This window comes from Erpetoichthys calabaricus, chromosome 18 (genome assembly GCF_900747795.2).
Source record: "Erpetoichthys calabaricus chromosome 18, fErpCal1.3, whole genome shotgun sequence".
Lineage (NCBI taxonomy): Eukaryota > Metazoa > Chordata > Cladistia > Polypteriformes > Polypteridae > Erpetoichthys > Erpetoichthys calabaricus.
The window spans coordinates 21,358,887-21,613,886 of NC_041411.2; the positions used below are offsets into that span (position 1 = coordinate 21,358,887).

A 255,000-nucleotide genomic window follows, 5' to 3' on the forward strand; every position below is an offset into this window, starting at 1 on the left:
TTCCAAATGAGACCTTCATGCACTTCTTACTTCCTTGTTTGCATATTTTTTACATGATTCTATATTTGTTTCACTTTCTTTCATTACAACACTCGGTAACGAACTTTTTCCCATTCATGTTCAAAGTTTTTCTTCCTTTGCTGCTTTTCCTCGTTGATCAAATGCACAATTAACATATCTCCACGTTTACAAACTGTTTGTAATGAATAAATCAGCCACGATTAATAGGTTTCAGCTAGTTTTAATCCAACTTTGAATATTTCTTCCTCAACCAAAGTATTATCCTTATATACGGCTCACGGATGACAATATTGATTACACAAATATGAAGCCCGTGCGTGTATTTACAAACAATGTAGAATACAGCGATGCAGCATCCGGAAGCGAGTGCAGTACACACCATAAAGAAATGATCTCAAAGCATATGTGATAAACACACATAAGAAACTCCAATTTGGACAGCCCTTGTAAAGAATATAGAATTTTAAGGCTTTTTTACTACGGTTCTATCGCTCACAGCTGGCCAAGGTGAATTCATTTAACCTACTTACATGGATGTTGGTGAATTATGAAACCCACGCACGCTGCCAAAGCGCACTCTTAGTAGGAGGAGGATCAGGTGACCATTAAGAAACCGGCTTAAAGGACGTTGACATAACGCCTAATATATGAATAAATACATTTTCTAAAGATTTAATAAGATATATTTATTCATAATCTAAACATTTATTTGCGCTTTTTGAGTTACGGTCTTGCCGGAAGCCGGAGTTGACTTCCGCAGCAAAGTGCATATGAAGTTAGTTCTTTGCTATTGACAGCTATTAAAACATCGTTTTACAGATCTATTTATATTCACGTGTTCTTTTAACTTTTATCTGTGGATCAAGCAAAATACTTTACATGTTTCTACCTAGTGTAATGTTATTAAATCACGTAAAATCCTTGGCCTCAAGGTTGTGTATTAATATTATGCTGCTATAATTTAGTTGGAGTGACAATACATTGTTGCAGGGAGGGTGGTATTCTAGTGTCCATCTGCATTTTCCCTAAATCAATTGGGCGCCAGTTTTGTGGGCTCATTAGGATTTCTACTAATTGAAGGGATACTAAATGGTGATTGTTTGTCTTCCTCTGGTAAATCGTCTCTTGTTTTATTTAGACAGCACTTAATGTAATCCAACTAAGTAAAACAGGATATTTTTGTAGCGAAAGGCATCAGTTCCGCTCAAAAGGTCAGGTTGTGATGCCGTTCAAATAGCAGTAATTATTACGATTTCCGAAATTCAACTAGTCATTAAGAGCATCTCGCATTTGACTCTGCCAAAGATACTTTAATCCTAAGCTTTGCCTGGAAATGGAAAAATAATTACCGCTGTAAACTAAAACCTGGACATACAATAAGTACAGGACAGTTGTGTAATGTGAGCGTTGAAAAATAAGCGGATCAGCTGAACGCTGGAGACTGCGAGCCAAATTTGTTTATGTCAGGGATTTCTAAGCATCACTGTAACTAACAGTGTAGAACTTAAACCCTTATATCAAGAATTGCTACGTGATGGCATCTATATCTGCAGCATCAGAAAAATAAAATCATTTCACACAGTCTCAGACTAGTAAAACACATTTTCCATCATGGTGTATATATTTAAATATCGATAATTGATGAAGATCAACTAAAAATGCTCCTAATAAGATCCTTAATATGAGACAACGAAATGTGTAAGGAAATCAGTATTGCTAGCTGTGCTGTCACGTAATGATAGGGAAGCAGTAAATGAAGGGCAATACTTGAATATCCTTCCACCTTTTATGAAAGATTACTTCTACTTGTTTAATCCGATGATTTGTAGTGGTCACGTCTGCACACCCCATTGCCACCGTGCCCAGCAACAGCAAATGAGGATTGAAAACGAAATGGGCAAATATTTTAATACAACGTCATTACAATAATTCCCTAATCTTATCGTTACTACTTATTTATAAGTCACGTGCTATTATCACTTTTAAGTTTCAGTATGTAGCTCGCTTATAGTCGAACCGCAAGGCCCGCTGGCGGAAGGCTTGACCCTGCAGCAGCCATTCGTCGTGTTACGTATAGAAGCACTATTTTGTTGCATTGCTGATGAAAATATGTCTGTTCCTGTTATCATTTTTGGTTGGGGTTTAGCTGCGTCAATTACACTTCTTGGAAACACCGTATGGAAATTGTTCATTTATGGATTATTCTCCCAAAGACCAAAGTGCATATTCTGCAGAACAGCTGCATGATGTGTTGAATTACAAAATCGAAATTGGCGTAGAGCCGCTTTATTCACATGTTATGTTTAATCGCTAATGAGATGAGATCATATCTTAAACTCGTATCGTTATCCTTATAATAAAAACAGGGACTTCTTAGGCTAATGATGAAATGCAAAACAAAAGACAAAAACGTTTGTTTGCTATTTTGAGGTGTTTGCAGGTAACACATTTCACGAAGATGTATGTTTAAAACCGAACATCATTTGAAATCATCTGCTCGACAACTTGATTAACCATTTTGATTTATTTTCGATACGTTCTGATTCCGTCGTATTTCAGTATTTGGGTTTTGAGTGCTATGGATAGAATGTCTGTTTTATAAATAAACGCAAATTAAAAACCTTATGAATACTGTATGTTAATTAAGGTGTTAATATTGCAAAATGTGAGGATACGTTTCCCCATTTAAACCGTTTTCCCAAGATTTTAATCAGTACGCATTTACTGTCTTAAGATTCGTGTAAATAATTACAGTACCAGAAGCAAAATAGACTGAGCGATATTAAATCAGGAGTTGATGAATAAGATTGGTTATATTGCTTATAATCCTGAGGAGTTCAGAAGCCAATGAAAATGATGTATCACAGTCTTGAATAGGTTAACTTCTTCCTATGTACATTTTCTTTTTTTTGCCAGGGGCTGCTCAGCTATAGTAATCAATAAAAAATAATTGAGGAAAAAAATCAACCGCCTGTGCTCATTTTGTGTATGTGGGAATATACAGCGTTAATATAGTGTTTGTATTCGGTTGTCTATCCGAAAGTTCTTATGCTATTTTAAACAGTATAATCTAAATTTAGCTGAAATTCTGCACAATTTATATTTTCATAGTTACCTTTATTAATTATATGTGAAGAATCGAGTTTGTGAGTGTAGCGCAACGTGTTTGTATTTTGGTCATGCATTAGATTGTGAAGTTAATGTACATCCTGTATTGACAACACCTGTGACCCTCCCTGGTTTTGTTACTTATTGATGTACCGACTTTTATCATTTTAACTGGTTAAAATTTCCATTATTCATTGAATGTTCATCATTTTGAAGGCCAAGATCTGTTCAGTTTTGTCAGTAGTGCATGGGTGTGGCTAAGTTTATATTCCTGACTCTGTTTTAATGCTGGCAAGATGGAGATTGGTTGTCTCTGTGAAGGAGGAATGGTGTACAGAACTGGAGTGTATTGCGGTTAAAGTAACATTTGTAATCCAGATGTTGAATTATTGTCTGTATAGAAATTTGTTTTCTTTATCTGCCAAGGGAGATAATCATTCGAATTAATGTTAATATTTCTATCTTTGTAAATGGGGATTCAGCAGCACAAATGATGCACTCTGTTCCGAACACTCTAATGATGAATTTATGCAGTTCTAATATGTGGTGACTTAAACCATGCGACTTTGGAAGGAACAATGACAAATTTCCATCAGTGTGTCATGTTCTACTTATGCACACAAGTTGGACCTGCTCTATTTAAACATTAAAGATACATATTTATTGCTCTGTTATCATTAGCCAAGTTTTTGTTTGTGTTTTGGGGAGGAGGATGTTGTTAGTGGTTATTATATTCTTTTTTTCTTGAATATCTGTAAAGTCTTAATTTACCATTGGAAATAAATATTCATCTGTTTGTCTGCCTGCAGTATCTATTTAACATTAAGCAACACTCCCTACACCCAAAATGACAATTTACAGGATTAAAAAAAAAAAAAAGTTGCAAATTTTTTAATTATAAAAAATTGAAATATCACACTGATGTAAGTATTCAGACCTTTTACTCGGGACTTGCAGGTTGAAGCACCTTTGGCAGCAATTACAGGCAGGAGTCTTCTTGGGTTTGGCATAACAAGCTTTGTATACCTGGATTTGGAGGTTTTCTGCATGCTGTTCTTCTGTGCAGATCCTCAAGCTCTGTTAGATTGGCTGGAGACCATCAGTTGATAACTATTTTCAGGTGTCTCAGTGTTTTGTTGTTTTCAAGTCTGGACTCTGGCTAGACCACTTAAGAACATTCAAACAGTTGATCTTAACCAACTCCTTTATTTTGTTTGCCTTTTGCTTAGATTCATTGTCCAGTTGAAAAGTGAATCTTCAGTCCATTCTGAGGTCCAGGGCACTCTGGATTAGGCGTTCATTAAGGGACTTTCTATAACTTTGCTCAATTCAGCTCTCACTTAACCCTAACTAGTCTCTCAGTCCCTGTCCTTAAAAAACAACCCACAACATAATGCTACCACCACCATGTTTCACTGTTTGAATGGTATTTCACAAATGATGAACAGTGCCTGGTTTCCTCCAGGTGTTACACTTAGAATCAAGGCCATTCAGTTCAATCTTGGTTTCATCAGACCAGAGAATGTTGTTTCTCATAGTCTGAGAGTGCTTTAAGGGCCTTTTTGCAATGTCCATAGGTTTTCATGTGTCATCTGACTAATCTGCCATAAAGCCCAGATTGGTGGAGTGCTGCCTTCATGGTTGCCTTTCAGGAAGTTTCTCCCATCTGTACAGAGTTTTTTGAGCTCAGAGTGACCAACAAGTATTTTTTCAGATGATAAAAAAATAACTGTTGATGTATCAATAACAAAGTACAATTAAATCTGTTGCGGAGTTTATTGGAGTCCTTGCCAACCTTTAAAATGTGCATGTATCCTGCAATGCACTCTATTCAAAAGCAGTTATGTCAGTCACCAATGACATACCTCAGATTAAATTAGAGAGACTACGTTTTTGATTTAGTATAGATACAGCACAGCTCCACATATCTTCTATATAACACAGGTTTACTTTTAAATTGGAGGTGTAAGTGATCCATTGATTGCTGCCTTGCACCAGATTCAGGCAATGCAGGCTCCGATGCCCAGCGACCTGTTAATGACATAAACAGGGTCAGAATACAGTTTGGACTGATCGACGGTCTACAATGTGTACCATGTCGACCACACTTAACAATCAAAATCCTATATCGGTTCTTCAAAGTGATGTCATAAAGGAACCATTTTTGTTTACCAAAAAAGCATCCATATGAAGGTTCCAGAAAGATTTTTTAAATTTAAATCTGTAAAAGGACTCTTTCTACATACAATAACACAGACTAAGTTCAGGTTTTCTTTGTCGTATTATGCTAGGTGACCGACTGCATTAAAGATATATTTGTGCCCACAGGTTAGGAACACTTTCAAAGCCCAAATAATAAATTACAAATGTAAAGAACTGTTCCCAGAATTAAATTTTTTGTCAAACGAAGGTTCTACAAGGAATCGCACAGGTGAAGTGCAATTACGGAACCAGATTGAGCTGTTAGCGCTGTTGTCTCAGAACTGTAAACGGGGTTTGAACTTCTGCACAGGGGTCTCAAATACTTGCGTGTTAGTTTAACGGCTGGCTGTAAATTTGAATGAGTATGGATGTGTACGTTAAGTGTGCAATGTGATGGATGGCTCACTGCGCTAAGCGCTGCCAGAGGCAATGGCAGTGAATATTCTACATTAATTTCACGGCATTTTTTTCTGGTATTAAGCAAAAAATATTTGTATTCTTGGAAAAGCAAATACTAATGTTGTTGGTACATTTATTAACTTGTTTAAATATTTTGTTTTAATAACAGTAAAAATGTACAGATGTCATTTGCTCTTCTTTGCTAATTTAATTATATTTAGCATTTTAACTATCCTGTTAAACTGTTAAGAAACAATGAGCAATTTATTCCAAGAAACAAGAATGTAAATAAAAAGTAAATACTACTCGATTGTCTTAGGAAGAAATTCCCTTTTGGTTTCCCTGCTGTTCTTTTGGTAACGCCTGTCCTGGAACCGCTCAGGTTACTTTAGACTCATTACTCCCGAATTTAGACAAATATTTATGTAGCCTAGGGTTTAAGGAGTGGAATAGGTAGCATGTCTCCCAACACGGTTTAAGTCACGCGATAGGAAATGCTAATTATTGTTTTACGGTCCTCATACGCTTTTTGATTTATTGTGTGCTAAGTGATTTCGAATGTAATATGTGATAAGTTTTTTTTTTTTAAATGTATAGCTTAAAAAATATTTTATGTGTATAACAAAACCGCATTACCAAATGAATTCTGAGACACTTTTGATCATGTTCAAAACAGTTTGACAGTCTAATCGTTTATAGAAAAATTAGTAAACCAGTTAGAGCACCGTCTAAGCCCCAATGCGTATTACAGCGTCAAATGTGTATCTCTACATCGTCAGAAATAATTATGCTGTTGAAATTTTTTTTGTTTATCTTAAATCGTAAATGACAGACGATTACTTTTTCAGGACCACACACTACAAGGTGCTAGCTGATAAAGCGCTGAGTTTTAAAAGTAATTTGGAAACTGATTGTTTGTAGGAAGATGTTTTACTCAGCCTTACACAGACAACTCAGATGTCGACTGCAGTGGCTGTAGACAGTTGATAATAGGTATTCAAATTTTTGTGAGGCAAGGTATGGGATTTTACTACTTTTGTCAAAAACAGATTGACCACCCTGCAATTAACTATAATGGAAAGATAAACCGTCTTTGTATCTTAAATACAAATATTTGGTTTTAAGCCCCATCATCTATTTCTAAATTGATAATTGTTCAGAAAAAATACTATGAAAATTACTATTAGTCAGTGTAGTATTTTGATATATCACATAACATTTACAATTTTGCAAAATATTTTATTATCGTGGAAGCAGAACTTCAAAACCTTAATGCATTAAAGTTGAATAGAGGTAATTTATGTAATATTAACTCATTCAGATTTTTAAACAATGTTTACGCAATACGTGTTATCGCGTATGTAAAATAATTTTAAAAACATACTGTTAAATGCATAACCAATGTATTGTTTAATGTTTTGAGCTGTATTATAACTGTAGTTGGTCTACCAGTTCAGTAATTTACTGAACTCGCCTAATTTTTAAAGTTAGCAATCGCTGAGGAACAGAACTCTAGTGCTACGATTTTGTGTAGAAGGCAAAAACGACATGCGCAAACCTGAAAAAAATGACATTATTTTCACTTTAGAATAATCAAAGTTGCGTGTATAATTATTCTTTACATTTGTTAAATTTTCTTTTTTATGTAACGAGTACTTACAAAGGATACGTGTTACTATTTTATTATAATTTTGTTTAAAAATAAATAATACAATTCCGTGATATTGTGCACATATTTTATATACTGTAATCTTTAATTTTAGATTCTGATAAATTTTTATGCAATATTTTTAAAATGAACAATTTTATTCTTGGTGTATGATAACGCAAAACCACAGCGTGCTATTAAACTTTAAACTGTAACGAGAAAGATATGACCAAATGAGTAATGAACAAGTATACTGTATTCTACAAGCCAGTAACTTTGAATTCATCAAAAAATATATCAAAATGAACGGACTGAAGCCGTAGTTTACATTTTGTACACTACTATAAGTTTGTTACGCAGTATTTGCTCGTTCTTATTAATCTGCCTAGTATCAATATATTCATATGGCTTTTAAATAGTAGTTAAATAATTACATTTTTCTAATGCACTCGTCTGTCATCGACGTTTGAAATCAAGGGAAAATCATCAGTGGAAAATATACTATCATAAACAAAAATCATAAATGATTTAAGCGAATTTGGGGGCTTAGCATAAAATAACAGTGCTATTCAAAACGGCTTTCATCAAAAACTTTTACTTTCTTTCCCGTAGCTTATGACTAATCGTCATTTGTCCAAAGGGAACTTTTAATGCTGAAATTATCCATTTGCGTGCAGCCATTTTATATAGACATTTCAGAATGATTTCATAATAGAAATTATTTAAAATATATCCTTTCTAAATATACAGTTTCACTACTGCGTGCTGCAGTAACTATCTGCATACACTTACACAAACTTCCAAGACCAAAATAAGAATAAGAAAAAGACCTAGCATAGGTTTGCAACGCTGATTGATGCATCTTTCTGTCCTGCCTCAGGCTCATCACCATGACTGTAAAAGGGAATGTGTTGTCACTGGGGAATACGTATATATTTAGCAGAGAAAATTCACCAGGACTGCCTGGAAAGGATAACTAGAGATCGTTTTTATTGGATATCTCAGAGACTTGCAATAAAGATAACAGACCAGACAGAAGTATCAGTTTCTGACAGTCAGGAAATTGACAAATTGTTTTATTTATTTAATTGACTGTGAAACATATTTTTCACAACATTAACTCACAATTTTACTACATCAACCAATGAATATGTAATATTTCCTCCCTTTCTGCAAATGTATACGAATACATTAATGTGTAGCTTTTCCAGACCACTTACATGTTTTTATTCTTTAAAAGGTCTCCCAGAAAAGAAATAATTAACATTTTAGACCTGACCAGAATATCTATCAGAAATTAAATACAGACAAGTTAGATTGAGGCGGGTGAGAAAAATTTGGTTTAAACAAATTTAATTTTAAAAATTAAAGATCAATTAGGGTAGCTTAAAACGTAAGTCATAATAATAATTGCCAAAAAACACAACCCCGGTTTAAATGCACATCAAAAGCATCTCCTATCTTATGGTTATCACTTTTTATACCGGCATCACTTAACAGGTGAGTCGTGTACTGTATTGTATTTAAAAAAAAAAAAAAAACAGCTCTGGGTTTTCTCCACATTTTCAGTATATCGAGGTTACATTACTTTTATGACCAATTATCAAGATGTCTTTGCACTGGTTGGATCAACTAAAGTAATAACGAGACGTGTTTTCAAACTCCACATATAAGGTACATCTTATACCTTTCATGTATTAGTGCTGAACTGAATCTGTAATTCTGTAGTCCTAAACTAGCGCATCAATGCAGGTAAAAATCAGGCAGTCGCAACAACGGGACCGAATAAGAATGAACAATTGCGTGGATTTGCTATCATTCACAAAGCAAGACCATGATTGTCGTAATGTGTTTGCCAATACAAAAGAAGAAATACAGGGATCATCTAAAAAACAAACAAACAAACAAAAAGAAAAACCATCGCAAATTGCGAAATAATAACGATTTCGACTTTAATACCAGCTACTGGCAAACAAATTAAAGTTACCACAATTTTTTTTCTTACTGTTAACGGATTATAATTAATAAAAATTCATTCTGAAGATATAGTTGAGAAAAATGTATTTTGAACCTAAAATGCATCTTATTAACTATTTTAGATACCGTATTTACAACTCAATTTGTTTTTATGAACATTAAAAAGCACAGCAACGTGTCCTTCAAATGTTGGCGTACTTCTGAAATAAAGTACTCCGAAAACAAACCAGTGTTTCAAACTAACAACGGGGGTGACATTTAAAGTGATGTAACTGTGCTTTTTTTTTATATATATATATATATATATATATATATATATATATAAAAAAAAGGCTTTCCCGTAATTTGAGAGAGCTCATTATTTTCAGCTGATTACAAATACATGTAAATAAACTCGGGACTGCATATTTTAGGTATAGGAGAAATGGAATATACTTTCAATTTCAATTTTAACTCCTAGAACCTATAAAAACCCGAAAGTAATCCATTTTACACTCTTAAAATCAATGGTTCTTTAATGGCGCTTTACTGGGCAGTGTGGTTACTCGTAGAAGCATTACTTGACAGTGAAGCATTTAATTCTGGGAAGGGATCTTTATACATGAAATTGTTTATTTGGGCTTTAAAAAGGTTCCTAATATGTGGACACAACAGAAAACTTTAATAGTAGGCTACCTAGAAAAATACTGACAGATCAAGAAAACCTGCGTTATTGCAATAAGTCTTTTTAAAATCAGGAACCCATTGGTATTTTACAAATTTGTTAAAATCATGTATTCATGGCCATTTATGAAACCTGTTACGGGTCCAAGTAAAGGTCCTTTATTGGTTGGTTCTGTTGGAAACTAAAAATTATTCCCCTATGTCATCGCTCTGAAGAAACACTTTGGCACCTTTAGAGTGATTTGTAATTATTAGGGGAGCGGCTAGTTAAATCAGTGTTACTAGTTACTTTAAATAAACCAGTGCTACTCTGTTGCGGTTCAATCTTTACAAAAAGAAAAACTGACGTAATATGTTATCTGGCCTACTAGAGAAATCTGTCTTTAAAGTCAGTATCTTTTCTAACCAAGTTTGTTTAATTAAGGGCAGTAAACCCAATATTCAATTATAAAATAATTACTTTCTGGTTTAAACATAAGTTTAAATGAAACTTTACAATTCAAATAGTAACTTGCATGCATGTAACGTATAATATACTGTGTTGAAATAAGATATTAAGCGAGGAGTGGGTGTTGGGGAATAAACAGTTTCCTGAAAGCCCACCAAGTACCTATTTTAGTCTAAGATGCTGAAAGATGGACTGAATTGTCACAGGCGATCATCCGACTATTCAGAATGATACCCCTTTCTAAATGTTCCACTCAGCTTTTGTTTTTAAATAAACCCTCAGTTCAACTTCGGAACAGAGGTGTGGGCGATAACGGGTGAGGAAAGATTTACTTTTGAAAATCCGGTCACTATTTTTCTTGACTGTTGACTCATTAGTTAACGGCCTTATTGTAGCGGTCTCGTTCATCCTCTTTAATTTCCAAAGGGAACTGAAATAAAGTATTTTAGTGCATTTTTTTAACTGACAGGATGCGCTAAAAGCTGAATTCTTGTGACAGAATAAATACTTTGCCCTTTGTTTTTGAAGAGTGTTAAAAAGACTTTTTTTTCTGATACAACACAGTGTTGTGAAAGAGTAAAATAAACAGCACAAATAAAGGAAATATACAGCCTATAATCTGTTAAAAATATAACTTGAGTTCCAAAACTTGACATTACAGGAGTATATTATTTCGACTTTTCCCTAACGCTGACATGTTTTAAACAAGTTGTGAATAAATCTTCAAGTATACACCAGTAACAATTTTAGGAAAGTGTCACTGGAACTAAAAATGTTTTCTGAATTAATACCTGAGGAATCTTATTCACCGTGTTACATCAACTTAGTCTACGTTCATTTTTAAGACATACATGAATACAATAGCAAAGCAAAGGGTTTGGTTCGTAGAAAACGCCTGAAATATTTACGTTAATGTATCAGATAATTGAATTCATTGTGTTACATTTTTGACTAAAAAAAACGCAACAATGCAAGGTGTACCTATAGATTCAGCTTCTGAAAAGCCTTTAAAAACATAAAGAGAATCCAGTATACAATATTTTTTAAAACGTTTATGCAGTCCTATTACGGGAGTTCACATTGATAAAAAACGTAAATGTGTGGTGAAGCTAATATTTTATTATTAATTCATTTACGTATCATTCTGTCATTTACTCAGAATCGATAGAATTACAAACACTGTATTAAAAGCAAGTTATATTGGCCTTTAGAAAAAAGGACACAACTGTTAACTTACTAAGGTTTAAAAAGAAAACAATGCTACAACGACACGAGTAATCATTTTCAAATGTTTATGTATTTCAAATCATAACAGACAAGATTAGGTTGACAGGTTTATATGTTAAATTATGCTCAATAATTCAGGTTTTAGTAATACAAATGATTGCAAATTGAAAAAAAAACGGGATTAATTAGCATAACAATCAACGTTAAATATAACAAAGCCCCGAATGTAGTAGCATTGTCATGTGTACAGAGCACAATGAAATTTTTTCCTGAATGTCTAAACCATCCAGTTGTTTTAAACTTCAAGGCCGCAGGCTCAGTCCCGCCTGTGACCCAGTGCAGTAAGGTCATACTTAGTTTAGCGTCACCTTTTTATAAATGTAAATAATTGCACTGTACACTCGGGTATGACAATCGCTTTGGACAAAATCAAAGATACATATTTTCATTTTCTGCAGAAATGATCTATACTCGAATAGAGAGAATTAATAAAAGACGTCTTATAATGTCTTTGGCCTAAGTGCAGTAGTCTTTATTGGTACTTGTATGTTTTGTTTTGTCGATTTCTCCTCCTTTTTGAATTTGTTTCATCATGTACATGAACTACAAATCAAAACATGGCCAACTTAATATTATATGATAAAATTAATTCAAATTATACTAACTTATGTTAATGTCTTATTTTACAGCGTTTTATTATGAGAACTATATGATCCATGCGTCATTGGATCCCTAAAGATTTTTTACGTCTTTTTTTATTGCCTGAATTCGGTCCAGTTTGGTTTTCTCAATTTGGTTGTTCTCTGAATGAACTTGTGAACGAACGGTTTTGGTCACCTTAATAGAAATCGCATTGCATTCTGATTCTACAGCAAGTAAATCACACTTTATTTTCGTCTCAGGAGTTACTTTGTGAGTGATATCTACTATCTGTTAGTAATTCAAACCTTAAAGTGGAAACGAATTTGTGTTAATGCTTATTATTTAACTGGGTCTTCCTCTCAGCGACAGTGCTAAATTAACATTGACTATTTACACACGAAGGTGGTTAGTGAAGGTTTGTACTTCGAGCATCATCTTTTTCAATATTCAGATTCCTATACTTAAGAGTATAACTTTTAGCCAAAAAAGGACGCTTCTTTGCTGAATGCTCAAATAAAATTAGCGTTTGAGAATATGTACCCTGGGGAATGCTAAATAATAGCTAGTACCAGCAGCACCACTCCCTAGACTTTTTTTTTTTTTACCTATGCATATAGGTAAATTGGAGAAGAACACTACCACAGACAGGCGGGTATGTTTAGGCATCTAGCTTCAATGTTTGTACTTTCCAAGCTGGGGAAATCAATTGCGGATGACATGCCGGACTAACTTTATCAAGGACAAATCTGTGACCACGCAGGAAACACACGGTTTCATAAATCATAGTATGACGTGGAAACTGAGTTGACCAAAATTAGTCTGATCCATTAAAAAAATCCCTAGAACCACAAAAGGATGTTAGACTCAAAAAAAATTCTTACATTGGAAATCGCGTGCGTCCTCCACACCTGTTGCACAGGAAGTGGTCCTGTTAGCATAAAGACAAAGGGGTGTGACTTAATGATCTCTTTGTCTTTCTCTTTATGGTTCCCATATATATCCTTATATAGTTTAATGATCAGCAGCATTACAATACACGTACATATTTTAGAACACCTCAAAATTAGACGCATAGCTGTATGCAGCTCTACCGGTTCTCACCTTTCAGGCCAGTCTGTTGGCTAATCACATGGTTGTTGTTTTTTTGTAGACCGATGGAATCTACAGGTATACAGGGGTTGATTAAGGTTTTTTTTTTTTTCTTCAACCCCGTTCATCTGAGAGATAATGTTTTCCTGGCAAGTTTTGTTGAGTTTGTACAGCGGTAGTCGGTTATCGACAGTCTGCAGTTCATAAGTCACATATCCGTATGCCATGGTATTAATGAAAGCAAAGGAATAAAATGTAACCGCTGTTATTCATAAAGTTAATACATCTCGAATGGACCCAAACATTTTTAATATGCGACATAGTTTTTTTTTTTTTTTTTTTTTTTTTACAAGAAACAAACTATTTGTATGTGTGTGTGTGTGGCGAGGGGGCTTTATGTTGATCTTTATCAAACAACTTCACATTAAAATAAAGATTTAAATGATTGCGAAACCGTTAATTCAGAGACCTAAAATATCGCTTTTTATAATATATGGAGCCAATTCTAATAAGAGATCGTGTTTGCTATTACCGATGTCACGGCCAGCTACTCCCACATCCGAAATCCCAGAGACTTTATGGTAGTGATTGCAAGTCTCCATTACAGCATGTTGTAATGTCAAGTGTTAATTCAGACTTCGAGCTACTCACAAATGCGTGTGCAGATGTAAATTGTATTTATCAGGGGAATGTAATCGTGTAACTGTCGGCAAACGTCTTGGCCGTCTTGTTTGTGGAGGTTATTATTATACCATAATGCTCATTTATGCCGCACGGGTTAGTGCTGCTGCCTCACAGTATGAGTCGAATATAGGTTCTATTTCTTGATCACAAACTGTATAATGTTTCTGTGTCCTCAGTGTGTATTAACAGGTTTCTTGAGTTCCCTACCTAATAAGTCGGGCATATTTAAATATTCGAATAATAAAAATGTAAATGTCATTTAAGGTAATTATTTATATTAACTAATGTAAAAAGTATAACTCTCCCCTAGATAAATCTTTTTATTTAATTTAAGGGATATGACATCCTTGTATACATTATTCAATTTTCTGTTTATAAAACAAGACTGGTAAAACCCTCAGAAAATGTATTCAATAGTGATTTCCTGAAAAAAAAAAAAACACTTTTTCATAAGAATTTTTTTTCCCCCAAAACAAGTTTATTCACATTATACATTATGGTTTGTTTTCGAAATCACTGAATCTCACCTTTTTTTCTTCGTTAAGAGCAAAAACCCGTTTAATTTATTTTAACTGTCTATTATCTGTCTATCTATGTACAATTGGAGGTTCAAACAGTATCTTTTAAGAAAAATCCGTGTGTATAGTATGATAGATAGAAGAAACATGTTGAAAGGTAGTTATCAGGAAAGCAAGAGAACAATAAATATAAAATGCAGACAAACAATACCCGCAACCACAGAGCGTGTGGCCTTTGTAACCTCGACTGACACATATGAGTTCAGAAGTAAAATGAAAAGTCGTGTCCCAACACACCCCTCACCATCGAATGAACGTTAACTGTTGTATTCCCATCGGGTGTCCTATTGCACACAGAGACGCACTTTTATTTTATATATAATATGGAAACTGACCCATATCACATAGAGTATTAAGGCAGACCTTGCATGCGCGTTGTAAAATGCTCCATAACGATTTCTTCACCTGGAGGTTGGGATTCGAAATAAACAAAGAAATACATACTTACATACACTAAGCTACAAAATGAAACACATACGTGATGCAAATTAATTTTCTGTGAAACATAAATTGTTCCCGAATAGAGTTACACATTTGTAAGTTTATCACAGATATTGTCAAATATTTAACTGCATGGATATGAAGGTGGAAAGGAAATTGACACGTAACGCGCAATTCTCTTTTAGAATTATAACAGGTAAAGCAAAGATAAATGTAATCAATGATATGCACAGGCAAGTAATGTAAATAACTGTTCAGTTAGTCACAAAATAAGGATAAACAGGGATTAAATTTTGTGCATGAGTATTTGTTAGACAAAAGTTTCTACTTGCAGTGCCGTTTGGTTCGGTGTTGAAAACTTGAACTTAAGAAAAATCAAATATGCGCATGCTTCCTTTCAGAAAAATCTAAAGACTTTTTTTTTTTACGGACTTATGATAATTAAGCTTATAGTAGCCTTGTAACATAATAGCATTTTTAGGAAGTTTCCATTTTCTTGTTTCCGTGGCTCCTAAACTTTAGAAGCGTATAATAAAGGATATAATGTAAAAGCTAAATAGCAATGTAAAGTATACAAAACTGAATAATTAAACACAGGAAGGTCAAACAATAAGTTAAACTGTAAATTTAATAATACTTAAACTGTGATTATATGAAGATTTGGTTGGCCGAAATGTAAATACAGAAAGGCTAACGCCCTATTTGTCTTTTTCTTTTACTATTTAAGTTAAAAAATATATAAGTAAAGTGCAAAAGCGTAACACCTTTTGTGATCAGTACAAAACGAGTTTAAATGCATCTTATCTTAAAGAGGATAAAATGTAAACGAATGTATTTACATTCAGTGCATCATTACTTTAAATGTATTAGATTCAAATGTCTTATTACAATCCTTAAATGTATAAACGTTAGACTTCTTGTATATGTTTATTTTTTAATACATTGAAATTGTGTAATTATTGTGGGGAGAATAACTGAAATGCATGCAACTATTGCGAAAACGTTTGCAAAAGGGTCTCTATAAATGCTAATCGTTAGACCACTTTGTAAAATGCTGACAACTTTATTTGTTAGTAATAAAGACCAACAACAGTTATGTTCCTGATGTTTATTTATAAATTTCCATGATAGTCGCATACACACTTAAGCCAATTATTACTGCAAGATTCTGCTTACATCTTTACATTGAAAGTGTTCCAGTCCCTTCTCAGGCCCCCTTTTTCTCTCCCATGCACCACACACACACACACACACACACACACACACACACACACACACACACCCTGTCGTTCAATAGAGAAAAACGCACACACACGCGCCTCCTTTCTATCACACGTGTGCCCCTTTACACTTCACTTCCGGGTTTGTTTTCAAAGTTACCTGTGTGAGGTGTTTTTTTCTTTCAGTACAAGGCCTAGTAAATGATTTGCACACTGAGGAATAATAACGTAATAACGTTGTATGGCGACTTCCTAGTATATCAAGATAGATTCCTAGCGCGTTTTTTCCTCCTCAAAGAAAATGTACTTTTTTCAAAGTGCAATTGGAATATGATGAACTTTGTGGGTTTTCGGTCGTCTTATAATGTTCTCCAGTTACATGCATTCCAGTATTTATGTCCGTTTCCAGTCTCCTAGATTTATGTTATTAACACGCACTTTCGGTATAAGTTTTAAGTAAAATGGGTTACCCATTCAAGCCAATACTAATAAAAGTACATTTAAGGAATGTCTTCTTGAGATGCAAACTTTGATTTATGATATTAAAAACAGACTACTTTATAATAAATTTGTAAAAATGTGTTTAACAGTAGTACTTGGTTTGGTTCTGGGTAGACCACCTTTACTATAAACAATTAAAATTGACAGTATATGTATAGTTTTTTTTTTTTTAGCTTACCTCTACTGCGAATACCGATGGCTATGCTTTTATGACCAAATATTAAAAATGCTTTACACTGTATTCTTGTAAACGTTTGTGTTGACATTGAGAATGTAATAAATAAAAAAAAACAAAACTTTTTTGGCGGAAAAAAATCTTTCGTCATCTAGTCCAGGTGCCCTTCAAGTTTACTCTTCTGCTATCTGGGCTAGTTCTCGGAAATTAAACTATCATCATCAGAGATGCGGAAATAAGATTGTATTTAACGTTTCCTTGGTTTATACGCAGCAAACAGATAATTAGTTACGTTCAACAAATAGATGATCCAATTAACAAAGGCTCTCTGATAGCACTGAAGAAAAGTGTCTTCGTGTTAAGTGTAGCATCCAATAGAGTAAAACGCACAGGAAGGTGCGTTTTTTTTTTTGTGTTTTTTTTTTTGAAACCGAGGGGTAAGAAAATAGTTAGTGAAATACTGGATTCGTGTTAGTTTAAGGAAACGGTTTGAAGAGCTTATGTCAAGTCTTAAATAAGAGAAAAAAAGTGTAAAATTCAGTGTCAACAGATTTATTTTTGCATCTCGATTAAAATGTTTAAATATTTTCAAAAATATGGTAATTTGTATTTTCATTGTTAATGGTACACGAATACGTTCTGTAATTTGACTTTAATATATTATGTAATATGGACATTACAATCGTTATCTCTTTAAGAAAGCATATTATAGGTCAGGTAACGACTTTTTTTAATTGCTATGACTGGTTTTAATGACTGATTAATATGAATAGTTTCAAATTTCTCACAAAATATGACCTCGTTAAAATAATAATAAAAAAATAATAATAAAAAGTAAATGATAGCTTTATTGCCTTAAGTGATGAAAGATTATTTTTGTACAGATATTTTATTATTGAAATCTGTATAGGTTTGGTATATAAGGGACAGATCATAAAGGAGAAGACTGCTAGAGGCCTCTTAATGCTTGAGATGGGTAGATAGCCATCCAGTTGTTTAGGTAACCATAAATATCTATAAGAAGAGCGAGGCAAACCGCATCAAACTAAACAAAAAATGGTCAGAACAATCTAGTTCTTTTTCCCAACAAGTACATTTTGTAAAAAAATAAGCAGTAGGTAGTTACACCAGCGGGCAAGGACTGTGTGGTTAGCAGCCGGCCGTTTGTGTTATTCTAGCCAAAGTGCAAATTAGATTATAACCAGATGACATTCCAGACGATCTACCAACGTAACGTTTGTTACTATTAATTAATTATGAATCTTGATAAGTGGGCCATGTTTAAAGAGAGAAAATTTAGATAAGGGTCAAACGTAGTATATTAGTAACACTTATTCTAGTGGAGAACTCCAACTGTTACCAGGGAGCGTTAAAAAGGCCTCAAGGGCCAAGAAAAACTGCATCTTAGTGCTGTCAATAATGAATATCATAATACAGACCATCTGTTTTATTAAAAATTTTAATGTGAATAAAGACAGTTTACTTATGGAGGTCTTTACAATATATACTGTAAATAATGCTACATCGCTTACATTTTCTGGAACCAGTACAATAATTTTAATTTAAAAATTAATACTCTTTTCTTTTGATTTGTGTTTGACTACTTCTTCCATAGCTATTTTCATTTTTACATGGGGTTGCTTTTTTAATACTAAACTTCTTTTGGAGAAGTCTGGTACAAAAAAGGCAGCACCATATACAAACAGGATTAGCAATGGAAGAAGAAGAAGAAGTATTCAAGCACAAATCAAAAAGAAAAGAGACCTGATATATAAAAGTAACGTATGGAACGTTGAACACCTTCCGAGAATTCATATGGTGACTATTTAGCACAACCATTCAATTGTCCACATCCTTTTTTCGAGATGTTAATAAATTTTAAATACATTGGTTGATAAATACATTGCTTTATACCCATTAACCATCTGCAAATAGGGAAGAATATGCATTGTGTAGATTAATGTATCTGATTTGTTTCGGGCAAACTCGGCATTCTGAATAATTTTCATTTAATGACAAGTTCCAAAACCGATTCAAAACATTGCTGCCTTTTTCAAAAAATATGGAAGCAGACTAGCCAAGTACAACCATTTTCTTGTTATCTATGGCAACAGTTCATAGTAAGAACATTCCATTTTACGAGGAGCATGCAGGAGGGAAGAGCAACTACTTTATCCTACATTAAAACCTTTTCTCTAAAAATACATTTTGTGAAATATAACATAAGTGCTTGATTATTAAGACGTTTTGTTGGCAATTTTATTAATCTTCCTTTTCCACTATTATGTATATTCTGATAATGGATCATTAGACGTCCATTGAGTACGAATACAATAAATATATGAAGAACGGTTAACATTAGCGGATTACTAATGTAACATATATAATTTTACAGAAGAAGGCAGCTGTGATCCATTTTTTGTTTCATTTTACCGTTTATATCGTTGCATTTTGGGAACCTCAGAAAATACATTAAACCTCAGAAAATACGTTACATCAAATTATTGTCTTCTGAATGTGGGCCAAGATGACTATATCTCAAAAATATTCTTTAAAAAGAAAACCCTTTAAAACTTGGTGATACATAGCAAATGAAGTCAGTTCCTTGCTTTAATAAAACATAACCTAAATATTTAATAAAATATTTATTAACCTTTTCTATGGAAAAACCCGTTTCAATATTTTTTCCTTTTGCCATTTACGTTGTATAAATACATTGGCTAATACTTACCAGTATACAAATAATCCCTAAATTAATTTGTTAATGACTGGATATTAATAAAATTGCTCTTTATAAGCCGGACATCCGCGATGGAGTTTTTAATGTGGATCTTTGACAAGTCCTATTCAAATAAAACATCCCGGGAAAGCGTGCACGCTCTTTTTTTTCCCTAACATTGCGCAGGAGGCGTGGACCTCTCCACTTTTGACATTTTCTCCGCAGTAGCTTCATTCCTTAAGGCAGACTTGCAAACTTCTATGACATCACCCAGCCACTGGATGGGGGAGTTCGCATTTAAAGGAACAACTTTCCTGTGGAAAAACATTATTAAAATACAGGAAGAAGCTGTAAAAAGTCAATATTTTCTTTGGGAATGCCGCTCTGTTCTCACAGCTGCACCATAATGTGCTAATAGATCAAGCCTTTTTGTATCTTGTCACTGGGAATTGTGTGTAGTTTCGAAATCATTGGAGTATCGTCAGAATCTAAAAAGACTACCCTTTCTTTCCGAGCAGAAAGAGTTCTAAACATTTTATTGTGTGATTGCTTCTGTGCTTCTTACATACCTGCTTGTTGCTGTTTATCGGATTCCAAAGCCTTCATGGCACCTTAGTATATGGGAAGGCTTTCAGAGGGCTGGTTTTCTTCTCTATGGGCGACAACAGTCCTCTGTCTCCTAAGGCAAACGCTTTCAGTGTCGCCTCTCTGATTTCAGCGGCAGAACAAGCAGGAAACGTAACATTGGACGAGCAAAGCACCGGCCTGAACAAGCATTGCCAACACGAGCGCGCTCTCGGGGCTCCTAAAATGCATTACAGTAGTGTCACCAGGGAAATGGAAGGTATGCTTCATGGTTTTCTTTATAATCTACACTTTGATATTTTTTTTGTACTAAGTTTTACCTATTTTAATGTACTCACAAGATGATGAGTTTGATTCTTATTGTAGTCTTTTTAACATTAAAGTGGATTCATACGGGTAATGACACTATATAAAATAATGAATAATTGGCGTTTTTCTTAAATGCACGCGAAATACTTACCTGCTTGTATAAATGGGTTCAAGATGTCTGTGCCTTTTGGTAATGCCCGTGCTTATTTTATGGTAGTCAGTCTGAACTATTGAGCCTTACTGTATAGAAAATGGTTATTCAAGATGGTTAAGATTGGGGGTTTGTTGTTGTCAATTAATCTGCTTGTTTTTACAAAGCTTGTTTAATTGGCATAAATTTTGCAACGGTTCACAGAATATTGTTATGCACGTGCACGTGCTACCGTTACATGCACTGAGATTAGTATTTCTAAAGCTAGTGTCTGTCAAATACTGTGGACCTGTAAACCTAAGGGGAAGATTTTGCACAAGCCATAATTTCCTGAAGTACAGTTTTAAATGTTGTTCTGGCCCATAATAAAAGGAAAATACTTAAATATTTGTAATTATGTGGAATTATCCTAAACAAAACTGCTACATAATTAAAATGCATGATTTATACACTGAAAGGTTGAAATTGGAATCAGGAAAAAGTGACGCAAAGCTAGTTACTAGCATGTGCCACAGTACACGGGTATTAAAAAAATCTGAAAGCTATGACATGACAGTTCTACTAAAGAACTATAATCGATGTCCTACTTGACACTTTACGCGAAATCCCACTAAGCACTCGCGCCTGCGCATGTCAGCGTGTGTGCGTGTACGCGCTCGCCCTTGTGCGCGTGCACATGTGTGTACATAAGTGTTTTTTTTTTTGTTTTTTTTTGTTTAGCTGTTTACCTCAAATGCCAGGCTGCATTCTCACTGTTGTTGACGCTTCCCCTTTTCCAAAGTAAACGGATCTCGGAAACCGATTATAAAGGAGCACTTCTCTGTCAATCACATTAGTCCCAGGGCGAGGAAAGCCATATTACCTGCAGCTCCTTATCTAAATAGAAATAAGAACCGGTTTTATCGTGAAGGGGAGGCACTCTGTGAAAGATAAGAGTGTGTGGTTGGTTGCGCAGTGCAGAGCACTATAACGCAGCACAGCCTGCGCACCGCTGGGGGGACGCTCCACAAATGCAAACACACTAGAGCGAAGCAAGAAAGGCTACTTTTTCACTACGAGAGCTCGCACTTGGGACAAGCAGAGCAGCTTTTAAAGAAAATATATCATTTACGATTTACATACATTTTTGTTTTTTTCTTGCTTTATGTACGTTGTGTGACGTCTTATAAGACGTACTATACGGAAAGAGATACAGAAAACGGGAGATTAATGTAAAAGTTTGTTCATAACGCAGTGAATAAACGAGTTGCCGTGCTACGTTGGTACTGAACTTTTTTCTTTTCTTTTTTAACTATTCAACTGATTAATTAAGCCACGCACGTAGAGAAATATACGATCTGTGCATATCTATGTTTATAAATACTTTTTTGGAATGATTTCGGCAATTTCCAGTCCGTGGCTGACCCAGCTGTCCCATTTTTGCGATGTTGCAGCCTTCACGACTAACAGCCTGAGCAGCCTGAACGCACCCGGGAGTTACCACCTCTCGCCATCTCCAGGAGATCCCTACAGCCAGCATGAGACACACTACGAGCCCTGCTCGGCAGCACAGCACGGCTACAGCTACCCGGGAAGCACAAGTGGAGCTCCAGGACCCCAGTCGGACAGTGGGTCCTCTAGCTGCTCGTCAGTTTCGTCTGCGAACTCGACACCGAACAGTAAGCCACCCGTAAAGAAGAACCCCAAAGTGGCCAATATTAACGTGCAGCTGGAGATGAAGGCTCTTTGGGACGAATTCAATCAACTGGGGACTGAAATGATTGTTACCAAAGCGGGAAGGTGAGTTTTGATGAAGTGTTTGTCATCTGTGGCGCTCTTTGTCTTCTAGTAAAACGTTTATTGACCCTTAAAAATGTCAACTTGTAAAGGGAAGACAGTTTAATATATAGATTTTATTTTCGCAGTATTATGCGAAATTTATATTGCAAATTATAAAATGAACACTGTATGTAATCAATACTTTAACACGGTAAAAGGTAAGGAGCAATTTTAAACGAAATGCTGCAAACTAACTGTTAATGGAGCTCGAGTGCACGTCAGTCTAGGAACCTCCGCAGCCAACATTTCTCCGTGGGGAACGCCATCCTTTTACATCAGAAAGAAATCCCACCAGAGCCCGTCAGAGTTAATTAATATAAGAACACTGTTCAATTAAACTGTGAAATGAGTGCAATATACTTTTCTTTTTTTTTTTTAATGAAAAGCAAAATGAGTTGGAGTTGCAGGCCGTAACGCGATCACTCTCGAATTATTGGAACGTAACACGTACAAGTTAACCGGTTTGAAAAATGTTTTGGATAAAAAATATTTAGGAACATGTATAAGCTAAAATATTAACAGTATGTGCAATATGCTTACTGGTTGATATATACTGCGAAAATCGCACTCAAAAATGCGTACGCGTCTTTTTATATAGTACTATTTATATATTATTCCTCTCACATGTGTACGTGATTGTACAAGTATAATATAAAATTGTTTATAGACCAGTACATTTTTTTGTTGTATTTTTAACATTGCTCTTGAATAACATTACGTAAGGTCCATATAGCTATAAAAACCCGAGAGCTGTCAGCTTTTAAAAATATTCACCGTAAATGTAAACGGTGCCTTTTGAGTTTATAGGGAAACACAATAAATGTTTCATTTACGAATGTCTCCGTTCATAGCATAACTTTAGGCTTCTCGCATTTTTCATAAAAACCTATTGTTCACTTTAAGTCTAATGCCTTACATACCATATTTGTATAATTCTGACTGAGCTGATGCATGTAATATTGAATACGTGCATAAAACCCCGCATTAGCACTTCATTTGCTTAATCCCCCCCCCCCCCCCCCAATATTTTAACCCTGTCGTACAATAAGTTGAAAAGCTCAGCGAGTAACAGTATGTTTTCACCCAATTTAAAGCTTTGTAGGGCTGTAGTTAATAACTGAAATAAAGTGTTTTTGGACATACTTAGAACTCTTTGTCTCCATGGGAAATTTGGCAAAGTCTGTAAAAATTAAGAAGTTTTCATCAATTATCGTGCTTGCTTGATCCAGGTGAATGATGAATACAATACCAACATGACTGTTATTTTGGAAACAACTTATATGAATTATTATACATTGATGTAATTACATCACAACGTAAGGAAGACTATTTCCAGTCGGAGTGCAGATTTATTATGCAGCCGCTTAACTATTGTCCTGTTGTGAGGCCCTCTTCGTGCAAATACAAGCGGTATTTAAAAGGCTTCCTGAAGTTAGCAAGTGCATAGGGTTATTTGAAGATGTACTAGGCCGGTGGTGGTTGTTACATTTTCCTTTTGTATCGACTGTAGTGAAAAGTACTAAATTTTATTCTATCAGTGGATTATTGTTTTTAGAAATCTCGTTATCTTTCAGAAACATAGATGTGTACAAGAAGCAACTTTAGGTTACTTTTGTTACTTCCATTGACATCTAGTGGTGCACGAATTTTATGATTATTTTTTATTAGTAAAAAACAAGAAAGCACACAAATGGAATCTTACTAAAACAACAGCGTGTCAATTACAATCTGATGCAGAGTTACATTAATTTATACAAGGGTAAATGTAATCAAATGGTTTGATATTACTATGGTTGCTTCATTATTGCTCTCGTTTTTAATAGGAGGCTTCTTTTTACTGTTTGTAAACTGCATCTCTACGCCATCCTTCAAATCAGTTGGCATCAGAGACCAGCAATGCCACGGCACCGTTGATGTACCTATATAAAATAGATTTTCCCCTAGCTGAAATGTACAATAAAAAGAAAGGAAAAAAAAACTTTTTCATTATACTTAAGATGACTGCTTTGCTTAACATTCAATTAATCAAACAGAAAATGTGTGTAAATGATCATATAATCAATGAAGCAAAAAAGTATTGACTAGTGTGAAGTGGACATTAATCTCTCTTGTGTTTTTCAGATTTTCTAGTCACAAAACACCACTCATTTTACTCTTGTGATTAATAATAATAGCAGGAGTAATATTGGTTTTAGTGTTTACTGATGGAAAAGGAAAAATTTAATTAGATTGTTAGTTATAGTATTTGATTTGAGTTTATAAATTTATTGTAAATAAAGTTTAATATGGCAGTAGGCCTTTTTGTCATCTTTTCCAAGACTTCAATGCAAAAAATGAGTTAATCGTGGTAAGTAGCCTGAACAAGAAATTATTTTTCTGCCGCTTTCATCATCCCATTGTTGTTGTATCAGCAGTGCAAACACAGCCACAGTAACAATAATATAGTTTTTAAAATAATGTAACAAAAACTCACGGATCAGCAATAAATATACCGAATCAGTAAAAACTAAACATTTTTAACACAATGTATTTAAGGAAATTCATTCTTTTTCATATTTGATTATATAAAATGGTGTATTTTGGCTTCAAGATCTACCTTTTGAAAGACATCCGTGTATTGCTTTCTTTTTGCCAGCTCTCAGTTTAATAACGAAGTTTACATAATTGGATGACAAATGGGAAAACTGCGAAGATTTAACAACCATTAATAAATGTATTCAATTACTGCACATGTTCAGCCGTTAATTCCATCTATAAGCTTTGGAATATTATTCGGCAGTATAGTATGTAAGTCAAGGACCGACTTTGGAAGGTTAAATGTTTGCAGGTACAACTATAAATCGTACAGGTTTTAAATTGGGTATTCAATTGATTTTATTTATTATTATTATTATTAGTATTATTATTCTTTTAATAAGATTGATGAGGTACGACATACCGACAGTGAGCACAAAATGGACATAACTGGTTCGTATGAGTGATATACTAACGGCTATTTTCATTTTAAAACAACCTAACGTTCATAATCATTTAATCACTTTGTTGTGCTGAAATCTGCTCAATATGTTGTGTGTGTTCCGTCCATATTTTGTGCACATTTTAGCTTACTTGTCTCAAAAATCTAATTAAACATATTTGAATAATATTGGGCAAGTAGTTTTGATGCAGCATTTATTAAGTATAAATAAGGCAATTAATTGATTTTAGTTTAACGATCTATGTATAACTAAGTTTAATAAGTGACTGTTTGATACAGTAAGCATTGCTTCTTCCCAAGTTTCTTTCATAAACCACTAAGATTCTAGCATATTACAGAACGTCGAATTTTATAGTTTTATATAGTAGGTAAATCAAGCAATTCAAAGTCGGCTCAAACGAAACATGAAAAGAGTAAGTTGTAGCATCATTTTGTTACCTTTGGACGTTTCGCTAAGAGGCGAATTGTATCTGTTACCCTATGTATACAATATAGACCAGTTAAGTTTGCGGTAACGAATTTTCTAAAATTATACAGATACGTGTTTCTTTCAAACCAGCGGTAATATGAAGCTGCCTTTGACCGCAAGTGTGTGTTACTGAGTCCTTGGCCCGTTTATCTCTGAATGAAGACTGTTTTCCTATTGCTAGTGTGACAAACAGGCCACCATTTATCATTTTCAAAGATCCGCCAATAAGCCCCTCACGCTAGGAGCACTTTAACTCAACTTAAGCAAAACGCAACACGAGTTGAAGGCAGATGGTCAGCTAAAGTTGCGCAAAAATATTCTGAAGTGTCCATTTTCCAGAATTCTGTCTAGGCTAGAGAGCACAACTGAACTCGCATGATTTTCTGTTTTAAAAAGGGCACAAGACGTGTTTGACAGCTGCACATTTTTTGAATACATAATGCAAATAAATATTGTAACGGCTTTTATGTGAATTTGCATATCAGAATGGAGTTCACGTGCAAAATTAACCCTTTTAAAGAACCATTTCATGTGTTAAAATTTAATTCAGTGCACATTCAAAATTAGCGCATAAACCCCGTAACTAAACGGAGATCTTGCTCACTCATTTGACTGAAACCAAAACATGACACACTCGCTATATCTTCCAGTGCCTTCAAGCTGGAAAATACCTGAAGTCTATAAAGTACGCTTGAGGTGCCGCTTCACTTTGGCAACGGAATGACTGATTGACATTTCAGCAATAGGCACATACGTGTGTGAAGGTAAATGATCAGTTCTAAGGACGCACAGTGGCATATCTGCTACACGGTCAAGTCTAAATTTCAAACAAGGTTAACATCAAGTTCATCTACTTCTGTCTCTCCATTATTTATGCATAAAGTAAAACAAATCACATCTAACTGGGGCATGTAGATAGGTGGATCGAAATCCCCGTTTTCTGGTTATGTGTTTCAGCAAAATACAATCAAAAACTATTTTTTTTTAGTTCCTAGCATTTGTGATTATTCGTATTATTCCTCTGAGTGTAGCAATTTATTTATACCAACTGACACCAGTCATGAGATAATAGGAACGTTTTCCTATCTTTGTCAGAGACTGTTAAAGCTATGTTATCAATCATTTTGAAATTATACTTTCGTAAATTATTTAAAAATAATATAAAGACCTTAGTACTGATTTTTTTAAAGTTATACAAGTTTAATGGTGAAAATGTTTACGAATAGTTTTTGAAAGTTTCTCTGAGTATAGTATGTAAGCCCTGTGTTTAAACTCAACACCCAGCCATCTGGATTTTATACAGTATAGTGCACACGAAGAGCGGTGTATGCGTGCCTGCTGCAGTGTATTTGTTACATTGATCAACTGGTACTGGACCTGTTTTCCGTGATTTTTTTCTTCTTTCTCTCTCTCTCTTTACTTTTTCTTTCTCAGCTTGACAGGAATATTAATTAGATCCCAATTTCATTGCTCAAAGATGCTGTTGTTTGAGAATGATTTATACCAGCAGCACTCTAGCAGTTCACTTTTCAAAGTGACATGCAGCCTAACTGTGTTTGTTTGATTAATCTCCAGGAGAATGTTCCCTACATTTCAAGTAAAAATCTTCGGAATGGACCCTATGGCCGATTACATGCTTTTAATGGATTTCTTACCTGTAGATGACAAACGATATCGGTAAGTTATGAACAGAAACTGTCCATGACAGCAGAACGGCCTATAAACACTTACTGTAAACATGAAAGACGCTTAAATTATTAATTGGAATATATTACCAATCTTCTTAAATATATTTCTTATAAAAATGAAATTGTTTTGTTATCTTTTCCTGTATTTTAATTTTAAAAGCGTTTTACTTGCATCCTCAGTATATGATGATGAAAGACAGGACTTGGTGATTATTATAATTGTTGCTATCATATTATAGAAACCTGATGAAGAAACAAATAATTCGCTCATTTTGGAAATGGTTGTTGTTAGAGCAGTTTTGAAAATGTGTCGGCTTAAATATTTTGTTTTAGTCGTTCTCGTTAGCTACTATATATGTGCACACCAATGCATTAGGGACTGAGCTTCAAGTCACAAGGAACGTCGTATTAAATTGAAAACATGTCAATAACCGAAGTAGATTTAATCAAAAGTACAATCAAAACTTGCATGTACTTTCATGTTAGGTTACAGTGTTTGCTTGTTGAATGAAAGTATTTCTTTAGAAAGATTAAATTGCATTACTCTGTTTATATCATTGTTACACCCAAATCAAAGTAATCTATTTTTAATTTATTTCGGCAAGCCTTCCGTACGAATCAATTGTTGAAGTTGATCTCGCAGTTGGTGACTTTGGGCGTTGTGTTGTCATTTTTAAAGACGAGTTTGAGACTGAGGGTTAGCATAAATAGATACCACACAGTAATTCTTTCCTTCCCTCTTGTCAGGAGCCATTTTCATGTGTACTCTTAGTATCCTTTAACCAAATAGGGTGATTTTTTTTCTGTGTTCAAACTTTCTCTTCGGTACTTGACTTTACCAAGCTTATGTGTATTTTATAAAGAAAGATAGATAGATAGATAGATAGATAGATAGATAGATACCTTATTAGGATAGTGTTGTTTTGTTGGGCCTTTAAAATCAAGTGTCACAAATAACCTAAAGAACTGCGTTTAAGACTAATGAGACTGTTTTAGCTTTTAAAGCTCTGTGATTGTTTATGTGTCTTCACTTCCAGTTTCGGGCTGGTTCCTGCCTTGCATTTGATATAACCGGGGTGGCTCCAGTCTCTGCCACCAAAGCCAATTAATAAGCGGGCGATGAATGCGCTCTTAGTGTGACTCGCGATGCAGCTATTCACAACTGGCGACTATACATTGACTGAGATTGCCCGTTAGAATCTGCCTCTCCAGTATTGAAAAAATTCGCGTTCATAGCATTGACGAGTGGCTAAAACGTGGCACACGACGTGGCGGCATTATATGTAAACTGTACTTTCTTAAAGCGACGATTACTCCATTGCGCAGACAACGTACAAGTCCGACATAATGGCATAGGATTGTTTGTTCATCCATTAACCCATTATGTTTTTGATCACAGTAACTTTAATAATACTAGAAAAGAGTATTGGCGGTATTTTGATGGTGGATAGAATTGCGGCGGCGTGTTTTGCGATGTTCCTTATTAATATGCCAGTTTACCGTATAATGTTCGCAGGTCTCCCAGTGTTCATTGGGTATTTTATTCCGGTTTTAACTCATCAGTGACTTTAAATTGAAACGCCATGATTGAATATATCGTGTGGGGGATTGAAGAGATTGAGGGTTAAAAAAAAAATATGGAAGTGATGAAGATATTTACACTAACATTAGATTTTACAATTTAAATTCTTGTTTCAAGATTTTGAATTGCTGATAATTGCATTACTTAAAGAGCAAATATGTAGCAGAATACATGTATATTATCGACTTTAAGAAATAAGACATGTTATTGGGTACAAATATTTGTGTGCAGTAGATAAGAGAGCCGTACATAAATGTTGGATAAAAATGAAAATTACAGAGACCCGCAGATTATTACACTGAAAGACATTGAAAATGATATAAAATATTAAGCAAAAGTCATCTAAGAATGCCTGCGTGATTAAAATAAATAAGGGAATGTATTTTATACTTTAAAGCTTGCAATTGTAAGATTTGTGAAAATAATTTAACATATTGGTGATATGAAATTGCAGTGTGAATTAAACAATTTTGTGTCTAGTGTAGCTGCTGTAACTGATTTTTATTTTATGTCCTTCCCCCCTCTGAAGCTATGCTTTCCATAGTTCGTCGTGGTTGGTGGCTGGGAAAGCTGACCCTGCCACCCCGGGACGTGTGCATTACCACCCAGATTCTCCAGCAAAAGGAGCCCAGTGGATGAAACAAATTGTATCATTTGACAAGCTGAAACTGACTAACAATTTACTGGATGACAATGGGCATGTAAGTCAAAAGATATGCTATCATTCCACTTATTTCAACTAAAGAAAATACTTCCGAATGCCTTGATGTGCTGTCTATTCGTTGTTACAATGCGAGTGAAAAATACTGTAGAAAAAAAGTTTAATTTGCATAATTTTTCAAAATTAATTTGTAGTGATTTAAATTCCCGATCCCAGACTGTTAAATGGGTGAAAACTAAACTTATGAATGAACTTTGATTACGTTCATGACATTCCCAAAAATCCCTACCTTTAGCATGTCAAATAAATCGGGGCACAAAATGAAGCATATAACTATTTATGCACTAGACAATAGTGGATTGTATAATTTGAAATAAAATGCATGTATCCTTGTGCAACTCTAGAAATCTTGTATGTAAAAGCAAACCGAGAGTAGTCTAATTGTACCAAATTTACGTGAGTGAAGTGAAAAAGAAATTGTCAATAATAGCAATAAAAATGAACTGTAATCATCTGTATTTAACAGGAGTCAAAATAATTGAGCTCAACTGAAGAAAGGGAAGGAACTATTTTGAGATGAAAATAAACTTTGTAAAGCGCATTGTGATGGTATGATTCATGAAAGGTATTATACAAATCACAATTGAATAATTAACTGAAATATATGTATTTGGCATAAAAGAATAAATTAATATATAAAAGAAATTTAGTTAAGTCAGTGAAATTGCTGCTTTTCAAATGGACTGCAATAATTCCAGATATTAAACAAAAATTATAGTAGAGGTCTAGAATTCCTGAAATAAACCACCTTAAGGTTAATATGAAATGATTATACTAAATTTAATAACATAAAAGTGGAAGACATAAATATGATGAAAGAAAAAAAAATATTTTACAATTCTTGTGTAAATCTGAAGTTTAACTTCTTCCTGTTTAAGTTGGTCTGAACTGTAACTTAATTTGGAATAAGCGACCTGAACTGAAAATCAATTTGGTTAAATCCCGAATTTAATATAAATGCATTATATAAACACACGAATTTAAGTAATAAAATGTAAACAATTGAAATTCAGTGGATTTTAATCTAAATTAAGTACGTTTTAATTAAAAGTATTGATTTTTTAAGGCTGAGTTACTAAACTGCTGTTACATGGAGCGGCAGATTTGTGCTGCTGCTTTATAGCTCTAGCTAGACTCTTGAGTTCAAATCAGCAACGTTACTGTCAAAATGGAGTTTGAATTTTCTCTATGTCCAGTTACCTAAGTTTCCACCCTAATCCTAAGTATGTACATGTTGGGCTAATTGCTGAATTTAAATTGGCTCAGCATGGATGTGCTTGTGTGTGAGCATATCTGGTGATGAGCCATTAATCCATTCTGCGTGGACGGTCTTGCATCTCTGATGCTGCCTAGACAAACTCTCCAAGCCTGCTAACTTAGGAAGTGGATCAGTAATGTGATGGATTCTAAGTGTTTTCTTTGGTTATATGACTTTCCCCGGATGGTTGATAAGAAATCAAAAATAAATGGTACAACCACACCACAAATAACTCAAATTATTCAACAAATATTAAATACATTTTAAAGTATGAAATTAAAAATAAATGTCACAAAGGTATAACTTTTTAAAGTTATTTTTCTAGTATCCAAACTGGTTTCATTTTTAAAAAAAAAAATCTATATATGATTTAACATCTCATCTTCCGACACCGTTTTTTCATTTAATCACTTATCTTCAGTGGGCGTTCTAAGACACTTTCTTTCTACAGTTCCTCATAGATTTTTCCTCCTCTTTTGCCAGATGAACTTAAATTAATTTGCTTTACATGACCATGTACTTTTTACCACAATAAGAATTTTCAAGCGGATTTGGGAATGTACATATCATAAATAGATACTGTAGGTCTTCACTCCTCTTAGCTTCTATACACACACGAGAGTTTCATGAAATGTGTGCACTTTGTTATGTAACATGTTTACTTGGGGCGACACGCTGGCTTAGTATAGTTAGTGATGATTCATTACGAATCTGGCGTTCGAGTCCAACGTCAGGTGTTGGCCTGGGTGGATTCCCATTGTTCCGCAAGTAAGAGGTGCTCTTCGGTAAATAGACCCCCGTATGAGGGCACCTCGTAAAAGTTTTTTTTTTTTTTTCTTTTAATGTCTTATTGGGGTGAAAAGTAGGGACCTACCCCTACCGCCTGTAACTCCTGGATGGATAGGTTTGAGAATACAGTAATATGGTGTTGTGTTCTATTTTAAGATTTTTTTTTCAATAGGACAAGTGCCGCGCTATATACAAAATACTTGATTTTTTTTTTTTTGAGAAATAATTCGGTACTTTTGTTACAGTGTTAAAGGCAATGCAGTTTGTTCATGGGAGCATCGAGTGCAAGGCGAAAGCTAATCCAGGACTGACCAGATTTGTTTGTGAAAATAGGAGAACTAAGTCGCCTTTATACTTCACGTACCGAAGTACTCCATACCGGTTTTTTTGTGCTTCACTTGCAGATCATTCTAAACTCAATGCATAGATACCAGCCGCGATTCCACGTGGTCTACGTCGACCCCCGGAAGGACAGTGAAAAGTACGCCGAAGAGAATTACAAGACTTTTGTGTTTGAGGAGACCCGCTTCACTGCAGTCACTGCCTATCAGAACCACAGAGTGAGTATCTGGAGTTTATTACTGCCACGTTCGCTGCACCTCATTTATCAAAGCCCTTCGCCTTGATCGATGAACCCCTAGGAAGACGGGAAAGCTATTAGCTCCACACCATTGCAGTCTGAGTGGAGAGGGCGGGCGGATGTCCTTAACCTTATCGGTTTAAGTTTAGCGTACTGTCCATGCCCAATGAAATTTAAGCGATCATTCGAAAGGCCTTTAACTATACAAGCAGCGAATTAATAAAATAGACGCCGCTTAGAAGAATTTAAAGTCATGGGGAGATATTTCATACTGACCCCCTCGTTTCTCTTTTAAAGGATGTGTTGCGAGAGTTAATAAACAGTTTGTAGTGCAGCAGCTGACACGGTCAAACTTGTAATTCTTGCCATACTGGGTAAGAAAAGAGGCACGTTCACTTTTAGGAAACGCCGTGCACAGGTGCGCCCGAGAGCATTGTGATAAAAGCGCACAGTTATCAAGATATAAATTTGTCTAATGAGCAAGTCATATACTTGTAGTAATCACGGCCTGCCTCTCTTAAGGCAATAATGTGCGGCCGCGCTTGTTTCTTTTATAATGTAACGCACCATTACCTTTTATTGTGCTACAAATGACAATTAAGGCTGGCTTGGTAACTGTGCTGCCGCATTATGGAGCAGTACAGCATGTTGAAGTCCTGTAGCCACTTTTTTTTTCTTTTTCTGGATAAGAGTTTCTCGGGGATTTCCTTGCACATCTCAAACACGGGTTTAATAATTTTCGTCGTAAATGTTTCCCATTTGATTTTTTTGGAATGATAGTAGTTTAGGGGGTTGTATGATTCAATTTGGCTAAATTTAACGCATCATATCCGTCGTATGTTTTAGTTGAACCATCTGCGTTCAATTTAAGCAACTTAAAATATATGCAATGTGCAGTCTAATTACATGAACCGAGAACACTGCGCATCGTTTTCTTATTTATTGGTTTATTAAGGTACAGGCTGCTTCTACTTTACCCAGCAATGTCACAGGGACTGAGATACATTTTAGATAGAAACCAATGACCAGGACCCCTTTGCGTTATTTTTTTGGAAATGGCATTTCATCATGTGTCGAAAATATTACAAAACCTGCTGAGAGAAACAGAAAGTTACAAAAAGCCAATTGCAGACCACATTACATAAAGACACTTAAAAATAACTATGTCGCTTTGGATAAAGACGTGAGCCAAATAAGTAAATAATAATAATCTATCACTGTTGTGGACACTGTACAATATCAAGTTCCAATCCGATTGAGGTATAATTTATATTTAGTCTTATACGCTTCTGTTGCTTCGAAAGTAAATACACCCAGTGAGGAGGCATTCTATTGAGGAATAAAGGCAACCATTTTGTAAAGGGCGTTTAAGCATGGGGTGCGACTTTGTGCTAACCGTGAAAACCTTCGGTCCATCAAAAAATTAAAATTGTTTACGGAAGTCAAGGGGAGCTCTCAAAGCAAAGTTGAATAAGCGATGAATGGCATTGCTTCGCCTAAATTAATCACACTGTTTAAAGCGTATTAACATTCACAAATCTGTTTAATCAAATTCAGGGTCGCATGTGGACTGTGCCGATAATTGAAGCTATGGGGGAAAAATCCTTGAATAGTGTGTGCAAGTCTATCTGAGGACGCACTCGCTCACACACACCAACACCAAGACCCAGGCTAGACCATTTTAAGAGTCACCAGATCAACTGCGCCTCTTCGGAATGCTGAAGGAAAACGGACACCGGGAAAAAAGGCAAATGATCAAGCAAGGTCCCCATGCACGGACAGCCACCGGACGCGAGACACAAAGCCAGGATTTGCTATGCGATTTAAATTTTAACGCAAACGACCTCGATATGAATATTAATTACTAATTGTCGATTAAAAACGCGTAGCGCTGTTCTGCATATGCGCTTTCAGTAACACGACACAAAGGGCATTGGTTACTGAAGAAAAAACTAATCCTTCACCTTTTTTAACTAATAGCCTCTAGAATGTTTATTTTTGGTAAAACTTGCGAGTTACACTGCCTTTACATTTACTTATTTGTCTGACGCCGTTATCCAAGGTGACTTACAATATTTATGATACAGTTGGTTACATTTCTTTTGGTTTTTCAGTTGTGGAGTACAGGCAGGTCAGGTGATTTGCTCAGGGTCACAGTGTCAGTAGTGGGATTTGAACCTCAGGGTTTGAGGTCCAAAGGCTTACCTACTACACCACACTGCCTTACAATGTTTAACGCAACCAGTTCCTCTTGCCTACCTTAACTTTAAACTCATTTGCATTACTGAGTTCTTAAGAAAAGACAATGTTTGAGACTGACCAGACAAATCGAGTTTAAATGTGCAGTTTTAGCATTGTGGTGAATATACATACACCCCATATAACAAAATAACTCACACTAAGTACATATGATTTATTTTAAAATTATGGATTCAGTGTGTTTAAGTAGAATTTCTTATTTACTATACTGTTGCTAACCCTCCAGTTCTTTCATTAAGGTTGTGTTGCATTGTAATGCTGCAGTTTGCATTTTTGGGAGACACAAACAGGTTGTTACGTTGAACGGTTTGTTTGTGTGCCTGTCCAGTTTCTTGTGTTTTATTCTATTTTTTTAAAATTGTAATATAAAAATGAGAAGCAGGTTTTGCCGCAGTGGACAATATATATTTCCATATTTATCGACATATTTTTTAATCTGTCAAGTTTTGCTGTGCTTACACCAGCAGCATTCGAACACTCCATGCATGTATTTATTAGAACGTATTTATGATACGTTATGGTTTGCATTATTGGCATATGCTGTTGTTTAATGTACATACGGCAACAATTCAACTATGGGAAGGTTTAAGCCAGTTACAGCAAGTTTAAATATGCAAAACAATCTATATTAAACCATTACAGTTTTAAACTTAAATAGACCTAACATGTTCAGATTATTATAAAAGTATGTTTATAATTATGTGAGAAACAGATTAATAAAAAAATCAGATGGAATAGACTCGTATTAATAATTTTAAGTAAGTACAAATGAAATTCAAAATTTAGTTCATATATTAGAGTCGATGTTTATTGAGGGTGTTTTCTTCCTGCAACTTATTCCAAAAATCGGAGGCTAAATAGTAAGATTTTTTTACCGGTTTATTTGTAAATGACGACGTTTTGAACATGATAGCTCACATTAGATGGTAAAGGAGTTCTCCTGGGGTTCCTGTTGGCTTTTTTTCCTGCCGGTTTGTGTGTTTTTCCTCCTTACTACTGGGTGCAGGTTCTATAAAGGACTGATACCCCCATATGGAACTGACCATTGCCTCTGGTTCTGTGTGGCCCAGTACTCTAAATGCAAAATCAAGCAATGGATTTAATGTATCTCCCAGCAACTGAGCTATATATCATAACTGAGCTTTTAGTTCACACAATCTAAATGTTAGTACTCACAGACTTAAAGTCTTAAAGTAAAAAAAAACAAAACAACATAGTGCTGTATATGTACTGGTTTTCAACCATAAGGCACAATAATCAAGTAACTGTGTTACATTTTGTGGTTTGAGTCTGTCTGTGTTAGAACTCACATAACTATATTTAACTCAAAAAGTGATTAAAGGAACATGCACATATGTTCAATTGAAATATCTATTTACTAGTATGGACATCTCATAAAGACTACTGCGGGACAAGTCTGCAAAAAGCTAACTGAAAGGAAGTAAGGAATTTATTTTAGGGAGGATGTTTAACAAGGTGAATCAGATGAAAACAATACAAAATATGGTAAATGTAAATAAGTAAGTGAGATGCTGGTTTACATCATAGGAATGCAGTAATGTGTATCGCCTAATTTTTAAAATATGTACTATTAGTAATGGTGCACAGCACAATAACGTGCAGTGAATACACTTGACTTGAGCATTCCTAGTTTTCATCTCTTTCTCTGTACGTTTAGCATTCATTTGCTCAGAGGTTGATGTGCTTGCTGCTTCCTGAGCAGCTCTTCTTTTCTCCACCCTAGTGGCCTGCTTCTTCTCTTCTTTCGTTGGCATCTTTTCACATTAAAACTGATTTAAGTCAGTGTTTGTGTTGCAATTATTTAGTGTGTTTTCTTTAATTTTTCACTTAAGCTGGCACTCAAGTGTTCCATCTGCCTGAAGAATGATTTACGATATGAAGAGGTTGGGGAAATGATGGCGAAGGTGGTAGGGATAAGAACGGTGCCCCGTATGCATGCGCCACAACGGCCACCCCTGCTGGCCACGCCAGAGTTGATTCTACAATAAAATAAATTAAATATAAAGAGGAATAACCTTGGAGGTCAATCATCACCTGAAGCGGATAGTACACATCACGTAGTATATGTGTACCAAATTTCAGGACAATAGTTCAAACGGTTTGCGGGGCTACAAAAATCCTGGACAGACAAATGAACAGCCACGGTAGCATATTATGTGAACAGTGTTAAATTTCATCAGAATGTTTGAACCATGAGCAAAAAATGTTTTAAATAACATCATAAATTGTATTTACTTGGAGAGTAATCTTAATAGAAGTGAGATGCATGAGAACTCTAAACCTCTTTCTAACATTAAACCACACAACACATAAAACTTTAATTTCATGCTACTCAATAGTCCTTAGAGATAAATAAATAAGAGAGAAATTGATTGTTATGACTTGTATGCCCCACGACATTATAGCATTTTTTTTCTTCTCATTCATTCTTTATTGACTCCATTCAATCTACTTCAGAGGCCAAAAACTATTTTGACAACACTAAGCTCAGGACAGAAGAACCTCTGAATGTGACATCAGTCCATTGCATGTCACACACACATACTCTTATCACTGTCTCTCTCTCTCTCTCTCTCTTAAAAAGGTAAATTCAGAACAAAACTTGTAGCTTTGTATTCCAGTCACCCATTCCCTTTAGCTGTCTTTTTAATTACCAAGTCATTGGCACCTATATCAGCAGCATGCATTAATTGTCTAATCGTTAAAGGAACATGCTCACACAGTTTAGAGTCATCTGCATGCCTCTGAAATATACTCAGCAACCTGCCTGCCTCGATTAAATCAACAATGACACCAGGAGAAGGCCAGCACTTTTTATGCCAGTATTGCCCAAGTTGGAAAATGAACCCATGTTTATGGGGGTGTAAGTCTCCAGAGCTTAATACTATATTACAAAGACCTTTCATATTCTGTTTTTCTCTATTCTATTCTGCTATGTGGGATCCAGCATGCTGTATGGTATACAAGACCACCATAAACACCATTGCACAGCATACATGCACAAACTTACTAGCTCACAATGAACCAATTTAGTTTTACTAATGACAATAACATGACTATCTTAGAAATATGGGAGTAAACTCTGGTGCTTGGAGAAAACCCTGGTTCATTGTGTACACATCATAGCATTTTAATAACAGGGTGGGATTCAGAGTGTAGTTTGCTTTCACTAAAGGTGCTATGGAAAAGACTTGCAGTTAAAATATTTCCATTGGTCAGCAGGTATAACTAGCCACTGTTTAGCGTGATCATGGGATCCCTTGATTATAACAAGAGATTGACCTTGGTCTCACACTGGTTTGCTTTGTCCTAATCCTGGAAGTTTGGCTGATTATGTTTGCATTTTTCCCTTTGGTCCTTTAGATCACCCAGCTGAAAATTGCAAGCAATCCCTTTGCAAAAGGCTTCAGAGACTGTGACCCAGAAGATTGGTAAGTGGCCCAATCTAAAACTATTAGCTGAAAACAGATTCCTTTTTTTTTTTTTTAACACGATTGTGGTTTTGAAATAAGTGACATTTTGTTTTTATTTCCCTTTCTAGGCCCCGAAATCACAGACCAGGATCTCTGCCAATCATGAGTGCTTTTGCCAGAACACGAAATCCCATCTCATCTCCGCCACAGCAGAATGGCACAGAAAAAAGGTACTTCAGGTGTCCTGTTAAATCCATGATATGAACTGGTCTGGTGGCACATCTTGTGAGGTTTTTGTGCTTCATAGGCATCCACTGCTGCTTTTCTACTTTATTTTAATTCTGTTACATTTGTAAGTGTGTAGAGTATATAAAAGTTGTTTTATAGGAAGTATGCTAAATATAAATAAATTACAGAAAGTTTTAAATGTTTGATAAAGCAGGGAAAGATTGGGATACTTGGATATATTCTTTGAAATATGCAATTGATTATAATAATTTGGTAGTTTTGACTAGTTTTGAAATACAGTTGTGTCTTTTCATAGCATATCACAGGATGCAACGGCAAAGAAAGACATTTTAAAATATGGCCCTTCTTTGACACATCCACTGTGCTGCTTTTTTTTTTTTTACTTCCATTTAAAATTCAGAACAACATGTTATCACAGGGAAGAAAAAGAAAGCATAGCCACTCTGTAAACAGGTCATTAAACACCTCTGGAGGAAGAAGTGTGCCAGGCTTTGTCCCTGATCCTTATTTTAATATATAGTACACTTAGCTTCACCTGTATTTATTTTATTTTGTATTTTATTAAAACACAGCACAAAATAACAAGATGATGTTGCTTGTTAGGTATGTCTATTTGAGGTTCTCCTCGTCAATGTGCTGTATAAAGATGAGATTTAGTTGGCCCCCAGTTGAAATCCACAAAGTTTATACATTTATCTAATTTATTTTTTACATCTTTGCTCTAGAAGGAGACAACAGACGGGATTTTGATAGGGACCCCAGTGGAACTCCAATTCATGCTGACCCGGCTCACCAGCTCATGTCCCGGGTGCTCAGTCCAGGTCTTCCTGTGCCAGGTGGACTACATGCGGTACCCCTCACAACAGGCAGGCCAAGCCCACCCCATGAACTGAGGTTGGAAGCACACCCCCAGCCGCCGGATACATTACATCACCATCCGTACAAGTATCCCTCTACCTATGAACACTACCTGGGGGCCAAAACACGGCCATCCCCCTACCCACTCCCAAGTATCCGGGGGCATGGCTATCACCCTCACATGAACCCAGCTACGGCAAACATGTACTCTGCCAGTGCACCTGCAAACTATGACTATGGGCCGAGATAAAGAGCTACACCATGCTCTCTGTAAGGCCAGGCAGTGCGGCTTGGACAGAAACAAGATTGCTTATGGGGTAATGCCTAGTCAGAAGGTTTTTCCAGGAAAGTAGTTGACCTGTGGTGAAAGGATAATTTGGGGCTGTGAGCTGAGCCTTTTAAAAGACAAAACTGGCCATGTGTGGATCTTATCCAAAGAGGGGATGATTTAAAAAAAGAAAAAAAAAGGGATAAAACACCTCTCCATGAGTGCTGGAGTACCTTTGAAGACTGACACAGGAAACTGTCCAGTGAGTGAGACTGTCAAAGGCAAGAGGAAGCAGCGTCTCGAGATCAATACCAGCCTCTGATAACGGGGGGTGATTGATAACCTCAGGCTGGAATTTCTTCCATTGTGTTGGATGCACTTTTTTTTTTCTTTCGTTTTTTTGACTGCTTGAAAGAAGCCATATGTTGCTTTTTTCAGACATGCTAAGCTTCAGGACCCTCCCTGGTTTCTGTTGGTGGTTACCAAAACATCCTCAGACCAGGAGGAAGAGGCTGCACTGAGTCAGACCTAACAACTGCCACAAGGAGTACCTGGACTCAATCTTTACTGAATATTTAATGTAAATTATACAACCGTTTCCACTGTAACAAGATGCAACATTTTACTAGAGCTTGTACAGCTTTGATTGCTGTGACTGACGGAAACTCATTCAGCACAAAGATGGGTCTGTGATGTCATTTGGAATCTGTATTGTCTCACACAAGCCTGCCCGATGGCCTATGGAGATTTGCTAGGCCTCTCTTCTCCACATCCCCAGTACTCAAGTGAACCCCTTTTGTTGAGTCAATGTGGCACAGAGTGGTATCTTCTCTCTCTCTTTATTTCGTGCGCTCTCTCCTCACGTTACAGAAATAGACATCCCTGCATACAAGGCATAGATTAACTAGTGCCAATGCTTTGAGTGCACTGCTATTTTCACAGGCCTCGTATTTATTATTTAGAGATTCTCAGTGACATAACAATTCAAAAAGAAATGGCAGGCACCCAGAAACCTGTAGATACTTGTAGATAAACATGTAGATATATGTGTAGATAGTGCTGCTTACTCTTTAATAAGAGGAAATTGATGGAAAATATGAATTTTATAAAAGTTTTGAAAAGAATGTCTCATTTGTTGTTTTCCATATATCTTTGGTAAATTGTTACCAGGAGATTGATTTTCATAAGGAGAAAAATATAACGGGAAAAGTACTGTTGTGGAAATGGCTGTCATAAATAACGTATAACAATGTTTAATTGTAAACATGCATCCATTTTGTGAACAAACTTGTGCCACTAAAGAGTTGTATGGTGATGGACCCTAATTCTAGGAGCATGTGGCCAGCCCATTATGTACTAAGAACACTCCTAGGTGCTTGTCTTGGTTGTGGAGCCATGTCCATACTGGTTTTCCTACTTTTATCCCAAAAGTTTGGTGGTTTGCGGTGGGTGGGGGGACCACAGCATCTACAACTAAAAGGACCTATTTATATTGCAGTTACTTCTGTTTTACTTCAATTTTCCTTGGTGACAGTGGCTTCTCAGAAAGATTGACGTTATTTGATCACATATCGCTAATGTATATGGTAGAGATCACCATCTAGTGACCTTGCCTCCCTGTTGTACAGGTAAGTGCAGTGGTCATTGTCATTTACAGTCAAGCAGGATGGCATTGGTTTGATTGCACTACTACATTTGACATTCCCTCATACAGTGAGTACAAGTCAGTCACATGACTTACTGACTCTAATGGTATATTTTTGTCTGGTGGGCCATGCACTAAATAAGGGTGTATAGGTTGAACTGCACTCTTGTCTTTAACAGTCTGGATTTTGGCTTTTAAGTTCATTTGCCTCATTAGTGGCGTATGAAGATGGCTTTATTATACTGATTTGCACAAATGCCACAGACTGAACCACTGGTGGCACACTGCTTAAATATCTCAGGGAACAGTGTGGGGCTGCCTCCTACCTGGTGCGTTCTGGGATCTGGCCCTTGCATTCCCTGACCCTGAACTGGATTACACCAATTTGAGAATGTGTTGTTATTCTGGTGCTAAACAGAGAATTGCAAACTTATTTTTAGGATTGGTGTATATGATGCACTCTGAAAGGTGAAGTGACTTGCTCAGGGTCACACAATGAGGCAGAGGTGATAACTCAACATAAGGGCAGTTTAGCTTCTAGGCCAAGCAGTATGTAATTTGTAATCATGTTGTACCTGTATGAGGTCACTGAGGTGGTCGAAAAACTCATTGGTGGCAGGGCCCCAGGGGTGGATGAGATACGCCCGGAATTCCTCAAGGCTCTGGGTGTTGTAGGACTGTCTTGGTTGACACGCCTCTGCAACATCGCATGGACATCAGGGACAGTGCCTCTGGATTGGCAGACCGGGGTGGTGGTCCCCCTCTTTAAGAAAGGGGACCGGAGGGTGTGTTCCAACTACAGAGGGATCACACTCCTCAGCCTCCCTGGAAAAGTCTATTCGGGGGTCCTGGAGAGGAGGGTCCGTCGCATAGTCGAGCCTCAGATTCAGGAGGAACAGTGTGGTTTTCGTCCTGGTCGTGGAACAGTGGACCAGCTCTATACCCTTAGCAGGGTCCTAGAGGTTGTGTTTGAGTTTGCCCAACCAGTCTACATGTATTTTGTGGACTTGGAAAAGGCATTCGACCGTGTCCCTCGGGGAATCCTGTGGGGGGTACTCCGAGAGTATGGGGTACCGGACCCCCTGATAAGGGCTGTTTGTCCCTGTACGATCGGTGCCAGAGCTTGGTCCGCATTGCCGGCAGTAAGTCGAACCGTTTCCAGTGAGAGTTGGACTCCGCCAGGGCTGCCCTTTGTCACCGATTCTGTTCATAACTTTTATGGACAAAATTTCTAGACGCAGCCAGGGCGTTGAGGGGGTCCGGTTTGGTGGACTCAGGATTGGGTCACTGCTATTTGCAGATGATGTTGTCCTGCTTGCTTCATCAGGCCGTGATCTTCAGCTCTCTCTGGATCGGTTCGCAGCCAAGTGTGAAGCGGCTGGGATGGGAATCGGCACCTCCAAATCCGAGACCATGGTCCTCAGCCGGAAAAGGGTGGAGTGCCCTCTCAGGGTTGGTAGCGAGATCCTGCCCCAAGTGGAGGAGTTCAAGTATCTCAGGGTCTTGTTCACGAGTGAGGGAAGAATGGAGAGTGAGATCGACAGGCGGAAAGGTGCGGCATCCGCAGTGATGTGGACTCTGCATCAGTCTGTCGTGGTGAAAAAGGAGCTGAGCCGCAAGGCGAAGCTCTCAATTTACCAGTCGATCTATGTTCCTACCCTCACCTATGGTCATGAACTATGGGTAGTGACTGAAAGAACGAGATCGCGAATACAAGCGGCTGAAATGAGTTTTCTCCGCAGGGTTTCTGGGCTCTCCCTTAAAGATAGGGTGAGAAGCTCAGTCATCCGGGAGGGGCTCAGAGTAGAGCCGCTGCTCCTCCGCATCAAGAGGAGTCAGATGAGGTGGCTCGGGCATCTGATCAGGATGCCTCCTGGACGCCTCCCTGGTGAGGTGTTCCGGGCACGTCCAACCGGGAGGAGGCCCCGGGGAAGACCCAGGACATGCTGGAGGGACTATGTCTCTTGGCTGGCCTGGGAACACCTTGGGATTCCCCCGGAAGAGCTAGAAGAAGTGGCTGGAGAGAGGGAAGTCTGGGCATCTCTGCTCAAGCTGCTGCCCCCTCGACCTGACCTCGGATAAGCGGAAGAGGATGGATGGATGGTTGTACCTGTATGCTTTTTCATTTAACAAAAGGGGATGTATAAAGGAGAACAGTTATTTAGAATATGTTCATAAGAATTTTACATTTTTAAAAGCTATAAACCTTAACTCCTCATTAACTCAACAGTTGGTACTTTCTGATATGAAATTGCTCAATCCTTAGCCATATTAATGGTTTTGAATAAGCCATTGCTACTTTCTCCAAGGTTAGCTTGCACTTTGTTCCTAGTGCTACTGGTAGATAATCTGCCTACCCAACCCTGTACAGGAATGGGTAGATGTCAACACTTGGGGTCTGCTCCTCAGTCACAAGAGGCTGGCCATGAGCCTGGGGGCTCTAAGTCAAAAACGTTTCATGGGAAGCTGCTCTGTGAGGATGTAAAACAGTGTCATGAACCCGAGTGGTCCCAGGGTGGTGTCTGCACAAAAAAAGTATTGAAGGCAACACAGTAAATGCTAATCAAGAATTGTAATATCCCCTGTAGCAAAATCGAATGCATTTATGTTGGTGCCACTCAGATGTGTGCAGGGCCTCCGTTCACACACACACACACACACACATTGTTCCTGCCTGCAGGCTTGGGTAGTAATTCCTGATTCCACTAGATAGGTGCTGCCTGTCTGTGAACGGTGTTGGAAAGTAATTCAGTAAGAAGCAGATTATTATGGGACATAAGAGAAAAATGTGGTTGTGTATGAGTACATAAATAAAAACAATTCATGATCTGCATTAACAGTACAATGTAGACTTCATCTTTCACTCACAGGGTTTCCAGCCCACTTAAATGCAAAGCACAAGAACTCCCAAGATCGTATTTATATCTGTGGGCTTTATATGTTTAAATATGTTATGAATTATTTTTTGTGCAGGTTATCTCATTTAATGTAGAAAACTCTTCATGTAGCATCAGGCACAGGACAATGGACCACATTTGGATGAGTGACACTCTGTCCACCAGAAGCCACTCTGACATTGTGCCCATTTTGAGAGGTGGGAGGAAAGCAGAGCTGCATCTGCCATCAAACCCATCCATGCTTGTGCTGCTGAAGAAAGCCCCCCCCCCGCCCACAAACCCTGGGGGCACACATGTGTGAGTCTAAGGTTATGTTGGCTAAGTCCCAGCCATGGGCTCCACTGGCGTTCAGCAGTTTGTTCCAGACCCTGCACTGTTGGTAGGTAAGTGTACCTGTTGCTTCATTTGGTGATTTTTTTTTTTCCCTCTTAATCTGTGTTTGGAGAAAAAAAACAGTAGTGTGAGGTTTATATTTACAATTTAGAAAGAGTTGTAGTATTAGCTGTAGATGTATGTTATCTCTGGAGTGTCTGTTACTTCACCTTGACTTGTCCTAACCTCTTACTTACATCCTTTGGTGACATGGAAGGCTGACCCCTGGTACTGGTGGAGGTTGTTAGGACATAAGGGCTTCACTTAGCAGAACCTGTGCAAAAGAAGCCAGAACGTCATAATGTGGAGGAGGATCCAAACAACGAGACAAAAGCACCCAGAAAAACTTCACACTATGGCCCAAAATATGACCATCTCATAAAACCTAGTACTACAGAAATATAGAATAGGAGCTAAAAAAAAATAAACCGAAATAAAACTAACAGGTAACAATGAAGAGTGAACCCTTGCCTTAAGGGGACCTGCCGTTGGTGAGCGGTAGGGCCGGCGACCCCGAACCCCAGCGGCCCGAGATCGATTCCCGTCGAAGGCGGCGTCGGGGAGCACCCACCCCAAATGAGACTGTCATTTATACGTAGCTTTTCGTGAGGCAGCATTATAAATATCAATTCGAACCCTTGCCTAAAGGGGACCCGTGGGTGGCAATGGAGAATTGAATGCCTGTTGGAATTACAAATGGCAAGTCATTACGCCCCGCTTTAGAATGGCTGCAGAACCCCCGACTGCGAACCCTGGCGGCCTGAAATCTATCCCAGCCACCTCAGCGAGGCTGTTCCAGGGGGGCGGATTTCAAAAGTCTTTAAGTACTGCAGTTTTTCGTGAGGCAGTGTTACAAATAGCGAGTTGTAGCCTCACTCTCAGGCGCTCCCCTATAGGCGAATGATAACGCTGACAATCCTGACTCCAAGCGTCCCGAGATCGGTTCCCGCCATCGCAGCGAAGGCGTATCTTGTTTATATTGAGCTTTTTTGCTAGGCAGCATCACAAATATCAAGTCATACCAGTCCCTTAAGAGGATCCGCTGTGGGAGAGCGGCAAGGCAAACGACTCCGAACCCCAGCGGCCGGAGATCGATCCCCGGGCAGGGCGATTCCCCCACCACCGCAGAGAGAACATAGCAAGAGATGTTATTTATACGTAACTTTTCGCGAGGCAGCATTACAAATATCAAGTCGAACCCCTGCCTTAAGGGGACCCGCAATGGGTGAGCGGTAGGGCCGGCGACCCCGAACCTCAGCGGCCCGAGATCGATTCCCCGGTGAGGCGATTCCACAGCTCTCATCCCAAGGCGGCACCCAAGGGGAGCTCCCACCCCCGGCGGCCCGAGATCGATTCCCAACCTTTACACACAAAACTGCAGATGGGATAGCAACTGCAGTAGGAATGATCTTATTAAATAACTTTACACTTTTACACAAAAGGGCGATTCCACAGCTCCCACCCCAGGGCGATGGCGGCGTACGCCCGAGGGGGGCGGCACCCATTGGGTGCTCCCCGACACGGCCCTCGGTGGGAATAAATCCCGGGCCGATGGGGGTGGGAGCTCCCCTCGGGTGCACCCCGACGCCGCCTTGGGGTGGTGGTTGTGGAATCGCCTCACCGGGGAATCGATCTCGGGCCGCTGGGGTTCGGAGTCGCCGGCCCTGCCGCTCACCCATGGCGGGTCCCCTTAAGGGCAGGGGTTCGAATTGATATTTATAATGCTGCCTCACGAAAAGCTACGTATAAATGAAGGTGGTATTTGGGGTGGGAGCTGTGGAATCGCCCCACCGGGGAGTCGATGCTGTGACTCGGACTCAGGACCTTGCAATTGGGAAGTCGCTGTCTTAACCACTGCACCAGGGGGCCCATCGTGATTTTTCCTAGCCGAGGCTATTCTTGACTTCTACCTGCGCCGGTCGGCCATTTCTCTAAAATGTTGGGAGGTATTCTTTCCCTGTGGCCTCTCTCCCCCCGGCGGGATTCGAGCTTGGGTCCTTTGGATTGCAGGGCCGTTTTCTCTACCCCCGTACCACAGGGGGGTTCTCTTTGTAACTCCCCGAGGTTATACTTGACTTCTACCCGCGCCGGTCGGCTATTTCTCTAAAACAATGTATCTATTTATCCCCTGTGGCCCCCTCGGCCGGATTCGACCTCGGGTCCTTTGGATTGCAGGGCCGTTTTGCCTATCTCTGTACCACGGGGGTCCCCTTATAACTTCCCTCGTTTATGTCCTTTGTTTCACATTCCTGATTATTACCACATTAAACATAATGCCCGCTTTATTTTCCTGCATGGTTTTGTCCAGAAGAGGGACTCGTCTTTCTCTACCGACCACCTCTCTCAGGCCCTGGGGTTGGCCTCAAACCCGAGACCTCAGTGTTAGAGAGCCGCCTTCTCTGTCCCGGCGCCACCGGCGCTCTCCTTTAGTTTCTTTCTGCGGATGCGCGTGTTAACACTGAGACCGTCGGTTCAGCGGCATAACTGTAACTTCTACTGCAACCAGAGTCAGGCCCATTCATTTTCTCTTCTCATATCTAGGGAGCGGCACCAATAGTCTCAGCTTATTGGCAGCGAGACTCGAACCTGGGACAGCTACCTTACAAGGCAGCATCCCACAGCCCGGGACTCTGCTATGGTGCCACCGAGCAGAGGTAAGTTCAATGAGCTACGCTCAATTTTCAGCCTCAGTTACGATTATTGACATTGAAAATAAACCCAACAGGTCCGTTAAATTTTTCTTTTCAGGTGGGATTCGATCTCAGAACAGTACAGCGAGACAGTGCAGGACCGTTGTCTCTACCCCTGCGCCACCGGAGGTCTCTGATGGGTAGACTTCGCCGAAGAGAGTGTTAAAGGCTTCGACGACCGTCCAGTTGTGTAATTATTAGTCTGACTCCATTTTAGATAACCCACCGGGGCCTCCCAGCCAAGATTATTACTGTAGTCTATGGAAGGCCGATTCAGTTTTGATTGTCGATTATGCGGGGATCCCGCAGGCTGCGAGACTCGAACACGGAGTCTCTGTCTCTATAGGTAACGGACTCTTCCATAGCGCCACAAAGAACAGACAGGCGGCCGCCACCGCGCTTGCCTATCAGCTGATATGCAGAAGTGAACAGCGCTAATCATGGCAGACAAGGCGTCGAACTTCGCAAATGAGGAGGAAGGGGCCGACAGATCCGGTAATGCGCCCACCAAGGTCAGCGGACACCCAGCGCAATGTTAAGTACAGGCCGATTAGGCGATGGGTCAGGGCCAGGCATTCCAAGCTGTCCACCGATTACACCTCTCCATCGGCCTCCGGGCTGCACGTTCCTATCCAGACAACAAGGCGGAAGGCAGACGGCTGCCCCTGTTAGAGCTCAGCCATGTCACGGGGCATGGAGAGACCATCCACGCAGAGAGTACGGGGGACATCACTGGGGGATTGGGCTCAGGCACCGCTGACAGCCAGATGGCACGTTGGCTGGAAGGGCGGATGAGCCAGGAGGTGAAAGCTGGCGACGCGAAAAAATAAAGAAGGAGCCCTTCTTGGGGGTTCCTGTTCATCTTCCAAGCCATCGACCCCGGATCTGCCAATATTGAAACAATCTAACATGTCGCCATTTTCCATCAGCAGTTCCGTGATGGTGAGCACCTGCAAAGGCGAAAATAAAAAGCGCCGTCCCTGGTGGTCCTTCGTTGTATTGATACCCCCCACACCCCGTTTTTACTGATATGACTCACGGCTTTCTGGACAAAGTGATAAAGTGAAATTGAAGGTTATGGAGGCGCACATCTCCCAATCTCATGCTTCAAACACATCATAGCTTGTCAAAGAAAGGGAGAAGATCAAAATCTGAACCATGTGGTGTAGGAAGCCGCTCGGCTCCCCCTCGCCATTCAATTGTTTTCGTCACAGATCCTCGAAGAGTGAAAGCCTCAGATTGATAGACACGGTGACCTGCCATCCTCATTAACTTTCTAAACATGGCAAAGGTTACACAATTCTTCAGACAGTTTTAGTGGCGACCTAATTGACCCAATAATTTATGACACTGCATGGCAACGCCATGGGGGGAGGGGGGGGGGGCCTTGGGGGAAGAGCCGAAGACTCTTTAGGTACAGTACTGACAGAGAAAGAGGGGCTCCCCGGGGGACACGCCTGTCACCTGCCTGGCATTAGGTGAAGGGAGTTTTTTTGTCGCGAGTGTCAAACCGAATCACGGGGCGAGCAGAGCGGCACTTGGGTGGAGCAAACTGGGCTTGAGTATAAGGGCACAACTCCGCCATTGGCATCGTCAACTGCCACCAACAGTGTTGTGTAAGTTCAAAGTTCAGTTCACACAGATTTAAATAACTAAATTCACGTTGATAGTTCACCATTCCAATTTTGAACTAATTCATGTTCAGTTCATTTTGTATTTTTAAAGGAGTGAGAATAAATGACCTGCGAGTTTACGTTTTTCAATAGAACCAGCAGCCCATCACTACCATGTACCGTGGATGTTGGTACAAAGTTATGTATTGTACAAGTGGAAGTAAAAGAATACAGTAAAGAGTTATGTAAAGTCATTTTCTTAGTTTTCATATGGGGACTATGTATGTGCATCAGTTCATATAGGTCACTAACTACTCACATATGAAGAATACATAACGACCTTTAAACAACTAATGACATTAATTATACCTTAGAAATTGAGACACATGAAGTGTGAACATTAAATAAAATAGTTTGTTTTGTTCCATATATGAAAACGATATGTAGACAGAAGGCACAGAAGAGGAACAACGGGGAGTTGTTTTATTTGTCTGTTGCGTCAACACTGCTCCTCTCGGAAATTATTTTATTCTAGAAACTTCTCATAAAACCATAAACAATAATTTAAATGTAAGAGGTGGCCATACGCTTTATTTCCAACCGTGTGACACAAATGGGGACTGTGAACCCGCGTTTAGGTGAACTAACGTATTACACTGCCGGTCAAAATTCGCCTCACATATTGCACGTCCAACGAGGGAAAATATAAAGTGGCGTCGCGTTTTCCTAAAAGCGAAAGCGGAGCTTCACCGCGAGCTCGTTCGTGTCAGCGGGGGTGCAGCGTAAGCACAAGCAGACAGACACAGACGGTGCCTATTTGATTTGACGTTATTTTTCAGAATACAAATAAATGCCAAAAAATCGCACTGAATAAATATTCGTAAAAATCAACTATTGTACTTATCTGAATACCATACTGTATTCAGCTCGACCCCCACATTACAGGGTAAGGCTAACGAGATCCAGAATGTCACCTAAAACTGAACTCACTCACTTTCAAGGTCTTCACCTGCAAACACGTTACGTTAAGTTCACCGTTCTTGATCAATGAACGCGGTCTTGGCAAGGCGTAGGAGAACATCGAGGCAGATGTCAACATATTCAAAATGGAAGTGCTTAATGCATTGTTGTGAGCATCAGCCTTGGAAGGCCAACCAGGAATCAATTCCATGGACATTTCCCTTATGGAAATGATGATATCATGTGGAAGCAGAGGTTTTGTACATATTACATGATAACAAACTGACGGGTGGTCAAAGCAAATAAAGCCCTCAGGTGTTGAATGCTTCCCTGAGAAGGGCAAAACTTCTTATTGACCCCGAATAAAACTATTCTCACATCTACCGGACTTGCCACCCCTGTCCTACTCCTTGTGCACAAAGCCCCGCTTGTTTTATTTCCACCATACTGTGGCCACTGAACCGCAGAATGCCCAATGGAAAGGCAGACTCCCGACACAGACACAGGGGGTCCAAAAGAATCCCACACAGAAACGCGCACATGCACAGGTGGAAGACAGAAAGACAACAAGCAACCGCATTGCCGGGTTTAGTGACATTTTCCCCCAATTAAAGATGCGCCTCGAGTAGAAATAATTATAATGTGATTGCTCAGCCGCAAAACGACACTTGAACGGTTTTTTCCAGGTTTAGTGTAACTGTAAAACGCGTTTTCTTTCTTCCTTCACTCCAGTTGCACAAACATTGAGATCAAAGAAAGGTAACAGAATTTCAGTTGTCACGTCTTCCTAAATGAAATGGCAGCTGCAGCCCGAAACAACAGGAATGGAAAACGTCAATCACACTAAGATCGAGCGCCCATTGGTTTGTGATCAAACTCCTAAAATGACATCACGTTTTATTTCCCAGCCGATTCTAATAGAATTTTACAAAGCCATAACTGAATGTGTAATCACATTCTCCATTGTTGTCTGGTTTGGTTCAGCGACGGCACACTCCATAAATAAATGACAGCGTGCTGTGGGGTCTGCTAAGCCAACGACTGGCTGTGCCCTTCCATCTGTGACAGACCCCCCGTGTATCTTGTGCCACTGACCGTGTCATAAGGATCCGCTCACCCCCCTCGTCACTTGTCCCAAAAACTCCCCGCTGGTGAACACTTCAGGTCAATTCAAACTCAAAGCTGACCGACACCTCCAGCGTTTCTCTCCCAGAGCCACAGCCCCCTCAGCCCGGTAGTCTATAGCCAGCCTGTGGTGTATATTCACGTATTCTGTCATATACTGCACGATGGGGTCCCCACACACACACACACACACACGAGCTTTCACTTGCACATTTCTTTTATAATTGCACTTTTTTTGCAACTTTGCATTCTTATTTTAAGCCATGCTATTTATGTTATTTTTATGTGACCATCGACCAAGTCAAATTCCTGCACATTAAATAATGGCGAATAAATAAAGGTGATTGTGATTTAAAGCCGCGCAATGCTGGTCCACAAGACCCCCTCTAGTCGTTTCCCTTCAAACGTCAGGCTTTAAAACGAAGACCCGGGCACCCCTAAAACAGGGCAGGCAGAGCGTCGAGCGGGAGCCCCTCGCAGCACGTAAAGACGGCAAAAACGAGCGCAAATTCACGTGGCGGATTGGCTCCATTAGTTTCACGTTGAACTCCTTCATATTGCACACCGCTACACCGTCTACAGCTGGCCCCTCCGCCTTGCACCCCATGTCACCGCGACAGGCTCCATCTCCCTTAACCTTCAAGCAGAAATGAGGGCACGAATAGCAAACTGGATGTGAACATCAACATTGGAGGGCATTTAGGCGTAGGTTTCAAGCTGTCTGTAGCAAAACATGGAAGGGAAGGGACACGCGACACTAGCAAGTCGTCTGTCATTGGGGGCGTCAAGAAAGGCTGCTGTGGGTTTAGCGCACTGCTAATGTCGTTCATCGGCTCGCGGGGGCTCCAGTTTGTTTTAATTTATTTTCACCTCCCCTGCGCTACCATTTCTGTGCCATTGGTGTATTGCCATAGTGCTGTGGAAGGCGCTATATCAAATACTGACTGACATTCGCCGCGGCCTCCCCAGTGGCTCTGCCCTGCTGCCCCCAACCCAACACACCACCACCGGCGGCCTTCAGCGCTGCCCTCTCGGCCTCCCTGCAGGCTTCAGTTGGTCGGCGTTTGTCTCCATAACAGCCGCTCAGTTTCTCCTCTTGGGAGTCGTAACCATTTTTTTTTTTGGTCCAATAAACAAAAATGAGGAAATAAGCCAACCGTCTATCTATTTCATCTGCACGCCAAATAAAGACAATAAACATCTTTTATGATCAATCAAAGGCGCTTCTCCACTTTCCTCATCAAAACATTTCCCCTCAGCCCGCAACGCGGCGGCACCGGCGGCTCTCGCAGTTCCTGTGCGGGGAGGCAGGAAAAGCCCGAGAGCCCCTTTGCGTGATCCTGAGACCCCGAATGCCAGGAAAGCGGAGACATTGAGCCACCGAGCCCCCTTCCGACATGTCGAGCAGCTGTGTTTACTCTGCCGCCTCCTCCCCTTGATGTGCGGCCAGCAGCGACGGGGCTGCGCTCGAGGCCACCAGGTGAAGACACAGGGACACTCGTGGTGGCCGGCCTCAGACAACAGGGGGCCGAAAGGTGACGAGCGGCCAGCTGCGGACCCGCCATTCAAAGCGTGCTCACTTCACGGATGCAAAGTCCACAAATGTAACCGGCGTGAACGAACGCGCGCCCCCTGGGGTACGCAAGTGGGGCGGGAAGGGTCGCCGTTTAGGTAGCGCGGTTTTGCGTTTCAAAGAAGCCCAGTAAATAAACGGCTGGATAAATACATGTCAACAACAACAACCGATCCCCGTATGAGCTCTTTGGCATTTCCCCGGTCTATTTAAGGAGTTTATTCCCCGTGTATTTAAGGAGCCCGTCGCTGATCTAAATACACAAAGGGTCTGTTTGGGTCCTAATATGGCTCCCCTGTGCTACGGCTCCGAAAGCAGCCCTTTTATTTTTAAATAAGAGTGTACGAGTGCAGATGTGCTCTGCTTTACACGACAGCAGCGCTTCTGAAACCTGGCGGAACGCAGCCGTTTGTGCAATCGGGAAACCTGGGATGAGGCTGAGAGTCTGACTTGAAGCCTCTAAGTCAGCTACAAAAGCAGTCACCTGTCGTCCATTCTCTGTACCCGCTGCGACCAACGCAAGATCGCACGGATCAGCCAGATCTCATTAGGACAGCTGTGGGTGTCCACATCCAGAAGGGTCCTCACTTGACCTACCCGCATGACCTTGGGCGGAAAAGACGAGCAGACCAGAAGTACGGGGAGAGCTTCATCCAGACAATGTGCTACAGGGGCGCGAGGCAGAAGCGCTAATCACTGCGCCACCATACCGTGACACATACAACGCTTTCCTAGTCGCAATCTTTTAATTAGTATTACTAAGCAGGATTTAAAACCAAAGCTAAAATTAACAACACCAGGAAACGCGTATGATTTAACACAGCGTCTCAACAATACCAGTAATAATCGCCTCAATAGAAATCGTAGAGTCAATTGACCGCAACCGGGTGACAGCGCTTGTCACCTAAAGACGGCATAATGTGTCAGTTGGCGACCCCCCCCCCCCCCTTAATTTTAACATCTAAACGAAAAAAAAACGCCGCTTAAAAGCGCAACACGTGTGTCGTAAGCATGCACTCCCACAGACGTGTCTTCTTTCAAATGAATGCTTGTGTGAAGCTGTAACGGAACAAGTGAGCGGTACGTAAATGAGACGGGAGTCTCCTTCCTTTGAATGTCGCCGGCCGGCCGGCTCCTGCTGCGCACGCTTGCCGTTGCCGATTTTCGTCAGTAGCTGCGCTCTTGGCCGCCGCTGCTCTTCAGATGGTAACGCAGCCCCTCGCAGTTACTGATGCCAACAACTCGTGCCCGTCTACCTGTGCTGTTTAAACACCCGTCTCGATTTATGGCCGTTGTATTCCTGCTCGCAGTGGAGGGCTACAAGTTTCAACGCATAAAGACGCGCCTGTTTTATTTGTTTTGATAGATCGCTCCATGATGGAGCAGTTTAAACCTGTAAAACCACTTCTTTACAGAAAACTGGAGAGAAGAAGTCTGTTTAGTCACCACCTTTCGTGTTCTGTATTTACTGAGTGTGCCACAAAGATGACAAACGGAGGGCATCCTGAATGGGGCGAATCCGTCAGGACCCTCGGGTTCCACATGGCCAGTGCCGTTTGTGACCTCTTGTCACCCTTCCATACATTTGGACCTGGTGCCCCCAAGTTTTCTGTCTATTTATATTTAAATGGTATCTGTACGTTTTACTAAAGGAAGCGGCAGCGTGGCTGCAGCAGCTTCAAGGTAGTAGAAGGAGACCCCCCAACGTATCCTCGGCATCAGTGCGTCCCTGCTCAAGTGCTGGGGGCCCACTGTAGGTGTTTTGTTCCAGTCAGTCTCACAACCTCTCACTCTTGCGTTCAGGAGAATTCCCTCTGAATTATTTGAATCACTTCAGCGTTTACTGTCTGGCGCCTCGTGACTCACCACTACAAGACCAAAGACTCAGCTTTATTTGGCTCCATAGTTGTGGCCCTGTAGACTTGAAAAACCTTCATTTTAGGACCATATTCTGTGCAGGAAATAGCACCCTTATGATGAAGTGTAAACCAAAAATGCCTCCATCAAAAATGAACAAAAGGACTTGAAGTTGTGCATGCCACATCAACCGACCCCGGGGCTTCACCCCCAATGGGCAACGAGGGCTCAAAGTTACTCCTTTTCACAAACTTGTAGACTGAAGATCGGCCACGCAGACCCGTGCAGTGCCATGTGGATCGCCACTGTGTTTGACATTCGATGCTTTAGGGATTAGGACGGCTTTCTGAATTCTGCACTTCTTCACTCTTCTCTTACACCGCAGCAGTGACATTTGCACTATTATTATTATTATTTAACTTTTACCATCACTTTAGAAGCTTACCTTCCTGCTGCCGTTAACTTAGGGATTGTTTTGTTTTCCTTTATTTGATTCTAACGTGACAATAAACGACTAACGGAGCAGATGATACTGGATAGGAAGGCGACCACTGTTTCAGTGCGAGACCACCAGCCTGCGCGTTAGGAAACACCTAATTAAATAACTGGAAAAGCCACGTGAAGACCACTAGGACGGAACTGAAAATTGTAAAGTAGACTTCGTACACACATGGATAAAATATGTAATAAATAGAGAGGACACTCTTTAATTATAATACCACGGAAAAAGGGCGAAAACAAAACTGTTTGCTCAACGAAGGTCAGAGTCCAATGGCAGTGGTCCCCGCCAATGGGGTTGAGCCCCCCACCCCGAAAATGGAACATAATGAGTGGGATCAACGGCATGGGGGCTCATCTCCGAAGTCGGACTTTGTGGGTGTTTAACATCGGAACTTTAACGGTACAGACTACAGGGACACGAGTTTGGGGAGCTTAACAATTTGAGAAATGAGCTCCGTCTGAATTTAACCAGAAAACAAACCGACAGAGCAGCTCAGACAAGTCCCGTCGGTAATCTCGTAGGGATACACTGCCATCTATAATGTCTGCGACACAGACGCATTCTTTCCTTGATTTCTCCCCTCCGCTCCACAGTTTAATATTAAAAATCAAACCGTTCAGACATCCTGATTAAAGTGCACATTGCAGACATTCATTTAAGGGGATTTGCAGACATTTCGGTCATACCATGTAGAAATGCCAATACTTTTTAAAAAGATAACTTTCAATCTCTTCATGTATTTTATCATTATTCCGTTCTTGAATTTGACAGTTATTGCGAGACCTCTCTCTTTATTTGGCTTTCCTTGTATTTAACAGACCCCATTCTTGGCATTGGTGCAGTGCGAAGGCTAATTAGCTCCGGCCCCACCTTTTTTTAACACAACTCTCCCCATATCCTGACAGCCCGAGCGCTGCCCCCCGAGATCGAAGTTGAGCACACATACCTCGCGCTTGCGGGACGAGCTGCACCCATCCATTAGAGTATCTAGTGCCTTTACGCTGCTAGGGTATATTCATAGTGACCAGCCTTTAAGCATCTCCGAAAAACTCGATATATTTTATGATTTGTCGGAATTTGTATTGCTAGATATGAGCGTTTTGCGTACATTCACGCCTTTTGTGAAAGGTGCTATTTAAGCACGTGCATAGGCATCCCTAATGACAGCATTTTAAACACCGTGACCCTGTCCGTGCCGATGACGTGTGCCATCAGGCCGTAGCGCCGCGCCGGGGTTTCTCATTAGCTGTGCCACAAATAAGGCGCCTCTAGGAGAGGGAACCAAACCAAAAGGCACCGAATTGCCCAGCGTTTTAAACTCAAGTCTTGTGGCCGACTGCTTTGCCCCAAATGACGGCAGCACAAACGCGATGGGTGTCATTTGCTCGGTATGTACCGAATGTTACCTCGAGTATAGTTGCGCCGAGTGCGGCGGCCGCTCCAATAAGAAGGTGCGTGAGCATTAGATGGCCGTGAATGGATTTTTAATATACTGAATCCATCACATTATGTCATTTATGGTGGTCCTCCCTTTCAACTGGCTTCCCAAATTATCTCAGATGATTTATGAGGTATCTGATCCCCGAGCAGCTGCAGCTGAGGCCGCGAATCCGATTTATCAGAGAATTGGCGGAAGAGACCCTTCGAGGGGCTACTTTTTTGTTCAAAGCCCTTCGGCAGACGTAGGAAGCTATTACGGATTTCCAAGGCCGTGCCGTGTTGTGCAGACAGAGGGAGAGAGAAGCTCGTGAAATTAGCGTTTTCACTCCCAGAAAGCGCGCATTCCTCCAATTTCATAAAAGTATAAAACAAGCCTTTGATTCAATTCCCTTTCCTGCTGAATGTTGTCAGATACTTGAAACCAGATGGACCCAAGAGACAAAGGCTTTATTGTGGACAATGTCTCTATTCCGTTTGAAGTCAAGTTTGCAATGTAAGCCCTTTTTGGTCATTTTTTCAAGTTACAATAGACGATATTGAGAATAACTGCACAATATAAGCAGCGAAATGAATATACAAAGCGGCTGCCTGAAAATCGGCCCGGGCCAGTTTACTGTTCACCACACATGGAGCGGCATGTACTATACAGGATGGAAGAGACGGGCACCACTATGACGTGGCCATTAAGAAATTAACTCTCCATCTTTTCAAGGCCGTGTCCCGTCCAAGTGCGCCAGTGCAGGTGGACTGCAAGTGCAAATTTTACAAGCAGGGGACATTCAGGGGGTCCTCACCGTCACGTTTACAGACGATGGTGAAATTTTTCCATGCTTGTGTTGATCAACACACCACGCCGCCGTGATTAGAGAGCATGACTGCCTTGCCTGAAGAGAGAGGGAGAGGGATGTTGGGAGCATGCGCACTGCCGCACCCACCCTTGTTTGCATTAGTACTTAATGCCAATTTGGCCTGGATCACTTGCTGCAGTTCATGTCTCCTATTTTTTAAAGGTCAGATGCGGCTGAAAACCTTTAAAGCAACAAGGAGGGCATCTTTGACGTCTTACCAGGGATGCAAAGGTTTCTGGACGTCAGCACCAACAGGGGCGTGGTTAATCACAAGGGGACCCCATTTTGCTTTTATTCTCTTAAACAATCCATGATTCTGTGGTAGATATCCTAGAATGTGTTTGATACTGGCACACTTGAGCTCTGAAACAAATAAAGTCACAACGGCAGCAGCTGCCCAGCCAGTAGATGCCATCCTATTCCTCTAAAGTTGCTCTACAGTGCCCCAGTTTTTACTCCTCTACTCTTCTCCTGGATATGGATGTGGATAGGCAGACCTCCTCCATGTTACTATAGCAGAAACAGGCTGACTAGAGCTTTGCCAGTTTCATCCAAATATCCTATCATCTCCATGTTCAACAGACTGAATTAAGCGGTTTCAGAAAATGGATGTATTTGACTAATGGAGCAGGTAAAAATGATCCTTTATGTATGACTTTACATTTCTAAAATGCCTTCTTCCTGGTGAGGGTCACAGTGGCAGCAGGTTAAGCAGATCAACCCAGACATCGCTATCTCAGATAGATTCTAACTCTTCTTGGGCAACCCCTGGCATGCCAGAGTAGCTGACAGATATAATCCTCTTTATGTATGATGTGCACTGTAAATCAGGCCCATATGATGGAGGTGCAATCAGACTCTCCTAACTCAGTAATAAGCCATCACATCTACTGGGTCCACCACTGGCCAGCAAACTGCAATTTTACTACTGGATGTTAAAAATCAAGGAAATGATGTTACTAATCGAAGATCAAAGTGCTACCTCTACCTTTAAATTCTCTGTGACCATTGAGATGGTACAGTAGCCAAACCTTGTTGACAGCATCACTTTGTTTTGTTGTAGCTGTTCAGTATTAATATTTATATATTTCAAATTAAGCTCATTTGGACTCATTTATTTTAAAAACTTGGGGCAGCAAAACAAGGCCACTGCCACATCAGTGGCGAAGGGAAGGGTGGGCCTACCTGACTGGCCATAGGCCCAGCCAATCAGTTCACCGAGTATGACATTTTCTGTTAAATTTTGTAATTGACTGGGTATTTATTTTATCTTTCCTTTGGTTTCGAAGTGGTATATAAAATTGCATTGGTTTACTGAATTTTCAAAAAAAAAATAAATGGGGTGGTGTTACGGTGTATTGGTAGTATCATTAAACAGTTAACTGAACCTTAAGTTACTTGAGTTTTTTTGGCAAACACCAAGAGATAGTTTCTTATTTTATTATTTCCGACACGGAAAAACAAATGGAAATATCAACTTTTTTCAAAACCTCGTTTAGATGAAGAGGAATGTCAAGGGAGACAAATGAGACACACAATATGCAACAGTGTGCAGCTGAGAAAATGACTAAAGCAAACACTTCACTCGTGTAATGTTCACACTTGATGAACAACATGCAGTGCTGGTAAAAGTTTTTTCATCCGGAAATCTGATCAAGATGGGTTTGACAAGATACAAGAGGACTATTTCATTTATGTTAGGTAGAATGCCCAGAGGGGACTGGGCGGTCTCGTGGCCTGGAACCCCTGCAGATTTTATTTTTTTTCTCCAGCCGTCTGGAGTTTTTTTTGTTTTTTCTGTCCGCCCTGGCCATTGGACCTTACTCTTTTTTTTTATGTTAGCTAATATATTGTCTTATTTTAATTTCTTATGTTGTTATATATTTTTTTTATTTACTGTTCTTCACTATGTAAAGCACTTTGAGCTACTTTTTTGTATGAAAATGTGCTATACACATAAATGTTATTATTAATTATTATTTGAGATCATCAATGTCATTAGTTCATCTCTGTCTTATCATTTGAAAGCGATTTTACTGAAATCTAGATCATTACAAAATCATTGACCAATTCAATCTAAAGCCCCAATGCCCATGAACATGGCGTTGTGCCCGCCATGGCGCAACAACGTTTAATTGCCTTGATAATTTTTGATCAACTTTTGCATGGTCCTATTAATTCTGTTATGTGTATGTACCACAGTATGAATAGATGTATTTTTTGGGTAAGTGCCTCTGTATATCCAAATAAAGATTAGTACGCCCATTTTTACGCAAGCCCACCCTAAAACCTATTTCCGGCTACGCCCCTCTTCCACATACACATTTTGGAGAAAATGACGGATCAACACCTAATGAATGTCCTAACATCAGGGGTCTATCAAGTAGCCTAACAGCTTCAGTCCTTATTGAAAACCCGATATACAAGTCCTGAACAGAGTACATCAAGCAGAAAAGCCCCCGGTTCTTTGAAGAGTGAAAAAGATGGACATCTACTTTGCATTCTATTCTATACAACCCTCTCTAAGGTGCTATGTTTTTTAAATATAGTGACTGGGGAGGTAATACAAGTCATTCAAGTTCATCCTGCTATTCATAAAACCACTATGAATTGGTTTAGCAGTTGTATTATCACCCAAAAATAGGCAAACACCATGAGTGAACAGTAATTAAGTCACAAGCGTTGGAGAAGGTCACACATTCTTGCAGTGCAATCACCAGACCTACTCACTTCCACAAGATGGCCGTCTATACCATTATGGATTCTCCACCACATTTAACACCTGGCAACTCATATTGGGGGTGTTGGAAGGTATTTTTTTGGTTCTCTCTATATGTACAAAATAGAATGAATAACCTCAGACCAAATGACTATCTTTCACTGGACAAGAAGTTTTGTGCTTGTTACATCAGGTCATGTCTCTCTATCCATTAGCATTGTTCCCAAATGGCAGCCCTGCCATAGATTCCATAAAGCATTGTTTTCTTAAGACAGAATCACTGAAGAGCAGGCTCAGCTCTGTGGGCATTAGAGGCTGCACATCTGTAGCATTTATTACATGTGAAGTGTCCATTGATTCCTGACAGTGAGCTTTTAATTCTCACCGCTGTTTCTCTTTAGTGATGCAGCTTGTCCACGTTTGGCATGTCATTTTTTAAGATAGCTACCCTTGACACATTAGATCATTTTGCAGTTTTTGTGCCTAATGGCACTGACTATCAGGCATCTTTTTAACTTCCTATCACAATGTGAACAGTCAGCATATCTATGACTGACTCTGGGCAGTGAATGCCACGAGCTTCAGAGCAGACACAGCACACCTAGCAGGACCTGCCTTTATAACTGTACTTTAGCTCCTCACCAGTTACACTCTTTTCCATGTGGTGTTTCCATTATTTTGTCCATCCTTCCTCTGTACTGACATAGACAGCATGAGCCCCAACTTGCCCTCCCTACCACATTCACTGCATCCTCCTGAGAGTCCGAACCCTGTTTAATGCTTCTTTGGGTGCGCTGATAAAACAGTTACTTCTTTAACTCACACGCCAGGGATTTCCGTACTTGTCAACAGTTCTTTGAAAAAAAAGCTCTATTAAACTTCTCATTTTTAGAGTGACAACAATACCGTACCATTAGTACTGTACATTTACAAACTTAAGATATCATCTTGTCCAAACTCATCAAGCTGCTGATATAAAATTGCTCATGGCTGTAATTTGTTGTCATTGTGTTTTTATATCTTTCTAGGATCTCCAAAGCCCTTGAATCATTTCTGCTAAAGCCAAGTTTAGTTCCAGGCCTTGCAGCTGAAGGTTCATCCCAAGCTTTACAGTGCCGATCAGAGTTAAGAGTCTAATCGTTTAATTTATGGGTGTGCATGTTTTTTCTTTTCTTGTTCCTGTGTGGCACTGTACTGTAACCTGCTCTTTAACTGCACCTAACCACATTATAATAATAAAACCACAAAACTGAATGGATGGAATAATTATTTTTTGAAGAATGCCATCTCCATTCACATCACTTGTCTCAGCAATGTTAAAACTTAAGACAGGTCCTGGCAGTGTGATAATAACAATAACATCACTAAATCACTTTATCATGTTTACTCTAATCTAAAGGTCATCTGTCCAACATAGCATTTAAAAGTAAGCAGGCTACAGTCACAAGACAGTGCAGTCAAAATCAAAGACACCTGACAGACACATGTGGACACGCTGGGTCAATTCCCTGGCACAACATAAGATAGAGACTGGCCCCTTGAGGCTGAGTTGGCAGCACCAACCACTTTGCCATGCTACCAAAAACTTTCAATTTAAAGACACAAATAAAATGATCACTGACTAGGCATTGCCCAGACAGTGTTTAAGTATCCACAGATATTAGAACAACAACAGTGGTAAAAGACTGTTCACCCAACATGGGGTAGTACCTGCCAGGATAAGCCTATAACAGAAAGAGTACATTTTGAAAATGGATGGATGATTGCAATGAAACATCTGAAGCCAAGTTAAACCACAAGGTTTTTTGTTCAAAATGTCATTCAGGTCAAAGTGTGAATTATGAAAGTTCTATCCTTTAGATTATTGTTTTACAGCCTGACCGATATAACAAAATGTTTTAATGCCAGAAGCGAACTTCATTTTAGGCTTTCTTGTATTTGCTGCAAGGCACGCAATTTCACACAAGATGAAATAACCAACCATCTTGAAATGGTCATTGTTGATAGCAGTTCATAGACTTAATATTTATACACTATGAATGCACTTGAGCTAACAAAATGGATATTAAAATAATATTTACCTTGGAATTCTATAAAGCTAAAAGCTCCTGTAGTTCAGTTTCCATTTGTTTAATTTAATGTGATGATTCCTTAACAGGCGATCAATATGCAACTTACAAAGAAATATAGAAAAACTGTTTAAGTAGGCATATGGATAGAGACCTGCACTGAGGAGGGGACTGGGCACAAAACCTCATCTACTACATAACATGGAGGCTGAGCAACTGGGCCAGTGGCGCTGAGGGCAAAACAAATCAGGTGTTTTATGAGAAGTAACTGGATGACATGCCATGCTAGAACAATTATGTTTACTGAGTGGGTGAGTGAGTGAGTGAAATGGGCTGAACAGGCATTGGTATGTAGCCTACTACACAAAGGCAGACTGGATATCTAAGTGCCATGGCAGCAACCTGGTTAAGCATATAACCAGTCAGAGTATCAAATGGGTGCTTTGCGATCAAAGGAAATCCTTGTAAGCACCGGAGTCGCGCAGAGCACCTAATCCACACAAGACTCGTATGACCACCGAGGTTGTGACCACAAAGAACACAATTATATTCCGATGCACTATTCCATTTCCTTATTGCTCTGATAAGGTGGAGAGTGGGGGGGTCCCACTACACTTTTGTAACATGTGCTTTATATTACACTGGGCCTGGGCGATTGCCTCCCATGTTTGCAGTTTTTCCCGCCACATTCTTTTACAGTCAAAGTGAAGTCTGAGTTGTGCCTCAGCAGGGTGGGGTATTATTCAGTTCTGGCCAACACTCTTCACTCCTTCATGACACTTCCTTCTTTTCACTGTGGCTACAACACTGGTCTTTAAATTACAAGGCTGCAGGTTCATCTTCCACTTCTGACACAAGGATTTATTTTTAAGGCACTATATAAATAAAGTGAGCAACCATTATATTTAGTGACATCACTAAATCACTCTATCATGTTTACTCTAATCTAAAATAACAAAACATCTGTGTCTATACCTTTTACGTGAAATAGCAACTAAGTCAATATATTTTACTAACCGAGAATGGTAAACCGGATGGCATGGACGCAGGTACACGGCGATGGGACCATGAGACGTACTGTGCAGGCGCGTACAGCGCGCATCTCATAAACCGCACGCGAAGTTGTATCCACCGCGCACGAAGGAGTCACGGCCCAAAAACGAAAGAGCTCAACTGACGTGAATGAGAAATGAAGCAACAACGTGCTCATGGCTAACGACTACTGACAGCCACACAAAAAAGAGGACTCTGCGCTGCAGCCCGGATTCAAACGGAAGAGGCTACGGAGGCCCCACGGGACCATAAAGTACAGGAGGCGCAGGCGTCAGCACCATATTGTGAGTTGCACTACTGCGGAGTGAAGTTAGGAATAATGTGCTGCTTGGGTTGACTAACGTACTTCAGGATACCCAACGCTGGGGGTAGGCGAGCGAAGCGAGCAGGGGGCAGAGCCCCCTTGTACTTACATAAAGATAATGAGCCTTCCGGAACTGACAGGAAGCATCAACGCTTTCACTATCAAATGATTCTACTTACGAAGCAAAACCTCTTTCATCTTACAACTGCTGTTAAAACAGGAACATGAACCAAACACATCTGAAATCCATTACGATCAAAACAGCACCTTTAGTGGGTAGCCATCATCATCAAATCAGGCTTTAGCTTCTATTACAATGTTCAGTACTCACCATGGGGGCTTGAGGAAGCAAAATACAAAAATGAATATGCATCCCCAATAGACATAACACTCTACTGCTCCTTTACCACATTAAACTCAACAATGGACAAGGCTGGAGAACTACACTTTACCATGCTATCAGGATGCTTCACTAAGCACTTGCTTGGGCCAATAACTTCATCTTCATTGCTTCTTTAAAAAACTGGCAACCGACAAGAGTTCAAGTCTGTCTTGAGAGCTCTAGTCCTACCGGGGATTTTGTACATACTGTACATCAGGGACACAGACAGGCACAGTTCAGAGCCTACAGCTAACTTGATCTAGAAAAGCAGTTCAGGACATAAGAATATGCAAACAGCTGCCAGAAAGACTATCACAAAGGCAGCAACCCCTTAGTTTGAGATTTAAGGCACAGCGTGAACTGGCATATGCTGTAACAACCTGAGTAGCACCCACTTGCAGAGCCACAGCACCATACGTCACTGCAGTTGTAGACCAATTTAGACAGATGGTGTAGAATACGTATTGCCATTTTCTTCACATACATGTTTAAAAATACTAGACTGGCTTAAATGTTCACCCTAAATTGGTTGAGAACAATATTGTACACATGCACTGTACATTTAAAAAAAAAAAAAAAAACTTTTATTAACGTTTTACTAAACTCTAAGGTGGTGTAAACATTACAGTTATATTGTATATTTCATTTCATGAATGTAAATGAAAAACTATTTTCAATTAACACAAATCTTAATGATTTTAATTTTGTCGACATGTTAAATGGTTCCCACAGACCCAAACACAACGTAAATGTTAATAGTGTATTTCACAGAAATGATCCGTATTGTTTAGTTTGATGTATGACACAATGTGATAGCAGAAATCCGCCGAACTTCCACAATGATGCGTATTATTTGGTTTGATTTACTGTTTTTCCTTCTAATTTTTATCGCTTAATTTTTGAACAGGTCCTTGACCCAAAGTTATTTTCTGGGCTTTGCCGAGACCTGCCGAAACCTTCCAAAAGTAATTTTACGAAGTCAGTCCTGAAATGGTGGTGACATCACTTCTGGGTCTGTAACTGCAGGTCTACAACTGCGGTGACGTATGGTGCTGTGGCTCTTTAAGTGGATATTATTGAACAACCTGGCACCTCGTTTGTAGTAGAGTGCAGAATGAAGACATACAGTAGCTACTATTTGACAAGCTTCAATTCCTACCTTCTCTAAGGTTCAGGTTATTCTTAGGTAGAACTTTACAATTCACATGATGTACACAGAGACCTAGAATTCCATGCTGTTGCTTTGAAAGTATGTGCTATGCCATCAAATCACAAACAAGAATTCAGAGAAAAGCCAAGCAAAATGACACCTTTTATTGGCTAACTAAAAAGATTACAATATGCAAGCTTTTGAGGCAACTCAGGCCTCTTCTTCAAGCAAGATGTAATTAGGGGCCTGAGTTGCCTCGAAAGCTTGCATATTGTAATCTTTTTAGTTAGCCAATAAAAGGTGTCATTTTGCTTGGCTTTTCTCTACATTCATAATGGCTAACACGGTACAACACCCTAGTACTACAAACAAGAATTCAAAGAAAGATATGAAATGAGTAAGCAAGGTATCTGTCAGTAAGAGAAGCAAAAACAAATAAGTCAGCAAATCATAGCATAATGAACAGAGTCTGACTTGTGCTAGGCCTCAGACCTGTGGCGCTTAGCCACCATCCTCAACAGGGTCTAGCAGTAAGCAAACTGATGGTGCAGATGCTGCATAAGTAACATTCTGTGTGAGGGGCCCACGCAGGTTGGTCTTTTTGGTAACACTCCCACCATTGTGAGTGCACTTCACCCGAAACAAAAGGGCCAATACCAGGTCTTACAAGCTTACAACAATCCCTTTTCATCTGTTTTTAATAATAAGCCTGTTCAATTGTCTGCCTTCCATTACTGCTGTATGTCAGTAGACCAGTTTCCCTTAATAGCATCTGACCTCTCCTTCTTCGATGAGTATCTGATTTCAGGACAAATTGGATTTTCCTAGTTTGTGTGCAGGATGGGCATATTTGGACAATCAGATTCTATAGGTTTAAACTTTAGGCACACCATAAAGCCTGTAATATATGGTTCTAGTGACCGGTGGTTTAAAACAACACAAACCTTAATTGACTTCTTCTCAAACTTAGTCACTTGTGCTGTTCTAGCAATTTATCTAAGTGGCATGATCTTATTGGCCTATAAACAATCAGGTATGCCGCTGCCAGCAAGCGCTCTCCAAATAGCACTTAAAATAAACAGGCATTCTAAGATTTGTGTGGAAGTGGCGGGCACCGATCAGACAGGAATGAGTGAGGCCGTATCCTGCTGTGGCCTTTAAGGCACCGCACAGGTCTTTAAGAGAGACTAAACAACTGCTCTCTGGAGGGCTCATCCCCCACCACACGACAGAGCTGAAGTTCGTGGATAAAGAGAGAGGAAACCCCCAAACTCACAAGACTCTGTAAGGTCCAGCACAGGCAAAGTGGTGTTAATCAAAGTACATAAACCTGGAACTAACTGAAGAATCGTGTGTGTGCACCTCGCCTTTTGTTGATGCAAATGATGCTGAAAGTATCACAAAAAGTACACATTAACACACTACCATATATATATGCATAGTAAACATGCAAATGGCACATACAGTATATACACACACACATAAACACAATTTTTTCTAAGGTTCAGTTAAGAAAAGAGAAGCATGCCAAATTACTCACATATGTTTTAGAGAGTACCTCTTGACCTCTGACCGTTCAGTTCATTTGTTACATCGATTTTTTGAGATTATTGCAGAGCATATGTAGAAAATGGAATCAAATAAAATGGGGGGTTTTGGACTGGGAGGACCTCAGCAGATAATGTTGCCAGTAGTTTTATTTTAACTCCCTACTATCACTCCCTCCAAAAAAAAGTGGGCCTCACTTTTATCTGTTCATATTTCCAGAGGACCACCTGCTGTTAATTTACAAGGCCGACATTAGAGTATTTTTCAAAAGAACACCACTTTAAGTTACAAGATTTTTTCTTGCATTTATTTCACTTGTCACAGTTTATATTCAACAAAAAACTGCTAGCACATTGAGTCTGCTGAATGTCCAGAAATCACAATATACAAAGAAATAAACACGTCATATCTCAAAAGGGACCAAAATCACTGCCAAGCATTATAGAGTGAGCCAAAATAGCCTTTCACAGCAGTTGGTAGATAAAACCTTAATTCTCACGTTTAAATTACTACTTTCTGCCAATTGCTAGCCAAGTCAGTATAATTCAGTTTATCACAAACCAACATAACTAAACAGATTTAATAAAAATTATATTCCTTTCTGAAACACCTGCTAATACAGATACACTTAAGGCACAATGTCCACAGTGGTGACCTCTAGAGAAAGTCCAGCAAAAGTCAACTGAAAATGAATACAAAAGTCAGAAACTTACCTTTGACATCACATCACATTCTCATTCTCAGACCTGCTTAATCCAACTGAGTGTCTATCCTGGCACCATTGGATCGGAGGTGGAAAACACTTCTGGATGGCACGCACTACAGTTTACCTTTGGCATTAATGCAAAATAACAAAGTCAACAGTGTTGATTTTAAGTAGTTTTCTCTTATTGAACATTATGTCACTGTTTTGATTAAAAAAAGGAATCAACTTATTTTTTTATTTAACTAATCCCTGGTGTAGGGACAAGCAATTGAAAAAACATAAAAAAAAAGTGTTAGGGAAAATCGAAGGCCCAGCATGAAAGAAAAAATAGAGTAAAAAGAAACCTATCAAGGCCCACAGCTGTTGCAAAAAATAAAGGCACAATCAAATATGACAAACCCTTAAACTGTGAAGATTCAAATTCTGCTCATTTGGAGTTTTTGAATCTCCGACCTTTAGTGCCTGAAATCATTTCAATGTTTGAGGAAGTAATCTTGTTTGGAGTTTTTGACCAAGTAACCAACAGATAAGGTGCTATAAAGACTGCATGTTGGCAAAAGAAGTAAGAAAAAGCTGCACTCACTCTGAATTTAATGAAAAGCTTTTCAAGGAGAGCCACATTTCCTTTTTTTCTTTCAGAAGCTAAATGCACATCCATTTAAATCTGTTCCACAGTAAAAGCAGGGTCTGAAAGAGCATTGTGTGTTGTCAGTCCAATCCCGGTCTCTCCGACCTACTGGGAGACTCTTAATAATTTGTCCCATTTCACAGTCCTCTAACCAGACATAATATAAAAGAATAATTATATTAAACACCTAAATTTAAACAGAATTACTGGCATCTGAGCTTAGAGTAGGAGTTTAAATTTTGTGAGATGTCCACAAGAAGGAGCATCCCAACAATACAATGTTTCACAAAGTTACTGTATACTTCACTTTACTATGAATGCTAGCAAGTGTCCCATTTCCAAATAAGGCTGAACTGATGTAAATGAGATCACCATTGCTACAGGAAAAATGAAAAAACGAAAGAAAAGACAAATAAACAAACAAAACGTTTGTAGTTATGGATGCCACAGCTTCCAATACACCCAGTAAGCAAACCTCTTGCTTGTCTTGCCTTTACACTTGTGTTTAGTGGCAACTGATTAATGAGGTGTGGTTCATGAAAGAGATCAGCAAGAAGAAGAAAATCCAAGTGACGCCTATTAAGGCACACAGGTCAAATTCAAGTCTGCTCAAGCGTGTCTCCAATCAGAAAGGCAACTGAAAAAAATAATTAATCCCTTTATGATACTTGTTTGAGAGAGAGAAAAAAAAGGTACTGTACATCTTGTAAAGCAAGCACAACTTTTCCAGCTTATGGCTATTGGTATTCACTTATTTAGTTTTCATCATACACTTTTAAAAACAAAATGCTGTTGGTTTAATTTATTTTCCCACTAACTTTCAGTATGCCACAGGTATGCACCAATTACCTGTCATGTGAGTGGTCAATCTTCTTCCATAACTTGCAAATCACAGCACATCTATACATGCAGGTGTATCACTGTGTTGTTTGACAGAACATTTATTTTTGTGCAGTTGTCACATCAGTGAACCATGGAAAGTAATGCTCTGTCCAGAGCCTCTGAAAATATGCTGACACATTTCAGCAGAGTAGGAACACTCAAACCTAGAGGCACACCTATTACCGCCTTCACAAATTCTTTATGACATTTGCACTCAAAATTAAGCATGTCACATGGAGTCTTTACGGTGTACAAGAACTCCAGCTTTAATAAGAAATAATCAAAGGGCAGAACTGTAGTTGTGACTATTCAAGGTGACCTAAGCCAAAAAAGGCTAAGGGCCTGATCTCCAGACAGTTGCTGGTATTGCTCTTCTCTTCTCTCAAGCGTCAATGGGCCCACTGACATTCTTTCACTCAGTCTTGTGTTTTTGTTTTGACTTTGCTGCTATCACTTAATTTATAATATCTATCTTTTTTATGATCCCTGACTGTCTCTTCTATAAAGACAGCTAGACATGGGGCAGGAAAAAGTCACACATCTGTGTGAGCAGCGACCTTATTGCTTACAGAGGCACAGTTTCTTTCCTTTCTATTTTCCTTCCTTCTCTACTAATTTTGCCAAGCAAAACAGATGAGCAATGGATTGGTATGGCTTTGTTTCTTGCCAGTAAAGTCATCTGGGCAAATCGACTCTCAGTAAATATCTGCATTTAGCTGTAAGCATCCTGATGTGAGGAACAACTGAATTGGTCTCTTAATAAACAAACATGAAGGCCATAGGGTGTTAGGCCACCACATCCCTTTCAAATCAAATACTGTAAAAGGTACTGAAATTGTCTGGTTTCCTTTACCAAATCAGATCACATAATGCATGCTCCCAGAGTGTCCTCAAATTTCACAGCATCTTGTTATGCACAGTCATCTATTTCTGGTTGTAAATTGACCAGACACTAATACGCTGGTCTTTGGATCCAGCTGCCATCAGTCTATCAGGGGACATCCCATGATCAGAAAAAGTTACACAATGCATGCTCTCTGTGTGGAATCGCAGTACAGCAAGAGGATTCATCTTCTTCCAGCCAAAAATGCGAATCCGATGGTCCCATCCAGCTGCTGCCAGGATCTTCTTGTCTTCTCGGATACAAAGATGTGATATTCCAGGGTTTACTAGGTCAAAAGAATTCTTCAGCTGCAGAAAGAAACATTGTGAGCAAAGTGTCAATGACTTTGAAATGGAGGAGAGCTCAATTTGCCTGCAGGACGTAGCCCTGCTCAAGTACACATTGTAATGGCTTGATGAAACAGGCATCAGCATTAAGGCATAGTGTGCTTACTAAAATCTTGTTATAATTAACAAAATAAAATACACTGAGTCCTCTCAGGGCACAAATGCAGTTAATAATATTTGTTTTCCTTTCAATTTACCTTGTTATAACAATCTTGAAATTATTTTCCTTGATTATTATGATGGGTGCAAAGCTAGAATAAGCACTATTTTCACATGTAGTTCTACAGTTAAAGACACACTATATCCCCAATGCAACTCAAACAAATCTCCAAGAAAATCAACCCAATTAATGCCTTTTTAATCCATGGAAAGTTCAATGGGAAACAACTGATGTACTGTACTTTAAAGCTATCCATGTTTATTGCTTCAAGAACATTTTCTAAATAAAATAATTTGCCATCCCACTAGAGTACATGGAATAATTAACAAAACAATTTTGTTTCATTTCATGATTAAGCAGCATTTACCTGACAGAACTAATTCTGTATTGAAGCCACTTAATTGACATTTTAATTCATATATGATACAACTACTTCTCTAACAAACATAACATACGTTACATATATAGCTACTTTCCCATGTTCATAGCACTGTAACTGACACAATTTACACTTTACAATTAATAAAAATGGTCTCCTGTAAAGCACAGTAAGCTTTAAAAGTTCCCTATACTGTACATTGACATGAAATATACATATAATTAGAATGATCAATAATTACTGTGAATTTCCCATTGGGATTAATAAAGTATCTATCTATCTATCTATCTATCTATCTACTACAGAAAAATAACACTTCAATGATGGAGTCCTGTGTATAGTGAAGTCACCTTTAACTAATAGTTGTACTGTCACGTGTACAAAGAACACTCATATTCTTACTTGCATTTCCAACTGTTATGCAACATGTTGTTTACACAATGAAGTCAAGTGTGACTGATACAATTATTTGTACAATGATCTGATAACAAACTAACCTGCTACAAGTTCACAAACATTACATTTCATATTTTTGTACAGTACAGTATATATACACCTCCTTATGTATAAAAATTATGCTTAATTAATGCAATCCATTGTTCTATCAAGTATACAATTATTCTAATAATTATAAGTCATGTTTAATACATCTGTAGAATTGAAACTATGTTTTATAGATACTTGTATAGCCAAATTTGTAGAAAAATCACATTTAATTCATACAATTCAAGTACCCAGTTTCCTGGATTCGTATCCCAAGGCTGGGATTTGTCTGTGTGGACTTTCATGTTCTTTAACTGCCTTTATGGACTTTCCTCCAGTTACCCCAGTTTTGTTTAATCCAATCCTCAAATATATGCTTGCAAGATTCACTGGCAATACCAAATTGGCCATATTTGAGTGCAAGCATGGATGTGTGTAAGTGGGGCTGCCATGGACAGGTACCCTGTGAAGAGTTGTTTTCTTGCTAGGCATCCAGTGCTGCTAGGATAGTCTCTGATCCCCTATAACCCTGAGTCACATCAAGAGGGGCTGACAAGGTTGTGTTACTTTTTTGAAAAATTAAGACATATTAAAGCAATGCAGTTTTTTCTTAATTAAACAATATTTAACACATATCTTTTTTTACATTAGTGGCATGCAACTGTCATGACATACACTATTCAGTGGTAAAGCAATGCATTCTCTTCCCCAGCAAAGTCAAATTTCAATTGGAATATTTTGCACTGTCATAGAAATGTTATTGAACTGATAAAGTTCCCAATAGTAAAAGGTCACATTTTATTGAAAAAAACATGCTGTATAGTACTTTTCAACTGATTCATCCAGCTATAAAATATCAGAATTTAATTGTGCCTGTTCCATTACCAAGGTTATGTAAGTTCTACTTTGTTTTTTCTTGGTCAGAGTCCAGGATTGCATCTAAAAACACAGCATATTTATTGGGAATGACCTGGACCTTGTCAGAACAAAAGTCCCAATCCTAACCCGAGGATATTTTTTAATATATCCTAAAAGTTGACAACAAAAGTACCTACCCAACAATTCTGAGCACAATGTAGGACATAGTTTTGTACTCTTAAATTTTAAAGTTTGTAATCTTGAACTGATCAGGCCTGATCAAAGTGCTGTACAGCCGCATGTGATGTCTGAATGAAAGCAGACACCCCAACTTTCCATGAGACCCAATGCTCTGAAATGTTCAAAAACAAAGCTTATAAAACGATAAGGAACTACAGAAGAACGTTTGTGTTACATAAAATGCCCAATGGGGGCTGGATGGTCTTTTGGCCTTGTAACCATTTTATTTATCCAACTTATCTGGATTATTTTTCCTGTACTCCCTGCCATCAGACCTTATTAGACATAAGGACTTTAATTTACTATTAATTACATATTGATGTTATGTAAGTGTATGTGACTTATTGTTTTGTAATTTATTTAGTCATCATTATTGTTATTAATCTGATTTTATTTTTCTTTTCTTGTATCTTGTAAAGCATGTTGGGCTAGATCCTTAATATGAAAATTAGCTGTAGAAATAAATTTGGTTATTGATGTTGTTTCAAACTCTTTATCTTAATATTTTGCTTTTCAAAACTATGCCTATAATAACCATACAAGGTTTTACTTTTCACACAACTATTTCAAACTCCAATACAAATGAAACTGTAGTCCACATATTGTACATAAATCATAAGCCTACTACTACTAATTCAAGTCAGAATGGTTTAAGCATATGTGTTTCTTACAAAGCATCAGGCACAGTACTCACTTTCTCCCACCAAATCATCTAAGAATGTTGTTTATTAAACTTCTGTCCACTCATTAGGGGAAATAAATTGTTTTAATGTAGTCATTCCGAAACCTGCTTTTTTACTGCTCAAAATTCCTGTAGCTGATGGTTTGTCTGATGATTTTCCCATTCATCCCTCCATTATAACAAACACTTAATGAAACTGAAGGCCATAGGGGCTGGACCCAATCTCTGCTGCATTGAACACAAGGTAAAAGGCAACTGTGAACAGGATACAATATTAACATAAGCTGTGTGTCTGTTTTTAAGCTAGCTACTGTCAATACATTTCTGATATGTCTTTATTCCCAGTACTGCGAGAAAAGACTGACTGCAAATGAAGTAAAATTCTAAGCTCTAAAATTTTTGTGACCTCAATGTTTAACAGATACAATGCTTTTAAAAATTACATTTACCCTAAAAGGAAGTGATAATAATATTAGCTTTATTGAAAATCTCAGTTTAATTGATACACTTTATTCTCCAGTCACACAGGGTCAATTCAATTCATTAAATGTAAATATGCCTGAGAGTTTAAAGGGAGAGACCCTCTTTTCGGCTCATGATATTTAAAAAAAAGTTCTATTATTGAATCTAGTATTTACTTCACCCCACGTGAGGTTTAAATTCATTTTTAAAGCACCTTGTTACCAAAGTGAATCTTCAGTAGTGCACTCTGCGTTTGGTTTAGTGCTTTCAAAACTATCAAATCTGTTCTACAAAATGTCGGGCAGATATTGTCAACATATTGTTTTCTGACCATTATATTTAAATATATGCTATTGGAATTTTAGTTTTATGATAAAAAGAAGCTTGTTGCAGTCTAATGTTTGTTCTTTTTAAAGCCTGCATTATGTGTTCTGACAGGCGCATGCTATTCAACATTGAGCAGCTTGGTTCAGCTGTGACACAGAAACAAGAGAAATAGTAATTGTTTCTCAAATTTAGCTCAGATTGTTTTTGTGGCCAGTGATCTCAGCTTCACATGATCAAGGCTCATAATTTAGTACATATGTCTGTTTGAGCTGTCTCTCTGGAACAGAGAAAACATCTGACCTGAAGTGTACTATGAGAAACGTTCAGTCATTGCTGCCTTTTTCAACTGACAGGCGATCAGAGAGAGATCTGCTTTAAAAAAATGATAAACAGTTGAAATCAGGCATACAGGCCTGTAGGCAATGTTTGAGATATGATGACAGCTTTTGCAGGTGTAAGACACAATTGCAATTCATGATTAAAATGCAAAGTATTTTAAGAAGCTAGTATTTTGACATTCATTGCTCTACATTTTTGTTGTGTGGTATCAAAAGGTTAAATCTGCCCCTGCCAAAGACTAGGTTGCATGTTTTTTTGCCAACAGCATGCACAGAAGTGTTGTGGTCAGCACCCAGTCTGCATTTCCATCCTCAGTTTACAGCTGGAAAATGTTTAATTGTGGAAGTCTTCTAGACCAGTCGTGATAAAAGCCTACTTCGATCAGTGAAACCTTGAAAATAATTAGTAATGTTCCTTGCAAATGTTATAGTTTTATATTGTATTCTTTCCAGTGCCTGTTGTGTGGGCTTTCAGTGCATCACAACTTGCTTCACTTGCCAGGGTAACATTTCCCATCATTGGAGGGCTTTCCACCCAGGTTCATCACCTGTTGGCAATCGCAGTGGAAGATATATAAATAGCCGCCAACTTTGCCGTAAACAAGAACCATTGCTAAACTTGTCTCATGTCTCTCTACTGCTTTCCCCTGTAAAAAATCTTGTCAGTTTTCTGACACAACAGCAAACCACAATGGGAGCCATGTTGTTTAATGTGAATAATAAAGTAAAAGAGGCCAGTATGAATTCTATTTTTTTAAAAAAAAAAGTTTATATATACATTTTTTATGAGACAGATTCACTTTGTACTACATTTTTTTTACTGTTATTCAATCACAAACCTAGGGCACAATCCATAGATCAATTTAATTTAGGAGACATAAAAAGACTTTACAGTCTAGGTACAGCATTAGAAAAACATGCTCATTGGGATATATCTCTGATCAACTGTATTTCCAAACAAAATCTAGACATTCATTGAGCAAGGGGTGCACTCACTGGCCACTTGTGAGAAATGGGCACAATCAATGCATCACACATGAGGTTACATCACAGAACGTAAAGTGTCAAGCGCAAAAAATATAAACTGAATTGGAAGTTCTAAACAAAGTGTTAGAAGAAACAATGAAACAATAAAGCATACATAAGATTTATTGCAATATTATGATTAATTTGTATCCTGAAGACAACATGCTCTTCTGTATTGCATATTACATGCAATAATTCACAAACAGAACTTCTGTGAAGGAATAATGCTCTTTAGGTTAGGACAGAAATTGAATGGCTGAACAGAAAAGTTCCAATAGCATTTACAAAGGTCTTAATCATTAATCTGTCACAAAAAATAACGTATGGAGTTGGGGTCAAAATGTAAATGTGAACTAAGTAAGCTGTACAAAAAGAAAATTACTACAAAATATTTAGGATATGTATTGTTAAAATAGTGCCAATATTATTACTAGGAAATTAACATATAAACCAGATACTATTAATGAAATAATACAGTGCTGACAATTGCAAATAATAATTTGCTAGTTTTACAAGAAACAATCACTGTAAATAGCATGCAAACACTAAAACACTGTATTAACCTTTACTTGTAATCCTGAAAGTAGATGTAATATGGGACCATCCAAAGACAGGGCCAGAGTACATTGCTATTACACTGTGATGACCATGTGCTGACAAATGCATAAGTGGATAAACTCATGCTTGGCATGCTAAAATTAATATCAAGGTGTACATTATCTGTTTCAAAGATTAGTAAAATCTTCCTTTTAAATGTGATCGCAGATTGCATTCCCATTTTTTGGTATGTAGGAATAGAAGTATATTAAAAAAATATTGCAAATAAGTATTATTAATCATTTGTGACTCAAACTCTGATAAGAAGAACAGTTTAAATATAGGATAGGCAGCAATGCAGAGTTCTTCAACCAAAACCACTTAATTGGTGGTTAATGATTTAATGATGATTAAATAATAAAAAGTGAATATAACATTTGTTTCAAATTAATTAATACATAAAACAATCTGCTAATGACAATAAAGCCAGAAATTCATTGCCTGCTTGCTACATCAGAAATCATACAGATAAACTAAATCTTTGTTTAAACTGTACTTTTTTCAGAACGCTTAAACATGTCATTCAAAATAAGGTGTTAACAAATCTCTTAACTTGTAGTTTCCTGCCAACATTTAATGTGATCTCATGAAACATTTTTTGTTCCTGTGTTAACAGCCATGTTTATGCATTGGGAAGTTATAGATGTGTGCACGGAATGCTTCAGGGATTGGAATTTTCAGTGCAGGCCATGATAATTATTTTTCCCGAGGCTTCATTTTAGACCGCACAGGTGACTGAATACATTGACTAGTGTTTGAGCATGAAAGATGCACAAACACTGATAGGCTAGGTTAACCACAAGGACAATGACTATATTCAACGTGTGGAAGCAGATTTGTTTTCAGAAACGTGGAGGGCTGAGGCATCAGACAAAAAGGCAGTGCTGAAAATGATGAAAAACAGTTTCTCACGTGTACAACTCCCCTCAGTCTCTGTTCTTATTAGGTAAATTAACATTAATAAATAAAATTCTCAGAGCTACCAAGGGTTAGCCAATTATTAATGAAAGTTCACTACAAATAACTAGGGACAATCACTGACAATAGGTGAACCTTTGATCTCAGCATGGAACAAACCTAAGAATGGGCAGATATAGTTATTCTTTTTAATGACACAAAATTATTTTAAAGTGGAGAAAACCATAATGACACTTTTTTAAAGCCTTTTATTAAATTTACTGTCACACCTGCTCTTACAGTTTGGTTTGGAAACCTTAGCCTTAAGAACACAAGCTGTTTAAACATCATTATCAAAATTAACACTAAAATTAATGGTTTGCAGCAGCACTTTCTGCTTTTTCTCATAAAAAAGTTAAAAAGAAGAAGGATTCAATTTTGTCAGAAAGCAGCCATTCTCTTATTCTGAAGTTTCATTTGTTGCCATCAGGCTGCAGATTTAGGTTTCCATGGGTAAAAAAGCAAAACATTGAAGACCTTTTGTTATTCCAGGTGCTATAACCACTTTGAATTCTAGTAGTTGTAGGGAAACTGCTGAATTATAAATTATTATTATATAATGTTAAAGACGATTATTCTTGTTTGTGTGCGTTCGGACTATTTACCTTCATACGTTGTGGCTTGGTCCTTTTTCTTGTTTCTGTGTAACAGGACTCTATGTTCCTTGTCCTTTCCTGCAGCAAGCAAATTTCCCTCTTGGATAATAAAGTCTACCTAACCTAATCAATCTACAGGTCATTCCACCGTTTTTAAAATGTACAAAGTAAATGTATTTTCACTGTAGGTAAAACTGAAAACAGACAACGCTCTACATGTATGTATGCAATGTTTTCAGAATAAAACATGTAAATGAAATATAATACAATGCTTGCTAGTGCTGTGCTCTTTAAAACTGACGGGCGACTTACCATCCTTTGTTTCCCCCTTTCCAAAGTCATCAAAAATGATGATTCTCACACCACCAGTCAATCAAACAAATAGTTTAGACTTAAGTGAGGAGAGCAGGTCCTACAACAACATTATTGATGTTTAATGGCCTGATGACCATTTCACAGTGACATGAATTACAGCTGTTAACTGTACTGCATATACTCTGCTAGAAGTTGTCAAATCATCCTATGATGTACAGGATGTACTTCTTTAGTGAGTTGTGACTAAGTGACGTCCTCATGACACTGAACTGGAATAAAAGTTATCTATTTATCTCATTCTTCATCCAAAGCGATTTATACAAAAAAAAAAATCTAATGTCTGAATGTAAACTTGCTCAGGTTTACACAGTAAATGAGTGGTGTGCACTGAACTGACAACCTTGTACTTTACAGTTTAAAGTTTACTTACTAGGCCACACTTTCTACACTTCATTCTTTATCTTACAACTTAGCTCTGAACTGAAATGCATAATTATTTTTTATGGCAGGGACTACTTAAACCAAAGAGTAACAGGCTAAAGGTGTGAGAAGCTGCTATACAAATAAAAATGTCTGCTATGCTTTAAAGAAAAAAATATGACACAACGAACAACAAAACTTACATCTGTCATCCACAGCTGTGTAACTATGCATACTGGGGGAGAAAAGGTAAATGATTTCATCAAGGATTACATCTGGAGCAGTAGAGAATCCCAAAAGGATTTTTATTTTAGTAAATCATCTGAATTTTCATAAGCAGGACATCAGTAATAGAGACTGCAAATTACTAAAGTCAGGAAGAATTTTGCATGGTTGCCATAAATGAAACATGTTGAAGAACAGTCCCCAGACAGAAACAGTAGTGCTGCTGATGAGTTATATACTATAATCCATCCAATTAAAGTATTGAAACGAACATGCTAAAGGACAGTGGATTTGGTATTAGTTATTAAACAAGCACATGCCACCCATGTAAAGCTCAACAGCAAAAGAGTGGAAAACCACTTTGACTACATATTAATGTTTCCAAAAATCATGAAAAAAGAGGTCAGAAACATGTATAATGGTGTTATATACAAACATTATTTTATTATTTTATATTTTAAAGAAATGTTTAAAGTTCTGTAAATGCAATTGTCCTCTATCATATCTCCTCAATGGTGGTGCATGAGTCTCATGAAGAGGGGTTAACTGCTGTCATTTGCTTTGTAAACAATTTTAAACATTTTTCATGCAATACCCTGCACTGACCCACTAATAAAATAAATAAATGTGTTCTCTCCACACGCTGAAGCAACAGTAAGATAGGCATATTAAACTATCCTGATATTCATGATGTAATTTAAGCCAGATGGTTTCTACACTGCATTCCAGGTACTTGAGGTAATAAGGGAGTCCAAAGATCAGTTTATTAAGTATATAGGTTTTTTGTCTAAAATAAGTGATGAAGGTACAATTAATAACTTGTTTATATAGGTCCTTCAGAGTATGCAATTTGTAATCATACCAGATGCAAGGGGTGATCAAAAAGTATTGAGCCTTAACTGGGATATTCTATATTGCTGGTTTTGTAAGTAGTCAAAGATCTGATTTGTGAACTAAAAATACATAAATCACAAGTTTCTAATATTTGTAGTTTATAGTGTAGTTTTTTTTTTTTTTGCTTTATAATCAATTCAACATGGATGATTATAACCAGAAAAGCAAACATTGTGCTCTTACTGAATTTCTAACGCTAGAGAAAATTATAGTTTTTTACATTCATTCCCAACCAAGTCAACATGGACCAGTCTGCTTCATATGCCCGAGTCAAAAGGTGGGCTGGAGAGTTTTGCCATGGCAGGACGTGCCACGAAGATAGACACTGTGGATTGAGTCTCAATGAAGAATCAAAGAGAGACAGTCCATAAAACAGACATTATAGAGACTACTTATGAGTCAGTTGAATCAGTTCTTTATGCACAATTAAACAAGAGCATATCTGTGCACACTGGAGTTAATACATTTAAAATGATGCACCCCTGCATCTATTATTTCAAGCAGAATTAAGTTAATGAATTAAGACTGGTACAAACATTTCATACCTGGGGATGAAACTTAGAATCCATTATACAAAACCTTATAAACATCTGAACCATGGAGAATGGCAGTTCTCCAACAACAAGGAAGTTCAAGGTTCAAGGCAGTGCCAGCTATATGATGTGCACACTTTTTTTGTAATATCAAGGGGGACGTTTATACTGATGTGGACATAATGTCTTAATGTCTGTGGTAATCAATAAGGGAAAAGTGGACTGTTCACTATTCCAATTGTGTCCCCTGTATCATAACTCACTGGTTACAAAAGCTGCTGAATAACAATGTGTACCTGAAGAGATGCTACACCAATCTATTTTACAGACATGACCTTGTATGACTATTACTTCTTCCTGAACCTAAAGGGCCTCCTCCAATGGGATGTGTGCTATGCCAATTGTGAAGATGTCAATTCACCTGGAGCAAGACAAGCAGTTTTATTTTAGTAGCACAGAAATGTTCTGGGAACATTATAAAAAGAGTATTACTGCTACAGAGGATAACATAAAAAAAATAAAAATTGTGTGGCATTAACAGAATTTCACATAAAATTTCAGGCTTAAAACTTTTTGGTCACCTCTGTGATTCATGAGTGAAGTAGTTTTAGGTTCCCTCAGAAGGGCAAAAATGAAAATGTAACTTTTGTGAGGGCACAGGGTACATAGCAGGTGGCTGAAATGTGAAAAGCAGTGAAGAGCAGCCTTTACTCATCCTCATGTGTCTCACACTGGCACTTCCTCTTTCAATTGCGTCAGCAAAGTCAAACTCACTAATTAAACCAAAGCCAAACTGACTGAACAGACTGCTCTGACAGACTGGACACAAAATCAGACCTTAGCGTTTTATTATATAACTAGACATTAAGCCCGTTACAGTAACGGGCGCTAGAATAGTAGTGAATAAACATTAGTAGGAACAGTCTATATTAAATGGCAAAGGACCGTCTATTTTCTGTTACAGTAATACTGGCTTGTATGTGGCTGTAATATGCGTCACTGTATTGTGTGCCTTTAAGTTTCTCTCATAGTAATACGTCTCTCCAGCAAGTACTTAAATCTGTGCTGGCGTGCAGCTGATTATTGTATGTATGGCATCTCCCTAGCAATGGATTTTATGTGCGCGAAAATAAATCTACTTTTAAAAGTCATCTTATTGTAATATCATGAAAATTCGTATATTTAGGAAAATACTTTACACTTTACCGGGCCAAGTTTATTAATTGCAAATCTGACATCCTCAGAGTGAACACTTGCACAACAACAAACACTAATCCCACCTCTTTGGGTAAGCTGGTCTCCGCGTCTCAGTACCTGATTGGATTTTATGTGCGTTATGTTTTAGGTCTTACCTCATTTACCGAAATCCGATTGGATCGTCTGCACGATATTTTATAGGTCCCGCCCTCTCTGTCTTGTGTGATGCGTCAGGCGGCCTTTGAAGCATCGCACCGTGCCCCGCGCATGCGCACTTCACCAGAAGACACACACACACGGACACATGGACGCACACAGGGATTTTATTAAAGAGGATAGATATGTTATTGGTGGACCTCAGTGGCTGCATGCTTTTGCTCTAGTCAGTTTCTAAATCTGAAGTCAAACACAGAAGTTTTTTTTAGCACTCCCTTTCTTCTGTATTAGACACTTCTAAAATCCATATCATCAGAATGCTTGTTGAGTCATAAAGAAATTAATTTCCAGTCCTTCGGTTTTGTTCTATTTTTCTTTTTCAAATATGATATTGAAATAGACTCTTTATGATGAACACAAATAGGTATAAATAGAACCTGGTTAACTTTTGATTCACTTGTTATTTGGATCTAGCTGATTAGTTTACTTTGTTTTGCTGATTAACAAAGGCTCTGAAAGTAGGCAATTAACAGTACAAACAGCAATTATGGGTGTCTTTATTTGAACAACTTAGTGAGTAAAAATTAAAAAAGGCCCCATTAGTAGCAACAAATAACTTTTAATTAAGAAAAATGATTGGAGCACTGCAGCCACCGTAGCCCTCCAGGAACTAGGTTTGTCACTCTCAGTTTAAAATGACATACCGAAAAAACACAATTACTGATGCTTACTTTTTTATATTTTAATTTTCCAGATTTAAGAGAATACAGTAACTGCTTTTTAACAATATTTTATAAATTCTGGTCCCTAGAGGACGTGCTGGAGCCCCAAATTGTCCATTAGAGTGGCCCACCACAAGTGATGCTGCCACCCAATGTACAGGGGAACAACCTGAGCATGGAAGGCAGCCTTCCAAAGTACCTCAGTTCTACTTGGCCTCCCAGCTGGGAAAGAAACTGCTAACCGTCTGGTTTGAGATGCCTCTCCATTCTGGTCATCCATCCACTATTCTGGGTGCCCAGCCAAGGAAAAAAAATCCATCTATTGCTACTGAGCTGCCAGACCCAGTGTACCAACTGTCATGGTACACCTTCATGGCAGCCTCCTGGCTGGGACAAAACTTTTCTTCCTGATCACTTGTTAGAGCAACCTCTGGCCAGGTAACAGAACAGGGCCCATCCATTACAAAATACATCCGCTTTTTAATTCTCTATTAACAAGTAAGTAGGCTACAATAAAAGCTATAAGACATTTTTTCAACATATAGTGAAATTTAATAAAAATTAATTTAACAAACTTGATTAAAAGTTTCCAAATAAAACACAAATATTGCTTGATAAAGTACAAAAAATCTTGTAACTGTATGATACAGATAAATACCAGCAATGATCCTGCTGCTATATACTGAAACAAGAAAATAAATATTCACTGTGGCTCCTCTGCTCACTGAGCCCTCATAGTACAGTTAGTCCTCCCTAAACACACTTGCTATTTCTCCACATCATCAGTGTGTATTCCACTATGCCTTTGTACATTTTCATATTTAAGAATTTGCCTCACTTGCTGTTGTGTTTACTAGTTATTCGGTATGGTAACCAATGTTACCTTAAATCAGAGGTATTATTTAACAAAAGAGATAAACATGAACAATATCATCAAGCTAACTGATAACTAACCTACGCCACTGGTCATGTGGACCATTCTATCTTTTGCTCATCAAAATAAAGTAGTTTAGTGACTGTCTCTCTCAAGTAAAACACAGCTTTTACTCACGTAACGGCCGAAGTGAGTGTAAACTGCACCACTAAAATTACAATGACAGCTGATGCCAAAAGGCATACAAACAATTCTGCAATTTTTGCAGCTTTGAGTACCAGAAAACTAGAAATACATAATATAGAGGACATAAAATTTATGCAAGGATGGAAAATAAAATCCAAATTAGGAACCTAACTGCAGTGAGACATCAGCATAGATACAGTCTAAGGGAGACTGCTTGTAAATGTTTCTGCCAGACCCCATACTGGTTCAGGAAATGGAAGGGCAACATTACCTACACTTAGCCTGAATTTTAGATATTGCATCTGCACAACAACTGAATTTTGATTATATGGTGTGAATAATAATTATATTTATATAGCACTTTTCTCACTACTCATCAAGTGTAAATAAATGACAGTTCAAGATTAAAATCAGGACAGATAATGTTTTATCAAGTGTCACATACAGAAAAAAACACCTTAGAATACCATTTTTTGTTTGGCCATTAACACGAGAACAATTTTTCACGCTAAGACCTGCTATCAACACGTGTTTACTTCTCTAACATGTCTATAACATGCTGATATACAACATTTGGAAAAGATCTCTGTTTTTCATTTTTCTGAATAAATATATGCCAGATAACCTAACTGGAACCTCTCTGGGATGTGGGAGGAAACCTTTGAACCCTGGGGAGGAACTCATACAGACAGAATGGGAGACTGTACAAACTACATAGATACTGACTGAGCAGGAATTCCAATTTGGCTTCTTGGTGCTGGATGTCAATAGTGCTACTCTCCTGCTTTTACTTTCAGAGAGAAATCTTTCAATTAAAAAAAAAAAAAGGAAAAGTAAGAATTTTAATATGTAGCAAGTGACCGTCTTACAAAAAGTTTTGGCCATCTATTCATCCATATTCATTCCAACAGTTTAGGGTTTGTAGGGATGAAGCCTCTTTCTGAAAGCAAAGACCAAAACCAGATGGAGTGCCATTTCGCCACAAGGCTCACACTAATGCACACACTGGGCAAGTTAACAGTCACCATACCAGCAAATGTTTGGAATATGGCAAGACAACACACACACACTCCACATAGATAGAACAATGAAGTTAAAAGATCTAGGCAAGAATCACTAAAAGAATTTGAAAATACCAAAATCCCACATGGGTTTCAGTCTGACCAGTGATACATAAGCCTCTGAAACATTTTTGAGTAAAATGAAACCAGCTAAGTACTGGACACTCTCCAATAAAAAGTGGTTCAAAATTTTATGGAGAATTCTTTTAAAACTTTACTGAATAGGGTGTCACAGAGCAAGAGACAAACTTCAGTGCTAGTATACTGTTACCATTTTTAATGGAAATGTGGCCTTACTGTGCAGATCTTATCAACTACAGCATAAGGAATACATACATTTATAGAAATCTGAATTTTAATATTCAAATATCAAGTATACCAAAAGTTAATTATTTAGTCAGTCCTTGGCACGCTGCTATAAACATAATTTACTCAAATCACTTAATTCAATTCAGGTTGTTGGGGGCTTAAGTCTTCATAAAGTGTAAGGTTGAAATTTTGGTCCATCTGAGGTGTTTCACTCACCTCCAGCATATACTCTTACAGTATGTTCAACTGGTAGCTTTCAAAGCAATGAGAAAGAAGTCTGGTCTAAAAACTACAGTTGGTTTTGCACAAAAAGGAGAGAGTAATAATTAGACTTTTGCCTCCGTCTGGAAACATCTGCAGTCTCCACATATTTTATTCTATGTCCATGAAGCTCTGTCTGAACAATAACACCTCTACCGTTGCGTTTTTTGTGATAAGCTTGGCTATTGTAAATGCACACATGGCATTTCTAGCTGATAAGGTCTGTAATGAAGAGAGTGAAGCAGAGGACAGGTTGTGTTAGAAAGCAGAAAAACTTTCTCTCTCCCTCTCCCCCCTAGGTAATTCATAACACTAGTCACACTTTGCCTGGTATCTGCCATAGTCTGTTTTTCTTTCTTTTGGAATAGTGAATGAAAGACAATTTGGAGTGTTTTTCAGTACTTGAATAATTATCATGATGCATAACTTCAGTTTCACCTTTGACCTTTCCAATTCACTTTAGACGATTCAGCTTAAAGACTTTACTTCGATCACCTTGATTCATCATTCCGGTCAGACAGATCCCACATGGTACCCGTTAAAGTTGTCTCAGTGTGCAAAGCCAGCCTTCAAACCATTTTTCATCTTATAAGACAATGTTCATTGGAGGGGAAGGATAAATATTATGGATGTCTACTTATATTTTCTGCGGAATAGCAGACCCCATGATGTAAATATGTTTTTACTTATATATTCAGGAACTGGCAAGAAACTTTTATATCAAAACTGCTTTTAGCAACACAGTCAGTTTCAGTTTCGGCCACCCTTGAAAACTATAAAAGGTAGCTGGCTGGAAAATAGTCCAGATTGACAACTGGGGTAACACCTTCACTAAAAAAACAGTGACAATACAAGTTTATGGCACCCAAATTAAAATCACACATTTTTACCTTACAACTTCTATGTATTTTCAAAGGCAAAGTGTTTCTAACACTTCACATGAAATTTCAAACAGGAGACTATGCCAGGGTTTAGATACAGCAACACTCTTTAATATTGGACTGAACATCAGGATCTTGATGGAGGTGACTGAGCTTGTTGCAGTCCACAGCTCAAAAAATGAAATGCATTGATTTCTCAGGAGCAAAAGAATACCAAATAGATTTGTCAGTTATTTTGAGAAGAAATGCCTCTAACAGTACAGAGCTGCAGAACTTTTCTCTGGAGATACAGTATGTCTAGTTGGGCTCGCTCTCATTCTATTCAGTCATACCTTGGCTCCATCAGTTAATTTGCTGTGTTTTTTACTTTCTCATTTACGAAGTATAGGGAAAGTATTGTAATCATCCAAAGATTTGATGTAGAGATTTTGATGAATCCTAACGTTTTAGACCTCCCTGAGTCCAAAAATACCATTTTTGGAATTATGTCTGTGTTTCTGTCTGTGTGTGTTTTTATGTAAACACGATAACTCGAGTACGCTTTCACTTAGGTAAACCAAATTTTGCATACAAGTATTAGGTACAAAACATAGATTTCTATCAACTTTTGGGCTATTTCCGTTAACCGGATGTGGTACTTTATCTTTTATTCATGCAGCTGCAGAGTCTGATTTATTCAACTTTACTTTTATAATAACTGTTCAAAATATTATTCATTTGATTTGATTTGTTGTTGATAGTTCTTTAATGTACATAATATAAAAATATAATCATTGTCTTGCAGTTTACTCCTCAAATATCCAGCCCCATATTTGAGTACATGAGAAAGTCTTGATTTTTTCTATCTTAGATTTACTCGTTTTTTTTGTTGTTTTTTTTTTTTAAACTTCAAAAAGCACTTAACACTGATCGTTGATTGGCATAGCAAACTTAACTGCAATGTGCAGGTGGAGAACAGTGTTGGCTTTTTCAAAAATGCAAGGCTATGTATTGATTAAAAAAATGAGTAGCGTAACCAGTTTATCTCAGATTGTCACATATGACTCATTCCAATTTTGTGGAAGTTATCAACAACATTGCGCAATATTTGCCCCTCTTTTTAAGTGGGCTCATTTCACTCCCTGCTCTTCTAATCTCGCTCAATTACTGAAGGAGGAACATGGTGTGCCCCATCTTACAATTGTGCTGTAGTACGACTAGATGAATTCCTATCATGTTAGAAATTTCAGTCAGCTGTCTTTTAAGTGTGAGTAGTCTCATAAGCTGATTTTCTGATGCTATTATCAAATTTCACTGGGCATTGATCACAGTATATTGTACATTAGGTTATTGTTAGGCTTATTTTTACATTTCTGATTTCAAAAATCTAAATATCAAATAGCAAACACACATACAACTAAATGGCCAATGCCAAAAGCATCTTAGGAAACCTTTACTGGAAGAACAGAAAATAAACAAAAACAATGGTAAATTATATTAGAACTAGGGGGCTTCGCTCGCCAACCCCCGTGTTTGGTTTTCCGGATACACACTTTTAAGATTTTTTTTTCTTTGAATTGTTGCTATTTCATTAGTTTCACTTTTATTTCAGAACTTCTGTAAAAACAGTATTTGTAATCTTGCGAGTCCCAATATGCTGAATCTTTTTAATGAGGTCAGGACAGGTTTCTCTGTTTGGAATTTCAGCACAGAGAAAATGATCGACATCATCAGCAGTTAATATTTTTTTTTTACAAAGTAAAAAAGTAAGTAGAGTTCTGCATTGGACTCCTGTCTGTAAAGTCGTGCTATTTTCCTCTCACAGTTCCAAAAGTACATGGGGTTACCAAGGTGATACCCCAGCTTTTGTCTAGGTTTTTGTACAAGGGCTAGACAGAACGTTTTTGACTCCTGGGGTAAATGTAGCTTTTTAAATAAGCAGACAGATAAATATATATACATGAGCAAAGTAACCAATAAATGCATGTGCGGTAAACTCCGTTTTTGAAATTCTCAAGATTCTTTATTTGTCACATGCATAGTTATACAGGACAACACGCAGTGAAATGCATCCTGATCCACTTATCAAAAACTGTGCAAAGTTAGAAGAATATCAGTTAGATTAACAAAAAGTCATAGATTGAAAGATAACATTATAGTAGAACATAATAAATAAGTAAAATTATGTGAATAAAGTAGAATTAAGTGTTAAGGTGCAATAGTGTAGTAATTATTGTGCAAAACCAAAGTTAGACTGGTGCATAGTTAAATGAGGCAGTTTCTTTGTTTGCGCTACTGCAATTTTTACTTTCTTTATATTTTCTAATTTTCCTACTTTCATATCCTTTAACTTTCTCCACATGTATAGCGCCGTTTTTTTTTTTTTTTTTGCCTTTCTAATTTCACTGGTTTCATATTCTTTAACCTGCTCTGCATGTGTTTAGCGCCAACGTTTGTAAACATCTCTATGAAGTTCTACTTTGTCTTTTACTCATTGTCTTTTAATTCTTTTTGGATTGGACGTGCTTTTTTTTCAATTCCACTTGTTTCGGGCTAATAATTACTTTCCTTATTTTCTGAATTTGCACCTCGAATATTCTTTATTGGTCTTTTTTCTGTCCAACGCATTTGAGTCTCTTTTCTCTGCGCTGCTTTCTTCTTCGCTTAGATGTCGACATTTAATTTATAACATACTGTCCTTATACGCTTTATATGCACTGAGAGCCCTGGATCTGTGTTTGCTCAAATCCTTCACAAGACTGAATGTTTTGCTGCCTATTGTCCTATTTGATAGATTGTAAGTAGAGCGTGTCTTTGGTCTCGCGGGTCTTTAAAATGTCTTCTGAGAAGATCATGTATCATAGACTTGCTTTTTGCTTTCCAGGACAGGATTTCTTTTTATAATAGATAGATAGATAGAACAATCTAGACAAGCAAAGGCCAGTAAGTCCAACAAAGTTCACCATTCATATCCACATAATTCTAAAAAAACATCAACTCTAATTATGAAAGTCCCTAAAGTCCTACTGTCTACTACACTACTTGGTAACTTACTCCAAGTGTTTTGGTTCTCTGTGAAAAGAAAATCTCCCTAATGTTTGTGCAAAATTTACCCTTAACAAGTTTCCAACTGTACGCCTGTGTTCTTGTTGAACTCATTTTAAAATAACAGTCTCAATCCACTGTACTAATTCCCTTCATAATTTTTAACATTTAAATCATGTGTCCTCTTCAATTGCTTAAACTGAAAAGGCACAGCTCTTTTAATCTTTAGTCATAATTCTTCCCCTGTAGCCCTTGAATCAGTCAAGTCACTCTTCTCTATATAGACTATATAAATCTAATTCTCTCTGTAAAATAGATGGGCTGTATTGTCCAGGTGTCAATCATATGAATGCCAATCGGACCAATTGCGTTTGTACAGTTTGAGCACATATGCAACTGATGACACTAATGTGCAGTGCGAGAAGTAGCTTGACCATGATTTTTAAAAAGCACACAGTATATACCCAGCATAAGACTGCCATTTCTCCCTTTAAGTTTGCAGCACCGCAATCAAAGTGCATGGGGTCAGTTGTCAGCACTGCGACCAGGGTCAGAGCAGAACAGACAACCAAGAAGAGAGCTAGTACTCATCTCAGAGTGTTACTAACCATTGAGTTATGCTTCTTCCTAGAGCTTTGCTAACTTTCTCCTTCAATTTTATAACATGGTCATGTTTCTTTTTTTCTGTCCTGTCACAAGTCATCCATCCACACTATTGCTTATTAATGCTATCTGTGTGGCCCGTCAATCACATCTACTGCATCCTTCATTTGCATGAAGCACATTTTCAGAGTAGGCAAGAGCATGCAAGTTAACACAATATTAATAAATATCGAAAAATAAAAAAATGTGTCAACTAATTTTCTTTTTCCTAAAGTATCACCAAATTTCAATCAAATCCATCAAGGCATTTTTGAGATTTTTGAGTATTTATCCATCCATCCATCCATTTTCCAACCCGCTGAATCCGAACACAGGGTCACGGGGGTCTGCTGGAGCCAATCCCAGCCAACACAGGGCACAAGGCAGGAACCAATCCCGGGCAGGGTGCCAACCCACCGCAGGACCCATACAAACACACCAAGCACACACTAGGGCCAATTTAGAATCGCCAATCCACCTAACCTGCATGTCTTTTGGACTGTGTGAGGAAACTTTTTGGGTATTTAGTTTTCTATATTTCTTCTACCCCTACATTTTGACATATCGAAATGTTGTTTTTTTTTTAGCAGACAGGTACAGAGATAGATGTACAAGCCTGCCGAATTTCAGATTTTTAACTACACAAGAAACAGTGTTTTTGTTGATGACTGATTGAGTAAATCAGTAGGTCTGTCAGCCAGTCACCTTTCCATTATATAAACACACACACACACACACACACACACACACACACACACACACACATATAGGGTAACATTGAAGAAAGAAAAACACATCATTCACCATTCCTGACCTTTAGGCAATGTTGTCCATCAAGCTTCCAGATCTTAATTGCCTTATCTGGTGCACCAGAGACACCTTGCAACTTCTCTGAGTCAAAGTCAAGACTCAAGACTGGCTCATTATGACAGGAAAGAGAACACAGCTGACGCCTTTCGGATAAACTCCAAAGAGTGAGAGAGCCATTCTCATATCCCGCTAATAACAGGGGATCAAGACCAAAATCAGGCTGTGGAAAGAAAAAGATGTCAACAGTGGAAGCAAGGGCAGTAATTCCAAAATAATCAGCTGTTTACTTCATATAGTAAAGCATCAACTTTGAATAACTTTCAGCATCACTAAGAAATAATTAGTCTATTACAGATGTCTGATAATTCTGCATTTGATTTCTTAGCCATGCAAGTAGATTGGCACATTTAGAGGGCCAAAGCAACAGCTAAAAAATACAGACAGAGAGAGAGAGAGAGAGAGAGAGAGAGACAGGTTTAAGAAAATATAAAAAACTAGCAGTACAAACACCTCTTAAATCATAAACTTAAAACGAGGGGCTCAGGATTCAATCTGTATTACAGCAAAAGAGAGGCCATATGATGTATTACATTACTAGAAAAACTGTCTCTGTATGAAATTTATAGTTGGAGATGTACAGCAGTATGTGTAGATGCCCCTTAGGGAAACCATTCATCTGGCGCTAACCGCAACAGCATGGCTTTATGAACGTGAGGTCAAATTAGTTACGACTAGCCTCAATACCAAGCAACTAGTTTGTCAACTAAACTGGACATCATTTTGCCCTAGGCAACTGCAGCTCATTAGCCCACTTGCATTTTATACACATCAAATATAGTATTGAAATAAATAAAAGGAAAAAAAAAAAAAAAAACAAACAAACACGCATAGTATGGCCCCTTACTTCTGGACGCCTGCTTGTCGGGCACCCTGACTAAATGTTTTATTTACAGAGCACAAATATAATTTAGTGAAACGTTTTGATTGATGATATTAAGGGTCAAAGGGCAGAGTACCCTGGGCGGATGCCTAATTTATAATATCCGTCACAGTCAATCTTAAAGAAGGTGCTTTAGTGGACAATACGTTACACTTCAGGAAAAGACTCATTATTTATTCCAATGGCGAGTAATGTCCAGGCAGAAGCAAAAGGGGTGGAGGGTGTCTCGTTTGAATTACTAAGAGAAAATTTTACTCTAGGACAAGACACTACAGGAAAGTCTCCTAAGATTTTATTTTTAGTCCTCCCAAAGCTCACTTCAATGTAATCACAAGGCAGTTTAACTGTGTGTGGGTGGTTTGGGACACTCGCAGGATGACAATTCCGCAAACCTAAAAGGTGAAAACAAGGTGGCATGTCATTTGGGAGTACATCTCAGTGAGGGGAAAAAAAAGAAATAACAGAAGACAGTTGAGTAATTTGTCAGCTACTTATATATTTCAGCAACAGCCACATCTGGAAGTTAACTTACATTTTAAGCATTTTTTCCACTTAAGTGAAGAGGGCCTTAACAGTAAACTTATATCTATGTATATAAATAATATAAAGACAGAAAAATGGCAGTGTATTAATACATAACATGGTGTGTTGTTGGAATGGAAAATCATCTGTTAGGTAACACCAAAAGACAAGAACTGCACACAAACGCATCCAACCTGCATAAATGAAATGTAACAAATGATCAATGAAGGTCTTCTGAAGTCATTAAACTTTAGCCATTATGAAGTCTCTTTCAGACTGCAGTGAGTTTTTCCAAACTTGTGAAACATCCATTATTCCTAATACACAAGAACATGTGTACAGGATATCTGTCAATTCTAAACTGTCCACACAAATGTGAAAAGTTGCCTTACCATCCTTCAATATAAGGTCAAATTGCCAACGTGCTTTCTGTAGTAGCTAAATCTGATAAGATAACTGTTAAAACCTGCATATTTATTCTTACAATTGTGTTACAGCAATGACTAAGATGGAATAAAATGTTAAAGTTATAAAAGTGTTAAAAGGAAATGTCTATAAAAAGACTATTATGAAATAGAAAGCAAAAAAGATTTCAGGAAAAAGTACCTTTTGACGTAAGCATTATAATAATGACTAAATAACTAGCAAATCTACAAGCAAAAGGTTTAACCTCCTTCAAGGAGTTTATATACAATTATGGTGGGGAAAAAAGCAAAAAAAAATCTATTAAAAAGACAAAACAGCATTATTGCATTTCATTGATGGTCATAATTAGAGCTCTACCTTATTCTTACAGGATTCATATATTTAATATTATATAGAAAAGGAATAGTCACCTATTCAAACAAAATGGCAAGTTCAAAATTAAAATTAAAAATCTACAGCTCCAAGTGTGTTAACTGATTATGCATAAAAATCAACTGAAAAAATATAATGCATCTATAAATTCAATTAAAGAAAATGAGGTAGCATATCTTCCAAAAAGAGGTGGCGAGACAAAACCTGTAGTTTGGCTGCACACAACCTTCTCAATATTTGAATATATTCCTTGACTTATGGGGTGAAAGGAGTATTCACCTCATTGGCAGCTTGTCAAACTACCAGCACTCTAGCCTCTCTGACCAAATATTAATCTGCGGTGTCAAGTTAAGGAGCAATAATTCAATGGAAAGTAGTTTTAGTTCTTTTAATACTAGGAGATAGTCAGATATTAATTAAACTGCACAGTGCACACACAGTTCTCAAGTATCATTTCAACTAAAGCTGCAGCCACAAGCATCTAATGATGACTTTGCTCTTTCATTTCCAGCTTTGATGACTGCTGTCATTCTCTTGTCTCTCTCTCCCCCGAATACAACACTTTCTTAACTCTGTGCCAGTTAGACAAGCCTTACCTACTCTTTAAAAAAAACAAAACAATATAAATAAATCAATAACATTAATAATAATTTTAAGGTTATAATGATTCTGTGACTGTTTACACAACACCAGTCAGTTCTTAAATCAGTTTATATAACACACCACGATTCATCTTCAATTGAACAACTGAGAAACTTGAAAAAGAAGGAAAAAAATTATCATAAAGATGACTTATGTGAAGCTGTGGGCAATAGGATTCATCCATTAGTCTGCTGGATTTCTTCTTGACAGCTATAAATCTAAGGGTATTTACCTGCCACAGGCGTATACACATTGGCATCCCCAACTTAAGGCTTGGCTTTAAGGAACACACTTTCATTTTGGTAGCGAGATCCAAGATTTGAACCTGGAAAAAGGACAGAATGAAGACTATCAATACAGACCTAACAAGATCTAGACTTTTTGTGTCCAGATTTTATTGTACTGTATTTTTGAAAGTAAAGTTCTAATATACTGTAACTAAAATTAGTTAATTATACATATCAATCAAGCAAACCTATGAAAAAAATGCAGTAGATCTAAATAAAAAAGAATCCTCAAAAGCACAAACATTAAAACTAATCACAATGACTACTAATCTGCAAAACAAGAGAATCTGCTGAACATGATGATAATTGTTACTTTGGTCTTTAGTTATTTATGGTCATAATCCCCTGACATCTATGCAGAACGAAGAAATCACTGTGCTGGGAACAGTAAGGTCACAAGAATACCAAAGACTGTTTACCTATAAAGCTTAAAAAGATTTTAATCAACTAAAGTTCTTATGACTTTTTACAGCACAAGATTATGATTATTGCATTACAGCCAGTGTCAATCTTTTAACATGTATTTTCTTCCACATTTTAGTCACAGCAGGAACACAATGAGACAATGCAAGGCTCCTTTGTACATCAATAGTGGTGCGCATACCTAAAGTTGAGTACTATAATATTGTAAAAGCATTGTCAATGATCGTCATAAATATTCCCTCACAGTTACTCTGCCTCCAATGCCCCTACTATCACCAAACCATTTTTAAACTATTGCCATTTCCTCTTGCACCATTTGTCTTGTTTAAAAAGAAAGAGATAAAGAGGAGGAAATACTCCACTTAGTGTGACCTGCAAAAAAAAGAAAAAAAACAACAACACACACACACACACACAAATAAGTGCATGAAGCTTGCATTTAAAAGCTCAATGGTTGAGGCTAAAGTGGCCATGATAAATGGATGACCTTATAAAAAAACATTCCACAACTGCCCCCTGTGCTATGTGGCCGGCCGTTCATCCCGGCCAATACCCCCAGGCCGCCAAGTGGAGCTCTCCCTGCAGCATGGAGCTGCCCCGAATGCCAGCAGGGAATTCTGGACAATGCAGTTTTTATCCCCAACCCTGCTGGATGCCATGGGGACCGCTGCAGGGAGGAACAAGGATTATTTGCCCTACGCCCCTAAGGGTGGCAATGCATCTGGGAGTGGAGGATTGTATTGATTGTTTATTATTGATTATTGATTTATCATATGAGTATTGTGGAGTGTAGGTGCTTTGTGCACTTTGTTATTGTCCAAATAAATAATTATTGGACTTCTACCTGGTGTCTGAAGAGTGGTCAGAGGGTTCAAGGGGTCAAGAGGACCGTAAACTGTCACACCCCATTTGGCATTTTTTTTGTTTTAATGCTAAACTAAACTGTTGAAGCCATTTTATTTAAATCACATTTATATTTGCTGTGAAAAGAAATTCTTGTGGAGATGCAAATATAACTAATGTATTGTCATACTTGTGACTCAAACATTCATGGCACTTAAATTATGTCAACAAAAAAAGTCTATCATTAAAGTAAGGACTGCTGAGTATTTGCCATAATACCAGACGGCCTTCACTTACTGTAAATGGTCATTTGTCAAATTAGTAAAGCTAAAATGTTATTGAGAAAAGTACATATAAATAGATATCGCAAACCTTTTATCAATAGTATATTTTGAACGCAGAAAACATTACTCTAAAATTTCCATCCTATAGCTCTAAAATAATGTTTTCATCTGAGGTGGGTAACTTGTTGAGGACAATGGAGTACTTCTCACTTACTACAGATAAGTAATTTAGTGTTAACATGATGTCTCAGAGAGCCAAACGATGGAAAATCTGGCATAACTGTTGGATTTTGATCTAGGAGATAACTGAATAAAATGATACTTACTTGGATTATGACTGACAACACATTAAATATTACAACTACTGTCAGACTACAGGATTGGTTAGAGTTCACATTTCATTCAGAGGATTCACTTATCATGGTAAATGGCATATTTTTAAACTTAGCTAAAACATTTCATGTTTTTGGTGTTTATAAATTAAGAGTTATTTGCTTTAGCATTTCTATAATTCATAAATGTATGTACTACCAGGATTAGGTTACTTGTTAGGGGCTAAAATAAAAGGCAGTTGTGGTAATACTGGAGCAAGCCCAAAACATCACACATGTTCTGGTGGATGACAAACACCACATCCAAGTATATTAGGGCAGTACTTCTCATCCATTGCTGCCAGTGGAATGCAAGTTCCTATTTAGAATTGGTATGAGATTGTGGTGGGTTGCCTAAGAGATCAGCATTGTTGTGTGATGTATTTAAACTCAAAGCTTTGATGAAGGTAATTCCCTAAGGAAAACCCAATGCTCTGATTGTTATCATCATCTTCGATTTACCAAGAAAGAAACATTCATGTGAAAAAGTGGGTCATGACACGGAACAGGTTGAGAAACATTGTGCTAGAGGCATTTAACTTCACCTTGAAGATGATCTTCAACACAAATGATACTTTAACTGAAAAAAATGTGTTATGGAGGCTTTACTTCTCCTGGTTTTTCTCACTTAAAATATTGTCTTCAGAAAATAGAATAGACACCTGATACAAAGTTTGAAAAGTGCAATCCTGGAACAACGTGGAGGAAAACGCAATGATGCAAGCCAAAACATTTCCTGATCAGCAGCATCCTAGATATTTTCTTAATAATGACAGACATCAAAACAGAGAGATGAAAAAAAAATACACATTAAAAAAAAAAAAAAGAGGATAACAAAAAATGCCAAATAAAATTTTCATAGTAAGAATTTAAGAGGGATGGTCCACCCCCAAAAAAGCTGGGTGGTTTTCTTGGGAGAAGGGAAATGGAGAAGGAAAACATCGGCCATCTCAGTGCTGTTGCAAAGTGCTGACCAGAGATCTGCTACAGACATGAGGCTTTATCAGCAGGAAGGAGGAACAATGTAGTGGCACTGCAACAAATATCGCTACCCACTTATGGTTCTTTCCAAAGACCTACTAAAGTTAAGATATTCTTTATATTTTTAAATGATACAATACATAAAATAAATAGAACCTATTGGACAAAATGGTAAAATTTAAAGTGCCACACACTATGTTTTTAAAAAAGTGCATTATTAGCTGTTTCTGTTTAAGGTTACTCACTTTTATTCACTTTACTACTGGTCTTTCTAAACACATATTGTGTTTCCATAATTAACACTAAATGAATATAAATAGTTTATTAAATAGTTCATAGTGCAGACCCTGACTGCATTTAGATTCACCCAAATCCACTACACAACAAAACCTTTAACCACAATATTTTTATTATATTCTCATGGCAATTCCTACTGTTGGTCAGTCCTACTTATTTATCCTGCTATGATCTTAACTATTTAGGCGTTTTAACATTTTTATACAGCATAATAATTTTAAGTTCTGGAAAAAGAAAAAAAAAAACATTATTATTTTAGGCACTTAATGCAATTCACCTTAGAGTAGTTAATCAAACATGTAGGTAGCTCGACAAATGAATGACAAATGTGCACAGGACAAGCATCATAATCATAATTTAATTTGTTTCTTCAATAATAAAATACAGTATATCATCTGATGGATTGCTACTCTATTCAAAGCTGGAAGGGTTTGTCACACACCAAAGCTTTTAGACATAATGCACAGTGTGCCCACTACCTACAAGTGTGGAGTATATTATGTAAAGAATAATAAACAGCAAGACTAAAGCATGCCAGAACACAAATGGAATAGCAAGTCCAAAAACTAATAAATGATTTTGATATATTAAATATATATTTTTTTATATTTGAGAGTTGATCTCTAGTAAAAATGCATTAAGTAAAAATTTGTTGTGCTTATATAATTAGTATATTTTTAACAAATATGAGACGATACTGTACTTAGTTTGGAGGAAGAAAATAGATGAATAATATCACAAAAATCACAAGCATTTACTGATAAAAGAAAAGTGCTAATGTGTCACTTGAATAACAATCCACAAAGTTTGGAATGTTTTACAAACTTGGTACCTGAATTTATAATGTTCTCATAACACAACTTTTTTTTTTTTTTAATAGAATTTGTATGCTACAAATAGCTCAAAAATCATCAACATCAATTTCCTTAATTTATCTACATTAATAATGTGAAAGATTTTAACTAACTTTCCAATTTTGTACCAAATCAACATGTTTATTTACACTATACATCATAAAAGAACTGATTTAGCAGTACTGTATCTAAACTAAATAGCAGTTGCTTTCCTTTTCAAAGACAAAATTAAGTACTGTAAACTAGTACAACAGCAATACCCTTCAATTGTCAAACACCACAAAAAATTTTAACCTTTGGATTAAGTACACTTATGTGTAACCTCAAACCTCAACAACCAGCAAAAATTCTTATCTGCATGTCTCCCACAGATTAATGACAGTAATATAACACAAAAAACAGACAATGAATAGAATAAAGACAACACCTTTAACAATACACATTAGGCACACCATACAATGGTCAGTATACCTGCAGTTGTAAGCGGTTCCAAATCTACTGATGCAAGTGCTAATAGACCTGAATGAAGTACAGAGAAAAATGACTGCATAGGATGGCTGAGACTTTTAATAATACAGTTTGCCTTTTTGAAGCAGTGTGCATTATATATGTCCTGAACAGAAGACAGCAATGTACAGACACATTCTGTGCTGATTTCACCATCTTCTGCAGTTCATTGTAGTCCTAAGCTAAACAGATAATAATAATAAGCAAATTAAGATACACTCCACTGTGCACCAAAAGAAGTTTATGTGCATAAATGAAAACATTTGGGCTTTCTGCAAACATATGAGGAAGTAAAGGGGCTGTGCACAATATAGGTCTTTTGCGATAATGGTCGTTTTGAATCAGTTTTTAGAGGAAAGAATTTTTATTCTAATGAATGTGGGCACTGATAAAGAAGGTTACTGATGGTGAAATTCAAGGAAGATGCAATTTAACAATAGAAATATTTTTATTGTAAGTCTAAATTTAAAACAAAATTCAATACGACAATTCCCATCCAAAACACACTGTGTATGTTGTACTGTGGGATCAGATAAATATACTTTTCATTTCATGTTCTAGAGAGAAAAAGACCATGAAGCAGGAAAACTGCCAAGACAGCAAAATGGGACTACTGGTCACTGAATTTAGAGGAAGTTGTGGAGTGACTCTGTGATGTTTTTTTTAAAGCCTTCATAATGTAAAAGTTAATTCTGTGTCAAAACTAGTATTTCTTTCTGCTTTCTCTCAATGTGTTGGAGTACAGTAATCCCTCGCTATATCGCGCTTCGACTTTCGCGGCTTCACTCTATCGCGGATTTTATATGTAAGCATATCTAAATATATAACGCAGATTTTTCGCTGCTTCGCGGGTTTCTGCGGACAATGGGTCTTTTTACTTTTGGTACATGCTTCCTCAGTTGATTTGCCCAGTTGATTTCATACAAGGGACGCTATTGGCGGATGACTGAGAAGCTACCTAATCAGAGCACACAGTTAAGTTCCTGTGTGCCGATTGGCTCAGCGACTGAGTGCTGCATTAACCAGGAAGTCTCATCTCACTCATTCAGCATTAACGTGCTCCTGCTACTACTTCAGGGGTCGTGTCCAAGCGCCAACAGAAGATGCAAATGATTGCAGAAAAGGTAAAAGTTTTGGATATGTTGAAGGAAGGGAACAGCTACACCGCTGCAGGACACCATTATGGCATCAATGAGTTCATGATTCTTTTTATTTAAAAAGGAGGAAAAGCATATAAGATCTACAGCCGCAGTGTCCTTTAACCAGGGCGCAAAACAAGTTGCAAGTGGACGTGATAAGGCAGTACAGTAATCCCTTGCTATATCGCGCTTCGCCTTTCGCGGCTTCACTCCATCGCGGATTTTATATGTAACCATATTTAAATATATATCGCGGATTTTTCACTGCTTCACGGGTTTCTGCGGACAATGGGTCTTTTAATTTCTGGTACATGCTTCTTCAGTTGGTTTGCCCAGTTGATTTCACACAAGGGACGCTATTGTCAGATGGCTGAGAAGCTACCCAGCTTACATTTCTCTTTCTCTCTTGCGCTGACTCTCTCTGATCCTGACGTAGGGGGTGTGAGCAGGGGGGCTGTTCGCACACCTAGACGATACGGACGCTCGTCTAAAAATGCTGAAAGATTATCTTCACGTTGCTACCTTCTGTGTGCAGCTTTTAAGTATGCAGCACGGTGCTTCGCATACTTAAAAGCTCAAAGGGCACGTATTGATTTTTTTATCTCTCTCTCTCTATCTGCTCCTGACGGAGGGGGTGTGAGCTGCCGCCTTCAACAGCTTTGTGCCGCGGTGCTTTGCATACTTAACAGCCAAACAGCCCTATTGAATTGTTTGCTCCTTTGAAGAGGAAGATATGTTTGCATTCTTTTAATTGTGAGACTGAACTGTCATCTCTGTCTTGTCATGGAGCAAAGTTTAAACTTTTGAAAAAGAGACAAATGTTTGTTTGCAGTGTTTGAATAACGTTCCTGTCTCTCTACAACCTCCTGTGTTTCCGCGCAAATCTGTTACCCAAGCATGACAATATAAAAATAACCATATAAGCATATGGTTTCTACTTCACGGATTTTCTTATTTCGCGGGTGGCTCTGGAACACAACCCCCGCGATGGAGGAGGGATTACTGTAGTCTGGATGGAATCTGCTTTAGGGATTTGGATTGAAGACTGCCGGAAGAACAATGGCGGTGCTACAGAGTCGCCTGAAGAGGCTCCTTTAGAAGAGCTGTAACGCTATCCTTTGATGTGCAGTAAAATTAAACTCATCGGACAAGTCGTCGTGTCATTGTTGGTGAGTAACCATAATTAATTATCTATGTACAGTACTTATTACATGTACATAGTTTAGTGTCACTGTACACACATTTTACTGTATACAATTTTTCTTGCATTGTACGTATTTATTGCTGGTGGCCTGTCTGTCGTAATGGCTGTAACATATGTGATATCGGAGACGCTCGATATCTTTAAAATAATATTTAGGTTTTACTGTATACAGTATAAACTGTGCTTACATACATAATTTCAACGAATCTTACCTAATATCTAAGAGAATACAAAGGGTTTATGCTGTATAATTGTGCAGGAAATGTTTATAATAGTGTAGGAGAGTTTATAAGGGCTTAAAATATATAAAAAGAACCATATAAACATATGGTTTCTACTTCGCGGATTTTCACCTTTCGCGGGGGGTTCTGGAACGCAACCCCCGCGATGGAGGAGGGATTACTGTATTCCAGAATCCACTTCCACCAACAAATGCCTACGGATTACTCACAGAATATGTTAAATAATCTGTTTTAAGTGCAAGTATTAAAGCAAGTTGGCATAAGAGATGAATGCTCATTAGATACTCAAACCAAACATTGCCTTCAGAGCTGAAGTTTGAATTATGAAGAAATTCTCATGCTTAACACTCAAAGGTAAATACATACATACATACATATATGATGTTATCAACACTGAAAATCTTCATCAAATTATAGGATAGCATACCATGCATCACAATGCTTTTTTTGCAGAAGTATCACTGTTTAGTTACACTAATTGTGAAAAGGTACACTTTTTAATTAGCAAAATTTTTTACACATACTAGAAATCCCATTGCATAAACTGATTCCAAGCCAGCCAAAATACAGGGTATTAATTTGTACTTTGCCTTAGGTAAAAACTGTTCTTGTGTGGCATGAGTTGCCCATAAATAAAACACCTACTCAATTAATTAGTGCTTTAGTATTTAGGAAATTTTTTGGCTACAGTCTACATTTAGTAAACATTAAATGTGCTCTACACGAGAGGAGGAAATTAACAGTGTCACACGTACCTCAGGCAATAATGATTCCTGGTAGGGCGCAGTCAATATTTACATATTTTAAATCATAATCTCACATTAACAGCAAGGCCAAAAACTGTGCCTTGCTGAAGGCCTCTGGCATCCTGTTCACTGTAGTTATCTTTTATTACTAAACTAAATACGGCCCTTACCTCATCTGAACAGGAGCCAGGCACAGCTAACAGCTTCTGACTGCTACCCCTGTCCAGCAGGGAGCACTGACAGAATCCAACATTGCCTGCCTCGATGATATCAGTAACTGCACATCTTCCCTCGGCCAGGTCCCACAAGCAAAGTCTCAGATCACGGCCCTGACTTTCTTGGAGTGAAAAGAAAAAATTAAAAACATCAAAAACATCTACATTGCTTTAACACTACAGACTAACAAGTGGTAAGATTTTTTTAAGCTTATTATAATAATGGATCTTCTGCATGTGACGCAAATCCCCAAAATATGATGCAATTAATATCTTCATACTTGCTAATAACAACCCCAGAATATTTCTTCCAATATTTAGCACAAAATTATAAATAAACCTAATCAATGAATCGTTGTCCCATAGGGTTTGCACCCACAAAACTGATTTTCCCTGATGGCCATTTAGTTCAGCAACTGGTCTTCTAGTTGTGAGGCTCCAGGTGTGAATTATTCCATTACCAGACCTGAAACAGGAAAAGCAATGCAAATAATTCCATGCCATCATATAACAGGTGGCCCAAATCACTATAAACCATGTGCTAGTTAACTTTTTGCCATTATCAATTATAATTAAAGTTAATTTGTTGATAAACCTGAAACTCTTATGTTTAACTGGCAGATACGAAGTTGGCAAAATAATCTTTTTGTCACACACACATACTACACAAAGTAGAACTCTGAAAATAAAGGAGATGCAAAGACTTCTTCAGTTACTTTATTATGTAAGTGATATAATTGCTCTTAAATCTGAGATTATATAATCATAAAGGAAAATAACTCCTCTCCTGTACTGCAGGCACATTTATACAAAAGATATGACAAATGGTAATATTTGAAAGGGAAGTCATCCATAAAAAAACAATTGGCATAAAGTCCTGGCTTGAAAGAAGTCACTTCTTGTGGGTGCTGGTTATCATTACAGCTAAATGTCTCACTTTCAGTTTGCTTATACTGGCCCATCCACATTTCTTAACTCACCCAGAGAAGAGGAAAGGTTCAGCTCCACAAGAAGTTTTGCAGTGAAATTTCAGGGTGTTCACAGGTGATGCAGTCCCACGTAGAACAAACAGGGGTTCAGGTGGAGGTAAAGTCATCATTCTCTAAGAAAAACAGAAGCAAAAAAAAAAACAAAAAAAAAAAAAAACGAAAATCAGGTAAGGCAACCCAGCTTAAAGCAAACAAAAGAGAAGGTAAAAATTGCTCCAGGTGTAAAGGCTGTGGTCATGCCACTCTGCAAGACTGTTGAACATACCACCTGTCTTGCAGCAAGACAACTAAAATGAACAATAAGGTACTGAAGCAAAGGACACTACAGACATCCCACTGCTGTAGGTTAAAATACAACCAGTTGCAATGACCCTTAAACCACAGTAGGAATACACATCTGGAATTAGAGTGCCCAGAATGAAAAAGTACATTAATTCATTGGGGATTTAATTCCTGCCTAAAAAAACAACAAAAACTAGTCAACATGTACATTAGTGGGGGTTCTGTGGTGCTTAAAACAGTTGTGACTTGAGATTTCAGTTAATTTAAGGCTTAACCTTTATTAGAATCTTTGTCAGATTGCTCATTAGCAGATGTGTCTACAATGTGTTCTAAGTTGAGTAATAGCAGTTTACACTTACACATCATGAACAAGCACAAGAATGGCAAAGAAAATGCAGGGATGTAAAATTTTACTTAAAAATATGCAGAAACTCAAGCGAAGCAAGATCTACTATTTTTTTCTTTCTGTAATTTAATGTAAACGCTTCATGAGATACTAGCATCATTACGGCTCAACATGTGTATACACAGCTGTCCATGTTCCACTTGACTTTTGTACTCTGCTATTGTTGACCTTGTATTTTAGGAGTCTATTGTTTTTTTTTTCTTTTTTAAAACCATGGATTCATGGCTTAATAACAAATTTTGCAGGTTGTGCATATAAAACAGAATATGTAAAGGGTACATATGTAATAAGAGACAAGTTTTTTTTATTATGTTATGCCAAAGAAATAGCAAAACTTTCAATATAAAATGGTATAACTGCTGATGAAAGGCAATATGGCATTATAGTTTGAGCAGTGCACTTTTGAATAATTAAGACTCATGGTTTAACCACTGTCCCCAAATGACTGTGCTGCCCTCTGTTCTCACTATTTATTTACAAATACATACTGTCCATGTAGACACATATAGTATATGCACAGTTGCAATGTATCTTGATTTTGTACATTGACTAGGTTAAGGTGTCTGCCGATGTAAATGTAAACAGGATTAGTTTAGCAGACAATCAAGTCCAAAATCAGTTTCAGGAAGAGGGCATCTACTTCTAAAATATGCAGCATGGACAGGTAGAGTGCATCCAGAAAGTAATTCACAGCGCATCACTTTTTCCACATTCTGTTATGTTACAGCCTTGTTCCAAAATGATTAAATTCATTTTTTCCTCAGAATTCTACACACAACACCCCCTCAAACTGGGATTTCTCAGTTTTTTTATTTTTAATAAATTTGCAAAAACCTCAAGTAAACTTTTTTCACGTTGTCATTATGGGGTGTTGTGTGTAGAATTCTGAGGAAAAAATGAATTTAATCCATTTTGGAACAAGGCTGTAACATAACAGAATGTGGAAAAAGTGATGCGCTGTGAATACTTTCCGGATGCACTGTATACCACAGAAAAATTTTTAATATGGGACAGAGCGAAGTAACTGGTTTGGGCAATATAGACCTTGGAGTAATCTCTTGACAGTACTAACAAAAACGTAACCATGTATTAATTCCTGTCGTTTTCTGAAAAACTTGGCCTGACAGGTTTCTGTTTAGCTCATTTCAACAGCTAAAGTGTTACTATAATTGGTGTCAGTTCATGGTTTTTCAAATACTTAATCTGGGTGGCATTGTTGAGGTGTAGGTGAAGTTAATAATATCCAAGGTGTCTCATATACCCAAAGTGTAATATTAATTATTTCTATCTACAGCTGATATGCCTCAGTTATATTTGAGAAGACTTTCTTCTCACTTCTCTTCCTCTGACTGTAAGGGACTTTCGAAACTAGACGATGCTTTTTTAGAAGAATTACAGTAAGTGGATAGGACTGGCAAACTTTGTTGGGCTGAATGGCCTGTTCTCATCTAGATTGTTCTAATGTCATTCTTCCAACAATGAAGACTATATAAAGTCATGGCTGAAATTATCGGCACCCTTGGAATTTTCCCACAAAATGCACCATTTCTCCCAGAAAATTATTGCAATTACAAATGTTTTTGTATATACATGTTTATTTCCTTTATGTGCATTGGAACAACACAAAAAAAGGAGAATAAAAGCCAAATCTGACATCATGTCACACAGAACTCCAAAAATGGGCCGGACAAAATTATTGGCACCTTTCAAAATTGTGGGTAGATCGTTTTATTTCAAGCATATGATGCTCATTTGAACTCACCTGTGGCAAGAAACAGGTGCTGGCAATACAGCAATCACACCTGAAGCCAGTTAAAATGGAGAAAAGTTGACTCAACCTTTCTGTTGTGTGTCTGAGTGTGCCACACTAAGCATGGAGAACAGAAAGAAGAGCAGAGAATTGTCTGAGGACTTGAGAACAAAAATTGTGGAAAAATATCAACAATCTCAAGGCTACAAGTCCATCTCCAGAGATCTTCATGTTCCTTTGTCCACTGTGCACAACATAATCAAGAAGTTCACAACACATGGCACTGTAGCTAATCTCCCTGGACGTGGACGGAACAGAAAAATTGATAAAAGACTGCAACGAAGGATAGTCCGAATGGTGGATAAACAGCCCCAATCAACTTCAAAACATATTCAAGCTGTTTTGCAGACTCAGGGTGCAACAGTGTCAGCTCGAACTATCAGTTGACATCTGAACGAAATGAAACACTATGGCAGGAGAGCCAGGAGGACCCCACTGCTGACACAGAAACATACAAAAGCCAGACTGGAGTTTGCCAAAATGTACTTGAGGAAGCCAAAATCCTTCTGGGCGAACGTCTTGTGGACAGATGAGACCAAGGTAGAGCTTTTTGGTAAAGCTCATCATTCTACTGTATACAGAAAATGGAATGAGGCCTACAAAGAAAAGAACACAGTACCTGCAGTCAAACATGGTGGAGGTTCTAAGATGTTTTGGGGATGTTTTGCTGCCTCTGGCACTGGATGCCTTGACTGTGTGCAAGGCATCATGAAATCTGAAGACTACCAAAAGATATTGGGGCGCAATGTAAGGCCCAGTGTCAGAGGTCATGGGTGTTCCAGCAGGACAATGACCCCAAACATACCTCTAAAAGCACCCAGAAATGGCTGAAGACAAAGCACTGGAGAGTTCTGAAGTGGCCAGCAATGAGTCCAGATCTAAAGTCGATTGAACACTTATGGAGAGATCACAAAATTGCTGATGGGAGAAGGCGCCCTTCAAATCTGAGAGATCTTGAGCAGTTTGCATAAGAAGAGTGGTCAGAAATTCCAGTTGACAGGTGTAACAAGCTTGTTGATGGTTATAGGAAGCGCTTGATTTCAGTTATTTTTTCCAAAGGGAGTGCAACCAAATATTAAGTAGAGGGTGCCAATAATTTTGTCCAGCCCGGTTTTTGAGTTCTGTGTGTTATGATGTCAGATTTGGCTTTTTTTCTGTTTTTCTGTGTTGTTCCAATGCACATAAAGGAAATAAACAAGTGTATACCAAAACATTTGTAACTGCAACAATTTTCTGGGAGAAATGGTGCATTTTCAAGGAAAATTCCAGGGCTGCCAATTCGGCCATGACTGTAAAACATAGCAAGTTTAACAAACAAAAGGAGATAATTCAGTCCCTGAAGTTTGGTTTGTTAACTAATAATTAAGTGCCCCCTAAGCTCATATCCATATATCTTATAAAAGGTGTCAAGGCTTCTGCTTCTACTGCATGACTTCATCATTTTCTCCACATTCCCAAAGGTCTTCTAGTTTAAAATTAAATGATTTCTGTCTTCAGTCTTAAAAAAATCATTCCTCCTCAACATCCATCACTGCCCTAAAGTACAAGATTCAGTTATTTAATTAAAAAACTGTGACGATGTTGATGACTAAGAATTCTGAAGACATAGATTAGACTCCCAAGCAGCCTCCTGTGCTCAAGACTACCATATAGTTTCCCAGAGTCTATCAGATTAGGATTTACCCTTTAATCCCGAAACATACTTAGTTTCTCCTCTCTACACATCTTATAGTATGGCTATGTCTTTTTGGAGAGTGGTAACCACAGCAGAACACAGTTTGTAAGAGCCATTTGTGAGGTTATTTAGGTCATGTTAAGTTGATAGAAGTATTTTCTTAATTATGTTAAACATTTGCCTATAAATTAGTGCATAGTATATGAGAGGTGACAAAGTGCGGTTCAACAAAACCTCCATGATGAATACAAAATTTGGACAGCGTTTTCCCTCGCCCGGACGCGGGTCACCGGGGCCCCGCTCTGGAGCCAGGCCTGGAGGTGGGGCTCGATGGCGAGCGCCTGGTGGCCGGGCTTGCACCCATGGGGCTTAGCCGGGCACAGCCCGAAGAGGCAATGTGGGTCCCCCTTCCCATGGGCTCACCACCTATGGGAGGGGCCAAGGAGGTCGGGTGCAGTGTGAGTTGGGTGGTGGCCGAAGGCGGGGACCTTGGCGGTCTGATCCTCGGCTACAGAAGCTGGCTCTTGGGACGTGGAATGTCACCTCTCTGAAGGGGAAGGAACCTGAGCTTAGAGGTTCCGGCTAGATATAGTCGGGCTCACCTCGACGCACAGCTTGGACTCTGGAACCAATCTCCTTGAGAGGGGCTGGACTCTCTATCACTCTGGAGTTGCCCCCGATTAGAGGCGCCGAGCTGGTGTGGGCATACTTATTGCCCCCCGACTTGGAGCCTGTACATTGGGGTTTACCCCGGTGGACGAGAGGGTAGCCTCCCTCCACCTTCGGGTGGGGGGACGGGTCCTAACTGTTGTTTGTGCGTATGCACCGAACAGCAGTTCGGAGTACCCACCCTTTTTGGAGTCCCTGGAGGGGGTGCTGGAGGGCATACCTTCTGGGGACTCCCTCGTACTGCTGGGAGACTTCAATGCTCACGTGGGCAATGACAGTGAGACCTGGAAGGGCGTGATTGGGAGGAATGGCCCCCCTGATCTGAACCCGAACGGTGTTTTGTTATTGGACTTCTGTGCTCACCACGGATTGTCCATAACGAACACCATGTTCAAGCATAGGGGTGTTCATATGTGCACTTGGCACCAGGACACCCTAGGCCTCAGTTCGAAGATCGACTTTGTGGTCGTGTCGTCGGACCTGCGGCCACATGTCTTGGACACTCGGGTGAAGAGAGGGGCGGAGCTGTCAACTGATCACCACCTGGTGGTGAGTTGGCTCCGATGGTGGGGGAGGATGCCGGTCAGGCCTGGTAGGCCCAAATGTGTTGTGAGGGTCTGCTGGGAACGTCTGGCAGAGCCCCCTGTCAGAAGTAGCTTCAACTCCCACCTCCAGACAGAACTTCGACCACATCCCGAGGGAGGTGGGGGACATTGAGTCCGAATGGGCCATGTTCCGTGCCTCTATTGTTGAGGCGGCTGACCGGAGCTGTGGCCGTAAGGTAGTCGGTGCCTGTCGTGGCGGCAATCCCCAAACCTGTTGGTGGACACCAGCGGTGAAGGATGCCGTCAAGCTGAAGGAGGAGTCCTACCGGTCCCTTTTGTCCTGTGGGACTCTGGAGGCAGCTGATAGGTACCGGCAGGCCAAGCGGAATGGGGCTTCGGTGGTTGCTGAGGCAAAAACTCGGGCATGGGAGGAGTTTGGGGAGGCCATGGAGAACGACTTTCGGACGGCTTCGAGGAGATTCTGGTCCACCGTCCAACGAGGGGGAAGCAGTGCAGTGTCAACACTGTGTATGGTGGGGATGGTGCGCTGCTGACCTCGACTCGGGACGTTGTGTGTCGGTGTGGGGAGTACTTCGAAGATCTCCTCAATCCCACCAACATGCCTTCCAATGAGGAAGCAGAGCCTGGGGACTCGGAGGTGGGCTCCCCATCTCTGGGACTGAGATCACCGAGGTGGTCAAAAAACTCCTTGGTGGCAGGGCCCCGGGGGTGGATGAGATACGCCCGGAGTTCCTCAAGGCTCTGGATGTTGTAGGGCTGTCTTGGTTGACACGTCTCTGCAACATCGCATGGACATCAGGGACAGTGCCTCTGGATTGGCAGACTGGAGTGGTGGTCCCCCTCTTTAAGAAGGGGGACCGGAGGATGTGTTCCAACTACAGAGGGATCACACTCCTCAGCCTCCCTGGAAAAGTCTATTCGGGGGTTCTGGAGAGGAGGGTCCGTCGGATAGTCGAGTCTCGGATTCAGGAGGAACAGTGTGGTTTTCGTCCTGGTCGCGGAACAGTGGACCAGCTCTATACCCTTAGCAGGGTCCTGGAGGGTGCATGGGAGTTCGCCCAACCAGTCTACATGTGTTTTGTGGACTTGGAAAAGGCGTTCGACCCGTGTCCCTCGGGGAATCCTGTGGGGGGGGTGCTCCGAGAGTATGGGGTACCGGACCCCCTGATAAGAGCTGTTCGGTCCCTGTACGATTGGTGTCAGAGCTTGGTCCGCATTGCCGGCAGTAAGTCGAACCCGTTTCCAGTGAGAGTTGGACTCCGCCAGGGCTGCCCTTTGTCACCGATTCTGTTCATAACTTTTATGGACAGAATTTCTAGGCGCAGCCAGGGCGTTGAGGGGGTCCGGCTTGGTGGACTCAGGATTGGGTCACTGCTTTTTGCAGATGATGTTGTCCTGTTTGCTTCATCAGGCCATGATCTTCAGCTCTCTCTGGATCGGTTCGCAGCTGAGTGTGAAGTGGCTGGGATGGGAATCAGCACCTCCAAATCCGAAACCATGGTCCTCAGCCAGAGAAGGGTGGAGTGCCCTCTCAGGGTTGGTAGCGAGATCCTGCCTCAAGTGGAGGAGTTCAAGTATCTCGGGGTCTTGTTCACGAGTGAGGGAAGAATGGAGCGTGAGATCGACAGGCGGATCGGTGCGGCATCCGCAGTAATGCGGGCATTGCATCGGTCTGTCGTGGTGAAAAAGGAGCTGAGCCGCAAGGCGAAGCTCTCAATTTACCAGTCGATCTATGTTCCTACCCTCACCTATGGTCATGAACTATGGGTAGTGACCGAAAGAACGAGATCGCGAATACAAGCGGCTGAAATGAGTTTCCTCCGCAGGGTGTCTGGGCTCTCCCTTAAAGACAGGGTGAGAAGCTCAGTCATCCGGGAGGGGCTCAGAGTAGAGACGCTGCTCCTCCGCATCGAGAGGAGTCAGATGAGGTGGCTCGGGCATCTGATCAGGATGCCTCCCTGGTGAGGTGTTCCGGGCACGTCCAACCGGGAGGAGGCCCCGGGGAAGACCCAGGACACGCTGGAGGGACTGTCTCCCGGCTGGCCTGGGAACGCCTTGGGATTCCCCCGGAAGAGCTAGAAGAAGTGGCCGGGGAGAGGGAAGTCTGGGCATCTCTGCTCAAGCTGCTGCCCCCGCAACCCGACCTCGGATAAGCGGAAGAGGATGGATGGATGGATGGATATATGAGAGGTTCTTATAACCCCCACAAGCTGAATTGAAAGGTAATATTCTAACTATTTATTGTCCCTCTGATTACAGATTATTCTCAGTTAGTGACCTGCCTTGCCATGTGTAAGGCATAGAGGGCACACAGTTTCAAACTGTACCTTAACGTGCTCAGTGGGATGTTCAGAGCCGTACATTTAGAACATACTGAATGTGAAGTAAAGCATAGAAAAATAACTTAGCCTTAATTGTAGAATCAACTAAAGTTTAACAAGAAGAAGCATTTTTCTTTTTTTTTTGCCTTTTATTCTATATTTTGTAAAAATGCTTTTCTATCTTTGTGTGGACTGTTTGCTTTGAAATTTCACTAAAACTTTTTAGGACTTCGAGATTACTTTTGGTACGTGTTTGGCTCATGCTTGATCCTGCCTTACTCACCAGCAGCTACACAGTTCACCAAATGAGATTGCACTAGCGCATTACAGAGCCTAAGCAAACTGGCCATTCATTAATATTCTGCAGTTTAAACAATAAAATGTAACATTTTCTCTGTTTTTTAATTGTGAATGGACAGTGCCTGCACAATTAAAATATTGCATCAAAGTAAACCCTTAAAATCATTTCAGGAGTTGCTTCCTCTAGGTTAGCGTTATCTATCCTCTATTTATAAAGTTCTTATTGCCTGCATACAGTACTTTGCACTTTTCTATGATAAACTTAATTTTTTCACTTGTTCGTTAAGCTTTGAAGATTGTCTATGTCTTTTTAAATTGCTTTTGCTCTGCTCCCAGTTGTAACTAACTAGAATAACTAGTATCTTTTTCATAAAAATTAGTAAAAAGTAGATGAAGAAACAGACTCCACTGATACCCTCACCTCATAAACAGCATTATTCCTCTTACCTGTGCTCTTTGCCTTTAACATATTAAAGAAATTCAAATTTAGCTTTCAAAATTACCTCTAATGTGAAAAGTTTCAATATTCATTTTCAGAATGGTATGGTTTTGTTTATTCCAGCTACTTGTTCAGCAAAGATTAACAGATATGTTTAGCAGGATCTATCATTCATAAACCCAAGTAGTCTAATTTATTTTATATGATAGTTTTCATGAATTTTGCACATGATAGAAGTCTCACTGGTCTATAATCACTGTGATCCATTTTGTCACCTTTCCTGTACATTTGAGCCACATATACCATTTTCAGTTATCACGTAATTTTTCCATGTGAAGACTGGTGTTTTTTTTCCACGCAATGTTCAGTAGCTGATGAAGAGATGGTTCCTGTGACACTGCACCATATCTGGACTAATTACCAAGGTATATGGATAGTATGAGTGGTTATGCCTAAATGTATATGGGAGGACAGAACTCACAAATTAAAAATGTAAATTAATCTCTGACACAACTCAGGACCATCCAACTGAGGTATCTGAACTCCTGTTTATCAGGTCTGGTTGCTTGCCTATCTCTTAACTCCAAGGCACCACTAAGTAATTTTTAACAAACAACTTGAACATTAGAACAAGTAGTCGACCTGCAGCTAAGCACGTTCAAGCATAGCTGGTACTAGAAAATGCATGCGTTGTTGTAGAAGAGGTGTTAGTGAGGCCACCAGGGCTCACTTACCCTGTGGTCTGTGTGTGGAACCCAATGTCCCAGCCCAGTGACGGGGACACAGTCCTGAAAAATGATGTCACCCTTCAGATGAGACACAAAAAAAATCTCTGCCCTCTGTGGTTGTAGAAGATCCATGGGCATCTTTCAAAAAAGAATAATGTGCGTCCTGGCTAAATTGACCATCATGACCTGGTCATTCTGGCCCTGACCTAATAGGTAATGTGTGGTGAGTATACTGGCACAAAAATACCTGCTCTCACATCATCCAGGTGGATGCTGCAAATTGGTTGTGGCTGAAGTGTTTCCATTCTGTATATGTAAATTGCTTTCAGTAAGGTAGAAAAGCCCTATATAAATGTAATTGTTATTAGAAGTATCCCTCACTTTATGGAAATTTGCCAATTAAACTTCACATAAATTGTCCTTTTGACTTAAATATGTCATTGGCAGCTTTATAACACTTAATGTTTACTTCAAGTTAAGCTCTGGTATAAGCTTTTGTGGTCAGGGGTGCTTTTATTTTGGTGACAGCGACACCAGGCTAGAAATACCTTTGCACCCTTAACCTTTATTTTGCTCTTAAATAGTTCAGTCTCTGTAACATGGTGGTCCAGTTCAGTCCTCAGAATTAAGAACAGTGTGCTGACACCGAAAAGGCTGCCCAACCCGAGAATGTGTGCTGCCCCCTCACTGCCCGGAGAAATTCCAGCTGTCTGACAATGCTTTGTGGCCTGTTTTTTATATCCTGTGTAACAGACATTTAACTTGGGACACTGAATTCCATTACCATTAAGAACCCACATGACCAGTGTAGTAAAAGCAGCTTCCCTGATGCATCGACAATACAGAGGATATTTTTTATCCCTTACATACCACTGCTATGCAAGCTTTCACACTTAGATGAATCCAAACTTGATCTAAAGCTTCAATCATCTCTTATACTGAAGCAAAACAGAATTTATTACACATAAAATCAACATGGTTTAAAAAGGACAAAAAGTTAAGAAGCTTTAGGCTAACTTAAGGGCAAGTTTTTTTTTCTTTAAACGGAGCAGGCTTTATTTCATTGTCAAACACTAGTAATGAGATGAGCACAATTTCAACTGCTGAAATCTCAAACATTAACAGACATGTTTATCATTTAAATTAGTTGAAGACCATTAATAAGTAGTCATTAAGTTATCATTAAAAAGCAGCTTTCATTACAGAATTCTTCTTTACCGTAAACATACACAAACCCTAAGGATAATAGTTGGAAAGAAAAAATAAAACAAATACAAAACTGTGTCATTAATTTTATTTTTCAGGTTTGAAATTATTACCAAAAACACCATAAATCACTTCTTCAGACAATTTAATGAATATAAACAAACTTGCAAGATTTTGGCCTTTTCATCTGTATGGGTTTTAGGAGAATAGAGACTGTGCTGTAGGCTGTGATTGTTTTTATGCAAAATGCACTGCATGAGTGTTCAAATGTAATAGACAAAGGAAAATTAAAGTGACCAAGTGGCAGAGCACTGCAAAATGTTTTATCTTCTGAAAGAATCTGATCAGCTTACCATTTCAGGAATGTCTAGAAAGCGTCAGTTCAAAACTCTGGAATGCATTCCTCCTGAGGGGTCCTAAGAAAATTAATAAACTCAAACACACCGTTTGTTGTCTGGGATAATGACAGTCCGTTTAACTATTTTCTTTATCTGCTGCCTATATCAATGGCAACCTCAATGAAACCAGATCTACTGGCATTCTGAAAAGAGGTCACTTCAGCAGGCTACCAGGTAAATTGTCCATGTTAATCTGTCATCTAAAGATAAGCCAATGTCCAGCCTCCCTAATTAACCAAGGGCAATAATATCTAGTCTCTGCTGAACACTCCATGTTATAAAAGGTCATTCTGATCCAATGGACAGTGGCATCCCAATTACCACATGAAATAAGGAACATAACTAGCCTTTTTTGTAGGCACAGTATTACACAAGCAAAGGGCTGCACGATAATAATTATTTTGAAAAATAAATATAACTGTATATGCGCATATCTACAGCCAAGTTCTTTATCTCTGAAGATGGCGGTCATCTTCTAAGCATTACAGGTGCATCTCAATAAATTAGAATATCATCGAAAGGTTAAATTTATTTCGGTAATTCAATTTAAAACTCATATTATATAGATTCATTACACACAGTGTGATATATTTCAAGCATTTATTTCTTTTCATTTTGCTGATTATGGCCTATAGATAATGAAAACTCAAAATTCAGTATCTTAGAAAATTAGAATATTACATAAGACCAATAAAAAAAAAAAAAAAAATTTTAATACAGAAATGTTGGCCTACTGAACAATACTGTATATCCATCTACGCACTCAATACTTGATCAGGGATCCTTTTGCATGAATTACTACATCAATGCAGCGTGGCACGGAGGCGATCAGCCTGCCGCATTGCTAAGGTGTTATGGAAGCGCAGGACTTTGATAGCTGCCTTCGACTAATCTGCATTGTTGGGTCTCGTGTCTCTCATCTTCTTCTTAACAATACCCTATAATCTATGGGGTTTAGGTCAGGCAAGTCTGCTGGCCAATCAAGTACAGTGATACCATGGTCATTAAACCAGGTATTGGTACTTTTGGCAGTGTGGGCAGGTGCCAAATCCTGCTGGAAAATGAAATCAGCATCTCCATAAAGCTTCTCAGCAAAGGGAGGCATGAAGTACTCTAAAAGTTCCTGGTAGACGGCTGCGCTGACTTTGGACTTGATAAAACACAGTGGACCAACACCAGCAGATGACATGGCTCTCCAAATCATCACTGACTGTGGAAACTTCATACTGGACCTCAAATAACTTGGATTCTGTGCCTCTCCACTCTTCCTCCAGACTCTGGGACTTTGATTTCCAAATGAAATGTAAAATTTACTTTCATATGAAAGTGAATCTGATATATCATCTGCTGGTGTTGGTGGGGCCATAATCAGCAAATTAAACGCTTGAAATATATCACATAATATTAGAATTGAAGGTCTCCCAGAGAATCGTAAAAGTCCAAATTCAGTGAAATTCATAGCTGAACTACTGTCTAAAATAATTGGAGAGGACTTTAAATCAGCCACTGAGACAGCTGCAGCTTACTGCGTACGGGGATCAAATACCTCTAAACCTAGAAGTCTCATCGTGCGTTTTGAGAAACTACAATTTAAATTACATGTAATGTTACTTCTCAGACAGAAACAAGAAATTATATTTGACAATAAGCACATTCGCATTTTTCCGGATTTCTCACCCGTAACAGCTGCTAAATGTGCCGCTTTTTACAACATTAAACAGCGGTTATGGAAAGGCGAGATCAGATACAGCCTCTTGTACCCTGCCAAACTGAAGGTGGATATTCAAGACAAACATCACGTCTTTACCTCTACGGAGGATGCAGAAAAAGAGCTAAGGAAACTATGGAAAATTGGAAATTAAGGTCAAAGCTGTTTTATCTTCAACTAGCAAAATACCCGTGCTTCGCAGCGGAGAAGTAGTGTGTTAAAGAGGTTATGAAAAAGTAAAGGAAACATTTTAAAAATAATGTAACATGATTGTCAATGTAATTGTGTTGTCATTGTTATGAGTGTTGCTGGCATATATATATATACATATACACACACATATACACACATATACAGATATTATATATACACATATTTTATATATATATATATATATATATATATATATATATACACATACATACATACATACATATACACACATAGATGCACTTACAATAACATAGAAATCAATATAAACAACATGAACATCATTATCATATGAGAATATGAAGTAATATATAAGAAGCACAATTCATATAAATATAAATTATTAAACAGTAAAATCTTCTTCTATAATTTGCTACCGTGGCTTTTCATTGGTCTGTCCAGGATTTTAAATCACCTGTAGCTTGCAAACCGTTTCACCTATTGACTTGAAATCTGGTACACATATAATACGTCACGTCTGCTATCCGCTTTATGGGTGATGATTGTATTACTGTTTTTATGTTTATTTTATTTTAGAATCAACTCCTATCTGCGCACACCAGGGCGGCCGTGGGCGGATGCGTATGGTGTATTCACTCCATGTTATCGTGCATTGCGCTGTCAGTGTTATTTTGATAAAAGAATTTGAACAATATATAAGAAGCGTATAAATTATTAAACAGTAAAACATTAACATTTAAGAAGTAAAGTTACATGAAGTACTACTGCAGTGCCTTCGGGTATACCTCATTTTTTGTTTGCCCATTACATGCTTAAATGTATAAATGTTTTGGTGCACCTACCCGAGAACACGCGACATATAACCGAGCGTGGGAGAAGCATGGATTTTAAACACGCGTTGAGTTCATCTGCTGGTCTCCCTCGTGGAATAACTGGTAATGTTTGACTAAAATGTATAGCGAGTAAAACGACATTACCTCCTATTTTTTTTTTTTACGATCTGAGATCTTGCTTTTTTCGGTTCAAGGCTTCATAAGCTCTTTTATGTTGTATGGTGTACTTATCCCAAACCATCATCTTTGAATGTTGCAAGACTTTCGCCTTGTATGTAGATCGGGGTAATTACATTCATTGCATTCCTAGTCTGAATCACAATCTGATTGTATGGGTGGTTACCTGGCACTGTAGGGTTGCCACCCGTCCTTTAAAATACGGAATCGTGCCGGGTTTGAGAATGAAATTGCGCGTCCCGTTTTGAATCAATACTGGACGGGATTTATCCCGTATGTTTTGTATCATTTTTTTTTTAAAGCAGCGTCTCATGCAAATTATCCCACACGCATTTTATGAAGATGCCTCCTTTCCTACTTTGGATTGGGTAATACTTGATGTCATCGTTAGTTTGATTGGTGTTTTCAACTGTCCAGTGAGGAGGGCGTGTCTTTTAAGTACAGTCTGCAAAGTGTTGGCACTGAGATGTTGTGTCAGCGCCATAGTTGAAGCCCCTAACGTTGCGGTCAGCAAGTCGGCTAACATCCGCCATGTGCCGTCTTTCAGTTGCGAGAAGCAGATCATAGAATGGTTGAAACTGTTGCCCCTAACGTTGCGCCACGGCGTGTGGTTCGTTTATACCTCGTGTCTTGTCATTAAACTTTTATCTCGCGAATATGTTATTGCAATCCGCAGCGGGAGCGTTTCTATAAACTTAATTGAAAGTTACGTTTTACACCGTGCTTTGTTTCCCTTATGAACATGCTTGTATGCTTAACTCGCTCCGTTCTCAATTGTTTAATTAATTTTTTGCTCTTCGCTGTTTGCGGCTGTTCCTCCATTTCCCCCTACTTCGTTCTTTTATCTCGCGAATATGTTATTGCAATCCTTAACGGGAGCGTTTCAATAAACTGATTGAAAATAGTTTTGCATTTACCTTTTTAGTAAAAGGCGAGCTTTTAAGCCTGAGAAATCACCCCGTAAATGCACACGTTTAATTGGACATGTGTTAATATGTATGGTTACACAGTATTAAAAGACAGTGAACAACGTCAGTTACCTTTCTTCCCGCGTTTGATAAAAGGTGAGCTTTTAAGCCTGAGAAATCACCCCGTAAATGCACACGTTTAATTGCACATGTGTTAATATGTATACTTACACAGTATTAAAAGACAGTCAAAAATTAACGTCATTTACCTTCGTTCCCGCGTGTGACTCGTGCTGTAAATGTCTTCCTTGTTTTTAGTTCACGTGATTACGTAGGAGGCGTGATGACGCGATACGTGACTCCGCCTCCTCCATTACAGTGTATGGACAAAAAATATGTTCCAGTTATGACCATTACGCTTTGAATTTCGAAATGAAACCTGCCTAACTTTTGTAAGTAAGCTGTAAGGAATGAGCCTGCCAAATTTCAGCCTTCCACCTACACGGGAAGTTGGAGAATTAGTGATGAGTCAGTCAGTCAGTCAGTGAGTGAGTCAGTCAGTGAGGGCTTTGCCTTTTATTATTATAGATTAAGACTACAAAATGACAACAAAAGTTCAGAAGCGATATCTCCAAGAGTGGACAGTTAACTTTGTGAACTAGAATGTTAAAGGCCTGAATTACGAAATTAAACAGAAAGAAAGCATTCTCTCACCTAACAGGTTTAAACACTAAAATAGTATTTTCACAGGAGACCCACATATTAAGCAAGGATCAGTCTCAGCTGCAGAAAAACTGGACTGGCCAAATGTTCCATTCCAGCTTTACAAAGAAAACTAGAGGTGTGGGAATTCTTATACATGGAACAGTCTCTCTCATTTGTAGTATCAGATGTAGTATATGATCCTGAAGGGAGACATGTGATTGTCATGGGTAATTTATTTAACTGCAGATATATTTTGATAAATATTTATGAACCCAATGTCAATGACAGGGAATTCATGCAGAATGTATTTACATCCATTCCCAATGTGAACACTCATAAAATTATACTGGCTGGGGACTTTAATTGTGTTTTAAATCCAGACCAAGATAGGTCTCCTGCCACACGGATGATGACATCTAACACTGCAAAGTCAATTACACAGTTTGCAACTGACCATAACTTATCAGACCCCTGGGGATTCCTAAACCCACCAAACTCAAGAACATATTCCTTCTATTCACCAGTGCATCATTGCTCCTCAAGAATTGATTATTTCCTTGTAGATAACAATTTCTTGCCAACAGTTAAATTTTATAAGTACGGCATTATTGTTATTTCTGACCATACCCCTTTGATTTTGGAGCTAAAATCATTATGCCCCACATACTCATCTTGCAGATGGCGTCTTAATCCACTTTTATTAGCAGACGAGAATGGTACAGAATTTATATCCAAACAAATCAATATTTTATTAGAGACAAATACATCCTCAGGCCGGGTTTATAATTCACGTGACACATGCTCCTGGGGCCGCTCCTGCTACGCAAGCGTTTTACTGTTTATACTTGCGCACGTATTTTACGTAAATCTGGAGTAATCCACCAGGTGGCAGTGCGAGATATTATCACGTGAGAACAGGTTCGGCTTCGTTGTGTTGTGAATTATCTAGAACACCCATTAAATTCCGATGACACTTTACGGCAATATCTCTGAAAAGGATGTTTAATGATTAAATCCATCAATCAAGGGATGTGTCCATTCCAACTAGCATTGGGCCAAGGCAGAAACAATCTCTGGACAAGGTATCTGCTCATCGCAAGGTGAATACTAGCACTCACATACAATGGCGTCATTTTAGTGTCACCACATCTGAATATCTTTGGTAGGAAACCAGAGCACACTGTGGAAACCCAGCAGGAAAACATGTAAACTCCAGGCAGGAAATACCAGTGACGTTACTCCCTACAAGACAGCAGCACTAACGCTCCGCCACTGTGTCACCCCCATGTGTGTAATTATTAACAGTGTTCATTATTTAAACGAAATTAACGATTTATCTGTAAAAAGTAACATACATACTTTAATGCATTTCATCATGATAGTGATATCAAGTATAAATCGAAGGATTCTAAATGTGCAGAGAGTTTGAATATCATACATTTAATGTGTTCTGTGTGGTGATCTATTGCTGTTTGCCGCTCTTGTCAGGTGCCCCAGAAAAAAAAAAAAGACGGCACAAAAGATGGCATGTGAGACTTTTAAAATGTATTGTGTCACTACGATCGGGAATATGCAATGCTTGAATATAAAAGCACCACAAATGCATCTGTATGTTGGCATTTTGCTTCACCACATCGAACCATTCATCAAATATCGAAGCGCGCACATCGAACCTACTAGGATCTGCACAGCGGCTTTCTGTCACATGTAGATAGTAAACAGAGACTCTGATGTCACATTCTGCTTTTATCACACTGCGCCCCTCCCCCCCACCAACTTTTTGCTGGTACTACAACTCACGCAAGCATCAAGTTAATTTCTGAGGACCTGCTCGGAGGACGTGTGAAATGAACGCTGGGAACGCGTGGCAGACATAATGCATGCACGTTCTGAACGTGAAGTATAAATGAGCCCTCAGAGGTTCCTGCAGGAATACTCTGGGAAACCCTGAAGGACTTTTTAGGAGGACAAATTATCTCATATCTTTCCCACGGAATCAAACTGGAAACCAAGAAGTTATCAGAGCTAATTAGCGAAATTACTAGAATAGAGCAAGAACATGGCAGGTGTCTGAGTGAGGCACTTCACAGGAAGAGGAAGCTCTGCATTCAGAACTCAACCTCTTAACAATTAAAGAAAATGAACAACTCATTTTTAAATCAAGACATCATTATTATGAACATGGAGAGAAAGCTAATAAGTTCTTACCTCAACAAATCCACAAGCAAGAAGTTTGCAATGCAATCCCAGTAGTAACCAACACAAACGGAGACCAAATCATTGACCATAAAAATATAATAAACACATTTACAGACTACTATAAGTCCTTATATTCTACTGAGTTTAAAGAAGACCAGACACAATCTAATGCATTTTTGGATGTATTACAGATAACCCAACTACATACTCTCAGTGCAGAGAAACTGAACAAACCTCTTACACTATCAGAATTACTAGATGCTATAAACTCACTTCAGAGTGGGAAAGCAGCCAGCCCTGTTGGCTACCCTGCCGAAATTTATAAGAAATTCTCAGCTAGCTCCCCTTCTATTAGCAACATTTATAGAAGCTAGAGACAATAAATTTCTACCTCAAACTTTTCGTCAAGCATTAATTACCATCTTTCCTAAACAAAATAAGGACTTATTACAATGTGCTTCATACAGACCAATTTCACTTCTGAATAATGATGTTAAGATACTCTCCAAAGTCCTAGCTAGAAGGATGGAGAAAGTGCTCCCTTCTTTAATATCACAAGACCAAACTGGATTTATTAAAGGCAGACACTTATCTTCCAATCTTTGACACCTGTTTAATATAATATATTCACCCACAAAGTCAAACACACCAGAGATAATATTATCGTTAGATGCAGAAAAAACATTTGACATGGTTGAATGGAACTACCTTTTCACTACATTGGAGAAATTTGGGTTTGGCCTGAACATTTGTGCATGGATCAAACTACTGTATACCAGTCCAGAAGCTTCAGTCTGTATTAACAACATTAATTCAGACTACTTTAAGCTAGAAAGTGGTACCAGACATGGATGCCCCTTGTCACCACTGCTTTTTGAAATCGCCATTGAGCCAATTGCAATTCACTGTCGAAATGCTTATGAGATAAAGGGGATTATCAGAGAAGGACTGGAGTAGAAAGTTTCTCTATGTGCAGAAGATATGGTACTGTATATATCAAAATACTGTGCCTGCAGGCCTAACACCTCTAATAGAATTTCAAAAGATTTCTGGTCTCAGAATCAATTTGACTAAAATCGTGCTCTTCCCAGTGAATTCTCAAGCATACAATATTATATTGGACACCTTCCCTTTTATCATCGCAGATCAGTTTAAATACCTAGGGGTAAACGTCACAAGCAAACATAAAGCTCTTTATCAACAAAATTTTGCTGTCTGTATGGAGAAAATTAAGCAACACTTGCATAAATGGTCAACCTTTCATCTCACTTTAGCTGGAAGAATTAACATTGTTAAGATGAATATCCTTCCTAAGCTTCTCTTTTTATTTCAAAACATTCCAATATACATCAATAAATCATTTTTTATGAAATCAGACTCAACCATAACCTCATTTACTTGAAATTCAAAACATCCACGTATCCAAAGGGCGACCCTACAAAGACCTAAGGCGGAAGGTGGTATGGCTCTACCTAACTTTCAATTTTATTACTGGGCAGCAAATATACAAGCTATAAAAACCTGGACATGGACACAAATAGACGAACAGACACAGGCTTGGTCCGCAATAGAAATAAAATCCTGCAGTACATCTTTAAATTCCTTGTTTTGCATCCCAATAAATACAAGCTATCGCCAATACACTAACAACCCAATTATGCTTCACTCAATCAGAATATGGAACCAATGTAGAAAGTATTTTAAGATAGAGAAGCTTTTATCTGTGGCACCCATGCATGAGAACCACCTTTTTCCACCCTCTCAAAACGTACTCAGTTTTCAATGTCTGGATTAAATCACTTAAGATCTGTACATAGACAACGTCTTTAAATCCTACGAACAATTACACTCCAAATTTAACTTTCCAGCAACACATTTCTTTCACTACCTTCAAATTAGAAACTTTACTAAACAGAACCTGCCCAATTTCCCTCACCTCCCACCTACCTCTATACCGGAAAAAATATTGATCCATCTTGAGGACTAAAACAGCATTTCTGTAATATATACAGTAATCCCTCACTTATCGCAGGAGATAGGTTCCAAGGCCGACCGCGATAACTGAATTTCCGCGAAGTAGGGACACTATATTTACTTAATTATTTAACGTGTATTTGGACGTTTTTAAACCCTCCCTGTATTGTTTACAACCCACCATTTACTCTATTAAAAACAGGGACAACTGCTAAGCAATATGAAATCGGTAGATAAGTTTACACTTACTGTATAGCGAAGTACACGTAGCAGCTTGTAGGCGGTCATGACGTCGTCGACCTTGTTGCAAAGATTCCTAAAGCAGATTCCATCCAGACTACTGCCTTATCACGTCCACTTGCAACTCGTTTTGCACCCTGGTTAAAGGACACTGCGGCGTAGATCTTATATGATTTTCCTCCTTTTTAAATAAAAAGAATCGATGTCCTGCAGCGGTGTAGCTGTTCCCTTCCTTCAACATATCCCAAACTTTTACCTTTTCTGCAATCATGTGCATCTTCTGTTGGTGCTTGGACACGGCCCCTGAAGCATTAGCATGTTAATGATGAATGAGTGAGATGAGACTTCCTGGTTAATGCAACACTCCGTCGCTGAGCCAATCAGCAGCACACAGGAAATTAACTGCGTGCTCTGATTGGGTAGCTTCTCAGCCATCCGCCAATAGCATCTCTTGTATGAAATCAACTGGGCAAACCAACTGAGGAAGCAAGTAAAAAGACCCATTGTCCGCAGAAACCCGCGAAGCAGCGAAAAATCCACGTTATGAATTTAGATATGCTTACATATAAAATCCGCGAAGTCGTGAATCCGCGAAAAGTGAACCGCGAAGTAGCGAGGGATTACTGTAAAACCATATTACAGTCTCTCCCTTTCAAAGATCCAAGAGTACAGTGGGAAAAGGATCTCTCACTCAACATCTCAGAAAAGATGCGGAAGGTAGCAATGCACAGAATTCACTTGAGCTCCATATGCACAAACCATAGAATTATTCAACTCAAAATTATATATTGAACGCATCTCTCTTGTTTACAATTGTCCAAAATGTTTCCAGGGGATGATCCATCCTGCAAACGCTGCAGTCAAGTTCCGGCCTCGCTGGGCCACATGTTTTGGGCCTGCATCAAACTAACATCATTTTGGACCAAAACCTTTAAATACCTATCAGACAGCCTTGGTGTCACAATCCCTCCTAATCCACTAACAGCTGTGTTTGGTGCACTTCCAGATGGGCTCAAAGTGGAGAAGGACAAATAAACTGTAATTGCGTTTATAACACTATTGGCATGTAGACTCATCTTGCTCAACTGGAAGAATCCTAACTCACCGATGCTAAGTCAGTGGGTAACTGATGTTATATATTATTTGAAAATGGAAAATATCAAATTTGCACTTAGAGGATCTGTACAGAACTTTTTCAAAACCTGGCAGGATCTAATCAATAATATTTTAGAATAAGCATTTAAATTGGGGAGGCAGGTTCTCTCCCCTCTTTTACTACATTTATCTTTATTCATTTATTAATTTACCTATGTACTTATTTTTACTAGCTTAAAGTTTTACTCTGCTGGCCTAGCTTTCTTTCTTAAAGTGGTGGGGGTTGATTTGTTTTGAACCTATTTTTGTAAAACTTGATTTATTTGTATGGAATGTTATTTAAAATTAATAAAATCAAAAAAAAAAAAACAAGAAATATCTCACTCTGGGTGTAATGATTCTATATAATGAGTTTCACTTTCTGAATTGAATTACTGAAATAACTTTTCGATGCTATTCTAATTTATTGTGATGCACCTGTATATGAAGCTAGTCATGTAAAGAAAGCATTTATCTAGACACTATGACAGGATATTGGACTGGAAAGGAGATGCCAAGAACAGAAGAAGAAAGACACAGAGGTACACCATGAGAAGAATCTAATATAATAAATACTAAATCATTGAAGCCCACCATATAAGTCTTGTAGGTTATTAAAAATGCAACTAATACAGGCATGACATTCACTGAAACAAGAAAAGATAGGCACAGGTATAGGCAGATGAAATGCAGAGATCTTCCAAACCATTCAGAAGACAGCTCCTACTACAAGCTCTGTAATTGTACTCCCAAGGGTGCCTGGCCCTTTGTAGTGGGATTACCAGACAGAGATCATGGGAGAAAGTTTAGGCTGTCAATAACTTACTATAGCCCTGGAAGCAGAACCAGCATGTTAGTATAAAGAAGCCTTGTCACCTATGACCCTTGAGGCTGAAGTAGGGGATGATCTCAGGTAAACGCTCAACTGGCAGGGATCTGGTATAGCCAGTGATTTGATAAGACAGAGGTGCTTGTGCCATGTGTACAAAATACAATGAAAAGTAATTTTCCAATCAAAATCATTAAGATGAAATTTCAGATATCATTACTTAGATACTATGAAAAGTTGCTAAAAAGAACTGTAACTACTGCTTAAACAACTTTGTTTAGTCTTTCTTGCCTTTTTAACTGACCACTATGCTGCTCCCTCATTCTTCAACATTAGAGTAAGTACTCACTGACAAGGATGGGTGGCTACTAAACACTTCAGCTTTTTTTTGTCTGTCAAAGATGTTAAGTATTTGTTCTTGATATAAATTATAAATACACCAAATAACACCACAAGCAGTTGAAAAAACGCAAAAAAGTGCTGACCCTATACAAAAACAATAATCATGAAAATGAAGTTAAAAGCACTTCAGGACTAGCAATTTACACATCTAATGATGCAGAACAGTGAACCCACTGCAACCCTAAAAGTCTACTTAAATGGCTATGTGGCATCTTCTTCAATCAAGATATTATTTGTTAATGTGGCTTTATCCCTAGCATTATATACCAAATGGCTGTAACAGGAGTTACTTGCAGACTTTAGTAGTAACAGTGTATTACTATACCACTTCAGAAAACAATTTAGCAATATAGCAAAGGGAAATTTCTCTCCATGAGAAGATAATGAGAAAAAAATGCATTTTGGGTGAAACATTCTTCCTCCTACCACCAGTGATCTGTTTAGAAGTTAATATTTTAAGCAAGTTATTTATTAATGTATTTCTTTCTCAACAAAGTTTGGTGCCAAACAAATAAACACTGCAGTACAATAGCATCATATTAAACTGCACACTTTAAACTCTTAAAGCACAAATTAAACAACTATTTGTTCATCCATGATTACACTCACAAAATCCAAAACTAACTAAATTCCAAGGCACAAGAAGCCAACAATGGAGCAGGTGCATGCTACTTCAGGGCACTATTTTATGCACTCACACACTCAAACTCAATGACAAGACACTAATTTAGTTGCCAACAGAGTTTCTAATAAATAAATGAAAGTGGTCCACACTTTCTGAATTCCACTTACAGTAAGTATCACTGTGTGACTTACCCTGAATTCCTGCAGATTTTACACAAGTCCTAATCCTAAGCCTCATTAAATGTCTATCCCACCCCAGCTGAATTCACTTTTCTGCATCAACTAGAATGTGAGAAGTCAAAAAAATGCCTAATGCAAGAAAAAGGCTAGACAGAAATAGGTTGGAGTAAAGGAAGAAAATTATCTGGCAGAATTTCCCACTAAGTGAGTGTTGGGCCTAACTGTTCTCTGTTATATAAACTAGTACGTTGGGATTCTCAGCCACTTATTGCTTAAATGTAGCTTATTTATTAATCTAACTGGCATATCTAAATTGGCCCCTTGTCACTCCCTGCAATGATTTAGTTTTGGTTCCTTCTTCATACCCTGCCAGACCTGTAACCATGAAATGAACTAAGCAAGTTTGATGACAGATAGTTGGATGGATATATATGGATTGTTAATAGTAATTGAACACTAAAGTAACTGCAAATGGTACAGCACATCTGTGTAAATTCACCAGAACATTACAACTTTTTCAAAACATAAAAAGACTGACTTTCACATTCTCACTGGAGAAGTTAGTCAGTTTCATTCTTCTAACAGAAATCAGAGCTGCCGAACTGAGAGAGAGAGACAGACATGAGTTGCCTCCCCTCTTTGTTGATCCTTTAATACTGGCTGCTGCTATCTTGTTCTCTCTATTTAAAAGAAAAAAAAAAAGACTTGCATTCCTGTCTTACAGAAAGGTTTCACCTGAAAGAGGGGATTAGTCTGAAATTATTTTAGCAAAAGGTGGTGCAAAGCAGCAAGCAGCAGACATGACACTCTGAAAAGTATAAGGTTGCTTTCAAAATGCTACTTATGAAAGTCACCACCTCTTGCTGAGCTAAGTTAGTCAACTAAAGACTCAATGTGGCTAAAAAGAAAAAAAAATGGTGATTGTGGTCATTCAAAACGCACAACTCACTACATAAAAGCAAATACACAAACAAGCAAGTATAACCACTATCCAAATTGGCCAGATAAACAATTTGCATGAGGGAAAAAAATGTGAAAAGTACAGCCTAACAAAAACAATATAGAATATGGGCAGTTTGAGAAAGTGCCTCCGCCACTGGGAGTGGCCTATTCCCATTTTCATTATATGTACAGGAGTTGAATGGGATGCCCCAAAGTTATTTTAAACAGCTCCTATCTAGAGCAGCATTATTGTCTGGTGATTAAAATGTTTTAATGTTTATGCAAAATGTTACCAAATCTACCACCCCATCTACCTGTGTAATCCTAGGAGAGTTAGGATTTGAAATGGCAGGAGGACTAAAACAACAGCACTGTGAAATTGTAATGTGTGTGTTATTTTTACCCAAAGAGTCAAATAAATAAATATGTGCAATTACAAATTTGTTTTTCAAAAAATCTTTTTATTCAAAATTACTAACGTATGACATGGGTGGCAATGCAAAGCCCCTGGTCTGAATTTACTAAGCTGACGTTTCAAGTGCACAATGAGGGGCGGCTGATTTATATACATTCATCATTATCTAACCTGCTTATTTCTACAATGTTGTGGGCATGAAGTAGTAGTATTGGTGACACAGAGGTCACAGGTCATCCATCCATCACACAGTATGTAATCAATAACTAAACCAAACTCACACCTCTTGGGTCAATTAAGAGCCCCCAATTAACCTAACCAGCATGTTGTTGACACTGGGTTTCCTTCCACATCTTGTACAGTTTCTAACCTGGGGCTGAGTCAACCACTCTGTTGATGTCAGGCAGCTACACAGTGTTATCAATTTATTTAGCTGGTGCTTTAATTCAAAGACGTTTATTAAAAAAGAGAAACAGCACAATGATTTCCTAATTCTGCTGTTTGAACTTGCAAGTTCAGTAACTAGTGGTAGGTTGCACGGAAATTCAGTTGTAGCAAATGAACTGGGCAACATATGGTTAACAGTTTAGGTCCTTTGTCACCAGACAATATGTCTTGATAGAATTAATAATCATGTTTTATTTGAAACTGTTAGCACTGTGGTCTCAAATCACCTAGTTATCAAGAAGATGAGACAAGGATTTCTAGCAAGTCAGAAACTATGCTGGGGATTGAAAATATAAAGACTTTAAAAAAAAGTATGTTACTCAAAGATTTCAATAGGTGCATGAAAAACTAAAAACAAAAAAAATGTATAAAGAATTAACATTCACTTAATATTTGTTTGACTTTTTTACAGGTGCAAAAAAGAGAGCCTTTGTAAAGTTCTGCTGGACTCATATTCGCACAGGTGTCAATGGAGTTCAGCCAAAGAGCCTGAGTGCTGCTTGCTAAATATTAGTTTGAACTTGGCCAACAACATCAAATGTGACTATTCTAGAGAGAAACCTGGCTTTATGGATATTTGAAGTGCCCTTTTATTGGCAAAAAGTTGTCTGCACGCTACTGCTGTTTCAGGACAATAATAAACGTTTCCCTAACACCAAATGTTGAAAAATGTGGGCCTTATGTCTGACAAATATGATGCAGGGCAGTCAATTAAGTAGAAACACACTTGAAAGTCATTGCTCACAAAATTTCACCATGAAGGTAATGTAAATTGCATATTGCTGTAAGCCTGTCCTAAATAAATAAATAAATAAATAAATCACAATAGAATTAATTCATATGCCGAGTAAAGCCCAGAGTTTAATAAAGCATAGCAAACAAAGAGTTCTTTTACAGCAGCTAGACTCCAGGTCCAAGTCTTATAGCCAGTGGCAGGAATGATCTGACAAGGTCCCAAACTAATATTCAATGCAATACATGCACACCAGGAGACAAATAGCTTAGTAATTGAAACTCTGAGGTCTAAGTCATCTATAGAAGGACGGATTAATTTAACGCACACAAGTCAAAGCACTTTATTTTTTCTTTCAGTCTCATCCCAAATCCTATCCACCCTCCATATCCCATTCCCACTTTGAAGACCTAACGAAGATTGAGACATCTACTATCCAAGTTACAGATAAGACAGCAGCAGTAATCTGACTCTAAGTCTTTGGATAAAGGCAGTTTGTCTCTTTTTAGCCTATCTGTCAACACCTCCTTGGTAATTACGCCTAATTATGAGAGAGGGATAGCTTCCCCTTCATGTTATTAAATCAGAGAGGATTCTAGAGCCAGGTACCTTTCAACACACAGCGGACTGGTGACCTTTAGTTCAATCGACGCTACTATCAGGGCTGGTTGTGTGGTTTTTTCATTTTTTTTCTGCACAGCCAGACCAGTATTTTTAATGCAGGCTCTATACATTCCACTGCTTCATAATTTTCCTTCTCCTTTTGCTGAGCTATCTGAAACATTACAAAAAATGATGCTTGAATTAGGCCTGGAAAAGTAAACGTGCTGATTATTGCGATTAACATGGCTTGTTTAACATGTTAAAAAATATTGTCGCATCCCTGGCTGGCATTATGCAACAATGATACGAAAGAGTCAAATGTGAAACTGAAGAATTACATACACATCCAGTACCACATTTATATCCAATAAATAAATTATATTTTGTTTCTCAAACTTTTTAAAAGTTCCAAATGACACATTTCACAATGACTTGCCACATGTCAATACGTGGTACTAGTATTCATTTCCTTGATTTACACACACCAACAGGTGCAGGGGAGTGGGAGGAAGTGGGATTTATGGTAATCTTGGAGCAATACTAAAGAAAAGTAGCAAAGGTAAAAATTGTGCTCTCTTTAATTTTTCATGTCACATTTCTGTAAGAAGATCGAATCAATGTAATACTGTATTACACGCATGTAAAATATGTTTTCTTTGAGTGGCACTTAAACCAAAATAAGTCGCTAGTACCTTGATATTTAACATGCCAGTCTAGGAGATACCTTACAGTGCTTGCTGACAAACTTCTACAAAACAGAAGTGTAATGAATTTCCCTACTCATCTTTCCCAGTTTGCAGTATCTTTGCTAATTTATGCAAAGAACACAACATAACCACCCAAGCAATGCACAATGTCAGTTTTTAAGTGTGATATAGCTACTACTGAGAACTTTTGTAGTGCGCCAGGAGCAAAGGTGTGGGTACAGCATTGTTTTTGTTTGTAACCCAAAAAAATCCCAAAGCATATCACAATGCTACCAACCACAAAAGAACTAAATCTATACACTTGCTAAACTGTCCAAAGGTGGAAGACTATAAAAGACATCGGGAAAAAAAAGCAGCTTGGAGGCTGGCATTCACAGACACAGCACTAAGTGAAGACTTTGGACGCATTTTCCCAGCTACTTCATCCCGTTCATACAGGCAGTCCTATACGGGACACCTGGGTAGCTCTCATTGTTCACCAGTTGAAAAACACTTGTTTAGAGTATAATTATAAAGTCGTTGATAGTGATGAAAAATTGAGGATAGCATTTACGAAGTTTTAACTCACATTTTACTGTATGTCCATTTAAAAGATGCTTATATAAAAAAAAAATCAGTCTTCAGCAGTGCAAGTCAACAGTCGTTTCAATCGTTTAATTTTTACGTTGACCTGTTTGTGTTTTATATGCTGTGCCATTTTGAGAATTAATATATTGGCCTCGTTTTCTTATTGCCTTCTTTTCAACTTGGCTTTTTGGAAGGCATTAAAATTCAGGCTGCACTTGCTCAAATAGTATTTTGTTAAAAGGTCAGGTTTCAGGTCATTGTTTAAGGTTTAAACTATGCCATTAAATTTCTACATTAATTTTGTGATTGAGTGTATATTTACTTCATGATTTATATATTTATTTTATGACTGCATGTTTTAATGTTAGATGTGATTAATTGCAATTAATTCCTTACAATGCCGAGATTAATTAGTTAATGTTTTTTAGTCAACTCCCAGCCCTAGTTTGAACGCATAATAATGAAACCTGGCTGAATAGCTCCTTGAAAAGCTCACTGCTGCTGATTAAACAGTAATGGGGAAGTTAAAGGAGAGATGTACACGGGCCTCTCCTCCACACCTTGGTTCAACGTTTGTTATGCAACATGTATACATATAATGTACTTTTTTTTTTTTTTTTAATTCCACTGATCTTCATGCAACTTTTACCAAATAGATATGCTTGTATGTACAATAATACTTTCATTGCAGCTGAGGTGTCCATACAACATTTGGTTAACTTTTTTGAAAACTTAAAAATAACCATTAATGCATTCATTTTCACACCTGCTAAATCCAATTACAGTTGGTTTGGGCCATAACCAATTCCATCTGCTTCAGATGGAAGTTATTCTCATGCTTTCATCCACAGACACTCACAACAGGCCTATATGCAGTCACAAATTGCTTTTCCATGAAAATCTTGAAAAATGTTGTTGAGAAATCAAACAAATTTGAGACAATCCATTGTAGACATAGGGAGAACCTGCAAACTCTTTACAGCAAGTTAGTGAGATGTGAACGCATTTTCCTGGAGCTGTGACACAGCAGTGCTAATAGTGCTATAGTAAGTGTATACTCATTGAAATTAACAGTACAGCATAAAAAGAGCAAGAACAAGCCATCAAATTTAACAGCTACTCAGACAATGACAAACATTAGCTTGTATTTAAGTATCTTCTTGTAACAAAAAATACATGTAACAGTGACCTGCTTGAACTGAGTTTAAGGACTTGCTGTACACCAGATCATCTTTCTGCTTATATGTGAATAATGATCAAGAGCATACTGAAGAAAGCTCTGAAATACTACTTCTGTCCATTACTGACTTCTCTAGAATTTTGTAATGCAGGAAAGGTCAAGTCAAGTTAGGTCCTGAAATCTCCATTACATTTTGTCATATGTATGCTACATAAAGAAAATTAATTTTGGCTTGGTTGCTGCATGTCTGCAGTAGTAGATTTACCACTTTATGCTTTTCCAAGTTGCCATTAAGCATTCCTCAGGACTGCCACAGATGGGTAAGGACAATTTATTCAATCTCTGTTTCCTGTATTCTTTTGTTTTTTGGTATGGTTTAAAAGACTCTGAATGACTACCAAAAAAGGAAACAAATCTGCTGAAAAGAAAACCAAGTCTATTATTGACTCCACTTAAATAAACAACATAGGAAGCTCTTAAAGCTGCCCACCCATTATTGTCTAACGGAAAATTGCACAAAAAGTTAGAAAAGAAAAACAAAAAAGCAAAGACAGAGAGTAAACTCAGATGCCAGAGCCCCACACCCAATGTCAGTCAAACTGAGCACAGTAAGGAAGGTCCCACATTGTTCTCCTCTGTAAAGCACAGAGGCCAGAACAGATAAGGAGTTAATAGGAGGGCTCAAAAACCACTCTTGAGCTGCACCAAATTCAACAGCTCTCCTGTCAGGCAATTACAACAAATTGTAAAGAGTTTACAAACTGAAGCTCTCTTGCTTTCAACACTTACGGGTCAGCCGTGAAGGCATGTTTTATACTCAAATCCTTCTGTTTGACAGTTCAGGGTTATCTACCCTTTTAGACCTATGGCACTTTCTATCTTCTTTTATGGGGTGTCTATTCCAGCCAAATATATTCACATGAAAGGTTTAGGAAAAATGGCTATATCAGCAGAAATAAAGCGACAAATCAAAAAAAAAAAAAAATTTAAAAAAAGACTCAATTATGTGTTTATTGTACAGTATTTCTCCCAAACATTTGGTTCTTTTTGTCCCACTAAAATTAAAAATGGCTTATTATGGTCATAGCTTTTTTGTCTTCTAGAGAAATACAGATTTCACTGCTGTGTCAAAATGTCAATTGATCTGCTGATGTAGCTCTGATATGAAGGTCCACCTCTCCCCCTCATCCACTGATCAAGAGTCCTGTCTTCATTTCATACACACAGTATACTGGGAATGCATCTTCTTCTTTATCTTCTTTGCCAAATTTTCTGGAAGTATTAATAATATTTTAGCAAATACATTTTGAACAAATGAACGGATCATGGACATGTGGTTTATATGACAGGAGTACGTGAGAATTTTGTTTTTCTTTTTTTACACATGATTTGCTGTCAGACAGAATGGGTCAACATTATGTTCCATTACATCATAAACTGTTTTCTCTCATGAAAACATGAGATTAAAAAATTTTCTCAGTCACCACCATCAAAGTATATGAGCTAACATTAAAAAATATATCATTTTTGGGTGGAGTATTCCTTTACGAATTTCCTCTGATGCATTTTTTGTCTTTATTATGAAATTATAAATCTTAGGACATCCTGTCTCTAAATCCCTCGTACTTTTCACTTCTTTCTAATTGCAGTACTCCGAGAGGTGTAAATGATGCCAGACTAGCTGTTCTGCCACCTAACTTGCTACTGACACCTTAATATTAATTAAGAAAAAGGGCTGAACAAGTGTGGTGGACAGACTGACATACATGAAGGCTCTCTAAGGTTGTGATTGAAGTTAGGAGTGATTACAGGGCATACTCCACCTCTCTAAGACTATGAAGCACTGCATTGCACAATTTTTTTGGAAACTGAGCTTGCTGAAAATTTGTGAAATTGTAAGAATGCAGCAACAAATGTCTTTATATACTTTGTTTCATATTTGAATACACCATGAACAGTGTTTTATATGCTTTTTTAATTAAGAAAGAAAAAAACAAAGAATTCCATTATTACAGCTTACCAATATGCTTTCCTTTAAAATAATATTAATTGGTGGTCATGGACCTTTTTCCCATCTTTTAGAGTATTTATTGCTGGGGGGGGGGGGTTTCTAGACAACAAAATATTACAAGGAAGAGGTTTCTCCAGTTTAAGAAGTAACACGTGTTCTTCTCAGACTGAAGAGAGTTCTCATTTTCATTCTATTAAGTATCTGTTTAAAATAAGCTTCTGAATGGCACTTTGAAACCTAAAACTGCAAGATTCCTTGGTCTGTAGTACCATCTCCTATTCTGTAAATTTGATTTTCCCGGTGATCTCATTACTTATTCAAATGCGTATTTCTCACATTGTATATAAACACAACTCTCTGATCAGAACTGCCACTCTTGGCACCCCATTGCCTGTCATTTTTGCACATGCCCATTTTTCCAGCTTTGAGGAAGCCATTGACACTGATCTTTTCTCTCAACTACATCTACCTCATTCTATTACAAGTCACCTGGGCAGCACACATCTACCAATTTTTTCTGTTTCTCCTTTATCATATCTACTTTTCTTCTTAATATAACTATACCCTCATCTTTCAGTTAAAACTTAAAAGGATTTTTGCACATCTCTAATCTGATTCTCAATATCTCCACTGTCCGTGTCGACAGCCGTTATACTATCCTAATGCCACATTTGCCTCTGCTTGTCTTGCCTTGTGCTGTTGCTTTAATCTTTTACTCATGCTCCTGGTCAACTCTCTCTCTCTCCAACCACTTCCTCACCTTAGTAGACCCCTGTCTACCATTTTGTCCATTCATAACCTTGTTGTACTAGAATTCCCTCTGTGTTATACATTTCTCTTGTGTGCTTCACTCCATCGTGTAAAACATAGTATATTGTCTAGCTTCACAATTTCATTCTGACTCATAATCAAATATGTAGCTCCTCTAGTCAAGACAAGAAAAAATTTCAAGGAAAGGCTATGTTCTGGATGCATCGAAAAACTGGTAGAACTGAAGAAAATCATGATCATCTGGTTTCTTAACACTATAAACAAGCATTTTGTCTAGCCAAGTTAAACATTTCTCTTAGTCATTCAATAAGATGTAATCTAATCCAAGGGTCGTGTTCAAGATCCTTTACAGCAGACAAAGGTAATTTCTTCAATGTGGACTTGTCATGATTGAGCCTTCTTGCTTCAAAATGAGAGTACACTATACTCTTTGCTCCAATTTTTTCACTGCATCATCCCTTCCAAATCTAATACATCTTCATGCACTTCTTGCTTCCCATTTTGCTACTTTCTTATACAATTCTATATTTGTTTCTCACTTTCTTTGAAAATCCAGATCAATAACATCCTCTCACAAAAGTCTGTCCATTCATGTTTAAAGTCTTGCTCTACTGTTGCTCTCATGTTAACCAAACACACTGCACCCCAGCTTGTAAATTGTGTCTGTTTTGAAGAAACAAAGTCCTGGTAATTCTGTTTCGACTATCTTTTCATCCAATTTGATTATTCCCATTTTGATTATTTGATTTTGATTATTCCCATTTCAGTGCAGCATTGCATTGTACTTTAGAAAGCATTCTGAATGATTTTCCTTAAATTAATCTATATTTACCTATATATAAATATATATCTATCTATATAATGCAAAGTTCACTGACTGACTCTCTAATGCACTCACTAACAAAAACACTATTTCCAGTTTAGCCAAAGTCCTAAGATGTGGCAGAATGGTACAACTTAGGCAGTTGGTATCGACTAAGAAAGGACACTTTGCTATATTAATATTTAAGGCTGAAATCCAAAAAAACATAGTAAAATGAAATACCCAAAAGTGACTTTGTAGAAAAAACAAAGTTAGCTGACAGTTTTTGTGATAATTAATGAAGCTCTAGCCAGTGTCGTGTAACTGATCCAGTAAGAAAGTTATTTAATATTTATTACCTGCCCCCATCCCCTTCATTTTAAGCAAATGCAGAAGTGGGAACTACAAGTCCCATCAGCCAGTGGGCTGCTTCAGACGATTTCATCAGCTCTTACAAAGTTTAAATAACAGCATTGACAAATGCGTCATATCACTAAAGGTAGCAACTGCTGCCTTTTTTCCCCACTTTGGAATAACAATCTAATTGTCTCACTGGGTTACATCATTTATCTTAGAGCAGTGTTTTCCATTCTTCGTGGCCTTGAAACTCAGTTGTATCTTTTTAAGTTCCTTGACAACACACAGACATCATTTGAAGAAGGGAGGTCAGGAACAGAGCACAAACAGTAGAGCTTGCCCCCTCTGTGGTGAAACAAGCAGTTAAAAATGTGGGAAAAATAATGTGCAGCACTGTCAATTGCTTCAGTTGAACAGGAGCGTATTATATGACAATAAAGCTGATATAATATATATATATATATATATATATATAGTGTAAGTTTATCACATAGCCTAAAAAGCCAACACTGTTGCCCACCTGTATATCTTCATGAAGTTTGCAATACTAACCAACAATCAGTGTTAAGTGCTTTTTGAAATAAAAAAAACAAAAAAAACACAAAACAAAACCAAACAATGCACAGGGAAAAAGAAAACACACCCCAAATTAACCAATGGAGCCAAGCCAAGATTGAACAGAATGAAATGTTATTATTTCTACAGCTGATGGAGATGCCGTTTTTTAGAATGTGGTGAGAACAGAACAGGACGGTGTTTTTGAGTGGATAAAAATAATTTGCAGCTTTTTTTTGGCAGACATTTATTCAAACCCACTGTATACTGAGGCAGTACTACTTTTAGACCTTAATGCTAATATAAAGTCAAATGAACTAATACTAGCTTCTGGTTTAAAAAAAAAGAAATAAAAAAATTGTACTTAGTTACGTTGTACTTCTGATACATCCGATTAACCAACAGCACTGTAACTGAGACCCACTGGCAAAGTTGGGTAACACAGCTAGTATTTTAATATTTTTTGAAGTCAAAGGTCACATCTCAAGAAATATGGTAAAAACCAATAATATCATTTGTGTGAGACTCTACTATTTTTTTTAGTGTTCCCCTACTTCCTTATCTACCAGAGATCCTTTCACTGAGTTGTAACTGGCATTGAGCTTAGAGAAAGACAAATTTCAATCTTACATTGACAGTGATGATAACTATAGACTCAATTATTTTATTTTAACTTCATGTGGCAGCTATGCACATTTCAGAACCACTTCAGGTGAAAGACAATGTTAAGTTAAATGGCAACTGATATGTATTTCACATCCTGATAGTTCATTATATTATATCCAACAGCACCTCCAGTTGAATCCATAGCATCCTTTATAATGGCTGTTAGTTACATGGAAACTCTATCAATGCCAGTTGCTGTAAACAGAAAAAGAACACATGCTTAGTAAAGATAATGTGTGTACTCCTACATAAAAATGATTGCCCAATTTATGTTGTTGTACCTCCAGAATGTGAAAAGTACATTAGGTCTTCTGAAATCAAAACTTTTATTGTTTCAAATTGGGGATAATCAAGTACTATTTTAAACTATTGTTTTACATTTCTTCTGGTACCCATTTTCCCACAACAGTAAACTACTGGGAGAGACACTCGTCTTTTTTCCCCAATTTATATAGCTTGAACTTACCCTCCAATGGTAATGCAGGATGACACTCCCTGTTAAATGTTTTAAAACTTAGTGCTGCTGTTGATACTGCTGACAATGACGCTGTACCACAGCAGCTCAAGAACTATAATGAACTTATCTAAACGTATCAGACCTAAATGGCACCTTATCTCTGGGAGTGCATACACCCTATTGTGCTTGATGGAGAATCAAGCTCTCCACATCTCCTCATCTATTGTGTATCCCAAGCTGTCCTGTATCACTATGACTATTGAGCGAACAAAACCTTAAAACAAATGCCACACATCACGTGCTTTAACATTATCCAGTGCTTCAGCAAAAATATCCACACAGAACACTATCATGAAAATGCAAGGGCTGTAACATCAGGCAAATTCTGATGTCCTGAAGTAGGTATAATTGCAGAGGAAATCCATGCTGGCTGAGACAACCGCATTTCACATTGCACTTGGTCTTTGACAGCTTAATTAAAAACAGTGGGGCAGTCAATATAATACCAAGACGTTTCTTCTGCAGGAGCTTATTATCATAACACAAAACACACGCAGTCACTTTTCCCCCTCCAAAGCAGACCTTGAATTAAATGATAAAGTGCATGTACAGAAATGGGCTTGCTTTTGCTTCACAGTCCACAAATATTTTTACTGGAAAACTATTACCACAAATAAAGACAACACTGACGGTACAATAAAACACAACTGACTGTTTTTTTAATTGGAAATGACTGCAAAAACCCAAAGGCAAATCTCAAATTAATAATACTCTATAGAACACTCAAATGCTGAATCATGTGGACTCAGAATAAAGCAGCTTACCATTATTTGCTGAAAAAGCCAGCCACATATATGTCACTTATATTGGTTACGCAAGAGAAATCCAAAATGTACAGCCCTGGATAATCAGCAGTAGCAAACTAGAAGCCACCTCACCATACAGACTGCAAAATAGTCACTTGCCTTAGTCTGTCCTGCGCTGTAACCTCCTGTCAGATAGTTAGATGTTCTCCAGGGTGTGTTTGTGAAGGAAATACTTAAAAACAACTGTAAGGGTAAATCTTAACACTATTGTGTAACCATGTGATGGCACAACTACAGACACTGGGTGTCATCAAGTCTCCTTAACTATTTGCATGCATTTGGGAAGACCAATTCAAACTCTAGGAAAAGGTTAAAGGATAGGAGGCTACCAGTTCAAATCTCCTCCTGACAGATTTTGGCTAACTGTGTTTTTCTGATCCACGCTACCACAACAAGGTAAAAGGTTGAAAAAGAAGAAAGTTATCAATTGTGGGCCACTCAAAAAATTTTCTGTCAAATTCAGTAGTGATTGCACTGAAGTATACTGTGCTTCTAACACCAGAATTTCTGCAAAATATTTTGTAGCATCTTTTGTCAATAAAGGCAGCAAACTGCTCAATCGTTCTAATATTTTACTGTTTATAGTTGCAAACTTCACAAACTCTGTACCTTGATGTTTCAAGAAAAGCACACAGAAATAATCTCCAACATTAATCAATCTTGTTGACCTACCAGTCTGCAAGCAGCCTGTTAAAAATGCATGAACAATGTATAACACAAAATTCACTTAAGCAGCTGTTCCACCTGCACTAGCTGACAGACACTCAGTCATCTTTTGTAAAAAAAAATTTATGCAATGCTTTTAAAGCACTGCACAATATCTCACAAAAACATGCAAGATATGTGCATTGACTGAAAGATGATATCTATACATACCGCACTTTGTTGTATCCAAGAAACATCCTCAAACTCTACAGCACTGTGTCCAGGCTCGCTGGCGCTATACAGAAAAGGTAACACATCATAGTTAGATTTAAGCCATGTCTTACTAGTAATATTATACATATTAATATGAAAAGGATCTCCTGATTGAAGAGACAAATACTACTATATTACTATTATGCTTATCAAAACATGGCCCATTGGGTATATGCTAAATGTTATTTATATGCGCTAGCTTTGTCAATCAAACAGTGGCTAAGAAATTTAAGAAGTACAAATCAAAAATATTCAACAATCTGTTTCCAGAGTTTCACTGTCAACAGTTGTAATGCATTTTATATCTACCACTTGACAAACATGTGGATATTATATATATAATGCCAATGTCTGTTTGACTGTCATGCAATTACTTGTGAACTAATGTGGCTAGAACCTTGACCTCATCTTACTGTCTTGTTGGTTATGTTCTGGAAATTCGTAACAGTTTAGGTATCAGTACTTTGGTGGGCAGAAAGGTTTATTGTAAACAATGCACAGTCCCCTCAAGTCCGTCTATTGATAATCTCTCAGGACATGGTACATACACATTCAGAACTTATAAAAAAAATTCTAACATTTATAAATAATGGGCGTAGAGTTTGCTGTTTATATGTAGGCTTTTGTAGCATCTTATTTTAGGACTATGGGACTGCATGTTTCACTAGTATACAATAATGAGGCAATTTGTGTATATAGGAGAAATAATTCATATGCCTTAATTTTACAGTTTTGAAGACTGAAGCTTACAGCAGAAAGTTAATGGCTTGCTCCACACCTCTAACTCACTGAAAAACAGCAAATCACCGAGAAAAAAAAAATAAAGGTGTAAATAAATGTATCCTGATCTTGAATGCTGCGAAGGGTAATGTCATCTTTTAAATTGACAATAATAATAATGCGCATGATAGCAGTCTACTACTGATTGTTAACCTTTAAAAAAATTATAATTAAGTAATGACCATACACTGGAATAAACACCCAGAATTAATTCCAGAACTGATTATCCCTTTAAACTAAAGAAGACATACACGTGTTATGCATTGTTAGCAGACCCGCTTCACCCTCTAGGTGCAAGCAATATGTTGACGTCTTAGCATTTTATTGTAACATTCATGACCAACACCATCCAAAAAGGGGCACAAACACGCTTAAGAAATACAAAATCTTTTGCACAACACATTCAGTATTTTCCATGAGCAACACACTACAGTATGCTGCACAGTTCTTGAAAATTAAAAATGATTGTGAGGAGTCCTCAGTGTATCGTGCCCCCCCCCCCTTATACAGTAACATTAATTATTCTTCTTATTACTTGGCTGATATCATTATCCAAGATGACTTACAACATCTGAGATACAATTAGTTAGTTTTGTTCCAATTTGAGCACAGGTAGGTGAAGTGACTTGCTCATGGCCATACATTGTCTGCCAACACTACAAGGACTGACACCAATGTGGCATCGTTTCTGTACAAGACTAAACTGCATATAAACTAACATTTAAAAACACTGACAATGCAACATAACCTTTATTTTATATCACATATTTCTATTTCTATAATTAAAACTACACCAAGGCCTTTTAAAAGCGTATGGGGTAAAACTTTCCTTTTAGGCTGATGTACAAGCTCATGAAGTGACAAGCACAGAGTCAGTTAAATGTATTAGTAATTGCCATTCAACCTCCGTACAGTGTGTCGGTACTAACGTTATAATTATTATATAGCGCCTTTCCCATGCTCAAAGCGCTTACTATCCACAGCCCTCTTACTAACTCGTGATCGTGCCTGCTAGTGCAGTATTCATTTTTCTGGAGTTCACTTTAAAACGCATGAACTCTAATGACAAAACGAGCAAATGACAACCCTAACAGCTTTAACTCGGTTCTCACGTCTGATATTTTTATTAGATTCACCAAAATAACTGAAAAATGCCATTTGACGGGAGTAATATTGATTATCAGCGGAGATGAATAAAATGTAAAGGTACAAGGCAGCGTTTGTAACATTGGTACATTTTACATATTTAACTTGATTTGCGTAGCCTGGATGAAACAATGACGCCAAACTTTTCTAAGCTTTTCCACAATTTAATATCATAAACCTGAGCAAAACAAATAGTTACGAGCAATATCTGTTAGTATTAAAGAATGTTTAAAAATATGCACAAAATTACATTTTTACTGAAGTTGTCACGATAGCATACTAGCCGAGTCCCGGCTTTCAAGCTTCCAGTGTATCCACCCGTACACTTATCGAAGCCCTCGACGTTACCGCCGTACAGTCAATTGCGCGCCAGCATCACGCGCTCGGGCGACGAGACTGATGAAGGACCCTGCGCGGCAAAGGTGGCCGACACAGTGCCTGATACTTGTGTAAATTCTCCATCAGAGGTCCCCAGGTTCAGCCCTCGGGTACCACTGTGGCTGCAGTCTTACTTCTAAATGAACTTGTATTCCTTTCAGACTAATGTACTAGTATAGTTATATGTAAACACAATTCAGAATCATGCATTTCTTGCCATATCTTTAAATGTTAACTTTCTTTTCCTATATTCTTTTTAATCCACCTTTTTGTGGAGTTTATTCCTTTACTTGAATCTAAACACAGATGACTGATTATAAGCAGTGTAGACACAGGTACAAATGACACAGAATGTTAAAGCAGAGCCGCTACTTCAATGTTACATTCATTTGTGTATTCATCAGTAATGAAAGGCTTAATTATGTGCTTCCCGAGTTCAGTTTTGCAGACCACTGTTAACTGCATGTCTCTTTCTGCTTGTAACCAGATTTCTGCTTTTATTAAACAAGCTGCTCATTTCCAGTTTCTGACTTTTTTGTGAAAATCCAGACATTATAAAATGGAGTGTGTGTGTGTGTGTGGAAAATAATTATTGCTTTTTCTTCTTGCTTTTTAAGACTTTGCTCTTTTTTATGTTCTAGTCATTTGAGCCTTTTCTTATTAATTAGTTCACAGGTAGACTTGACACCAAAGTAGCGGCTTACCTTCAGTATTCAGTGTCATATGCACCCACTTCTTCAAATATAGGTTCCCAGGAAAACTGCAGCCTATCCTAACAGCCTCAGGCACACAGCAGGAGCCAATCATTGAAGGAATGTCAGTGCACTGCAGGACCAATTTGATCAACCAACCTGCATATTTTGAGATATAGAAAGGAGATCAAAGTAATTACAGAAAAAAGCACACAGCTTTAGGGTGAACATGCAAACTCCACAGAGGAAGGGATTGAAGACTGAATGCAGTCTTGTGAAGGAGTGAAGGGCTGTGCCATCTTAATTGGAGTCAATCTTCTTCAAAAGGGCCTTTCACATGGAACACGAGCTGAGGGTTTTAAACGAGCAAACAAACATTTGTGCTGGTAATCACAATTCACCTTTTAAATCTTCTCAATGCCAAACAGACAAGCAATGCATTATTAAAACGTCTTAATGCATGAGGAAAAACACGATATAAAAGCAAAGGGATATGAATAAAAGTCTTTGTTAAACTGCATAGAGTGAAAGTGGCTTCAATGAGGAAAGACGTCAAAAAAGAAGGGGATATGGAAATTGAAATTAGCAAAACCCTGGACAATCTGCCTTTTGTTATATTTCACACACTTCCATCGACAAGATAGCCACCTTTAAAATAACAAGCAGATAGAATCGAGGCCTCTGATCCGAAGGTGCCCCTCCATATTTTAAAATGGCTGTTGTACTATGGAGTGGTCAGCGGCACTGAGAGACATAGACATTGGATTAATCAAATTCAAAATTTGAAAGCTAAACCCACAAACTGTTTTCCAAATGCTGCATTTTGCAGTGAACTATGTCACAAACTTGTGCAGGTACTGATATGGTCGGTGTACGTGCAGGTTAGATGAGATAACAAGATTTTTGGGGTCCACAGCGCTGACAAAGGACACAATTAAGACATGCAGTGGGGCCACACAGACTCCAAACAAAATGGCACGCCAGCTCATAGAAGCATTCAATGTTCATCTTATATAGAGCCACAAATACCATAAAAAGAAGGTACAATTACGCTACAGTATTACAGGGTAGGAGATGAGCAAGTTAATACTGCACTATAGGAAGAGTTTAAAAGGGACGCAAGTCCAAGGCAAGAGAACACTAACTTGAGTAAAAATAAAATGGCTGTTGATGTAAAACTACAACAAGTAATCACACTGGAGGGTACTAAGGACAAAAGCAGCAGCATGCGCAAATAACAAAATCAACCGTCCAAATCTAGCTGATTACACATGGAGGTCAGGGTTGAGTTGGCTAACTCACTTGAGCACTTCTCAAGCACTACATTCTCACCACAAATCACTTCCATGTCTGGGAGTCTTTGCCCCAATTTGTCTCTGTGAGTACGGGCAGGAGTGGCCATTGCCACCCCATTCTAGAACTCACATCAGGGCCTGTGGTTGTCTTTGAGGGTCCCCTAGGCTCACCACTTTTCCAAATGCTACCTGTCTTACACCAACTCTTGCAGGATGCCATTAATTTTAAGGTCAAGGGGCTAAACCTTAGTCCACACTAACAGAGATAAGTGTGACAGCACCATTTTAGTTTTAAGTGTTTTCCGTACACAGTAGCATTTTCTAAAAGTTTCTCACATGTCAAAAGGTACAAACCTTGGCAGGAGTAGTTTGTTACGGAGTAAATGCAAGTTGAAATGCCGACAGCTCAAAGAAAACATACAACACCTAAAGAAAACACCAAACCGGACTTCTTCTAAAAGAAGAGGACAGCTTTTAAAGGTTACAAACAATTATAAAGTAGGCAATGCAATGGAAAATATAGCCTGAGAGTGCTGCCAAAATAAATCTAGTAACCTAGTCAAGTGTTTCAAGGTGCAATATCCTTAAGCTAATGCAGAAAAAATTTGAAATGACAATCCCATAGTGAAGATGAGATCACAAAGGCAATTAACATGGCAAAACTGAAGTCAGCTCCCAATCCATACTGCAAGGCAAAACCCGGCACTTTTATACTTACACAAGTTTTTGGAAAAGTTTGTCTTCAATAGCGGAATATGCCATTTAATTGTGGATGGAAGGCCAAAAGAAATTTTAAAAATAAATAAATAACTAAAAAAGGATGAATTTTTCAAATGTATCCATGGTAGTGAGCACTATTAAATAAATAAAAGTGCCAAAGTGATTCTTCAGATATGATGCCATAGGTTCCCAATGAGCCATCTACATGAGGGTTCCAGAAAGAACCTTTATTTCAGGCTCCATAAATAAGCAGATGAATACGGATTTGTGAAGTACCACTGGGTAAAAGACCTATTGCTGCATACAATGGCATGAGTTTTCTTGATCTGCTGTATGCTGCGATAGCCTACACATTATAAACCTTTCCAAAGCCAAAGAACCAACTTTATATGCAGAGATGCCTTTCCAAAACAAAACTGTCCAATAGTTCTATGAGGAACCACAAAATCCAGTAAAGTGCCATTACAAAAAAGTTACTTTTCAGAGTGGGGAACAAGTGTAAAAACTGACTTCCCACAATACACCTCATTCTGTCCAAAGGATTGATTCCATATGCGGTTTTGCTCTGCTGATTTACAACTCCATGGATCTGGGTTTAAATCCATCCCTGGATATGCCAGTCTAATGTGGTTTCCTCTCATGTGCCCAAAACAGCCTAGTTAGGTTAATCCCCTTCTTTACACTGGTTTAACGTGACCAAGCCCTGCAGTTGACATACAAACCGCTGTATACAAACTTAGTTCCTGCCACAAATGGTTGTATGGATGCTTTGGGCCTCATTTTCCAAATAGAAACCCCAGGAAGGGCTCCTCCTCCACCTTTCACCTCTCAGGTTTTTCTCATTGCCCATTCCAGCCTTTTCTATTTGTGCGTAGCCCCAAGCTGCCAAAGGCAACTATGGCACATAATCTATAAAGTACTCAGATTGGAGTGATCACTCCAGGTTTCCAGATGAGATTTCTTTCGGCTAGTCACTGGGGTGGAACTGTCTGATGACTCCTCACCACAACAGACAACCATCCAGTTCTGCTGATTGGGATACATTTTTAACATTACAGTAGGTTAAAAAAATAGGCAACAAGAACAGGTTCCCCTGATCTCCAGTCATCATCCGTACAGCATTGTTGGTCAGCTGACTTAGTAAAGATCACCCTCAAGAATGCCATCATCAGGCCGTGTATAGTAACAGAATGCATGTAACATTTCTTGCACTTGTCTTCTTGTTAGAGGAGTCACTCAGGGGTTTTAATCCACAAAGGCTGCAGTGTCTGTTTTTGAAGTCTCCTTGTTTGTATGTCCAGTCACGTTACAAGAGGTTTCAGCCTCTGCATGGTTTAAGTTTCAAGATTAAGTGAAACCAGAGTGTTTTAAACCTCTTTGGAGCTATTGGATTAGCTGGATACAAGCTCTGAAGCCAACTGTTCTCTGGAGAACAGAATAGGATGTTTGGTTTGCTGCTTAAAGCCAGCACTGTCCATTCATGCCACAGACTGCCACGTTAGCTAATATCAGTTGAATCTACTTTGTGGAAAACTCCTCTACAAGTTTTCATGCCCCTGGTGTGGTAACAGCCCAAATACCACTTAAAGATGCACGACTACAACTGTACTTGGAGCCTCATCCTGCATGTGGCCGTTAAGTCCTGACTATCACCCATTCAACTAATAACCAAACCCAAGCATAGGATTTAATGCATCAGTGTGTAGGCCCATCTGTCTGTTCAAAAATGAAGTAAGCTACTGCTTTGCCCAGGCATCATCGTGTTGGTATCAGTGCTCACGTCATTCTGTGCATAAGCATCATTTGGAAAGTATGGAGCCATCTTTGTGTCTACTCACAGCTTTGTCCAGGTATCTCCTTGCTCTTTAGCACACTGAATTAATCTGCACCATTTCTGTAAGGGGCACGTTACTTTCGTAAGCAACAGAGCTCTGCCATCTCCTATAGATTACAGATTGTTTAGGGAGACAGTTCAACCTCCCTACAGTGGAACTCATTCTTAAACTTTGCTCACAGGAATGTGGCCATTGTAAACAATGTGTAGACTTGGAGGAAATCTTTTGTTATTAAGGTGGACCTGAACATGTCGAATTTCCTGATTGGGACAAATAAAGTATTTACTATCCATCTATCTCTTTATCTATCTAACCCAGATCTCTGGAGCCATGAGGCAGCAGCACAAATTAGTGTGCCATCATGCCATCAACTTACTGTTTGAAAAATATGCAAAATGTCACTTTTTGTTATTGGCAGAATGAATGAAAGTGAGCAGGATGGTAAGGGAAACTGTCAAGTCAAGCAACATTGAGAGGAAATGGCTTTTGTTCCCAGACTGAAGATCATTTCCCTTCACCACTAGGGCCTCTTCCTCCATTTTTATTTCATTATTGGTGTTAACTAACATAGTACTTCATGAGAAAGCAGAGGAGTTTGTCAATCAAGAATAAAGGATGGGGAGGCTTGTCCCATTCACCCCTTAATATCAGCAAATACTCTCAGTTAAAGTGAATCATGAAAACACTAGTTTTCAACGGTTTGCTTAGAAGCACACAAAGCCAGTAAATAATTATTAAAATACCCTGCATGGTACCTACATATTATTATTGGGTTCTTCTCTTCTTTCCAACAAGACAGTCTGTGCTATTGGTGGTCTCTGATGGAGTCTGAATGGCCACTGTTTACAGGTCATGATGATCAAGTCTGAACTTGCAGCTCCCATAATTTTCTTCTTTATTTTTGTCACCCATGTTTCTGCCATTCCCTCAAAAATAATGTAGACTCCCATCACATTATGACCAGCTATGAAGTCTTATGGGATAATGAAACAGTCTGCTGGAGTTACTGCCACTGTAGGAAAACATCCACAGTGAACTGGACTTTTTGCACCTTAGGGTGACTCCATTTTTGAGATATTAGGGGCTGATGGGGCTGTTGCCCTGAAGTGTTGGTCACTTACTTTTCCTTCAGGAGCACATGACTGAAGCCTTGCTGGCAGTACTCATATCCTAGGCACAAGAAAAGCCTGGCCTCTGTTAGGTGGTACTTCTGCATGGTCCATTCTTGGTAGAAGAGGAGAGAGAGGAAAAAACAACTGAGAAATGATGGGCTGAACTGGCGACTCATACTTTGGAATATGTTAGACGTCTCCAAAATCCATTAGGTAGGCAGAAGGCAGAAACAGAGATGCTGGACTATTTGTAAAGTAAACCCTGCCAGTTCTCAAATGGGGCAACTGCACAGGAGATGCAAAACCTAACAGCCATGGATTCTGTTTGAGATGGACACAGGTTGGTAATCACCTAGAAGTCCCTATGCTCATCCTTTTAAATTTTAAGAAATGTGTGTAACTGGCAAATCCACTACAGTATTATTGCATATGACAAAGGGGGTTAGAAGCAACCTATTGCGAGGAGGAGGTTAGGAGCACACGCTGATACAGCACATTGCCGCACCGACCACATGACAAACCAACTCAGGACCCCAGGTTAGGACCCGAGTGCAGCTATGCAATGGGTGACGCCTCAGCACCACACTAGTTCAGTTGCGGCGCCCTTCAAATTGCCAAAAGAGTAGCAATTTTGCTTTTAAATTGTTGAACTGTCACTCATGGCTCCAGTTTCCTCAAGGTGACTCAATATCATCTCTCTCTGTAGTTTTTAAGACCCCAGGAGGGTAGATGATCTCCCTTCCCTGACTGGTAAACTTAGGAGGTGCACGATCTCTGTTCTTTCCACTCAATTACACAGGGACGGCAAAGCGCACGGGTGGCCATTGGGCTCGGCCCTGCATAATTAAAGGAGAGTTAAACTGCCAGTAGCTCATCCTGAGTGCTCACGTCTCGTCTTACGGGGACTCAGACAGAACACAAAGCCCATCGAGGCATCCTGCAGTGCCACCCCATCCCTCCGAGCAAGCCAGGCATTGTCTCAGGCAGATATCCTGTGGCAAAAGGGGAAAGAAAATCCACAGACTAAACGTGACCTTGAAAACCTGACCCCTCTGGCTCTCGCGGACAGGCCTCTAGGATTACAGCTGGCACTTCACCCGCTCACAATGGCTTCTATTCAGCAGGCTCTTCCACAAGCAGAAGATTCTGCCTGTTCGGTAATCGACCATGCCAACAGAGTATCATAGTGAATTATTGAATGGCCAACGCGGAGGACAGAATTGCCCAGTGAACTGAAAAATTGGTTTTGTGTATAAAGACTTCAAGGATAAAGCTGAGGGACATGGAAGGCCAAGCCTTGCAGTCAAGAATCTTGCATAGGGGAGGGATGTATGCCACAACATAGCTGCATTGTGCCAGTGCTATCTGACATCAACAGACTATGAGAGCAGAGCAACTCTGCAGGGACTTCAAAGGCAGTTTAAAAAAAAAAAATGTTCACTTTATCAACATAAATCTACTTAAACAATCATCCACAGAATAAGATCTGGTCAAAAGGTCAAATGTGCCACCTTAAAGCAGAATGGTTATTCTTGCCATCTGTCACCCAGAGGTTGACAATTCTATACCGGCCACAAGGCTTAATGAAGTATCTTATCTTTCTGCAGGCCTAAGCTGGTTCTCATGCATCTCTTGCTGAATTTTAAATCACATATTCATCAGATCACTAGCACAGCATTTTTTCACTTAAGAAACATAGCAAAAGTTAGACCTCTTATATCATTGAAAGATGCTGAGAAATTAGTTCACGGTTTTGTTTTCAGTTGACTAGATTACTGTAACGCACTCCTCTCAGGACTACCCAAAAAAGACATAAATCGTTTGCAACTAGTGCAGAATGCAGCTGGTAGAATCCTAACTAGGAAAAGAAAATCCGAGCACATTTCTCCAGTTTTGATGTCCCTACACTGGTTACCTGTGTCATTCAGGATTGACTTTAAAATTCTGCTTATGGTTTATAAAGCCTTAAATAATCTCGCCCCATCTTATATATCGGAATGTCTGACACCTTATATTCCAAATTGCAACCTTAGATCTTCAAATGAGTGTCTCCTTAGAATTCCAAGAGCAAAACTTAAAAAAAGTGGTGAGGCGGCCTTCTGCTGTTATGCACCTAAAATCTGGAATAGCCTGCCAGTAGGAATTCGCCAGGCTAATACAGTGGAACACTTTAAAAAACTACTGAAAACACATTACTTTAACATGGCCTTCTCATAACTTCACTGTAATTTAATCCTGACACTCTGTATGTCCAATTCATTATAATAACTATTCATGGTGGCTCTAAAATCCGTACTAACCCCCACTCTCTCTTCTGTTTCTTTTTCCGGTGTCCTTTTAGCACCGTGATGTTCCAACAGTGATGGATTAAAAGCCAGAAGTCTGCATGACCATCGTCATCAAGTCCTTCTGTGAGAACGCTAACTACAAAGAGGACTATTTCATTTACAGTGGTGTGAAAAACTATTTGCCCCCTTCCTGATTTCTTATTCTTTTGCATGTTTGTCACACAAAATGTTTCTGATCATCAAACACATTTAACCATTAGTCAAATATAACACAAGTAAACACAAAATGCAGTTTTTAAATGATGTTTTTTATTATTTAGGGAGAAAAAAAATCCAAACCTACATGGCCCTGTGTGAAAAAGTAATTGCCCCCTTGTTAAAAAATAACCTAACTGTGGTGTATCACACCTGAGTTCAATTTCCGTAGCCACCCCCAGGCCTGATTACTGCCACACCTGTTTCAATCAAGAAATCACTTAAATAGGAGCTGCCTGACACAGAGAAGTAGACCAAAAGCACCTCAAAAGCTAGACATCATGCCAAGATCCAAAGAAATTCAGGAACAAATGAGAACAGAAGTAATTGAGATCTATCAGTCTGGTAAAGGTTATAAAGCCATTTCTAAAGCTTTGGGACTCCAGCGAACCACAGTGAGAGCCATTATCCACAAATGGCAAAAACATGGAACAGTGGTGAACCTTCCCAGGAGTGGCCGGCCGACCAAAATTACCCAAAGAGCGCAGAAGACGACTCATCCGAGAGGTCACAAAAGACCCCAGGACAACGTCTAAAGAACTGCAGGCCTCACTTGCCTCAATTAAGGTCAGTGTTCACGACTCCACCATAAGAAAGAGACTGGGCAAAAACGGCCTGCATGGCAGATGTCCAAGACGCAAACCACTGTTAAGCAAAAAGAACATTAGGGCTCGTCTCAATTTTGCTAAGAAACATCTCAATGATTGCCAAGACTTTTGGGAAAATACCTTGTGGACTGATGAGACAAAAGTTGAACTTTTTGGAAGGCAAATGTCCCGTTACATCTGGCGTAAAAGGAACACAGCATTTCAGAAAAAGAACATCATACCAACAGTAAAATATGGTGGTGGTAGTGTGATGGTCTGGGGTTGTTTTGCTGCTTCATGACCTGGAAGGCTTGCTGTGATAGATGGAACCATGAATTCTACTGTCTACCAAAAAATCCTGAAGGAGAATGTCCGGCCATCTGTTCGTCAACTCAAGCTGAAGCGATCTTGGGTGCTGCAACAGGACAATGACCCAAAACACACCAGCAAATCCACCTCTGAATGGCTGAAGAAAAACAAAATGAAGACTTTGGAGTGGCCTAGTCAAAGTCCTGACCTGAATCCAATTGAGATGCTATGGCATGACCTTAAAAAGGCGGTTCATGCTAGAAAACCCTCAAATAAAGCTGAATTACAACAATTTTGCAAAGATGAGTGGGCCAAAATTTCTCCAGAGCGCTGTAAAAGACTCATTGCAAGTTATTGCAAACGCTTGATTGCAGTTATTGCTGCTAAGGGTGGCCCAACCAGTTATTAGGTTCAGGGGGCAATTACTTTTTCACACAGGGCCACGTAGGTTTGGATTTTTTTTTCTCCCTAAATAATAAAAACCACCATTTACAAACTGCATTTTGTGTTTACTTGTGTTATATTTGACTAATGGTTAAATGTGTTTGATGATCAGAAACATTTTGCGTGACAAACATGCAAAAGAATAAGAAATCAGAAAGGGGGCAAATAGTTTTTCACACCACTGTATGTTAGGTAGAATGCCCAGAGGTGACTGGGCGGTCTTGTGGCCTGGAACCCCTGCAGATTTTATTTTTTTCTCCAGCCGTCTGGAGTTTTTTTTTTTTTCTGTCCCCCCTGGCCATCGGACCTTACTCTTATTCTATGTTAACTATCCATCCATTTTCCAACCCGCTGAATCCGAACACAGGGTCACGGGGGTCTGCTGGAGCCAATCCCAGCCAACACAGGGCACAAGGCAGGAACCAATCCTGGGCAGGGTGCCAACTCACCGCAGCTATGTTAACTAATGTTGTCTTATTTTAATTTCTTACTTTGTCTTTTATTTTTCTTTTCTTCATTATGTAAAGCACTTTGAGACACTTTTTTATATGAAAATGTGCTATATAAATAAATGTTGTTGTTGTTGAAATGCTGGTGCTCTGTGGGCACTGCCAGGGAGGCTTCTAAAGTGGGAAATACCAAGCACAAAAGACGAACACTTGTGGCCTGCCCATACGTAATACAGTGCCTGCCAGCACAGGTTAGGAGCTATGTATTTGTATGCATGACAGCCACTTTCCACGTAAAAAGAGCTCACAGTAAGCCCTGTCGTGTTTTCCTCTGGATTCCCCTCAGAGGCCTCCTAGCCATGCTTAGCGCTGCCCTTGTGTGCTACGTGAAACAGGCTTAAGTATATTGTTGTGAGCAAATCGCACCATTCAGCCTGCTGAGCCTGTAAATCCCCTGACAAATTGATGCAAACCTTGCAGCCACAGGGCAGAGGGGTAAGCTCACCAGTGCCGCACCTTGTCCCAGCTTGCACCTGGCTTGACCCTCACAACACCCCCCATTTAAAGTGTATAAGCTCTTAGCTGTAAAGTAAGGGGAAGACATCATTTTGCTTCTTTGTCATCACCACCCTGCTGGGGTACTTAAGAATTTCCAAAACAGCCCTGCTCTGGCACTTTTGATGCTTTCAACCACCAAAGCATGCTTCATTCTCCAACCGACTACATGAAGATCTGGATTAAAGGTTTAAAGCCTTCATGCCATCTCTCAAAAAACTGCCAGTGCAGGCTTGTGGAAAGCAAGATGCACAACAGAAAAGGGCATGCCATAGCCAATGCCCATCTGGAACCGCTTACGGGGGTGCGCCAATCAAACTGTGCCACCCACAAAGCAAGGATTAGAAACTAACAGAGCACGTCCATCAAACTATCGCTCCAATTTTAAAGGTTTTGGAACTGACCTGGCTGTGCCAATCAAATGTCCACCTTCAAAACTGTTTCACTGCTAACCTGTCTGTGCAAATGAAAGCGTGTGAAAACAAACCCACTTGTGCCAGTTAGCTACAACCCAAGAGTTCCACTATCCTGCCAGTACTAATTAAAATATAACCTAGTTGAAGCGTCTCACAGCTAACATGCATGTTCCAAATTAAGCTGTGCTTCCTAGTTCAACTAAACTACCCGAGTCAATCAGACTGGACCAAAGGTTATGGATTTCACAAACACTTATATTTGCCACCTTCAAATCAAGTTCATCTAGGCTGCCTATGCCAATCAAAAGGTCATACCCCCACATCAGGGTTAAGAATCTCTGCCTACACAGATCTTCTGCCAAAGAGCTGGCGATGACAAGAGGATTTCCAGTATTGTAAAACCCCACAATAAGAGTGTTAGGATTTCACCATTCAGACTGGGTCCTAGTAACGGTCATTCACCTCCCAGCGCATCTCAGGCCTTTAAGAAGCTACGTGAAAATGATCATCCATCTTCCTGGTATGTACTAAAAAGAGAAACATGCTGTATCTATCTGTAATGGGAGTGAGCGCTATTTGGGGGTTGAGGAACATTAGTGTGTCTTAGCTACCACTTGGTTTTCCTGTCAGGCTTCATTTTGACATTCAAACAGTTGTGTGGGCCTATGACTCTGCAGTCCTGGCACTCAATCTATATCACCAAAGAAGCACATCAGTGAAGCATATTGCAATAAATAAGCTTCAAGATGCTTGCATGTGATTGAGCTCTCATTTGGAGAAATAATCGCATTCATTCTAGTGTATGGTGCAGCTAGTTTTTTATTCAAACCAAGATATAACCATAGTTCTGCAGTGGGACTTACTCCTTTATTACTTCAACAGTACTGTTACACTTAAAATATTTTACAAATGAGGAGACCATTCAGTCAATCATGTCTGTTTGGCCAGCTAACTGTCTAATACTCTTTAATTTTTTTTTGGTTTGTACAACACCCTTTCAATGAAAAGATTCCTAATGTAGACATCTACAAATATGACAACAGCAAAGACTTAAACCTTATAAAATTCACATACATAGCTGTACAGTACAGTACAACTGGATAAAACAAATTTTAAAGTCTGAAGAAAACTGTTATCTAGCTCCCCTTTTTTAAAAGTGTCTGCCCCAGTGGCTTCAAGTGCATAATTTACTCTTTAACTGAATGAATCCTACTGGACCTATTTTAATCAATGCCATGTACAATTCTGAATAACCAAACTATTTCCCAACTCACCTTTTCAACTGAGGACTGAGGACTACAGCAGTTGGGCCTCCTTAAACCATCATAGCAGTGGGTTACTCTTCTCTTTAGAAGGGTGGCCTTTCTGCTTCTCCCTTGTCCCTATTATTTATTAGACAGCATCCTGTCATTTTGCTTGCAGAAAGTGGCCACTTTCCAATGACTTTCTTGGTCATACATGCACTAAGTACAACTCATGTCCGCTACAGCTTACTAAGTTGTGCACTGGCACTGGTCAGGGGCCTCATGCATAACGTCGTGTGTAGAATTCGCACTATAACATGACGTAAGCACAAAAGCCGAAATGTGCTTACACACAGAAAAATCCAGATGCAGGAATCTGTGCGTTGGCCAACTTCCGCATTCTTCCGCTACATGAATCCCGCTCAGCGTGGAAATAAATGCACGTGCACGTGCCTGCTGTCCCACCCCAACTCCTCCCAGAATTACGCCTCTTTGAATGTGCAAATCAATATAAATAGCCCTTAAGCCCAGCGTTCTATGAAAAGGCAATGGCAAAAGTACATGGAAAAATAGAAGAATTTCAGCGAACACCAAATGGAGGCAAAGAAAAACGTACTATTTGTTGGTTTAAACAGTTATATAAGCAACAAAAGGAAGTTGATCAAGTGACATAGCGTGTCGGAGAAACTCGAAAGCTCAAGTTCACAAAGTCGCACAGTGCCCGAAATAAAAAAGAAGTTGTCACATATCAAAGTCGGCATGAAAAGGCGACTCATAGCCCACCGTCTGAGTGTCATATGAAAGCTTATTAGGGTACAGTGAAAAAAAAGGCACACAGTGTGAAAAAAGCACAAAATGTCAACTTTAATCTCAAAATTTCCACTGTAATCACGTAGTTTATTTTGTCATTAAAGTAGAACATCATAAACTTCATCTTAAAATCGTTTAATTTACTAGTTTCTCAAATCCCATCGTAACTAAAGTAGCACGTTAAATGCTTTATTTTGTATTTGATCTTACTGTATATGTGCTCTATGTGCCTGAATCACTACGTGCTCTTCCTCCGACAGGACACAGAATCCATTATGTTCGTAATATTACAGCTCTCTGAATAATTAAACTACTGAGAAGTATACGTGATATCATTTTCATGATGATATGAGTTAAAGCATGTTATTAAACATGGGAACACGGTGGTGCAGTGATTGTTCATGTCTTACAGCAAGATGTGCTGCGCCATGCGTGACCTTCAATGAAATGCTTTATTACAGAAGTACTGTCTTTTTCAAACGTACTAACCCCCAATTCCTGTCCTTACTTTTCTTTTTCCAAATACCCAATCGCCACACAATCAGCTCTGTAATAGACGTTAAGCCATCTGTAAGCTTAGAACGCCGATTCTTCAAAACTTTTAAGGAACATCGAAATATCTTTGTAATGTTTAATTATTCTATCCATCTATCCTTCCAGTGTCACGTCAGCCACAGCAAGAATACAGCGCGAGGGAGGAAAAAACCGTGAATGGAGCTCAAGTTTTATCTGCATAATACAGTATAATCAACATATTTTGCTGCATTTCATCTTAAAAATGATATCATCCTCATATGTAAATACACGCTTTATAAAGTAGCTCAGGTTGTGCAATATTATAACTGTATCATAAGTACAATTACCTCACGGTAACTTGCAAGTACAAACAGTTCTACATGGAGCACTTGAGCCGCCGTCGTGGATGTGGATCTAAGAAAGGGTAACCACACAGGAACAGTAGCACTGCTTTGATGCTTGGTGCCGCCAGTTTGCAAAACCTAACGGAGAACTTGCGTACGACAGGGTATGAGGTACCGTGGAAAAGTGCATGGCTTTACGCCAAGTGTAGGTTTTATACATCGCGATTTGAACGTGGAAACGTTCTTACGCAACATTTCTGTGCGTATGCACCATTTATACATGAGGCCCCAGCTCACTAAAGCAGAGCCATGCCAATGCTATAATTGCTGCACTTAGCCTGGCATACCTGCATCCTGGGCTCTTAACACAGTTACCTTGTATGAACCAATTCTAATCACATCTGGCCTTTTGAATGCCAACACTGAAAAGAGAAGCCATCCAAAATTCCAAACACAAGAGACACTCACTTTTTATCTGAGAGCCACACCAATTGGGGTGGGGGGGGGGGGGAATTACCCTTTTCATTTCTCAGACCTCTCCCTGAGTTCTTGTGAGAAATGTGGTGGAGCCTTTCAGCAATGAGGAACAGTAGCCAGAAAAAGTTCAAAGGACTCTCTGCTTTGTTTGGTTGGTATTTGGGCTGAGCCAAGTGGTGGGATGGCAATCAAAGAAAGTGAGCAATAATGAGTCAGGAGAAGTGGGAGGACAAAACAGGATGAGTAGAGATAAAAATGTACAAAGCAAGGACAAGGACAAGACATGGAGGCAGCAAGGTACTGAATGAGTGTTCCTGGAGCGTCTCATGTGCCATCCCTATCAAAACAGCGGCCCAACTCCCCCACGATTTATAAAGAGAACATTAGCACAGACATGGCCTTGCAATGCTGTGAGTTTATCAGAATTAGACCTTATGGAAAAGGAAAAGCCAATAAAAAAATGTAGTGCTTAATAGCAAATACTGAAATTATGAAGATAAGCACATTAATTACCGTTAGTGTAAGAAAACAAGTTTGGATCCAGCAAAGTGGCTTCGGAGTACAGCAAAATTTTTGATTTCAAATCTTGGCCGCCTCACATTATCAGTCTGAATGAGGTCTTCCTGGGCTTTGATGAACCTAGAAGCAGTAACAAATGCAGAGGATTTTTAAAAAATCTTCTCTGTACCTACTGTGCCAGTTTAATAAGCTGCTAGAAAGTGGACTTCCTCCACAAATTACGATATCCTGATGTGGCCAGTATATCACTGAACAAACACTGCTTCCTGCACCACCCTTTTGCCGATATATCCACCATTAAGTGCTTCATAAGTTTTAAACTGAACGGTTGTTGACATAAATCTTATTTTTTCAGTTCAAGTACTACATGGATACACTTAATGTTTAGAATTCAACTGACAACATTGTGGAATAAAGTCCAGTACTTGAATATTATACAGGCAGTGTGGCCAGGTGATCAATATGTTGTAGTAGGTTTTCTGCCTGCCAGCACTGTGTGGACCCGACTTAAGATTAACGCTGGTAGACAACAGACCTGACCCTGGGAAGCACTGCCAACCCATAGTGCTCATCTGTTACATATGTTCAGAGGAGACATCACTCTCTAGCTTTGTTACAGACAAACCCAAGTTGGAATTTATAAAAAGGAACAAAGTTTCTTCACTTTGTTTCGCATCCACACCCACCCAACTTATTTTACAATGCTATTATGTAGAGCAATGGGCCCCCTCACTACTGTGTAGTTCTTTTTTTTTTTTTTTTTAAAATAATAGTGACACATAAGGGATATTGACAAAGTTGTCATTTTAAAGGTAACTATATTTAACATTTCTTGAAGAACAGCTTTATGTAAGCCAAATTGCAGCTGATGAATTGAATGGAGCAAGTAGTTTTTATTAGAAACGGCAATGATTTATCTACTACTCCATCAGGCTAACAGTACTAAGCTGCAGGCGAGTACAAACACGTCCACAGGTGGAGTTCCCCGGAGTTATCGAAGTCCGGACTACGATGACTGTAACAAAGTGAAGGTGTGTGTCACAGATGGAACACCAAAATGAACCAATCAGGCACAGATTAACACATTTTGGCTTGTGCTGTTAACCTCAGACAGTCCAGTCCATCTCTAACCTGCCTTTCTTAAGTAAAATTCTAGAGAAGGCAGTCATTATACAGTTAAATGAGCACCTCAATAAACATGCTATTCTTGATAAATTTCAGTCAGGTTTTAGAACAAAATACAGCACAGAAACTGCACTCGTTAAAGTAGTAAATGACTTGCGGGTAAATGCAGACAGAGGCCATTTATCTGTTCTCATCCTCTTAGATCTGAGTGCCGCATTTGACACCATTGATCATAATATTCTTAAGAATCGCCTTAGTCAATGGGTGGGCCTCTCTGGCAGTGTCTTAAATTGGTTTGAATCCTACCTGGCAGGGAGAAAATTCTTTGTTAGTTGTGGTAATTATAACTCAAAGACACATGATATTCTATATGGTGTTCCACAAGGCTCTATCCTGGGTCCACTGCTCTTCTCAATCTACATGCTTCCATTAGGTCAGATTATCTCAGGGCACAACGTGAGCTACCACAGCTATGCTGATGACACACAGCTGTATTTATCAATAGCACCTGATGACCCCAAATCTCTTGATTCGCTAACACAATGTCTAACTTGTATCTCAGAATGGATGAATAGTAACTTTCTCAAATTAAATAAAGAAAAAACCGAAATCTTAGTGATTGGCAATAATGGATACAATGAGGCTATTAGAAATAAACTGGATGCATTAGGATTAAAAGTCAAATCGGAGGTAAAAAGCTTAGGGGTAACCGTTGATTGTAATCTGAATTTTAAATCGCATATTAATCAGATCACTAGGACAGCATTTTTTCACCTAAGAAACATAGCAAAAGTTAGACCTCTTATATCATCGAAAGATGCAGAGAAATTAGTTCATGCGTTTGTTTTCAGTCGGCTAGATTACTGTAACGCACTCCTCTCAGGACTACCCAAAAAAGACATCAATCGTTTGCAACTAGTGCAGAATGCAGCTGCTAGAATCCTTACCAGGAAAAGAAAATCCGAACACATTTCTCCAGTTTTGATGTCACTACACTGGTTACCTGTGTCATTCAGAATTGACTTTAAAATTCTGCTTATGGTTTATAAAGCTTTAAATAATCTCGCCCCGGCTTATATATCGGAATGTCTGACACCTTATATTCCAAATCGTAACCTCAGATCCTCAACTGAGTGTCTCCTTAGAATTCCAAGAGCAAAACTTAAAAGTGGTGAGGCGGCCTTCTGCTGTTATGCACCTAAAATCTGGAATAGCCTGCCAGTAGGAATTCGCCAGGCTAATACAGTGGAGCACTTAAAAAAACTGCTAAAACACATTACTTTAACATGACTTTCTCATAACTTCACTTTAATTTAATCCTGATACTCTGTATGTCCAATTCATTATAATAACTATTCATTCAAAATCTGTACTAACCCCTACTCTCTCTTCTGTTTCCTTTTCCGGTGTCCTGTTGGTGGTGGCGTGCGCCACCACCATCTACCCAAAGCACCATGATGTTCCAACAATGATGGATGGATTAAAAGCCAGAAGTCTGTATGACCATCAGCATCAAGTGACTCCGTGAAAAACCCGAACTACAAAGAGGACTATTTCATTTATGTTAGGTAGAATGCCCAAAGGGGACTGGGCGGTCTCGTGGCCTGGAACCCCAGCAGATTTTATTTTTTTCTCCAGCCTTCTGGAGTTTTTTTTTGTTTTTTTCTGTCCACCCTGGCCATCGGACCTTACTCCTTTCTATGTTAATTAATGTTGTAATTAATGTATTTTAATTTCTTATTTTGTCTTTTATTTTTCTTCTCTTCATTATGTAAAGCACTTTGAGCTACTTTTTGTATGAAAATGTGCTATATAAATGTTGTTGTTGTTGTTGTAAAAAAAAAAAAAAAAAAAAAAGTTGAGAGGGGAGCTGAAGAAGTATCCAAAATATACTTAACCTTGAGGTCAGCATGACAAGGGTAATACCATCCCGTCTGACTCCTTCCACTCCAAGCAATGTCTTCACAAGCTCATCTCTCAAAACCAGGACAGGCAGTCTTCTTGGTGTTATTTTAAACGTGTCTTTTAATATTTTGCACAAACCTGAAACTCACTAAACTATACATAAAAATGTAACCCACATACCACATGCTGCACACACAACTAGGAGGCAGAAGGCAGTGTACAATTTTTAAAAAGGCTGCCTGTCTATCTGCTCATCTATGCATCTTCTAACTTCCTTATTTAGTTCATGGCAATGCACAGCCACCTAATACCCTGCCAATTTGGATACAAGGTGGGAAGCAGGCCTTGGTCAGAAGGGTGCATTTCAAGACTCTATAATAATAATAATAATAATTCATTACATTTATATAGCGCTTTTCTCAGTACTCAAAGCGCTATCCACACAGGGAGGAACCGGGAAGCAAACCCACAATCTTCCACAGTCTCCTTACTGCAAAGCAGCAGCACTACCACTGCGCCACCTGTGAGGCTATCAAACTTCTAGACAGCCTATCCTCCTGCTAAACCAAATTCAAACTTTATTTACTGTTAAGTGTCTAGTAGACTAGAATAAATAACTACATTAATTAATCAACAACCGTAGATGCTTAGGGGCTCTAGTGTTTCAATGTTGCTTCGGTGTGTAGAACATTCACAATATTTGGCTGATGCCGTTATCCATGATAACTTACAAGATCAAAATATATATACAGTATATATATATATATTTATTATATATACATTTTTATAACCAGTGGAGCACATACAGGTTTAAAGAATTTGTCACAGTCAGAAAAACAGAAGTCATCTTGTTAAATGCTCAAAGAAAATTTACCAAGACAACAGCTCATAAAACTGTTTCCATACTACAAGTCGATGGTAGCACCCCCATCTTCCAAATATCTATTTACAGCAGACTAATAGTAATGCAGGGGAGTGAAATGACTTGCCCAATGTCCTTCTTTCACAGACAGGCAGCTCACTTCCCCTGTTTGACAAAGTGTTCTGCCAGTCCCCGGAGTCTCAGCGTGTGTGCACACAGCAGAATTAAAAACACTTGACAAGTGCATCACACCTAAGAGAGGACTACACTGCTCAGTCTGACTAAGTATACAGAGTGACTAAAGCTCATTTCAGGGAGTCTACAGAGAATCAATGGGGTAAAAGTAGATGGACTAAGAGCGTCCTTCTAGACTTGACAACCCACAACCAGAGCACATCATCTTGCTTATGATGTTTAAAGTGAGTGCACAAGACTACATCTGTCTGCCTCTTTCATCGAAAAATAATAAAACTCAAAACTAAACCCCCATAAAAAGCATGTGTTGTTATGGTTACCTTGTTTGAATGGGTAAATAACTCTGCATTTCTTAAACTGGGGCAACATCTTAAACTGGGTTGTGAAAGGTGCTACATAAAACAATCACTGGCTTCCTAACTCAGAAGCTCACTTGTCTCTTAGAAATGCTTGCTTTTCCTCCCCAATCCAAGTACTTCTTCCAGAGGTGGTATATTTGAACAGACACAGGTTATTAAAAATGAGAGAATCCCATCTCATAGTACAGTTTGTTGTCAGTGCTTCTTAGGAATAATAATAATAAGCACTTCATGGCTAAATGTCATGCCACAGGGTCAAGGAGAAGACATTAAAAGGAAAAGAAGAACTCAAATCAAGTGAGTAATTTAACAAGATGGAAATACATCTCTTATTAAAAGTGAAATCCTCCACTACAGTCCCTCCTCCATAGGACTGAAGCTAAAGGTTGCCAGTGAACGTCAATCACACAAGCTTTATTTCTCTTTTTACAGACAAAATCCAGGTGGTTTACACAAACACAGCAAAATGTATAGTATATGCACAGGAATAGGGAACACAATAAAACAACTTGCTCATACTGTATTCAACTACTGGCCTACCTTAGTAGCAGGAGAGTAAATCCGAGGGGTCAGTGTACAATTCCACATTATAAATTCAAGTCAGCAAAAGAAGGCAGTGTGGTGTAGGGGCTAATGCATGGGATGTTAAACTGTGTCTCTCACATTCATTGCTTCATCATTTACTGTCATTCAACACACCTGCAATACTGTTAATCCTATTTACATTAAATCCCTCCATTTTCTCCTCTATTCCTTTTTCTATCTTTCTTCCACTAGATATTTTTTAAACTTCTCTTAAATCTCTTCTGTTGTTTTAAGATCTTTGTAACAATTAGTATTCTGTTTTCATTAATTAGACAGCACACTTATTTTTTATTTGTTGTTTTTCTGTGATAAAGGTTTAGAAAATCTCTAAAACAGGAGTTTACTCATTACAAAAACAGCACATTCCTTTATCTTGGTATTTTTAAAAAAACTGATTATTTTCATTCATGAATTAGATTAAAACAAACTTGGTCCCAAAAATTAAGAAAATTGCAGTTTATTACTTTCATACACTCTTTAGCTAAATGTCCCTTTTTGTACAATTTGGTGGCTCAAAATCAAGGGAGGGAAGTGGAAAACAGAGGAATTGGTGCAAAACAGTAATGACTAAGAACAGGACAAGTGATGGAACTGTGGACAAGAAAACTTCCTGCATGTTAGGTAAAAAAAGACAAGAAAAGTGGAGAATTAAGGACCTACCAGAGAAAATAATTACAGCAAGCACTGTTAGAAAAGAGAACAAGGAAGCAGTAGTGAAAACGAGTACTGGTTCAAGAACAGAGCACTATATTTGAAAACAACTGATCGAGATCAACATCATCTGTGTGCTCTTTTTGGGATTTTGGAGAAGGAATGAGAACCAATCAATTGTTACGTTGATGGAGTGTAACTGTGTAAAGAATGCTGGAATGAAATAACATGGACTAAACAGTAAAGAATATCAATGAAACCAAGACTGGAAAATAAATATATCCTATATCCATACTGGTGAAACTGAAGAAGCAAAAGACAAATTGGCACAAGACACTGAACAGGTAGCTTTTATTAGTTTAAGAGAATTATAAAATAAAATTAGTTTTCTAAGTCAATTCCCACTATCAACTCATTGAATGACTACGCGCAAGTCATTGCGCAAGCCTGTGCTCCAAAATTCAGTGGGAGGCAATGGAAGAGTATGTAAACAATCCATTACCCCAATCTTGTAATTCACCTTGGAAAAAATCATCAGTCAAATATACAGAACTGGACCCTTTCAAAAATGTATTAGTAGTAAACTAAGTATTATATGAATGTGTCATCTAAGCCTATTTCTAAAGGGACTATCAAGCTTTTTGCAAACATTACAAATGCTCAGTATGCAACCCTTGTGTTACATGCTTTGTAATTTAATTCACCTCAGACCGTCTGAAGCACTGATGGTTACTACAGAAGCCGCATGGCATTCATTCATTTCCTCAAGCGCTAAAACATGAAAAAAATTAAGGATAATTCAATGATTTGGGGGATGCAATAGGTTTATATTATACCTATTTATATTGTAATGAAGTCTTTTGAAAGTGTTCAGTTCTTTTTGAGTAACCCTATATGTCGGGGTGTTCAACTATGATCCTGGTAGGCCACATTGGCTGCAGGTTTGGCTTGATGGTGCTTTAACTCTACCATGCCAGTTCATTCTTAAATCATACATTATTTTTTCCTTCTAATGACACAAGAATCATCCAAGTGATATGAAGCCTAAAACGGCCAAGTCATTTTCAGTTCTTCACTTTCCCTTCAGTTTCCATCTGAGTACTTCATTAAACCAAATAGTGAAGGATGAATACACATGGGTGGAAATGGACACAGGCTAGATGTAAAACTGTTGGTTCCTTTTGTCATTTTCAACTTATTGCTAAGGAGCAGTTAAAACATTGAATAGATGTGTTTAAGACTAAAATCAAGCAGAAAAGATATCACTTGAGCAATAAGTGCTTCATTAAAAATGAATGATTTTACATGAAGGAACTGGGTTAGAACAAACACCTGAAGTCACTGCTGCCCTTCCAGGACCGACATAGAAAAAACTAGTCACTAATTAAGGAAACAGAATGAAAACCTGTAGCCACTGTGGTTCTCCAGGATTGACGTTGGCCACCCTTGTGCTCTATAACAACAACATACTGAAAATCCTTAGTTAAGAATGTTAGGACTGAAGGTGCCTCACAGATGTCAGGACTCGAAGTGTGCCACGCGCAATTGTGTTGGAAATCTTCAGGATAGCAGTAATGTATTTCTCAGATAATCTCAGTCTTGGTCTCAATAATTTACCACAAGTAAACAGAGTCAGCAAAGACATGGACTCTTTCAATGTGTCAAAAAAATGATTACTTGAGGTACCTGAAAGTAAATCTTTTGAAAATGGTAAAGGTATCAGGTCATAAGGACAACACTACACAAAGAGTAATTAAAGTGAAATTAACTAACCCCCATCATAGTCATCAGGCCGGGCTTCTCAGTAACTTCTGAAGGTCAAATACAACAACTGTTTAGCTCAAAAATGTGTTGAAGTAGTGAACAATTACAGCAGAATCACTCTATACTCTGCTTGGACCCACCAGATTGAAATCTCTGTCTACCTCTGATCCAGACAGCCTTGATGAAACCTATTGCAACAAAAATGAGAGATAATTTAAGCATTGACAAATGACAGCCTAATCCTATACCTTTTAAGGGTTTTTTCTTCACTCTGTTATTCACAAAATGTTTACATAAGGCCACCACACCAAGGTGGGGGAGGGACACTTGAGACAAGACTACAGTTTGGTGCAGCTTTTTGTTTTCCTACTGCTTTCACAGAATGGACCAAAGTGGAGGGTTGACTTTAGGCCACCAAGCATTTCAATCAGCTCTTGATAAAAAGGGATTAAGAAGTGAAAAAATAGAGCACCAGACGATTGCCGTCCCTCTTGCAGGCCTAGGAAGGTAAGCCTAGCCTGCCACTTGCATGTCAACATCAAGACACCTGGCATGCAGAAGTTCACTCACACACTTGACAGACGAAACTGCACCGCACTCTTAAATCCATCAACTTCTGACAGTGAGCTGTGATCTTTAAAACTAAAGTGGCACAACACGTCAGTGAAAATAAAACCAATACCAATCATCACAAAAGTGTAATTTTTATGAGAGTGGGTAATGATATGTTTAAGCTCAGGCCTAACCTCTTTAGGCAGTTCATAGTTCAGACTACATTACAATTTTTTCATTTCAATTGCAGGTAGCAGCCTCCAGCTTGGTCCACAGACAACAGCTATAATTTATTGGGTTGCACTACCTCCTTTTGGGTAAAGGGTGTTGATGATCCATTTAGGCATTTTGAGTTACCAATTTTCTACTCCTTAAACGATTACATTTCTGTATCATCAAACTGCACCAACTATTTACGTATTTTGAATGCAATGACTAGGCATGTCAGTCTGATTCACCAAGAATTCAATGCGTCACTCAACTTTAATCGAACACAAATAGCAAGTTTAGGACACATTCAGTTCACTCTTATGAAGTTTAACATGTTTATAATAAAAACAGAATTAATTGCATAACATTTGTAATCATTTTTCAAATCGTATCTCACATTTTTATTGTCAGCCAGATACTTGGCAATAAAGCAGGCTTGGACTTGCCCAAAGCTTCCCAGCTAAAGATACTGGATAGACATCTGAATGGAGTAGAGTCTGGCTGGCTGGTGGGTATCTGAAAAGCCTCTTTTATGAAGACGGACTAGGGGAAATCAAACTTTAGTACTCATTTGACCTAACCCATAGTGACAGAATCTGAAGAACTGTGCAACAATACCACTCACATTTGATTCAATGAGAAACATTAATTCAACCTACAATGCTACAATTTTTCCTTAAATTGACATAACTTTAAGCATAATTCTTTGATAACCTGTGTAACTGCATTGTACTTTACATTTAATTTTGGTCATATTTCATGATAAACGCTTTACATATTACATCACCACTTCAGTTAAGATCCCAGGTTTATTGAGTTAAGATACTCAAACTAACTAAAATGTGCATTGCCCCCTAAATAAATGGCTTTGCTCCACTGTTTTGTTTTCTTTTGGATCATTAAACGCCACACGGCCAGCAGTCACAGTTATGCACAAAGTTATGTAGGCAGGAATTAAATGCACAGAGTCAAATGTCTTCCAAACAAGCAAAACACTGAACAACACAGAAAAAGTTTTCAAATGCTGTCCTAGTTTTAAAAGCCTCCATGGCACAACTCTGAAACAAATAAATGCACTTTCAATCTATGACACTAATTCTGCCTCACATCTTTAGCCAGAAAATGACATTTCATTTTAGGAATGTCTCAAAATCCACAAGAAAAACAAAGCAGAAAACAATCCGATTCTTCCCACTGTTGATTCACCTGTAAGCTGCCAAGTCTGGGTCTTTAGGGACCTTGTCACTGGTGATGTGGAAAGGTCACAAATACCTGACCCTAAATATCTTTAAGAGTACAGACAGTGGAGACCCTCTTCTGCTAAACTGGAGAAGCCAACACTGGCCTAATGGGGTTAATGTTTTTAATGCAAGATTTAAAATGAATAGTAGGGAAAAGGCACCTTTATCAACACGGCACTTAAAAATCATTGACTTTTTCAAATCAGCACCAGCTGACACAGGAAATATTACTTTTTGAATTTGACAAATTAACAAGTTACTTCATACCAAAAAGTAAATGTACTGCAAGACTTTTATGGAAGCATTATTGACATAGAGGCCTCAGGAATGTTTTTATTAAAAGCACACAGCATGGAAACACGGCAACAAAATATATAAAGCTTTCTTTTGCCCAGTATTGCCTTCAGGCCGTATCCATCGTAATTTCACTTCCCATGACATTGTACTTAAAATATTAACAATACAAGATTCATATTGGGATATCCACCTAAATGGTTAACCCTTCTCCTGCTTGAATATTTTTTTCAACAGTTAACTCCAGGTGCATGTCCAAGCGTGCAGAGCATTTCTGAAACATTCATTTTTCATTGCTTCAAGGACATTGAACCTGTGTGTTGCATGCATCATTTTAAACTTTTTCACTGCATAAAGATATTCATAAACCTCTAATTACAACTTCTGCAGTAACAACAAACTTCAAAACAAATCTACTCATTTGAGATATTAACAATAAACCACCGTGCCTGACCATCAATCACACTTTTGTATTTCATTCACCATAACACAGAATTAATTCAGAAGTCACTGCAATTAATACAAAACAACAATATAATCAATAATAAACATTTTATAAAAATATGTACTTTGACAGTTTGGTTACAATCAATAACTGTATTAATTCACTTAATTTGAGCACCATTTGACATCAAACCTGTGTTTTCTGTACTTCAGATTTTCACACAAGTCATCATTACATGGTACCCAGACAGAAGCAGCCCCCTACGCGGATTTAAAATTTTTTCACACATATTTTATATATATATATATATATATATATATATATATATATATATATATATATATATATATATATATACATACATACACACACACATATACATAGGTGAAAGTGAGTGTTTTCTATATGGTAGTCTTAGAGGAGGTTTCTGTCTGTGTGACTGGAGAATCCCTGAATAAAACACAAAAGAAAACCTTTCCAGTTGGAGCACATGGGTGTAATTAATTATTCTTCATTATTACTATGAAACACATAACAAAAAATGCACTTAAAGATTATATTATTGCACTTAAAGATTATATATATGCACACACAAATAAATTATAAATAAAGTACGAACATACACACATCTAAAGACCTACATAAAGCAGCAAAACAACTATATGATTTACTGTTTAACAGTGCCCAACCAGATTTATCAAAAGAAGCTTGATCTAAAACTTTGATAAAAACAAAAAAAAAAAAATTGCCATCTTTAGATGACAATGCATTCATAACATCCAAAGTTTTTATATCTATTTACCTATCACACAAGCCTGCTTTGCAATTTTATACAACCACTAATGTGTTGTGAATAATGGACAGTGTTAAAAACTTTGAAAACATGTATATTGTAACTATCTGATAAATAACTGAGAATTTGTTTAATTCTGAATGTAAATAATAAAAAGCCCCAAAATAAAAAAGCCCCTTTGAGTTCACACATGGAGTTAATGTAAACTTTCGGAGGACACACTTGGCAATGCTCCCATCTACTGGAAAGCCAGGGTACTACATGATGTAATATTGGTAATTGAAACTGGATGAAAGGTTTTAAATATCCATGACAAATAAAAGTTAAGTATTTGTTGTAGTCTACTTTGGACAACAAAAAACAATCAAATTCATAATTATTCCAGCAAGACATGTCAGTTATCTGCAAAAATGTATGAGGGAAGAAAAAAAAAAACTGATTTGCTAGCTTTTCTCACACATATTTCATTTTGCGTGCAAGCTTCCAAGTGGAGAGAACTTCCAGTTGTTTTTTGTTATCTTCAGGGATTAAGCCTAACCTCAGCAGCCAGTAACAGTAGCATCCAGACCAGAACGCTTAGTAATATGAAGCTTGGTGATTTCTTCAGCACAGGTTGGATGGATACCCACGGTGGACATGAGATGGGAATAGGTAGCCCCACACCTACAACAGACAGACAAAATTGATGGATTCTTAACAAAAATAAATATAACCTTAGACTCTAAGGACCTCAAGTCAAATTAAAAATTCTAAACTGACACAGCCTTATTTGTTTGCATTGTTTCCTAAGATGTCTTACTACTGGGCATACTATTAAGGATGCAATTGAAAATATAGATTAATGACACCAAGTTCATTTTGTTGATGTAATTCATAATATAAAGAAAAGCTTAGTTAATACACAGAAAAGCAAATAAACTGTCAAAATAAAAAATGATTTTGTATTAATTTGGTACTCTTACTGTATTCCAAGTGAAAATCCCTGAGTTACTTCTCCAGCATTGGGTCCATTGAAGTGCAGCCCAAGTATTTTCTGTTCACTATTCCGAAAACACACAACCTGTAGGAAAAGCAGACCGAGTTCATTATCATCCCACATAAGCCAGCACAGTTCACCTCACAGACAAAGCCACTGACCTTGATATAACACTGGCTGGAATCTCTTTCGGAGACCGTGAACTCCAGAGGCTTGTAAAAGGCATGAAATACCTGGTTACAAAAAGAATTTTGATTAATACAAATCTGTACTTAAGACCCATTATAATTTGTTAATGTACAGATAAACACAATAAATGTAACTTAGATGCTCCATTTAATGCAATAATATAGGTTGGTTTACAAGCAACTATGCAACCCAAAACCACAACAAAAGAGCTTAACCATCTTGCAGGAATTTTATCCTTTTACTGTAAATATACATGTGAAATTAAGATATTGAATGGGAAAAGCAAATCCTGTATAAAACCTGACAACGGCTGCTAGACTGCAATACCAAAGATTGTCTACCCAAAATGCCACAGACAGGAAAGGAAGGATGAATGTCAAAGACTGAAGAATCAAGTGGTCCATATACAGTACCTGTAAACTGTACAACATGAAACATTATACTGTTGCACCAACTTCATGTGAAATATAGTTTATCTCATGAATACAAGGTTTTCACCTCAATGTAAAAGTTTATACTTAATGTATAAATGTAGCAGGAGGCTTAAAAAATAATAAAAAGAAAAAAGTTAAAAAATGTGACTTAATTTTCAAATGAAAACAAATGCTGCATCTGTGCACTAGTTCGCTTAACATTATAATATTCATCGTCATTACTTGATTATTAGATTACCATGTTGGTGCAGTGGTTGCTTTTGGGCTTAAATCCCAGACTATGTACTCTATGAATTTTGCACCTTCTCCTAAGTTTCTACCAGGGACTTCTTCAGATAGTTCAGTACACTGCCATATTCTAAAGACATGCCCTATTAGGCTGACTGTCAACTTCAACCTGACCCAGTGTGCCAGCTAGATTGTGCTCTGATGTACATCTAAAACTTTGTTCAAATAGCTTTACAGGTATTATTGTTTCTTTAGGAAATCTAAAAGATGAAGGTTTATGAGAGTTGCATCAAGTTTCCTGCTTCAAAACCAGCAGTTAATGGCTTAAAAAAATTTGAATATTAAATAAATTTTCCAAAAAACATTAAATTATCAATCAGAGAAAAATATCCAAGAGTTTGAGATTAATAACTTTTTTATATTATCCATGGTCACCTCGAGTTCAGTTTTCTGTACCTTTTCCCCCTCCAGTCAATTGAAAATCACTTCTGCTGATTTTTCAAAGCCATACCAAGGTTTGAGCTGGTCCTGTATATTGCACATATCTCTTCATCAGATGCTGTTTCACCCCATGTAAAATTCTCTTTCCCCTTATAATCCTTTGCTTGTTGTCACACGCAACACAGTTCGATCAAACCTCATACTGAAATTCCAGTCAGGAACATGAGTCACAATGCTTTTTAAAATTGTTTTTGGTTTTCTCTGCACAGGTGTTGCAAAGCTCTGGCAGAAACCACTGAGCTAAGCAGAGAAAAAGAGTGTGTGCCTAGAACATGACAACAAATGATTTATATCAAAGACCAGATTAAGGCAGGAACATCAGATTTCTATAGACCATCCCCCACCCAGAAACAACATCATATGAGTGCCAACCAGTTAGCGAGTATTTGGCAAATTTCCTTCTACAGTTGAGGGCAAGGAACATCATGGCTTCAGCATAAGCCACACAGTGGGCTAAAGAAAAGAGCACTATATATTGATCCTCCAAGCACACGCTTTAAACTCATTTTACTGGAAGTCTCCTTATATATACTCAGGCCTAAAGTTCTTAATCTCTTTTAACCTAAAAGCTGCAAGTTGTTATGCGTTATTGCTTAATGGAAGGTGACAAGGATTAATGAGAATCCTTAAAGTCGCCTCTGAACACAAATGAGAGCTCTTTCAATTGTATCCTTGTGCTTAGCCGTCTTACCTCAATGTTTTCCTCGCCGTGGCGCCTGACGGCTTCCTCTTCAGAAAGACCAATACAGCCATATTCAAGGGGTGTAAATACTGTCGTAGGAACCTGCAGATGTATATAACTCTGTTAAGTCTCGGATATATCTAAAATCTAAGAGCTAAATGAACAGACATAGATTACTTTTGTAAACTAGATGATTGGCTTCTCAGTAGCTTCCTATGATAATGAGATATTCTGACAAAAGGAGAAAACAGGCCTTTAGTACCCTTTCAAAGAATGCCAGGAACAGAAAAGAACTATTAAAAGAATGCAGCTCTGAAGGGATCTTACAATGAGAGGGGACAGACGCTTACTTTCACAGGAAAGACGATCCAAGTCAAATGTTTACTGCATCAAATCCTTCTACATCTGTAACACTGTAAAAAGACATGTAAAATCCCTGTGGCCACGACTAGAATTCGGCAACTCCAAATTAAAACATTAAACTAATATAGAAGACTGACTGAAAAGAGCTCAATGGCTTAAAAAATGATATATTCTATAATATACATATACACACACACACACATATATATATATACTACATATATCATTATACACACATGAACGTCACACACCTCATGGTAGACCTTCGAGTGGCACACCTGATGAAGGCTATACATTCAAAACATTGGGTCCATCACCTTCTTTCCTATTCAGTATGGAAATAATTTTAACGTTTTTCCTATTTTATATGATATCTAACACAGTGTCCTGTAAGTGCCAGAAATTATTCCACTCAGCTGGGCCCTTGAGCAAGGCCCTTAACCTGTAATTGCCCTGTCATGACGTTAGCCTGCATCCAGCACTGCAAGCAGGCCGTCCAACTTGTAGGTAAAACTTGGGGGGGTTAGTGGCAGGATTGGCACTCCAACCACTATAAAAAAAACCTCACACTGTTCTACTCAATTCAAACTAGTGTGTTGCTGAGGTGTGGCCCATTGTATGGCCATGCTTGGGTCCTACTCTGGGACCTGAGGTGGTTCGTGATGAGGTGGGTGCGGCAATGTGCTGTATTAGTGCAAGCTCCCAATCTCTCTCTCTAATACAAAGTCTCTATTAAAGGCAAAAAGCTGGAATAATCAGATTGCAAGTAGTCAAATAAAATAATCCTGAATCTGAGAATGATCCATCGATAAGGCAATATCAAAAGGTTTTGATGTTGACCTATTAAGGGAAACAGCATGACTTTTCATTTTAATCCCTGTGAACATCAATATATTTGTCACAATATTCCCATTTTGCCTTTCTTGAGCAACCAGTCTTTGGCAACTTACTTGACATCCTCATCAATGGCATGGCAGTACTTTAGACTGGAGAACTGGCAAGAGTTACACAGTACCAGGATAAGAGGGGGATGATAGGCAGGTTGCCTGGATGCTTTTCCATGACTGACTGCCTCAAATGCAAATTAGGTTAATAACGAAAATTTATGACTTATGAGCCATGTAATCGCTATGGATTGCACCCTCAACATCTTAAAAAACCTATACACAGGATCTTACAGGGACTGGTTGGGCCCTGTACTTGAATTACTTCTGATGTTGCAGAATCACCAGATTTTCATTGTTTTGATTGTCATTTAGGCCCTGAGTTACAGCGATGGATCCAGGCTTCACCATCAGTGATGAGAGGCTTCTTAAATTTCTCCCAGTGTGAATTCATCAGTGCATGATTCTCCTTAAAATATCAGATAAAATAATTTTCCCTTTCAGGAGTCAGCACTTTGGGTACACAATGTTTTCATGCGTCTGAAGAATAGATTCAACTGACCCATGGTCCCTAAAGTGTCAGTACCTCATGTACCATCACTCTTTGAATCTCACTTCTGATTGACTCCATAGAGGCTTTATTTCCTGCTGTTAATGCTGAAGGGGCAGCACAGTGGCACAGTGGTAGCGCTGCTGCCTCGCAGTTAGGAGACCCGGGTTCGGAGTTTGCATGTTCTCCCCGTGTCTGTGTGGGTTTTCTCTGGGTGCTCCGGTTTCCTCCCACAGTCCAGTGTGTGCTTGTGTGTGTGTGTGTGTGTGTGTGTGCGTCCTGCTATGGGCTGGCATCCTGTCCGGGGTTTGTTTCCTGCCTTGCGCCCTGTGTTGGCTGGGATTGGCTCCAGCAGACCCCCCGTGACCCTGTAGTTAGGATATAGCGGGTTGGATAATGGATGGATGTTAATGCTGAAGGCTGGCCAGACCTTGGGTCATTTTCAAGATGTCCTGCCACAACAGCCTATTTGTTGACTGTGACCTGCAGTACAAAGGGAAAGGGGACAAGACTTGGCACAAATTAGACAAGAAAGAATGCTCAGATTATATTACTCTCTAGCATTAGAATTCCAATGATAGCGTGATGCTTGATTTTGTTGTTTTCAGCATACATGCCTTCTTCGTTCTGAAACATGAAACATACAGATCAGGTCAGGGAGCATGCACTGGTAAATCGCATTGCCATATCCACCACACAAGGAAACAGCTCTGGATCCCGGTTGGCAACCCCCAAGACAGACATGTAGACCAGTCCCACCCTCTGGAAATGACCATCTGTCTCTTCTGTGACCCATATCACCCTCGGTGAATCAGGCCACATGGCCATAGTGCCGTAGCTGACGCTCCCTCACAATGCAGGTAATGTGCCTCATTCGGGACTCCGTGAACAAACTCTCATTCGACACAAAGTCAAACCAGCGGTACCCAAGGATTCTCTAAAGAGACAGAGTAGCAAAGGAGTCTAGTCTTCATCTCAGTTCACTACATAGAGTCCATGTCTCACAGTCATATAGCAAAACAATAAGCACCAGGACTCTAAAGACTTGGACATTCATTCTTTTGCACAGATATCGGGAACACCACACACCCCTTTCCAGCGACCTCATGAACTCCCCCCACCACTTCCAATCTGTCTATTGACTTCATAAGGAAGAGTCACCAGAGACATGAATGCTGCTGCTGAAATAAGTAAATCCTCTCAACAAAGCGGACATTCCCTCCGCAGACAGGAACAATGCTGATGGCTGTACCCAAGAGGTCATTAAAGGCCTGGATCTTTTATCCAGGACACCTGCAAGCCCAGACACTCAGACTCCTTGCTCAGTCTCTCAAGAGCCCTGATCAGAGATTCCATCGACTCCACCAAGATCACAGCATCATCAGCGAAGTCAAGATCAGTGACTCTTTCTTCACCAACAGATGCCTCACAGCCACTGGATACCATGACCCTGCCCAACACCTAGTCCATGCAAGCACTGAACAAGGAAGGAGGAAGAACAAACCTCTGATGAACCCCAGAATCAACTGGGAAAAACACAGAGGTTCTGCCTCCACTTTGCACAGCACTCACAGTACCAGTGTACAGACCGGCAATGACATCCAGCAATTTTAGAGGGATCCATGAAGTCTCAGGATATTACGAAAATAGATAAAATTTTGCAAAGAAACTCTGCCAATATTCACGTTTGCACTCGATGAGAACCCTCAGTGCTAGGATGTGGTAGATGGTAGACTTCCTAAGTGTAAAGCCAGAAAGCTCCGGTCGCGGGTAGGTAAGTAAGTAAGTAAGTGATCATGGATCCTATTGAGGATGACCCTAGCAAGGACCTTTCTCGGCACCGAGAGCAGTGTTATCCCCATGTATTTGCCACAATCCAGGCGATCAGCCTTCCCTTTCCAGGCAGGGATGACAATCCCCATTTTCCAGTCAGTTGGGACGATGCCCATCTCCTAAATGGAAGCAAAGATTGCTTGCAATGCTAGGAGGACAGCCTTACCACAAGCCTGGAAAAGTTCACCCAGAATACCACAGATCCTGCATCCTTTCCTACCCTCGACTGGGTCATCAGCTGTGCAATCTCTCTGAGATTGTGATGTTAAAAGCTAATTGGAGGATCAGCCTCAAGAACCGTAGACCAACAGATGTCCAATGTCCTAGCCAGAGGATCAGCTTTAAAAAGCAGCTTCATCCGTAAGAACCATTCCATCACCTGCCCTGACTGCGACTCTCCAAGAATCAGATTCAGATGTGCGCAATGGTTTGATTTCTTTGTAGCAGGACGCGGATCACTAGACCATAGATGGTGTCTCACTTGCTCACAGATTCCTCTAACAAACTCCTCCTTATCTTCCCTCACAGCCCTTGCAGCATTCTTCTCAGTTCCCGGTACAGACCAGAGCTGCCATCAAGCATTACATTGTGACTCCTTCTCGATAATATCCAGGTTGCCCTGAAAGATGAAACACCTTCTTCTCGTGTACACTATAAACCAAAAACACTAGAAGGATGTAATTCACATTATTTTAGTAAACTGAAGATAAAATGTGGCCTTTCAGGTTCAAGCTCAAACCATTTATATCAACACTCATACATGACATACCAGTCAGTTCGCTAAGGTGTTCAAAGCAAGTGTCATCAAATGAAGGAGTAAATATGCAACTCATAAGTTCAGACTGGTCAAGCTGCATCGAGTTTCAGAGCCTTTTAAATTGTGAACATGCAAATGTGTCTCCATTTAAAACCTGACAGTGGGAAAGTTATAGTTGCTGACAATCTGAGCATTCAGGCAAAACAAACCATATGTTTGGAAAACATTTTCAGAATCATTGCAACATCAAACACATTATGCATTAGGCAAATCACAAAAATCTCATTAATTTAATCCATATTTAACATAGGAACCAACAATCACGGAAATCAAACAGTGAAAGAAATAACTTGTGTGAAAGATAAATTGTGTGTTATGCCAGAGATGTATAAAGCATTATTTCCACAAAATTTTGCTTGTGTGTTAGTATTCTTTATTGATAAAGGTCACATACTATCTACTAAGCCTTTCTAAATATTAAAATTTGATCTGAGGCTTAAACAACAATACTTTGATTTCTGACAAAGACAATCTACATGACAATTGCCAAATAAGTGTGCTTGAATTTGGTAAATTATAAGTACTTGTTCAGGAAGGTTTTGTGTTCTTCTGTTTTCATATATAGTCAAAGTGGAACACTCAAAACACATTGATCCTGTTTGGAACAAACAGCTTAGTATAAAAAACAACTTATCTTTTCCAATTTTATTGAAATCAATGTCCCTAGTTTGTATCAATTAATATTACTGCTTTACTACATAATTTTTTTCTTTCTTATTAACATTCTCCTTATTAACATTGCCATTACAAAAGTAATGAGAAGTAGAGAAAAGAAAGTTCTTTATTTTTGATATTTTTCAAGAGATACATTTATTATTACACAAACTGCATATCAGTTAATTGCCCGCATTATGAATTGTTGCGGTTAATACTAAAAATGTTCTACTTGGCACAAGCACTCTTTTGTTATTGGTATAGTATAAAGATCTTTGATTTCCCTGGTTTTTAGGCTTTTTTAGACAAGGGTTTCCTATATAGTTGAACCTTGCAATTCAAAAGGAACATTTTAATTTCATGTTTTCTTTCCTCCCAAGAAAGCACAGAATTGCAGTCTCCCTTTTCCTCCTCCACTTTCCACACAGCATATCTTCAATAGTGAGAAGCAAGGACAGACTTAAAGCATTTTATCCATGCCTTTATGAATTGAATAGTGCAAATCAAAAACATTAAAATGTGTTTCAGATTCACTGTTCTTTTATCCTGCTAGTTTGACTTTTAGTCAAACTGTTTAGTTCATCCTATTTTCGATATATAGAGACAATGAGAGTTATTCATCATGCAGGATATTCCTCAAAGGATTATAAATCAACTGAAAATTATTTATACATTTAGTTTTGAGAATAAAGTGAACATTAGACAAATTAATCTACTTACATTGTCATAATTCATTAATTCAGTAGAACTGTTGAATAATCTTCTTGCTAGAAGTTTCCCAGCTTTAATAGCTGAAGGGGTCAGTTCAGGTCGCCCCTGCAAATGACAGAATTCTCAAATGATTAATTTATTGAAATTACAAATTGTGTCAACTTTGCATCTCATATATTAAAGAGGGTTTTATTCTATATCTCCATAAAAAAGAGTAGGCACAAACTAGCAGATTTTATAGTCATAAAAAAGACACAATTCATTTCTGTTCTCTATTCTGAGTAGCTCTTTAGTAATTGCCAGATCTATGTGATGTAAATAGAAAAATGATCTTGTTAATACCATTACGGCAGGAATTTTCTTACAAAGAAGCCACAAAAAATCCAAAAATGACACAGTAAGTGTTTTTTTCTTTGGTACTTGTCCATAAGTTATGGCAAACAGTGTTATTAACTAGGACCTATTACATGGGACAGCAAGCCACAAGGCTGACTTCTTCACTGACTCAGGGTGCAAAACTGATTGAGTCAAGTAACCTGCTTGTGTAAAGACATACACGCATGGAAATAACTGTACTACATACTTGTTACTCGCAGCACCAACAACAAAGTAAATGCATAGACTCACGTTCAACCATTTCCAAAGTCAACCCATGACTGATGTTATATTCATACTTTGACTAAAGTTATGCTCTAACCTACTGCCAAGTATTGCACTCAGTACTTTAGAATGGGATGGTGCTTTGATTCTGGCTCACATATATTCCCTCTTTGAGAAATTTCTTCTTTGATGGGTGCACTGTATTTTTGTTTGCCACCACATTCACACCTTGATTTTGGAATTACAGTTTTAATGACTCTACCAACAAAATTACCCTTTTAAACATTAAGCTTCTTTAACTCTCAGGAGCATAATGCCTGCATTTTTAATATGTTCTGGGGTGTACTAACTACTATTGCACTAACTGCTTTGCACTTTTTGCCAGTACAGTTGGAAATTGTTAATTTCTATAATTTCATATGATATTTAGAATGCGGCAAACATATACATTACAGAAACTCCTTTGACTCACACTTTCTTTAGGTACAAATGTATAAAAGACTTCAAGGAAGACTCTCTTCCTTTCTGATTTCCCCCCCTTGAGTCTTTTGCATTTCATTCCTATCAGAATGCTGCTTGGCTACTCAGTCCTTTAAGATCTAAATACAGCTGGCAAGATTTCAAGCAAGATAGAGCTTTTTAAGCCTCAGGTAATTTTCTTGGTTTTGAGAAACTGTCATTTCTGGAAGTGCAGAGCATGACAGCAAGTGATGAGTGGGACGCTGCTGGATTTTGTTCAGGTGAATGCATAGTCTGAGATTTTAAAACACACTTGTTAGCACCTCAAAGGCTTTCCGCCTGTACAGAAGTCTTTTAGGACAAAGCATCAAATATACATGTGTGATTCATATGAGCTGATGATTCACCAAACATCCAGAATTCCAGGAGTCACCAAAAAAAAAAAAGGAAGAGGCGTTTTCTTTTAAATAGCTTGGAATGAAATGTCAAACACAGAAAAAAACAGAATTCCTTTATTCACTAAACAGTACTAAATGTAAACCAGGAAAGAAGATTGAAGGAAGACTGAGCATAAAATGTAACACTAATAACTATACTGTGAAAAACAACTTTAATAAATAAATTAATTTCATTTACTGATATGTATTTTTTTCATTCTTTTTCTATACTTTATTCCAGATAAGCAAGCTTATTCAAGTTTGTAAAAAGCACTACTACATTTTAATTCCACTTAAAAATACATATTTAAAGCTGTAAAATTTTACACGCAAACATAACTGATTACTTAAAAACATCAATACCATTTCTTGATGTTAGCAATGCGTTGTAGATTTCAATCATAGCTCCAGTCTCAGGATGTTTTGTAACTCTTCTTGCCAACCCCAAGTTTGACTATTTTAGATTTAAATCTTAAGGCCAGACCTTCAGAACTACTTACTGTTGAGTAACAGTCATTCAAATGTATACATATTTTTAAAAGTGCCCACTGCTATTGTATTCAACCACAGATGTTACTCAAATAGGAATTTATCAACCTCACTATAAATTACAACGACAGATAGATAGATAGATAGATAGATACTTTATTAATCCCAATGGGAAATTCACAATAATCTCTGACTATGGCAGGCAACATTATACAGTATAGTTCCTAAATATGTGCTAATGCAGCAATGTCAGACTCATGTGCAGGTGTACACTTTATGAATGCTTGCAATTTTCATCTTGATAGAACATCTCTACTCATTCAGTGTGATCTGAATGTGGATTTTTGAAGTAAGAAACAAATTAGATTGACTGTAAGATTTCATTTGAAGCACTGAGACAGGTCAATGAATTAAACTAAAGTAACCTGCCCAAGCTGTAGAAATACTTTACTTTTAAAATTTCTTTTCGAAGCCTTCTGATTGGCTGGAATTATGAACATACCTAGAATACCACAGTATAGTTAAAAAAATAAATAAATAAATAAATAATTCTAATAGTCACTAAGACAATAGCATTGACTGGGAAAAGGGATAGCAAAAGTGACATTCTAATTAAAATCATTAAAATTAAATGACTGTAAGAGAACTGTTCTCTCAAGTGACTCTCAGCCTTCGGGAGGGTATATCTGTAGTCTTTATATAAATGCTATACAAATGTACTTGTCTGTTTTCACTAGTATACCAATGATTAGTTGTGGTATTTACAGAATCTTCCTCCAGATGCATACACAGTTCTTAACTGGCCTATGTAAGAGTGTGATTTCAGCATTTGCACTGCTTCAGGCTTGTACCTGTTCACAGAAATAAACCTAGTTCTTCTGTACTGAAAAAATGTTGAATGGGCAATTTGAGTTTGATAGTTTACTTCTCTGAGCCACATAATAACTTAAGTGCAATAGAAATATTTGTTTGTGTGTGTTTGTTAATACACCATCTTTTGTGGTGAACATTAATATACTGCATTTCCAAAAACATTACACCATATTAAGAGGCATGTATTTTAGCACGCACAGTCAAACTTTCCCAGTATGAAAAAAGTGACATTTAATCATGGCACTTCATGGTCTGAGAGGACTAGGAGTATCTAATATTCCAGACTTAAAACTCAACTGTTAAACGTCTCACTGTTTACTCAGATACTCACTTCTGCAACATCACCAATTGCATATATGTGAGGAACTGAAGTAGCATCATTGGCTGCCACAATAACTTTCCCCGTTTTATCGTTGACCTCCACTCCAATTTTTTCCAGGTTTAGAGCTTTGGTTTCAGGTGCCCTACCTAAAGAAGGAAAAAATCATGAAGTAATGCACAGACATGTACAAATCTGACACTTAAGAAACAATATTCCTATTTTGTAAACACTTTAGTGTTAGAGATGGTCAAGCACTACAGAGTACTTATAGCCAAGCATTTGTTATTCTAGAAGAACAAAGGTGATTATGTTCATGGCTGAGATCCAGACCATATTGTACAATGCATCTAGGAAGCAAAATTAAATTAAAATTGAGGTTTGGTGGTCATGAAACAAGTTAAGTACTGTCTACTCATTAAAACATTATAAATATCTGCTGCTAGAAGGCTTTTCTGAGAGGACTCAGCAATTATGGTGAGAAGAATTGACATGGAGAAGTTACGCTGTAGGCAAAGTCCTTTGCTTATATGAACTGCTGTGTCAAACTTGGGGTAAAACTGGCACTATAGTATTTAGGTAATAAACTGAATTTCAACCAATTTATCTAGGTACTGACAAAGCAGTAAAACAAATTAAAAATGTGAAATTAATCTATGGGCATGACAAGTTAATTGTTATTCTTTTAAAAATGTGTTGGTTTCCCCATCCACTGTTATCCTGAAAACACTGCACATTTGCTCCTGGCTGATAGCCACCATTGAGTTTGTATTTCTTGCAGATAACTTTAATTTTGCTAAAATCCTTTGACCCTGAAACAGGGTTGTGAATTATACATTACACAAGCAAAAATTTTTGTTCTGTTTTAAGTACACATAGTCCCAAGGAGTCCAACAACAAAACAAAGACTCTTTTCAACACTGGTCTAATTATCAGTAAACATTTATATGAATCATTCGACTGTACATCTGCCATCTGCCCGCTGGGTCATGTCTGAATGCTTCACATGAGCAGATCTGTGTATAAATGTTCGTCTGCCCCTACCATGCTTCCTGTGGGAGAACTGACTGAAGCTGTCGACATGGAGGACATTTGACTCCCCCTGTCTCGGAAAGAGATGCTAACCTTGCTTGCTTATTTTTATCTTACACCTAACCAATTACACTGAAAGCACCATGCCAAGCATTTCCTGCATCCTGCTTCACTTTTGAACCAAGGTCATTTTTATGATGCTACAGAAACAAAAAAATAATTGGTTTTTCAGTTTGGATCTGAACATTGAGACACAATAAAATGTCAAGAACACTGAGATCAGTTAGCATGAAACCTAGGATTACACAAACTAACTGATTTGCATTAAAATACTGCCACCTTGTAGTCACTCTATGTATGCTTTTAATGAGGAACAGGAGTATTTCTCAAAGCTTATAACAGACACCAGAAAATTGTTAGCACACTGAGAAAGGCTCAGCTAGACAATGAAACAAGGCCTTTATATATTGTTGTGATTCTGCCCTATTAAAGGTTTAAAAAAGATGGATGGAAGGAAATTATCTTTCCACTTTCAGGTGGCCAGTATTATGTTTGACTCCAGTACGTAATTCACTTTTCACTTTACATCAGACAAGAGTTTACTGCCTTTAGCTTAGTTGTAGGTGCCTTCCTTTTCCATAGCTTTTTACCTGACCTGTACAGACTTTAATCTAAGTCGAAGTCAAAGTTTTAGCTGTCACTTGCTAGCTTAATTTGTAATTATGACAAAGTGGCATCTAGGTCTTGCTGTAAAAATATTTACTGTATTAGATTTAATGGAGCTTTATAAAGCAGTTTGTAATGTACAATCACAGATTCGTATTCTACATATTGAACTTTTCTATGGCCAAATGAAGGAAGTGACTTGGTGGTTAACATTTCTGCCTCAAAGCTTCAAAGTCCTAGGTTTGAATCCTGGCCTTGGCAATACCTGTGTGTTTTTTATGTCCTCCTCCATGTCTGTGTATACTTTCTGCTTATACTGGAAGTTTTCTCCCACATATAAATGATTTGCGTTAGATTAACTGGAGACTCTAAACTATGGCTTTATGACTAAGTGTGGGTACGTATATGAATGTGGCCTGAGATGGACTGGTGCCCCAGCCAGGTGTGCTTCCTGCCTCATACCCAGCACCACCAGGAGAGGCAAAATGCTTCTCATGATCCTAAACTGGAATACAAAATGGATGGAAGAAATGGATTACTTGGAGATAGGATGCCAAGAATTTCACTGTGCTATGGTATCACCACATACCAAAGAAATATAATTACATATTAATTGCAGGATACAAACTAACAGACCTACTGCCTCATTATTAAAACACTGAACTCCAAGAAAAAGACTGGTTGGTGTTATTTCTTATAAAATCAAGCATGCTCAACAGCCATTTGAAATCCCAGTCAGGGACTAATGTCTCTATGACAGATCACGTCTTGGCCAATTGCTTCCTTATAACAATAGGCTAAATCAAGAGATGGACACTCGGTGTACTGTGATGAGAGAGATGACCTACCACCTGACAACAAAGGCTCAACATGATGTGCTCAGGCTTCTAAATGGCATGATAACAGAAAAGCTCAGCACAATCAGCCTTTACATTCAATATGTAATAAACTCCAAATAATGAGTAGAAAACAAATGACAATAAAATTATTAGAGAAATTATGTAATCTTATATATAAACGTAAGGGCTCCGCCTCCGAGGATACACAAGTGACGCAAACAAATCCTCCTAGGAGACAGATGCCCAGAGTAGTTCCTTTCAATTACCTGACATCTTTGTATTTCAATAGTTTCTAGGATCCCATGCTTTTTACAGCATGGGTTTACACAGCTAGTTTACATTATAATAAATTACTGACAATTTATAAATGAGTAGAAAACAATATTATGTAATTTATAGTATAATAAATTACAGAAAAGTTATAAATAATAACTACCGTAATAATGAAGGAAACACTATGGCACTTGATATGGCAGACATGAGTATCCATGTAAAAATGGAAAAATAGATAAACACTGTCAAAAACTGAAGACAAGATTTAAGAGAATAAAAATAATACAACTGTGTTTATAAACACTACATATGAAATGTGTTTTTTGAACAACAGTGTCTTTGTATAGGAGGTGGATTATGGGGAAGAAGTGAGAATATCAGTAAACCGTAAATACAAATTAATTTAGTCTTTTTTTTATGGTTTTCAATATTTCTTTGAAATAAGAGAACACCACCATAAAGACAAAATCAAATAATCCAGTTTTACTGGATCACTCTATATTATATATTTCTCATAAAAGCTCAAGTATTTTCCTAGAATCATTTTTACATTATTAATTAGCAGAAGTGCTCCTGCTAGATGCCAGGTACACAACAAATTCCACAACTGCTCGGCTTGTTTCATAATCACCTTCAAAATCCTACTTCTCATTTTGAGTTGAGAAAAGCCAACTAAATTTCTAACCCTTTATCAGGCTGCTTGACAGCCAAGACTTTATTCCTGCAAGATGCCTGGGCCATTTTTATGTTCCCATCACCTAATATCACTCAAGAGACAATCTAAAAATGACATTTTCACTCTTAATCTGTGACATACTCATTTTGGAGTTAAAGGAATAATCTACCATAAAATACTTGTATCTGTTACTTACCCCATATTGTTCGGAGTGATTACTCAGAAAAAATGTTTAATCTCTTGTTTTCATGGAATAACGGGGATCATATATTCCTGATAAAATGGGCCTCAAGGGTGAGTCAGGTTGAACAGCAGCCAAAAAAAAAACTTAAAAATTAAATTACTCAAGTTGCATTATTCAAACATCAGACATCCAGTCATTTGCTCACAACGCCACAAAACCATATACTTTAGCTAAACAAACAGCTCAGGAAATGCTCTTGTGCACAAGAGTTGACACTTGCTCAGATAGAATCTGGCTTTTGAAGACCCGCCATTGCCTTCATTTATTGGTCACAAGTCCTGCCCAGTAACAGCTCATTCAATGGCTGCCATGGAACTACACGTGATATCAAAATTGCAGAGTGTGCTCAAAGAAAGAGGTACCATTCAGGATTTCAAATCAAAGTAAAGTATGTGGAAAGTATGCTATATACTTGCAGATATGGGGTGTTTCAATAAGCAGAAGGTCAATTCAACAGTGGACTTTCACAAACCACTAATGAAAAAATCAGAAACATCATTTTGTAGACTTAACAAGGAACTCATGAGGAGAAAGGCCAGCACCTTCAATTCAGAAGCACAGTCCTATGTGAATGGGATTCTTTCCTGCATGAAAGCATTTGCCAAAAGTGGTATAACAATATTTTAGGCAAAATACATGTGGTTGGGACCTTGTACACATACGAGTAGAAACCTGACATTATGCAAAATAAGAAATTTGATATTTCTTTCATAGGTGTTTTAATATTTACTGTTGTTCATGCTAGGTTTCCATTAAAGCACACTGTTTCACAAATTGTGATTTCCTTTCTCCACGAAAACATCAGATTAAACATTTTTCTTGGCCATTATTACAAACAACATTGTATATCTAACAGAGAAAATTAATAATTTGTGGAAGTAGTATTCCTAAATGCAATCCTAATTAAAATCAGTATTGTCCTTTTTATGCAATCATCTTTTGGTATTACTGTACTGCCTGCCAATCATTTACTAATACTGCATAAATGTATTAGTACACATCATCAGTATGCGAACTATAATATAGTAAATGGTTTTGAACTGCACTTTCAGAGGTCTTTTAAATAAAATAAAAAAAACTGGCTCACAGTGAGCTCTAAAGAATGACAAAGATTTTAGCTACAACATGCAGACTAAAGTGCATCTGACACACATTTAAACAATGTGAAGTGACTGAAAACGCCGCTATATTTAAACCCCAGCTGTGGTGAAAGAAGAGAAGACACTAAACTTTAATGAGCAACAGTTTCACTTTCAGCTGGTAGTTTAGTGTAATTAAAGACTTAATTAAAACTTTAAATAGTTCTAAAAATACTTTTAGAAAGGCAGACCTCCTGTATTCAGCAATTAAACAAGAATATTTTTTTCTGTGACTCAGTCCGTCACCATCGTCTGGTAAACCAGCAAATGTACAAATAAACCATTCTTGCTAATGACTACAGATTAACAGAATAATAATAATAATAATAATAATAATAATAATAGAAGTCTGTGAAAGTTAGTAACTTGGTGAAACAAGAAGTTGTGAAACTCACAATTTTTTTTTTTTAAAGAAAGCTGTCCTATTTATTTTTTAAAGTTAAAGAGATCTTAGTCTTAAAAGTCAAGTCAGAGAAGGAACAATATGTCTTGTAAAACCTCCCCAGTGCCTTCCAACGTGGAATTAAAATGTTTTCTTTGCCATTAAAAGGAAGCAAGAACTGTAGACAAATAATCAGTCATCTCCATAGGGACGGAGGGTAAGCCGACACCCTCCTGCTGCTTGTCTCACCAAATGCATGCTATTTTATGCTCATACCAGTCGAGATACTATTCCCTCTCGGAGAAATCGAATGCATCTATTCCTGTCCTTTCTTGTAATCACAATGTGGAATCAAATTAGAACCTATAGCAGAGTAGTTCCAAGTTCTTTTATGAATAATTCCCTATATCAAGTGAGCCTGCAATCTATCAATTCACATTCAGGGCGAGCAATAGCAAAAAGGGGCGATATACAGGAATTCCTTAATCCAAGGAATGAGCAACGATAAAAAAGAAATATTCTTCAAGAGAAAGCAATTAATATGATCCAACAGAGAAAGCAAATGTAAAGCCAGAGGTGAATCGAACCTAATGGTAACAGTAAAGCACATCTGGAAAAGTATGCAGCACAGCATGAGGGAAGAAAGCAGAGCAAAAAATAATGGATGATGAAAAAGGAGACATGAATTCAGGTGTGAACAAGATGTTAGCTGAAACAGTTCACAAAAACACCTTGGCTGACTTTTGCTGGTTAAGGAGGAGGCATGATTTGTACATGTAGCATGGCAAGAGGGTGGGATTCACTCTTAGACAGGATCATGCATATCACAAGCAATGCAGTAGACAGAGCCAGAACAAACAGTGAGAAACCAGCTGCAGGTCTAGAATGCGGTACACATTCTTTAAGTTGTCAGCAGATTGCAGAAAAGAACACTTCCTGAACCAGCAAGTTACAAGAAGATTCTTAAAATGCTTCCCTGACTCTGTGAAACCCCGACAGACGTAATCAGTGTCTCTAAAGAGGAAAAGTAAATGAAGAGAGAAATAAACAAATCAACCAGCCTGACGAAGTACATTTCAGGAAATCCAGAAAGACAATAAAGAGGGGCCACTCGGTCCAGGGAAATTCCTGCTACAAAGAATCAGCTTTGCCAATTGCCTGCTTAATGGACAAAACCCAAAAACAAAGTCTCCATCTTCAGTGCTTCTTCGTCTTAAGGAAATTTCAGAATTGAAAATCAAACTTTGTCTTGAGTTGATTCTTGAGGCTGCCTAATACACATTTTCCTCGTCAATGAGCTACAAACACTAAGAAATTTCAATAAATTCATGCATGTCAAATTTCTAGGCACATAGACATTTTTATTTACAGTATTAGACCAAAGACCTGTGTGTAAGTGTGTATGGAGCAGTCTGCTCTGCTCATGCTCAACCATAGTCACTAGATGACGCATGCATGCACCTCACTTCTCACTACGAAAGACCTGTGTGCAGCAAATGCCACCACGCAACAACAACGTCATGCTAATGACACAGATGAAGACATACAACTTTGAAACGAAGCAAACAACAAGAAAGTGAAACACCTCAGCAATGGAGGGCAAGTATTCACTAAAAACCATTGTCTATCTGGAGATATTTTCTTGGGACAAGATGAACAGGACTCATATGCATAAGATTCATACATAAGATATGCATCACTAGTGTCTTCTTACAAAAGCAAGTGGGGCAAAAAGCACAGGTGGGCCCACATCCTCTGCATTGAGCAATTCTTAAGAGTTAGCTGACACCACTCAAAGTTCATGAATATAGCGAAACTGCTAGGGAGTCTTCAGGTTGTTTTTTGTCCTGAAGGCCATACACAGCTAGTATGTACCATATATACTACTATACACTGTTATATGGTCTATACGAATACAGTATATGACAAATAAAGACAACTAAAATACAGTTGTAACTAAAATTAAAACTAATTTCATATGTGCTTAAATCAGGACATGATCCACCCCAATTCTTCTATCCTGAAATGTTTTTGATAGTGGGTTGCTAAAATGATCTGACACTCCATCTTAGAAGACACTATCAACCACAAACAAACCAAGAAAATGCAATGATAGATCTCAAAAGGTATACAGTAACCTGACTTTTTCTCAGTTATTCTAGTGGACTTCATACATAAAAACTGCCTGTAAGAATCCCCTGAACACTGAATAATTTTCTTAACTTCAAGAAACATATGATGGCTATCTCCCTTGACTGTCTACTTTATTCCTCTCTACATAAAGAACCAGAAGACACAGGTTCCACTTCATTGACAATTCTGTTATTGAACAAGCAGCAGGGGTCTCATTTATAAAAGAATCACACAAGCAGATTTGATTTTAAATTTGATCACATGTGAAAATTGACATACAAACTGTGATTAAATAACTCAGATTTACATTTTCACAAACTGGTTAGACTTTTCACACATGAGAACTGCTGGCTCATCCTTATGGACCTCTGCTAGCAGCAGCATCCTGCCTTTCACAGCTTTACTTAAGGTCTAATTAAAATGAAACTTAGTGAGAAGATGGGATTTCCAAAAAAAGACAATTTGCCATACAAGCACCTTAAGCAAATGGACACACTTCAGTAAATTAGAAATATCAAAATTAAATACATGACCAAATTACCTGCTGTGTCACTTGCTATTACTCATTGGTGATATCATTCCATTTATGTGGCTTTATATCCTACAATATCTTATACTGTATATACTGTAAACGTCTATGCGTGGAAGTGTGTGTGTCTGTCTGGCCCGGAATTGAGAGGTGGAGTCAGGGTTAGGGCTCCGCCTCCGAGGAAACCGAAAACTCGCTCAGCCGCTGATAACACAAGCGAGGTGAGCATGTCTGCAAAACGAATCCTCAGAAGAAAGACAAAGTCGCTAAGCCGCTAACATCAGTAAAACGGTATCCCTTTTACTTTTCCTCCCGCCACTAATGCACAAGCGATGCAAGCATGTCAGCCAAATGAGTCCTCCTAGGAGAGAGATGCCCAGAGTAGTTCTGTACATTTATTTTTTTTCTGCCAATTTCAATAGTTTCTAGGACCCGGGGCTTTTTACAGCACAGGCTTACACAGCTAGTAACAGTATATGAGGACTTTCGTAGGATGGAAACAAAATAATTATTCACATTCAAATACATTTTCTTAGAATTTGTGGTTTGTAAATAAGTCTCAAGTTGGACGCATTTAAGAACTTTTCCTAAATAAATCATTTATAGGAACTGATAGATAGATAGATAGATAGATAGATAGATAGATAGATAGATAGATAGATAGATAGATAGATAGATAGATAGATAGATAGATAGATAGATAGATAGATAGATAGATAGATAGATAGATAGATAGATAGATAGATAGATAGATAGATAGATAGATAGATAGATAGATAGATAGATAGATAGATAGATAGATAGATAGATAGATAGATAGATAGATAGATAGATAGATAGATAGATAGATAGATAGATAGATAGATAGATAGATAGATAGATAGATAGATAGATAGATAGATAGATAGATAGATAGGAAACAATCAGCCATTTAATTCTGGATCATTGTATGCATGCTTTTTTAAATGAGGTCCCAGGTTATTTATCCCATATATTTTTTCACCCATCAGAGAATATCTGATGTACTGAATCAGACAGAAATTTTATTAGAATTCCATTACATGTTAAATCTGCTTATTCTTTAAGCTGTGAAGTCTTCACAGGTTTGCACCCTTAAGAATATTCTTAATAGGACTCCAGAAATGAATGTTTACATTAAGGGTTTCAGACTTCCACAATGAGAAATTAATCAACTTGAGACAGGAAGGTCTGAAGAATATTATTGCCATTAATATGGAAAAAATTATAAAATAACTTAATGAAAATTCAGCATTGCATTCTTTGGTATCATTTGAACTTTTCAAAATTATAACAACACCATATAATTAAGCTTTATTTGACTTGTTGCCTAAGACTATATCCACAATGCACTAAGAACTAACAAACACTTCAAGTCAAATAACTTGGTAAAATGCCAGGGACTGGTTTAAAAAAATCATTACTTTTTAAAAGTAGTATCTTACTTCTTACACAATATTTTGTTAATGCCTATAACTATAATACTTTATTACAAGTCAAGCAGAAACTACAAAAACAGCAGGAATGTATTTTATGACCAGCAATCATTACTCTTTAAGGTCCTAAAATGTGGATTTGTGAATTATGTTGTTTTAAACATAACTTAATTGTATTTTAACTGACTTGTACTGTATTGCATTTAAATGATCTTATTAAGCTGTGCAAAACCTGGCTAGAAAATCAACGAAAATTAAAGTTGTCAGTTGATTTTAAAAAAGGAAAGGAATAAAAGGACAACCAGTGAGTACACTGCAACACTGGCCATAGTTATGGCTAGTGAGCTTCCACCTGTTACCACCAATCAGTCCATGAATCTTGAAAGAATGAATAAGCACAGTGCTTATGCTCTAAATGAGGGAGAAAGCATCTTGTTACCACAGACATTTAACAACCAACTCCAGGGTCTTACCTACAGCCCATAGTACTGTGTCAAAATGTGCTTTGCCCTCCTGGCCAGACTCCAGGTGCCTCCAAGTGGTCTCCAGCTGTCCCTTAGGCATCCTTTCCACTTTAGTGGGAACACACTTCCATAAGAACTTGGTGCCATTTGATTCCATATAATCAGTCACCAGGTGGGCCATTTGCTAGAATGAAAAGTTGTTTGGTGATTTTTGAAGGTTTGCAGAACAATAACTTAATGTTTCCAAAAATTAATTTGCATCTAACTTTTTTTTTTCCGAAAATTGAGACTATGGCAGCTTTTGAAAATATCTGAATTACATAATTGATCAATTTAGTTATCTCCTCTTCTAAAATGATATTATATTCATTAAAAACAAATCTAAAAGTTAAAAATATGGAAACACAGCTCCTGGCTGACCTGGAAGCAGCTGGTTCTGTAAAGACCTGCAGGCAAAATTTCATTGGAATGGCTTCAGAAACAATTAAAAACAGGTGTCAAAAAAGTGTAATGTCAGACTATATAAAGGCAGCAATGTAAATGTTGGCTTATCAGCAAACACCTCATATATTAAGTAGAAAAGTAATTATGTCTTTTATCAATCCATAAAACATCCATTCGTTTCTGAAAAATCTTTACCCCAAGTGTCCACAATTAACTGAAGAAGCAGATGTCATATACACAGATTTTAATGCATATTTGAAGGAAGTTTCCTATTTTTATTAACCAAAAGGAATTCATAGTAGCACAGCTTTGGAACTGTAAGCCCATGGATGTAATGTCTATCCTTTAACTCTGACAAAATACTTGTAAATGCTCTCTGAGACAGGAGATAATACATTGTCTAGAAGAACCTAACAAATATTCTAATTTGCTTACTATTTGCCCATAAAAAAAGATGTATGTTAAAATGACAGTATTTAAGGCCTTAGAAATCAGAATCAATATGTACTAAAGGCTGAGGTGTTCTATCTCAAAAATTAATCTATAGATTATTTCTAATCATTATTTGCTGCTCTTCTTGCTTATTTCAGATTATATATTTAATCTAATACATTTTAAAATTAATAATGCATGGTGCCATCTTGGGGATGACCCATAGTAAAGTCATTCAAACCACCAGAGTCAAGGGTGGCTGGCACCTGGTTTCAATATTTATTTTCAAGAAAGTGTTAGATAATTTAAGGTTAAAGGATGGTGGATGATTTTAAACATTTAGCAAAATGTTTTTCTACTCAAGTGAATGAAGATCTTTTAAAACAGTATTGTTTTATGAAGTCATGACAAGACAAAATTAGAGCTATTGAGAAGTACTGTGCCTGAAGTAGGTAGCAAGGAAATATTTGGAAATTGAAGATTTACATGTATTGTATTATAACATAATCTAAAAGTAATATAGAACGGTTTTGTAGAAAGCAGCATGTTGCTGACTCAGGCTTGAATGATGGAAAATTAAAAATTTAAAGAAATTCTGAATTCCATGTACATATCTGCCAAGTGTGATGCAGATAGGATGAGAATCAGCACTTATGAATCTAAGGTCACTGTCCTCTCTTGAGTAAGTAGCTACCACAACGGAAGGACTCAGGTTCTTACTCAAACAAAAAGAGCAGATCATGAGATTGAGCAACGAATTCGTGCACCTGCAGTTTTGCTAACATTGTGCAGGACTGTCATGGTAAAGCCAGAATTAGGTCCTCAATTTACCGCTCAGTCTACATCCCATACTCACCTAAGATCAAAATGTTAGTGACCAAAAGAATGAAATTGGAAGTACATACAGCAAAAATTAGATTCTCTTCTATGTGTTACTCAGTGCACTTTCCATGATACAGTGAAGAACACAGCAACACAAAATAAAAATTGGAATAGAACCACTGCTTCTCCAGATCAAGAGGACCAAGTTTACTTAGGTTGCACCCTTTTGCATTCCAAGGGGTAGACCCAGGACACCGTGGAGGTCTGGGATTGTCTGGGAATTCCCCAGAAGGTGTTGGAAGAAACTAGTAACACTACAGTGGCCTGGACAGCCCAGGTTATCATGTTACTAGCATTACCCTCATTGAGACAGGTGGGGAGAAGATAATGACAAGGTCTGAAAGTAAACAACGGGTAATTTAAAGAGGGAAATATTATACATTCGTTGCTTTTAATTGTGCAACTACCAAAGATAAATCCATATCAAAGGGACCTAACATGTTAAAAATTCTTAAGAGTTTTGCCACAGTAAACTTGCTACTAATAGTGACAATTTCTCGCTTTTTCTCTATTATCCATAAACCTCTTTTACATTAGATAGTAGTACTTTTTCCTAGACTGGTGGCAAAGGATGTTTGCCAAGACAAAGAAAGGGAGATAACAATCAAGGAGTTTTGAATGTGACATCTAATTTAGAAATATTCTTGACGGCTGTGCAGATAAAACTCAGATTATGTATAGCTACAGTAGCAGGGAGATTAGTGTTCGTGAAGTGAAGTGTTTCTCTTCCTGGATCCTGCAATCTTAACATGCAGATTATGTCAGTCAGGCAACTAGACTCGGTAGAATTCATCTGGAGACTTCATCTGACAGCAATTATAGTAAAGTAGGTGGGTGGTAGGAGATTACTGAACGTTAATTATTATTTACTCAGTGTTATAAGTTCCTATGTGATCACTACATTTTTATTTTGTTGGATGTTCCTCAATAAAATAAATACCCTGGCTGTTTACTCCACTAAGGATATATTTTATTTTTACTCAAATGGCGCAGACGTTGCCAGTAAGATTTATGACTGAGAACATTTTATATCTGCAAAGTTCCCAGATATATAAAAAGTGTACACAAAGGTCTGTAGTTTTAATCTTAACTTTTCAAGGGATGTAGGATTTTGAGGACAGTCTTAAATGGAACTATTTTAAGTTACCAACATTTTGAATCAAATTTGTTTTCACATTTTCTCTACTTCTAAAACAAAATTCCCATTTAAATAAAAGCTGTTTATTTGGTATTGAGAAACTTTTAAAAGTGCAGTTAATTCTGAAACACAGAAGAAAATGAAAAGGTAACATGAGGAAATGCAGTTCATGCTTTTCCTTTTTGAAATCAATTCTGAGGTTGGGCCACAAATCAAAGAGTATAATGAGTTTTAGTTGTGGCACAAACCAAGGATCAAGTTTCCTTGATTAATATCAAGAACAATGTGTTGTCCACAGTTTTGACTGAATGATTGCAGAGCGACCCTGTAATTAGTTTCAAACTTAGTATCTTTATTCCTCTCTGATCCAGCATTAGACAAGTCATAATGTAAACTGGTTTGCTGTTCTACATTACTTGACTTGTGAGACGTTTATTTATTTGAATAATTCTTGCAGGGCAGACATTCATTTATCACTGACGCAGGATCTCAGTCATTTTATCAACCAGTTTCCAGCCAGAACTGCTAACTGCTACTGCCTCTAGTGGTTCTACTGCTCAATATTTCTTCAGCATTGTATCTCTAACCTTATCTTGAGGATGATATTGCTACTTAACAACAGAAAATAAATAAACATTTCAAATTAAAGTGAAAGATCATTTAGAGACAACTATGACCGCATGAGTACAAATAAATAAGTGCTAACAGATACTTTCAAATATTTTGTTGTACATAAAGACATTTAGTTAGCATCAGTTGCCCCACCCTCATCAGTTTGAGGTCACTGAATTTAGTAGCAGGGTGTTGTACTGTGTTAGCCATTATGGATGCAATAAGAAGTCAAGCCAAATGACACCTTTTATTGGCTAACTGAACTGATTACAACATGCAAGCTTTCAAGGCAGCTCAGGCCCCACCTTCTGACTACAACTAGGCTTTTGCTTGTCATTGTGTTCATTTAATATAAATTAACTCAGTGACCAAAAGCAAACTATGCAGTGTACAAAGAAATCTATTAAAAAGAAAAAGAATAGTTTAGCAGAAATGTAAAAAATACTAATGAAGTGTCAATAAGAGAAACGTAAAAAGTTAGCAATGAGAACAAAGGCAGCAGCAAAACACAGTAAGTGGTAGTAAATGATTATTAGTGAAATGAGTGGCAAAAGTACTGAAATTAATTTTAAAATGCATGCTTACATGGTAAACACAAGAGATCCTTGACTATGCTTCCTGAAAAAGTAAGACAACTGAAAAAACAGTGCATTAGGAAAGCATTTTTGCTGTGACATTTCCTTCTAAAACTCTCCGCAACACCCCAAAAGTAGTTCTATTTGCACCACCCCTGGCATGGAAGATATGAATGCCCAGATATACAACTGCACATCCACATACTGAGTTTACTATACAAAAACTGGACAGCACTGAATCACAGTGACCGTGGAAATATGAGGAATGTCTCAACAATACACTAAATAAGCCATACAAAGATGAGGAAGAGTTTAGTCAAGGGTGAACAGTTTGTTGTACCATACTGTTGCACATGCTGTTGATATATCAGGGGGATGATGTTTCCAGGAAGACACTCATTTTTGACCAGTTGGATTAGGGAGAACAAGATGAATATTCCATCACCCTGTTTAGGCCAGTATTCTCTGCAAACTATAGTTATGTGTCAAATAAACAACTCCCCAAACAAATATCGTGTAATGTCCCAGGAATCCAGTAAAAGTTCTACTATTAACATCATCTTTATCAGGTCCCAAATCTGTCTTGGAACCAATGACTAACAGCATCACCCATTAACACAACACGGATATTCTAAAATTCCACTACACCAGATCATCACCAGTTATAGTCACTCTCATCTGTTACTTGTCAAGGACAGTTTGCTTCAACAAAGAAACCTAAAGAAGCCCTGCCTATGTGACATCAGGACCTTTCTGTGGCTAGCTAGTGTCCACTGAATTACAACATTAAGATACCCCATTACTGTCCACTCTACAGTTTCCACGGACGATTAGAAATGCTTCTTTGGATATGCTACAGGACACCCGATTGGAAGCATGTCACAACACTCTTTTGCCCACTGTTTGTCAGTCAGTACTAGAAAAACTATTTTTCTAGATGCCAAGAAGCCTATATTATTGCACAAAGCAAAAAATTAGATTCCTTGAATTCAAGGTTATTATATTTTTTTGATTAGTAACACAAACAATTCAGTTCAAGGAGGCCTTAGAACATATTCCACAAATGGAATTATGCATTATGATGCAATGCGTCAGGCATTAAAAAAGCACCTGTTGCACTGGCACCACCAAATTTTTCAAGGTGACCCATTTCGACAAGATGTTTTGAAGTCAATCCAGCAGCACTGTCAAAGGACTCTTTTAAAAGGTCTTGTAACACCAATTTTTATTAATAATGAATATGACTTCTGAATAGGCACTGATCGATACCAGAACTTGATCAAGAGGAAAAGTATCCAATTTAGTAAAATAAAAATAAAAAAATAATACCAGAGGATGATCACATCCACTATGGAGAGATGCAAGCTGAAGCAATTAAACTTTGACACTGGAGTTTGCAAAACTGCAATGCACTAACTTTTTTTACGTACCTGCCTCAGGCATGTTTGTGTGATTGACAACTACAGCACGAATCTAGTGGAGAGACTGACGTTGTTAATCCCGTTATTTTAAGACAATGACAAGCTACAGCTTTTTGGTTTAAGAAAGGGAAACCTGCAATTTCCTCTTTACAGAATCTTAGCATGACAAAACAATTGATTGAAAAAATTACTCAGCCATGGGCTACCACTCTGCTCTTACAAGACTGAATCTAATCATACTTAACATGGTACACAGTTCCAAAAGCCTTTAAAAAGTATCATGAAATTCCTGGAATTAATCTGCTTTACTGATATGTTGGTATATTGGCCTATGGTTTTGTTTGGTTATAAGGCAGCGTATAAATACATACTAAAAATTAAAAAAAACCTTCAGTGGGAATTATTAACCAAGTCAAAGACCTTGTGTCTCAATTAAATCACTGTACTGTATTCACAGAAATACCTCAAATAAAATTATGTCCTCTATCTAGGGCTTGTACCACAAAAATCAACCATCCTGGGCTCTAATCCCATGTCTTGACTGCATCTCTATACAGCTGACATATACTCATTGCATCTGCATGGATTTCTTTCTAAGTATTTCATTTTTTCTCCCACATCAAATATATCTATAGGCTAGTTAATTGAGGATTGTAAATTAGCCCTTTTGAGGGCATGTATGCGAGTGAGCCCAGTGACACAATGGTGCAATTTCCACCGTTGATTCCTGTCTTGTCTTCAGTGTTTTGGACCTCACAATCTACATGCACCATTTAAAGCTGTGCTTCCTTTTGTAACAGCAACAGTATACCAAGTATGCTTAATGAAACTCAAACAGAAATGTTTATAGGGTACTACAAATGGGAAAGTTTGTTTCAAATAGAATGTAAAAAATAGTACCTGATCAAATCCTCGTAGTGGAATGCTTCTCACCATCACAGAGACATCTAACCCAATTCCTGTGAGAAAGCCAGCACACTCCAGAGCAACATCTTGAATTTTTACAGGTTAAGTTAAAAGCAAATAAATAAATAAATAAAAAACACACAATACATTTCACAGGGTTAGTGGAAAATGCAGAGAAATGGCTGAGGTCATAGAAAATAAGGATTAAGAAACCATTTTACAAGGTTACCATCTATTCTAAAACTAACTCTTCTATTCCATAAAACCAGCCTTTCTAAACAACATAAACTCTAGAAGTGATATAATTAGACTTGTCTCAGATATTGTAAAAGAATTTCGAATAATTACATGTCTAATGAAGGCCAGTGGATGAATCTATGGGTAACTTTGTAATATACTATATCCCTTATTTTGTCCTATGTGTCTAGAGAGAAATATAACAATCCTTCTGGTTGGATGCATTTTCTGGAACCCAACCTCCCATTATGAGACTCACAGAAATGTTACCAATGAATCTTTGCTTTCAGTAATAATGTGCAGCATGTCCCGAGACAAACCCAATTCCAGTGTTTGAGAATTTGCTTATCACCGTTTATTCTTTTTTTTATGCTGCCTTGAAACCGTTAAAAATTGTTTACAGAAATAAAGAAAAAGACCTCATTTTATGCAAACATTTAGCATAGAGCTGCTGCTGAAATCTCTAAAAATTACATTTAACTAAGTGCCTTAATAATATACATGAAAATTTTTTAGTCTTGTTTGTTGATTTACAGATGGAGAAAATTCCAATGATACCTTTCTTTTTCAAATATATCTGAGTAATGCATCTTATATTTACAGATACACAAATCAATGGAATTTTTTTATTTTAATTCATGCTGAATATAAATTTTACATATATAACACACACACCAATACCTTGGACACTAATGTTTCATTACAAAAAAAAAAAAAATGACTCTACTTGTAAATTATTTTCAGCATTGATTACAATAAAGACAGAGGTCTGTGGCAACCTTTAAAAGGATACAGCTTGCACCAACAACTAAGCTACAAAGGTAAAAAGAGTAGAATAATGATGAAAAAGCAGACAGTGATGACGCAATACAGCAGAACACAACAGGTTTGTTAAAACAAACTGGCAGAGGTTTTGCCTTGCAGGCTAAAGCAATTAGCAAGACCTAATGAAAAAAAGGAAATCTGAAGACAGAATGCTTTGTCAGTTTCTGTATTGCATATACATATCATTTCACATTACTTTATCTGAATGCTCACCTACTGCTAAACATTCTGCCTCATTCTAACTCACTGTGCCATTTCACCATTTTTGGAAAAGTTACATGAACTGTGCATATTTGCTTGTATCAATGCAACACATAGTACAAAGCTAACAGAAAGCTAGAGCACATGTGGACTATAAAAAAGCACTTAGAACAACTAGGCCACATGTGCAACAAAAAACACACACACGCTCAACAAGAGTGCAGAACAAGGCTGTGTGTGGGCTCACTGAATCATAACTTTAATCCATTTCAAAGATAAGGTGCTGCCAGAAGAGATAATTGTAATGTCATCACTAATCCCCACATCTTCTAAAACACGATATCCCTGCTTCGATATTCTCCTAATATAGCTTGTTAATTCCACCGTCTCCATTATCTATGGCTTTAGGTGGAGTATGTCACTCCTTTTCAAGCTTCCTTTCTGTTCATTCTGACAGATGAGTGCCTTGGAGCATTTCATGTGAAGAAAACAGGCAAATTTTATAAAAACATTGCTGCTTGCCACTGTCCAGTTAATGTATATCTGTACTTAACAAGTATTGTAAATGGGCTTAAAGGATTAAAAAGAGGCTTTGGAACAATTTCAGAGATTTACAGCTGAGATGTTCTTTAAAAAAAAAAAAAAAATGGCCGCTATGAAGTGCTCTACGTAGTCCATTACAGATTTATTTATGTTTTGGGGAAAGTGAAAAGTGAATTTCCTGATATGTGCATATTATAAACATCTCTGAGTAGCCTGGTGAGATTTAAGCAAGTTTATATATATATATATATATATATATTATATATATGATTGTTTTATGTCTTAGAATCATGGAAAGCAATATTTAAACCTATCAGTTTTAAAGAAGACGATTTTCAAAAAATAAAATGCAAACACTAATATGACTAAATTCAGTAGATATTTATTTGCTAGTTTATGTCTAGACATTGTTTTCAGTAGGCTTACTTTTTCCAATGAATCAGGCAGTCAGCATCAGGTTTCTTTCATAAGGTCAACTGTGATGAAGGATTTCTTGTATGACTGTTACACATTTTTTGTTCATCCAAGCAGCTGATACTCATTTTGAAAGCTGCCACGCATATGCCCTCTTAATTTAACAAAAAGCGATAAAGGTTTTTAGATAGTAAAAAAACTTAATAGCATTTTGTAAAAAATATTTTGAAGAGAGGGTAAGCATTAGCTTCACCACAAATAACTCAGGCAGGTGAAGCAAAATGGTGTCTCTTGATGTTTCGGGTTTTGTTTTTTACTGTGCATTCTCCTAACTTCAATAAAATTTGCTGGACCAAACACACTGCACTGGAACAAAAACAGAAATATTGCCACCCAGCATATGCATTTTTCTGCATTTCTGAAGATTGCGTATAGTGTTAGTGGTGTAGATCACGTTTTATACTTGAGCATAGTACCTTTTATTAAGGAAGAAATACACCACCTGATGGCAATGTACATAGAAAGGTCAAACATTTTGTTATGTGAGATTATAATTATATATATATATATATATATATATATATATATATATATATATATATATATATATATATATATATATATATATATATATATATATATATATATATATATATATATATATATATATATATATACACACACATACACACCCACACACTGTATGGACAAAAGTATTGGAACACACCTCTTAATTACTGAATTCAGGTGTTTCAATCAGACCAATTGCCACAGGTGTATAATGTCAAGGACCTAGCCATGCAGTCTCGATTTACAAACATTTGTGAAACAAAATGGGTTGTTCTGAAGACCTCAGCGACTTCAAGTGTGGTACTGTGATAGGATGCCACCTTTGCAATAAGACAGTTTGTCAAATTTCATCCCTACTGGATATTCCACAGTCAACTGTAAGTGGTATTATTACAAAAGTGGAAGTGTTTAAGAACAACAGCAACTCAGCCACAAAACAGAAGACCACTTAAAGTTGTAGAGCGGGGTCAATGATTGCTAAGGTGATTACATAGCTGAAGAGTTCCAAACTTCCACTGGCATTAATGTAAGTACAAAAATTGTGTGGCAGGAGTTTCATGGAGTGGGTTTCCATGGCTGAGCAGCTGCATGCACGCTTCATATCACCAAGTCCAATGCCAAGCGTTAGATGGAATGGTGTGAAGCACACTGCCAATGGACTGTGACGCAGTGGAAACATGTTCTATGGAGTGACAAGTCGCGATTCTCCGTTTGGCGTCAGATGGGCGAGTCTGGGTTTGGCGGATGCTGGGAGACCGTTGTTGTCACAGCTGAGAAATTTGGTTGAGGAGAGATAATGGTGTGGGGCTATTTTTCTGGGTTTGGGCTAGGCCCCTTCCTTCCAGTGAAGAGCAATCATAATGCTTTGGCATACCAAGACATCTTGGACAATGCTTCCAACTTTGTGGAAATAGTTTGGGGAAGGCCCTTTTCTATTCCAGCATGACTGTGCCCCAATGCACAAAGCTAAAGGCAAGGTTGGATGAGTTTAGTAGAAGAACTTGACTGCCCCGCAAAGTGGCCTGACCTTAACCCCATAAAACACCTTTGGGGTATATAGGCTACAGACAGGCACACAGACCAACAATGTCCAGAACACACACGTTTATTGTTCTTTGGCACAGCACAGTGCACAAACACCAATAAAGCTCCGTCTTATCTCCAACCGCCTCTGCTCCTCTCCCACAACCTCCGTCTTCTTCCTCCTGACTCCGGCTCGCTTGCTGGAGTAAGGCGGCCTCTTTTATACCGCACCCAGAAGTGCTCCTCGATCAAGTTCCGGCACCATTTCCGGGTGTGGCAGAAGTGCTGCATGGGAATCCGGTTCCTCTTCTAGCAGCACTTCCGGGTGTGGCAGGAGTGCTGTAGACCATGGCTCCGAAACTGTCCAGGCACCCCCTGGTGGTGGCCATGGGCCCGCACAGAGTTGAGCTTCTAAGCTCCAGTCCTGTGGCCCTGATGTAAACTAGGGGTGCTCCTCTCGTGTCCCAGGGCAGACACTGCTGGTGATATGTACACTCCCCCAGTCCTCTCCTCAAAAATCCCCGGCCGTCTATCACACTATATATTATATTTAAATAAATAAATAAAACCTACTGTTGCATTACACTTCACACACAAAGTGTTATGTAATGAAGAGCAACACATAATTAAAGGATATGTGTAGCACAGTATAAGTTATTTTTCACAATTGTGGTATATTGGGTTTACCGTGCCTTCATAAGTGTGAACTGCACATTCGCAAATATAACGCAAATTAGAGAGCAAGTGTTGAAGGAGCAATAATTTTAGACATTAAATGCAAGACAAACTTACTTAGGTAAAAAATGTGTCACGGAATAACTGAAATACAATATGAATTTTAATCGCCCAACTGTACCAAATGGTTAAAAACAAATTCCAACCAGTATCTGTGTTACTGCACTAGAATCAGTCAAACAGTGTACACATACTTACATGCTCCCATAAAACTGTGTACCTCCACACCAAAAAACGCACAATGCCTCTCAAAACCTCCAGATTCCTGCAGTCTTGGGTAAAGCAGCACAAAATACCCACTGCGCATGCACTCACACACACACGCACACACACACACACAACTACTGTATCCCCTGCAGGCTGGATTTCAGTACAGACTCTGGAATGCAACGTGTAAACATTATACTCCCTTTACTCACTGTTAGAACTTGCATCTGCAATGGAGTGGACAAAAGGGGGGTCTTGGAAAATGCCACCTTTCTGCCTTATATCTCAGAAATACAAAAATGTGAGACACTGCAGAGAAGCAACAGATCTGTTTTTTTACTCACTATGCAGTAGGTTGTGGGTTCTTGACGATGGCACTCATCCTTTCAGTAGGAAAAAACCTATTTGAGTCAGCCAAATTTCTCATAGTGCTGCAGCTCCTTCAGGCTCACAAAGGTAGCATAAAAGATAAGACATCCTGTTCTTTTTGAACATTTACAACCCTACAAAGATTCTAAGATGGCATTTAACCCATAAAACCCATCCTTCCTTAAAGCAGTATAAGAAAACTACATTAGTGTTAATAAAAGAACAAAAAAAGGACATGTCAGGAATCCTGCAATGCTTGATTCAAATCAGCCAACTGAACCATAACCTGTGTGTTGTACTGTTATAACAAATTTGAAGGAAGTTTCTGTTACTGACTTGGTAATAAACCTGGAGACTTTTCCTCACTCACTCACTCAGTATACGTTTCATTTTTGGGATATTCTTTTTCGTGTTATCTTGCCCATTCATATCCCCAAAGCCATAGTGGATTGATTTACGTTAAAACACACCAGTCTTGGCTTCTGAAATCTAATTAGCATTACAAGTTGAGGGAGCTGGCTTGCAGATTGCAACGATAAGAAACAGAAAAATCAAAAGCTTGTTATGATGATCTGCCAAAAATAAAACTGCCACAGGGAACACACCAATTATACAAATCCTTGACTGACCCCATCCATCACAAAAAAGTAGAACAGACTAGAATAGGAGCAGCAAAAAGGAAACAAACAATCACAAGTGCTTCCAGGGTATATATAATAACATAATATAACCACCTCAAGTCTACTAAGGAATAATTAGAATGCAAGCTAATTGGACCAAAAATAAAGGACACACATTTTGCTTAAGGGTGCTGTGCCTTTTGTTCATTTGTGTTCTCAATCAAGTTTCTATGTGAGACTAACACTCAGGATAGGACAGCTGGGCTGTCTTTCAGCTCACAGAAAAGCTGAAGAGGCCTATGCATGCTTGCAGCTATTTTAATAGTTGCCCAACCCAAACAGCATATCTGATAAGAACTGGAAAAGGCCAAAGGGATTTCTTATAAAACTGAACTTCCGGAAACAACCACAGTGGAAGAGATTTAGCTTGAACAAGCATGCCAGTCATTTGTACCAACTAAAATGTAACAAATTGAATCATCTATTCATATACAAATACGGTCTTATTTTGCAGAAATTCCTCATATTTGTGCCTACAAAATGACTAAATTACTTTCAAATTCAGCAAACTTGCCTGGTGCAAGAAAATTTAATTTTGTTGACCTTGACCTGCAACACAGAAGTGTATGAATTGTTTAACTGATATAATTTATATTATCCATGTGTTTCATGATGTGTAATTACTTTACAGACATGTCAAAAAAAAAAAGATTAAAACATTGCTCTGGAGATAAAGCAAAAAGAAGGTGACTGAGCAGGAATCCCCTCCACTAACTTTATTTAAAAAAAAACCAAAAAAAAAACCAAAAAAAAAACACACACCATGGCTTCTCAGGTGTGCTGCAAAACAGGTTGGCCTGACTATTACAAATCATGCTCTGGCAAGGTTAAGCTGCTGCAGGGGACATTACAAAGGCTGGCTGGAAATGAACTGTCAAACTTCCATTACCTCCCATCCATCTTGGTGCCATCTAGTACAGTGAAAACATTTTTCACAATCTTAACAGACGTGTAGAGAAATTACTCTGTTCACATAACTTACAGAAGTTCCTTAACAACCATTGTGGTAGGTTGCTACAGAATCCTTCAGGCTAATTTTTAAGTGTTTCAAACATAAAGAACAAAAGGCCTTTTTACTGTTATATATAAAACCTATGATCCAGTCTGACGACAGAGATCTCTTTTTTATAAATCATCAGTAATTCTTTGGCTTACTGATTTTTTTTTAAACCATCATACTTTCCTTTAGTTGTCTACTGCAAAACATAATGGAATATTAGCACAAAGTGAACTCCTGCCTGATTTCAGGTATCTAAATTAATCATATATTCATGCTCATAATACTTCTGACACTCCTTGTATATTTTTAACATGACAATTTAAGACACTTATCATGAAATGGTGCCACCTGGTGGCCGATTCCATCAACTGCAACAACAGCTTCACAGTGGCAAAAACCCTGAGTTTTAAGTTCCAGGAGTGAATATTTTTTGCATTTCTTTCCATTTGCAGCTGTGTTAACAGACTCCAAGTGCCAAGATGCTTAAGTAAACCTTGCCTTCTACTACACCAGCAATATCAGACTAGTTATGGGTATGACTACCATTTATCAAGGCACTAAAACAATGTTGATGTATTTGGATTTATTTAAATAGCTCAAACAATTACATAAATAAAAAATGTCTATAGCTTTAGTAAGAAACAACAATTACGGTTGATGACTGTGGAGTGGTAGTTTAATTTGATGCTGCAATGAAACAAGTAAACACAAAAAAAAATACTGGACTTAGTGAAGATCTCTTACCTGGTGCATAAAATGTTATCTAAGGATAACAAATATCTATTACAGTACACATTACTGCAACAGTGTACAGCCATTCCGAGAAATTGATGAACATATTTTCTTATCTATACAATCATTAGAGTGAAAGGTTTTGTGTAATGATCCTCAGTTCACTTTATTAAAATGACAATTTGTCATTTGCATATACAGTACAAACACATTTACTCACGTTTTACCAGGAGTCTCTTTCAACCAGAAAAGGTCATCGCTTGAAAGTCCATACTCTGCTGCTCCTGGTACCTGTCAGAAATTAGGTTAATTCAATTTTTATTCATTGCTTACAATCTTTCCAGAAAATAAACAAAAGGTGAATATTAACAGCTCTAAACACTTTTAAATTTTAAGATACATGCAATATTAATATATTTTGGTACATAAACATAAAACAATATATACATATCATAAATATTTTCAGAACTGTCTAATGGCCAACGTGCATTATCCTGTAAATTTGAAATGTATATATAAGCTAGAAAAAAAATGTGAAAGCTACAAAGGTTTACAATAAAGGTAACATTTGTTATGTGTGTAACACCAATCTTCCTGTATGAAGTAAGTTAATCAACAATACCAAAAATCATAAAAAAATTGGACTTCATATGTAGACTTGTCCCAGACGATGCTTCCAATTCTTCCTGCTTTATTGGTGCATTTGTGGTAAAAGTTTATTTAAAACTGCACACAATTAACCCATCGCAACAAACTAATAATTCATATTAGTGCAAGTGGCTCAAATCACACACTAAAGTAAAGCTAGTGAACAAAAAGCAATTTAAAGAGCCAAAACAGAAAACAAACTAATTCAAAATTAAAGTAGAGATGTTTGGAATGTACTCGGCACAATCACTAGACTCTTGCAATCCAGAGTGCTGGAAGAAACGTGAAGAAAGCTAACATTCTGAAGAAACCTTTTAATAGATTTTCTTCTCCCATCATCATCGTCTTCCAAAGGCCAATCCACCCCACACCCCCTTTATTGCATTAACAACTCTCTTACTGAGACCACTGCAACTGGATTGGCCAGTAGTGAGTCTACCTCTGACAAGCAGCAAATTATTTGACACAAGTGTGTCAAGAAATGCTGGAGCTCCTTTACACGCACAGCAATAGGACTTTATAATGCCTCACTCTGACGGCTCTCTTATTTTTAAGCAGTTCAGAAGTTTTTTGTGTTTGTTGTAATTCTAGTGTGTTTGATGGAGATTGTTGTTTGACATAATATTTCTTGAGACTCTGTAATAAGGAACATTCATTCCCCTTGGGACAGCTAAAATGCAATATATGTAAAGAATATGAATGCCAAAATGCCAGTGTGAAAGGATTGGACTAGAAATTAATGTTAACCTCTTTATAAACTTAAATGCAAAGCAGACATATTATTGTTTTAAATATAAAGCTCTTAAACATGAACCACAACATCCTAAATACTGTATTTTTCATAAATATCATTTATTAAGATATAGTGCAACATATCAAACATTTAAAAGAATTAAAAGAGCCCACTGAATGTTTCAAAACAGAGATATGGATGCCTTTGAACTATGTTTTAAGAAGAGTTCTGTTTATCTTACGCATAACCTTGTCATAAAGAAAACCTCAACCCTCTGTTTAATACTCGCACAACTAAGAGCATTTTAACTATTAATGTATGCATTAATCACTGAACCAAACTATTTGATCATTATACCTTTCCACAACATGGTGGATGTAACTACAGAAGCCTAACTTTCTCTTTAAGTATACTGTGAACTAAGGTTCACCACAGGAACTCACATCAGATGGGTACTTCGGCCGTCCTCCAGTAGCAATCACAATATTTTCAGCAGTCAAAACAGTCTAGAAAAGAAGAAGAAAAAACATTTCAGTTTTACAATTTTTTTTTTTTTTTAAACATATGTTGAAAACTCAGACATCACCACCATCAATTTGGTCACTTGGACCAACTAATAACATTTTTGAGTACAACAGAAAATTATGGCAACCAGGTATTTTACTCTCTTATGTAGCCTATGTATTAAACTGTTTGAGTATCTAACCTAAATAATTCAGCAGTAAAGTATCAAACAGGGATTCCTTTAATAAGCAAGGACACATGCCCATTATGTACTTACATGACTATGCAAAAGTCTTAGTTCAACCTAATTTTTAAAGCTACTTGTCTGTGTGGCAACAATTTATTTGCTAGTGAAAGCAATATACAACATTATGCCAACCAACACAAAAAAAGTAAAAGAAACATGTTGTGTTTAAAACAAGTCAGTATTTGAAAGTCCTGCGGTGAGTTGGCGCCCTGCCCGGGGTTTGATCCTGCCATGTGCCCTGTACTGACTGGGATTGGCTCCAGCAGACCCCCGTGACCCTGTGTTGAGATGTAGCGGGTTGGACAATGACTGAATGAGTATTTGAAAGTCAGTACAACTGAAGCAATTCACTTGGCTTCCATTACATTTAGTTTTAGGTGAATGTCATAATGTTAGTGTTGCTTTTGCTCCAAGGAGGTGTTAACTGTGCTTGTAATAAACTTTCAAGGTCATTACCATGCTGAAAAATTACATTTCTGATGCAAATTCCTTATTTCAAAGGTACAGCATGGTGATTTAAAATCTGTTTAAATTTCTCAGAAATTACCATTCCAAGGATTCTGACCAGATGCCCTATATCAATGGCTAAAATGTTTTAAGGAATTTCCTGTACAGCAATCTCTTGCTTATTGTTTATATCTGGGCCAGTGGTATCTTAAATGTAACATGCCCTAAAAACATTTGAGACTTCTTCACACAGTGTAATTTCCCACCAGATGAATGTGCAAAATGCTGTGTAATTACTTCACTGGATTTCATTCTGTTACTTAAGTGAGTGACCTTTAGGTCACTCATCAGATGCAGAAAACTTTTAAGGCCTTCCACTGTGTTTTTACGTAAAGACGTGGTGATATAAAAATATGATTTTATCATGGCTGTCAAAACTCGTTATCTTAAAACCTCTTCTTAAGGCACTCCACTATCTGCGATTACCATCCAAGGCATCCACTTATTTCTTAAATGGCAACCCAGCAGTTCCCATTTCACTATCACTACCTTATTAATTAGAATCAATTAGATAGATAGATAGATAGATAGATAGATAGATAGATAGATAGATAGATAGATAGATAGATAGATAGATAGATAGATAGATAGATAGATAGATAGATAGATAGATAGATAGATAGATAGATAGATAGATAGATAGATTATGCTGTTAGTGTAATTTAACAAATGCAGTGAATAGCTGGGGAGCTTTGAGGAGACATGTTAGAACCAAACCATATTTTTATATATCACGTAAAATATCAGCAAGTTTGTAAAATACAAGAATTCTTGTTATTTTTGCAGTATCAATGTTTATTTTTAGTTATTCTAATGATATTATAGTCTTTTAGTAGCAAACAATTCTGCCACGCAAGGACCTTTAATAATTTATAGGTTGTCCCAAATTTTGCTCAGCATTTCATTATTCTGTTGTATTTATTTTTCAGTATGGTTTAACGACTCTTTATATGTACTAATTCTGTATTTAGTAATTAGTATAATCTATACTTGCATTTTACCCAAGAATCTGTCACAGCGCTCTGCTCTTGCACTAAGTGAAGAATGCACTACAAGAAAAAATTGTATTGTATTGCATGAACAGTATATGCTGCTCATGAGGAAAAGGAAAAAAAACGTAAGAGTGGATGTTCCAATAATATTCACGGTCAAATAAAGAAAAAATGTATTGGTTCAATCATGCATGCTCAGTGTATATTTAAATGCTTGGTGTCCAAATGAATCCCAGGAACCCTCCATCTAAGCTTATATTTGCTAAATAAAATTTACAAATAAAATGGATGATGCACTTTCAAAGAGGCAAATAATGTCTTGCTAAAGACCTTTTAATCTAGGGTGTTCTCAGTAAGTTAAATGCAGAATAATCAGAACAAACTATATTTTATAAACCCCAAGGTATCTACTGTGGGGCCAAGGAGCACTCGAGCCTATGTCTGTTGTGTTTGTACAGGCTGCTCCATAAGCTTAATACTATGTTCTTTAAATTTTCTTTTTACAAATACTTTTAAATTATTCACCCACTGTAATATTTATCAGCTCTTAATTAAAATAAACTTTGGATTAATATGGTTTGAACCAATGTGGCAGGAATAATGTACCCAAGATTTTCTGCATCTGGCGTCAGATTTCCCTTAGAGGTAAACAATTTAAAATACAATTCAGTTTTTAACAAAAAGCTGTATAAAAAATAAATAAAGTGTGTTTTTTCCCCTCATATCACCTTTCCAAACATACTGTAGGCATGTCTTTCAGCAGTTCATTTGGTGTCCTTCAAGGAAATTTATAAATAGCAATCACTTGCAGAAAATTAAAACTAGAGATTCGGTATAGCCTGCAATACCTGTCAGCCTGTGACTGGGTGTTTGTCAAATATCATTACATGCTGCATATTATTTCTGAACATTAAACCATTCATGAAAAATGGTGCACACTGATCACATAAAATATTATATTAAAATACCAATGGAGATATTTATCTATATCAAAACAACCAATAAACAAAAAAGAGTTATGTTGTTCATATACGACTTCATGATTAGTGAACCAAGGGTTTTCCCTTATTAAGAAAACAGATGGAGAGAATAAAATCTGTTGTATGAAAGAGAAGTGGGGTCTAATTCATGTTAACAAGGCAGCATTTTTAATTTGAATGGGGTGGGCAAGCTTTCTCAGTTTTTTTTACATTTCTGGACAAGACGATTACAACGTTTTGTCCAGTTGCCTGCTTCTGGTGTCACATGGCACTCCATAACACCAGCCTTCAAAAAATGTAATTGATATACACTTGATTTTTAGTCTTGCTTCCAACCCATGTCCTTCTTCTCCCACTTCTCTTTCTTGCACCTTTTTCTTATTTTTAAAATGCTAGAACTGTGTCTTTTCCAAAAAAACGGGGCCTTAAAGAAGAAATGGAAAGCACTCAGTCAGACAACCGCGTCACATACGTGGTTATGTGATACAAGCTGGTTTTTGAGGGATGAATACATTTGAATGTACTTGCAGCAATGCTATATAATTCTCTTTTTTAATGCAACTGGGTCATATTGTAAAATATAAGTTCCAAAAGACTGCTGGTTTATTCATTACAGTACACCAGTTTTTATGATTGGCAGATCAAAGATATGAAGTTTCATATTACAATTTAGAAATTTATGTAAAGCACAGGACCCAAAAGAGAAACAAACACAACATCACACAGCAAATATGCCTTAATTATGCCTGTATTAGATTAAACATGTTTCAGTTAGACCGCTGTTAAACCAAGCTTTTTTTCTTTTAAATAGTAAGCAAAAATATGGATTTGTAGCATTAGCAGTTGATCTATTTAAATTTTTGACAATTAAATGACCTAAAAACTTCTCAAGTCTGAATATTAATATGGTATTGTCTGTCAATAAACCAGACATTTAAGTGAAAAGAAGGTCTGTATGTCATACTCACCCACACAGACAGTGAGTTATACCTTAACTGATGCAGAAAAAGACAAGTAAATAAATACCCAGCAATTAACAAATCTACTGTATAATAGTGAATGGTCTTGACTTACCTCTTTACCAGATTTGGAAACTGCTCGGACAGAGTGTTCATCCTTAAAAGTGCCTTTGTGGTTCAAAAACTTCACATTTCTGTGGAAACCAAAAGGAAGGTTCTCTGAAGTAGCCTTGCCGAATTTTCAGATTTGTTGAATGACTAAACCATTAACATTACAAACACTTATGCTACAAAAATGTGAAATTTAATCCTCTAAAGCAGGGGTGTCGAACTCCAGTCCTCGAGTGCCGCAGTGGCTACAGGTTTTCATTCTTACCATCTTCTTAATTAGTGACCAGTTTTTTTGCTGCTGATTACTTCTTTTAATTGACTTGACTCAGGCCACTTAGTTGTTTCTTTTTCCTTAATTAGCGGCCTAACAATAATGAGACATGAAACAAGCGGCCACATGACCAGCTCACCTGTGCCCATTACACAATATCTGAAAACAGAGAAAGGTGGAGGTCTCAGTAAGTCTGACCTCTTAGGTCATCAAAACATCTTGATGGTGTTCTTAGAAAAAAAACAAAAAATCATCAGTTTTAGAAATGTCTGCTGTGGCAGAAAGAATAATTAAATAACGGCTTTAATTAACAGCAAGCATTGGCTTCTCATTAAGAAACTAGTTGGAGTTTGAAGCCCCTGTTTAACTGGTCATCTGTTGGCTCGTTTCACATCTCATTTCTGTTTGGCTGTCACTTAATGAGGAAACAAATCAATTCAGAGCACTGAATCCTTAAAAACAAGGCTATTAAAATGAAGGGAAAAAGTGAATTAGCAGTGAAAACTGGTCACTGATTAGGAAAAGGGTTAGAATGAAAACCTGTTGCCACTGCGGCCCTCCGGGCCTGGAGTTCGACACCCGTGCTCTAAAGGATTGTACGGTTAATGCAATATTTAGTGGCAGTCTCAAATTGTATTCCTCTATCCACTATATTGGCTAATTAGAAACAGAAAATCAGCTTACTGAATACAAACAGGATAAGTGGATTTTCAAAAAAAAAAAAAAAAAAAGTTACGAGATTATATATTTGGTTCATTGTTATTGAGTAAAACCACCATTATAGATGAGAAAAGAGACTATGTGAAAACGTTAGGAGGCAAATAAATGCTATCTGTATTCGAGGTAATAATACAAACACAGTGTGGGGGGGAGCCTGAAATTGGCATCTCAAGCACAAATTACACATTCTTTAATAAAGATGGGTTGTTTCAAGACTGGCCAGGAAACAGTGCTGACGTTGCAGAGGCATTTGCAGGACAGACCAGAGGCTCTGCTGTAAAATGATACCAAGAGAAGTGACAGAGTGGGCAACATGATCTCTTTGACCTACTGCTGACCTAAATAAGCACTAGGAGCAAAAACCTGTCAAGGGAAATAGTGCTCTCTATGCTTTGATTTTTGGCCTTTTCAAAAGTGTACCAGTTAAGAGCAGATGACACAGATGTAAAGTATATGAAGATGAGGACATTTTGCAGCACTAACAAAAAGGGGGTCTCATTACTGATGATGAGCCAGTCATAGCACTCTAGGCTGCTTCAGCTCAACAAAGGCTGGACACAGTAGGAAAAACTCAGAAACTACAAATGGAGTCACACCACATTCCATGAGATCACCAAACAATTTATCTAAGAAAATACGTAGCTGTACAAGGAAAATAAAATTTACATTGTTGAAATTTCCCCCGTGTTGGGACAGCTAAACAATGTAACACACAGAGCCTAACAAACAAATGTCCTCTCCACTGTTACTGTTGCTTTGAGATTTTTTTTTTTCCCAGCAATTTGAAAAACACCACAAAACCCAACAGGGAAGCATAAAAGCAGCTGCTTATAGATACCTTGCCACATCTGCGTGATGTTGCAGTGACTCATTCCAGCACCTGTTTAGCTTGAAGCTATTTAACAACAGGGTTTCAGGAAAGAAATAACTAGCTATACTGGATCCCAACAAGATTTTTTTTCCAGTCACATGAAATGTTTCTAAACAAATCATCCCTGCAAGTTATAACCAAAAAAACAAGATAAGCTATAGGATTAATAGAGTTCCAAAGATATCTTTGGAAAGAATTATGCAAAGCAAACAAGGCCTACCCACTGGGAACAGCCATAAGTGAAAATGTATTTACTCACAGAACTGGTTCCACTTACTTGTCATTCAGCTGCACCCGATGCCCCCAGTTCAGAGATCTGATGTAGTTTTGTACTGCTTCAGACATTGTTGACCTGAAGTTATTATTTAAAAAGAAATAATAATAAAAAAAAAAGTTATACAGGCCACATACATGCAAAGCGTAACATTAACATGCAAGTCTAATCTACACAGAAATAATACCAGAAAAAACACAAAATGAAGCATGAGAAGATTTCAAGTTTTCTTCAATTCAAGCTCTGCTTTATTGTAAATGCCGTATGTAGCTCTCAGAACCATATCACAGGAACCTAAGCCAGGGATCTTGCTCAGTGAAAGCTCAAAATTAATCTTGGAGAGTATTAACAACAGTACTTATCATTTTCCTAGGCTATTTTATAGGCTATGAAGTTTTTTTAGTTTGACTTTACTCTTCATTACAGTATGGATCTGCTCTTGTATTAAATCTGAAAGAACTAGCAGCACCAGCAGAGTATTAAAAAAAGAATAAATTAAAAAATAAAAGAAAAAGCAGAATTTGCCTCATCAAAAGCACCTCTCCTCTATGTTAAAGGTTAATAAATAACAGAATTTTCAAATGATAATATCAGGTTACACTGTTGGGTCTCTTCCAGTATTCTGTAGCCTAGTCTCTACCTCAGCGATGTTCTATTAGTCCCTCCTATTGTGCAAAACTACTGACAGTAAAGGGTCTATCAAGCTTAAGTGTATGTGCACACGCCATATCTAGCCTGGCAAATTTTTCACTTCAAAGGATCCTTGTTTTCTCACTTTCTCAGAAAAATCTGCAGCATAACGCCCATTTGAAAGGGAGCAGAAGATTAAAAAACTGTGAATTTCCCCTTGGGATTAATAAAGTATCTATCTATCTATCTAAAACAGCATGTATATGTGAGTAACACACTATCTTACAGTCTTATCTTACGATCTCATTCAGAATAAATGTTTCCAAGCCTGTTTAATCCAAATTACAGTGGCAGAGGGCAAAAGTCTATCCCAGCATCAATGTGTGGAGGCAGTAAACCACGTGCTTTGCACATGGGACCAATTTAGCTCTGAGGCTAAGGATCTGCGCTGGTATCCAGAAGGTTGCCGGTTCGAATCCCCATCACTGCCAAAAGAGATCCTACTCTGCTGGGCCCTTGAGAAAGACCCTTAACCTGTAAATTGCTCTAGGGGCGCTGTACAATGGCTGACCCTGCGCTCTGACCCCAAGGGGTATGCAAAAACTAACAAATTCCTAATACAAGAAATTGTAAAAGGCGAAATAAAGAACAAAATTTTTTTTATAAATGCCTATAATCATAACTTGCATGTCTATGGAGGTACGGGAGAGAAAACTGGAACATCTGGTGGAAATTGCAAGACAGGGAAAAAAAATATGCAAAGTCCAAACAAACAATCTTAAATTGCGATCTTAAAACATAACACTGGATCCATGAGGCAGCAGCAATAGTTACAAATCAGCTGTACTGAAAAGAAACTTTGGAAAAATTGTACTCTAAGCACTAGGTGGTGCTCATGAGCCTGCAAGCACACATATTGTCTATTCTGATAAAAGAAAGATAGTGTGTATTTGCTACGGGCAAACAGCTCAGGTGATTAGTAAGGGAAAAAATCATGGTGAGTAACATGCAAAGGAGATCATCATCTGTAAACAAAACAGAAAAAGTAAAGAAAGTAAACCACACTCCTACATCAACTGACAAGCCAGTGATATCTCATAAGTGAAGCCATGTTTTGCCATTTGGCTTTGCAAGAAAAAAGTAAACTACTCCATTACGTGGTTCATAATCAGTATGAACTAGTTAGAAACATTATCATTTATTTCTGCAAGTAAGTGTAAGTCATATTACCAATCATGAGTAAATTGACCAGGAACAAGCCAACCAAACTTCTGGGCATCTTTCATAGCTCCACCCAAGAGGGCAGCATGATGCATCAGCTTCTTGGGAATGCAGCCAACATTGACGCATGTACCTCCTAGACCCCAGCTGGTTCCTAGAAATAAAGGCAAACAGGGAATGGAAAGTACATTGATTCTTCTGTATACAGAGCACTGAAAAAAAATCACCTAAGGTTCTCTGGTAACATTACCATTTATGCTTGTCTTGTTTAAAAAAAAAAAAAACAAACATTTTTTTCAATTAGTATATATTCAACTCAAATTACACCAAATCATTAAGCGGCCAATGCACTGGAATCTCTGTACAAAGTTTACAGACAGAAAATGATTTAAGGTACAGTACAGGTAAGGTACAGCAAAGGAAGGGTAGCACTGCAGAAAACCTCCCAGACATGATGAAATAATATAAAAAAACAAACAAATAAATGAATGAATAAATAAATTAAGGCTTATTGGCAGCTGAAGGGGTCAGTACAACTTGACCATGTAAAGAGGAAAGCAAGGACAGACACAGCAGAAACTAGTCAGAGATGCCTTGAGAGTATAAAACCAACTTAACTCAAAGTTATGAGGGTCATGAGGACCAAAATCTAGCCTGGAAGAATTGAAAATTAGGTCTGGATAAGGGCCACTACAGGGCACTGATGTAATTTAGAGTGCCACTTAACCAAAGACATGTTTTTGGGATGCAAGATGAAAACCTGTGCGTAAGTGGATGGAGCATGCAAACATCTCAAAGAAAGAAAATTGACTTGGATTTGAACCTCATCACTTTGGGGTTAGTTAAACAAAAAATGAACACTTTGATGAGCAATGTAGCCCCACAGTGCAATTTATTTATTTATTTTTATTGTAGGAGACATTGGTACTTTGTGCACAAAGGTTTTCCACTTGACAAAAATTTGGATATTCAAAGAAAGCCACTTAATTTTACAACTTAGGAATCACAATGAAGTTGAAACTGATAGAGATATATATATATATATATATATATATATATATATATATATATATAAAGACTGAGTCTGTGATGACCTTTAAACGCAGAGTGTCAATGTTTACACCCAACCACCTTCATAGGCATTCCAAATACTTCCTTGGTCTATTCTGCTGTCTGCATTGAAGTGTATGTTTGTGACATGCAATTGCAGCCCAAGTCATTCTCCCAACTGATGTTACGTTCATGTGCTTCTGTTCAGTTAGCCCAAGAAAGACTGATGGGCCAATAATTTAAATGTAAAACCTGAAGTGATAAAGCACAGGTAAAAGCCTTATCAAACAGTATTTAATGATGGGAAATGCCTTATTGGAGATGTGTTCGTTACTAATGTTATTAAACTAAATCAACATTTAAATTAAGGGGTTTTCAGAAACAGGATAGATACACACACATACATACATACTGCTGTATAGATATATGCATGCATAAATACACACACACATACTGTAGAGACACCACCTAATCGAGTAAAGACTGTGTGACCCTAGCAGAGGCAAAAAACTAAGTACATTATATATATATATTGCATAGTTTACTGTCAAATAATGCAAAGGGTACGCGACACGTGTTTCGCCCTTATTTGGGCTCATCAGGCGTACACACTCACTGTACCCCTCAAGGGGATCTGCAGGCTGTCAAATAAACAAACCACACACCATGGCACAATGTAAAGAGGCTTCGCTGCTGACGTCCGAGGTTCGATCCCCGAGAGGGGGGTGCAGTGAGTGTGTACGCCCGATGAGCCCAGGCAACAAGCAGTCCAGAACTCAAAACACATGCATAGGGTAGAAAAATGGATGAATTCACATGAATGCATACCCATTGAAAGCCACGTGCAGATGATCAAAACATTTGAAAAGCTCTAGTGATTGCACAATGATGGTCATAAAGTCTGATCTCTTACAGCTTCAGTTTACTCACAAAAAGTTTCACTGGTGTGACACGATAGATTGCAAAGTACAAGCAGCCTCTAAACACACAACTGGGCTGCCATTTGCCTTACTCAATGAAGGGAGTTCTATGTGGCTGATTGGTCCCTTACCCTAGGGTTACAAGGAGTCAGAAGGTAGGGTAAACTGGTGAAGGCCACACTTTAATGCCAGGTCAGAGCTACTGGACTATACAAAATGACAGACACAAGTCCACTTTCAACATTAAAGTCTGATTCATTTAATGTAAACATATATAGAATAACAAAAATAATGTACTTCCTCCTTCTGACCTTTTGGTGAAGGCTCCACAAAATCCAGCACTGCTACTTTCTTCCCAGACAATGCAGCTGCAAAACAGAAAGCAAATTTGACAAAATTACATTCAGAATGCTATTTTGAACAACTAGGAGCTGACTCAACAAGTTAACTACATGGCATGTTTTCACTTTTGTGGAAGACTAAATCTTTACTTTAAACGCTGGAGTTAAAATCAATATTTTATGTAGGAATAATCCACTTAAATTATAGCAAACAGCACTTGAGATTGTGAGGAGGCCTATTAGTGCCATGGTGGGAACAATAAAATAGGGTATATTTATAGAACAAAACCAAGGGCATCACTTCTGTGTTCAATTACATTACTTTTTGAAAGAGGTCTGTAAAGCAGTGATTTGACTAACGTTTGCAGTACATAGCTGAGTTAAGATGATGTGAAGTCAATAAAATATCATGGCCGTGATCATGTCTGGTGCTTGCTTGCTAATGACTTAAAATCATTTTCTGTTATACAGTTTTGGCATGTGCCATAATTTAAAGTAAAAAGGTTTATTTAGTCTTTCATGAATAACATGATGTACGTCCGTTGACCAGAAATAACAAAGAAATTTTAAAGAATTGCTCCATTTTTGATTATAGACTAAAAGTGTGAAGAACTTAATGTTTTGATTGAAAGCAAAGACAAAAAGTCAATATCAACATTAGTAAGGTAAATATTACCTTCTTTGGAACAAGCCAGACCTCCTGAACCTCCACCGATCACCAGCAGATCATAGTCAAACTTTGCTAAATTAAAACAGAAAAAAGAACAATATACAGTATTATCACTTCTTTGACTTTACCACGATATACAACACAAACAGACAAACACACAAACAAACAAATACGTTCAATGGGTTACACATGAGACTACCATACAGTATCTGTACCTTACTTTTGGAATTTAGATTTAGTAAAATAAATCATCCAAGGTGTAATGATTATGGGGGGAAAAGGGGGTGTGGGGGAAATCACAATTGTGTTGCATAGTAAGGACAAGGACAAAAGCATACATCATACAAAGATAAAAAGTAAGAGGACTGCTTGATCTCAGATGGCAGGTATTTTATCATGAATGTGGCCGTGATGAAGTAACACTGTGGCAAGGCCATCAAGCCTGACTGGAACAGAACTGTAAATACAAGTGAGACTTCAATGTTTGCTTTAGTGCTTCTGTCCCCCCTGGCCATCGGACCTTACTCTTTTCTATGTTAATTACTGTAATGTTGTCTTATTTTAATTTCTTATTTTGTCTTTTATTTTTCTTTTCTTCATTATGTAAAGCACTTTGAGCTACTTTTTGTATGAAAATGTGCTATATAAATAAATGTTGTTGTTGCACTCTGTAATCGATGCTGGGCTGCTTTAATTATGGGCTCACAGAATGTGGGCATTTCTTCTCCTTCTGTCTTATTTAGATTGTTAGGTTCAATTAAACAAGAAAATATAAAAATCTTTCAAACTAGGAGCAAGTGTCACGTTTATTACATTAAAGCCTAAGAGGTTAAACCCAAATTATCCTTTGATGTCATAAATGATTTTACCTTGTACCACCTTCACTTCCCTCCAAAAAGTAAGGACATTTCTATATTAATAAAGAACAACCTCCATTTGTTTGCTTTTTTTTTTTTATTTTTTATGCAGGTCCTGAAATGTCCCATGACATTTTTTTGACATACATGGAGGGCGTAATGGTAGTGCGATGGTTAGCATATTTCCTTTGGCTAAGCATTTTTCTCTTTGCCTCAAGTAATCCAAGGGTCATTTCTTATTATTTGGGGTTCTTTGTACCAACAAGAATACTGTAATTAAGAGTGATAACGCTTGGTAATACACAATAATCTACCATTTCACTTTCATCCCCAGAAAATGCAGGGTAACTATTAAACAGTTAAAATGAGGAACAATTTTGTCAGAATGTAAATAGTTATCAGTTTTCACACAGTTGTGCTATGTGTAAAAATGTAATCTCCTTTAAAGAATGCACTAATGTGTGTATATTACATTCTTAAAAAGACAAAACAATGAAACCGCTCGATTTTTCTAACTATAAAAATACAATTTCTCTCTCTCATTTCCTGAATGCCTAGATTATAATTTGGAGGTGTAAAACTTATATTGCCAATTGCGCAGAGCTCCACAACACAAAGCAAAAGACCAGGTGCCAACTCTTTTCAAAACATTACAGCAACCTTATTCAGGCTACATTTTACAGTCACAGTCACCATAAATGCAGTCTTGGGTACGGATTTAGAAATGGAGAAACAAGTAGGTTGATTATTGAGATCTATTTATTTTTACAAACTTTATTTATAACTGCCAGTGACAAATCTACTATATAATAAAACACTAAGGTCTGTGTGTGTGTATACTGTTCCTTAGAATAATACATTTGGCTTTGGTGACACGATCAAAAGAGGAAGTACAATTGTAAAAAAACAAAAAGAAGAGAAACCGCATTGGAGGCACGCTGACTGAGTCACCTTCCAACACGGGAAGTATAAAACTAGACAGGAGGTGAGAATGGCACCCTGAAAATAATGACAGAGTCTGAGAAGCAGCATTCAAAAGAGGGAGCATTCAGACACACGCAAATACAAAGTAAAGGCACTGAAGGTACACATAGGGCAAGAGATTGAACAGATTTTCAAGTTTTTCTACTACTTGTCTGCCTTTGACAGGCAGCATGGCTAGTCAGTTAACAAATAAAAGACAAGAAAACATTTTTTGCACTGCATACTGCTGCTGAATATTATACCATTGTATATTTGGTATAGTTTACATACTAAAATTTCCTCTGAATTTAATGGTTTATCTTCTACTCAAATCTACTTGATTAGGTCTTCTTCATTTTAATTATTGCAGAGGCAGCAGGAAATCGTGGGTTCATGTCCCGGATCCTCCCTGCATGGAGAGTGCTTTGAGTAGTGAGAAAGGCACTATATAAATGTAAAGAATTATTATTATTGTGAGGAAAAAAACACAACCAAAGCAGAATTCCAGTATACTTTCTATTAATGGTAAATAACTATTTTGAACTTTGTCATGCCATGACATTTTTAAATAGTAATATTTCCAAGTATAAGTGAGTTAACATTTCTAAAATAAGTGAAGTCTGTAATATCCATACGATATTCTTATTTCTAATATTTTGTTGTACTAAAAACTGGTATTGAACGGTCCATGCAATACTTCCATGTAAATTACACTTTAGTGAAACTGCAGGAAATTACTCACCAGAAAAATTTACAATACAATAGAATTGATTGTACTGCACAATACTAAATAAAGTGCATTAACTTATAATGCAAAGAAGTGGGAAAAGAGGAACAAGAAGAATATATTCTATGTTTATAAATAAACGTAGAGTAAAATGAGCAGGAAATTGAATCAAGGGAACAAATTCTACAATACCGAATTTGAAACTAAACACACTGGCTCAAGTGGACTAAACAAGCTGCAGAGACGGTCTGGTACATGGGGGCTGAATGTTCCAGGTTTACTGTGCGTGGTATTTGTGTGCCTGTGTGTTCATTTCTTTCTCAATTTTAACTTTCCACGGACACACACAAATACAGACACATTGGTACAAATCAACTTTTTTCAACGTTTTGGACATCACAGATTCAGAATATGAACGTAACACGAGAGCGAATTTATGGCAACATTCCCAAAATTCACATAACTTGGAATAAAAAAGTAGTACTAACAACAAAGCAAACGCAGGACGGCTCGACTACCAGCAGGGGGAGGGAATAGAAAAGCCATATAAAACTCATACCAGAGAGTACTTGGACGCACCACGGAGAACAATTTTGAAAGCTATAGCAATCGCTCTACTCAAATAAATCAATTAATAAGCATCATTACACCCACAATATAAAGTGAAAGAAACAAAGTCTGAAACAAAAAAGGGGCGACGTGCTGCGTTCTGGTCGGACGTGCGATTAACGGCTTCACTGTACACTGTACACCTAGCAGTGAGCGACCCTTAGTCAGTCCTGAAGGCTACAGCCATTTGCAGAGTCAAACAAAAATAACCCGAGTGCTGAGAACATGGGGACAACTGAGTGGGGACCAAATCTGTACAAGGTCTTCTACTGTAAGCCACAACCAGAGATCGTGGCGTACTCTACACCAAATTACGAACAGATGACTACAACGTTCATCACACGTGACAAAAGGTGAGTGAGAATACAACCGACCCCTGGAGCCGCGCTGCGCACCCAGGCAGCTCACGTTTGTCAACATCAGCGGGAGCGTGGAACAGTTGTCAGAAACGACGACAAACAATGAATGAGTCGGTGCGTCTTAAAATCAGTTTTCTTTTTAAATAGTATAATACGTACACCTTCTTTACAAAGTTAACTTCAGGCTTGGCTTAAAAAAATAATAAACTGAAAACATGTTGTATACAAAAAAGAGTTATAAGCAACCCTAACGAAGTTTACCTGACAGACACCTCACACCACTATGCAACTGGGCTGCCGCTGCCGCTCTCCGCCAAAGCCGGCACTGACCACACAACGCCGCCATGCTAGCAACGGCGTCAAACATCCGCCTTCCCGCCTGCAAGTTTAGCACGGAGCAATCGATGGAGACAGCAGGCATACAAAGAGACACAGAATCATCGAGCGCGCGCGGCGACCAACCCAATACAGGCTAGGCTGCACCAACCACCGGAGAATCATCGATACAGAGCGCGAAACCGGCCAGACTGCTTAATAGACCACCGAGCTATCGGTGGCCAGTGCGGAGACAACTTGGATGAGGATTTTTTTTTTCATGTTTTGAGTTTAATAGTTTCCTTATGTTGCAGCCATTTATCAATTACAGTGTGTAAAAACAAGCAGGTAACATGAGGTAGCTTGGATGGATAAGGAAAAATACCTTACGTAAGGTATAAAAGAAAGACACCCACGAAAAGTGCTTTAATAGTTATTAGTGAAAGGTATTTAGAAACAATTACTGATTTGATTCTTTCGAACTACCCATGTAAATGAATCGCTTCTTTAAATTCCAGTTATAAAATTTGAGACTGGTGCGTTGGTTTAAGTCAGTTAGCCGTTCTTGGGGTGAGACCCCCTCTGATCACATAAAAAATAATACATATACTGTATATATATATATATATATATATACAGTATATATATATATATGGGCGGCACGGTGGCGCAATGGGTAGCGCTGCTGCCTCACAGGTGGGAGACCTGGGGACCTGGGTTCACTTCCTGGGTCCTCCCTGCGTGGAGTTTGCATGTTCTCCCCGTGTCTGCGTGGGTTTCCTCCGGGCGCTCCGGTTTCCTCCCACAGTCCAAAGACATGCAGGTTAGGTGGATTGGTGATTCTAAATTGGCCCTAGTATGTGCTTGGTGTGTGGGTGTGTTTGTGTGTGTCCTGCGGTGGGTTGGCACCCTGCCCGGGATTGGTTCCTGCCTTGTGCCCTGTGTTGGCTGGGATTGGCTCCAGCAGACCCCCGTGACCCTGTGTTCGGATTCAGCGGGTTGGAAAATGGATGGATGGATATATATATATATATTTTGTGGTGAACAACCGGTGTCCATGCCTGGCTGGGATACAGTATATGGACTGTACAATACCTCCCCCTGGACACTAGATGGCAGTCCCCCTGGGTTGGAGCGGTGCCTTGGTTTCCTGCAGGGCTCCATGGGAATTGGAGTTTGGTGCAGCACTGTTGGGTCCCGCAGGTGCTGCCAGGGGGTGCTGAAGCTGGAACGCCTGAGCCCTTATGGGCAGTGTTTTCACCACACCCGGAACTCGGCAATCAAGCACCTGGAGCACTTCCGGATGAACTATAAAAGGGGCCAGCAGCCACCACTCAAGGAGCCAGAGTCGGGAGGACGACAACACTGTTGCCTTGGAGGAGGAGGAGGAGGAGGAGGAGGAGGAGGAGGAGGAGGAGGAGGAAGAAGAAGAAGAAGAAGAGTGTGCTTTGCTTTGTGTTTTTTGTACACTCGGGACTGTGTTGTGCCTGTGGGGATTATGGGGAAGACATGCCCCACAGGTGAAGAACAATAAAAGTGCCTCCGGTGTGAGTCTGTGTCGGGTCAGGCGCCTATATAGCGCCTTCTGTTACTCTCTCTATATATATATATATATATATATATATATATATATGCCAACTCATACTTGGATAATACACACACACAAATATATCTAAATATACTTTATTTGTCCCCAGTGGGTAACTGAAAACTCTGCAGAAGCACAAGCAAGGGGATGGGGGAAATAAAAATAAAAAAAAATACTAGTTGTGCTACCCGTGTGGGGTGGGTTAAAATCTAAATAATCAACGCAGAACTCAGTGCTTTTATTTGCAGTGCACCATGCAATGCATATGTGTCTGTTATATGCCATTTGGTATGGGATTCATAAAATCAGTGTTAATGTTTGTGATGGATAGAACAGCCTTTGTGCCAAAATTAAATAAATAAAATGGCAATTATGAAATAAATAATTTCAAGCAAAAGTACAATATATATATATATATATATATATATATATATATATATATATATGAGTAAAAAAAAGGTAATTAAACAAAAGTCATCTATTATGATATACAAAATTATTATTACAGGTTATACTGTATTTCATAATGGCCTTATTTTAAAAGACCATTTCTATGCAACATTTCTGAATGCCTCTTTTCATAATGGTATCTTAGGTCCTTATTCAAAAAGGCAAAGAAATGTCTCAGTGGTTTCTCAAGAAACCACCAGAACAGTGGGACAGATGATCTAATCTTGAATGAATTTTGTGAGCTGTGGGCACACATGACTGTAGTGAATGGCGAAACAGGAATACTTCTCATCAAAAAGTACAACGACATACTGACAAAGGATGAGGAACAGAAACAATTTATTCTTTGACTGGATGCAAACCATCACAAAAATGTTCCAATTTCATTAAAGGCAGTGCTAATATTGTAGATCTACAAGTGTGGTACAAATCAGCCATTAAGTTCAAATGACATAAAAACTGCCAAATGGAGTGATCTCTAAATATTTTTTATTTTCATTAAATCTCTGTGTTTGCTATAAATATGATGAAGAATAAAACCGGTCTTTACCACTTAATGCTGAGATACTTCTAAAGCTTTTTCCACTTATGTGGGGTTGCTATGTTTTTACCAGCTTCCTATATTTTCATCTGTTGTACAATTCCTTGCCTAATACCCCTTTCCCACTTAGATCCTCCTTCTAACAGTTCATTTATTTTCTTTTTGGTCGCCCTCTTCTCAACAACTCCTTAGCCATGATTCTTCTCCCCACATTGCTTACCTCTCTTCTCATGACATGCCTACATCACTTAAACCTTTCCTATACTATCCTAGAGATTTCCCTACTGTAACTGTACCTCCGATTCTGTTATTGCAGATACTATCTCAACATCCTCATAACTGCCCAGGTTTCTGATCCAAACAACAATGCTGGTTTGAGCATTTTTTATCTTTACTCTTGCACTGATTCTTTGGTCACATAACAAACTTTTTCTAATTTTTCCAATCAGATTGCATCCTATGGTTTATTTCTAGATATATCTCTCCATCCTGTTATTGTTGATGTGAGACATTTTAGGTTTTCCACTTCTCTCCCTGGAGGTTAACTTGTCCATCATGTTCCCGTTACTGAAATCTTAGATATACTGTATTTTCCTACAAATATTAAGGCTTTAATCTTCCATAGCTCTTCTCCAATGTTCCAGGTTCCTTTACACAATATGTTTAGTAGTGCCACAGAGCACACACCTGATCTGCTATTCCCTAAGCAATAACATCTGTAACTAGAGTTTAATAAAAAAAAAAAAAAAAAAGATATGACTGAACACTGATATAACCCGAACCTAACTGCAAACCCTTATCTTATTGGGTTTGTGAGGCAGAGTGGTGGCTCTGCAGCTGGCCAGCATTTGGAAGGGTGCCAATTTGAATCCTGTAAATGACAGATGTGATTCTGCTCCATTGGGCCTTTAAGCAAGTCCCTTAACCTGCAATTGCCTCATCCTGGGTATGATGTTAACCTGCAAGCAGGTCCTCCAACATACAGGGAGTATTTGGGGGTTGATGGCAGGATTGGCACTCCAGCCACTGTTTAGAAAAAAAAAACCCTCATGCTGTTCCACTCCATCCGATCCAGTATAGTGGTGCTGAGGTGTCATCATTGCACTGCTGCACTCAGGTCCTAATTTGGGATCTCATGTGGTGGGTGCAGCAATGTGCTGCATCAGTGCATGCTCTTAACCCCTCTCTCATCTGTTATTCCAACAGTACTTCTTTCTTTTATGTATGCCCCTTATACACATCCTTAACTATTACGTTTCTTCGGTACTTTCTCTCTTTCATACATTTCCACATTTCTTGCTCTATCACATGCCTTCTCTAAATTTATATATACCATGTGCAATCCTTTCTGTTTCTATTAATTCATAACTTTTCTCAAGATGAAAATCACATCTGTTGTACTTTTTCCCCAGCATAAATCCAAACTGTTCTTCCCATATTGTCATCTCTCTTCTGAGCCTTTGATTCATTATCCTTCTATATAATTTCACTGTATATGACATCAGCTTTATACCATTATAATTTCCACATTACTCGGTGTGCCTCCTATCCTTACATAAAGGCACAATCACACTATTTCTCCACTGTCATTTTTTTCACAACAGTTACTACCTTCCTATGTTGAGTGGCACATCTAAATTGGCAGGTATGGGTTAGCATGTCTGCTGTCATCCCATCCATGTTTGTTCCCACTTAGTGCAAACACTGTCGTCCACTAGAAACAGAGCACCATATTTCCAGAGTTTTTTTATATGAAGTACCAGAATAAAATCTGCAGACAAAATGGCTCAATTCAAGATTGCCTACATTTTACTGATAATGTTCAATACCTTTTTCCAACATGCCTAGAATCGTACTGCCTTTAAAGCTGGTGGCAGTGAGATTCTATGTATATAATGCCCCCTTATCCTTACATATACAGTAGGCACAATCCCACTATTCCTCCACTGATCTGGCATCTTCTCTTCACAACAGAAAATGCCTACCTATGTTGAGTGGCACATCTAAATTGGCAAGTATAGGTTAGCATTATAATACATGTACTCTTAAAGCTGGTGTTAACAAAGAACAAGCAGGAAATAGGTAGCAACATGTGGAAAAAATACACCACACTTAGACATCTTTTGTGTGAAAGCTTTCAATACATTTTAATTGGTACAGTTGGTATTATTTAAGATATTTTAAAAACAAATTGTTGCAATCCAGCACACAAGGCCATGTGTACTACTGCTTGTTGAGGAATGAAAAAGTGGCAAAACAAAGGAGGCAAGTAAAAAGAGCAGATCAGTCCAATCTACATAGCCATGAATGTTTAATAAAATAATCAACTGAACACTCTGTCAGAAGAGATTTGATCTGCTGCCCCTGTTTTAGATAAACCTGGCATCTTAAGAATTAACATCGGAACATAACACATTAAAGGTGAACAAGGGAAAGTCCACCCTTTTCAAAATGCACATTCTTCATACTTTTTTCCCATTGCTATTGTCAGTACAACACAAAATTTTTGTATAGGATATACTTTAATTTTAAGCAAACGTTTTCCCAAAGAAACTAATTCAAATTAGCTTACAAACCTCTAAATACTCTATGCTCTTTTCCATAGCTGGAATAGTCATTTTAGATGGAATGTTTCTATTTTCTCCTATTATTTTAGTACTTTAATCACTTCTGTTGTTTGTGCCTTCAAATGTAGGATGAAATGTTCGATCACCTTATGTGAGGGAACTAATAGAAGGTGGTGGAGGCTTCATTTTCTATATCCAGAAAAGATCTGAAATACAGTATGCAGGCTAACAGGATGTTAGCTTATTTAGCACAAAGTGCAGAGCACTTATAAACTATCTAACACACTAGCAATGGTTAAAAACTTATTAAGGGCAGATTTCACACAAATGCTAGAAAACCTTTCTTCACACAATGAACCACAGACACATAGTATAGATTACCAAGTGGAGAGTAGAACTTTAAGGACTTCAAATCTTGATACTATTTTGGAGAAAATAGGTGAGCTTTGTTGGGCAGAATGACCTTTTCTTGTCCAAACTGTTCTAATGTTCCATCATTGCAAGTTATTTGGATGCGATGAACCTTTTGGGTTGCACTCTAGCAATAGGCCTATTTTCTTCCTTCGAGTTTAACAGTAAAAGACTGTTTCACGTCCTGCACAAATGAAAGCACAATACAAAAGTTAAAAAAGACACAGCTGTGATGTGAATCATTATTATTTTTTTAGAATAATATGGATTTGTAATGCCGAAATCTGATGCAATGCTGAAAGCACTGTAAATCTGCGACACTTTTAGTGCATATTAAGCAAATTCAAAAATTGAATTGTTAAAAAAAAAACAAAATCAAAAGTACTCATAAGTACAATAAGGTTTTGGAGTATTGAGACAGGCCAAAAAGTGTCAAGCTCCTTCCACTGATAAAAAGTCAAGTCACAAGCTTCTACTTTAATGTCATTTCATGCTTCTCCCTACTTTTATTTCAGACCCACTCGTACACACCCCTCAAGCATCTTTTTCTTGCGACAGTGTTTACTTTGCTGGCTACTAAATAATGATCACGGACAGGAAGCCCATCTAGGGATTGTTCCTACCTTGCACCTAATACTTGCTGATATAGGCTCCAGCTTCCCCACAACCCTGCTTTGGATAAGCAAGTATGGAAAATAGATGGATGATATTTAGCTACAGTCTTATGCATACTACAAGATCAAGTCTACATCTCACATAGTCATACATGTTAGTCTACAAGGCAGCTTTATCACCCCTGACACTGGCCAACTTGACAAGTCCAACATTTCACTTTCTTTAGAGGCACTCTGAAGCATCAGATGGTGTACAGGAGTTTGCTGCCAAAGACTACAGTAGTCCCATTTACACTTTAGGACAGAACACTACCATGTTGGCAAAGGAATAGTATACTGCTAAATAACAGTGCAGTGTTTGATATTACAGCATCACAAAGTGATGATGAAGGCCAAGACAAAAAGCATAACCAAATAATTAGGTTTTCCTTTTCATATGCTATTTCTCCAGCCTATTCCTGTCACCTGTCTAGAACTGCACCCAACAGCCATCGGTCATCTTCTGGGAGTTGTGCCCAATTTAGCCAAACTGTAACACAAGGGTCACCAAACACCACTTCCAGGCCTGGCTATAGGAGTGAATCTTGGGCTATGTACACACTAATATATTTTCTTTTAAAAACGTCACTTTTATAATGAAAATGATATCCGCTCCACACTAACATTTTCACAATGTTTATAGAAAGAATTTCTGTCCACACTAAAACAAGCAAATACACATATGACATACACATTCAGCTTCATTTGGAATGCGTGTATCAGTGAAAATCCTGCCAGCCAGGGGAGTTACTGTAAAACTGTAGCAACCAGTAAATAATTTGCTTTGTACACATGTGTGCAGTATTCAAAGTCATACAAAGAGCAATTAAAATGCATAGAGGTAAGCAACATAACAAGCACCATGGAAAGCAACCCTTCTATGTCCACTATGTTGAAGTAATGGTTTTCTTCTATAAAGGGTGACCAATCAGGGAATGAGAAGTTGTACTGAGCAAGATCCAGCCACGGAAGGACTACATGATAAGCCCAAACAAACTGGAGCACAATTACGGTCGTTATTTTCAACTGTCTACATTCTCACCGAGCTGGCGTTTTCAAAATTATACAGCTTTGGAGAACTTCTTTAAAAGTCTTCATTTTCAGGGTTAAAAATGCCAGGGTAGTGTGGATGAAAGGCAAAAATGGAGACTAATATCTGCATTTTTAAACAAAACCAGAGTAGTGTGGACGTAGCCTTAGTATCCCTGTTCTAGGTGAGGTTTGAGCAGCTTTGTTAAGAATCACCAGCAAAGTCTGCCACATCAATTTGCCATGGCTAACCCTAGCAGGCACATGATTTTGTGTTGCTGAGTGAATTATTTTAAGTCACTGCTTTAGTCTTACTTTGCTTGAGTGACTTATCAAACAGTTTGGTTACAGTATTATAAAAATAAATTAATATAACTATAAAGCACTTTAGTTTTTGGTTTTAGTGGTATTTGAAATTGTACTTTCCCTTCTCAAAGTTGTTTAATTACACCGTGACAGCACAGACACTATTTGACGCTTTACACTGAGTTACTGTTAGAATCATTTCTAATATCTACTTGTGAAAGCGGTTCTTTATTTATCTGAACACCTCTTGTATACAGCAATGTCAGCAATATCTGACAGATGATCTTTTATTTTGGTCCAGAAAAACAACAAGCAATATCTTTTTGACTCACAATGGTTAGTGTTCTCAGTTACAGGCCTGAAAATGATACTTTTGCACTTAAATTACCTATTCTTCCATTTTCCCAAACCTGCATCACTCATTACAAAGCAGTGGGGAGTCAATCATGTCCTGATAAATGAAGCTGTGCAAATTGGCTTAAATGGAGAGTCTAAAATGACCAGAGTTTGAAATATTCCCTGTGACAAACTGATGCCTGATCCTGGAATAGTTTCTGCATTGCAAATTGCTGTTTAATTGCATGTATTTACTTTATGGTTTTAATACAAAGAAATCGATTTTTTGTGTAAAACAATCTTAAACAAGAATCGCTCGAAAATGGCTCAACCGACTCACATGAAACTTGGTGTTTATATTCATCTTGGTCCCTGTCACAGTATGGGCTGCTTTTTTTGCCCCAGTCTACTGGAGTTTTTTTTTTATTAGGGGGTGCGGGGTTTGTTTCTTTGAGAATATTTGCTATGGAACACATTATTTTCTTACATTTTCAGTCCCAAATCAAGGATGCATTCAAACAAACTTTCACAAACGTTAACAGGATAAATTAAAGGTAGACCTGCTGTACTTACAAAGCAGTGTATGCACAACCTTAGTCCTGGCCCCTTGGCAAACTCAAGGACTTTGACAGTTAGATATTTTTGTTAAGGGTACACCCTGTCAGATTGAGTCACTTATATTCTGTAGAATGAAGTCAGTATGGTTTTCTCTTTTCCCTTCTTATTTATTTTCAAATAATATGCCTTCTAGAAAAAGAACCAATTTAAATCCAAGATCTGCCAATGCCAGAAGAAAGTGTGTAATGTGGTATTTGGAAAGTTATAGCTCTTCACAGCCACATAATAGAGGCTGAAATACTGACGGGTTACAGAACAGGTCAAATTGTTTTCATCACAAGAATACCTCTGATTCCCATAAATTTTCCTTTTTCTATTAAACATCTGCAATTTCCTATTTGTGTCTGCTTTGCTATGACCATAAACAAATCACAAGGTCTGACGCTGAACATTGTAGGCATTGACTTACATATGGACTGTTTTTCTCATGTGCAGCTTTACGTTGCTTATGTACGAGTGACATCAAACAGGTCTCCCTGCTTGTATACACTCCACAAAATACAACAAAAATGTGGTTTATAAAGAAGCAATTGTTTGACATCTGACGTTTATTCACATAAGATGACTTTTACATAAATATCAGTGTATTTTTTTATTTCAATCTCATTGTAACATTTCCATAAATACTGATACGCATTATTAAGTGAAATAAGTATTTATTTAAGAAATTAAAATAAATGCTGTATATTCTTCTGCAGTTTTGAAGTAGTAATCTAGCCATTATAAAGAGGTAACCCAGCTAGTTAACAAAAAAACTTAGACTTCTTGCTTTACTCAGCAGCAATATGTAGCATTTTAAGAGAATGACTCTAAACTATAATAACTGTGTATCCCTGTTGTTTACAATATCAATTTTTCCCTAACGTTTAATTTTCCATAATAGACCATTTTCTGGTAATACTGTATAAGTAACTAGTAATGTTACCTGTAGAAGACAAGTAATAGAATAAATCTAAAATATTTGATATTTCTTGCCTTACTCAGTGCCTTTCCTTGGTATCCATGCGTTTCTGAACCTCTCATGGCCGACGTTCCCTCTCTCGAGCGTGTGCCTTTAAAGCCTGCTTCACAGACTCTGTCATTTCAAGGCACCTTGCTTGGATCCTGTACACTATTATACTTTCAATCTTTGAATGGAAAAATGGTCATAGAACTCAAAGAACAGCACCAGTAAGCAATCATAAATAACTGAAAGACAACTGGTAACTTGGGAACACACAACTTTGACCTACTGTCACTGGCGTGGAAACGCTCAAGGTCTGGACCTTGTCTGTTTTTTCACACAGAGAACCTGGTCACACACCCTGAACCTCCAAATCAGAAGCACAGATGAGCAACAAGGAGAATTCTCTCCCTCAAAATAAACAACAAGGCATGTGACCTCTTACCTGCAGAATGAATGACTTCTTATTAAATAGGAACAGGCTCTTGGTCTCTCCCCTCCTTTTTGCCATTTTTGTGACAAACTGTCATCAGTTGCGCATAAAGGGAAGTATTGGCTGTTCCTAGCATTTATCCATTTACTCAATATACTTTAGGGTCATATGCTTCACATGCATTCTCTCCTAACTGAAAAGAGCTGAACCAGAATGAAAACCATAGAGCATGTTAGCATGCCAGGGACAGGGTTGTATATTTGGGTACATGAAACAAAGGGAACGTGTTAAATCCTGGTTCCAGATAAATCTTCAGCATAAAGGCACACAAATATAGATGGATATGAAACACACTATATGACAGATAGATAAATACACAGAGAAAATAGAGAGATAGATAAACTATTTCCTACATTTTCCTTCGGTGTTTTATTTAGGAGAAAAATTATAAAATTGAAATCCTCCAAATCTGTTATTTTTCTGCATTTGTTTATTTACTTTTTTAAACAAGCTGAATACTTGCTGTAGGATATTAGTGAAATTAACATAATACATTCGGTCAATGTAGCACTGCATTGGGATCTATGAAAGCATAAAACCACTTCTTCTATGAACTGAAACCATCGTCAACAAGTTTCAAGTTTATAATACAATGTAAATACAATGTGAAAACCCAACCAATCTAGACTACATTGACAAAGCTAAGAGAATAATAGCATATAAAACACATGGTTAATTCTTCATCTTTTCAAATCTACCATGAAAAGTTTAAGGCACATGATAGTTACAAACACATTTGCTACTAAGTAGTACGGTTACTTTATTAAACATCTTCCTCAGTAATATCTACAACAGTTAATTCATCCTTGTCCCTTGTTCTCTCAGTTGTGGTTTGCGAATGCTCCTTTTGTACTGGTACATTTAAAGTACATTTTAAAATATATTCAACAACAAATCCCTGGCCATATTTTTAATATATATATATATATATTTTATTTTTTTTTTCAACTGTTTGCTTTTATTAAAAAAAATACTATTCATACCCTTTGGTTGCACACTGCTAAACAGCCAGGGTCAGAGGTCATCATCATCATCTTAGGAAAGTAAAAATGTAGATTCACACACACACACACGCACACACAAATGTGTGTAAATCATATATACACACGTGAATATGTATATTTTTAAACACAGGCTGTAAAAATAAAAAATTTAGGCTGGTTAAGCTACTATTAAGTGTGTTTAGGAATTTAAAATATAGACTTAAGAAATTCACAATGATCACACAGAAATAAAATGCTACACTGCAGGCACATGCCATTCCTTTGTTTTCTTCTTTTCGATGAACAAATGTTTCCTTGACCAGCTCCTGGAGCGACCTCGGCCCTGCAATCCGATGCCTCATTTGAGTGTGCCGTGTGCCACCAAGGCAATTTCCCCAGTTGACTTAGGGTCTGCATTATTATACTGAAAAAGACAAAACACAACAGCAAGCTACCTTTCCACTCCTCCCTTACCTTCACACTGTAGAGAACAAATGGTGATGCTTGTTTTAGTCTGAATGCACGAATGCAAACCCCATTTTTTGCGTTAAGCATTACAGAGCCAGTTTCCTGCCATATACGCCTCATTGACTGAGAAGCAAGCGCAACTATAAGCAACACTAATATAAGATACGGCAGGCACAGGAGCTGACTTCACACAACACTCACTTCTGTTTCATGCGTGCTTACAAAGAGTTAAAAAGATGCATTATTAAAACCAGCAAATATTTTCAGTCACATTTAAATCACATTGCTGCTTATTTGTTAATCAGATTTTAACTTTTTTTTCCCTGTGTTTGGAACAATGGCAGTAAAAACCTAATGTGGCACCCTAGAGTCTGTCCTTATCTGACACATAATGTGTAAGTAGGTGTTTTAGATTTTGGCAATCAGTTTAAAAATTACAATATCTTAAAATTAACATAAATCCTCTAATTAAACAAACATGTTTTCAGCAATATTGCCGTTAATTCAGTTTACACAAAATGCCACCGCATGGCTGTTCACTAGCTTCTGAAGTGTGTTCTCACATTAGACAGACAGATTGCAGTGAGTCAAACGAAACATCTCTTTTATATTCATTTAGAAAAAAAAGAGAAAAACAACCCAAAAGACACTGTGTTGAAATGGACTTGTTAATTGGGATGAGTAGACCAATTGAGCCCCGCTACATGTTTCCAGTGTTAACCTTTTATGCTCTTAATACTTGGATGCGCAGAATTGGCTTTTTTGTACGTCTATGCACTAAGGTGCATCAAAACAGAATAAACATTGAGCTTACTGAAATAAAATATAATCCATTTGTACAAAGTACATTTCAAAGCTGCCTCCACTACAGAAAAATCAATTAGTAAAAATCAGAGTAAGTGGCACGCTCCGCACTCCCCATGTCTATGCTTAGTTTAAAAAATGAGCCTTGAAGGAGGAGCTGCACAGAGGCTTCCATTGCGCAATAATGCTTTCCATGAATAAAAATAGTCCAGAAGTTGAGACAAAGCCAGCACATTGCCATAAGAGCAGGCTCTACGCCTTGCGGTAAGTACAACCAGCCAATCCCACAACAGCCCCAATCTTCAAAAAAACTTGTCCTCCCTGGACTTAATACTCCCTCAAACCAACATTCAAAAACTCTCCCTCCACACTCTAGAACAAAAAATAAGGAAAAAATTTTTTTACAATTCCAAAAAAGTGCTGGCAAAACCCCCATATAATCTCAGTACATTTACTGATTTTTATTGTCTTTTTTTCCTTCTCAGAACCTCCTAAATTTTGTCTCCGATTCTCCATCACAGATCCACTTGACACGCTCCAATCTCACATTAGAAAAACTTAAGAATCCAGGCGGCTGCAGCAGAGTGCTTTTTGGCCTTTCTGGGTATATGTTATGTTATGTGGGAATGTAGACATGAGCAAAGGTTTGTAGCTTCTTTCTGAACTCCATGAATGTCTCTGCTGTGTAGTGATCACAAGTCTTCTCTCATTCTCAGGTTTTTATCCCTGTGATTTCAGCTTGTTGTTCCTTTACACTTTTCACTCCGCAGACTTGTCCATGATATAATGACCTCTGAATCTCATGGCAGTGGTGAAAGAAGAGATACTCCTTACTTTGGAGACTATGCCTGTCAAAAGAAAGACAACAGAACATGTGAAGAGTCTTGAGGGCCAAAGACCATCCTTACAGGCTTGGTGCATTTTAGTACATTTAGTTCACTTCAAACCTTCTGTCAAGTATTTACATCATATTTAAAAGAATTACATGTATATTTTTACTCTGCTTTAAGCCACCTAGGGAGGTGGGCAGCTTATGTTAACAATTCAGCTTGTTCACCTACTAGGAGAACACAGCAGAGAACCCACCTCCTCTGTTTATATCCCAGCCAGCATGACTAGCTCAGCTACAGGGGTAAATAGAAGAGGAAAAACATCTTTTTAGTCTGAAAACAGTCACATTGGCCATCTTGGCAAATGAGGAATTCAAAAAAAGTAACTCCTTCCCTTTATACTTCTTCAACTAAGGAGAGAGTAGCAGAGGAAAAATTCACAGCTACATACCGGTCAAAAAGACCATCTAGATTACCAAGAAACAGTAGGGAAAAATAAAAATGAGAAATGATTTGAAAGATGATTTATCTTCTCAGTCAGGAGACCAAGAAGGACCTACCATGCATGCAATTAGACCCAAGAGTCAACAGGCTGAGGTTTAGTGTCGCATGCCTCCACCAGATTCACTGACGGCCTGTTATTCCTGATATAGTTTTTCCTACTTGTATCACTCTGCAGCAACAGGTAGTGGGTTAACATCGCAGGAGAGTTAAAAAGTGAAAAAATAAATAAATAAATAAATATATAAAACATAAGAGGAGAGAGAGGAGCGGAAGCAAGTGTTAGTTCAAACATTAATAAAGCAGTCCAAATACATTTTAAGAGGAAATCAGACTTAAAGCATGCAATCCAACAAACAGGATAGACAACGGAAATTGGACTGTGAAAGCTAAGTACAGTATGTTCCGCTTCTTCAAGATATAAATTAGCTTTAGACCAAACACAACAGAAATCATCAAGGCAAGCAGTTAAGTGTTATTTGTGTCTTCTACTCCCTGTAGTTAATAAAGTGAAAAAATAGAAGTTATATCATTTTCTGAATGAAATAAAAAACTGTACCCATATACAGCACACAATACAGAAAATGTACATTTCTCCCAGAAAAACTCAGCTGTTAGCAAAGTACAGTAATTTAAATGTTAATAAATGTTTGGTTTCCTTAAGTTGTTTATAGATCAACTGATTTTATTAATAAAGCACATTATTCATCCAGAGACCACACTGGTTCAGGAGACTGACCAGTTTACTGACAATCTAAGCACATTTAGTATCCAGACTCCTGGCAAGAAAAGGTGCTCTACATCTGGGTTGAACTTAATGATTTGCTACAATCATTAGCTTTACTCCTGTTTTAGGCACATTAGAAACCTTAAGTTACAGAATGTTAATCTATAATGCATAAATTAATTGTACACCTTTTCTCCTGCTTATTTTGGTGCTTTATCTTGTTGCCAGAAGTTAAAGATATAAGAAAAAAGGGAAATTAGTTAGCCACAATAGCAGTCAACCCTAATGGTGACCATAAGTGAAGCTGCAGATTCCAGCTGCACTGTACAGGCAGTTAAGTGTAAACATATAAAGGCTATGTTGGGGATTTGGAAGACTCTCTTTAGGTTTACTGTATGTAATAAAGGGTCTGAAAATAAGAACTGGGACGACCTAGGACATTTCCACAATAAAAAAAAATTGGATGAGTCTAGCATCTCAATGAATCCATGGTTTTGAAGAGCAGCTTTTGGAATCCATACAGTGTGAGTAGAACAGACTAATATTCACTGGTTTTGGGAGTCTTTGAGACATGTAATCGATATGGATTAAACATTCAACATCATAACAAAATGTGCACATGCTCTCGACAGCAATGGCTTGCACCTTGAATTTCTTTGGAGTCAAGGAAACCCCATACTTTTAATCCTTCAAATATCTGGGTCACAACAATTTATTCCAAGATTCATCTTCAGAAATAAAATGCTTTTTAAATTTCTCCCAAGTCTGAAAGCTTTCACTTGGGATTCTCCTTAAAATGTGGTAATGATATACTGTACTTCAGGAGTCAACACTCTTGGTACCCAACATGTAGAGACCTTTATCACGTTTAAGGGTTCCTGAGGAATGGATTCAAATGGCAAACACCCAATCTCTGCAACGTCTACTGTCTCACACACTCTTGTTTCTTCCTTATGATTTACACAAGATTGTCAATATTTTCTTCTGCAGTCAAAGTCAAAGGCCAGTTACACTCAGGGTCAACTCTGAGATACATCCTGCCACAATAAAATTCTGCAGCCCACATCTTCTCTGTGGCATATGAATGGACACTCCTGGTATATTTTGACAGGGTTAGAATGACTCTTGGAAAGCATATTTTTCTCTTACATTGAAATTTAATGACAGCAAAAAACTTGATTTTGCAGTTTCTAGCAATCATTCTGATTTAATTCTAAAACAAAAAACATTCAGTATAAACCACAAACTCTAAAAAATGTAATTCATATATTCTACAAGACAGGTGTTAATGTAGAGCCAATTTAAACAATCAGGATTATAAGATAACTCTTAAAGGTCAAAACATTTTGATCACTCCTAATATCTGATATAGGCTACATAGTTGAATTTCTCAAAATTTACTAGTTCTCCAACTTTGTTCCACTAACTATACTGAATCACTTTATATAAAGATAATATAATAAAGCTGTAAATATGTTTTTAATAATAATGTACCTCTAATTAATCTAACACAGGTCTAAGAGCAGGATCTGAAAACCAAATATAAAACAGAAGTAAACCCTAGATGGAATATATTCTTCCAAAACTGTACATCAGATCACATCTCTCTCTCTTTCTTGGTTAGACCATGAAAAATACATCTAGGAGACAAGCCATCTCTAGAGTACAAAAAACACACATATCATGCAGTGTTAGGGTCTTCATTAATGTTTATCTTTTATTAACTGTTTTGGGATAATAAAGGAGTTGAATAAAATCACTTGATATTATAATGTTTGATACACTACTAGGTTGTTGAGTAATTCTGCTGAATTAAATGAATACTGACTTATTTGCAATTGAAACACTGTATTTGTAGTACTTAAAATTAGAAAAGGTTCAATTTACTCAACAACAAGCCAACTCAAGGATTTCTCAGTGTATGACAGCTGTTTGTAAAACTGTCCGCAACTAATATTCTTTAAAGATATCATCACTTTTAGTTATAACCACTTCAGTATCACCACTTAAAAATCACATGCACCTTTGTTTTGTTTCCTTAACTGATTCTACAAATATATCCAGGCCACGCTTGGTACTGTGGTTAGTTTTCATGTGCTCTGTATTGGTCATCCACTATTATCTCACCAGCAAACAATCCTTCAGTTCTAATTATTATGTCTTTGTTTTGGATAAAAAAAATACTTGTGCACAGCTCATCCAAATAACCACAAATAAAGTGCCCTCCATCAGTCAGGCAATAATAAAGTTAAAGCCCTTCTACCTTTAAAGGTTCTCGCTCTGTTAAATCTCCTCGACCATCTTCATTTTTATACTTGCACTCTTTATTCCTGTGGTCAATTGTTGAATATGCATCTAGAAAAAACAAAGAGAAATACAGAGAGGGCATTCAATCTTGTAAATTAGATTACAATAAATTTTGTATGGGGTGTGCTGTTGTCCACAACAGCAGACTATGTTTAGAGATATTTAGGGTCAGAACAGTGCAGCAATTATCATGAATGTCAAATATAAAGGAAAAGGTAGTAGAGAGTATCTACAAAATTACACTGCTGTATTGAAGAGTAAAATTCTTCTCTAGTCCTTATAGTAATAAGTGTATAATTATTACTTATGTAACGATACCCAAATTCCGTCTGGGACAAAAGTGACAGAACATAACCGCTAACTGCATTTTCATAAAAAAATCATGAGGAGTTCCAAGTCTGTTTTTGTAACACTAAGTATCCTGATCTAAAGGTATGAAACATCCCCTCTTACAGAATGATTTGAAAGATCATCATAACTACCTAATTTTGTAAAAAAAAAATAAATAAATAAAAAAAACATAATCCAACAAAAAGCTGAGTTAACACAGTGCATTCATTTACTGATTATTTGACAAATGCTGATAATAATGGTGTAAAATACAGTAAGAGGACATTCAGACCTAAACTACTCGTCAATTCTGTGCCATACTACTTTCAAAATGTTGATTTCATGTATGTGCTACTATGACCTATCCATCCATTCATTAATCAACAAGTTCAAGGATTAAAGATTCAAGGCAGGAACCAGCCCTGGGTAGGGTACCAGTCCACATCGGGGTATACTCACTTAACATAAATAGCAACAGTCACTTACTGTATATGGGTCACCTTAGAATCATAAATTAACTTTCACTTCATGTCCTAAAAATCCTGCCCTCTCAACCTGTATATCACAAGTCAAAATAAACAACACAACTTTATTGCACTTTTAATAATCTCTGTTCACAGTCTGTGTGTTGACTACCCTAAATCATGGCTAACGTACATATTTCACACACTCCAGAACTATCATTATACAGTAATCCTGCACCAAGTGCAAAAACGAGTGCATGTAACAGATTCTGAACATTGAAGGTGATGTGCACAGCTAGACATGCTAATTGTGACTTACCGGGGCCAAGCTCATCCATTGGTATCATATCACCGTTGCTTGATTTCTTGTTTCCTGAAAAGCATTCACAGTCTGTTTTCAATCTTCTACAAGATGTGTATTTCTCATGAAGCAGTATTATTTGTTCACTGGAGTGATTTATTCAGAAGCATGGCAGCATCATGGGTGCATGGCGCGAGTGTCGCATGTATATGACCCCAGGCTGCTTCAGGTTTTGAGGCCTTGTTTTATGGACTGTTGAAAAGCTCTATTAACTGTCACAAGCCCATACTTGATATTACTGATATTATTTTATCTGCACAGAAATCCTCTTTTCTATTGTCAAGTGTAGTGTGAAAGAGGTGGAAAGCCACTTTGGGCTTTTTGGATTGGAATTCCAATTTAGAAGAGGATTACTTTTTTTTTTAATTTCATTTGAAATATAAGGACAACTTCTACACAATGCTCACCTCATTTTTTACATTTATTATACTACAAAAATGGTGACAAAATGAAAGGTATCAATCTCAATCTTTGTGACTTTTGCCCAAGGAAGATATTGCCCTGGCATAAATTGGCATATATTATCTTTAAGGCAAAGACAAAGGAAGACATAACTGCTTTTAACTGATGTGCTGCACATGGTCCAAACCCCAAACTACACATTAAGGTGACACTTTGTCTGTGCCTGACAAAGATGCACTGACCTTGGTTTCTCTCCATCAAAGGCAGTGTGCTGTCATCATAGCCTGGTTTTCCTCCTTTGGAACCTTTTGGAACAGCAGCTGCCAATGGCTTTGAAGTATGTGAAAACAAAACAGCTGAATTAAACCACACTCTGAACTGTAGACCAATCATTAGTAAATAATTTCAAGCTAAAGACAAGCCAAAGAGCATAAGCAGATGTATCATGATGGTTTTAGTTAAAAAGATAGTATAGGCAACCAAAACATCTCTTTAGCCATATGCACATATATTTAGGAAATATCCATCTGGCAGAAAAGCAACCACCTGGCTTGGAATTGTTGGACTGTTTTCCCTTCCTATTCTCAGTGACACTGTATAATTTCTACAAAATCAAAATATAATGGTCAATCTATTATAATGGAATTCCTTACCATAATGCACCTTCCCTATCTTACTTCAAGCCTGAACTCAAAGCATTTCTCTTCTGTTAATGCTTTCTTGTCTAGACATCCTAGATAGTTATTTTTGTTATACATCTTGTTATCTAGAATGTTAAAATGTATTCTGTTATTTTTACATGTTCTTTAACTCTGGGATGGACAATGTCATTTTCCAAGCTGTGGTGTGTTCGGCTAGTAACATTACTTCAAGAGAGCCCCACCTGAATCAAAAATCTAATTAGATGAACAGGCTCAGTTATGGGGTGCACAGTCACAACCCCCTGGAAGTAATAGTGGAGGACAGAATGAAACCAAAACTGTGTGCCATTATGACCAATGCTGCACATCCTCTCTAACACAGTAGCATTGTGGACTTTCAGCCAACAAAATTTTTTAGAAGAAGTGTGTCAAGAAACACTACTGGGGCTCCATCATACCTACTTCAAAACACTTTTATGTTGCCTTATTGTTATTGTGTGTTTTTTTATCTTTAACAAAGTTAAGAGTTTTTTTCTATTTAGCAATTCTGGTACCTATGTTTTGGTGATAATCTTTATTCATTTATTTGTATAGTTATTAAACTTTTATAAACAGCAAAATTGCTAAATATCTCCCTTGGCTTAAATAAAGACTCATCTATCTGTTGATAGCTCTGTGTTTTACTGTCTTCTGATTAACATTATGTGTAGCAACCTTACGTCTGAAAAAGGTGCTATGTAAATACTAGTATTTGGAAAAGAGCTATAAAATATTAATAGCTAGAAAACAAAATGCCTTAACTTTTTCATTGGCAAAATTAATCTTATATTGGTATTGCTTCTCAGGTGAGACACAATTATCTTCCAACTGGTTTCTCACTGCTGTTTAAACAAGGCAGAATTATGTAAAGATTGTCACATTGTTTTTACCTATATATTATGTGCAAAAACAACACCAGTTTCACAGAAATCCACTGCTCACCAGAATAGACCACATGGCCTAGTGTCTGAGACTGGTTTAGCCTCAGAATTGATTTACTGTGCTTCTGAAAAAAGTTCTTTATCTGCCAGGACTTAAAATGTGAAACAGCGAAACAACTGTACTTTGCACTTGTAATTTGTATGTTTTAGGAAAATGCATACTGTATATATAAACATATTTCCATGTTTCTTTGTCAACTCACCTGTATTTTTCACATACATCTTGAGCCACTTGTTCACTTAAAAAAAAAAATCACATGTTGACTGGGGCAAATTCTTCTGAGAATCAGGATCAGGCCTACCTGAAAGTGAGATTTATTCCAGCCTTCTTTATGTAATGTGTTTCTCAGCTCCTTGTAACTCCACACCGTCTGCAGGACATGGGATGCTGCCTTTGTCTCACGTGAAGACTGGCTGCATTATGATGAAACAGAAATAAATGATTAGTTACACTAATAGAATAGACAACACATTTCCAAATTTGTTCAAACCGTTTTGTCTTACTCATATTTTAAATTAGTCAATCCCATTCTAGCATCATATCCATCCATCCATTGTCTCCCGCTTATCCGAGGTCGGGTCGCGGGGGCAGCAGCTTGAGCAGAGATGCCCAGACTTCCCTCTCCCCGGCCACTTCTTCTAGCTCTTCCGGGAGAATCCCAAGGCGTTCCCAGGCCAGTCGAGAGACATAGTCCCTCCAGCGTGTCCTGGGTCTTCCCCGGGGCCTCCTCCCGGTTGGACGTGCCCGGAACACCTCACCAGGGAGGCGTCCAGGAGGCATCCTGATCAGATGCCCGAGCCACCTCATCTGACTCCTCTCGATGCGGAGGAGCAGCGGCTCTACTCTGAGCCCCTCCCGGATGACTGAGCTTCTCACCCTATCTTTAAGGGAAAGCCCAGACACCCTGCGGAGGAAACTCATTTCAGCCGCTTGTATTCGCGATCTCGTTCTTTCGGTCACTACCCATAGCTCATGACCATAGGTGAGGGTAGGAACATAGATCGACTGGTAAATTGAGAGCTTCGCCTTGCGGCTCAGCTCCTTTTTCACCACGACAGACCGATGCAATGCCCGCATTACTGCGGATGCCGCACCGATCCGCCTGTCGATCTCACGCTCCATTCTTCCCTCACTCGTGAACAAGACCCCGAGATACTTGAACTCCTCCATTTGGGGCAGGATCTCGCTACCAACCCTGAGAGGGCACTCCACCCTTTTCCGGCTGAGGACCATGGTCTCAGATTTGGAGGTGCTGATTCTCATCCCAGCCGCTTCACACTCGGCTGCGAACCGATCCAGAGAGAGCTGAAGATCACGGCCTGATGAAGCAAACAGGACAACATCATCTGCAAAAAGCAGTGACCCAATCCTGAGCCCACCAAACTGGACCCCCTCAACACCCTGGCTGCGCCTAGAAATTCTGTCCATAAAAGATATGAACAGAATCGGTGACAAAGGGCAGCCCTGGCGGAGTCCAACTCTCACTGGAAACGGGTTCGACTTACTGCCGGCAATGCGGACCAAGCTCTGGCACCGATCGTACAGGGACTGAACAGCCCTTATCAGGGGGGCCGGTACCCCATACTCTCGGAGTACCCCCCACAGGATTCCCCGAGGGACACGGTCGAATGCCTTTTCTAAGTCCACAAAACACATGTAGACTGGTTGGGCAAACTCCCATGCACCCTCCAGGACCCTGCTAAGGGTATAGAGCTGGTCCACTGTTCCGCGACCAGGACGAAAACCACACTGTTCCTCCTGAATCCGAGGCTCGACTATCCGACGGACCCTCCTCTCCAGGACCCCTGAATAGACTTTTCCAGGGAGGCTGAGGAGTGTGATCCCTCTGTAGTTGGAACACACCCTCCGATCCCCCTTCTTAAAGAGAGGGACCACCACCCCGGTCTGCCAATCCAGAGGCACTGTCCCTGATGTCCATGCGATGTTGCAGAGGCGTGTCAGCCGAGACAGTCCTACAACATCCAGAGCCTTGAGGAACTCCGGGCGTATCTCATCCACCCCCGGGGCCCTACCACCAAGGAGTTTTTTGACCACCTCGGTGACCTCAGTCCCAGAGATGGGGGAGTCCACCTCTGAGTCCCCAGGCTCTGCTTCCTCATTGGAAGGCATGTTAATGGGATTGAGGAGGTCTTCGAAGTATTCCCCCCACCGACCCACAACATCCCGAGTCGAGGTCAGCAGCGCACCATCCTCACCATATACAGTGTTGACACTGCACTGCTTCCCCTTCCTGAGACGCCGGATGGTGGACCAGAATCTCCTCGAAGCCGTCCGAAAGTCATTCTCCATGGCCTCCCCAAACTCCTCCCACGCCCGAGTTTTTGCCTCAGCAACCACCAAAGCCGCATTCCGCTTGGCCTGCCGGTACCTATCAGCTGCCTCCGGGGTCCCACAGGACAAAAGGGTCCTGTAGGACTCCTTCTTCAGCTTGACGGCATCCTTCACCACCGGTGTCCACCAGCGGGTTCGGGGATTGCCGCCACGACAGGCACCGACCACAGCTCCGGTCAGCTGCCTCAACAATAGAGGCACGGAACATGGCCCATTCGGACTCAATATCCCCCACCTCCCTCGGGATGTGGTCGAAGTTCTGCCGGAGGTGGGAGTTGAAGCTACTTCTGACAGGGGGCTCTGCCAGACGTTCCCAGCAGACCCTCACAACACGTTTGGGCCTACCACGCCTGACCGGCATCCTCCCCCACCATCGAAGCCAACTCACCACCAGGTGGTGATCAGTTGACAGCTCCGCCCCTCTCTTCACCCGAGTGTCCAAGACATGTGGCCGCAAGTCCGACGACACGACCACAAAGTCGATCATCGAACTGAGGCCTAGGGTGTCCTGGTGCCGAGCGCACATATGAACACCCCTATGCTTGAACATGGTGTTCGTTATGGACAATCCGTGACGAGCACAGAAGTCCAATAACAAAACACCGCTCGGGTTCAGATCAGGGGGGCCATTCCTCCCAATCACGCCCTTCCAGGTCTCACTGTCATTGCCCACGTGAGCATTGAAGTCTCCCAGCAGAACGAGGGAGTCCCCAGAAGGTATGCCCTCTAGCACCCCCTCCAGGGACTCCAAAAAGGGTGGGTACTCCGAACTGCTGTTCGGTGCATACGCACAAACAACAGTTAGGACCCGTCCCCCCACCCGAAGGCGAAGGGAGGCTACCCTCTCGTCCACCGGGGTAAACCCCAATGTACAGGCTCCAAGTTGGGGGGCAATAAGTATACCCACACCTGCTCGGCGCCTCTCACCGGGGGCAACTCCAGAGTGGTAGAGAGTCCAGCCCCTCTCAAGGAGATTGGTTCCAGAGTCCAAGCTGTGCGTCGAGGTGAGTCCGACTATATCTAGCCGGAACCTCTCAACTTCGCGCACTAGCTCAGGCTCCTTCCCCTTCAGAGAGGTGACATTCCACGTCCCAAGAGCCAGTTTCTGTAGCCGAGGATCGGACCGCCAAGGTCCCCGCCTTCGGCCACCACCCAACTCACACTGCACCCGACCTCCTTGGCCCCTCCCATAGGTGGTGAGCCCATGGGAAGGCATCATATCCAGTCATTCCATAATAAGGGATTTAATTTTTAATTTGTATTTATTTCAAATGAAAAATTCAGAGGAGGGCGGCACGGGAGACCTGGGGACCCGGGTTCGCTTCCTGAGTCCTCCCTGCGTGGAGTTTGCATGTTCTCCCCGTGTCTGCGTGGGTTTCCTCCCACAGTCCAAAGACATGCAGGTTAGATGGATTGGCGATTCTAAATTGGCCCTAGTGTGTGCTTGGTGTGTGGGTGTATTTGTGTGTGTCCTGCAGTGGGTTGGCACCCTGCCTGGGTTTGGTTCCTGCCTTGTGCCCTGTGTTGGCTGGGATTGGCTCCAGCAGACCCCCGTGATCCTGTGCTCGGATTCAGCGGGTTGGAAAATGGATGGATGGATGGAAATTCAGAGGAAAAAACAAATGGTAGGCACAGTATGGTGAATAACGTCAAGAATGCAACATTTAGCAATGAGCAATTTAATTGACTGATAGTGTGGCACCACTGGTTATCAAGCTTAGCATCAGCTTTTGATTGCCAAAAAGGAAAAATGGTTCCCATTTTTAACAGTTTTTTTTGAGAATAAATTAAAAGCTGCATAACTATGAAACTATGACATAAAAGAATGTTTAAAACCCAAATTACGAGAATTGAATTATTTTATTTTGATTGTTTTACCTAGTACTTAACAGCATTTCAATCAAACTGTTATCATTTAACATGTCCAAAACCACTTAACAAAACAAAGTCATACTGTCAGCCCTCGATTCCTGTTATACAAAGTAGAGCAGTTATTATCAAGATGTTCAGAGATCTTTCAAAATGAATCCAGCAAACTGCTGCCTGCTTGCTCATCTGTTCTCTCTCTTTCAAATTTTGGCCTTTCAGATATCTGTCCTGATTCCCACCATAGATTATTATCCTTTTAGCATGGAAGCCTTGGAGTGAGGGTCTCTCAAGTGACACAGAACACATCCATCATATACTTAAAATTGCACTGTGACTCTGTCCTGCAATCTATTTCATTATTTTGTTTTCAAGTAAAACTGTACACCAGCAAATGAAAATAAATTGGTTAAACAAGTCTAAACTGCAACAGCTAGCATCATTAAGCCATTCCTGAGCCAAACAAAATGAAAAAGTTTGCCTATTTCTGAAAGCATTGCCATCTTAAAAGCATAAATCCCTAGATCAAAAGAGCTGAAGCAAAAAAAAAAAAATCTTTCTTAAAAGATAAACAACTATATCAGTAATTTTTAACTCAACACAATATTAACTATTTTATTAGGTTATGTATATACTCATTTTGTATATGGCAAACATGTTAATTAAAATATGCAACAATCAAATACATGTTTTAATGTAAAATAAATCTAATAAGAGAATGAAACTGAATGATGTCAATTGAACTTGCCTTATTGGCAGGGTCTCTTTGACAAAAGAAGCATTTCAGGTTAATCCCTGACAATCTCTTTTTTAATGAAGTAAATAAAAAGCTGCATGAAACAATCTTTTGCTGTATACACTCTTGCATGGTGCAGAAGAATATGTTCTTTTGGCTTTTACAAGAGCAACGAGATGTCACTTATTGCTTATCGTCTATCAGTACACAGGGGGATTTTCACCTCTAGGCAGTGGTGGTGGTTCTCATAGGAGGGTTTGCAATTGTGATGATACATAACTGCTCTGAGTATGAAACGCCACCAAAATTTCCCCCAATATCTTGGAATGAATTGCAAAATGAGGACTTGGAAGCATTTACTGTGATGGTGCCTGTGTGCGTCATTTTTGTCCACTTGCCTTCTCTTTTATGCAATTTTTTCAAAAATATTCAGGAATACTTCACTTACTTGTTCCTTTATTGCAGGGGTGTCAAACTCAGTTTTAGGAGAATAGAATTAGTCAACAAACAGCTTGTATTACCACCACTTTTACTTCACAAACACAGTGCCTCTGTGTTCATTACAATTAATGATTCTGCCTCACATCTGTTTTGAAACTGTCATCTCTTTTTATCACCTTTTGTTTTCTTGGACAATGCACTGGGTTAGTAAAGTCACCAGCGGCCAAAGGACCAAAATCAGTGCTGAGAGGAAAAATGACATCAGTGCCAGGACGGGCTCTAACATTTTTTTGCTGCTCAAGGCAGAGCTGTACATGGCATCTCCTTCCCCAAGCCACTCTAATGGCAAAAAAATTAGCAGTATACTGCAGTATTAGGTAAATGAATGTAAATTTCACTTAGTATTTTAGAACCAAGTGTATGTTTACAAAATGTGTAAACACAAATTATATAAAAACAACAATATACATGTTAATTGCTTGACGGTAGTTCAACTTTACACACACATAATAGTAGTATTACAGTTCTCAACAATTCTATAAAATACAAATCACTAAGATTCAATACTGCCTTTTTTATCACTGTCAACTTTACAAATTTAGAAACAATTCTTTTAAATCCATTGCTTGGGCTAATTCACTGATAAGGCTGTTAAGAATGATATGAATCATAGGGAGGAGAGTGTATGTAATATAGGGAACACATGACTGCCACGTTGTATGATCTGCTTTTTCTAGAATTTTAACTAATTTCACAAATTTATTCACTTTATTACCAATATAGAATAATAATAATCATACTTATATAAAACAGGCGCAATATACATAGTATTATAAATGCAGTTCAAGAAGTGTCTCATCTGGTATGGCCAAAAATCTTCAAAATTCTTAATGGGAGCATAAAATATCTTTCTAAAACTGCTCTTAATGACAAGGCACTCTGACTGCAAAATAAAGGAAGAAACAGAGAAAAATATTTTATGAAAATTCTGCATCAGTGTCAAAATTAGCATGTAAAATATGTAAGATTAAGAACAAACTTGCTAAAAGGGAAAGTAACACCTGCACCTGAAGAAAATGAAACAAGGATGTTAAGTATAAACTGTGCCTCTGTGAAGTCAAGTACACTGCATCCTCAGTTTTGGAACACCACTCATAAAGGGCACGAATAGTGCTCCTGGTCAGCGCATGAAGTCTAGTAAAAGCAACAGTCCGGAGACAGGAGAAAATTTAGCTAAAGCGGAGTACATCGGCATTAATGTGGGTCACATTAATGTGTATGTTAGGTAGATTTCCCAGTGGTGGCTTGGTGGTCTTTTGGCCTGGAACCCCTACAGATTGTTTTTTCTCCAGTTTAACTGGAGTGTTTTTTTTCTGTCCACCTTAGCTGACTCACCTTATCATTGGCCCATCTTTCCCATTATTTAGACAGTAATTAAAAAAAAAACAAAAAGAAGAAAAAAAAAACAATTCTATATTTAGGGACTCTATTTCTTTTTACTATATAAGTGTACATTACATTTTGTACTGTATACTACTTCTGCATTATTTTTCTGCATGTAAATAAGATGGTGATAGATCACACAGGCCACATTAGGAGATAGTCAGAAACGGACAGTGATCACATTTAACAAGAGTGGAAATGCAAATGTGTTTCCAATCTACATAGGAGAGTCAAAGGTTGTGTATGGCAGTGGCAGCAGTCAGGAATGATGCGTAAGAATGGCCATCCATGACACCTGTGCAGCTTTAAAAAGTCACTCAAATTGCAGTAGCAGTGCAAGACTATCACAACAGTTTTGGCATCATTCTAAAACACTGAAGTTATTTATGGCACAGTGTGGCATTTCACCTTCTTTCTACTTTTTCTTGTTGGAGAGTCAGTTTTCATTTTAACTACTGGTTAGCCATTGCCTTGCGCAGTGCAGAGCAGGTAAGTATAAGCAGACACTGAGGGTACATTTTAATGGCATTTGTAAATTTAAAATATTTATGGATAGAATCTATATATGAAACACAAGTTAGATGGACTCTTTGAGAAAACTAACATCATTGCAAAATGTTTCCAATATTGTTGAATCAGGCTGCATTAAAAAGGTCCAGCCCACAGGCCTTGAGTTTGATATGATAGTTTCTAATTTATCAATCCTTGTATCTTTTATTCAAATAAAAAGAAGCATCTATTATACATATATATATATATATATATATATATATATATATATATATATATATATATATAAATTATATTGGTGCATAATTTTATTAAAATTACAGTACTTTGATCAAAAAGAAGTGAACAAATGTGTGAAAGCATTGTTGCTTTTATTCATATGTGTAAGTTTGTGTATTCTGCTGTGTGATGTAATTTTAAATGTTTTATCAAATATATAGGGCTTAACATCGTCACTTTGGTTCCATCACTGCTGACTTTCTCATTGCACATTCTACAGTTAGCGTATCTTTCATCTTCACACACTCGAACTTACATCTACAAAGCAGACATTGTAGCAGCCACAGGTTTCTTTGGGATTAATAAATCATTCATGCTCATCTCCCAGATTGATTCCAACTTGATTCGTTCTGATTACAAGACAGGGATGTTACCGTAGAGGTAAAGCAGAATTTTAAAACTCCTATTTAATGCACAGCTGACCTTGTACAGCGGTCAGAGTCATTACACTATTTCTTAAATTGCTTACCCACATAAAGGACAGCCAGGAAGTGCAATACACATATGATCAGGTTACAATTTATTTTAATAATAAAACTCACTAGCAATTGGCATTTTACATGCAAATCTGTTGTCTGTACATAATGAACAAAAAAAAGGTCAGTTATGATACACTGATAAAATAACAGTGCATTACTAAACTGGTTAACATTCTTGGCAACCAGCAGTCAAGAAGTGGTTGTCAGTTGCCTGAAAATGGTTGTCAATGACAACACAGCAAGCATAAATGTCCAGTCCTGATGTCTGTCTATTCGTGTGCCCTGAGATGAAATGGTATTCCTTCCAGGGTTGATTTCCACTTTCTGATGTCCACTGTAGGAATATTCATCAGATCCCCCAAATTTCATAAGCAGTTAATAAAATGGATGGATGGATTGATGGATATAATTACATAAAAATCAAAACACACAACTGAGCAGGATTATGGCCATGGGGGATTTGTTCTGCTGTTGTGAATCTAACCAGACAATTACTCTTGTTTACACTTTAAAAAACACACATCATTTCAACACTTGACATGCTCACTTACACAGAGACTTTTGAAAGTCAGATAATAAAATAAAAAATCTATTTAAATGACTACAAATACTACTACAAGCTAGGTTAAGAAACACAAATGGGAAATTTCACCTAGGAAATCATGTAAGAAAAAAACAGAAATAACCCAAAAGAAAAAAAGTTTCTTTTTATCAAAAGAATCCTCCTTAAATCATTTCCATTAAAGCAACTAACTGTGTTAACTATCAGCCATTTGAGCAGGCACTTAAATTTGTCAGATTACAAACACCGTGCTAGCATCTCTAGTAAACCATGAACAAATATTCCTTACATATAAAACGGTTACAGATAATTATTAGCTCTGATAAACCATTAAGTTCCAGCAGATCCTGCGAAGAATCAAGACAGAAACTCACCCATCTCACTTACCTGGTTTTGTTGATAGCCACTAGCTTCTCCACAGCCTGTGCCTGTATGAGGGATCTGGCATTCTCTGAGCTGTCTGTTACAATCTCATGGATTGTATTAAGAATGGCCACCACTGTATCTTCTTCTAAGTTCTTGGCAGGCCTCTGCTGGCCACTGGGCAGATTACTGACAAGATCTCGCATAGCATAGCTCCCTGGGAACAAAAAGAAACAAGGTTAATAAACAAAACAAACATATCTTTGATTACGTTCTCAAAATTGTATAGGTCTCTGTTATTAGCAATGTAATAGAATATTAGTTTATTGTCTTTCAGTGTATTAGCAAGGGGATTTTAAAATGTAAATGTAAATAATTCATACCAATCAAATCCTTGTTGCGCCTGTCGATAGACAAGTTTCGGAGGGCAATAGCCACTGCACGAACAACCTTGTCTGAGTCAGAACGAAGCAGCTCTACCAATACTGGCAGACCCTTTTCTTTGCGAACAGTCGCTCTTATGTATGTAGACCACTACAAGCCAAAAACAAAACAAAGAAATCAACATTATGAAAAAGTAGTTGCTGCCAACAACACACACAAGAAATGTCAAAATGCTGTTTCAGTGCCAAGGAATTCAAGGTTTTCACCAGCTACAAGCAGCGATATAGCACTTGGTTGCTTTATTTGTTTCCCCCAAAGATGCTCATTTACAAAATCTCATTAAGATATATTCTGCACTGCTCCTTTTCAATGTGTCGAAGTGTTTGATTCAACAAGTAAATTATCAGAATTTGTTCGTTACTCTTTGTACAAAACAGTAAGAGAGAAAAAATTTCACTGCATGACTCACTTATAAGTGTACTTTGAGTTTCCAAGACAAACATGAAATGTAAAATGTCATACAAGTGTCAGTCCAGTTCAGGAAGTTGCTCTGCTGACATGTGTAAATTTTCAGACTTAGTCACCACAGGTACATGTATGCTGCATTCCTAAGTGGCAAGTAATACAAACTGAGAGCTGTACTATTAGACTAGTATCAATCTAACAGATACTAACATACTGTGAATGGTTCAGTCAGTGGGAAGCATAAGGTACACTCATCATCATCATCAACAGTCACTCCAAACAACAATGATACCTGTCAAGGTTATTGGTGTGACCTAAGATGGCTGAGGAATCCAGTCCTCAATCCACAGGAAAATTGGGGGCAGGAGGTTAAGTCTGGGAATGGTTTTTACAAATCAGTTTTCTTCTCCCTCTCTTTCTGTTGCTGTAATAAATCATTCAGTGCAATATACGGGACATTTCACGGCTGGTATACCCAGCTAGTGAGACTGACGATGTGGAGCATCAGACAGCTGTTCACTTTGAAACCTGTAGACCCATCAGGAGACTGTCATTTTAGAGAGAGATTCTAGAGACCACAGAAGAGGTTTCCAAATGTTTAAACAGTAGCATCCTTCTGGAGGTGAAAGGGACTCCCAAATTTCTCACTTAATGCAAAGTTACTTTATGATACATGGCTTCAAAAGAAGTTCAGATTGCTTTTGTGATATCAAAGCAAGCCCACACTAAATATGCTAGCAGAGTCTTAGATTAAAAGATAAATTCACTAAATTCATTGAGTCAGATGAATTGTGACTCATAATACTGATTTTATCAGGCCACAATTTTTTATAGTCATGTGCATAACACTACACATATTAGTTGAATTTGTGGCGAAATACTGAAATTTTGAAACCTTCAGTGCCCTATCATTTTTTAGGGACAGAAAACTATAAACTCATAGGTTTTATGTTAATGTTGCTGATACTAAGTAACCTGAATTGTTTCAATTTACAATTAATTCTAAAATGCCCTGAGATCAGAAAACTGTACAGCTAACTAAATAAAAATAAAATAAACTGTTAATATCCAATACAATACAATCTGTTCTTACCAATACAGTTCTAAAAATGATAGAGTCTTGGCAATTCTCTTAGCAGTACTTCTCTGTAAAAATACTATACTCACATTACAATATGTTAGCTTTTCCTTTCCATCCACAAACAATTACATTTCTCCAGCAGGTACCTTTCAGCATTCTCACGTTTAACCTTCTACAGCTCAGTCTTGTTTTCTAAGAATGTGTTTCCCTTTTGGACTAAGTGCACTTAATGACTAAAGAATGAATACACTCTATATAGATTCACTTAATCATTATGCTAGTTTAATAAATTATACTCGTGTATAAGTCAGGTCTTGAAACCTAAAAGATCGATCTTAAAATCAGACCCCGACTTATACGCCTGTTCAAAAAAAGAGACACTTAATTTTTTTTTTTTTTAACTAGGGGTCTCTGCCCCCTGCTCGCTTTGCTTGCCCACCCCTGGGTTTTGTTTACCGAATATACATTTTAAAGAGATTGTTAGTTTCACGGGAATTGTTACATATGCATTATTTTCACTTTTACTTTAAAACTTTTCTAAAAACAATATTTGTGCTTTATTTCCTGCCCTGGGCGTGGTTAAATATCTTTCTCGCAGGACGTATAATGCTGCTCGCGTTGTGAAGGGGGAGCTGAAAGCACGCTAAGGAGATGCGGACGGATCAGCTACTGGCTTTGTGCTGCTGCTGCCGAGGTGCATGTTCTGCTTGTCGCGCTGCGCGTCGATCATTTAAAAGCCTGTACAGCAGCTGTCCTTCTGTCTCACATGACGTTAAAGTGTCTCTCGCGGAATGTTAAAGTGTCTCTCACGGGACATCAAATTGTCTTCCGAGAAGATCACGACTCGTCTCCCTGCCAAGGTTTTTTTTATAATAGAAAGACATCTTCTTGCTTCCTCCAATCTCACATCAGTTTCTCAGACACATCAAATTTTGTTGCAGCAGTGCAGTTGCCAATTTCTTTTGCCATTTCAATGACTTTTACTTTAAAACCAGCTTATATTTTCTTCTAATCGAACGCTCCATCGTAGATCAGGGATGCTCTTACGATAAAGGTGTATTACGGTATGAGATACAAAAAACATAAAACAGTGCAAATGTCGCTTCGGAATAGTTTGGGTATTACAGTGTGGTCACATAGGCACAATACATAGAAAAAAAAGGCAGTGTGCTCCATGGTTACTCTCTCAGGTGGGCGTTAGCATATCATAATCTCTCGGACCAATAGCGTGAGTTTTCTGCATTAGACTTATACGACCGACATTACAAAATACCAGAAGTTATACGGTAAAATCAAGCCCTAACTTATCTGCGGGAGAACTTAAACGCGAGTATATAAAGTAGTGCAAGTTTCCAGACAAAGCTTAGCACAGCTTAACCTACTCTAAACTCAGAAACATCACAGAATCACTTTCTCCCTAGGTTTGCATGAGCTTTCCATTCTCATCCCCAAACACAAGTGATTTAGGTTAACTGGCAGCACTAAACTTGCCAGATGAGAGTATGACTGTGGCTGTGCCCATGAATGGGCCCTGCAGTGGACTGGTGCCTTGTCCAGTGCTGGTTTCTGTTGTGGATCTGATGCAGCCAGGATAATCTCTGACTGCTGGATCTAATTAAATCTGTAAATGAAATGAATTTAATTATTTTTAGACAACACTATCCAATTTTCCCATTGCACTGAATCTATATATAGTGTCAATATACTGTATAAGAACTGTGACTGACTTAATAAATAACATATTTTCTGAGCAACAGTTTAAAAGTTCAGTTGTATTTACCGTATATAACGTTCAGTGACTTATAGTGCCATTCACTGCGTTTCTCCAGAGTTATGTATTGTATTCTCCTATACAGTGATCCCTCGCTATATCGCGCTTCGCGGCTTCACTCCATCGCGGATTTTATATGTAAGCATATTTAAATATATATCGCGGATTTTTCGCTGCTTCGCGGGTTTCTGCGGACAATAGGTCTTTTAATTTCTGGTACATGCTTCCTCAGTTGGTTTGCCCAGTTGATTTCATACAAGGGACGCTATTGGCAGATGGCTGAGAAGCTATCCAGCTTACTTTCTCTCTCTCTCTCTCTTGTGCTGACGTAGGGGGGTGTGAGCAGGGGGGCTGTGTGCAGCTGCTTCCTGAAGGACATGCTGCACGGAGCTTCACATACTTAAAAGCTCAAAGGGCACGTATTGATTTTTTTTATCTGTCTCTCTCTATCTCTCTCTATCTCTCTTCCTGCTCCTGACAGAGGGGGTGTGAGCTGCCGCCTTCAACAGCTTTGTGCCGGCGGTGCTTCGCATACTTAAAAGCCAAAAAGCCCTATTGATTTTTTTTTTGACTGCTTGCTTTGCACTCCTTTGAAAAGGAAGATATGTTTGCATTCTTTTAATTGTGAGACAGAACTGTCATCTCTGTCTTGTCATGGAGCACAGTTTAAACTTTTGAAAAAGAGACAAATGTTTGTTTGCAGTGTTTGAATAATGTTCCTGTCTCTCTACAACCTCCTGTGTTTCTGCGCAAATCTGTGACCCAAGCATGACATTCTAAAAATAACCATATAAACATATGGTTTCTACTTCGCGGATTTTCCTATTTCGCGGGTGGCTCTGGAACGCAACCCCCGCGATGGAGGAGGGATTACTGTACTGTAGTAAAAAACATAGTAGGACACAAAAGGAGTTCAAATTAACCTATTATTTATCCTATGATATTCTGAATACTACAAATCTGTCCTGTGTCTTTTAAAATCCCTTTCAAGTTAACCTCCAAAAACAGTCTCAGTAAGAAACTGTGTTTAGTGAAATAGCTATCACTGATAATAAAGCCGTCAAGTTTATCCTTTATACATTTTTAGCTATTTGTAAAGAGAGTTATTTGACATCTACTACCTTAAACTGACGCTTTATTTTAAGCACCAGCCATATCTAAAGAAATAGACACCCATGTTAGAGTTTATACTCACAATCCACTGTCCAGCACTTAGATTCTGTAGGGCACCCGCTGCAGCCTCCAATGTGTTGTAGTTTTGGCTTTCAGTGAGAAGAGATAGGTAGAGGCGCACAACCTCAGGCTGATAAAGGAGCTCAAAACCTGTTGGCACACAAGCATAATCTAAACATTAACCACTGCCATATTTATTTGTCAAAAATTAAACATTTATAAATCATATTTTTTCATAAATGCAACTCAATCAATGCTTCAACTTCAGTTTTTCTATATTTTGTCAGGAGTATTTTTTAAATACCAAAAAATGAAAAAAAAAACAAAAAACAATCACATCTGGAACTCTCAAAAATAGAAACATTTTGATCAATCATTACATTATTATGTACATCTATACAGGATGTTCAGTATTTAGACATACAGTATGTACAGTATTTAAAAGCTGTGTTTCCAGCTTCAATGTAGAATAGAAAAGCAGCTATTAAACTGGGCATCTAAAGTTACTTTCTCTTTTTATTTTTCTTTGATTTTAAACAAATAATACCTTTCATTCAACATACAGTGCACTATTCCTTACAAATGTGTGTATTTCTAACTTATTCTTAATTTTGATTATGCAAGCTCATGTATGCACTCTTTTCTGTGGTAAAAGTGTGACAATCTACAACATATATATATATATACATATACACACACATATAAATATATATATATATATATATATATATATACATACATACACACACATATTATATATATATCTATACTAATTAATAAAAGGCAAAGCCCTCACTGACTCACTGACTGACTGACTGACTGACTGACTGACTGACTGACTCACTCACTCATCACTAATTGTCCAACTTCCCGTGTAGGTGGAAGGCTAAAATTTGGCAGGCTGATTCCTTATAGCTTACTTACAAAAGTTAGGCAGGTTTCATTTCGAAATTCAACGCATAATGGTCATAACTGGAACCTCTTTTTTGACAATATACTGTAATGGACGGCAGCTTGATGGCCGTGGGAGGCGGAGTTGAGTGTCACGTCATCACGCCTCCCACGTAATCACGTGAAAAGACTGTGAATGCAGTAGGGAGAAATGAAGTAAGAGCCGCAAACAACGAAGAACAAAAAATTCATTAAACAATTGAGAAGGGAGCGAGTGAAGCATACAAGCATCTTCATAAGGGAAACAAAGCACTGTGTAAAACGTAAGTTTAAATTAAGTTTATTGAAACGCTCCCGTTAAGGATTGCAATAACATATTCACGAGATAAAAGAACGCAGTAGGGAGAAATGAAGGAAGAGCCGCAAACAGCGAAGAGCAAAAAATTCATTAAACAATTGAGAAGGGAGCGAGTGAAGCATACAAAGCATGTTCATAAGGGAAACAAAGCACGTTGTAAAACCTAAGTTTAAATTAAGTTTATACAAACGCTCCCGCTGCGGATTGCAATAACATATTCGCGAGATAAAAGTTTAATGAGAAGACACGAGGTATAAACGAACCACACGCCGTGGCGCAACGTTAGGGGCAACAGTTTCAACCATTCTATGATCTGCTTCTCGCAACTGAAAGACGGCACATGGCGGATGTTAGCCGACTTGCTGACCGCAACGTTAGGGGCTTCAACTCTGGCGCTGACGATAGAGATTCGATTCCCGAGAGGGGATGCAGTGAGTGTGTATGCCTGATGAGCCCAGAATTAGGGAGAAACACGTGTCGTATACTCTTTGCATTATTTGAAAGTAAACTATTAAAACCATTCTATGATCAGCTTCTGGGAACAGAAAGAGGGCACGTGGCGGATGTAAGGCGACTTCCTGACCAACCACAAGCGTAACCTGGCAGGTAACCACCCATACAGTCAGATTGTGATTCAGAAAACGAATGCCATGAATGTAATTACCACGATCTACATACTGTCAAATAAACGAAACACACGCCGTAGCGCGACAGCTGTGAAAAGCGAGGTTCACAAAAAAACAGATCCTTAACAAATTGTTATTGGTATATTTTCGATCCGTTTAAAAAGGTTTTCTTTTCTTCTTAAAAAATTAAAAGCAGTACTTCACCGCAACGAAGCACGAGAATTTGGCTATATATATCTGCTTCTCGCAATTAAAAGAGGGCACGTGGCGGATTTTAGACGACTTCATGACCAAACATAAGTGTTACCTGCCAGGTAAGGTTACCACTTTTAATACAAAAAAATAAGGGACGCATACTGCAGCGGGTGCCACATCTCAGTGCCAACAGTTTGCAGACTCTACTTAAAAGACCCGCCCTCCTCACTCGACAGTTAAAAAGACCAATCAAACTAACGATGACATCAAGTATTACCCAATCAAAAGTAGGAAAGGAGGCATCTTCATAAAATGCGTGTGGGATGATTTGCATGAGACGCTGCTTTAAAAAAAATGATAAAAAAAATACGGGACAAATCCCGTCCCGTATTGATTCAAAACGGGACGCGCAATTTCATTCTCAAATGCGGGACGATTCCATATTTTAAAAGACGGGTGGCAACCCTACAGTGCCAGGTAACCACCCATACAATCAGATTGTGATTCAGACTAGGAATGCAATGAATGTAATTACCCCGATCTACATACAAGGCGAAAGTCTTGCAACATTCAAAGATGATGGTTTGGGTTAAGTACACCATAGAACATAAAAGAGCTTATGAAGCCTTGAACCGAAAAAAGCAAGATCTCAGAGATCGTAAAAAAAAATAGGAGGTAATGTCGTTTTACTCGCTGTAGATTTTAGTCAAACATTACCAGTTATTCCACAAGGGAGACCAGCAGATGAACTCAACGCGTGTTTAAAATCCATGCTTCTCCCACGCTCGGTTATATGTCGCGTGTTCTCGGGTAGGTGCACCAAAAAATGTATACATTTAAGCATGTAATGGGCAAACAAAAAATGAGGTATACCCGAAGGCACTGCAGTAGTACTTAATGTAACTTTACTTCTTAAATGTTAATGTTTTACTGTTTAATAATTTATACGCTTCTTATATGTTGTTCAAATTCTTTTATCAAAATAGCAGTGACAGCGCAATGCACGATAACATGGAGTGAATACACCATACGCATCCGCCCACGGCCGCCCTGGTGTGCGCAGATAGGAGTTGATTCTACAATAAAATAAAATAAAGATAAAAAGAGTAATACAATCATCACCCATAAAGCGGATAGTAGACGTGACGTACTATATGTGTACCAGATTTCAAGT

General features: G+C 38.1%; 4 protein-coding genes across 30 annotated transcripts in view; 1 reads left to right on the top strand and 3 right to left on the bottom strand.

Moving 5' to 3' along the window:
- Positions 1 to 19,711: 19,711 nt before the first annotated feature.
- tbx1 (T-box transcription factor 1) lies at positions 19,712 to 40,861 on the top strand. 2 transcript variants are annotated; one of them, XM_051921119.1, is made up of 8 exons: positions 19,712 to 20,586; positions 22,221 to 22,566; positions 27,627 to 27,728; positions 29,851 to 30,022; positions 32,494 to 32,649; positions 38,313 to 38,380; positions 38,491 to 38,601; positions 39,350 to 40,861. In XM_051921119.1, the coding sequence occupies exons 1-8, from the start codon at positions 20,397 to 20,399 to the stop codon at positions 39,717 to 39,719; spliced, it is 1,515 nt and encodes a 504-aa protein (XP_051777079.1). In that variant the 5' UTR covers positions 19,712 to 20,396; the 3' UTR covers positions 39,720 to 40,861. The 2 variants fall into 2 exon arrangements, with proteins under 2 accessions (XP_051777079.1, XP_051777078.1); XM_051921118.1 differs by having other exon boundaries at positions 19,715 to 20,586; positions 38,491 to 38,589; positions 39,335 to 40,861.
- Positions 40,862 to 66,769: 25,908 nt separating this feature from the next.
- Positions 66,770 to 155,984, bottom strand: gnb1l (guanine nucleotide binding protein (G protein), beta polypeptide 1-like). 3 transcript variants are annotated; one of them, XM_051921121.1, is made up of 8 exons: positions 154,403 to 155,984; positions 137,669 to 137,732; positions 101,821 to 101,942; positions 101,181 to 101,306; positions 100,796 to 100,958; positions 92,680 to 92,772; positions 89,550 to 89,765; positions 66,770 to 69,891 (listed from the first exon to the last, which is right to left on the bottom strand). In XM_051921121.1, exons 3-8 carry the CDS (start codon positions 101,937 to 101,939, stop codon positions 69,625 to 69,627), a joined length of 984 nt encoding a protein of 327 aa, XP_051777081.1. In that variant the 5' UTR covers positions 101,940 to 101,942; positions 137,669 to 137,732; positions 154,403 to 155,984; the 3' UTR covers positions 66,770 to 69,624. The 3 variants fall into 3 exon arrangements, with proteins under 3 accessions (XP_051777081.1, XP_051777080.1, XP_051777082.1); XM_051921120.1 differs by lacking the exon at positions 154,403 to 155,984 and adding an exon at positions 139,887 to 140,050; XM_051921122.1 differs by lacking the exons at positions 101,181 to 101,306; positions 154,403 to 155,984 and adding an exon at positions 139,887 to 140,052.
- Positions 155,985 to 165,159: 9,175 nt separating this feature from the next.
- Positions 165,160 to 218,213, bottom strand: txnrd2.2 (thioredoxin reductase 2, tandem duplicate 2). Of its 3 annotated transcripts, XM_028825239.2 has the most exons (17): positions 218,064 to 218,212; positions 214,294 to 214,359; positions 213,588 to 213,644; positions 211,316 to 211,460; positions 209,459 to 209,533; positions 207,324 to 207,402; positions 203,463 to 203,525; positions 201,859 to 201,929; positions 195,133 to 195,152; positions 194,097 to 194,188; positions 187,702 to 187,876; positions 177,874 to 178,010; positions 174,694 to 174,789; positions 168,882 to 168,974; positions 167,000 to 167,071; positions 166,825 to 166,922; positions 165,160 to 166,525 (listed from the first exon to the last, which is right to left on the bottom strand). In XM_028825239.2, the coding sequence occupies exons 1-17, from the start codon at positions 218,167 to 218,169 to the stop codon at positions 166,402 to 166,404; spliced, it is 1,569 nt and encodes a 522-aa protein (XP_028681072.2). In that variant the 5' UTR covers positions 218,170 to 218,212; the 3' UTR covers positions 165,160 to 166,401. The 3 variants fall into 3 exon arrangements, with proteins under 3 accessions (XP_028681072.2, XP_051777016.1, XP_051777017.1); XM_051921056.1 differs by lacking the exons at positions 165,160 to 166,525; positions 166,825 to 166,922; positions 167,000 to 167,071 and adding an exon at positions 169,223 to 169,285 and having other exon boundaries at positions 218,064 to 218,213; XM_051921057.1 differs by lacking the exons at positions 165,160 to 166,525; positions 166,825 to 166,922; positions 167,000 to 167,071; positions 168,882 to 168,974 and adding an exon at positions 171,075 to 171,152 and having other exon boundaries at positions 218,064 to 218,213.
- A 10,251-nt stretch (positions 218,214 to 228,464) lies between these two features.
- arvcfb (ARVCF delta catenin family member b) overlaps positions 228,465 to 255,000 on the bottom strand; it is a 319,610-nt gene continuing 293,074 nt past the window's right edge. For 18 of the 22 annotated variants that reach the window (XM_051921266.1, XM_051921264.1, XM_051921265.1 and 15 more), the window contains 9 exons: positions 251,779 to 251,906; positions 247,266 to 247,416; positions 246,907 to 247,099; positions 238,153 to 238,264; positions 236,472 to 236,559; positions 235,786 to 235,839; positions 234,629 to 234,720; positions 231,698 to 231,810; positions 228,465 to 231,155 (listed from right to left, as the gene is read on the bottom strand). In XM_051921266.1, coding sequence (XP_051777226.1) covers positions 231,709 to 231,810; positions 234,629 to 234,720; positions 235,786 to 235,839; positions 236,472 to 236,559; positions 238,153 to 238,264; positions 246,907 to 247,099; positions 247,266 to 247,416; positions 251,779 to 251,906 — 920 coding nt within the window. In that variant the 3' untranslated portion in view covers positions 228,465 to 231,155; positions 231,698 to 231,708. The remainder of the gene's footprint in view (positions 231,156 to 231,697; positions 231,811 to 234,628; positions 234,721 to 235,785; positions 235,840 to 236,471; positions 236,560 to 238,152; positions 238,265 to 246,906; positions 247,100 to 247,265; positions 247,417 to 251,778; positions 251,907 to 255,000) is intronic. The other 4 variants (XM_051921272.1, XM_051921269.1, XM_051921270.1 and 1 more) reach the window with 3 other exon arrangements.

Bases quoted from the DNA above. Each gene is read 5' to 3' on its own strand.
- tbx1 (XM_051921118.1), top strand. From the start codon at position 20,397: ATGGGCGACAACAGTCCTCTGTCTCCTAAGGCAAACGCTTTCAGTGTC. The intron at 22,567-27,626 runs GTGAGTTTTGAT...ATTAATCTCCAG, and splicing joins ATTGTTACCAAAGCGGGAAG to GAGAATGTTCCCTACATTTC. The intron at 32,650-38,312 runs GTGAGTATCTGG...TTGGTCCTTTAG, and splicing joins CTGCCTATCAGAACCACAGA to ATCACCCAGCTGAAAATTGC.
- gnb1l (XM_051921121.1), bottom strand. From the start codon at position 101,939: ATGATGACTTTACCTCCACCTGAACCCCTGTTTGTTCTACGTGGGACT. The intron at 100,959-101,180 runs GTTTATTTATAA...ACTCCAAGAAAG, and splicing joins GACAACGATTCATTGATTAG to TCAGGGCCGTGATCTGAGAC. The intron at 69,892-89,549 runs GTCAGGAATGGT...TTCTTTCTGCAG, and splicing joins ATGGACAACATTGCCTAAAG to CTGAAGAATTCTTTTGACCT.
- txnrd2.2 (XM_028825239.2), bottom strand. From the start codon at position 218,169: ATGTTTGACGCCGTTGCTAGCATGGCGGCGTTGTGTGGTCAGTGCCGG. The intron at 195,153-201,858 runs GTGAGTAAATGT...TTACCTTTGTAG, and splicing joins AAAGAGACTCCTGGTAAAAC to CTTAGTTGTTGGTGCAAGCT. The intron at 194,189-195,132 runs GTATCCTTTTAA...TAAAAATTCAAG, and splicing joins CTTAGTTGTTGGTGCAAGCT to ATGTTGCTCTGGAGTGTGCT.